Raw genomic sequence first — 288,358 nt, forward strand, 5'->3', positions numbered from 1 at the left:
AACAGTTCCTGTTTCCTGTTTTATTACAGGCTCCCAGATGTTTTGGTGCCAGTGTTGCTGTGAAAGGGAAAAGCAATGCCATGTGTAGCTCAGCAGGGTAGCAATACAGTACCCATATTATCTTGCCTTCTTTGTGTGGTCCTTCCCCATCATATATACACATATCTCTCTTGCAAAATAAGAATGTGATGATCTCATTACATGCCAGTCGGCTGGTAATGGAACGGCAGAAACATTGTGCTGATGGAGCTGCTTTGCGAAGCGGCTGGAGAACATTAAAAAGTTATTCATCCAGATGTGGAGCAAGGCAGATGTCTAAATTTGCAGAAGCAGATTTATTTTTAAGCCTTGCCCTGAAAGGCGTACCTAGCTCCATTTTCCCAGCAGAGGTTTTTTAACTGAGATATTGGAGCGAGCTGAGTGGAAGTTTAGAAGCAAGTGGGGAGTAAAATTTAGATTGGGATCAACTGGTAGATCTGTGATTGGTTTGTAAGGTTCCAATTATAATTGGCATTTTTTTTGGTATTGCTGCAACCAAAACACTTGTTTCCTACCTCATCCATGTAATACCAGCAGTACAAGTACCACTGATGGAGCCTGCTAGTGCCTGTTGTGGCTTTCCTGAGATGTCGGCAGAGGCTTTCCCCCTCTTCTTGCTACCTGGTCCTTTCAACTGGAGAAGCCAGGGGTTGATCCTGTGACCTTCTGTATGCAAGGAATGTACTTTACAGCTGGGGGTCTGCCATTAAGCTTTGCAAAATCTGCACTTTGCAGTGGTTGACCTTAATCTGCTTGTGGCATTCAGAAATGTGGCAATGAAGTTATTAGTTCAAAAAAGATAGCCTATGACCATTCTGCCTGAAGCAGATCAGCAAAGGATGTCCCTACTTCTTGTTTTCCAGGCTGGTCTGCCTAGTATATCCCAGGTCATTGTTGAAGATGTGTTTCATAGAGTTCACAAAGCTTGTGTATTTTGGTGGGGAAGGGGGTGAACTATACTGTGGCCATTGATGGGGGAGGATAGTTCTGGAAATTGTAGTCCAGAAATAAGCCCTTTAAACTCTGTTGTATCAATCAGGATTGGCTCAGCTGTACAAGCAGCCCACAGACCCCCAGTGGTGCAGTGAGTTAAACCCTTGTGCCAAAAGGTTAGCGGTTCAAATTGGGGAAGCGGGGTGAGCTCCCATCTGTCAGCTTCAGCTTTCCATGCGGGGACATGAGAGGAGCCTCCTACAGGATGTTGCATCCCCTAGGCAACGTCCTTGCAGACAGCATATTCTCTCACACCAGAAGCAACTTGTAGTTTATCAAGTCACCCCGACACGGAAAAAAAAATTAAGAGTTGGCATTCATTCCACTTTTGCATACTCTAACATTATCTGGAGTTATAAGAAATTTGGAATGCACTCCCTAGAATCTGCAGTTTAGATCTTGGTTCCATTTCATGTTTGATGTGTAACACCAACTTAAGGTTAAGGTTTTCCCCTGACATTAAGTCCAGTCGTGTCCGACTCTGTGAGTTGGTGCTCATCTCAATTTCTAAGCCAAAGAGCCAGCATTGTCCGTAGACACCTTCAAAGTCATGTGGCCGGCATGACTGCATGGAGTGCTGTTAACTTCCCGCCGGAGCGGTACCTATCGATCTACTCACATTTGCATGTTTCCAAACTGGTAGGTTGGCAGAAGCTGGGGCTAACAGCGGGTGCTCATTCCGCTCCCAGGATTTGAACCTGGGTCTGTAAGTTCAGCATCTCAGAGGTTGAACTCATTGCACCACGGGGAGCTCCATCTTAGATAGTGATTATTGTTTGTTGATATGTGTCTTCAAGGTGACTCTGCCATGTGGTAACCCTGTTCTAGGGTTTTCTTTCCAAAATCTGCTTCCTCCTGAGATTGAAAGCATGTGACTTGCTTAAAGTCTCCTAGTGAGTTTCTCTGCCTGAACAAGGATTTGAGCCTTGGAGCCAGCATGGCATTGTGCTTGGAACATTGGACCAATACTCTAGTAACAGGGTTGGAATCCCCACTCAGCCATGAAGACCCACTCGGGCAAAGTACACACTCAGAAATCTCCATGATAGGTTTGTCTTAGGATTGCCATAAGTCAGAAGCTGCTTGCAGGCACGCAACAGCAACAACATCTAGAGTCTTCCTCCAACACTCAAACCACAGTACCACAGTGGTTCTTGATCTATTACATTCCCTTCTTTTTCCATGATTTTTTAAATTGTGTCTTTTCAATGTTAAAATAAACTGATTTGGTAATACGTGCTGGAGGGTTTGTAGTGCTTTCGTGATCTTGCAGGGGCCTTTTGCTATGACATTCAGCTTTGGATAGCCCAAAGTTCCTGCTGCTAATGAGATTGAACAGAGAAAATGTTTGCAGGAAGACAGAAGAACAGCGTTCCAACTTCCCTTCCCTTAGGTTAGAGAGACACAATAGTAGTCAGCAGAGCTTGGCCAGACAACAGAAATGCCATGGGTGTAGCAAACACAGCTATGTGGTTGCATGCACTCAGACAAAAGGCACATAAACCAACAGACAATATTACGCTGAAATATTAGCAAGGAAAAGTAAAATTTCTGAGCCTCCAAAAGCCATACAAATTGGTATGTGCTTGGTTACTTGCATGTGCGTGCCACTCATTTTATTTCTGTGCACGAGAAGGGGCAATGAATTATACAGGACATGCATGTCACTCTTTTTTTCCTTTTTGACTTAACTAGCACTTTAGCCCAGTTTCCTACAGATTTTATCCATGATTTTATCATGATGTACTGTACGTGTTTTTATAACTTGTTTTACTGCTTGTTTTATATTGTTATGACTGGGCCCCATGTAAGCCGCCCCGAGTCCCTCTGGGGAGATGGGGTGGGGTATAAGAATAAAATTATTATTATTATTATTAATATTAATATTATTAATATTAATATTATTATTTTCTTGAAAATGGGCAATGAATTCACAGGTTCTCAGAAGCTGTTGCTTCATTCCTCTCATGGGATTTTATTAGGTGTAGGGTCAGACTTTATGCTAGAACAGTTAGCATCACAAGGACTCAAAAAATTGGTTGAGTTTGGGCTATTTTGGCATTCAAATACATGTCCTTCCTGGAGGTAGACTGTTTGAAAATTGTATTTGAAAGCCTGTTTCCTTCTAGTTTTCCTTATATATTTTGCTTTCTGTGCTGTTGTTTGTACTTCTCTGTCATAACTTGTATTCCTGCCCTTTACCCTTCACCCCACAATAGGAGAAAGAGCAGAAATGCATTTTGATGCTTGATGCTTGGTGCTTGATGTTCTTTTGTCTCTTCCTTCTACCTGGCTTAGAACACCCCCTATTGGTTGAGGTTTTACTTTACAGGTTGGTTATCTCTTCCCTGGAAGGCTTGGGACCATAAGTGTTTTTGATATCTTCTTTTAGAATAGACAGTTCCCAAGTTACAAACATCCAACTTAAAAAACAAGCCATAGTTAAGAACAGGTGTAGACAACAGGAAATGAGAAAAATCTACCTCTAGAAAGGGACATTGACTCCTGAAAGAGTGGAGCAAAGGTGTCTCAACTGAAGCTTTATCTCCAATCCTTATTTCCATAACTTGCCAAATTTTTCAAAATCCAATTCTCACAGGGACAGAAAGTGTGGTGAAATCTTCTAAACAGGGGCATAGACAGCAAAACAAACACCACAAGGGTGTTCACCCTTCCTATGCTATGGCTAGATAAATGATAGATAGATAGATAGATGGAGTTACACCTAAAATGTACCCGTTTCAAGTTATATACAAATTCAACTTAAGAAAAAACCTACAGAACCTATCTTGTTCATAACTTGGGGACATAATGAAATATTTTGAAGATGGGAGCCAAGTCCAAGCATGAAATTCATTGCCCATTTGTAAACACCTTAAACACATAGTCTGAAGGTAGTAAAGATAAAGGTTTTCTCCTGACATTAAGTCCAGTTGTGTCCGACTCTGAAGGTTGGTGCTCATCTCCATTTCTTAGCCGAAGAGCTGGCGTTGTCTGTAGACAGCTCCAGGTCATGTGGCCAGCATGACTGCATGGAGCACTGTTACCTTCCCACTGGAGCGGTACCTATTGATTTACTCACATTTGCATGTTTTCAAACGGCTACGTTGGCAGAAGCTGGGGCTGGCAGCGGGAGCTCACCCCGCTCCCCAGATTCGAACCACTGACATTTCGGTCAGCAAGTTCAGCAGCTCAGAGGTTTAACCCACTGTGCCATAGTCTGAAGGTACTGTTTAAATAATTCTGTGCTTTAACATCAGAATCATCAGAAAGTAAAGGTGACATCTTAGAGACTCACGTGGGCAATTTTGGAGTATTTTAGATTGTGGAATTCTGGATCAGGGATGCTTAACCTTTCATTCTAAATTTCAAGCCAGCTTTGAAATTTGGAATGAAGACCAATTGGAGGTTGGCAATGTTATGTTGTACTACAACTCCCAGAACCATTCCAGTCAGAATGATTAGTGCCTTTGCTAGCTGGGAAATATTGGGAGTGGTAGAGCAAAGCCAGGAGCCCCAAGTGGCGCAGTGTGTTAATGCGCTGAGCTGCTGAACTTGCAGACCGAAAGGTTGCAGGTTCGAATCCGGAGAGCAGAGTGAGCGCCCGCTGTTAGCTCCAGCTTCTGTCAACCTGTCAGTTCCAAAACATGCAAATGTGAGTAAATCAATAGGTACCACTCCGGCAGGATGATAACGGCACTACGTGCAGTCATGCCGGCCACATGATCTTGGAGGTTTTCTTTTCTTCGTGTCAGGAGCAACCGGAGTTGCTTCTGGAGTGAGAGAATTGGCTGTCTGCAAGGACGTTGCCCAGGGGACGCCCAGATGTTTTGATGTTTTACCATCCTTGTGGGAGGCTTCTCTCATGTCCCCGCATGGAGCTGGAGCTGATAGAGGGAGCTCATCCGCACTCTCCCCAGGTGGGATTCGAACCTGGCAGCCTTCAGGTCAGCAACCCAACTTTCCAGTCACAAGGCTTTTATCCCCTAGGCCATCGGAGGCTCCAAGGTAACTTGGAGGTGTCTATGGACAATGGCGGCTCTTCGGCTTAGAAATGGAGATGAGCACCAACTCCCAGTCCGACACGACTGGACTTAACGTCAGGGGAAACCTTTACCTTTACTAGAGCAAAGTCTTCCCCATTCTCTGCGTGTATCTATGAGGTTTGCTTGCAGGTTAGAGATTGAAGGTGCCTTGCAGTGAAGACAAGTAAAAGTGGAGTTGGTCTGCTTCTACAGGAGGCCTCCAGCAAAATGCCTCTTCCGTCCCAGGAGGTGCAGGGAGGAAAGCAGAGGAAGGAAGTAGAGCCAGCCACTTGGCTCCAAAGTCAGAAAAGGTGCAGCTGTCCCTCTCTTCTGCAATTCACTCTACTGGAGATCGCAACCCAACTTGCCTCCTGCAGTGTGGGTGACATGAGGGGAAGGACAAAAAGCAGGGGAGGGAATCAGAGCCCAGAAGCCCCAAGCGAGCCTAGAGCAGTGACCTCAATGGCTGCCTCCCGCCTGTCAGAACAGATCCATGTTCTGGCATCCTTGTGCCGGAGGCTCCGGCTGCCTGCGCGCCCCCCTCCCACCGCAGCTTCTGCACATCCATCTGCAGCCAAGGCTGTGTGCACTAAGAGAGGAGACTTGTACTCTTCGGAGGAGTCACTCCAGGCTCTGCAGATGGGGATGTGATCCTAACCTTAAGAGGTTAGGGAACTTAGGAAGAAGGGTCCGGAGATGGAAGGGTCCTCTTTCAATCCCTAACCTGCTAACAGGGTGGTCAGCACCTTTCCTGTCGCTCCTTTGTGGGCCACAGCTGCACGTCTCTTGGCTTATTTTTAAGTGAAGCCTGTGAGTTTCTCGAGATGTCAGCTTTACTTTATCCATTCCCTTGCTTCCGCTCAGCTTTGTTTGCATAGCTGGGGGGAACACAGAGATATGAATAATTCAATAGTGTGTTATTTCTTGTTCTTTTAAATCCTTCATCGAACCATATTTCCAATAGGCAGTCACTGCTTTAATGTTTCCAGTATGAAGGCTTCTGCATAAATTGAGAAGGGGCTAACAAAATAAAACACGAAAACTAATCTTCTCGTATTAGTGCCAGGGTAGCTTCTATGTACAAATATTTCAAGTCTTCCCCTGCTTTACTTTTTAAATGTTTCAAGGGTTTAACAAGAACCTAAAAGTCAAGTATAGTCATTATTTTAATGACTATTGAATTCAGTGGGATTTTAAAGCAAAAGCATTTTACAATCCTGCTGCATGCTATATCATTTAATAATTCATATATGTCCTCGTTTATGACTGTAAGTGTCCAACGGAGCTGAAGAGCGCATTGGGCGTAGAAACTGTGCCAAGGGGGTGTCACAGGAAGAAGCCAGAGCCACGCTATGGTCAGTACACAGAGACCGCAGAAGCACAGTAGTTCAAAGGAGCAAACGGAGAAGGCAGTCAGAACAGAAGCTAAAGTCAGGATCCAGACAAGAGTCCTCTCAGGTCATCAACCCAGAGCAAGAAGTAGCCAGAAGAGAAATCGGTGGAGTGTGCCAAGTTCAGAAGATCAAACAGAAATCAGGGGAGTGCTGAGAGAGTGAAAGTTATTTCCAGCATTGGATGCTGAAACGGCATGTGTTTTGGATGCAGCTATAGTTGTGAGACTCTCTCACAAACTCAACGCTACTAAAGACAGATGAGTCTCAAGTGTCTTCTGTTGGAACTTTGTTTTGATTGGGTTCCAATGTCTTATATCTTCAGGCACCTTCTCTCCCTGGGACTTGAAGGTAACACTGCATTGGAGTCTGGCTCCAATCCTCTGTTGGGAGTGGATTCCCTCTGGAGAACATGAATCATCCTGTGGCTGTCTGCTAAGCGTACAAGATCTTCTTCCAAAATGATCACCCTTCAAGAAGAATCCCTCCAGGTGAGGCATGACAATATGTTCTGGTGAGTATGTAATCAGAGCTCATGCAAAGGAAGAACTAAATATCTTACAGTATTTGTGGGTGAATTAGTGCTCTTTAGTAAAGGTAAAGGTTTTCCCGACATGAAGTCTAGTCATGTCCGACTCTGGGGGTTGGTGCTCATCTCCATTTCTAAGCCAAAGAGTCACCATTGTCCATAGACACATCCAAGGTCCATGACTGCATGGAGCACCGTTATCTTTCTGCCAGAGTGGTACCTATTGATCTACTCACATTTGCATGTTTTTGAATTGCTAGGTTGGAAGAAGCTGGGGCTAACAGCGGGAGCTCACTCCGCTCCCCAGATTCGAACCTGCGACCTTTCAGTCAGCAAGCTCAGCAGTTTAGCGGTTTAAACCACTGTGCCACCTTAGTGCTCCTTAGTGCTCTTCAGAGGATGATTAAAAGTTTGGCCTAAAACTGCATGTCCCAGAATTCCATAGGTTGGACCCAGGGTAGTTAAAGTGGTATTCAACTGCTATCATTCTGCAGTGTGGACAACCCATTTATGGCAAACCCAGATTTGTCTCTATGTAATGCACAAATTGAGTGGCAAGTTCAATGCTTGCAAATTTTCATTAGGTCCCCCCATGTAATTTGGGAATAATAGATAATACACTTCTCTTTCACACACACACGCACACACACGCACACACACACACACACATGCATATTACATAGGGTCTTTTTAAAACACTGTCCTCCTGGTTTTCTTAGTAGAGAAAACATAGGAGATAACCAGCGGGGTAAAGTCTCCCGGACTCAATGTTGGCACAAATGTTTCTTGAAAGCATATAAGGTTTGACAGTGTCCCTGGGCAGCCTGCTACATTATGAAATTGCTCATCCAGATGACAAATGCCTCCCCCACATCTTTTAGCTAGCGTTGAATTAGAGTTACACTGAAGTATGATTGTCTATTCACCATGCTGCTTCCTTTTTGTGTTAAGGAAAGGTATGTGAGGAGTTCAGAAGTGGAAAGGATTGTGCACAACCAAGAACTGAATCTTTTTAAAGCATTCATATGGCTGGACATAGGTAAATATTGTCCCATGACATTATGTCCAGTCGTGTCCAACTCTGGGGGTTGGTGCTCGTCTCCATTTCTAAGCCAAAGAGCTGGCGTTGTCTGTAGACACCTCCAAGGTCATGTGGCTGGCATGACTACATCGAGTGCCGTTACCTTCCTCACATTTGCATGTTTTCAAACTGTTAGGTTGGCAGAAGCTGGGGCTAAAAGGGGGAGCTCACCCCACTCCCTGGAGTTGAATTGCCGACCTTTTGGTCAGCAAGTTCAGCAGCTCAGCGGTTTAACCGCTGCGCCACTGGGGCATAAGCTGGACATAAGCTTTTTATAAAGAGAGCCAATGTGGTGCAATTGTTTTGAGCATTGGAGGACAGAATTTGCCTTGGGGTTATCATAGATCGGAAACAACTTGAAGGCATACAGCAATAACTAGTGGCTATTCTAGTTTTTAGGGCTGCTGTAAGGGTTCAATAACTCTTGGGTTTTAGATAAGGAAACAGTTTTGGAAGGCATGTCATTCAATCCCCAGCTTAACATAGAAATTCAAGACCATTTATATTATCAAAGGAGCCCCCAGTGGTACAGCGGATTAAACCGCTGAGCTGCTGAACTTGATTTGTGACTGGGCACTGCTGCGTTTGGTGGTCCCTATGTAGACTTGTCCACAGCTGCATGGTATATGGTAGACCCCTGCAGAAGTGAGAGGATAAACAAAGTTAAAAACTTGGCAGGTAAAGGTAAAGGTTTCCCCTGACTTTAAGTCCAGTCATGTCTGACTCTGGGGGTTGGTGCTCATCTCCATTTCTAAGCCGAAGAGCCGGCGTTGTCCATAGACACCTCCAAGATCATGTGGCCGGCATGACTGCATGGAGCGCACTATACATTATACTAAATTTCCTTTGACCAGAAGCTGGCTACTTCGAGTGCCTCTGGTGTCACTGTAAGAAAGGTCCTCCATTGTGCATATGGCTGGGCTCAGGCTGCATTGTAGTAAGTGGTCTATAGTTTGCTCTTCTCCACACTCGCATGTTGTGGACTCCACTTTGTAGCCACATTTCTTAAGGTGCCAGAGTGCAGTCTGTTCAACGCCTTCCAAGTCGCCCAGTCTTCTGTGTAACCCAGGAGGGAGCGTATCATTCGGTAGAATCATAGAATAGTAGAGTTGGAAGAGACCTCACGGGACATCCAGTCCAACCCCCCGCTAAGAAGCAGAAAATCGCATTCAAAGCACCCCGGACAGATGGCCATCCAGCCTCTGCTTAAAAGCCTCCAAAGAAGGAGCCAGTCCAGGGGAGAGAGTTCCACTGCCGAACAGCCCTCACAGTGAGGAAGTTCTTCCTGATGTTCAGGTGGAATCTTCTTTCCTGTAGTTTGAAGCCATTGTTCCGCGTCCTAGTCTGCAGGGCAGCAGAAAACAAGCTTGCTCCCTCCTCCCTATGACTTCCCCTCACATATTTGTACATGGCTATCATGTCTCCTCTCAGCCTTCTCTTCTGCAGTCTAAACATGCCCAGTTCTTTAAGCCGCTCCTCATAGGGCTTGTTCTCCAGACCTTTGATCATTTTAGTTGCCCTCCTCTGGACGCTTTCCAGCTTGTCAACATCTCCCTTCAACTGCGGTGCCCAGAATTGGACCCAGTATTCCAGGTGTGGTCTGACCAAGGCAGAATAGAGGGGGAGCATGACTTCCCTGGATCTAGACGCTATTCCCCTATTGATGCAGGCCAGAATCCCTTTGGCTTTCTTAGCAGCCGCATCACATTGCTGGCTCATGTTTAACTTGTTGTCCACAAGGACTCCAAGATCTTTTTCACATGTACTGCTGTCTAGCCAGGCCTCCCCCATTCTGTATCTTTGCATTCCATTTTTTCTGCCAAAGTGAAGTATCTTGCATTTGTTCTGGGTTTTAACCTGCCAGTTGTGGACTCTTGCTTGCTGAGTATCTTGTCGTTTATAGCTATTGAACCAATAGAACGTAAAGGTGTTACTATCTCAGACATCCATGTCGACGATTTGGATTTCGGGGCAAGAGATGTTCAGCGTGTAGCAGTATGGATGGAAAAGCTAACATCTTTTAGTGCAGCTACTTGGATGAGTGTAATGCTTAACATTTTGCTCTGTTCTCCCAGTAATGCTCAAATGGGCAATATTAGGGCAACAATGGGGATTCAGGAGCTGAGTAGAGGAAGAAGCAAGTGTCACTGTTTCCCTTTCAAAAACGATGCCCTGCACCATTTGCAGCATTGAATATCAAGCCCAAGGTGGAGGTCTCCTCTCTTTTTCTGCCTCTTTAGTTTAAGGGTCAGATAGAAGCGTCTCGTGGATTGCATCCTATATGTAAGTTAATGGGAATATGATGCAGGGAGGGGGGCAGCATTTTGCGTTGCTCATCCCCTCACCTTGAGAACTACACCCCTTCTCCTCAGCTCTCAAAAAGTGCTGTACCAACCTGGAGGGAGCCTCCCCCTTTCAGTGCTGCCTGGGATTAGGGGGCCTGCTTGTAACTGGGGCACAGAGGCACAGTGCTTTCCCTAAGCTCCTTACTCTCTTTCTAATTTGCTGCCTGAGCGGAATACATTAACGGGGATGGCTGTCAGCAGAACAGCCAAATCTCAGGCAGTGGAGAAGGGGGGATGGCAGCAGGGGGAGGGTCCCCTGCTGGTTAATCCAGAAGAGATCCCCTGAATCGTTGCCTCTTAATTCAAGCAAGGCTAGGCTGAGATTTATGCACACACAGTCACATACACTGCTGCCAGGAACTCTATTCATTTGCGCTTGCATGTGTGTGTGGGTAGATATTGTGGCTGGAGTCTGGAATGGAGAGACAGGAGTTTTGCTGAGCTTCAAAGCAGTGACTCAGAGTCATATACCTGAGAAGAGATTTTGGAAATCCCAGAAGGGAAGTGTAGGTTTAGGAATGGGGATGGTGCAGATGGCATCACTTTGATTTTCAAAATCTCTCTGGGGAAAGAGGGACGAGGTTAAGGTTGATATGAGAAGAACAAGGAGATTAAGAAATACAGGACAGGTGGATGAACCCTATGTGTTTGGCTGTGATAGAGCTACATCTTTCCAACAGAAGTGAAGATGGTTTGGATTTCCACTCCCAGAAGTCCCACCCACCATAAGACTATTAGAACTGTAGTCCCAAAAAAAGACTGCAAGCCAAAGTTTCCTAAGCCTAACCCAATAAATGTATAGTGGGCCCACAGCATTCATGGAGATTTAGTTCCAGGTCCCCCTGTACAAAAGTTGGTACAAAGGTCCATGGATGCTCTAGTCCCATTATACATTATAGTATAGTAAGATGGTGTCCTGAGGATCCATAAAATTGTGGTAAGGTAAGGGTAAAGGTTTCCCCCTGACATTAAGTCTACTCGTGTCCAACTCTGGGGGTTGGTTCTCATCTCCATTTCTAAGCCCAAGAGCCAGTGTTGTCCATAGACACCTCCAAGGTCATGTGGCCGGCATGACTGCATGGAGCGCTGCCTTCCTGCCGGAGCTGTACCTCTTAATCTACTCATGTTTGCATGTTTTCAAACTGCTAGGTTGGAAGAAGCTGGGGCTAACAACGGGAGCTCACCCCGCTCCCCGAATTCAAACTGCCAACCTTTCGGTCAGTAAGTTCAGCAGCTCAGTGGTTTAACCCACTTCGCCACCAGGGGCTCCATATATATCTATGTACAATTGTCTGTCTTGTCAGTGTATAAATGGCATTGAATATTTGCCACATTATATGTTCAGTGGTCCTCCCTGAGTCCCCTTCCGGGTGGGAAGGGTGGAATATAAATACTGTAAATAAATAAATTCACTGCTGTCTGTGTAGGAAGGCATTAGAGAGAGGACACTGCTCCAATGAGATTCTGTTTTTTTTGTTTGTTTTTTTTGCTGTTGTTTGCTATGAGCAGTTCTCTTTTCTACCCAGAACTTGAAAAAGTGACTTTTTAGTCTATAAGACCTATGGCTTTTAAAAGGACTTAATGCAACATATCTGTAACCACTCACAAAGCTAGCTGGGGCTTTCTTGAAGTAAAAAGATAAAGGTAAAGGTTTTCCCCTGACATGAAGTCTAGTCGTGTCCGACTCTGGGGGGTTGGTGCGCATCTCCATTTCTAAGCCAAAGAGCCGGCATTGTCCGTAGACACCTCCAAGGTCATGTGGCCGGCATGACTGCATGGAGCGCCGTTACCTTCCCACTGGAACGGTACCTATTGATCTACTCACATTTACATGTTTTCGAACTGCTAGTTTGGCAGAAGCTGGAGCTGACAGTAGGAGCTCACTCTGCTCCCCTTATTTGAACCGGCAACCTTTTGGTCAGCAAGTTGAGCAGCTCAGCAGTTTAACCCACTGTGCCACTGGAATACTCTTTGATGTAGTACTACAAAAAGAAGTAACTATCAAGTTCCACAGAATCCCAGAAGCAGAAGCTGGGATCTTTCTTTCCCCTTCTCCCTGAAACACTAGGACAGTCTAATGTAATGCAATAATTCCACACTTCTCTTTTCTTGTATATTGGGACGTGTGCTCCAAACTGTCAAAGGAGAAAAATGCACAGAGTGGGGGGAAGGTTCCCTCCCGTTGTCAGCCGCACATTTCTTTAAATTTAAGATTTCCTTGCATCTGCCTGACTGTGTCTAGACACCTCAATCCCCCTCCCCATCTGTCTCTCTCTCTTTCACACACACACTTCATCGCTTCTCATTCATTTCTGGCAGGGACTTCAGGTTACAAAGTGAACACACAGCTGGCCTGTGGGAAGGGAAAGGCCACTGACAGACTCTTTCATCTTTCTTTTGATTTTCCCTTTTGACCATCTCCCGCCCTACCTCCTCATTCCCTTCTGCCTTATTCCATCTCCTCTTAAGCAGGAACATAAAACTTTTTGGCCAGCTGCAGGGCTGCATGGCATTGATTGTTCTGCCCTGCTATGTATAATAGAAAAAAAGTTCAAGCTTGAAGGTGCTTACGCCTTCTCAAAATTAAGCAGTTCCTCTAATGTTAATTAATGCAGTTGGAGCACACAGCAACAGCTGGCTGGGGATTGTGGGAGTTGTCATTCAGAAAGACAATCCCTGAATTTTAATTTCTTATATCTTGTTGTTATATTAGCAAGCTGAAGGTTCTGTTCTGCCCACTTGCTTACCCTATTTGTACTATAAGATAATTCTGTAGTATATGGACAGGGGTTGAATTGTGGTCTCAATAACTCTCCACAAGTCCCCCTTACGATCATTTGGGCTTTCAGAGCAGTATCTGGGGAGAATGGGAATTGTAGTAAAAGACAAAGACAGTGTTCCAGAAAGTCTCTTCAGATGTCTAGTAGGGGCCGCAGTAGTACAGCGGGTTAAACCGCTAGCTGAAGGAAATTGCTAACCAGAGAGTTGGCTGTTCCAAGTTGCGAGTCAGGGTGAGCTCCCGCTGTTAGCCCTAGCATCTTCCAACCTAGAAGTTGAAAAACATGCAATGTGAGTAGATCAATAGGTACTGCCTTGGCAAGGAGGTAAAAGGGCACCACATGCAGATATGCCCTCAACCAGTTGGAGATATCATAGAATCATAGAATAGTAGAGTTGGAAGAGACCTCATGGGCCATCCAGTCCAACCCCCTGCCAAGAAGCAGGAAATCGCATTCAAAGCACCCCCGACAGATGGGCATCCAGCCTCTGCTTAAAAGCTTCCAAAGAAGGAGCCTCCACCACAGTCCGGGGGAGAGAGTTCCACTGCCGAACAGCCCTCACAGTGAGGAAGTTCTTCCTGATGTTCAGGTGGAATCTCCTTTCCTGTTATCTACGACAACAGGCTCCTCAGCATAGAAAAATCGAACAAGAGCACCTCCCCATGGCCGGAGTTGAGAATCACCTCCAGACGCTGGAGATGAAAAAGGGGAAGGGCTTTATCTTTGTCTGTGCATTGTATGTCATTGTGTTCACTGTGTAAAAGGCATTGGTGTTGTTGTTTATTTGTCCAGTCATTTCCGACTCTTCATGACCTCATGGACCAGCCCATACCAGAGCTCTCTGTCAGCTGTGGCCACCCCCAGCTCCTTCAAGGTCAAGCCAGTCACTTCAAGGATACCATCTATCCATCTTGCCCTTGGTCGGCCCCTTTTCCTTTTCCCTTCCATTTTTCCCAGCATCATTCTCTTCTCTAAGCTTTCCTGTCTTCTCATTATGTGGCCAAAGTACTTCATCTTTGCTTCTCATATCCTTCCCTCCAGTGAGAAGCCAGGCATTATCTCCTGGAGGATGGACTGGTTGGATCTTCTTGCGGTCCAAGGCACTCGCAGAATTTTCCTCCAACACCACAGTTCAAAAGCATCTATCTTCCTTTGCTCAGCCTTCCTTACGGTTCAGCTTTCGCATCCATAGGTTACTACAGGGAATACCGCTGCTTTAACTATGCGGACCTTTGTTGCCAGTGTGATGTCTCTATTCTTCAGTAGGCATTGAATGTTTGCCTTATATATGTGTACTGTAATCTGCTCTGTGTCTTCCAGGGAGATAAAGTAGAATTTAAATACAGTGTATTACTGTTGTTGTTGTTGTTGTTATTTTTATAGTATCAAGTCTCAAGATGGGTTGGTTGGAATAGGTTTTCTTTATGTATTCAGCTACAGCAATGGTTCTCCACCTTCCTAATGCCGTGACCCCTTAATACAGTTCCTGATGTTGTGGTGACCCTCAACCATAACATTCTTTTTGTTGCTACAGTAGAGTCTTACTTATCCAACACTCGCTTATCCAACATTCTGGATTATCTAACTCATTTTTGTAGTCAATGTTTTCAATACATCATGATATTTTGGTGCTAAATTTGTAAATACAGTAATTACTACATAGCATTACCGTGTATTGAACCACTTTTTCTGTCAAATTTGTTGTATAACATGATGTTTTGGTGCTTAATTTGTAAAATCATAACCTAATTTGATGTTTAATAGGCTTTTCCTTAATTTCCCCTTATTATCCAACATATTCACTTATCCAACGTTCTGCCGGCCCATTTATGTCGGATAAGCGAGACTCTACTGTACTTTATAACTGCAATTTTACTACTGTTATGAATTGTAATGTAAATATCTGATTTGCAGGATGTATTTTCATTCACTGGACCTAATTTGGCATAAATACTCAATATGCCCAAATGTGAACACTGGTGGAGTTTGTGGAAAATAGACCCTGACATTTGGGAGTTATAGTTGCTGGGATTTATAGTTCACCTGCAATCAAAGAGCCTCTTGAATCCCACCAATGATAGAATTGGGCCAAACTTCCCGCACAGAGCCCCCATGACCAACAGAAAATACTGGAGGGATTTGGGAGGAATTGAAGTGATTTAAGGGAGATGTCGTTCACCCATATCTGGAGAGCATTGTGAACCCAAACAACAATGGATCTGGACCAAATTTGGCACAAATACCTAATACATCAAAATTTGAATACAAGTAGGGTTGGGGAGGGGACTGATTTTGTCATTTGGAACTTGTAGTTCCTGGGATTTATAGTTAACCTACAATCAAAGAGCAATATGTGTTTTCTGATGATCTTTGTTGACCCCTCTGATACCCCCTTCAGGGGTCCTGATACCCAGGTTGAGAAACGCTGAGCTGCAGAGATCCTCTAGCTCAGGGTTAAGAAACGTGTGACCTTCCAAGTGTTGCAACTCGTATCATTCCTCCCCATTGACAGTGGTGGCTAAGGCTGATGGGAGATATAGTTCAACACCTGGAGGGCCATATTTGGTGAGTCTATGTCCTGATGGCAAGATGACTACAACCTGGTTGAAGAGTCCCTTTTCATACAGCCTTTAATGGATTCTGTCATTTTCCCAACACAGGTACAGAACAGATGGGTTGCCACTAGAGGTCTGCAGGGGAAGGAAAAATGGTTTATTCCATTCTTCCTCTGACGTCTCCAAAACCGAGGATAATTTCCCAAATGGCTGTGAATACAGTTCAGCTCATCATGCACAGAAGGTACGTGGAAGAAAATCTCATTGATGTCTGCAGTTTTTGAATTCTATGATGGGTTCAGATTTTGTTAAAAGAGAAGGAATAGTCTACCTGGCAGCTGCCACATATGGCATCGAAACTCTGGGTCTGTGACCTTATAATAAAATTCTTTCTTTCATAGCATCGAAGGGACAGCATGTGGCAAAGGTTTACATGAATGCGCACATGAGTGCCATCCAAATCAGACCCTCCACTGTTCTTTCAAAACTTTGAAGACTTTGAGACAATGGTGTTTTTCTTTCCGTTAAAAAAAATAAACCCTGTTGTAGATGTGGATTTTAATAGGAGAATCAGCTGGAAGGGACGTTTTCAGTCCTCCCCTGCATGCCCATGCTGGTCCTCACTCAGGTCAGGCGCCTGCATGCTTACATGTGAGTAAAAAAAACTATACTGTATAGCTTAGCCGCCCACTAGGCAGCTGAGACAGCTTTAAAGAGGGATTAGACAAATTCAAGAAGGATTAAGGTATCAGTGACTCTTAGTCATGATGGCTATGTACCGCTTCCAGGATGAGAGGCACCATGACTGTCAATGCCAGTTGCTGGAAAGCGTGAAGAGGAAGGTGCTGTGTCAATCCTGCCTAGGTCTTGGGCTTCCCATGGGCAACCATACCGTTTCCAATAATACTCTCTTCCATTCCTGTCTCTCCCTATTCATTCAACATTACATGGCCATTCAGCAAAAACAGTCTTCATTGAGCTATTGGGAAAGTGGACTTAATTTTTGTATTCCTGCATAATTCTGCATTCACTATAACAGTGATTCCCAACCTTTGGGTCTCCAGGTGTTTTGGACTTCAACTCCCAGAAATCCCAGCCAGCTTACCAGCTGTTAGGAACAGTGGGAGCTGAAGTCCAAAACACCTGGAGGCCCAAAGGTTGGGAACCACTGCCCTATAAAAAGCTACAGTGGAGGGACAGTAATCCAGTGACATCATTAAGACTAACTGGTCTACTTTAGCACAAGCTTTTGTGAATTTCAGTCCATTTCTTCAAACTCATGCTGAAACAAACCCAGATTCCTCCACCTCCCTTTGCTTTTATAGTAAAACAGGGTACTACATGTTTCTCTCTGGATACTTGTATTTCTAATACATTCCCCCGAATCTGATCCTTCCCACTTTGCATGGCGTGTTCTGTTGGCTAACTAAGCCACAGCAGTCAGTCTTAAGCATCAGAAACAGGAGCCATGAATTTTTTTGTTCGTGTCAGGAGCGACTTGAGAAACTGCAAGTTGCTTCTGGAGTGAGAGAATTGGCCGTCTGAAGGACGTTGCCCAGGGGACCCCCGGATGTTTTGATGTTTTTACCATCCTTGTAGGAGGTTTCTCTCATGTCCCCGCATGGAGCTGGAGCTGATAGAGGGAGCTCATCCGCACTCTCCCCCGGTGGGATTCGAACCTGGCAGCTTGCAGATCAGCAGCCCAACCTTCAAGTCACAAGGCTTTAGCCCACTACTTCACCGGGGGCTCCTAGGCAGAAAAGGAGCCATGAATGAGTGGTAATTATAGGAATGCAATGATCTGCAAAGTCAAAAATAGGGATGCCTTTCTTTTCATGGTAGGCTTCATGTGCCTTTTTAAAAAATTAGAAAAGTTATTCACGTATTTAGATCACAACTCACAAAATCTCCCAGCCAACAAACTGTTTCCAAACTCTGCCTTTTAATACTGTACCTGTAAAATATTGTTTTAAATGGAGTTGTTTTAATGTTTCTGGTTTTAATGTAACTGTTTATTTTATGGCATCATATTGCTGCCTATTTGTAAGGCCGCTCTGAGTCCCCTTCGGAGTGAGAAGGACAGGATGTAAATATAGCAAATCTTATATATTCTAATCTATCTATCTATCCACATCTATTATCTATATATATATATATATATATATATATATATATATATATATATATATAAAGGTAAAGGTAACGGTTTCCCCTGATGTTAAATCCAGTCGTGTCGGACTCTAGGGGTTGGTGCTCATCTCTATTTCTAAGCTGAAGAGCCGGCGTTGCCCATAGACACCTACAAGGTCATGTGGCCGGCATGACTGCATGGAACGCTGTTACCTTCCCGCCGGAGCGGTACCTATTGATCTACTCACATTTGCATGTTTTCGAACTGCTAGGTTGGCAGAAGCTGGAGCTAACAGCAGGCGCTCACTCCGCTCCCCGGATTTAAACCTGGGACCTTTCAGTCTGCAAGTTTAGCAGCACAGCGCTTTAACGCACTATACACATAATAAAATGAAAATGTGTATGTGTGTATCTAGCAATGGTATCCACTCAAACAGACAGAGTTCCACCTTCCCGAACAAGCTATAGTTCCCACTAAGCAGGAGACACCCATGTCCCTCCCTCAAAGGACTTTGCAGGTTATAGGGAGCGCCCCAAGAGTGCTGCCAATGTCCTCCACAAACGCCATACTGAAGTAAAGGCTTTCATTCGGAGACAATTTCCTCCTGGATTTTCTATTTTTCCTCCACCAAAGACACCTCCCACAGTTCCTTTCTCTTTCCATTGGTGTGTCATTTGCATGACCCTGCCCACTGTCTCTCCCTTAACCATTTCCTTTGGCACACAGGAAACAGGAATTGATCAACAACTGAACATTCTGTAGGGCAGGCAAACTTTCTAATTTGGGGACTGGAGTGGGGTAGACGGGCCGGGAGGGAGGGATCTCCCCAAGCCCCCTTCCTGCTCTTTCCTCCCCTTCCTCTTCTCCTTCAGGGGCAGAAAAGGAAGGGAAAACAAGAAATGTTTGGAAGAGACCCCAAAGTTGGAAGTTGTAGTTCACCCTGCATCTGTGATTCCCACTGACAATGGACCAGAACCTAACTTGGCACAAAGAAGCCCCATGACCACCTGAACATACTTCATGGGTTTCTGGGAGTGACCTTGATTTTGGGAGCTGTAGTTCACCCTCATCCAGAGAGCTCTGAATCCAGAAAACATCAAATCTGGACTAAGCTTGCCAGACAGACCCACCATAGCCAACTGTTCATACAGGCCTGGTTTGGGGAGGACTGACCCATGCTTCTGGGAATTGTAGTTCACCCACATTATTATGTATTTTCTACTGGGAGCCTTCTTAACCAACAAATCCAAGACTGGCTTTTTCTAATAATACTGTTACAGTAGAGTCTCACTTATCCAAGCTAAACGGGCCAGCAGAAGCTTGGATAAGCGAATATCTTGGATAATAAGGAGGCATTAAGGAAAAGCCTATTAAACATCAAATTAGGTTATGATTTTACAAATTAAGCACCAAAACTTCATGTTATACAACAAATTTGACAGAAAAAGTAGTTCAATACGCAGTAATGTTATGTTGTAATTACTGTATTTACAAATTTAGCACCAAAATATCACGATATATTGAAAACATTGACTACAAAAATGGCTTGGATTATCCAGAGGCTTGGATAAGCGAGGCTTGGATTAGTGAGACTCTACTGTACTTATTAACTAAATGATATTAACTAACACCCCAAAACAAACAATCCCATTTTCAAATAACCCAAGCACCGCCGAATACCTAAGCATCCAGGGCATGACTGACTGAGTCCTGTGGAGCAATGTACTTGCTATGAATAAGTGTGGAGGGGTTTGAGAGGAATTCACCTTTATTTTAGTGAGTTGTAGTTCACACGCATCCAGAGAAACTGTGACCCCCACTGACAATGGACCAGGATCAAACTTGGCACAGAGAATCCTCATGACTCAATTGAATGTATTGGAGGGGTTGGGGGGGTGTTATTAATCTTGATTTTTGGGAGTTATAGTTCACTCGCATCCAGAGAAACTGATTTTCTGTGATGCTAGGGAAAGCTACCCAAAAACAGTAGAGCATCCAAAATATGCAAAAGCAGGATACTTATAGTTGAGCATTCAGCTCACAGCAAGCAGAGCGTGAAGTGCCATGTGGCTGTAAAGAATTTAGAGCTTAGGAAGCAAATATGCAGAGTCCAATCTTAAAGATTACAAAATGTTTATTTACAAAAAATAATAACTACATTGCTTAATAGTAAATAACTGGGTCTGAGCTACTCAAACCCCATCTCTTCTAGGGTTCAAAAGAGGGAAAAATCTCCAAGCACGACAGAGAGATTTCAATATATACAGCACACACTAAGACAGTGGTTCTCAACCTGTGGGTCCCAGATGTTTTGGCCTACAACTCCCAGAATTCCCAGCCAGTTTACCAGCTGTTAAGATTTCTGGGAGTTGAAGGCCAAACAACTGGGGGCCCACAGGTTGAAAACCACTGTACTAAGACGTAAAAAGAAGAAGTCAAAGACAAAAAGCGTGCACCTGCAAAGTATCCATTCTACACAACCAATCAGAATGAGAGCAGAAACAGAGAGAAGCAATAGATACATTCCAACTGTCATTCAGGAGACGGGGGAAGGGATTTCCTTCAGCCTATTCTAAGATAAATAACTACTCCTCATTGAGGACTGGAGACTTGGGCAGTATAGGGTTGAATTCCAACACCCTTGCATCTCCAAATGGCAGGACAAGGGAAAGACTTCTTCCTTAAACCTGGGAAAGTTTGCTGTCAGTCAGTAAAGAGACAGCTAAGCTGAATGGACAAATGGTCTCACTCAGCATAAAGGAACCAGTTCTGTATGATAGAAGCCAAACCCTCTGAGGAGCAGCTTGGGAGCTGAGTATATTTAGCTTGAAGAAGAGAAGGTGACGAGGAGACACGATAGCCACGTTTAAATATTTAAAAGGATGTCATAGTGAAGATGGGGCAGGTTTGTTCTCTGGTGCTCTGGAGACTTAGGACATGGAGCAATTGATTCGAATTGCAGGAAAAGAAACTCCAACTGAATATTGAGAAGAACTTCCTATTGGTAAGAGCTGTTCAACAATAGAATAAAGATTTTTTTATTTTAAAAAACAATAGAATATGTTACCAGGGAGTGGGATGGAGTGTCCTTCTCTGGGGATTTTTAAGCAGAGACTAAATGGCCATCTGTCAGGAGTGTTTTGATTATGTATTCCTTCATGTCAGCCTGTTGGACTGGATGGCCTTTAGGATATCTTCTTACTCTATGGTTCTAAGATGGACTAGGATCAAAATAATAAAGAAAATATCCAATGGTGCTGCAAGAAAGTATTTTTTTTAATCCAATATAAATAGAGCCAGTTTAGCTGCTGGATTTTTAGTTCCCCTGCACCTGTTATAAAACATTGGCATCCTTGTGGAATAAGTATTGGGAATGCTTAGGTTGTTCCCATACTTCCTTTTCAACAGTATAATATGGATTTTAGGATGCTTCTGCAAAGTATCAAGAAGGATTCACATTCTGAGGAAGTTACTAACAAGATAGGTTCTGTAAGTTTGTTCTTAAGTTGAATTTGTATGTAAGTTTGTGTACCCACCGATGCCCGAGTAATTTGAAAAAGCATTGCTTGTTTTTGGATGTTTGGTAATATCAGTTTGGTCATTTGGAACAGTATTTATTAGAAAAAAGTCAGCATCTGCTTTTTTTTAATGAATGCTCTCATTAGAAAATGCATAAGGATGTGGGTGAACTACAACTCCCAAAAATCAAGGTCAATTCCTCCCCCCAAACCTCTCCAGTATGTTCAGTTGGTCATGGGGCTTCTCTGTGCCAAGTTTGGTCCTGGTCCATTGTCGGTGGAGGTCACAGTTTCTCTGGATGTGAGTGAACTATAACTCCCAAAAATCAAGGTCAATAACACCCCCCAACCCCTCCAATACATTCAATTGAGTCATGAGGGTTCTCTGGGCCAAGTTTGATCCTGGTCCATTGTCAGTGGGGGTCACAGTTTCTCTGGATGCGTGTGAACTACAACTCACTAAAATAAAGGTGAATTCCTCTAAAATCCCTCCAGTATGTTCAGTTGGTCATGGTGGTTCTCTGTGTCAAGTTTGGTCCAGGTCCATTGTTGGTGCAGTTCAGAGAGCTTTTTGATTGTAGGTGAACTATATATCCAGTACTTACAACTCCAAAAGGTCAAGGTCAGTTCCCCCCAACCCTACCAGCATTCAAATTTGGGCATATTGGGTATGTGTACCAAGTTTAGTCCAGATCTATCATTGTTATGGTTCACAGTGCTCTCTGGATATAGGTGAACTATAACTCCCAGAATCTAGGGCCCATCCCCAAACCCCTCCAGTATGTTCTGTTGGTCATCGGATGCCTGTGTGCCAAGTTTGGTCCAGGTCTGTCATTCGTGGGGGTTGCAGTGTTGAGTGGAAGTTGGAGACACAATTAGAAAAACATTACTGCACTGACGCCCACAAACATGCATACATACAAGCATTAATATTTATTGCTAGATTATACATATAGATGTATAAGCTTTGGATAGCATAGGAAAGGGTGAACACCCCCGTGGAGTATGTTTTGCTGTCTGCGCCACTGTTCAGAAGACTTCACCTCACTTTCTGCCTCTGTGATAATTGGATTTTGACAAATTTGACTGGCTATGAAAACAAGCATTGGTGGTATAACTTCAGTTGAGACACTTTTTCCCCATGAACATTCTTTCAAGAGACAATTTCGCTTCTTAGGGGGAGTTTTCTCTCACTTCCTGTTGTCTCACCCCTATTCTTAACAATGAGTCATTTGTAAGTCAGATGTTTATAATTTGGGGACTTCCTCTATCAGGCTCAATTTTTCCAATCCATAGCATGGAAGCCACTGTTGGAGCCACTGTGGCTAAACATCAAGCAAGAGCTAATGCAAAAGCCGAGATCCTGTGCAACACAGTTGCTCTTGAAATGCAAGAGTAACCACTTTATATGGCTTAGGCACCAGTGAGTCCTGAGATATACTTCCTCCCTGGAGATTTCATTCAAGCTTTAGTTTCGTTAAGTATCTTTAAACTTTGATCAATTGCATATTTTAAAAGTAGCTGGCTAAGAATTTCTGGGCAGATTCTAAAGTTTGCACTGCCACTTGCTGGTCAAGCTGGGTAATGCAAGTTTTCTCCAAGATATGTTTGCTTTCCATAGCTCTTAGTTCCAGAGTTTCTATTTATGTATGTAATATGTATGCTCCTGCCAACCTAGCAGTTCGAAAACATGCAACTGTGAGTAGATCAATAGGTACTGCTCTAACAGGAAGGTAAAGGCACTCCATGCAGTCATGCCGGCCACATGACCTTGGAGGTGTCTATGAACAACGCCGGCTCTTTGGCTTAGAAATGGAGATGAGCACCAACCCCCAGAGTCAGACATGACTGGACTTAATGTCAGGGGAAACCTTTACCTTTACCTTTTATGTATGTATGTATTTATTTATTTATTGCGTTTCTATACCACGTTTCTCACCCCCGGGGGCATTCAAAGGGGTTTACTGCCAATAAATGGCAAAATTCAGTGCCTCGCATATGTGTAAAAATACATCCGATGTCTAAAAATAGCATATAACTTTGGGAGGCAAAGATAGAAATTAAAACCAAAACATTGAAACCTCAGAATTATTATTATCTGAAAAGTCAATAGGACAGAATCCTTGAGCAGGAACAGAGTGAATAGATAAATACAGCCAGAATCGGGAGTTGGGCTGGTTGACTTCACAACATCCCTACAACACTCCTATGGTCAGCCTAAAATACTTTCCTGCCTGAAGCAAGGCGTATGCAGTTCCCTTTCTTTTTAAAAAAAATTATTTATGCTTTTCAAAATACATTAAAAGTGGGGGAACAATTGAGTGGATAGAAGAAAGAGTGAAAGAAAGAGAAAGAAAAGAACCAAGAAAAAAGAAGAGAGAGGAAGAAGAAGAAAAAAAGGAAAATACCCACACCCAATCGGACCCTTCCAGATCCTCTGCATTGTGAAACATAGTTTCTTGTCCTCCGAACATTATATCGACTAATGTTCGTTTACGTCCTTGAGCCAGTTTATATGTGTATATTTCGGTGTGTTTCATGAGAGTTTATGCTTCTTCTTCTTTTCTTTTTTTTCTCTCCTTTTATTATTATTATTTTTTCCAAGGATGAATCCAGGGTGCTCCAATCTGTCTTATGTCTTGGCGGATTACTCTGAAATATTGTCTGTGTTAATAGGTCCGTATTTCTAATATCTAATAGCCTCAGAAACCATTTTTCCAATGATGGGGTTTCTTTTGTCTTCCATAATTTTGCTAGACATATCCTAGCTGCCGTAACCATGTAGTTAAAAACTTTTCCGTGTTGAGGTCCATCTGGAAATTAATAAAGAAATTGAGAAAATATTGCAAAAAAAATTTGATATGAAACCAGAGTACTTCCTACTAGGCATTGCAGTTCCCTTTCCAAACCCATTTCATATGTAGAACCCAAAGGAGTTAAAAGTTAAAGCGCTACTAAGATACTGTTGATTCATCCTATTAAATCACATGCCAGTAAACTAGAGTTGGGACCAAGGAATTTTGGTAGCATAAACTAATCACACTCTGTGGGACACAAGAGAAGCCTCCCCACAGGATTGTAACACATCCAGTCATCCCCTGGGCAACGTCTTTGTAGATGGCTGATTCACTCACACCAGAAGCGACTTGCAGCATGCAACGAAACAAACAAACTGTGACTTGGAAGGTGCTGAACAGATTGTGCTCTGGCAACATGAGATGCAGAGCCAACCTTAAGAAATGAGACCACAAAGTGAAGTCTACAACATGCGAGTGTGGTGAAGAGCAAACCACAGACCACCTATTACAATGCAGTCTGAGCCCTGACACATACACAATGGTGGATCTTCTTAAAGCAACACCAGAGGCACTCCAAGAGACAGCTACTGTTCAAAGGACATTTAGTATAATGCAAAGTTTTTAACTTTGTGTTTTTAAATACATTACAACTGTACCCTTGGTTGCTTCTGATACAATAAATAAATATCACACTCTGCCTCATGAAAAGATAGTGAGAGGTCACTTCCCTTCTCCCCATAATATGAGTAGTAATTCCGTTGTGTGGTTCTGTAGCGGAACCTTTGTGCTACGGTCCTTGTTGAGCGCAGTGGAGGAATTGGAGAAGGACAACTGGAATAATTCCAAGAAAGCAGTTTTATTTCGCTAATGGCCACTAGGGTTCCCCCTCGCACAAAATAAGTGCTTTTCCCAGGGAGAACCTCCAGTGGCGGGCTGAGTAAATATTTATACACACTACAGGGTTCGGGTTATGCCCGCCCACAAGCAAATTCATTGGCTTAGAGTTGTGACGCTGCCTGACTTGGACCCAATCAGTGCTGACCAGCGGGCCGGCCGCACTCTTTCTGTGCCGTGCTCACAATCATTCAGAGCGCCTGCGTACGCATGCGCTGTTTGTTTATCTTTAGCTTTCATTTCTTCAGAAACACATGATTTCCCAGAAGTCACATGTTTCTGTGAGTTTATGCACCCGGGTCGCTAGCTGTCGCCATCTCTGCCCATATATGGTATTTCCTGGGGTTCTTTAACCTCCCGCCTCACTCCCCCATTTTCTTTTTGCGAAGCGCATGTACAAAAGCTGAAGTAAAGCATTATGGTTCCATCCAATCCCGCTTGGCTTGGAGTATGGCTATCTTTTCTCCAGGTAAAGATTGTGTGACACACCTAGTACACATTTGCATCATAATTGGAGTGCAGCACATAACTATGAGAACAATGAACAATCCTAAAATCCCTACCAACAATATGTCCTTCAACCATTCTATTGAGGGTAACCAGCTAGTCACCCAGGAGAAGGGAGACCAACCTTCTACCTCCTGGACATTATTGTAAATTAACTTTTGTAATGACTCGATGTCATCTTCAATAGTACTATTCAAGTTATGAAATTTCACTACACAACGCCCTCTAACCATGGCGCATAACCCCCCCCTGGCCGCCAGTAGGTAGTCAAGGGCCAACTTATGCTGTAGGGCCATCTGGCTGATTTCTTCTACTTCAGACTGGATTTCCCGGAAAATTTTACCAGTGGCATTTATGGACTTTTCAAGGCGGCAAGTCAGGCCTAGAACACTTCTACGATTTGCTTGAGCTACAATCCCTGGGTAAGCACCCAGTGTCAACAAGCCTGTGATCAGGCCTCCTCCTACACGGGAGGCTTCTGAACCTGACAGGGCCTTGTTAATAATGACCTCATCCGAGCATTCTGGTCCTAGAGGGCCTGTTTGCACAATGTCCCGTTTCAGGCGCTGATGCCTTTTGTGTAAGACCTGAACTGGGAATGTCAGATAACCCACACCGACACACTGGTAGTTGCCGGGGTGATAATTTGTGGCCCATTTATCAAAGAAAAACCATAGATTTGGATCCCTAATTTGCCATAACGGACAGAGGCTTTTACCTAGGCTCAGTTGGGTTAATTGTTGCAGTATGTTCATATAAGATTTTAGGCCCTCAATAGAATCATTCACACTAAATGTAGGATAATCTGGATACATGCTAGCCCACTCGGTTGCGGTTAGATTTAATCGTGAGACATAAGATGTATTAAATCGTCCATGTAGATAGAACCGGTCTCGACAATGGGAGTAATTGCCTAATCGGGAAAAGAACGCCTGCCTAGTTCCCCAGTGTTTCCACTCAGAATTCCATATTCCCGATCCTCCACAACAGAAGCACAAACCCCTGGTGGAGGTATGGTATCTAAACCGTCGAAACCGAGTTTTATTTATTTTTTGCGGTATGCTAGAAAACACGGTAGGTGGACCCTCCTGAGCCTTGGACAATCCCTCCAACACAATCTGTGGTTCATCAATTAAATCGGGAAGAAATGAAAAATCTCCTATGGTGAGGGGGTGTTCATATATTAATGCTACCTCTTTCCCGTGCTGCTCAAACATATAATTGGCATGTTCTTTTATCCAATTCCCATGTGCTCTTTTTCCAAGAGAGAGAATAAAACTCAGCACAAATAATATACCAAACACAGTGCGCTTTCCTCCCCTCCTCATAACTTGTCTCCCACTTTTTCCTCTCAAAATGTCTAGCCACCATCTCCCGGAGAGCGCCTTTGTTGGGCCATGCTGCGACATACTTGACCACCGACGCTCTGTTGCACCCGAAGGGATCAGCTTCATGGCCTTGTTGACCCCTTAGGGAGTTGCCGGATGATCCTGAGTCTCAGGTCCTCACCAGGAACTCGCTCCGTCCGCCACTCCTCAGGTGCTAGTTTTACACGGGTGTAATGTATCCACAGCTTAATCTCCTTCACCTTCACTGCAGTGGGGGTAGACAGGAGCACAACATAGGGTCCTCGCCACTTGGGTCCCAATGGCTCAATCTTCCAATCCTTGACCAGAACCTCGTCACCTGGTGAAAAACAATGTAGAGGTGTGGTAGGGAATGGTGGGTTCAATTCAGAAATGTATTTTTCTAACTGCTGCATTTGTCTGCCCAAAGCCTGAACCTGGGCCAATGTCTGTTTCTCTCCTATGAGGTGTTGCTCAGCTCCTGTCTCTAAGGCTCCCTTCAAGTTCAAAGGGGGTCGTCCATAGAGTCTTTCAAAAGGGGAGAGTCCTGTCCGTTTGTGTGGTGTACATCTGATTCCTAATAATGCCATGGGCAAAACCACCGTCCACGGCAATCCTGTCTCTTGGCAAAGTTTCCCAAGCTGAGCCTTTAATGTCCTATTCATTCTTTCCACTTTTCCAGAAGATTGGGGTCTATATGCACAATGTAACTTCCATTTTATGCCCAAAATTCTACATAATCCTTGCACGGCCTGTTGAATATATGCGGGGCCATTATCTGATCCAATTTCTAAGGGTATGCCAAATCTGGGAATAACATCTCTCATTAGAGCTCTTGACACCTCCACAGCCTTCTCAGTCCTTGTAGGGTAAGCCTCCACCCATCCTGTGTATGTGTCCACGAACACCAGTAAATATTTGTATCCTTTGTATGGGGGCATTTCTGTAAAGTCAGTGACTAAAGCTTCAAAGGGTACCCCACCCACATGTTGGACTCCTGGTGGCTTGAGGGGTCCTTCTCTGGGGTTATTTTTTATACATGTCCAGCATCTTCGGGCTGCTGCTGCCGTTAGGCTATGTAATCCATCGATATACAACTGTCGTCCTAGCAGATTTGCCAATGCCATTTTTCCTAAATGTGTGTTTTGGTGCATGTGTTGGACTAAGTGCCATGCCAAGTCCTTAGGGACGTAGACACGGGCGTCTGGCATCACTATGAGTTCTCCTGACCACTGACCCTTCTCCTTTAAGGCCCATTCTTCTTCCTCTGGTGTATATGTAATGTTATGTTCAGTTAATTCTACCTGTAGGGCCATTACCTGATGTTCAATATAGGGCAGCCTAGCTGCCTCTTTGGCTGCCAGATCAGCCTGCCTATTTCCTTGCACTACGGGATCGTCTCCACGTTGGTGCCCTTTACAATGCATCACAGCCACCTGCCTTGGCTTCCAAACCGCCTCCAGGAGATCCACAATCTCTCCAGCATGTTTCACGCACTTTCCTCCAGACGTGAGGAGCCCGCGCTCCTTGTACAGTGCTCCGTGTGCGTGGAGGGTAGTGAAGGCATATTTTGAGTCTGTGTAGACGTTAACCCGCTTTCCGCTTGACAATTCCAACGCTCGGGTCAGGGCAATCAATTCGGCCTTCTGGGCAGAAGTCCCCGGGGGCAGTGACCCTGCTTCCAGCGTCTCTCCCCCCCACCGGACAACCGCATAACCTGAGTGTCTTTGATTATTTTCCATAAAGGAGCTTCCATCTGTGAACAGAGTGTCATCCACCTTAGTCAGTGGCACATCCTTCAAATCCGGTCGACTGGAGAATACCTCATCCATCACCTGGGCACACTGATGGATCTTGGTGTCTCCTGGAGTCGGGAGCAAGGTGGCCGGATTCAGAGTGGAGCAAGTCTCCAGGGTCACCAGTGGGTTGTCACACAACAATCCCTCATATTTCATTAACCTCTCACTTGTGAGCCAGCGCGGTCCCTTAGTGTCTAACAGTGCCTTAACGCTATGGGGCACCTTAACTGTCAGTGGCTGTCCTAGGGTCAATTTATTCGCTTCTTTGATTAAATCTACTGATGCTGCCACAGCCCTCAGGCAAGGTGGCAATCCACGAGCCACTGTATCCAATTGCTTTGACAAGTAGGCAATCGGCCTTTGCCATGAACCTAGTGGTTGGGTCAATACTCCAACCGCTGTTCCTTCCCGCTCTGCAGCGAACAGAGTGAATGGTTTTTCCAAATCGGGCAGTCCTAATGCTGGAGATGACATCAATGCTTCTTTTAATGCCTTAAATGCCTGTTGACATTCTTCTGTCCACTCAAATGGATCTTCTCTTCCACCTCTCGTAGCCTGGTACAGTGGCTTAGCCAACACGGCGTAGTTGGGGATCCACTGTCTGCAATATCCTGCTGATCCCAAAAATTCCCGCACCTGTCGCCGGGTACTGGGAGTGGGGATGGCACAAACAACTTCCTTTCTTTCAGCTCCTAACATCTTCTTTCCTTCGGTCAGATGGAACCCCAAATATTTCACTGTGGGACAGCACAACTGGGCCTTTTTCTTTGACACTTTGTAACCCTTCTCTTCCAATGTCTTGAGTATTCTCAAAGTATGCTCTCTAGTGCCCCCTAGTGTCCGGCAAGCGATAAGCAGATCATCTACGTACTGAAGCCAAATTCCTTCTTCTTTAGGTATTACAAAATCCTGTAAGTCTTTGGCCAGGGCTTGACCAAAAATGGTCGGGCTGTCCCGGAACCCCTGAGGAAGGCGTGTCCAAACATACTGGGTCCTTTGCCCTGACTGCTGAGATTCCCACTGGAAAGCAAAGATCGGTTGGGATACAGGGGCTAATCGAATGCAAAAGAATGCATCCTTTAAATCCAATACAGTAAACCATTTGGCAAATGCTGGTACTAGACTCATCATGATGTATGGATTAGGCACTACTGGGGTTAGGGGAACGGTGACTTGATTTACAGCCCGCAAATCTTGAACTGGGCGATATTCTCCTTGTCCTCCAGGTTTCTTGACTGGGAGCAGGGGCGTGTTCCACGGGGAACTGCATGGTATCAATATCCCATGCTGCAGAAGTCGCTCTAGATGCTTTCTGATCCCCTGCACCGCCTCTCGACTGACGGGATACTGTGGCTTACATATGGGTCCCATTCCTCTTTTCACTTCCACCACCACCGGTGGAACATATTTAGCTAATCCTGGAGGATTATCTTCTGCCCACACTAAAGGAGTCTCATGCCATGGCCATTGTATTTCTTCAGTAAAAATCCTAACTTGAAACAGTCTCCATTCCTCTTCCATGGGAAATGATAGTTCCATTTGTCCATTCTTCATGAACTGGAGTTGTGCTTGTAATTTTGATAAAATGTCCCTTCCCAATAAAGGGACTGGGCAGTCTGGAAGATATAACATCTTATGCTTGACCTGATGTCCGGCCAGATTGCAGGTGCGTTCCTTGAGGAAGGGGCACTTCTGGGTCTTCCCAGACACCCCTATTACTTTCGTAGTTTCCCGAGTTGGTGGACTAATTTTTGTATTTACTACTGATTTTTCGGCACCTGTGTCCACTAAAAAGTCCAATTGTTGGTCCCCGATTTCAAGTGTGACCATCGGCTCCCCGGGGTCCAACAACACAAGAGCCTGGCTTCCTCATTCCTCTCCTCCATCCATATCTTCCCATTCTTCTTCCATCACAGCTGCTGCAGCTATCACCTCTCTCGCAGGAAAAGGTACGTAGTTTCCACGTCCTCTTCCCCTTCCTGGGTTTCTTCCTCTCTCAGGCCTTCCTCTTTCTCTCAGTCCTTCCTGACTTCCTTCTCTTCCTTCTGGGCATTCACCTTTCCAGTGTCCAAACTTCTTACATTTAGCACATTGGTCTCGACCTAACCTCCGAGGGGGCCCTCTTCTTCCTCCTTGTCCCCCTCTGGCATATCCTCCTCTTCCTCTCTGTCCACTTGCACTTTGTTCCATCATGGTAACTAATGCTTGGTATTCCTGCTTCTTCTTCCTGTCCTTCTTCTCTTCTTCTACCTGGTCTCTTGCCATATAAACTTGATCTGCGAGTGCCAACAATTCATTCATAGTCTTTCCTAGAAATCCTGGTTGCTTTTGAATCTTTCTCCGGATGTCAGGAGCCGCTTGACTGATAAAAGACTGTTGAATCGCCCTCCTACCGTTTTCATCCTCCAAATTATACGGGCTATACTTTCTATATGCTGCCTCCAGCCTTTCCAAAAAGGCTGTTGGTGACTCAGATTTTTCCTGTACCACTCCCTGAATTTTTATAATGTTGACGGGTCGCGGCGGGCCCCTCTTTACCGCTTCTACCAATATACGCTGGAATCCTTTCAGTCTCTGCATATGTCCTTCTTCTGCGGTGTCCCATTGGGGATCTATTTCCACAGGAAACCTCTGTGCTCCCCATTCGGCTGCATCACCATCTTGTGGGGCCCCAACCTGGGCTATGGCTACCCCATTATTCAACACTGCTCTTCTCTCTTCTGATGTGAACAACATATTCAACAATTGTCTGCAATCTTGCCAGGTGGGATTATGGGTTGCCATAATCCCTTCCAATAGCCTAGCCATAGCTTGGGGTTCTTCACTATAAGGTGGAGTATTATTTTTCCAATTCAAAATGTCACTACTACTGAAAGGCACTACCTGGTATGCTTGAACTATCTCATTCCTGTTGTTCATCACAGGCACCGTTCTCAAGGGCATCTGGAGGGCCGGTCCGGTCGGTGAATCACCAGGCCACACCGGAGCTCCATGTCTCCGAGTTTGTGCCGGAGAAGCATCACTGGGCATCCGTTGTGACCTCTTCTTTTCCTTTGTTTCCTCCTGATATTTTTCTAGGCTAGGATAGTGTTTCTTGGCTGCTTCGGTTGACTCTGGAGAGTAGGGTGGGGGTCCCGTTCCTAGTGTAGGTGCACCGGGGGCTGTTCCCTGGGGTGGGGGCGGTGGCAAGGGTGGCGGCAATAATTCCTGTTGTCTAGCCTGTACACTCAACTGTAAATCTGGGTAGTCCTCCTCGTTGGATTGGAAAACTTCCTTCTTTTTCCCTTCCTTCTTCACCACCATACATTTGCCATTCCTGCACTGTCGAACCCAACCTGGATCTTCTCTAACTACCCGTTCCCAAGTAGCAATATAGACCCACTGGTTCGGATGATTCACAGCACAATATTCTTCCACTGTTCGGATCAGTTTCAGATCCCACGTTCCTTCCACTTGCCAACCTAACCCAAACTCTGGCCATTCTCCCTGACACAAATTCCTCAGTCTATAATCTCTCAGGTCCCTTGGGTTGCCTGCTACGGCTCTGATAGCAAAAGAGCCAAAATTATCTAAGATGCATTGTAAGGGAGTGGAGCTCTTTGAATTTTTCCCTCCCATCCTGCCTAATAGAGGGGACTGTCCTGGCCTGGGCACCCGGCCACTCAACGGCATGCGTCAGGAAACACAAGACAGAGCCCCTTTCTACCTCCCTGGGAACTTTTTGTGTCCCTCCCGGCGCCGGTGTTCCCTTAATGTCTCATGCAACCACTATACTTGCCAGATTTCTGTAGACGTCGGACCAACCTTCGCCCCTGGACTTTTTCCCTGGATCCTTTTCCTCCTGGCTGGTTTCTATGGAACCTCACTGGTGTTGCAGCTCCCACCGTCAGTCGGCGTTGGCATCAGAGGCAAGCACCGCAGCCGGTCTTGTAATATTCAGGGGCCCCTTCTCGTCTCACGGTAGTTGCCTCAGGCCCCCACCGCTGAGTTGGGGCCGTCCCGCCAACGGGATCCATCTCCAACCTCCTGGCCCGTCTTATAGGAGATCACGTCGGGGTCACCAGAAAATGTAGCGGAACCTTTGTGCTACGGTCCTTGTTGAGCGCAGTGGAGGAATTGGAGAAGGACAACTGGAATAATTCCAAGAAAGCAGTTTTATTTCGCTAATGGCCACTAGGGTTCCCCCTCGCACAAAATAAGTGCTTTTCCCAGGGAGAACCTCCAGTGGCGGGCTGAGTAAATATTTATACACACTACAGGGTTCGGGTTATGCCCGCCCACAAGCAAATTCATTGGCTTAGAGTTGTGACGCTGCCTGACTTGGACCCAATCAGTGCTGACCAGCGGGCCGGCCGCACTCTTTCTGTGCCGTGCTCACAATCATTCAGAGCGCCTGCGTACGCATGCGCTGTTTGTTTATCTTTAGCTTTCATTTCTTCAGAAACACATGATTTCCCAGAAGTCACATGTTTCTGTGAGTTTATGCACCCGGGTCGCTAGCTGTCGCCATCTCTGCCCATATATGGTATTTCCTGGGGTTCTTTAACCTCCCGCCTCAGTTCGAGTTTGGCCTACCAAATGCCCTGAAAATAAGACATGATTTTTTCAGCATTTCTGAGGATGCTTGAAATATAAGCCCTATTTCAGAAATAAGCCCTAGATATCGTTCATTTAAAAAGTCAATTTGGAAAAATAAAACTGCTCCTGAAAACAAGCCCTAATGCATCTTTTAGAATAAAAATTAATGTAAGTCCCTATCTTATTTTGGGGGAAACAGGGTAGCCTCAGCTTCTGCCAACCTAGCAGTTCAAAAACATGCAAATGTGAGTAGATAAATAGGTATCCAATAAGGTCCAACCTATGGAATTCTGGGACTTGCAGTTTTGGGCCAATCTTTTAATCATCCTCTAAAGAGCACTAAGGAACCCCCGGTGGCAGAGTGGGCTAAACCGCTGAGCTGCTGAACTTGCTGAACAAAAGGCTGGCAGTTCAAATCTGGGGAGTGGGGTGAGCTCCTGCTGTTAGCCCCAGCAGTTCAAAAACATGCACATGTGAATAAGTAGCTCTACGGCAGGAAAGTAACAGTTCTCCATGCAGTCATGCAGGCTACATGACCTTGGAAGTGTCTACGAACAACGCCGGCTCTTCGGCTTAGAAATGGAGATGAGCACCAACCCCCAGACTTGGACATGACTAGACTTAATGTCAAGGGAAAACATTTACCTTTTACCTAAGGCTATATTTCAGAGGAAGGAAGCTATATAATCACCTCTGAATATCCCTTGCCTAAAATAACTTTTGAAACCCATAGAGTCACTATAAATTACCAAGTGACTTAAAGACACACACACACACAGGCCATATGTCAGGGGTACTTTGATTGTGCGTTTCCTCCATAGCAGGAAGTTGGACTAGATGGCCCATGTGGTCTCATATAATTCTATTGTTCTATAATTCTGTAAAATAACATTTCCAAGCTCTGGTACTGAAGAAGCGATGAAATGAGACTTCTGATGTTTATTCTTTTTCCACAGAAGGAATGGTGACCAATCAGTGACCTCCTCTGCTGAAGCTCCAGGGCACCCAGTAATGAATAGGCCTGCAGTTCATCTGACAAGGTGATAATGGGGCTATCAGGTTGTTGTTTGTAATAGATTTGTTAATAGAAAGGCACAGAACAAGAGAGGTCACCAAGAAGAATCAGGAGACTTCTTTCCTTACCTTTATTGACATTTCTTCTTGTTGTGTGCTTTCAAGTAATTTCTATTAGTGATCCTAAAGTGACCCTATCATGATGTTTTCTTGGTAAGACTGGTGTGGGGAGTACATGTGTGTCTTTGTGTTCCTCTGAGGCCGAGAGAGTGCGACTTGCCCAAGGCCACTCAATGGGTTTCCATGATTGGGATCTGTTCTCCAAAAACCTAGTTCAGTGCTCAAACTACTACACCACATTGGCTGTCTCTACATTACTTAAAGCAAAATAAATAAAACTTGCACTTTAAGATCTTTTGATAATTTCTGTGTGTGTCAGGAGCGACTTGAGAAACCACAAGTCCCTTCTGGTGTGAGAGAATTGTCTGTCTGCAAGGATGTTGCCCAGGGCAAGGATGCAAGGATGTTGCCCATAGATTGCATATATGAAGTTGGAGTCATTTAAAATTTATTTTCTATTGTAAGACAATTACCTTCAAAGGGTCCTGGCTCAGGAGGAAAATCAGGAAGAGAAACCCAGTCTCGTGAGAGATGCAAAAAGCAAAGTTTATTTTCACATAGCTATGAGAAGGAGCCCCGGTGGCGAAGTGCGTTAAAGCACTGAGCTGGAGACTGAAAGGTCCCAGGTTCAAACCCCGGGAGCAGCATGAGCAGCCGCTGTTAGCTCCAGCTCCTGCCAACCTAGCAGTTCGAAAACATGCCAATGTGAGTAGATCAATAGGTACCGCTCCAGTGGGAAGGTAACAGCGCTCCATGCAGTCATGCCAGCCACATGACCTTGGAGGTGTCCACGGACAACGCCGGCTCTTTGGCTTAGAAATGGAGATGAGCACCAACCTCCAGAGTCAGACATGATTGGACTTAACGTCAGGGGAAATCTTTACCTTTACTATATGAGAAGGTGGACAGCTGTACATACTCCAGAGGGCTGCACAATGCAAATGACTGCCGCATCATGTGCCAAGCAAACAAAGGATTTTTATATCTCGGCCTTATCTAGAATTGACCAATGGCTGAGGGTCTTTCTCACCTTCCACACCTACTTTGGCACAAGTGATACCAATGACCTAACTTGTTCACTCCGAGCTCTCCTCTCTCCTTAAAACTTTCTGGAGAGAAAGGGAGGGACATATGCAGGGGCAAAACTACATAGGCAATATTTTACTACTTTCTGGCTTATGGTCCCTTCACTATGATTTCATTTGTACTCCAAGCCAGCATTGGGTAGTGTTTGAGCATTGGGCAGTGACTCTGGGGAACAGGATTCCAATCCCTACTCAGACCTGGAAACCCACTAGGTCACCTTTGGCATGTCACACTCTCTCAGCCTCAGAGGCACAGGCAAAACCCCTCTGAACAAATCTTGCCAAGATAACCCCATGGTAAGGTTCACCTTCACATGGCCATATAGTAATAGCTTGAAGGCCCACAACAACAACAGCAATATCTGTTCCTTAGTTATTCAGATAGTCTAACTTGAGTAACTCAACTTAGTATAATATTAGTGATTTTGAATCCTTGGCTTTTGAACGCAGCCTAAATATGAGCAGGTATCTGTAACACCTGTCTCTCTTGCAATATATACAGTATACAAAAACCCAGATCATGCTAACCAAATATACCACAGTATTTTATATAGAGAGTTTCTATGTGTGAAGCATTTCAGCCCTTGCAGAAAATAAGAAATCATCCTCTATCCATGTTTACACAGGGAGGGTAACATAGTACAGTACGTGGAGTAGGCCTGAGGGCAAATTTTTAGACACAGGAACTGAAGTTTCCTACTCCTGCTCTCAAGAATGTGTATTTTGTACGGAGTGAAGTGTAAGCAGTTACAACCATATATCATCAGGGAGCCAATGTCATCATTGCCTTGTCTTTAAATCAGGAAACCATTCCTCCTTCCACACAGCTGAATAAAATCCCACATTTTCTGCTTTGAAATGGAATATATGGCAGTATGGATTCAGATAACCCAGTTCAAAGCAGATATTGAGGGATTTTCTGCTTTGATGCTCTGGGTTATATGGCTGTGTGGAAAGGCCCTTAGACTATTTTTAGAGCAGAGATAGGCAGTGTTTGACCTCCCAAATCCATGCAGCCTTCCCAACTTGTTTTAGTGGCTCCTGCCATACATACCCTGGTTAATTCCAACATTATGCTCTGCTGCTGGAGTTTGTTAAACCAAACACCAAAGACACCCACAACTACACTTTCTTCTTTAAGATCAAGGCAAGTAGAAAATGTTGGTCATATGATGCATCCTCCCCATGTGCCTTCATTGCCACAAATGTGGCAGTAATATGTGGAATGGAAAACCCTAGGGGCAGGGGTTGGCCCTTACAGATGCAAATCCCATTTCACTCCTGCTTTATTTTGGGCAATCAACAAGCTAAGAAAATGCTATTTAGATGATTATGGTAATTGACTTAAATGTTCTCTCTTTCTCTTTGCAGAATTTGCTGTATGATTTGCTCACGAGCCTATTCCTCCACATAGAAGGATTGGTATGAGGAGCTTGTTCTGAAATTCCTAAGAACAGAAGCCCCCCACTTAGACCTAAAGGAGACAGCCCAAGTGTTAAATAATATCCCTAACCTGCTTTGTGCAACTTGCCCTACAGATTTATGGCAGTGGGATAATTTGCTGTGTAGCCCTAAAGCAGGATGGTGTATGTATACATCAGGCTGAAGATTATGTAGAAAGGGGTATAGACATACTAGGAATTTTATTGGGAGGACAGGATACTTATGGACGGGGCTGTGCCCACCTTTTGCATCCTCTTCACTTACATCCCTGGGACATATTCGCAAATTAAAAACCTTTATGTGGAACCAGGCCTTCCGAAACGAATGATAAAAGGCACTGCCAGTCTGATAAATATTTTGATAATATTTGACAAATAACTTCAGTGGCCGGAGATTATGGATATCTTTAAATAGCGCTTGCTGTGAATTTTTAAATTGTTTTATTTGATATGTGAATTTAGTTTTTATTTCAGGATATGATGTTTTATCTCAACACTGTAAATACAGCTTAACACCCACTTACAAAAAGGATATGATGTTTTAACTGATTATGTATTGTGGCTGGATGTATTTGTATGGATTTTATGTTGTACGCTTCTTTGAATCCCATCCACAGGAGAAAAGCAGGATAGAAATGAATTAATAATAATAATGATAATAATAATAATATCAGTAGCTAAAGTGATCTTATAGTACCTTAGACTGAGATAATAATGTTAATAGGAAGAGCTTTTAACACCAATTTGAAAATTTCTTTCTGTCCCACTTGCTCGTGTGTAGATTCATATCTGGAGAAGATAAAAGGTCTTGGGAAACATTCAACGCTGTCGGTGAGTTTTGTCAGTGAAGTCAAACCATCGACTGTTGAGTGTACCCTGCGGCTTTTACAAACACTGCCCATGAAGAAGGATTTACCAAACAGAGGGGCCAAAGAAATGTTTGCTGCCCCATGTGTATAATCAAAGGATCAGCATGCGAAAGGAACCCCAGCAAGGAAATAAATGTATTTTCTGCATTCTCATTTGCCTAAAGTCATTCTGATTTTAAATTGCTTTCTAATTGATGTGTAAAACCTACAATGGCCAGGTTGCTAATTTGTCACTGCAAAAACCATTCTGACCTCCGAAATTAACATTAGTCAGAGATGTTCATTACAAAAGCCATTTGGCTTTCCTTTTACCTCCTGTATTAATTATATTTTAATCAGTTTTTACCACACTGTGCTATTTAATATTTAACTTTTGGATTGTGTTTTTTAAATTTGACTAAAGTATGGGATTGCTAGCCTCCTTGAGTCCCCATGGGGAGGAAGGTGGGGTATAAATAATGATGATGATGATGATGATGATGATGATGATGATGTGTTGTCAAAGGCTTTCATGGTCGGAATCACTGGGTTGTTGTGAGTTTTCCGGGTTGTATAGAATTCTTTCTTGATGTTTCGCTCACACTTATGGCAGGCATCCTCAGAGGTTGTGAGGTCTGAGGATTCCTGCCATAATTGTGGCTGAAACGTCAGGAGAGAATGCTTCTGGAACATGGCCATACAGCCCAGAAAACTCACAGTAACCCAGTGATTCCAGCCATGAAAGCCTTCGACAACACAGACCTCTGCCGTTCTGCTTTTTCAGCTGCCTATAATAATAATAATAATAATAATAATAATAATAATAATAATAATAATAATAATAATAACAACAACAACAACAACAACAACAACAACAATCACCACCACCTATTCTAAATGACAAAAAATAAAAATAATTGACAAAAAGTAGTACTCTCACACTAACAATATATAAACCTTGACTTCTCATCTTCCAACCCCTAAATCTATAAGATTCTTAAATTTCTTTTTAATATCAAACTAAATTACTTCTAACACACACATATAGTCATATTGAGATATTGCACAGGCTTTCTTTGCCTCGTACCCCAGAACCTGCTAAGTCATTAACTAGGAGATACTGGGAGTTGTAGTCTAAGTAGGAACTTGTCTGGGCTTTGGTAGCAATGCCATTGTTAAGAGCCCTTAGATTTATTCTTATTTATTTATTTATTTATTTATTATTGTGTTTATATACCACATTTTTCACCCATGGGGGACTCAACACAGTGAACATCAAATAATGGCAAGATTCAGTGCCAACATACATACAAAACCAAATCATGATATCCAAAACAATGACATATAACTATAAATTAAAACCATTTAAACCATGTTAAACATAAAAACATAATATCACATTTTAAGACCTATTTCTGCTGGTGTATCCAACAGTTTAGCCTTTTGAATCTTCTGGAAGCTAGAAGACCACTGTCCTTACTGGCTGTGTTCTTACTGTCTAAACCAAGCATTCCTACTGGCTGTTGAAGTCAAAAACACCAGGAGGGCCAAAGTTTGCCCATGCCTAGTCTAAATCTTCCACAATTCAGTTATATCCCCCTTTACAACTTCGGGCTTCAGATTCTTCCCCAGTATTTTAGAGCTCAATATAAACATGTGTTTCCTTTTAACTGCTTTTTAGGAAATCTTGTTACAGAAGCTTACCTATCCTCAGGATAAAACTAAGTATTTTGTGACACCCTTAGAGAATAGCATTTTTATCTAATCCACCTGATTAAATAAGTCTATGGAAGCCACAATTAAATCCGCTGGTTTTTTGGGGCGATGTACTTCTTTGTTGCTTTTGCTGCAAGAGAATGAGGACGATCAACCTGGCTACTGCCCTTGGAAATCATTACCTTTTGGCTGAAAGTCTACAAAACTAGAAAGTCACAATCAACATTCATTCTGTCGGTGGGTTGTGATGCTGGAGGAGAACCTCACTGATCAGTGAATGCAACTGTGGCTGGAAGAAACTCGTGGTCAGCACATGAACGGAGAACACAGGATGATTGGTCTATGGTAGTGGTTCTCAACCTTTTTAATGCCACGACCCCTTAATACAGTTCCTTATGTTGTTGTGACGCCCAACCATAAAATTATTTTTGTTGCTACTGCATAACTGTAATTTTGCTACTATTCTGAATCGTAATGTAAATATCTGATATGCAGGATGTATTTTCATTCACTGGACCAAATTTGGCACAAATACTCAATTTTGAATACTGGTGGGGGTTGGGGGAGATTGATTTTGTCATTTGGGAGTTGTAGTTGCCGGAATTTATAGTTAACCTACAATCAAAGAGCATTTTGATCCAACTCCACCAACAATGGAATTGAATTAAACTTGGCACACAGAACTCCCATGACCAACAGAAAATACTGGAAGGGTTTGGTGGCATTGACCTTGAGTCCAAAAAGCACTGTGGACTCAAACAGTGAAGTATCTAGACCAAACTTGGCAGAAACACTCAATATGCCCAAATGTGAATACTGGTGGAGTCTGGGGAAAACAGACCTTGACATTTTTGAGTTGGACACTGGAGAATTAATGTTATCACCCACTGTGTCAATAAATCTTCTGGAGCATTAATGTTATGTGACCACTCTGCTTTGCCACCAACTAGAAGTCCCTTTTTAAATATATATATATATATATTATATATAGTGTATATAAAAAATAAAACAGTAAAAAAAAACTGGGGAAAAAGAAAAAGACAACAGAATAAACAAGTTTATAAAATGGTATACAGTCAGCACTCATTAAACATGTGAAAAATCAAATGTGGCCGTACAGTTATTATACCTTAACATTTCTTTTTTTAAAAAATTTTATTTATGAGTATTTTGTGATACATAAAACATATAACAAAGGGGGAGGGAAAGAAAAAAAAAAGGGGGAGAAAACCCACCCCTCTTGACCTTCCAGAACTTTTACATGACAACATTTTTAACACTATCATAACGGCGTCCATGGGGATAATCCCAAGGTGATTTCGTACCCTTAATCGTCTTCAGTTCATTTTTTCTTTTTCCATGTATTCACTCAGTAGATTCCATTTTGTCTCTCGCCTGGTTGCACTGTCCTGTTTTAGAAATTGAGTTAGTAAGTCCATGTTTCTGATGTCCAAAAGTTTCAGAAACCAGTTTTCTTTAGGTGGGATTTCTTGTGACTTCCACATTTTTGCCAGGCTTATCCTAGCTGCAGTCACCATATATGTAAATAACTTTTCTGTATTATAGTCCATCTGAAAGTCCGTTATTCCTAACAGGAAATACTCCGGCCTGATACCAAATTTCATTTTGATTATTTTCTCCATTTCTTTATGTATAGTTTGCCAGTATTTTTTTTTATACCTTAACATTTCTTATCCCTCTAATCCCACACCCGTGAACCCAACCCCATGACCTCTGACACCCTCAATATGGATCACATAACTAACCAGCAACTACCCATATATCTTCTTTCACTAAATGGGCCCGGCTGTGATGCAGCTGGTTAGTAACCAGCAGCAATAAATCACCACTCTCCGAGAGGTTGTTGATTCAAAGCTGGGTCAGGATTAAGCTCTATTAACTAACCTAGCTTGTTGCCCACCTAAAGAGCTTGAAAACAGCGTCTGTGAGTAGAAAATTCTAGGTACCTCTTAATGCGGGGAGGCTAATTTAACTTAATTTATGACACCATTAAACTGCCGGCGGCATGCGAAGAACATGAGGAAGTACTACCATCAAAAAGGACTCGGCGTCCCAGTGGATGATGAAGTGACAGCTCCCCTGTGGCCAGAATTGAGCATATCCTCATGGAGCCAGAAGCTGAAGAATGTTAAATAGCCTCTGTGTCTCTCTCTGTATATGTGGTATGTCTGATAATGGCATTGAATGCTGTTCTGTTCTGTCCTGCCTGTCCAAACAGCATTGAATGTTTGCTGTGCATGTGTACTGTGATCTGCCCTGAGTCCCCTTGGGGGAGATAGGGCGGAATATAAATAGTTATTATTACAGTAGTCTCTCACTTATCCAAGCTAAACGGGCCGGCAGAAGCTTGGATAAGCGAATATCTTGGATAATAAGGATGGATTAAGGAAAAGCCTATTAAACATCAAATTAGGTTATGATTTTACAAATTATGCACCAAAACATCATGTTATACAACAAATTTGACATAAAAGTAGTACAGTATGCAGTAATGTTATGTTGTAATTACTGTATTTACGAATTTAGCACTAAAATATCATGATATATTGAAAACATTGACTACAAAAATGGCTTGGATTATCCAGAAGCTTGGATAAGCGAGGCTTGGATAAGTGAGACTCTACTGTATTACTAAATCTGCTTTATGGCAATCTTCAAATCTACCTTTGTATTCTTTTCCAGATACCCAAGTGCCAGCCTCCGTTTGTTTATGAATTCTTCAGTATTTCCTTCTCTGCTACTATTTGCAGCTTGGCCATTTGGATATAATCTACTAGTTTATATTTCCAATCTTTAATAGTTAACTATCCCCCCCCCCCCCCAATTCTATTTTTTAGCTATTATTAGTCTCGCAGCAACAAAGCAGTATTGACAAATTTCTTCCTTTGGGAGTTGTAGTTGCTGAGATTTATAGTTTGCCTACAATCAAAGAGCTCCCACAACCAAAAGAAAATACTGGAGGAATTTGGGAGGAATTGACAGTCTTTGGCGACCCCTCCGACACACCTTCCCGACCCTAGGTTGAGAAATGCTGGTCTATGGGATAAAAGTGAATTTCTTCTCCCACAAGTCCATGTTTACCATTGAAGCTGTCAGTTGTGTAGGTTGTTCCAAAATGGTTCTGCATTTTCTGTACAACTTTTAATATGATTTTTCCTCTAGTCATGTATCTTGAAAGCAATAATAATAGTAATAATAATAATAATAATAATAATAATAATAATTTTATTTTTATACCCCCCATCTCCCCGAAGGGGCTCGGGGCGGCTTACATGGGGCCAAGCCCAGTCAACAACAATAAAACAAAGCAATAAAACACATCAAATAACAGTAAAAACAAGTCATAAAAATCACATATAGGGACAAAAGATAAAGTCTTAGATAAAATAATGAGTTTGATCCTCTCTTTTGAAAAGTCAAAACCAGGAAAATGTGCTTTGCCTAAAAAATGCAAGATGCGGTGGTGATCTTGCAAAACAAGGAAATTATTCAGGTTGCTTTTTTATGTATGAAAGCAGGGCTGACTTGCCAATAAAAAGACCTAGCTTCAGGCAATGCGAGTGCATGTCCAGCACAGGCTATATAAATAAAGAGCTCCTTAAAAACATTAGCAATTCCCTCCTCCTTCCTCAAAGCCTTGTAAATGTAAATACAACAAACAAGGTTCGCTGCTTTGTAATTTTTCTTTAGGCTGCAGAATTTTATAGCCATGGAGAATTCTACAGCAACCAGATGTGTGCACCAAGTCAAACCTAAAATGGTTGATGCATTTTGGAGAACAGAGCGATGGGATCGGATTATTTTCCCACTCTTGCTTAGCCTAGCTGAGACCGGAACAAACAAGATTCCAGACATGAATCAATCAGGGCCAGCTAACACCCCTGAACAAAGGATTCCCCCAGGCAGGTTGGCCATTAATGTTAATCAAGGTGATTAATTACAACATTCACACTGGCCTCCAACAGACAAGAGTCCTTGCTCCCACCCTGAACCTTCCACAGATATATAAACCTCCCTTGCTTAGTTTCCAACATACCTCACAACCTCTGAGGATGTTTGACATAGATGTGGGCGAAACGTCAGGAGAGGATGCTTCTAGAACATGGCCATACAGCCCGGAGAACTCGCAACAACCCAAACAAGATATTGGTTGATTTGCTTCTCTCTGATCTTTCTTTGGTTCTTCCTAGATTTGATTCTCATAGGTAGATAACCATGTTGGACCCGTAGAGGGGGATTATTTTCTCACTCCATGGGCCCATTCACACTGCACAGTTATAGCACTATGACTCCACTTTAACTGTGGCAACATCCACTAATATATTAGGATTTTCAATTAGGGAGTGGCACTTCCTCAGCCAGAGTGTTAGTGCCTCACCAAATGCAGCAATGGGCATTAAAATACGATGAAAGTGGTATGATTTTGCAGTATGAAATGAGATGCTACAATAACAATTATTATTATTATTTTATTTATACCCCACTACCATCTCCCCAAAGGGACTCAGAGCAGCTCACAAAAGCACTACAAAGTGCCACATATAAACAAATGGTGCATAGGCATATAAACAGCAACATAAATTTAAAAACAACAAACATCTGATAAAATTGTAAAATTCCTAAAACACAGTAGAAGCTGTGAATAAAGCTGGCTGTCTACAATAACAGATAGATAGGTATCTAAAAGCAACATGCCCTGCTACAGGACTAGGCCCTTGCAAGACTAGGTTTTAAATTAAATGTGTCAGTATTATATTTTTATTGTTATTGTTTTATGCTATTGTTTCTGCACTTTTTGTATTTTGTGTGTTGCACCTTTGAGTGCTTTTGTGAGTCGCCCCAAGTCCCTCTGGGAGATGGTGGCGGGGTATAAATAAAAGATTGTTGTTGTTGTTGTTATGAAAAGTATTTTTCCAACTGCATTACATTTACAACTTGAAGCAAGACGCCTTTGCAACTGTGATAGTATCAGAGGATTAACGGTCAGTGATTCTATCTGTGAAAGCCTTCGACAATACTATGATAGCATCAGTTCATATTTGCTGCATTTTCCATCTTTTTCTCTCTTTCTGATGGATGGGGGATTCCGGGAATTGCAATCCAAAAACTTTTCCAGCCTCTGAAGTTAAATTCAATTGGTTTCAATGCTTCTCGATTTGGATCCACCCCCACATAGCCTAATGGTGCTATTTTTTTACAACAGTGGTTTTCAACCTGTGCACATATACAACATTAAGCTTAAAATAGATTGAATTAAAATTCTTATTAACATTATTAACATTTTAAAACATCACATTCAATATTAAAATCATGCCATCCAGAAATCATAGTCTGAGGCTGTTCTATAGTCATTGCACATGTGCCAAATCCATTATTGCACTAAGCTTTTCTCTGAAAGCCTGATCCCAGAGCCAGGTTTTTACTTTTCTTCTGAAGGATACTAGAGAGGAGGCTGATCTATTGTCATTAGAGGGGGAGTTCCACAGCCAAAGGGGCACCACTGAAAAGGCCCTGTCTCGTCCCCGCCAGCCACGCTTGCAAAGCAGGTGGGACCGAGAGCAGGGCCTCCCCAGATAATCTTAATCTCCAAGGTGGTTCATAGAGGGAGATACATTCAGACAGGTAAACCGGGCTGGAACCATTTAGGGCTTTACAGGCTAAAGTCAGCACTTTGGCGTACTCAGAAGCAGACTGGCAGCCAGTGGAGCTAACGCAACAGGGGAGTTGTGTGCTCTCTGTATGCCATTCCGGTGAGCATCCTGTTGGACCAATTGAAGCTTATGAACAGTCTTCATAGGCAACCCCACGTTGAGTGTGTCACAGTAGTCTATACAGGATGTAACAAGAGTGTGGACCACCATGGCCAAGTCAGACTTGGCTACGGGCTACGGGCACAGCTGGTGCACAAGTTTAGCTCTCTGGCCATCACCAAAACCTGAAGTTCCAGGCTCAGGGATGAGTCCAGGAAAACACCCAAGTTGTGAACCTTCAGGGGGAGTGTAACCCCATCCAACACAGGCTGTAACCCTATACCCTGTTCAGCCTTGCGACTGACCAGGAGGACCGCTGTCTTGTCTGGATTCAGTTTCAATTTGTTTGCCCTCGTCCAGTCCAACACAGCTGCCAAGCACAGGTTCAGAACCTGAACAGCCTCCTTAGTAACAGGTGGGAAGGAGTGACAGAGTTGGACATCATCTGCATACAGATGACACTGTATTCCGAAACTCTGGATGATCTCTCCCACAGCTTCATGCATATGTTAAACAACATGGGGGACAGTACTGAGACCTGCGGGACCCCACAAGACAATGGTTGCAAGGCCAAGCAGGTTTCCCCCAGTAACACCTTCTAGGAAGAAACCTCTAGGAAAGACCAGAGTCACTGCAGAACAGTACCTCTGAGCCCCATACCTGCGAGGCGTCCCAGAAGGATACAGACCAAGGCTGTTTCGGTTCCATTTCCCAGCCTAAAGCCAGACTGCGCTGGATCTAGATAATCCGTGTCTACCAAGAATCCCTGGAGTTGCAAGGCCACCACACGTTCCAGGACTTTGCCCAAAAAGGGAAGATTGGAAACTGGCCAATGGTTGTTCAATTGGGTGGGGTCCTGTGATGATTTCTTCAACAGCAGTTTTGTAACAGCTTATCTGTTCTGTGTCAATACTAGCTTTTACTGTCTCAGTCACAGCCTGGCAAGCCTCCTTGTTTTGAGCTGTGACAAATGTTGGAAAGGTATTAGAAGGTGGCCATGTCCCCCCGGCTGGTTTTGCCAGTCTTTTCATGTAAATGCTGTGAAACTGAACAGTGCCAGAAAATAAATCAGTGGACAAATTGCCTATGATTCCTGACTGAGCACCCTTGCAGTGTAATAGCAGTTAAAGAGCAGCTCTGAAGGGGAGTCCTGAAGCTGACACTTTGAATGAAGACACTCCCCCACTCCAACTCCCAACTGAATGACCTCCCAAATGAAAATGATTGATTCCCTTTGTAGGTCTTCATCAATGATTTATTTATTTATTTACCCTGCTCTATCTCAAGGCAATAATTCAATGCCACATTAACATAAGACAAACAAAATACAATATACAGAAGAGTCTCACTTATCCAAGCTAAATGGGCCAGCAGAAGCTTGGATAAGCAAATATTTTGGATAATAAGGAGGGATTAAGGAAAAGCCTATTAAACATCAAATTAGGTTATGATTTTACAAATTAAGCACCAAAACATCATGTTATACAACAAATTTGACAGAAAAAGTAGTTCAATATGCAGCAATGTTATGTTGTAATTACTGTATTTATGAATTTAGCACCAAAATATCACAATATATTGAAAACTTTGACTCCAAAAATGGCTTGGATAATCCAGAAATTTGGATAAGCGAGGCTTGGATAAGTGAGACTCCACTGTACATTGTGCATTTTTACTTTTGTGTTCTGTCTTTTAGACAACAGGCAGTCCCCAAGTTACGAACAAGATAGGTTCTGTAGGCTTGTTCTTAAGTTGAATTTGTATGTAAGTCTAAAAAGGTATATTTTTAAAATATAAATCCAGCCATATATGTATATGTATGTATGTGTACGTACGTGTGTATAAGCTTTGAATAGTATAGGTAAAGGTAAAGGTTTCCCCTGACGTTAAGTCCAGTTGTGACCGACTCTGGGGGTTAGTGCTCATCTCCATTTCTAAGCTGAAGAGCCGGCGTTGTCCATAGACACCTCCAAGGTCATGTGGCCGGCATGACTGCATGGAGCGCAGTATAGGAAATAGTATAGGGGAGGGCTAATACCCCTGTGGTGTTCACTTTGATGTTTGTGCCCCTGTTCAGAAGATTTTACCTCCCTTTCTGTCATGGTGATAATTGGATTTTGAAAAAATGTGGCTTTTATGGAAACAAGGACTGGTGAAAAAGCTTCAGTGGAGATATCTTTTCCCCATGATATTAATCCTTTCAGGAGTGAATTTCCCTTCCGAGCGGTAGACTTATCTATGTGTTGTTGAAGGCTTTCATGGCCGGAATCACAGGGTTGCTATGAGTTTTCCAGGCTATATGGCCATGTTCTCACTTCCTGTTGTCTCATCCCCACTCTTAACAAGGAGTTGTTTTTAAGTGGGATGTATTGGAAATAGCAACCTGTCAATCCTTTCACTATTTGTTTATTAATGTATATATTTGCTAACCTGTATTCTATGTGTATGTTGATTTTCCAGTTTGACTGTACCTCTTCGGTGTGGGAGGAGTTCTAGGCATGTGATTGTATTGAGCATGTTCAGACTCAGAACTCCATTTTGTTACTAAGTTTGCTTTACACTTCGGTGGAGGTGGATACATGTTGCTGTTAGGACTTCAACAGGGAAGTATGCTTATGGACTTCAGTGAGTGCAACTATATTTATAGACTATGGGCTATTGATTAAAAACGATACCCTGTGTACTCAACACAGAGAGAAGCTACATCCTATCCATAACTGAACTTTGATAAGAAATGTGCCTGTAGGGTGAATTAATACAAGATGTTTGTGAGTAAACAAGATATGTTATTTTTCAAAAAAGACTTTGCTTTTTATCTCTGAGTGCATATCTTAAACTAAAAGGTTTTAAAGGAATGTCCCGAGTAGTGCAGTGGTTAAACCGCAGAGCTGCTGAACTTGCTGTCCAAGGTCAGCAGTTTGAATCCGGGGAGCGGGGTGAGTTCCTGCTGTTAGCCCCAGCTTCTGCCAACCTAGCAATTCAAAAACATGCAAATGTGAGATCAATAGGTACCGTTCCGGTGGAAAGATAACAGCACTCCTTGCAGTCATGCCGGCTACATGACCTTGGAGGTGTCTACGGACAATGCCGCTCTTCGCCTTAAAAATAGAGATGAGCACCAGAGTCAGACACGACTAGACTTAATGTCTAGTTTTATATTTTTGGGGGGCAACTGCAACTGCAATTATAATTATAACTACAACTCCAAAGAAACAACCATCCTCTGCTAACCAAATATATTTTTGTAGCGGCATGTCTTTGCACTTGACAGTCCAAAGACATGGTTCTTCAGTTTAACACCTGAGTTACCTCTGTGCCATTACATTAATGCTTGTGAAGATCACTCATTCAAAGAGTTGACTTCTAACAAGGTCATGTAGCCGGCAGAGACTTCAGAGACTTTCATCTTGGAAAGAAATGACGAGTGGAGTGCCGCAGGGTTCCGTCCTGGGCCCGGTTCTGTTCAACATCTTTATTAACGATTTAGACGAAGGGTTAGATGACACCAAACTGGGAGGGATAGCCAACACTCCAGAAGATAGGAGCAGAATTCAAAACGATCTTAACAGACTAGAGAGATTGGCCGAAACTAACAAAATGAAGTTCAACAGGGACAAATGCAAGATACTTCGGCAGAAAAAAATGGAATGCAAAGATACAGAATGGGGGACGCCTGGCTCGACATTTAACTTGGACAACAAGTTAAACATGAGCCTACAATGTGATGCGGCTGCTAAAAAAGCCAATGGGATTCTGGCCTGCATAAATAGGGGTATAGCGTCTAGATCCAGGGAAGTCATGCTCCCCCTCTATTCTGCCTTGGTCAGACCACACCTGGAATACTGTGTCCAATTCTGGGCACCGCAATTGAAGGGAGATGTTGACAAGCTGGAAAGTGTCCAAAGGAGACCTACTAAAATGATCAATGGTCTGGAAAACAAGCCCTGTGAGGAGCGGCTTAAAGAGCTGGGCATGTTTAGCCTGCAGAAGAGAAGGCTGAGAGGAGCCATGATAGCCATGTACACATACGTGAGGGGAAGTCATAGGGAGGAGGGAGTGAGCTTGTTTGCTGCTGCCCTGCAGACTAGGAGGCGGAACAATGGCTTCAAACTACAGGAAAGGCGATTCCACCTCAACATCAGGAAGAATTTCTTCACTGTGAGGGCTGTTCGGCAGTGGAACTCTCTCCCCCAGACTGTGGTGGAGGCTCCTTCTTTGGAGGCTTTTAAACAGAGGCTGGATGGCCATCTGTCAGGAGTGCTTTGAATGCGATTTCCTGCTTCTTGGCAGGGGGTTGGACTGGATGGCACATGAGGTCTCTTAAAACTCTACGATTCTAAGGGAAGTATCTCTTCTTTCCATCCCTTGGGAGGCGAGGGGGTCGAGGCAGACCCTTGTCTCCAGGCGATGCTTGGGGGAGGCGACTGACCACGCCAAAGCCCCTCCCCAAGCCGGCTACTGGCTAGCTGGTCTGGGGTATACAAAAAGCACATGGGCGCCAGCATGGCTCAAGTTTTGGGCGGAGAGGAGAGGAGCGATGACGACTCTGGCTTTCGACCGGTGGAGGGACTACTTTCAGTTGGCCGAGGTGGTGGAGGAGCTGCGCAGGAAGCCCCCCTCGGAGCAGAAGCAGGAGCAGGGCGAGATGCAACCTTCCTCCTCCTCCTCCTCCTCCTCCCCATCTTCTTCTTCCTCCGCCGTGTGCTGCTCCTTCTGCAAGCAGAACGGCGAGTCCCAGCGGATCTACAGCTCCCACCGGCTGAAGGACGAGGCCGGGGACGTCCAGTGCCCCATCCTGAGACAGTACACCTGCCCACAGTGCGGGGCCACCGGAGAGAAGGCCCACACCCGCCGCTTCTGCCCCCAGACCCAGAAGGGCTACGTCTCCGTTTACACCAGCTGCATCCGCAACTCCGCCGGGAAGAAGAAGAACGCGAAGAAAAAGGTATTAGCCAACGCCATCCGGGAAGGAAGGCATCATAGAATCATCAAGTTGGAAGAGACCTCAGGGGCCATCCAGTCCAACCCCCTGCTCAGAAGCAGGAAAATTACATTCAAACTTTTGTGGCTATCCCTTTCACAGCAACCGCTTTCTTTCTTTCTCTCCTAGACTTAAAAGCAGCACCCAGAACGTTTCCTCTTGCAGTGATTCTTCTGATCTGTTGGTAAGCGTTCACCAGGAATGACCTAGGGACCTTCCACCTAAAATATCAAGGCAGAAAATCCCAAATACAGTAGAGTCTCACTTATCCAACGTTCTGGATTATCCAATGCATTTTTGTAGTCAATGTTTTCAATACATCGTGATATTTTGGTGTTAAATTCGTAAATAAAGTACAGTAGAGTCTCACTTATCCAAGCTAAACTGGCTGGCAGAAACTTGGATAAGCGAATATGTTGGATAATAAGGAGAGATTAAGGAAAAGCCTATTAAACATCAAATTAGGTTATGATTTTACAAATTAAGCACCAAAACATCATGTTAGACAGCAAATTTGACAGAAAAAGTAGTTCAATACACAGTAATGTTATGTTGTAATTACTGTATTTACAAATTTAGCACCAAAATATCATGATACAGTAGAGTCTCACTTATCCAACATAAACGGGCCGGCAGAACGTTGGATAAGCAAATATGTTGGATAACAAGGAGAGATTAAGAAAAAGCCCATTAAACATCAAAATAAGTTATGATTTTACAAATTAAGAACCAAAACATCGTGTTATACAACAAATTTGACAGAAAAAGTAGTTCAATACGCAGTAATGTTATATTGTAATTACTGTATTTACAAATTTAGCACCAAAATATCACGATATATTGAAAACATTGACTACCAAAATGCGTTGGATAATCCAGAGCGTTGGATAAGCGAGTGTTGGATAAGTGAGACTCTACTGTATATTGAAAACATTGACTACAAAAATGGCTTGGATTACCCAGAGGCTTGAATAAGTGAGACTACTGTAATTACTACATAGCATTACTGCGTATTGAACTACTTTTTCTGTCAAATTTGTTGTATAACATGATGTTTGGGTGCTTAATTTGTAAAGTCATAACCTAATTTGATGTTTAATAGGTTTTTCCTTAATGTTTCCTTATTATCCAACATATTCGCTTATCCAACATATTCGCTTATCCAACATTCTGCCGGCCCGTTTATGTTGGTTAAGTGAGACTCTACTGTATCAGCTTTGAATCGGGTTATCTGACTCCACACCGCCATATACAGTAGAGTCTCACTTATCCAAGCTAAACGGGCCGGCAGAAGCTTGGATAAGCGAATATCTTGGATAATAAGGAGGGATTAAGGAAAAGCCTATTAAACATCAAATTAGGTTATGATTTTACAAATTAAGCAACAAAACATCATGTTATACAACAAATTTGACAGAAAAAGTAGCTCAGTACACAGTAATCTTATGTTGCAACTACAGTATTTATGAATTTAGAACCAAAATATCACGATATATTGAAAACATTGACTACAAAAATGGCTTGGATAATCCAGAGGCTTGGATAAGTGAGACTACTGTATTACAGTTCAAAGCAGATAATGTAGGGTTTTCTGCCTTGATATTCTGTGTGGAAGGGCCCTTAAACTCTCTGACCACTTATATCTCAGATGATGTTGATCCTTGCAATGTGAAGAGGTAGACTCCAAGAGAGTTGCTGGAAACTCAGTCCATTGCAATCCTGAGCATATTTAGAGAGGGGGAAAGGAAAAGGAAGGCATTGCATTTAAGGCATTTAAGATAGTAAAACATTGTGTGACCATTACAATGGGGCCAGTAGAATTGGGCAAAAGTCAGAGCCAGTCCGTATTCAACTTTACATATGGCACTGTATATTAATATAATCCAGTTCAGACCAGATAATCTGGATTGTCTGATTTGATAATCTGGATTATATAACTTTGTCGATCCAGCCTATGTAACATATTTTGAAATAGTATTTCCTAATAAGTTCTATCATAAAACAGCTTGGAAAAAGTTTATTGAACTGCAAAAACTTTGCTGTAATTTTTCAATAAATATCTCAGAGAATCTCAAACAATTCAACACAGGGTTGTGTGTTTTCCTGGCTGTATGGCCATGTTCCAGAAGTATTCTCTCCTGATGTTTCGCCCACATCCCCCCAGGCAGGAAGAAGTCAGGAGATGAAGCTATTCAATGTTAATTAAGGCGATTAATTACAACATTCACACTGGCCTCCAACTGAGGAGAGTTCTTCTCCCACACTGGACCTTCCACAAATATATAAACCTTCCTTTCTTAGTTTCCCATATACCTCACAACCTCTGAGGATGCCTGCCATAGATGTGGGCGAAACATCAGGAGAGAATACTTCTGGAACATAGCCATACAGCCTGGAAAACACACAACAACCCTGTGATTCCGGCCATGAAAGCCTTCAACAACACAATTCAACACAGTTTGTGGCAACCACAAAAACAAAGGTTGTGGAGTATAACAACTGCTTCCAAAGTAAGCACCGCACAGTTAAAGGAAATAACACTTTCAAACAAGGAACAGAAAATTCTTCACAATTTGTTATATAGAACAAATTTGATCCCTTTGCCTGGTTCCTAAACCTCCTCTCTGAATCGTCAACTTAAGGCTGGATCTGCACTGCTCTATAATGCAGTTTCAGAATGCAGATGAACTGCACTGAACCGGATTCTTTTATAGTGTAGCCTCGTACAATCCAGTTCAATGCAGTTGATCTACACTATGTAACATTTTTTTCCTGTGTTATGTCATTTCCCAATTGGTTCTATCATAAAAGCATGGAAAAAGTTTATTAGACTCCAAATACTTTGTTTTTGTGGGACATCCCGTAGCACGTTGTGCTCTAGGTTTTCAATGAGTATCTCACAGTGTCTCACTGGATGATGGGACTTAGGCCCATTCTTCTACATGGCCAGATATCCAGATTATAAAATCAGAAAATCCACATTATCACATGTGAACTGGATTATCTTTAACACAGTGTGTTAAAGCGCTGAGCTGCTGAACTTGCAGACCGAAAGGTCCCAGGTTCAAATCCCGGGAGCAGAATGAGTGCCCGCTGTTAGCCCCAGCTCCTGCAACCTAGCAGTTCGAAAACATGCAAATGTGAGTAGATCAATAGGTACCGCTCCGGCGGGAAGCTAACGGCACTCCATGCAGTCATGCCGGCCACATGACCTTGGAAGTGTCTATGGACAACACCGGCTCTTCGGCTTAGAAATGGAGATGAGCACCAACCCCCAGAGTTGGTCACGACTGGACTTAATGTCAGGGGAAACCTTTACCTTTATCTTAATCTTATAATGTCTTATAATATAATCTTATAATGTCAGGGGAAACCTTTACCTTTATCCTGTCCCTCGTCCCCACCAGGCACGGCTGGTGGGGATGAGGGACAGAGCCTTCTCGGTGGTGGCTCCCCGGCTGTGGAACACCCTCCCCAGAGAAATACGACACGCCCCAACCCTTCTGAGTTTTAGAAAAGCCCTGAAAACATGGCTATGTGCCCGGGCTTTCGAAGATTAAATGATAAAGATGACCCCGGACTGATTTACGGCTACAGCACGAGGATTTTGGAGGAATTGATTTTAATCATGTGTTTTATATTTTTATATTGTTTTAATTGTTTTATTGGATTTTCATTGCTGTTTTAATTATGTGTAGGCATTGAATTGTTGCCAATTTGTACGCTGCCCTGAGTCCCTTCGGGTGAGAAGGGCGGGATATAAATGTTGTAAATAAATAAATAAATAAATAAATAAATAGTCTACACTGCCATATAGTCCAGTTCAAAGCAGATAATATGGATTTTATACAGCTGTGTAGGAGGGGCCTTAGTCCAATAACATTTGAAGAACTTCCCACTTCTGCCATTTTCGGGCACTTCTCTGCTTTCACCTTAATTTTGGAAACCATCTGAAAGCAATCCATTCATAACAAACTTGCAAGAATCATCTTGCTCTTTCTGGGAGCTTTGTCGGTTGAGGAACAGACAGAAAAATAGAGATGTATGGTAGAAAGAGTTAAATTTTCTATGCAAATGAATAGTCCTCTTTTGAGGAGGACAGACTGAATGGTATTGAGTTACTTGTATTTATTATCTTCTTTATCTCCACAGTTTGACACATCTAACATTCCTCCTGAAGTCTGGGAAGATTCTGGATCTAATAACTCGCCCATATTCGTTGATGTACAGAACTCAAATAGTTCAAAGAAAACATGGAGGCGTGGGCCTGAATGCCAATTTTTAAAATACATGTGGCCCATAGGGGGTGCCTGCAATGAATTCTCTCAATATTTGCACAATCAATGCACTTCAGACTATTATAAGTTTTTAAACAACTGCTCTTCTTTGAACAGTGCCACATTCCTGGTGGCTACAATGTTTGTCTCAGTATTTATGGTAAAAGGCAGACAAAGTTTATCTCATATTCCAAGCCACTAATGCAAAATTCCACTGTATTATCGTTGTTACCTATGTTTTAAAAACACCTTTGTTTCAGAAGTGGTTTTATTGACAATTTTGTTGTTTCTTGTTATAATCTATGTTATTTATTTGTTATATGGTTAATATTTATATTTCTTCTGTTATTGTTATTTGTTGTATCAAAACTACTATGACTGTTTGAATACTAAATACAGAGTATTTTTCTTTTAAAATTGACAAATGTAGTTGTTTTTCATGAAGGCATTGCCGGAATTTTACAAATTAATCCTATGTTGAGGCATTATACTCCTGAAGCAATTTAATAAAGACAAGCTGTGCCCGGCCACGCATTGCTGTGGCTTATGGGAATCATTTGTTGACCAGGTGGAATAGCAGTGAATAGCCTTGCAGCTTCAAAGCCTGGCTGTTTTCTTCTTTTGGGAATCTTTGTTTGATGAGCTGGAATACAATGGAATAGGCTTGCTGGAAGCCTGGGTACTTGCATTCTAGGGGAATGGTTTTTTGGGCTGCTAGAATTGCAATGAATAGCCTTGCTGCTTCAAAGACTGGCCGCCTTCTACCAAGGTTAATCCTTTGTTGGTCTGGTTGAATTGCACTGAATAGCCTTGCAGCTTCAATGCCTGGCTGTTTTATACCTAGGGGAACCCTTGTTTGGCGAGCTGGAGTAACATCCTCAATCACAGAGCGGCTTTGAAGCCTGGCTACTTCCTTTGTAAGGGAATCGTTGTTTGGCCAGCTTGAATTGCACTGAATAGTCTTGCAGCTTAAAATCCTGGCCGCTTTCTACGTAGGGGCATCCTTCGTTGGCCAGGTTGAATGGGACGGAGTAGCCTCATGGCTTCAAAGCCTGGGGGTTTTCTATCTAGGGGAAATCTTGGTTGGCCAGGATGAACAGCACTGAATGGCCTTGCTGCTTGCAAGCCTGGCCGCTTTCTACCTTGCAGAATTCTTGGTTGACCAGGTTGAATAGCAATTAATAATCTCAGTGCGGCAGGTATGAATGCTGCAATTGGCCACCTTGATTAGCATTTAATGGCCTTGCAGCTTGAAAGCCTGGCTGCTTCCTGCCTGGGGGAATCCTTTGTTGGGAGGTGTTAGCTGACCCTGGTTGTTTCCTGTCTGGAATTTCCCCATTTTCAGAGTGTTGATCTTTATTTACTGTCTTGATTTTAGAGATTATATTGTTCTGTATTATTATACTACAGTAATTATTATATATTTATAACCTTATATTATCTACTTAGAACTGTATAAAATCCACACTGGACTGGATTATATAGCAGTGTGGAATCAAGATAATCAAGTTCAAAACAGATACTGTGGATTATGTGCCTTGGCATTCTGGGTTACATAGCTGTGTGGAAGGGCCTTGAGTCTACACTGACATATAATCCAGTTCAAATCAGATAATTTGTATTTTATAGGCAGTGTGGATGAAGCCTCAGTGCACTCTGCCTGTCCCTGGACATCATTTTGGCTGAGGGAGTTGCTAGGATATGAAGGGGGCGGGGCCTAAAGGTAGCAGGGCTTACCTTTCTAACTGGCAGCGAGGGGAGAAAGGCTCTTCCTCATCCTCTGTAATTTGGACTATTTTTTCTAGATTTTTTTATTGAAAGACATAGATTGGATGACTATGTCTTTTGTGGCCAAATTTGCTGTGATTTGATTCAGTGGTGGTGTTTACTCCATGGGGAAAATGCACATTACATTTATATATATATACTAGCTGTGCCCGGCCACGCGTTGCTGTGGCGTTGTCTGGTGGTGTTGGTGAGAAATGGTTGAGGTAGTGGTGGTATTGAATGTCTGTTGTATGGTTGTCTTTATGTTTAGTATGCATTTGGTTGTTTGTGTACTGTGAAAGTGGTGAGCGTAGAGGGGGTCTGTGTCCCTGTGTAGTATTGTATAGTATTTATACGTTGTCCATGTGTTGTGAATGCTTGGATTGTGTCCTGCTGCATAGTAGAAAGGGTTGGGCTGGATGGCCCTTAGGGGTCTCTCCAAACTCTTGTGCCTGTCCCCTGGGCTGAGTAGGTTGCTAGGAAACCAAGTGGGCGGAACTTAGGCTTGTAACTGGCAGCAATTGGATAAAAACAATTATTTCTCTCCCTCTAATTAGGACTTTATTTTTCTTTTCTTTTTGTTGTATCAACCTAGAGCCGTGGATTATGGATTGTATTGTCAAATTTCGAGGTTGGGGGCCTGTAGTTTTGTTGTTTTGTCCGCTGCCCTGATGCCATCACTCTTTTATATATATAGATAAGATTACAAAACACAGACAAGTGTTATAAAATTAGCAAACCAACAAAATGAACAACATAAGTAAATTAGTACCATTAAGGCTCCTTTCCACACAGCTGAATAAAATCCCACATTTTCTGCTTTGAACCACAATATATAGCAATGTGGACTCAGATAACGCAGTTCAAAGCAGATATTGTGGGATTTTCTGCGTTGATATTCTGGGTTATAATGCTGTGTGGAAAGGCCCTAAGACACCAGATTCCATCTGATCTTGGAAACTAAGCAAGGGACAGCCCTGGTTAATACTTGAATGGGAAGCCACCTAAGAATCCTAGGTGCTATAAACTATATTTCAGAAGAAGGAACTGGCAAAATCACTCTGAGTATTCCTTGCCTAAGAAAACTATGAAATTCGTGGAGTTGTCATAAGTAGGCAGACTGTTTGAAGGCCCATACACACACACACAAATTGTATTGATTTAAGTTTGAAAAAAGTACATGCTTAGCTACTCCATTGGAATCTTTGGCATTTAATAACATTCAGCTCTATGTTGTTTTGTTCAAATATAACATTTCGATTCCCAAAACTTTAGTTCATTTATAATCAAAACAATTAAGTTAGTACTCCATATCTGAATATCACATACAGTGAAACTGACTATGAAACAGAAGCTTTGTTTTTATGTTTGTACTCTAAAGATACATTTGACCTAATAAAGGTAAATTGCGGATAAAAACATCAACATATAGCACAACTATTTGCTCCTGTGAGAGGAATTCATAGTAATGGACAATTTATACACAGAACTAAGACATTTTAAGGTAGAAGTAGGGACTGCTCCTCTTACATCAAGCTATATAAGCAGTCTGTCACAACTGGAAACCAGAAATGTGACATTTTTGGTTTTAGTTTTGGATTTTTTGGCGTGTTTTATGGTTTAAGGGAGGCCATGAAAGCAAAAATTCATGTTTTTGCATTAGTTTTGAGCTATTGGGTTGCGGGAGGGACCAAAATGAGCAAAAGTGAATTTAAAAAATAGGTTTTGTAGGTTTTGAAGATGCAAGATGAGGTTTTAAGAGCTATACATAGACTCCAGGTTGCCTTTCCCACTCCCCTCTTAAATGTTAGGTGAGCCTGCTAGAGATGTGCAGAAAAAAGGGAGGAATACTTTAAAATGACAACAATTCAGAATTGTACATCTTGCCTGAATCTCCTTTACATTCTTAGCTGGTAGAACATTGAAACCCTTGTGATTAAATACAAATTTGTGTGCCACCCCTGCCCTGCTAAACACAACAGAACAAAACAGCACAATAAGTGACCACATTCTTTTGAGCATTAAAGCAAACAGTAACATTGAAAAGCTACATTTCTCTCTTCTTTCTCACTGTATTTAGTGTATTTGTCATGTTGTTTGCACTGTGAGGCAGAAGCTTGTTAGATTGTCTATTTCTCCGAAACTTCAGTCTCTTGAAGGAGTCCAAATCTCTGTGCATACTCATGGTAAGCCGACTGGAAATAAATAACAATTGATACCCAATGAACAGTGGGGTCTCCATTCCCCTTCCGTAACATCCCAGCACCAGGTACTAAAAAATATATTCTGACAAAATCATTTTGGTTCAAAATAAAGGCAAAAAAATTTCATTATATAAATGGATGCAACTAGGAGGTCTCTATCTTGCTACTTCAGATGTTTCGAATACCACTCAGCTGCTGAATCTTTTACTAGGTTACGGTTTACTTTTCTCATCATTCCTGAGGCTCCCACACTGGATTGTGGCTCTCATGCATCTTGAAAGCTCATAAAGGCACAGGTTCTTGGGCTTGGCTCTACACTGCCATGTAATCCAGATTTTCCAATCAAATAATCCAGATTATCTTGTTTGAACTAGATTATATGAGTCTACACTGCCATATAAGCCAGTTCAAATCAGATAATCTGGATAGTGTAGAAGGAACCTCAGTCAGTCATTAGATAGATATGGTATATCTTGCCTTGAGATATGAACATTGGAAGCCATGCATTTAAGCATGAGCTTAAATCAGGGGTCACCAATTTTTTTTAATCAAGAGAACACAGTTGAAATCTATGAAAGCAAAGACTTTTTTTTTTGGCAAAATGCAAAGACCAGCGATTCTTAAAGGACAAATTTACTTCTCCAAGAACATATAGCAGGTGGATCTGAAATTCAAAAAATAAACTCATTCCTCAACTCACTCCCCGACAGTTTACCCATTCACAAAAAGATAAGCTAGCAAGACACAAAACTGATTGACTATGGATTCTAATAGAAGTTTGAGGGCTTTGAAAACACATCTATAAGCTCACAGAAACATCCTTCTAAAGGTGCTCCCTCCCCGCTTTTTCAATTTAATCCTACATCCCCATCACACAAAACTTACTCCACTCATTTTTCTTCTCTAGTTCAGGATCCCCTTCCTGAACCTTTTCTCTCACATGTATGTTGTATTCACAAATACAGAGTACCCCCTTGTCTGAGCCCATTCTAGCAGCAGTTAGACCATCCTGCAGGACTTCCTAACCTCCGGCATTGCCCTCTGCATACTCAATTATAATTCTACAGCAGTTAGGTCACACGCAGCATTTAATACATCACATCATTTCCCACCCAATCTACTTCCTTTAGTTAGCCATATTCAGTCAATGGCCAGTTTCTCTGCTTTTCTCTTCCATTCTGGCAACCACAATTCAAGAGGGATATTAACAAGCTGGACTGTGTCCAGAGAAAGGCTACTAAAATGATCAAAGGTCTGGAATGCATGAGTCCCTATGAGGAGTGTCTTAAAAAGCTGCAGAAGAGAAAGTTGAGAGGATTACAATGTTTTAAACATTTGAAAGGATAAGAGGGAGCAGGAAAGAAGATTCTACCTGAACATTAGAAAGAACTTCCTGACTGTAAGAGCTGTTAGGAAGTTCTTCCGAATATTCAGGTAGAATCTCAAAGTGTGGTGGAAGCTCCTTCTTTGGAGGCTTTTAAACAGGCTGGATTACCATCTGTTGGGAGTGCTTTGATTGTGCCTTTCTTGCATGACCGGATGGCCCATGTGGTCTCTTCCATGATTGGAAGGAGGTTGAAGTAGCAGGGTCACAGTTTATTACTGGCATGATTATATATACACAAAATTTAATAAAAGACTTCACTATCTGCATTTCTTTTCTGGCCATTATTCATTTTATGACTATTACTGAATATAATGTAGACAGAAGGGGGTGTTAAAATTATCTGAATCAGTATTTAAATAGGGCACCGAAAACCTACTATCTAACTAAACTTAACACCCACTCTCATTCAACGGACTTACCATATGCACATCTCTTCAAGCATCCCCTTAAATAGTATTTATTCAACCATTCCACTCTCTCTCTCTTCCCAACAGCTCCTTAACCTACACTTAGTTTCACAACCAATACAACAAACATTTCTAAATATAGGTTCATGACATCACACATGCCCATACCTTTTTACTGATATCCTACAGTAGTGATTCCCAAACCTTAGTCTTCCAGATGTTTTGTAGCATCTCAGTTGCCTTGCCCATTGATCAGGGATTTTCAGAGCTCAAGTCCAAAAAATATGGAATACCAGAGTTTAGGGAACAATATCCTAGAGCAAATACTTTATTTGTAGAGCAGCTATGAAATTCTCCGGAAGTGTCTGTTCCAAATTTAAGAAGCTGCAAGCTAATGAAGTTTGCTTACGAAACAGAATGTATGTACTTACTTGAGGTTAGAGAGCTCTTTAATTAGCCCACAAACAACATCTGTTGCATCCTCTTGTCTGGATTGATCACAAATCTCAGTCACTTGATCCCTGATTTTTTAAAATACAAATTGGAGCTTCAGAGTCACAATATACATCTTCCTTAATAAAAACAGTCCCCAACGATGTGCATGTTAGCCAGGCTTTTCAAATGGTTAAAGTAAAAATGTTTTACTGCACACCAAAATTAACCATACAAGTAAAACTTGTAACCAAATGTTCACAGATCTAGACAATTACTCTTGTTCTCCTTCAGCAAAAATTCCCTTTCTATCCTTTTCTCTGTTCCCTTCAATCAACATTTTATAGCTAGTGCCAGTTCTAATTGGGCTTTTCAGGTTCTTTTTTAAGTTGATACTTGCCCATGGTGGCACAGTGTGTTAAAGCACTGAGCTGCTGAACTTGCAGACCAAAAGGTGCCAGGTTCAAACCCCGGGAGCAGAATGAGCGCCCGCTGTTACCCCAGCTCCTGCCAACCTAGCAATTTGAAAACATGCAAATGTGAGTAGATCAATAGGTACCGCTCCGGAGGGAAGGTAACGGTACTCCATGCAGTCATGCCGGCCACATGACCTTGGAGGCGTCTATGGACCATGCCGGCTCTTCGGCTTAGAAATGGAAATGAGCAGTAACCCCCAGAGTCGATCACGACTGGACTTAACGTCAGGGGAAACCTTTACCTTTACCTTACTACTTGCCTCTTGATAGCTCCATTTTGGAACACACATATAAACTTGGAAAATAAAGGGTGTATTGTATGCAATATATGTTAATTATGAAATTTTATGTTGACATCATACAACAGCATTCTCCTATCATCTGTATAATCTCATTAAACATGTTGCTATTGAATTTAGATTGATACAAAAATATCGTCCAGACTTCTTGACAGAATTGCCATTGGTTACACTCTCATCTATTGGATATTGCTAGCTATTTTTTCACCTCATTGATATAGCTGGTGAAGAGTGTCCTTTGTGTTCATTACATAGTTTTGGCTCAAATGATTAAGAACTAGCACTGATGCACCTAGTAATTTTTATATCCATTCACATTAGAGCCTCAGATACTGATCTGAAATAGGCCTTCAAATATCTCCTTCCCTTTTCCACCTCTTATTTTTTTGTACAAATGATATATGTCCGTGTCCCACTAAATATTTATTGACTATCCTATCTTAAAACAGTATGTTACATATGAATTATTAATTTTTATAATAGAAACATTTTCCGGTTAATATAAATTTTAATGCTGTTCCATTTTGCCTCTTTTGCCTACGGCCTGGAGAAACAGGTCGACCAAAGTTTTTGTGAGAGGGTAGCATAAATAAAAACACTTTCTCAATTAATCTGGTATTCCAGATATACTTATATAAGCATTTTTATGTAGAATATATAGTGTACACCAACATTCAATACATTTCCTTTCCTGATAATGTAGACCTGATAAGACTATTTGAAATACAAAACCAAAAGAAGGTCCATACTAGGAAATCTAACTACCTGACATTGTTTTCATGAGTTTTATTAGGCTCTGGTACTGATATTTTGTTTCCACTTTGTTCTCCTGCAGAACACACATCACTTTCATGCTGAACATGTTTATGTGGATTATCTAGAATAGATGCCTGTTGGGAGAAAAATGGCATTCTGTACGAGAAATATACAAGTGAAAGCCTTTCCCAATTAACTCTACCACAGAAATCAATAATCCAATAAAATAACATGAAATGAAAAGAAAATTGGATCAACAATGTAGCAATTAATAACATAATTAGAATTTTAAATATGGAGGATTTCATATCCTCCAAAATCTCACTGATGAGACTGGAAGACTGGTGACCAAGCACCACAAGTGTGTGATCAAGATGGGAAAATAATTAAAGAGGAAGAACATGCAAGTCAGAAGATGCTGCAGCAGTTTGCTTTTGTGTGAGGGTCCGTCTAGACAGGCCCCAAAAATGCAAGGCCTGTCGCGCTTTTACTGAAGGCGTCCAAACGATGCCTCAGGTAAAAGCGAATTAATTCTGAATAAAGCAGGGCTTTCCTGCTTTGTTCTGAATTTAGATACCTCGTAAGATCCAGGTCTTACCAGGTGTGGGCCCTGTGTGGATTGGGCCCAGGGACTACATCATGGAATCCCTGGGCCTAATAACACATAACCATCTTGCTATTTCGTGCTCCATGAGCCCAGAAAACTGAGAGGCACCCACCCCGTCCCTCCAAAATAAGCCCTTCATTTTTTTTAAACTTACCTGGTCACCATTAAGCTACTCCCTGAGTCTTCCTGGCACATAGAAATGATGCACCAGGAGACGGGGGCAAGGAGCAATTTTCCTCCTCACCCCACTCTCGTGACATGTCATTTCTATGCACCTAGAAGACTCAAGGACTACTGTAATGGTGGTCCGGTAAGTTTTTTTTAATGTTAAGGGTAGCTTTGGGGTGGCTGGGTGCCATCCTGGAAGTTACCGGATGGCATCTAGAACACACACACCCCGGGAAAGCCCAGGTTTTGGGGGGTGGGGACAGAAATGCACGCCAAAGCGGGTTTCAAAAACCCGCTTTGGTACACATTTCTTTCAAGTATTAGGAAGGACAAGATTCTACACCTCTCCTCTCCCCTCTGAACTGAGTACAAGTTACTCTCCCACTTTGAACTCAGTTTACAGAAACTGAAATAAGGTAAGGACAAAGGGGGAAAGCTTAAGAGTAGACTCATGGGATCAATAAAACTTGCGGCTTATAAGTGATATTTTACCAACTTATCCTTGATTCAGTGCTTTAGGGTACATGCTTTTTCTAAACTTTCCATTTTTCAATATAGTGTAACTTGTTTTTCAATTTATTATGCCTGTTTTTTCTTCCTTTCGTGTCTTTACTCTCCCTTCTCCTTTCTGCTGCCAGTTTTAGGAGAGAGAATGAAATGAATGAACTATAGACAAGGAAGGCCTATCTCTCTATTGTTATGATTTTCTTACAGCTACTGAAATTAAGATGACGATGATTTATACCCCATGTTTTCTCTTCACAAAGAAAATTCAAAGCCACAAAGACATTTATTCTAGTGAGGGCAAAGCAGAGGATGGACTCATCACATGTGTGATGTCCCGGGACTGTTACATGATCTGGGGCTATTGACAGGCTTCCTTCCCATTAACAGCCCCTGATTGCTTCATTGCAGGGAGTGGACAGATTGGCAACTGGTGTCATACAGCATTGACTTGCCTACCTTAGTGCAATAAAGTCCTAAAAAAGAAGTAAGAAGGAAATTGAAAAAGATCAGAATAAATGCATGGTGAAGGTTTATGGAAAAGAGATGAGGCTAGACAAGAAGTTGGCTTATCATACATACTGAAAAGCTAGGAAGGCTTTTAAGCAGAGGATGGATGGCCATCTGTCGGGGGTGCTTTGAATGCGATTTCCTGCTTCTTGGCAGGGGGTTGGACTGGATGGCCCATGAGGTCTCTTCCAACTCTACTATTCTATGATTCTAAGATTGCCTCAACACAGCCAGACCTTCTTCAGAATAAGGTGGAGGATTGCCCAATTAAATGCCTTACCTTATCAATTAATTCTCTTCACAAAGAAAATTAGGGATCATAAAAATAGGTACTAGCCTAGCCTTCTATCTGACATATTGTTCTTCAATGTTCAGCCCTCTTTTTAAATATACAGGGACTATTCCATAACAAGTCCTGCCAAAAGTTACACAGCCCTGACCCAGGCTATCACCACTCCTGCCTTTTATAGGAAATAAGTCTTAGTAAAGAGGTGGGCTCGGCTTATAACATTTCTCTTCCTCCTCACTTTTGCTCATATTAGTTTCTATGGTAAACAGGAAATAGATATTTATTGTTAATCCCATCAGCACTAGTGTTTTCAAAAAGACTACCATATCTCACTGAAACTACAGGCCAATGATTTGCAAATTATGTTCAAGCCACTGGATCCAGTATAAAAGTAATGGATAATTTTGTTATCTCTTAGAACTGCAGTGTTTTAAGACTGTTTTACAATAAATTATATACAAAAAGCAAAGTGGAAAATAACTCTTAATGTAACCATCATTAATAGTGAAATTACCTTATGAGGTTCAAATTCAAAGCTCTGGCTTTCAAAGATGCCCTGTAACTCGCTGTCAGGCAGAAATTCCACATCTAAAGAAGGGGGATCTGTGTAAGAAGCACATACTTGATCCATGTCAAGGCCACTAGATACACATGCATTTATCCTCAACACAGGGGAGTTGCTCTGGGCTTCTAGATTAGCATCTGTTTCTCTCACAGAATCATCCACTGCCTCCAGTACTGAAAGGACTTCTGTAGAGGAAAGGCCACTTTCTATAGTGATAACCATGCTCTCATTTTCCACACAAGTTACTATTTCTTTTTTAATATTGTTATGGATGTCAGTGGAAAAGAGAGAGTTTTCCATTGTTATTTCTTCTGTCTCAGAAACCTTGGTAGCATTTTGGTCCATATCTGTACTTGACATTGTTTCCATGATTTCATTGGGTATTAAATCACATGCATTGATTTCTGACTGTTTTTTATCAGACAGCAAATTCTCACAGCAACTTTCCTTTTTTTCTGCAGTCATCAGGACTCCAAGTTTTGGGTCAGGTAAGGCAGAGAAACTCTTTGGTGGGGTTGGTTTCACTCCAGCTTCTTGTTTAATCATCTCTCTCTCTTCATTGCAAATAACTTCTTGCATGGAGATTTTTCTGCTCTCAAATATATCATCCTCTTCAGGTTCCTTGACCTGTTTGCAATTTGGTTCACAAATATCTCCTTCCTTTTCCAAATAAATATTTACAGGCTGAATTTCTGGTAAATTTTTCCAATCGGTATCTTGGTCTCCAATACTGTTTTGCTCTCTAACAAAAGTATCTACCTGAAGAGAGCTGCTATATTCTCTGGCTTTATCCCCATCACTTTCTTCTACAGGTTTATCACACATCCACAAATTGCTCTGATCTATAGCTTGTTCACTATTTGTGGAGGTCAACCTATTGGCTCTGGGTTCAAAATTTTCACTAGTGCTGTGAATCTTATTTTCTTCTTCAGTTTGCCCAGTTTGAAAGTCAGGGCATTGATCTGTTTCCCTAGCATCAATACTCCCCTGTTCACCTTTGCTACTCCTGCATAAACTGTTGCTCTGCTCCTCAGGTGTATGAACTGATATATTTGTTACTAGTGGGAGCTGAATTATGCTGTTCTCTTTGGGAGGTTGGGGAGCTACGCTTTCAACAAGGCAATCTTTCTCTCTTTCACTTTCACAGCAGCCTACTTCTTTAACATCATCTGTGGCATCCTGGATGACCTTATTTTGCTCCATAGTTATGTTTAAACCAATCAAATGCTTTTCTTCCTTTGGACTGCCTTCAATATAGTCAGTTATATTTTCCTTTGTGCATGTAATGGCACTATTCTCAGCCAATGGACATGTAAATGAGAGTTCTCTCTTTTCAAGGCCATTCACAGCATTGTCTGGTGTACAAGTAACATGTTTCACTGGCATTTCCTCTTCACTAATGCTTACTTGTAAATTGGATTCCATTCGTATTTCTTCATTAGAACCAAATAAACCTGAGTTGGCATCCTCACTATTTAACTTCATAATATCCTCTTGATCTTGCATGTTAATGTTCAGTGTTTCACTCAGGTCCTCACGAGGAACGACCACTTGTTCTTCAGCTTCTACCTTTGGTGCCAAAGAATCTTCCAGCTGAAGTGATTCTGAAGAAGTAACAGTATTCTGGCCATCTCTCTTTGCTGTGTCAAGTACATTTTTATCTGTATGTTGAACCTTAAGAAATAGTAGAAATACATTTGAATAAAAACAAGTAGCACCAATGTGCAGCATTTTCTAAATGCAGCTGATTCCATTTCACAAAGGAAACAATTAATGCATTTTTATTCAATTTCTTTTGAAAATATCACCCCTTCATTGTTGTCACTTGTAGGTTTACTTACAAGAACAGTGAAACAATTTTCAAAAGCTGATGCAACTGGCCCTTTGTGTTTGCTGGGGTTTGAGTCCAGAATCATCCATGGATACCAAAATATATAGATATTTAAGTCCCATGGTGTCCTTTATATAAAATGGCAAAATCAAGGTTTCCTTTGGATATATTATTTTAATTACAGCTATGAATGGTTGAATCTGTGGAGGCACAATCCAGAAGATTCATGAAAACAGTTAAACAAGTAGATTTTAAAAATCAAGGGCCCTTCCACACAGCCATATAACCCATAATATCAAGGCTGAAAATCCCTCAATGTGGGATTTTATTCAGCTGTGTAGAAGGGGCCCAAGTCAGGGGGTGCTGTGGTTTTAGCGGCTAATAGGTTTTAAATCAGTTTCAAAGGTTTTTAATGTTTATTTTTAATACCATTAATATTTAATTCTATTTTACTGTTTGTGTGTTTTGGGGGGTTTCAAATGTTATCAGTTTTACTGTAAGCTGCTTTGAGTCTCTTTTTTTGAGAGAGAAAAAGCAGAGTATAAATAAATGAAGAAGAACAGTTAAGAAGTTCTATTGTCTCTTCAGTTGCCGCTTAGAGAACCTTATTGGAAGAAGGAACTCTATAGAGTGGCTCTGCATACAGGCAGCTTTAGTGCAGCGGGCAGTCTTCTGCGTAATGGCACAAACTATTTCATTCCATCTGGAATTTTTTCGACTTTGAGAAGTACCTAATAACCTAGAGAACTCTTTCTTTATGAGGTTATACTTTCCACAAAATAAGTTAAATCGCAGTTCAAGGTTTTCTTAGGCCCACACAGCTGAATAAAATCCCATTATCTGCTTTGAACTGGAATGTATGGCAGTGTGGACTCAGGTAGCCCAGTTCAAAGCAGATATTGTGGGTTATTCTGCCTTGATATTCTGGCTTATATGTCTGTGTGGAAGGGCCCTTAGTATTGAAGGCTTTCATGGCCGGAATCATTGGGTTGCGGTGAGTTTTTCGGGCTATATGGCCATGTTCCAGAAGCATTCTCTCCTGACGCTTCACCCACATCTATGGCAGGCATCCTCAGAGGTTGTGAAGTATGTTGGAGACTAGGCAAGGGAGGTTTATTTATATGTGGAAGGCCAAGGGGATTAATTACAACAGTCACACTTGCCTCCAAAACACAAGAGTTCTTTCTCCCACCCTGGACCTTTCACAGATAGTGGGGTTGAAATGCAGTAAACAAATAAATAAATAAATCCCTCCATATTTGCATGTTTGAATTTTGTGGATTTGATTGTTCATGGATTTGGTTAAAATGTTATCTCTAGGAATCTATAGGTTCTTTAGTTCAACTACATGGTCAACATAATAAAGAAGGTATGTTAACTCTTCAGAAGTACGATGAACTAATCATACCTTTTTGTACCTAGAGTATAGGGAAAGAACTTAAATTGTTCTTAATTAACAATTCCTATTCATTTTGATGAATCTACTTACAGGGATAAATTTAGGATTCAACCAAATGACATATAAAGCAAACAAAAGGAACATATATCTATCCATCCAGACACTGCTTCTGAGTTATGACTCCGAGATAACATACAGGTACTTAAATTTGGCTATGTAAATATTTGTTATTCCTAACAAGACTTGCACTGTTTATAGATTATACAGTATTTATTACCCACTAACTGATAAGTAGCACATTGAACAATATCCTTGAACTTTAATCAATTAAAAAACTTCACAATCTAACAGTCTTCAACACCACATTATTCCACATATTCCACATTATTCCACATTTTAAAAACAAACGTTTGAACATTCAGATTAAAACTAATAATAAAAGTCCCTTCTAAATACAGTAGAATCTCGCTTATCCAACCTTCGCTCATCTAACGTTCTGTATTATCTAACGCAGTCTGCCTCCCGCCCGGATACACAGTTCTTTTTCTAGGTAGCAATTCCATCTTTATTTGTAGTCAATTTTTTAGTAAATGTTTTTGTAGTCAATATTTCAATACATTGCGATGTTTTGGTGTTAAATTTGTAAATACAGTAATTACTACATAATGTTACTGTGTATTGAACTGTTTTTTTCTGTTGATTTGTTGTAAAACATGATGTTTGGTGCTTAATTTGTAAAATCATCATGTAATTTGACGTTTAATAGGCTTTTCCTTAATACCTCATTATTCAATATTTTCGCTTATCCAACATTCTGCCAGCCAGTTTATGTTGGATAAGCGAGACTCTACTGTAAACACATTTTCATAGCATAGTTAACTTAAATCAGAAAAGAGAAGTCAATGATAATTACACACAGCCTATGTATTTATTTTTAATTAGAGCTACATATATAAATTGCACTCAAAACTGCTAACACTGTTTTTCTTTGAGATTAAAGAATACAAAATGCTTTTTAAAAAATAGGTGTCTATATTACATTATTTTATAGATGAACAGGCTAGACCTGTTGACAGTAACTGAGGCCCCATCTACACTGCCACATAAAATCCAGATTATTTTAATTGATGAACTGGATTATATTAGTCTACACTGCCATCTATTACAGTTTAAAGCAGATAATCTGGATTTTATATGGCAGTGTAGATAAGTCCTGAATCAGTGCTTATACCTTTTCCAAAGAAATTGCTGCAGTTTCTTCACAATTCTTCTCAAGTTTTTCCGTCAGTATTTTCTTTGTCTTTCTAAACACTGGGACCCACTTCTTTCCCTACAACCAAGAGTGAGACAGGCAATCAAGTATACTGTATACCAGGGATCAAGAACATTTTTCCTGTCAAGGGACATATCTACACTGGCCCAAAAAACTGGGGCCCATTTGGCATGGCCTATGCCGGATGGGCCCTGGTACAGGTCACACAGGCACTCCCGCATCCTAGCCCTTAATTTGGATTATCCCCGCCCCCCCATGTGTCCAAGAGCACAGTGTGCTTGGCTTGTCAGCCAGAGCCATATGAATGGCTGGACTACTTTAGATCATATTGTAACTTCTGGAGTAATACACATTTCTGCGCTTCTTCACCCTGATCATACATCGACAGGCAACTTGAAGATGTTATAATGCATACACCCATACACACTGAGATATATGGTCTTACAGATCATAAGGCTTGGAATCAGCTTGAACTCACATAATAAACAAAGATACAAAATGAAAATCTGCTCAAATATGCATTGGAATATATTATTTGTTAATTACGGTAATTACATTTGTATAGCAGAAGCAGTCTAAATTCATACCACCTGGCCTAGTAATTGGTATAAACTGGCAATATTCTGTTAAGTATATTGTAAATGTTTGGTTCTTTTTTTACACTAAAATGTTAAATATACCTGAGAAGGAGACACAAAAACTTTAGTATGGTCTAACTCTTTCTTCTGAACAGAAGTCACCTTATCTTCTTCTGTGAAGCTAGAGAAATAAAGCAAATATAGGTACACTTGAGTTTAGAGATAACAAATCTTCAAGCAGATGAGACCCAAAAGTAAATGTTGAGAGAAATGAGACCAGAACCCTGAATGCAACTGTTCAGCAACTTGCTTGCAAGGAAAAAGGGACTACTATAATAATAAATGCAGAGAAATAGAAGATGACAACAAAGGGCCCATCTGTTCATTCATTGTAACCAAGATTAAAACAGGTTAAAAGGGGGGACGACTAAATGATGTTTAACCAAAATGTGGGAGGAATCAGGAGGAATCGGATTAAGGGCTGGACAACACATATTAAAAAGGTGCCCTTTAAGCCCGATTTTTCCTGAAAAAAAGCTTTCCTTCCCTGCTCCCGCAGGCTCCCTCTGTGCCCCCCTTTTCCCTCTCAACTTACCAGAGGAAGCCTATGATGGAGACCTGAAGCCTTTTCCCCTCTCCCTCCTTCCTTGAAGAACCTTGAAGCAGGAATTTCCCCTCCCTTCCCCTATGCTCTAGCCACCCACATGCAAAATCCCAGGGTTTGGGCCAGCTGTGTGGCCTCCATCCTGAGAGGAAGTGGGATTTAAAATCTCAGTTCTTCTCAGATATTTGGCCTGTGTAGAAGGGCCCAAAAAGGGAAAAACAATATATCTCTTCCACAGGATCTGAGAAATTAAAGGGAAATTCAAACTAAGAGTGGTAATACATGACCAAGCAGAGGAACACAAGATATGACCAAGGACAAATGAAAAAACAATGGAAACAATACATCAAAGAACTATATAAAAGAGGTGAAAGGATGAGGTCAGGGAACAACTAATGGTCAACTAACCTACAATTTTACAAATGAAGTGAAAGTTTTACTAAGGGAATTTAGGAAAAATTAATACTGTGGACAGCTAGGAAAAACCCCATGCAATTTATGGAATCATCATAAGGCAGGGGGCAACTTGAAGGCATGTGCATACACATATAACAGAGCAAATCACGGCCAAATTCAGAATAGAAGTCAAGAAAATTAAACTGAGACTTGTATTTTGGACATATCATTAAAGACAATAAGAAAGACAAATAGTAATGTTTGGTAATGTATTAGAAAAAGAAGACCACATTACTAAAAAGCCATGGCCTGGAATTTCCAAGACCTGAGCACAGTGGGTTAAACCCTTGACCTGAAGGTTGCCAGTTTGAATCCAACCCAGGGAGAGTGCGGATGAGCTCCTCTGTCAGCTCCAGCTCCCCATGCGGGGACATGAGAGAAGCCGTTCACAAGGATGGTAAAAACATCAAAACATCTGTGTGTCTCCTGGGCAGCATCTTTGCAGACAACAATTCTCTCACATCAGAAGCGACTTGCAGTTTCTCAAGGCGCTCTTGACACACACAAAAAATCATTAATTAAAGACTGTATGTTTCTCACACTTCCCTCAGGCACTGGATCATCCCTTGGATTTTAAATTGTTTATTTTCAGAAGCTGTTGATCATTAGCCCAAGGCAGCCGTAAATCATTTTCAAGTAATTTAAAACCAATTAACAGAGAAGTCTCCAAGGACTTTCGAAGATGTTTGTCTCAAAAACACTGGTTGTATATTGTGGTTGCAAAGCCACCCTTGATCTTTTTGAACTATTGCAGGCATATACTTACCAACGGCTGGATCATTTTCCTGTCAAACAATTTTAGTTATTAAAGTGCACTTGATTACCTTCTATCAGAATTCTCTGGACTATTTGCTATACATTCTTGGTTTGTTCCTGCTATGGTTGTATTTGAAGAAGAGCCGGTAGTGAGATCGCTCTCTTCTGCCAATTGGGCCTTCTTCCTATGGCTCTTTTTTGCTGTGGAATCGCTGATCTCCTTGTCTTCTTCTTTTATTGAGAAAAGGTAGTAAAGGAAAAGGGTCAAATTCCACACAAAAAGCCAAAACCAATATATTAATTCTATGACAACACTTGCTAGCTGAATGTGAACATGTTTGTCAGTATAGAAACCAAACTTTCATACTATAATTAGCAAGTCTTCAGAGCATTTTATTTTAAGTGGCTTGAACAATGTTATCTACAATCAGTACTTTTAGTTTAAGCTAAAAGTACAGGAATCATCCCAATTAACTACTTTTAAAATATTCCAGTTTCTCTCTTCTCTTCCTACTTTTACCCTTCAACCTTTTTTAAAAATAAAAAGTCTCCTCAGCTTACTTCGGTTGCTCCGAGCCCTAGGGGAGTGGCGGCATATAAGTTTGAAAAATAAATAAATAAATAAATAAATAAAGAGTGCAACTACACTGCAGAATTAATGCAGTTTGATTGACACTACTTTAACTGTCGTGGCTTAATGCTATGGTATTATAGGGATTGTAGTTTTATAAAGTCTTTAGCCATCTCTGCCTGGGTGCTGGTGTCTCACCAAACTACAAATCCCAGGACTGCATGGCAGTACAGTAGAGTCCCACTTATCCAACATAAATGGGCCAGCAGAACGTTGGATAAGTGAAAATGTTGTATTATAAGGAAGGATTAAGGAAAAGCCTATTAAATGTCAAATTACATTATGATTTTACAAATTAAGCATCATGTTTTACAACAAATTGACAGAAAAAGCAGTTCAATAGACGGTAGTGTTATGTAGTAATTATTGTATTTATGAATTTAGTACCAAAACATCATAATGTATTGAAAGCATTGACTACAAAAACATTGCCTACTAAAAGGCAGACTGCATTAGATAATACAGAACATTGGATAAGTGAAGGTTGGATAAGTGAGACTCTACTGTATTTTCAAATTTCATTAATTCTACAGTGTAGGTGCACCCTCAATTAAAAGTGCTCCAGTAAATTGAACTCAGTTAATTCAGCAGGGGCAAGAGGATAGGACAGAGCAGAATTTCCCCCTATACAATTCCAGAGGTTAGCCAGAAGAGAAAAGGAACTATTTTTAAACAATTAATGTATGTAAGTGGAAGAAGACAACAGAATTGAAATGACAAGAGACCTTCCAGAAAATTAGAAACACAGGAAATAAATTTCAGGCAAAGATGGGCAAGATAAAAAACAAAGATGGCAAGAACCTAACAGAAGCAGAAGAGTTCAAGAGAAGGTGGTGAGAATATACAGAAGATCTGTATAGCAAAGATAATATTGAGGATAGCTTTGATGGTGGGTGAACGAATTAGAACAGACTTAGAATTAGAACAGACATTCTGAGGAGTAAAGTTGAATGGGCCTTAAGAAGCATTGCTAATAACAAGGCAGCAGGAGACAATGGGATCCCAACTGAACTGTTTAAAAGCTTGAAAGAGGATGCTGTAAAAGTGATGCATGTCATATGCCAGCAAATATGGAAAACACAAGAATGGCCATCAGATTGGGAAGAAATCAACTTGTATCCAAAAATGCCTTTGACTGTGTGGATCATAATAAATTGTGGCAAGTTCTTGGTGGCATGGGGATACCAAGCCAAGCCACCTTGTCTGTCTCCTGAGGAATCTGTATAATGGCCATGGAACAACATACTGGTTCAAGATTGGGAAGGGAGCACAGCAGGGTTGTATACGCTCACCCTTCTTATTCAACTTGTAAGCAGAACACATCATGCAACATGTGGGGCTTGATGAATCCAAGACTGAAGTTAAAATTGCTGAAAGAAACAGCAACAATCCTAGATATGCATATAATACCACTTTGATGACTGAAAGTGAGGAGGAGCTAATGAGCCTTATAACCAAGATGAAAGAAGAAAGTGTAAAAGCTGGGTTGCAGGTAAACATTAAAACCCCCAAGATTATGGCAACCAGACTGACTGATAACTGGCAAATAGAGAGAAAACGTGGAGGCAGTGAAAGACTTTGTATTTCTAGGTACAAAGACTACTGCAGACGCGGACTGCAGCCAGGACATCCGAAGACATCTACTTCTTGGGAGGAGAGCAATGACCTATCTCGATAAAATAGTGAAGAGTAGAGACATCACACTGGCAATGAAGGTCTACATAATTAAAGCAGGGGTATTCCCCGTAGTAACCTATGGATGTGAGAACTGGACCATAAGGACGGCTGAAAAAAGAAAGATTTTGAACTGTGGTTTTGGAGGAAAATTCTGAGAGTGCCTTGGACCACGAGAAGATCCAACCAGTCCATCCTCCAGGAAATAATGCCCGGCTGCTAACTGGAGGGAAGGATATTAGAGGCAAGGATGAAGTACTTTGACCACATAATGAGAAGAGACGAAACCTTGCAAAAGATAATGATGCTGGGGGGAAAGGAAGGAAAAAGAGGGGCCGATCAAGAGCAAGATGGATGGATGTTATCCTTGAAGGGACTGGCTTAATCTTGAAGAAGCTGGGGGTGGCAACAGGAATCTCTGGTATGGGCTGGTCCATGAGGTCATAAAGATTCAGAAGTGACTGGACAAATAAACAACAAACAATTCCTAGGGTTGCCATAGGTTGGCAAGACTACTTTTGAAGACACACAAACATAGATGAATTAAGTTTATTATATCTGCCATCAGAAAATGGAAAAACACACACACACACACAAATCTATTGCAATATTACCTGAAATATCTGCCTTTCTCTTTTTACTCATATTAGTGGCTTGGTAAATCTAAAAAGAAAATAAGTCTTTAGAGGACATTCTGTTTTTGAGTTGCCTTGGTTGGTATAATTGAACATACTATGGTGTGGAGAAGGTTAAATTTAAATTCTTCTGAATAATTGTAAACGTTTGCGCTTAATTATGGCAAACCCAGTATTGTAATCAAACGACGTGGTTCTTAGTTTTCCCCTTTAATTAAAAATGCAGAGAATTTGGAGTAATATTCAATCAAATTTTCGTTTGCGGTTTCTTTGATATGTGGGCAAAAGAAGAAGCATCTTTTGTAAGCTTTTTCTCTAATAAATAAAAATGGTGTGTGTCCACAGAAGTAAATGAGTGAGTTAATGGAACTCAATAACCTACACATATTTAATTTGACGGAAGTCACTATGTAACAAAATTTGAAAAAAGGTTCTATTCCTAGTTTGAAAGTACGATTTCCTGTTTAATTTTGCAATCTTTAATTTGAAAGTTGTTATATTCCAGAAACTAGGTACAGTAGAGTCTCACTTATCCAAGCTAAATGGGCCGGCAGAAGCTTGGATAAGTGAATATCTTGGATAATGAGGGATTAAGGAAAAGCCTATTAAACATCAAATTAGGTTATGATTTTACAAATTAAGCACCAAAACATCATGTTATACAACAAATTTGACAGAAAAAGTAGTTCAATACGCAGTAATGTTATGTTGTAATTACTGTATTTATGAATTTAGCACCAAAATATCACGATATATTGAAAACATTGACTACAAAAATGGCTTGGATAATCCAGAAACTTGGATAAGTGAGGCTTGGATGAGTGAGACTCTACTGTATGTTGAATTGGTTGAGACTATGGGCCCTTCCACACAGCCCTATATTCCAGAATATTAAGGCAGAAAATCCCACATTATCCAAATGTGGACTCAGATAACCCAGTTTAAAGCCGATATTGTGGGATTTTATGCCTTGATATTCTGGGATACAGGGCTGTGTGGAAGGGCCTTCTGAGGGCCCGTCCACACAGCCATATAAACCAGAATATCAAAGCAGATAATCCACAATACAGTATCTGCTTTGAACTGAATTATCTGAGGCCCCTTCCACACAGCTGTATAAAATCCCACATTTTCTGCTTTGACTGGGATATATGGCAGTGTGGACTCAGATAATCCATTTCAAAGCAGACATTGTGGGATTATCAACCTTGAGATTCTTGGGCCCCTTTCTACATAGCTTTTTGCCTTGATATTATGGCAGAAATCACACAATATCTGCTTTGAACTGGGTTATCTGTGTCCACACTGCCATATATCCCAGTTCAAAGCAGATAACGTGGGATTTAATTCAGCAGTGTGGAAGGGGCCTGATGGGATAAGTCTCTACGTGCCCTTCCACACAGCCACATAACCCAGCATATCAAAGCAGATACTCTGCTTTGAAATGGATTATCTGAGTCCACACAGCCATATAATCCGGTTGAATGTGGATTTTATACTGGTGTATGGAAGAGGCCTAAAAAAGCATAATGTAGGGAAAGGGTATCACATGCTTTCTTCAACAAATGTGTGGGAAGGATGTAATGTACATGATCAGAGGAATCTTTGAGCAACAGCTCTCCTTCAGAAATCACAAAACCCCTCTCGCGCCCACAAAACGGGCTCCCAAAGATTTTTCCCGCTCTTTTCCCTTCAGGAGTGGCGTAAGGTCCCTTCCCTCGCCAATCCACCCGCTCTTCAAACTAGGTTACTGGCTCGCTCCTCACCCTCTGAGGCCACGCCCCTTTCCCCGTTTAGCCCCGCCCACGCCGCCCTCTGAAGCTTGGCTCCCAAGTTCACCCAAGCAGGGATTCAAAGACTGGTCTCCAGAGTCAAAATGCCTCTTATCCCTTTCCACACAGCTGAATAAAATCCCACATTATCTGCTTTGAACTGGAATATATGGCAATTTGGACTCAGATAACCCAGTTCAAAGCAGATACTGTGGGATTTTCTGCCTTGATATTCTGGGTTATATAGCTGTGTAGAAGGGGCCTCAATCTCACTGTTGTCAAGGCAACGGACCCTATTCTTCCCTTATCCGCATTGAGGATGAAGAAGTCAAAAGCACCCAAAGAAGGCATCTGTTTGGTAATCAAGCAACTTCTAACCTGAAAGGGCCCTTACTGTCTCATCACACTAGAGCATGAATCCACTTTAAATCTGGTTTGTGCCTCCTGCAGAATTCTGGGGGTTGTAGTTTGGTGAGGCCCAGGACCTGTCTGGCTGAGCTGTTTAAAGGCCCCTCCCTAAAGTGGATTTAAAGTGGATCCAAGCTCTAGTGCAGGCATCCTCAAACTTTTAAAACAGGGTTAGTTCACGGTCCCTCAGACTGTTGGAGGGCCGGACTATAGTTTTTATTTTTTTTTTAAATGGAGCCTCCGATGGCCTAGGGGATAAAAGCCTTGTGACTTCAAGTTTGGGTTGCTGACCTGAAGGCTGCCAGGTTCGAATCCCACCCGGGGAGAGCACGGATGAGCTCTCTCTATCAGCTCCAGCTCCATGTGGGGACAGGAGAGAAGCCTCCCACAAGGATGGTAAAACATCAAAACATCTGGGCGTCCCCTGGGCAACGTCCTTGCAGACGGCCAATTATCTCACTCCAGAAGCAACTCTGATTGCTCCTGACATGAAAAAAAAATTAAAAAATGAACATATTCCTATGCACTCTGCACATATCTTATTTTGAAGGTAAAAAACAAAACGGGAACAAATACAACCTCAATGTTAATAATCATAATAAAAGTAATAAAGAGGGTTGGAAGAGACCCCTTGGGCCATCTAGTCCAACCCCCTTCTGCTTTTGTGCACCAAACATAATCAAAACACCCCTGACAGATAGCCACCCAACAACAACAACATCGTATTAAACAGGGTTGGAAGAGACCCCTTGGGCCATTTAGTCCAACCCCCTTCTGTCTTTGTGCACCAAAAGCACAAGCAAAGCATCCCTTAATAATTATTAAATTAATAAATAATAATTAAAATGCTGTGATAAAAAGCACAAGCAAACCATTGGAAGGTGCGCACTGGGGCCTATAGCCTTCTCCGCCAAAAGGTGCTGGTGCTTAACTCAAAATCCCAGCATTCCATAGAATTGCAGTTAAAGTGGTATAGATCTTCATTAATTCTAGTGTAGATGCAATAGTCCCAGTGCTGAAACCACCACACCACACTGGGGGCCCTTCCAGACAGGCCCCATTTCCCACCAGGATTTGAACGCAGGTTTCCTGCTTTAAACTGGATTATATGCATCCGCACTGCTAGATAATCTGGGATAAACAGAAAACCTGGGATCATATCTTGAGATATAGGGCCTGTTGCATGGATCATGTAGGAAATTTAGGTACTGCTTTATGTGGGGAGGCTATTTATTCATTTACTATATTTATATCCTGCTCTTCTCACCCCGAAGGGGACTCAGAGTGGCTTACAAATCAAATGAACATACAATATATTATTAGCATAGCACAATATAAGCATTAAATTGTACTATATCATTATATGGTATTATTATTAGTAATATTACATTTAATATATAATATATAATTAATAATTAATTAATAATTGGAACCCTGGTGGCGAAGTGCGTTAAAGCACTGAGCTGGAAACCAAAAGGTCCCAGGTTCAAACCTGGGCGTGAGCGGCTGCTGTTAGCTCCAGCTCCTGCCAACCTAGCAGTTCGAAAACATGCCAATGTGAATAGATCAATAGGTACTGCTCCAGTGGGAAGGTAACAGCGCTCCATGCAGTCATGCCGGCCACATGACCTTGGAAGTGTTTACGGACAACGCCGGCTCTTCAGCTTAGAAATGGAGATGAACACCAACCCCCAGAGTCAGACATGACTGGACTTAACGTCAGGGGAAAACCTTTACCTTTTTACTATATAATATTATTATATTGTATTATTAGTAGTATAATATTGTATTCCATTATAATATTATTATCAATATTATATGTATATACAATATATTATATATATTTAACTAATTTGTGATACCATAAAAATCATCCAGCAGCACTTGGAATGAGGAAGTATCCAAGGACCCGGCGTCACAGTAGAAGAGCCCTGGCTTTCACAAATGTATTGGGAATAATGTATTGTGTAAATGTACTGTGAATATCATCCTCTATTTTCCCATATGCCAACACTTTTACTCTGTAGAGAGTGCATCTACACCAGGTATGGGCAAACTTTGGCCCTCCAGGTGTTTTGGACTTCCAACTCCCATAATTCCTAACAGCTACAGGCTCTGTTCATCTTAAGCGGCTGAGGGGGGGAAAGGAAGGCCTGAGGCTGATAGGAATTGTGGGAGTTGAAGTCCAAAACACCTGGAGAGCCCAAGTTTACCCATGCCTGATCTACACTGTAGAATTAATGCAGTTGGACAACACTTTAACTTGCCATGGCTTAATGCCCTGGAATTCAGGGAGCTGCAGTCTTGCAAGGTCTTGAGTGCTGGTGGCACACCAAACTACAACTCCCAGGTCTCCATGGCATTGAGCCAGGGCAGTTAAGGTAGTGTCAAACTGCATTAATTGTAGGGTGTAAATGTGCCCAGAGGCAAAACAATGCAGTCAATTCCAAGGGTGAAAATCCCTCCTTGTGTCTACCTATGACTAGAGAAAATAACAGGTTGCCGTAAAGCAAGGCAGGGGATTGCCGCGAACCTTGTTGCTCCTTTTCCTGCTTTGCCGTAAAGCAGTGACGTTCCGTGTTGACGGCTGCCGGAGAAGAAGCAGGAAGTGAGTATTTGGAATGGAGGAAGAGGGGTTTCGCTGGGAGGGGGAGAGGGCTGTACACGTGTTTGGGGGAGAGAAGGAGCAAGCGATCGAGGGGAGGAAATGCTCTGCATGGACTAAGCACCAAAAGCCTCCTCCTCTTTGAAGCCTGCCTTTTTATTTTTAGGACAGCCTTGTGAGGTAGACAGATTGTCTCTGTCACCCAGAGGGTCGCGCAGGAGAGTTTGGGACTAGAGTGTGTTCCTCGATTATGTAATCCTGTCTTTACTTCTCTGGGAATGATCCCCTGATGTGGCGCAATAGAGACCCATTGCATTTTCCATGGGGCTGACTCTGGATGCCCCAATTTAAAGCTTTTATTTGCACTGGATATTGCCCTTCGGTAGCCGCATCTGCACTGACCATTTAATTCAGTTCCAAACCAGTATTAAAGCCCCCACCCTGGTAGCATTCAGAAAGAGCTTGAAAACCTGGCTCTTTACTCAGGCCTTTAGGTAAAGATTGCTCATCCCCATAGCAATCTGTATCTGTGACCATTCTTGTACCGGTTTGCACTTTTTACCTATGTCAACTTGATAAAGACACAGGATCTATTCCCATCCCAATTTGCACTTCCAAGAATTTGCAGCACTTTATCAGTCACCTCGTGTTTACAATATTTATATGGTGCACCTTACCCAGTCTACTTTTACAACCTCTCCGTTTTAATCCATGTTTTTATTGGTTCTTGTCATTTGTTTTTATTGGCTAATGTTTAAATTTTTATAATTGTGCATGTTTTTTGTCTATTGTTGTGTTTTATATTGCTATTGTTTTTATTCGGGCTTGGCCCCATGTAAGCTGCCTTGAGTCCCCTTTGGGGAGATAGAGGCGGGTATAAAAATAAAGTTATTATTATTATTATTATTAAGACACTGTGTTTCACTGTGCAGATGATTATTACATAGGGAAACATGAAACCAGTTTGAGGCTTGAATGGTGATTACACAAACCACAAAGCACGGATATGCATTCAGGGCTTTCTTTCATGCGCTTTCATAGGACTGTGTGGCCTGTCTTAGCTTCAAACTGCATTAAATGGTCAGTATGGATGGGACCTGTGATATAGGAAGAATAATGCTGCCTTATAGAGCTGTTGTAAACATAACAAGGTTAATGAGCATACAGTACTGTAGAGACTCAAAAGTCCAGTGCAGATTTTATATATTATTTGTAAGGGCGAGTACTGTAATTAGATTTGTGGAGGATAGAGGGCAATGCGCTGTGACTGACTAGGATTAGGATGCTTGTGAGCGAACAGAGATGATGAGATTGGAAATGTAAGCCTTTGGGAAAAAATATGGTCCTGGATCACAAGGCATGTATATTTGTTGTTGTGTGCCTTCAAGTCTTTTTCTGACGGTGACCCTAAAGCAAAGACCTTCTGGGGCTGAAAATGTGTGCCTTGATCAAAGTCATCCAGTGGTTCATGACCATGCAGGGATCTGAATCCTGGTCTCCAGAATCATACTTCAGTTCTGAAACCATACCATGCTGACTCCTGGGAGTAATACCCATCTTGGTTTACTCACAAGGATTTCACATGCATGAAATGAAATAGGATACACATGCTGAGAGATATGGGCCCTGTCAGTACTTCCATATGATTCAGTTTGAAACTGAATTATATAATAATAATAAAACTTTATTTGTATTCCGCCCTATCTCCCCGACGGGACTCAGGGCGGATTCCAGCAACAAAGAGGCAAACATTCAATGCCTGGGACAACAATGAATAACAAATACAGATTATACAACAATATTAAACCCTCTAAAACCCACAGTAAACCAACATATACTGAAATAAACTGACAAATACCAAATTAAACCCACATATAAAACCAAATTAAAACATATGACCTAAACATTAAAATTTAAATTATATGGCCAGCATAGATTGATATAATGTGGTTAAACATGGATAGCATTGAGTTGCCTGGCATCAGAGCAGAAAGAGAACTATAAGAATAAGGAAGTTGATTGATTTTGACTTGGTAGCATGTTTTCATTTTGCATGGTATTAATTGAACTGGCTCCTGGTATGTGGAGCCCCTTTGAAGACATGGGGGCTGGGAAGTTGATGGTAGAAAAAAGAAGATAATGCGGATAAAGAGAATGAGAGAAACAGGGACAGAGTCTGACTGATCCCCTTTAAAACACTCAGCTCCATCTGGTCCGATCTTGCACTGACTGAAAGCAGACGAAGGAGTAATGAACAGAAACAAGAAACCACCTCCGCCACCTCGGGGAGGAAAAGGCACTGCCGCACCTAGACAGGTGAGTCCCTGTAAAGCTTTTCTGTGTTTTCACCTGACACTCTTCTTTTCAGGTTCTTTGTGCAGGGATATTTTTGAAAGGTTAGGGTTAGGGTTAGGGTTAGGGTTATGTGGAAGGCCCTGCTGCTGTGATTCAGCTGAATGCTGCACTTCCTCAAAAGTGTTGTAAAATGTACCTTGCTACTTCTGTAGCAAATGAAACTGTTTTGCTCCTTCCTTGAATGATGGAATATTTGGTTCTTGGGATATTACTACAAACCCTTATTACAGTCTGTTAGGCTCTGCTACTTCTGTAGCAAATGAAACTGTTTTGCTCCTTCCTTGAATGATGGAATATTTGGTTCTTGGGATATTACTACAAACCCTTATTACAGTCTGTTAGGCTCTTTGTTTCGGTTTACAGGTTCTGTCATCCCCAGCTAACATGGCCAGAGGTGGAGGTTAGGCGAAATTGATCATCCTCTTGCAATATAGGCATAACTCTGTTAACAAAGCTTCTGATAAAGGAACTTTTTATCAAGTCTTTTTATTGCAGCCCAGCCCAGCCCAGCCCAGCTCTTTTATTGTCTTCTGTCTACCTGGAATTTGATCTACACCAGGACATTGGGTGTAAATAATGCAATAGACGTTGACTTGGGAAAGAAGACAATTCTACCATAAGTGATCTTAGTGTAACTCTATGTGCTTATGTACAACAGGAAAGGCAAACAGCTGCCTTCAGAATCATTTACTGAGCATGAGGAGCAAATCATAAAAGATGAAAGCAAAGTATCCCACCCCACCCGCTACTTTTACGTATATGTATCTAGGTTTTGCTACCCAAATGGAAATGATAAGAAGTAAAGACTGTAGTTAAAATGTTTTGGTTTACTTATGCAAGGTTTATGTGGCCTAGTTGTTTCCTTTTACCAGTTAGTGCTTCTTGTTACTTGGGACTTACCAGGGCCATCTTGTGAGAAAAGCAGTAATAGTTGTGTGGTGTCATTGAAGGACCATTTTGTTAGTGTTTATGGTGTTTGTGTGAAAACAGCTTAAACAGCATATGTCAGAAATGTTTCAGTAGTTCATGAGTTAATACTATAGAAGTATACTCGTAGAATGTTACTAGAGGGTCAGTTATGCAATTTCTGATTTTTTTTGCTTTTGTTTTTATGTCATAATGTGACCAGATCGGACTTATTGCAAGACTGTACTATACATAGTTCTTTAAAAAATAGAAAAAAACCCACTTTCTGTTGAAAGCTGATTTATTGAGTCAATTTAAACAGTTTATCTTCATGCCTTCAAGACAGAGTCTTGTCAAGATCAAAAGAGTTGAGATAAAGGCAGCTGATTTATGATCCATTTATCTCAATTAGCTGACACATTTGTCTGCCATTATTTTTTCATTGGCATAATGTGAAGCAATTAAACAAACCAACAAACAAATAAAGATAACATTGAAAATATTATCAAGCATGCATGATAGAGCAATAGAGAAATACAACAACCAGCTCTCCACATTCACGAGGTTAGAGGTGCATGGCCCCTGTAAAAGTGGGAAAAACATAAGTACCATTTTTTTAAATCTGAAAGGAAACCAGTCTATGAATCTCTAGCTCCTTCAGGACTACTCTGGTCAATGTCTCTTAAACATAGCATCTCATTGAAGGACCTATGCTTTCCTAGGGAAACTATGTTAAGAAATCCACAAATAACCAAATCCACAAAAATTAAACCCACTAATGTGGAAGGCTGGCTTCAATTTGATAATATCCCCCTTAATCCTGTGTAAATTACTGTTTGGACTCCAGTTCCCATAATTATCCAGCCACTGATCTTACTAATGGGAGATTCCTGCTGTTTAGTTAAAAAAAAAAAGCAACTTTCTCAAGTTGGGGATGTTCCATCTAGTTGGCATGATTAGCAAGATGATCTTAATTGCACTAGACGTTTGTCAAATCTTAACTGGGTTATCTTTCTGACTTGAGAAGGTTTGAAATAAGCAAGCAAGCAAGCAAATAAAGATGTCTGTGATTCTTAGTTAAACATGTCTGTATTACAAAGTAATGAAAGAACACAATCAAGAGTCTGCTAATCTTTCTAAATTGTAAAATGTACATTATAGGAACTGAGATGTTAAATGGCAGATATAAGGAATTGTGTGTGAAAGCAATCCATACTGAAGCTGCTGTCTCATTCTGGCATCTATAATGATAAAGTCTGCAATGTTGATGCAATGATTTCCAAGAAGATAAGTAGTATGAACATCCTTTATCTGGAATTCTGAAATAGAAAATGCTCTAAAATCCAACATTGTCCACATAGGTGGCTGAGAAACTCTGTTTTTGATAGTTTACTGTGCAGAAACTTCTCTTCATGCACAAAAATAGTGTGTAAAATTTCTTTCAGGCTATGTGTATATAGAATATATGAAACATAAAATAATTTTGTTTAGACTTTGGACCCATCATCAAGATGTATATGCCAATGCGGGTATTCCAAAATCTGGGGAAAAAACGAAGACCAAAACATTGTTGATCCCAAGGCATTTTGGCTAAGAGGTACTCAACCTATATTGGAAGAATGTAATCAGTAATTCAAGAGCTACTACTGTTAACTAAATCTGCATCATTTTTCATAGTTGAGTTACCATCTTTTCCCCTTGTAGCTGGGTTTGCTGATGGATTTGTCTCCAGAAGGCATGATGGCCAGTGATGGGGAAGATGATCATGAACTAGAAGCTGAATTGCTCGCCATTGTTGGAGACCAGTCTGGTGCAAAACGGAAACCAAATGGAAAAAGTAAGTGACCTTTAGATCTCTGTACCGAAGTGTTACTTAGGACAATGTGTTGAAAATATAGCAAGAGGTGTTGTTTATCTGTTCCTGAGTGCTTTGCAGTTTTCCTGCCAGTTGCCAAGGGCTCAAAGAAAAAAAAAGTGTGTCCTCCTTCCTTCGTTTCCTTTGTGTCTGTTCTTACTTTGATTCTGAGGTGTCACAAGCTTTTTTTCCTTTTGGGACAGTCTTTCTAATTCTTATAGATAACCTCTAAGATCCACTTACTTCCTGTCCAGCTGCCTTAACAGACTGGTCAACAGTGCTGGTGGTAGAGATGTTCAGGGTCACAGCATCGGTAGACTTATAATCTCTTTCTTCTGGGAATAAGGCTAAGAGATGTCCCCCTGTTCATTCAGTGGCTTAGCTCTAGCTGCAAATTCACCTTCAGCTCCCATATAATAGGAAATCTGGATGATTTAGTTAGTTTTTGAGCTTGATTCTCCTCGTATACCATATATATTTCAGATCTGCTTTTGGCCCTGTGTAATTTTGAAAGGCAACAGATATTTGCAGCTATAGTATGACCCGTGTATCCATGGGACCAGTATCCATTATTCATTTACCCACATTCTACAAAATGTGTCATCTCTAGGCATTTTTTAGGTTCTCCGGTGCAACTTTGTGGTATTCTTGGGCCAGAAGCCCTTCATTTCAATAGGATTTACTATCATCTGCAGTTTTTGTTTCAACACAAAATCAAAGGCTGTATCCCCATTGATAGTGTTTGTACTATACTCTGAAGTATTTGAACCAGAATCTGTTGAAGTTCTACAAATTGCAAACTAGTGGGACCTTCTCTCTTGAGCCTTTACTTCTCCCAGCTTAAGCATGTCTTCTGTTCTTCTGATAAGTTTTGTAGTTTTTAGTGATTTAATTGTCTCTCAGTTAATCGTATGCATACATCTCAAAATCAGTTCTGGTGAGTAAGGAATTATTCTTGTGAAACGTGACAGTGCTCTGCTAGTTTCTTCTTCTTTCTAGCTCCTTTGCCAATGGAAGCTATTGAAAGGATGGCTGCTTTCTGTATGAAGGATCTTGATGAAGAGGATGGGGAAGATGAGGACGATTTGGAAGATGATGATGAATTGCTGGTAAAAGTTCTTTGCAATATGATAGATACTATGGCCAAGTCTGTATGAAGTTTGCAAACTCCCATTAATCCAAAACATGGCAGCAGCTTGGTTAAAGGAACATCTGGGATTGTGCACTTTACACCAATATTAAAATAACTCCTCTGGTTGGCAATTGGTTTCTGGGCAAAGTACAAAGTGTTGGTTTTGATCTTTAAAGCCCTCCATGGATTTTGAAGACCACAACATTTGGGGATCCACAGGTTGAGAACCACTGATATAATGGAACATGCTGTCAGAGTTTTGAAAACAATTAAAGATCTCTAACTCTTTCATCAGTCCTACCCAGTTTATGTTAAATTATTAATTTTCAATTGACATTTTATAGGTATGGGTGATTTTAATCTGTGTTTTAATCTTATATTTATGTGTTTTAAATGCATGTGGTTTACATGTTGTTAGTTATCTATTGTATTTTAATTCTATCAAGAGAGTAAAGGTAAGAAAAAGAATAAATAATAATGACAATAATAATTATAATAATGTATTTAACTGCCATGTTGTGTATTCGTGTTACACGGAACACATAATTCATGCAGTCCCTATGCCAAAAATGTGCAGTTTACTTGAGAATGGGGGAGAAGGAAGATCAGAGACTGACAGTGGCAAAAAAATATAAGAAGAGAATGACTATATGAGTCAGTCACTTGAAGTACAAATTTGGAACCACAACTCTCAGGATCTCCCAGTTAACACAGCCAGTAGGAAGATTATCCAATCAATTTATTAATGCTCCGACCAATGGTCATATGCATATAGTAGGAAGATTATGGGAACTGTAGTCCAGAAATGTAACTTTTCCAAGAGGAAAAGATTTCTTCAGAGTGCTTTGGAAAAATAAAGAAATGAACAGGGAGTCCTAACAGTTACACATGTTTGAGTGAGAGGAGGATACAGAAATGGATTCTAGAAATGGGGAAGGAAATTTAGTTTGAATGGTGGCTTGCATAAAAAGTGTAGAAAGCCATTCTACCATGTTTCCCCTAAAATAAGACACTGTCTTATATATATTTTTGGCTCTAAAGACCCCCTAGGTCTTACTTTCGGGGGAGGTCTTATTTCACTCTCTTCTCCTCCACCACAGCAGCGGTGTGCAGGAGAAGGAGCGAAAGAGAGCCATCGCCAGCCAAGAAAGAGAAGAAGGGCTCTTCCTTCATGGGCGGCAAAGGGGACCGCCGCCACCACTGCCGCCCGGAAAGGAGAAGAAGGGCTGCCTCCTCTCCTTCCTGGGCGGCGAAAGAGAGTGCCTTCGCCGCCCGGGAACGAGAGGAAGGGCCACCTCCTCTCCTTCCCGGGCGGCGAAAGAGAGAGCCTTCGCCGCCCGGGAACGAGAGGAAGGCCACCTCCTCTCCTTCCCGGGTGGCGAAAGAGATCGCCTTCGCCGCCCGGGAACGAGAGGAAGGCCGCCTCCTCTCCTTCCCGGGCGGCGAAAGAGATCGCCTTCGCTGCCCGGGAACAAGAGGGACCCCTCCTCTCCTTCCCGGGCGGCGAAAGAGAGAGCCTTCGCCGCCCGGGAACGAGAGGAAGGCCACCTCCTCTCCTTCCCGGGCGGCGAAAGAGAGAGCCTTTGCCGCCCGGGAACAAGAGGAAGGCCGGCTCCTGTCCTTCCCGGGCGGCGAAAGAGAGCGCCTTCGCTGCCCGGGAACAAGAGGGACCCCTCCTCTCCTTCCCGGGCGGCGAAAGAGAGAGCCTTCGCCGCCCGGGAACGAGAGGAAGGCCGCCTCCTCTCCTTCCCGGGCGGCGAAAGAGAGCGCCTTCGCTGCCCGGGAACAAGAGGGACCCCTCCTCTCCTTCCCGGGCGGCGAAAGAGAGAGCCTTCGCCACCCGGGAACGAGAGGAAGGCCACATCCTCTCCTTCCCGGGCGGCGAAAGAGAGAGCCTTCGCCGCCCGGGAACGAGAGGAAGGCCGCCTCCTCTCCTTCCCGGGCGGCGAAAGAGAGCGCCTTCACTGCCCGGGAACAAGAGGGACCCCTCCTCTCCTTCCCGGGCGGCGAAAGAGAGAGCCTTCGCTGCCCGGGAACGAGAGGAAGACCGCCTCCTCTCCTTCCCGGGCAGCGAAAGAGAGCGCCTTCGCTGCCCGGGAACGAGAGGAAGGCCGTCTCCTCTCCTTCCCGGGCGGCGAAAGAGAGCGCCTTCGCTGCCCGGGAACAAGAGGGACCCCTCCTCTCGTTCCCGGGCGGCGAAAGAGAGAGCCTTCGCCGCCCGGGAACGAGAGGAAGGCCACCTCCTCTCCTTCCCGGGCGGCGAAAGAGATCGCCTTCGCTGCCCGGGATCAAGAGGGACCCCTCCTCTCCTTCCCGGGCGGCGAAAGAGAGAGCCTTCGCCGCCCGGGAACGAGAGGAAGGCCACCTCCTCTCCTTTCCGGGCGGCGAAAGAGAGCGCCTTCGCCGCCCGGGAACGAGAGGGATCCCTCCTCTCCTTCCCGGGCGGCGAAAGAGAGAGCCTTCGCCGCCTGGGAAGGAGAGGAAGTGAGCCCTCCTCTACTTCTCGGGCGGTGAAAGAGAGCGCCTTCGCCGCCCGGGCGGCGAAGGAGGCCACCACCGCCACCTGGGAAGGAGAAGAAGGGCTCCTCCTTCTCCTTCTCCTTTACGGGTGGGAAAAGATGCCATCGCCATTGGGGAAAGCAAAGGAGGGCTCCTCCTTTGCCTTCCCATCGCCGCTTCTTCGGCTCCCTCTTCCTAGGTCTTACTTTCGGGGGGTGTCTTATATTAGACAATCCCCCCAAATTTCTACTAGGTCTTATTTTATGGGGATGCCTTATTTTCGGGGAAACACAGTAGTGTGCACAAGAAAAATAAGAAACTGAGTAGGTCAGGGAGGAAAATAGCCGTGCTCTGTTGGATAAATTTGTAATACAAGCTATTTAAAAATCTTGGTGTTCTCCTGTGTAGGCAGAACTCAGCGAAGTACTTGAAGAGGAGGAGGATGAAGGAAAGGAGACCAAAGATACGCCAGTACCTGTTGTTTCTAAGGTGCATAATCTGTTCCAATATGATTTTATTCCTCTTGATGCCTTGTTGAACAGTTTTCAGTTACATTGGTTATTTTTGTTGGCTTGAAAAAAAAGAACTAGTAGGCAGTTCTGCATGACCTTGGGAATAACTTATTAGAAAGGCTCTCTGAGTTGAGCTGTGATTGCAATAAATATAGCCAAGAACTAGGCACTGGGAAATCTTTGGTTTGCTCTTGCCTTGGCCATGGGCTAACCAAATTCCCTTACACCAGGGAAGGGGGTTTTGATGAGTTCTGAACTCTTTCACTTCCATTATGCCCAGTTACTATGACTGCTGGCCTGGGACTGTTTGAACATTTGGAGGGTCACTGCCACCCAGCATTTGGCAAAACATCTTTTAACCTCACCTCAATCATCTGTAATAGGAGGATAGAAGTGTTCTGCTTTTCAGCTTAGTATAAGGATGTAACACTAGAAGGAGACGGTGTACTTTGGACTCTAGAGTACTCAATAGATGTAGCCTTTTAGTCTTCTTTAAAGAGTCCAGTACATGCTCCCCTTCCTCACATACACATTGAGAATATATAATACATGAATAATTATTAGTTATATTTGAAGAGCAAAGTTTTGACAACAATGTTGATGGCTTCTGATGCTGTAAAGACTGCAGGCTCCTTTATAAAAAACCAGTCAATACTAACTGGCTGTCTTAACAGTTTATAGCAGGAGTGGCTAACTATGTGATGGTTAAGAGTCAATCATCAAATACTTCTGTTTTCCTGTGCAGTCTCTCTCAAAATGGCAACAGGAAGTGATATTTTAGGAGGTATTTAGGAATAGTGTAGAGTTCTTGAGGGGCTGAGGTGGGGTATTTTTGCATGTGTGTGTTTTTTGGAAAAATTGGGGGCAGAATTGTTGAGAAACCTAGGGGAGCGGAAAAGTATGTTATAGGGGTCATAGTATAATCATCTCTGGTTTATAGTTTGTAGTGCTGGAGGAAGTGTATTTTTCTATGTGCCTTTTTCTATTTTGAGATGTTTGTGTGAAGGCTCAGATGTACAACACAGTCAAGTCACTCTTCTGCAAATCAGCAGTAGGGATTGTCCTTTGTTTTCTTTGAAAAGAAGGGTCTGTTCTCTGCTTTGTCAGGCCAGTGATGCATCAGCTGATTCCAGCAGGACAGAATCCATTTTGGAAGAAAGACTCACCATGTACAAGACTGCAATCGCTACTGCAAAGCAAGCTGGAGAAAGCTCTAAAGTGCGCCGGTATGAAAGAGGCCTCAAGGTAAGCTATAACATATTCATTGGAACATCATTCTGAAAAATGCCTCTGTCAGAACTCATGTTAATACTGGTAATTACTGGTTTAAGTGTTTATATTTGACTTGACTGATTTGAAGGTGGGTTATGAGGAGTTAAGAATATCTTGGTATTCCCTTAAAGCAGAGCCTTCCAAACTGTGTGTCACAACACGTTAGTGTGTCAGCTGCTGTGTGTAGGTGTGTTGCGTATACATAATACGAAATGACAAAAATCTTTAAAATGTATGTAATTATCTTTCAAATCATGTGTTTTTAAAAAATATCCATGAAAGGTTTTCATGAGATATGTTTTGTCCCCATATATTTTGTTATTACAGTTTATATGTGTGTCTCCATCTCTTATCCCTGTTTAAGGAGCTCCACTGGCTGCCGTTCATTTTACGATCCCAATTCAAGGTGCAGACCATCATATATAAAGCCCTAAATGGTTTGGGACCCACCTACCTTTGTGACCGTATCTCCTACCATAAACCTGCCCGATCTCTTCGATCGTCAGGGGAGGCCCTCCTGTTCCGTCCCCCAGGACGATGGTTTACCTTACCTATTGGTCGTTTATTTGTTTTCCCTCCTTTGCATCTTGTTTCAGCCTCTGGCTGCAAAGCCCAGGAAAAGTGGCTTGGAATCTGCAAAAGCTGGCTGCAGTTTTCTTTGCAGTGATTGGTCAAAGAGTGCAACATCTTAGGACCGCCCTTTTTACCAGGGTCTAGTCTCCATTTTGGAGCTTCATTCTGGCTATAGTTTTCCAACGTGCTGGAGCTGTGCAAGGCTAACTGGGACAAATCATCCTCAAAACCAGGCCAATCTAAGCCTATCCAAATTAGATAAGTATTGAATTATACTGATCTGGAATAGGAATTCTAGTTAGAGGAGCAGGGTTATTCCATCGCTTCTAGAACTAATCTTTGCTGTAAAGATAGGGAAGGAAAGAGTTTCTCCTTCTAATATAGACAGCGTGATTAGGGTATAGTGGTTTTATAATCACTTTTGCCTTCTGGAACCAGGGATAATTCTGTGACTAAAACCTATAGAAATTTGTTTCATTTTCTGCAACTTTAAGATCTGTGCCAGGTTTACAACCTTGTATGAATAAACATCCTTTTTTGAAGTTATCCAGACTCAGTCGTTCAATATCTATAGGACAGCTTATAGGGATTTGCAGTTCGCCCGGATAAAGGACAGCACGTTTCAGTTTTATAGCTTTTTATTGTCCGGCGGACGGCACAGTTTTGAGGTAGATCAGCGGTTTTTCCGCTTCAGCTAGCTTGCACGGCTTTATAGTTTTTTATAGTTTAGGAAGTTTTAGTATAGGCTGCGGCTTTTCCGCCTGAGCTCAGTCTGCATACCTAAAGACTCTACCAGCGTCTGAGGCAGTGGAGCCCGCTCTCAGACCTGAAGGAGTCAAATAGTGGGGCTCTATTTCCTTGCTATTTGGCTCGCGTGTGCGCACGTGGCCCAGTGGCTTTCTGGGTTTGCACAGGCTGTGCAGTTCCCAGCAACGTCCAGGGCTCCCTCGGCGGTAGACCTCGAGCCGCGGAGCACCAGCGACAGTTCTTTGGCTGGCTCTGAGGCGTGAAGCCCACCAGAACCAGGCTAGAACCTGGACAGGCCTGGCAACGCTGCTGCGAGTTCGGCCGGAGCACTCGGCCGGCTTCGACCTGCCTCATCGTCCTGCGGTGGTGACCTGCCTCATCGTCCTGCGGTGGTGACCTGCCTCATCGCCTGGCGGTGGTGACCTGCCTCATCGTCCTGCGGTGGTGACCTGCCTCATCGTCCTGCGGTGGTGACCTGCCTCATCGTCCTGCGGTGGTGACCTGCCTCATTGACCTGCGGTGGTGACCTCCCTTCACAGCGGGGAGGAGGCATCTCTTCTCTCCTCCTTTCCAAAGCCAGCCTCGGTGCTCCTTCGGCGGCAGGCCTCGAGCCGCGGAGCACAAGGTGCTTGAAAATTTGGCGAAGTCGCCATTTTGGCAGTTTACGTCACTCGGGCAAGGGAGGTATCAAGTGGCAAGTTGCTGTCAGTTGGCATTTTGCAGCTTGCCTACCAAAGTTTGGCGCCAAAGGTCACAATCTTTGTAAAGTATAGTTACTTAGTGATATATACTGCTATGGTTAAGTGTTGTGCATTGTGTTATATGTTGTATTTGCTTTTGTTGTAAATTTACTTGCTATTAAGAATACATAATGTCTATGCAATTTCAAGATGATACAGATGGCGTACCTCCTTCTGAGGCTGAAAGTAGGAATGAAAGGCCCCAAAGGATAAAGCACCCTTCAGCCAAGATGCTAGCCCATCTAATAGATGAAAAGGAGCTCCTCCATGTGAGGTTAGGTTCGGCATGGGAGCGAATTGTAACATTAATGGACAGAATAGAGAGCTTGGGTATCACAAGGGTGCCAGCCATATTACAGACAGACCTCGAAGAAGCCTTCGGTCTTTGGAGGGGTTTAGTGTCTAAGATAGTCCAGGTCCTCGAGCGCATTAACGCCAAGGATTCAGAGTTAGAAATAGGGAGTGTTTTAGCTGACACTAATGAGAAAGAAAATAGGGTGAGGGCAATCCTAGCTTCCTTATGCAGCCATGAGACCAATCTTTTGAAATCACCTGCTGTGGCACTTAGTCTTAAGTCCAACCGCTCTAGCCAGGTATCTAAACTAAGGGAGCGTGCATCGTCTAAACACAGCCACTCTAGCAAGTCTTCTGCTGCTGGGAGTGCCATCTCTTCCCTAGCTGCCTTGCACATTAAGGAGGCTGCACGTCTGGAGCTAAAGAGCAAAGTAGCGGGGGCGGAGGCTGATGCTAAGGCAGCTGATCTCACCCTTCCCTTTAAAGAAGAAGAGCAACGACTGCAAATAGAACAGGCCCGTAGACAAAGCGAAATGCAAATGGAACAGGCCCGTAGACAAAGCGAAATGCAAATGGAACAGGCCCAAAGACAAAGCGAAATGCAAATGGAACAGGCCCGTAGACAAAGCGAAATGCAAATAGAACAGGCTCGTATAGAGATGCTTAGAATAAAGATGGATGCCGCAGCCAAAAGGGTAAGGGCTGAGACTTTGGCCAAGGCCCTAATTGAGCCACTCACAGAAGAAAATGTAAGCCAGTTACCAATACAGGACCCTTCTGCCAAAGTGTTTGCGCACCTTGGCAGCATGTACAGCCAGTTTTCGGATGAGGAACAGGGAGACTTCTCTCCTTACCCAGAGCAGGGCCCCAAAGTCACTTTTGAGTTTCCTGCAGAGCAGAGCGTCATAGCGGGGAGCTCACCCTTGCTCGAGCTACCTGTGCCTCCTGCTAAAACCCTAGGTCAGTCAATCAGGGCCTCAAGGCCGAGCGCTAGTTGGCCCCTACAGACAGCTGCACAGGGAACCATCGATTCGTCAGTGGTCGATGTCATCCCTCCAAGAGGCCAAAGGTTGACGCAAGGTACACGGTGGGAGTCCACTCCACAACAGCAAACTCCTCAATTGTTCCCTTCGACGCCGGAGTCCCAGCTTGTCTCCATCATCAGAAGTCCCAGAAGAGATCTTAAGGACAAGGGTGTCGAAAAGTTTTCGGACAAGCCTGAGGAATTTCTTCTCTGGAAGGCCACCTTCCAGAGAGCAATCAGAGACTTAAAGTTATTGCCTGAGGAAGAACTGACTCTTCTGGCTGCATGGTTGGGCCCAGCCTCATCCTCACAAGTTAAGAAGATCTACGCAGCCCACGTAGCCGATCCCGACAAAGCCCTGGAAAAGGCCTGGGCCAGGTTGCAGCAGAGGTATGGGGCCAGCACAGAGATTGAAGCATCTCTTATGGACAAGCTCCAAAGGTTCCCAGCTTTGAAACTCAAAGACTTCAAACTCTTGTGGGACCTCAGCGATCTCCTTACGGAATTAGAGTCGGCCAAGGAGAATCCAGAACTGCCCGGTTTGAAGTGCCTCGATCAGCACCTGTCCCAGAGGCAGATCTTGACCAAGCTGCCCTTCACTTTGCAAGAACGCTGGGGACAGGAGGTCTTCAACTACAAGGAGGCCCACTCCCAGGCATACCCTCCATTTTCTCATTTGGTCCAGTTCATCACCAGGGCGGCCAGAGAAAGGAATGATCCGCAGACGGGCCTCCCCACCTTATACCAAGGGACCCAGCCAGAGAAGGCACCTAAAGTGGAGAAAAAACCATCCAGAGAGGCCAAAAGACCGGTTAGTGTTAAGGCTGTTGAAACTCAGCACAGGGCCAACGAATCCAAGTCAGAGGTGAAGGAGGTGCTCTGCCCCATTCACCAAAGGCCTCACAGTTTGGCCAACTGCCGGGAATTTGGCAAGAAGCCTTATAAAGAAAGACAACAGATTGTACAGAAGCTGGGCATATGTTTTAGGTGCTGTGGAGCAACTCTTCACTTTGCATCCAACTGCAAAGAGGACGTCAAATGCGCAAGGTGTAACAGCCTTAAGCATTGCACCGCGATGCACAACTCTGACGCTGTCTCCCGCGCCAAAGGGGACACGTCTTCCAAAGAAGGGTCATCTACTGAAGCCACCAACATGCAGACCGCGTCACGGATGCAGGAGGATGCTCCATCGGTCGCCTGTACTGAACTATGCTCTGACGTGCACCAGTTCAGAGTCTGCCATCCCATCTGCCTAGCGGATGTATATCCAGCCAAGAGCCCTTGGCTTAGAAAGAGACTCTATGTGGCCCTGGATTCACAGAGCGACGCCTCCCTGGCTACTCCAGAGTTCTTCCGCATGTTTGACCTTAAAACCAAGATGGTCGACTACACTATGACTACGTGTGCAGGAAAAAAGAAGTTGCAGGGTCGCATAGCATCTGGCTTTGTTGTCTCCTCTTGCGACCAGAAGAGACAGTTCAAGTTGCCAGACCTGATTGAGTGTTCCTCCATCCCTCGGAACAAAAAACAAATTGTAACTAGAGAAGTTGTGGAGGCTCATCCACATTTGCGACGGTTAAAGAATGCTATACCAGCCTTTCGGCCAGATGTGGACATTGCCCTTTTGCTTGGCTCGGACTGCCCGAGCTTGTTCTGTGTGAACGACCAAGTTAAAGGACCTCCAGGTGCACCTATCGCACAACAATTGCCATTAGGCTGGACAGTCATAGGCCCAGTGTGCATAAACAAGATGCACCCACCATCGTCGTTGGACTCCAATCAAGCACAGGCGCTTAAAGGTGGACGTCCTACACTTGTGCGCAGTTGCCTAAGTCATATCTCGGTCTACTGCCAAGCAATAACTCCAGAGTATTCCTCCATCTTCAAAGTCTCTGAGAGAGACGAAGCCACAGCGCTCTCGAAAGATAAGCAAAGGTTTTCGGACATTATGAATGCTCAAGTCTCACGAAGTGCAGAGGTGAAAGCCTGCAAATCAACCACAGAAATCAAGATGGGCCAAAGATCTTGCCTGGAACCACACCGTTTTGAACGTTTTTCGGAGTGGCACAGTCTTCTTAGAGCAGTTGCTAGGCTTATACATCGCTTAGTCTGCAAAGATAGTCAGCCTTTGCAAGTTCAGGACATGTTGAAGGCTAAGGGAGTAATATTCAGGTCAGTTCAGAGGCATGAGTTTAGTCTAGAAATAGCCAGGTTAGAACAAGGGCTTGACACCCCCAGTCGGAGTTTCTTGCGTGAGTTAAACCCATTTCTAGGCAAGGAGGGTATTTTGAGAGTTGGAGGAAGGTTAGCCAAAGCTAAACTCAAGGCGTGCATAAAAAACCCCATCATCATACCCCCTAATAGTCACACTGCATTGCTGCTCGTTCGGCATCACCATGAAAGGATCCATCATCAGGGTAGAACTCTGACTGAGGCGACCCTTAGAAATGAAGGCCTGTGGGTGGTAAATGCTAAAAGTTTGGTCAGCAGTGTTATTTTTAAGTGTGTCAAATGTCGGCGACTCAGACGTAACTGTCAAAGTCAGTTAATGGCAGAACTACCTCAGGATAGGACTTTGACAGACCCACCCCTTTCCCATGTGGGAATCGATGTGTTTGGTCCTTGGGAGGTTGTCACTAGGAAAACCAGGGGTGGTGTTGTAAATAACAAAAGATGTGCGGTTTTGTTTACTTGTTTGTCAGTACGAGCTGTCCATATAGAGGTTGCAGAGGGAATGGACACTTCATCATTCATAAACGCATTGAAAAGGTTCATAGCCCTCAGTGGGCCAATTAAGTCAATTCGATCGGACTGTGGCACCAATTTTGCATGTGCAGACCTTAGCCAACCACTTCTGGAAGAGGTGGAAGGCCGAATACTTAAGCCAGCTTCCAACCAGAAGACTCTGGCAAACCCCAGAGGACAATTTCAAGGTGGGAAACCTTGTGTTGCTAAAGGACAAAGACTTGCCCCGCTATGCCTGGCCTATGGGCATTATACTAAAGACCTTTCCTTGCCCTGACGGTAAGGTTAGAAAAGTTCAGGTAAAGACTCATAGTAAGGACAAAATGTCTGTCCTGGACAGACCAACCAGCAATTTCGTGTTGCCTGTCCAAAGTGTGTAAGTTTTATACTGTTTTATTGTTGTGTATACAAAGGTGTTTGTATGTTTTTGATTGGTAAATTCCCACATCCTGGGAATTTAGCGGGGAGTGTTCCGTCCCCCAGGACGATGGTTTACCTTACCTATTGGTCGTTTATTTGTTTTCCCTCCTTTGCATCTTGTTTCAGCCTCTGGCTGCAAAGCCCAGGAAAAGTGGCTTGGAATCTGCAAAAGCTGGCTGCAGTTTTCTTTGCAGTGATTGGTCAAAGAGTGCAACATCTTAGGACCGCCCTTTTTACCAGGGTCTAGTCTCCATTTTGGAGCTTCATTCTGGCTATAGTTTTCCAACGTGCTGGAGCTGTGCAAGGCTAACTGGGACAAATCATCCTCAAAACCAGGCCAATCTAAGCCTATCCAAATTAGATAAGTATTGAATTATACTGATCTGGAATAGGAATTCTAGTTAGAGGAGCAGGGTTATTCCATCGCTTCTAGAACTAATCTTTGCTGTAAAGATAGGGAAGGAAAGAGTTTCTCCTTCTAATATAGACAGCGTGATTAGGGTATAGTGGTTTTATAATCACTTTTGCCTTCTGGAACCAGGGATAATTCTGTGACTAAAACCTATAGAAATTTGTTTCATTTTCTGCAACTTTAAGATCTGTGCCAGGTTTACAACCTTGTATGAATAAACATCCTTTTTTGAAGTTATCCAGACTCAGTCGTTCAATATCTATAGGACAGCTTATAGGGATTTGCAGTTCGCCCGGATAAAGGACAGCACGTTTCAGTTTTATAGCTTTTTATTGTCCGGCGGACGGCACACCTCCTGTTGCCACTGCCTATATCCCAGACCCGCCTTGTGGGAACAAGGGAGAGGGCCTTTTCTGCTGTGGCCCCCCGTTTGTGGAACTCACTGCCCATTGAAATCAGGCAAGCCCCCACTCTTTTAGCCTTTAGGAAAGATTTAAAAACATGGCTCTTCCGGTGTGCTTTCGGAGAGTAACTGTTACACACTTTTTTTTTGTTACTCCCCCCATCATCCATCCTCTAGACTGTTTTTCTATCTTATGTCTCTGTTCCCCATGGTTTTATTCTTATCCTTTTCTCACCCCAAGTTTTAACAGAGTGTTCATGCGGCCCGCCCTGTTATATTGCTTTTTTGATTTTGTGTTGTACTGTGCATGATTATTTATTGTATTGTTTAATTGTATTATGATATGTTGTTTTTATATTTTGCTATATTGTATTGTCCTGGGCATGGCCCCATGTAAGCCGCCCCGAGTCCCCGTTGGGGAGATGGTGGCGGTGTATAAATAAAGTTTTATTATTATTGTTATTATTATTATTATAAGACATTGGTTAGCCTCTAGTTTGCCAGTAAAACTGAATTGCTGTGTCATGAAATTATGTGTATCTAAAAAGTGTGTCACAAACATGAAATGTTTGGAAAGCTCTGCCTTAAAATTTCAAGATGCTGCCTTATTTTCACTTTATCTTTTAAATAGAGATAGTAAGAGCAGCTATGATGGGGAAGAAGATAATTGAAGGAGGAACAATGACTTGTAGGTTCAATGCTTTATTTATGCATAAAGCTCTTTGGGTTTCCTTGACTCTAGGTAACCTACTTCACAGGGTTGTTGTGTGCATGAAAAGAGAAGAGGAATTTTTATACTGGGGAAGAGGAGCTACCTGAGTTAGTGTGATGTAATGAATTGAGTTTTGGATGGGAAAACTGGACTGGAACACTGGAAGATCAGGGTTGAATCCCTGCTCAGCTGTAGAAACCTATTGAGTGACCTTAGCCAAGTCCCAGTCTCAAGGGAAGGCAAAGGCAACCCCCCTCTGAACAAATCTTGCCAAGTCAGCCCATGATAGGTTTGTCTTAGGGTCACCATAAGTTGGGAAAAAGTGGAAGCCTCACTTCGGAAGCAACAATTCGGAGGAACCTTCAGTGTGCACAGGTTTTCCACCCAGCTTATGGAGGCTATGGGTGACCTCCCTTGTGGGGATATTGCCCTTCACAGCATTTGTGCAGGTAATTGACTTGCTTTCTGGGAGGAGGAGGGTTCCTGCTTTTACCTATATGTGCACCCCTATGTGTGCCACATTTTCTCTTAGTCGGGGAGGGGCTCAGCGTATAAAGAATCCTGATGTCAACATCCTTTCAGTGATTGAAGATAGCAACTGGGGCCCTTTTTTCTTCCTCTTCCTTTTCTTTCCAAAGCACTCAGACCATAGGAATCTTCATAGGGGGCATATTACTCCTCGAGTAATCTGGTCCCAAACGAAAAATCAAAACACCAATACTGGAAGCAAAGAGGCTGCCAGTCTTCCTGGTATGATGTTGGTGTCATGTAATCTGAGGAGCTGTCAGAGTAAGAATGAGTGTAAATATTGGTTCATATATTACTGTGATGGTGTGGGATCTTCTCCATCTATCTGGATCAGTTTAGTACAGACCTGCATAATTGGTGGCCCTCCAGATATTTTGGACTTCAGCTCCCAGAATTCCTAACCATTGGATAAGCTGGCTAGGGCTTCTGGAAGCTGAGGGGCCATACACCTGGAGTGTCACAGGTTTTGCAGGCCTGGATTAAGTAACATGCTTAAGGAAGAGAGAAAGAGAATGACAGCACAGTACAATGAATAGGATGTCAGACAAGGATTTAGCAGATCCATGTTGAAGTCCCCACTGAGCTGTGAAATTTAGTAGGTGACTTTGAGACATTCGCTGTCTGCCAACCTGACCTACCTTATAGGGCTCTTGTAGGAATACAGTGGGGAAGAAGAGAGCTCCATATGTTATCATGAGTACATTGGACAAAAGGCAGATTATACAATGTATTCAAATAAAAAGAAGCATTTTGCTATGTTTGTTTTTCTCACAGGTTCAAATTGTATTGCTCTGTAGTAAAAACAGCAGAGTATTGTGTATAGTACTTTAAAAACAGATACATTTTATATGATACAAACCTTTTTGGACTACATCTCATTAAACAGACTGCAATTGTGAAAGCTTTTTCAAAACAATCTTATTATGAGCCTGAATACCATGAAGGGACCGGATCCCGTCTAATCTTGGAAGCTAAACAGGGTCAGGCCTGATTACTACTTGGGTTGGGGATGTCCAAGGGATAGCAGGTGCTACTTTAGACCTTATTTCAGAGGAAAGCAATGACAAATCACTTCTGAATGTTCCTTGCCGAAGAAAAATCTCATGAAATTTATTGCTGCCAGTCAACAGGCAGTTTGTAGATACATATAAAAGTAATGAACTAGACTCTCTCTGGAGCAAGGTGTAGCTTGAATTTTTGAAATGTGCTGTATCTGTATAAAACTTCTGCTTGTCCCCACCCCTTAGACGCTGGAAAACCTGTTGACCTCTGTGAGAAAAGGCAAAACGATTGATGAAGATGAAATCCCCCCACCGGTGGCCACAGGAAAGACCACACCTTCCCAACAGGCCTCTTCTCTGGAGAAATCTTCCACCTCGGAGCCCTCCACACCAGATCGAAGCATAATTCTGTCCAACCACCTTCCTCCAGAATCAACATCTGCATCCCCTCAGCAAACACCCCCTAAATCACCACCAGCATCTGATCAGACTACCAAGTTGCCACCCCCAGTGCTTCCTAAACCAAAGATTTCTCCACCCTCCAGTGTGCCCCTAAGCCCTCCAGAGAAACCGCAGGAAAAACCTGCCTCTTTGGCACCTTCCCCTTCAGGTTAGTACTGAAAACTGAAATTTGCCCCTCAAAATGATGAATGGAGGGGTATAAACAGCTAAGGAGGATATTAATCAATGATGCCTTTATTACAGTCAACAAACTGTAAGGCAATGCAATAGTTATATACATTTGCACACATGTAGAAAGATGTGTGCTTACACTATATTGGGAAACATAAACAGGCCATGTTGGGATGGTACAATATAATATAGTTAAAAGCATGGAAAGACATTGTAAAAACAGCTTAATAAAATATATTTAAAATTGAGTACAAAACAGATGCAATTAAAACTTAACAATATTCAAATTTACACTGCAAGTGCTATATATATATGACTGTTTCATCTGAAATAAGTACCCCTAATTCTCATTCACTTGATGTATTTATCCCAACTTCTGCATTAAATTGTGAGTTGCAATTGGAGGATATTTCTGGAGCTGTCTATAATAACTTCATAATATGTGTGTTGGTGTGTGAGAGAACACTTCATGGATGTCAGAGCTCTTTGACAGGGTGTGAAACAGCATAACTGGCTTATATGTTTCTCTTCAGCTCCCCAAAACTCGAATACTCAGGACATCCTGCAAGCCAGACAGCGGGCTTATAAACTGGCAGCACTTCGGGCTAAGCAGGAAGGCAACATTGAAATGGCTACCAAGTATTATCGCATAGCCAAGGTAGGTGCATCCCCACAAGAAGATAGTTGCTCTTTTTGCACGAGGTGGAGGAAATAATCTTCAACTAAGAAGCTGTCTCTTTCAGGTGGAAAATCAGAATATTACCCTTTTTATCAGTGACTAGCTGTGCCCAGCCACGCGTTGCTGTGGCGTTGTCTGGTGGTGTTGGTGTTGGTGAGAACTTGTTGAGGCTGGATGGCCATCTGTCAGGAATGCTTGGATTGTGTCCTCCTGCGTGGTAGAAGGAAGTTGATCTGGATGATACTTAGGGGTCATTCCAAACCTTAGGATTGTATGATGATGTTATTATTATTATTATTATTATTATTAGTAGTAGTAGTAGTAGTAGTATTGAGAGGCTGGGTGGCCATCTGTTGGGAGTGCTTGGATTGTGTCCTGCATGGCAGAATTGGGTTGGACTGGATGGCCTTTAGGGGTGTCTCCTAACTGTCTGATGCTATGATTCGATGTGTATTATTATTGTGCAGATATTGGATGGCCATCTGTGAGGAGTGGTTGGATTGTGTCCTCCTGCATGATATAAGGAAGTTGAACTGGTATCTGCTAACCTTAGGATTGTATTATTTATTTATTTATTTATTTATTTCCAATATTTCTACCCCACCCTTCTCCCCGAGGGGACTCAGGGCGGCTTACACAACTGGTAGGATCACTACCAGTACATCATAATACAATAAAATAAGAATAAAACAGTAAAAATAATTAAATAACATAGTAAAATAAAATATATAAAAAATTAAAACAATGCAACACCAAATATATATACCAATCATCCATCAGACCTTGTGCAAAAGCCTTAATCCATGTCAATGCTAACTGAGTTCATTCATAAAACGCTTGCGCGCATAGCCAGGTCTTCAGCTTCTTCCTGAACCCCAAAAGGGATGGAGCCTGCCGGATGTCACTGGGGAGGGAGTTCCACAGCCGAGGAGCCACCACTGAGAAGGCCCTGTCTCTCGTCCCCACCAGCCGTGCTTGTGAGGCCGGTGGGATCGAGAGCAGGGCCTCCCCGGATGATCTTAAGGTTCTCGTGGGCTCATAGGAGGAGATGCGTTCGGACAGGTAAATTGGACCAGAACCATTTAGGGCTTTGTAGGTCAAAACCAGCACTTTGAATTGGGCTCGGTAGCATATTGGCAGCCAGTGGAGCTGGCTTAGCAGGGGGGTAGTACGCTCCCTGTAAGCCGCCCCAGTTATTAATCTGGCTGCCGCCCGTTGTACTAGCTGGAGCTTCCGGGCCGTCTTCAAAGGCAGCCCCATGTAGAGCGCGTTGCAGTAATCCAAACGAGCTGTAACCAGAGCGTGGACCACCGTGGCCAAGTCAGACCTCCCAAGGAACGGGCGCAGCTGGCGCACAAGGTGGAGTTGTGCGAAGGCTCTCCCAGCCACCGCTGAAACCTGAGGCTCCAGGCTCAGCGATGAGTCCAAGAGAACCCCCAGACTGCGAACCTGTGTCTTCAGGGGGAGTGCGACCCCATCCAACACAGGCTGTAACCCTATTCCCTGTTCGGCCCTTCGACTGACCAGGAGGACCTCCGTCTTGTCTGGATTCAGTTTCAATTTGTTAGCCCTCATCCAGTCCGACACAGCGGCCAGACACTGGTTCAGGACCTGAACAGCCTCCTTAGTGACAGGTGGGAAGGAGTGACAGAGCTGGACATCATCTGCGTACAGATGACACCACACCCCGAAACTCCGGATGATCTCTCCCAACGGCTTCATGTAGATGTTAAACAACATGGGGGACAGTACTGACCCCTGCGGGACCCCACAAGACAATGGTTGTGGGGCCGAGCAGGCGTCCCCCAATAACACCATCTGGGACCGACCCTCCAGGAATGAGTGGAGCCACTGCAGAACAGTACCTCCAAGTCCCATTCCCGCGAGGCGTCCCAGAAGGATACCGTGATCGACGGTATCGAAGGCCGCTGAGAGGTCCAGCAGAACCAGCAGGGACACACTCCCCCTGTCCAGTTCCCGGCGTAGATCATCGACTAAGGCGACCAAGGCTGTCTCAGTACCATGCCCCGGCCTGAAGCCAGACTGCGCCGGATCCAGAAAATCAGTGTCAACCAAGAATGTCTGGAGTTGCGCAGCCACCACACGTTCCAGGACCTTGCCCAAAAAGGGGAGATTGGAAATAGGCCGATAGCTGTCCAATTGAGTGGGATCTAGTGATGGCTTCTTCAACAGCGGTTTGATCACAGCCAATTTAAGGCTCGCTGGAACAATGCCTTCCCAAAGGGAGGCATTTACCACCACCTTCACCCACTCGGCCAATCCCCCTCTGGCTTCTCTCACCAGCCAGGATGGGCAGGGGTCTAGGATGCATGTGGCAGCCCTCGCCTCTCCAAGCACCTTGTCCACATCCTCGAGCTCAACCAATTGAAATGAATCCATCAAAATAGGACAAGCAGGTGCTCGTGTTACATCCTCGGAAGCTGCCATTGATATGGTGTCAAAGCTAGAGCGGATCAGAGCGACTTTGTCCGCAAAGAACTGAGCAAATGCTTCACAGCGGGCCGCCGAGTTGTCAGGGATCCCATCTTGAGAGATGGGATTCAACAAACCTCTAACAACTCGGAACAGCTCTGCCGGACGGTTCTTTGCGGACGCAATATTAGCTGCAAAGAAAACATTCTTAGCAGCATCTATTGCCGCGGCGTATGCCTTTAAATAAAGGCACAGCCGTGCTCGGTCTGATTAGTTCTGCTTCAGATGCCACACGCGCTCTAGACCCCTCTTCTTTCGCTTCATCGCTGCCAACTCCTCGGTGAACCAAGGAGATGGTTTAGCTCAGGTACTCGAGAGGGGACGTTCCGGAGCAATCGTGTCTATTGCCCTAGTCGCCTCCTTGTTCCAGAGGGCAACCAGAGCATCGACAGGATCACCAACCGAGGCAGCGGGAAACTCCCCAAGAGCCGTCAGGAATCCATCCGGATCCATAAGCCTCCGGGGGCGGACCATTTTTTTAGGTCCTCCACCCCTGCGGAGGTTGGGGGGCACAGTGAGTCTAAACCTGATCAGGTGATGGTCGGTCCATGGCAAAGGAGCGATGGTGAGCTCCTCCACACCGCCACCTTCCTCCCATCCCTGGCAGAAAACCAAGTCAAGTGTGTGCCCTGCTCTGTGGGTGGGACCAGATACCAATTGGGACAGCCCCATGGTTGCCATGGTGGCCATGAAGTCCTGAGCTGCGCCAGTCAGGGTGGTCTCCACATGGACATTGAAGTCCCCCAGCACAATAAGCCGCTGGGACTCCCAACGCCAGGCCCGAGACCATCCCCGCTAGCTCAGGCAGGGAGACTGTAGTGCAGCGGGGTGGTCGGTACACTAGCAGAATCCCTAATCTGTCCCGGTCACCCACCCTCAGGTGGACACATTCAAACAAGGTTGACTTGGTGGGGCACCTGGTCAGGGGGATGGAATCCTTGTAGACCACTGCAACTCCGCCTCCCCTCCCTCCGGATCTTGGTTGGTGCTGCACGGAGTACCCAGGAGGACAGAGTTGGGTGAGATTGACCCCACCCGCCTCATCCAGCCAGGTCTCCGTTATGCACGCCAGGTCTGCCCGTTCATCCAGGATAAGATCCTGGATAATTGCGGTTTTTCCATTTGCAGACCTGGCGTTCAACAGCACCACCATTAGTCCGGAGGGACCGCCAGCCCGGATATCCAAATTTACCATATCAGGAGACCGTTTTAAATCTACAAGAAATCTCTCCCTAGACCGAATTAATTTTGGTCTCCTTTTCCCGCATCTCCTCCTCCCCTGAATAACTTCAATGGGGGCTCCTCGGCTAGCGGACATCCCCCCTCCCTCTACATGGCCCCTCTCCCTATTCTCTAACATCTGGCTAACACTGGCTATAGCTGTAGACAAGAACACTGGCTATAGATGTAGACAAGCCACTCCTTTCTCCCCCCCCCCCTTTTGGAGTTACTAGAATAAAGTGCACTAAAAAGCTTTGTAACTCCCCCCCCCCTCCTTAGCTTGATACTAAAGTGCACAGTGCAAAGACAGGGGGGTCTAGTTCACAGGTTCCCATAAAACCCACAGGGAGAGGGGCTCATGGAGAGCTAAAAACAATAATGGGTTCTCAATTAAATGCCAGTAGCTAATGCAGCATTATACAATTTTAAGAAATAAAGTGACTCAGTGCTATGATATAAAAATCAGGACGGGTTATGGCTATATACTGGGTTGGTAACAGGCCCCCTCTCCCCAAAACTCCACGGGCAACCCTCCCTAGCCCTCCACTAGCAGCGTCATATTATAGGACTAAACACAATTCATAAAAGTCAGGTGGAGTTTCATAGCAGATGTTAGCAGCAATAAACAATAGAGCCATAAATTGTAGCAATTATAGCAGTAAAATAAAGTGCTAGTCCAGATGTTGGTCTAATAGATGATATCAATATATCCTCAGGTAAACCCGGATACCAAAGCAGCCAGAAAAAGGTTAGATAAGGCTGGTAGGGCAGGCAGCGCTCAGACCCAGTCAATATAGTTACTTATCGGGCTAACACAACGCAGTGGTAGGGCCCCAAGGGGTGGAATTGTGCTTTCGGTCTTATGGATGATGGAGGATGGAACTCCCCAACTGGGGGCAGCAAACTGCCCACGCTAACACAGCAATAGTTAGGTCTTTGGCCCAGATAAAACAAACAAACCACAGCCAGGTCACTGGCGGCTAGACTCCAAAAGCCCTCCTTCTCCACACAGCGCCCACAATGATAATCAGTGGCAGCAACGAAGATCATCCTGCCACCCACCGCGATGACGGAGCTGTCGTTCCAAGCCGGGTCCAGTCAATAAGCCCATGATGGCAAAACAAGGCGAAATGGCCGGCAGCGGGCAATGGTGGCGGCAGCGGGAAATGGTGGTTGGCACAGTGGTGCAGTGGGAAATGGTGGCTATTGGCAGAAACTGACCGACAATGATAGGCAGCGGCTAACACTGCAGGAAGCAGCTGCAGGAACCAGCCAGCAGCGTAAAACAGCAGCTGGCACAGCGACTCTGTGCCCCACACTCCGGCTGGAATGAAAATAAGCCAGCAACTGATGGTGTTCTCTGCCCAGGCTCAGGTGGAGGCCTCAGGTTTTACAATAAGCTGATCCCAGAAAAGTTCTTCCCACATGGTATGAGGAGAAAGGGACGATGGAGGGGTCCTTGAAGGCAATTTGGCGGCTAGATGTTAGAGGCAACCAACGGTAGGCACAGTAAGGCTTTGATTTTCTTTAAACGCAGTCTCAGCATCTAACAGCAAAGAGCAATGGCAGGCGGAGCCTTCCTTTCCCTCTCTGTCACTCCAGGTTCCCGTTTGCTCCTTTCGCTTGTTCTGTTTGTTTGTTCTTCACTCTTATCTCTTTTGCAACACAAGGACTTCCTCCTGTGTGACCTGTGCCTCCCTGGGGTTTCAGTCCCAGTTTATTGCTCAGGGAAGGGCAGTAAAAGAACGGCAGTATTGGAGTTTTAAACTTTGCCTGGAACTTTGCCTGCAACAAACTCACGGGGCCCACAAAGGTTCTGCCTTACCGGCGTTGCCTTCTCTTCTGCAACTCTCCTGTCACTCCCAGGCTCAACCTGGCAGGCACAAAGCCTCACCAGGGGGCCAACACCCCAACCCTTAAGATGACACAGGGTTTGGGGGGGTTAAAGACAGAAAGGCAGGATTCTGGTGGTGATTAAAGATCTTCTGGCTGCCGAGCTCAGTAAATCTCCTGCTGCCTCGCCGCCATCTTATCCTATTCTCGCCGCCATCTTGTCCTATTATTATTATTATTATTGAGAGGCTGGGTGGCCATCTGTTGGGCTGAGTAGGTTGCTAGGAGACCAAGTGGGCGGAGCTTAGCCTTCTAACTGGCAGCAATTGGATAAAAACAATTATTCCTCTCCCTCTAATTAGGACTTTATTTTTCTTTTCTTTTTGTTGTATGAACGTGGAGGCATGGATGAGGGGTTGTGCTGCCAAGTTTAATGTTTCTGGGATGTGTAGTTTTGTTGTTTTGCCCTAGGCCGAAATTTCATTACTCTTTTATATATATAGATGTATCACTCTGTAATTACTGCTTTGCCCTCCTTTGTAGATCATTGACTCAATACATGGAGCAGAAATTAAATGCTGGGATCTTCCCATCCTATTCTGCTCCATACTTGAAGTTAGTTCATTCATATAGATGTATTACCTGGTCACTGAAATTTCTATTGCTTTCTGTTGAATATGAGAACTAAATCCAGTTTAGAAATACTATATCTTATGTGAAAGTCCAATGTGATGATTGATCTGTAGTGGCTCATGCATACAGTCTTAAGGGAGATGTTGACAAGCTGGAATGTGTCCAGAGGAGACCTACTAAAATGATCAATGGTCTGGAAAACAAGCCCTGTGAGGAGCAGCTTAAAGAGCTGGGCATGTTTAGCCTGCAGAAGAGAAGGCTGAGAGGAGACACGATGAGGGCTATGTATAAATATGTGAGGGGAAGTCATAGGGAGGAGGGAGCAAGTTTGTTTTCTGCTGCCCTGGAGACTAGGGCGTGAAACAGTAACTTCAAACTACAGAAAAGGAGATTCCACCTCAACATTAGGAAGAACTTCCTAACTGTGAAAGCTGTTCAGCAGTGGAACTCTCTGCCCCGGGGTGTGGTGGAGGCTCCTTTGGAGGCTTTTAAGCAGAGGCTGGAGGGCCATCTGTTGGGGTTGCTTTGAATGTGATTTCCTGCTTCTTGGCAGAGGGTTGGCCTGGATGGCCCCAAGCTGGATGGCCTTCCAGCTCTATGATTCTGTGATTCTTTTGATGCATAGCTATGGCTAGATAAGATTTGTGTGGAGCCAGCACTGTATAATGGTTTGAATGCTGGTTCAGGATTATGGCAGCAGTTGGTGTGTGTGTGTGTGTGTGTGTGTGTGTGGGGTATACTATGTAGCCCATATTCAACATAGCACACGTAGATTGGCTCTGCAGTATTGGTCAGTGTAGATCTGGTTGCCATAAATCAGTGTTGGCTTGAGGGCACACAGAAACAAATTAGCTGCATACTATCCATCTAGCTGTACCTATTGACTAGCCATCCTCCTTGACAGTAACCAAGGAAAGGAATTCTTTCTTTCCTGGAAATTTACTGAAAAGCAGAAGCCAATCGATTGTGGACTGGCACTGGTCCACATGAACCACCACTTTGAGCAGCAATGTTCTAGTCATTATAGATAGCTAGAAAGACAGGCACAGGTGCCAATTCCTAAAGTTAAGGAAGAAAAATGGTGTAATATGAGCCTGAGGTCAAGATATTGGTTTTCTTCCCCCTGTCAAATAATTCAGCCAATATGGAAAAAGAGGAGTCTAGGAATGTATGTTTGTTTCAAAGCTTGGTTTTATCTCAGCAGCTGAAAGACAAAAAAAATGAACTGGAGAATATTTTCTCCAACATCCTTCATCATTAGCTTTTCTGGCAGGAGATCATGGAAGCTGTAGGCTGTACAGCAGCAGTTGTGACTTCACTGGTGTACGCTAACATTGTCACACTGTTACATTCCAGACCTTCTGGTCACTTGCTATAAAAGGGTGGCCAGGTTAACAATTACTTGCCATAGTTTTCTATCAGCAATCCTTGGAGGGTTTTGTTTTTCTTGTTTGCTTTTAATTATGTTATGAGTTTTATCTGAAAATTTCAGAAACATTAAACTCTAGCTAATGGTTTGTGTTTTTTAGACCTTTGATCCATTATTGGTTTCTGTGAGTAAAGGAGAGACTGTTAATCTCAACAGCCTGCCACCGCCTCCAGGTAAGAAGGGGAATGTGGTTGCATTTTCTTTCATCAACCTGGGACTGACCTCCCTGAAATGGTGGGCATTTGCACAGCTTCATAAGGAAGCCAGCTGCATTGGGACTGAGTAAAATATAGCCAAACACTGTCATTGATAGATGTGGTAGGCTGCCAACCTGCTTTGTCTTCCAGAACAAAACCCATGTCTTGAAACCCCTGTCTTAAAATAGGGCACAGTAGTCCAATTTGTAGGCAAAACCGCTTGGCATTTATTAATTAATCCTCCAATATGACGTTTCTCTTTATCCCTGTATGTGTGTGTGTGTACAGACTTGTTCTTTTATGAGCTAGATATTTCAAAGCTGAAACATGTACCAGTACCAAAAAATCATAATCAATGAACAAAGATAACTTCTGGTCCAGCTAGTTGATTTCCCATTTGCACAGGGGAGGTGTTCCAACCTGTAGCTCAAGGATTGGGAATGTATAGCCTTTCAGATGCTGCTATATTGCAATCCCATTGTCCTTCACTATTACCAATGCCGGTAAGTTTTAAAGAGTATCTAGAAGCTCATTCCCTTCCATTACGGGAGCTATCTGCTAGTTTTCTAGATGTGAGAATCCCTAAACCTCCTGTAACAAAGACCTCTTTTGTAATAAACATCATTTAATTCAGTACGATTCATTTCCCGATAGACATACAGAGGACTGTATTGGCCTTCTTTTCTGTTCACAAAGTTAAAATGAAATGGCTCCATAATCATGATTGACACCTAACACATATATAATCTGTTATTATGAAGCCGGCATAATGATTTGAGTATAGGACTATGACTCTTGAGAGCAGGATTCAAATTCCCTTTCAGCCATACAAACCTGCTGGATATGTTGGTCAATTCACACACTCTTAGCCTCATAAAATGTCATGATAGATTTGTCTTAGGGTCCCCATAAGCCAGAAAGACTTGATGGCATACAAAAGCCATGATTATAGTGGCTTAAGTAATGCTCTCCAGATGAGTTGGACTACAACTCTCATCATTCCATGCCTGCATAGTCAATGGTAGCTACTAGGCTTGATCGATCCATGAAAAATTTGATTCTAAACTCGTTTCAAAACTAGAGGGGGCAGTTTTTCGTTTTTGTTGCTAATAACGAATTTGGCCCCCAAAATTTTTCGAAATTAACGAAAATTCGTTATTTTCGAAATTAATTCGTTAATGGCGGACGCGCATGCGCGGTGGCCCAAAAACAGCCCGAAGGGGGGGGGACTTAGGGGGCTCTCCCGCCCTCATTTTTTGAGTGATCTTCTTCAAACTTGGTACAGTGGTAGAACACATTTAACACTGATAGCTCACCAAAATGTGGAACGTTTCCCTTATCCTCTGATTTTTGGCAAATTTTCATAGCTTTTATAATAAACCATTTTTTAATAATTGCAGAAATCTGTTCCTGGTTTGAAAGTCTTATTTCCTGTTAAATTGGGTTGTCTTTACTGTGAAAGTCATTGCTCTACTTTAGAAACTTTGTTTTTGTGGCTGAAACTTTGTTAAATTGGTGTAGTCCCTGCATATGTGTGTGTGTAAAGGTATCCCTTGACGTTAAGTTCAGTCATGTCTGACTCTGGGGGTTGTGCTCACCTCCATTTCTAAGCCCAAGAGCCAGTGTTGTCCATAGACACCTCCAAGGTCATGTGGTCGGCATGACTACATGGAGTGCCATTACCTTCCCGCCACAGCGGTACCTATTCATCTACTCACATTGGCATGTTTTCAAGCTGCTAGGTTGGCAGAAGCTGGAGCTAACAGCGGGCGCTCACTCTGCTCCCGGGATTTGAACCTGGGACCTTTCAGTCTGCAAGTTCAGCAGCTCAATGGTCTTTGCCTTGGCTGCCTTCCAGATCAGGCTTATAACCAGCCTATTATGGGCCACAAATTAAAGAAAATTCAATCCCATTTAAGCACAACATGAACAGTTTTGATGCCAAAACCATAAACTCTGTTTATTAAACTCTACGATCCAAACTTTAGAACAACTTGCAAACAATTGAAGGTTAGACCACAGTAATAATAACCAATTCTATTCCTTTCCAAAATTTAAACATAAAATAGTATCTTTCTTTCCAATAGCATATAAACTTTTCCTTTGTTTACAAAACAAAATTCTAGACAGTAGCCATTTAGAAGATATTTCTATATTTTCCCTGCAAAGGATAGGGCTGCATCCCTCTGGAGACACACATGATAACCCGGACATGATATAAGGCACTTTTATACGTTAAATAAACATGATGTCATTGCATATATAAAAGAAGCATGATATTAGGCAATTATAGTTGCAAATAATATAATTAAACATGTAAAAATTATACATCCATACATAAAAGAAACATGTAAAGTAACTGCATATATAAAACACAATATAAAATATGATATAAGGCAATTACAGATGTCAAAGGAACGTGATATTACATATGTAAAAAACATGATTATATGTATAAAAAAGCATGATACAAGGTGTCAGGATCTAGGCTGCTGGGCACCAATAACCATACACTGAGGCCAGATTCTATCTAATATCTTTATTAAAGGAATATATAAAGTCAATAAAAACAAGTGTAGAATAAAGTTCAGAAGCAGACCTTTCAAATGAGGCCAAATATAGTCCAGCAGATTATTGTCCAATATGAAATATTAGAGTCCAAAGATTATAATCCAATAACCGCAACACACGCTTTGCCAAGCAAAGCGTTGGGAAAACAGAAAAAGTCTTGAATCCAATGAAGCTTGACACAAGGCTGAAAGTTACTTGGAACGTGGCTGGAGCTGTGGCTAAAGGCAAAGCAACTTGAAGCATGGAACAAGATCTGTGGTAAATCCGTGAGACGAGGACAAGGCTTGGAACTAGATTCAGGAGGCAAGGAACAGGATTCGAAGTCCACACACACATGACCTCTCTCCAGGAGCTGACGAATTGACTCCGCAAGGAATCCTTCGCGCAATTTCCCTATATTGGGTCTCGTTTCCCCAAACAACAATCACTTTCCCTAGAGAACAGGGAGCGAAGGAAACCAGCTTGCAGGTGCAAGACTCCCCGTATTTTCTCAGGGGAAATACTTCTAATCAGTGGCATATTTGGCAGCAAGGCGAGCACTACTTCTAAATTTTTCTCTCGATCCTCTATCAGTCGTGTAAGCCTGTTTTCTCCCATAAGGGGGAGAGTTCCCACCAAGGTCAGGTTTAATTGGTTCTTGGACTAGAACTTCAGGCAGCTGCCAAGGCTCTGACTCCGACCGGAAATCTGGGGAAAACTCCATATTTTCCTCCTCATCTGCCACAATACTGTCAGGAATAGGACTGCAGGGCCCATGAGTCATCACACTAGGCAACTGACACATCTAAAAGAAACACAATATAATTAACCTAGGTACAACAAATGTGAAAGAAGGCAACAATATACATAAAAAAACATTTCTGGACTCACAAATGTAGTCTAAGAGAATTGGGCTTCCATTCTCCAAACCTGAAACAAAGTGGGAGGAAATGTAAAGAGTGTTAATGATGCTCGAAATCAAATGTTGTTCTTTTACAAAGTCAAACTAAAACTAAGAATAAATGCTTCGGTCTTCTCCTGATCTTCTTATCTCCTCACCTTGCGTCCAGACGAGTTACGTCCGCACTTGCGATACAGCGACCTCTTCCCTTGGCTCAGTGGGCAGTATTTTAAAGTATGGGCCTTTTCGCCCGTGGCACCGCAGAGCGGACAGGTGTATTTGCGCAAGATGGGGCACTCCACGGTGCCGTCCATCCCCTTCAGCCGGTGGGACGAATAGACCTGCTTGGATTCCCCGTTGTGTTTGCAGAAATTGCAAATCTCCTTGTTTTGGGAAGCCTGGCCATTGGCACTACCTTTGGAGCTCTTGCTGCTGGAACTGCTTCCATTAACCCATTGTGATGCTGTTTCAAAGTTGTCCTCGTTGAGGACTAGCTGCATGTCGTACTCCATTGTGTCCCAACTCTGAGATGGAAATGGGACCTTCTTGCGTTCCGCGATGATCTCCGTAACCACTTTCGCAAGGCTCAGATAGCCCTTCCATCTGTCAAACTCCCTGAACATGGAAGGGGCATAATGTGGCACGTGCATGGCTGATCTGGAGAGCATGGTGCCAATTCTACCCTGGTGTGGACACACACTGAATGCCACATATTGGAGGCGGAGTCTTTGTTTTATATATAAGGGGAGGGGTTCCAAACCTTTCACATTGGACCCTCCCATCTATTTTTACCCTCCTTTGCCCTAGATTTAACCCCCACATGTCTAGACAATCACAGCTTTTCAAGGAAGAGTTTGGTTTTTCCAATTTTTTAACTTCGGAGGTAATGCCACAGTTTCTCCCTTGAGGCAGTGGTTCTCGACTTGTGGGTCCCCAGATGTTTTGGCCTTCAACTCCCAGAAATCCTAACAGCTGGTAAAATGGCTGGGATTTCTGGGACTTGTAGGTAAAAACACCTGGAGATCCACAGGTTGAGAAACACTGCCTTAAGGGAACGTTAGCAGTTGTGGTTCTGTTTGTCCATCCAAGAATGAGTTGAATTTCTGCCTTGGATGAAATAGCAACATTGCACATCCAACGTTTGCCAAAGTCCTGAAGGACGGATCCAGTAATGATGAAGCCTGCAAGAGTGTTATATTGCTTTTGCATGGCAGAATAGCATTGGACTGGATGGTCTCTTCTACCTTTATGATTCTATGATGTTTGGCGCCATGACTCTATGATTCTATCATTTTAGGATTCTAGGACTTTTGGGATGATTCTGTTACTTGGTTCTTTGAGTCTATGACTTTAGGGACCATGTTTCTATTATTCAATGACTTCTGTGACCATATTTCTATGACTTTTGTGACCATTCATGGGCCATCTGGCTAGTATTCCGGGACGGTAAATGATATATCGGTTACAGCATCAGATATTTCTGGATACAGTAGAGTCTCGCTTATCCAACATTAACGGGCCAGCAGAACGTTGGATAAGCAAATATGTTGGATGATAAGGAGACATTAAGGAAAAGCCTTTTGAACAGCAAATTAGGTTATTTTACAAATTAAGCCCCAAAAAATCTTGTTTAACAGCAAATTAGACAGAAAAGGTAGTTCAATACGCAGTAATATTACGTAGTAATTACGAATTTAGCAACAAAATATCACAATATATTGAAAACATTGACTACAAAAATAAGTTGGATAATCCAGAACATTGGATAAGCGAGTGTTGGATAAGTGAGACTCTACTGTATATTGTTTTTGCATGGCAGAATGGCGTTGGACTGGATGGTCTCTTCTAGCTTTATGATTATATGATGTTTGGTGCCATGTTTCTATGATTCTATCATTTTGTTGTCGAGCAATTTAGAACAGTATAGGATACCGCTAACTGTTTCTTTGAGTGGTGTTCTGTGGAAACACAACCCGCCCATCCTCCCCCGCTGATTTCATGAAAATAAAAGAAAAGAAAGAATAAGCCACATCCGGCAAGGCCCACACACTGAAATACTAGGCCGGCCATCGTTGGCCGGCAAGCTTCCCTGACTGGAAGAAATAGAGGCCGCCGCCCCAAAGAAGGGTTCTGTGCAAGATTGCACCAAGGGGTAAAGAACGACAGCCGCGAGAGAAGACAGAGGCGGTGCATCGTGGGAAACACGTCGACCACGTAGGCCGACAAGGCCCACACGTTGAAATACTAGGCGTGCCACCGTTGGCCGGCACGCTTCCCTGTGAGGAAGAAAGAGGGGCCGCCGCCCCAAAGGAGGCTTCTGTGCAAAATCGCATAAAGGGGTAAAGAACGACAGCCGGCGAGAGAAGAGAGAGGCGGTGCATCGTGGGAAACCCGACCACGTAGGCCGAGAGGCAGCAAAAAGAAAAGAAAAGAAAAGAAAAGAAAGAAAAAAGCCACAGGCAACAAGGCCCATACATTAAGCCGGGCCGGACACTGTTTGCCGGCACGCATCCCTGAGAGAGAGAGAGAGAAAAAAAACCAGAGGACACCGCCCCAAAGGAGGCTTCTGTGCAAAATAGCATAAAGGGCTAAAGAACGACAGCCGGCGAGAGAAGAGAGAGGCGGTACATCGGGGAAACTCGGCCACGTAGGCCGAGAGGCAGCAAAGACCAAAGAAAAGACAGAAAAAGCCACCGCCAAAAAGGCCCACACTATAAAATACTAGGCCGGCCACCGTTGGCCGGCACAATTCCCAGACAGGAAGAAAGAGGGGCCGCCGCCCCAAAGGAGGCTTCGGTGCAAACTCGCATAAAGGGGTAAAGAACGACAGCCGAGAGAGAAGAGAGAGGCGGTGCATCGGGGGAAACTCGGCCACGTAGGCCGAGAGGCAGCAAAAAGAAAAGGAAAGAAAAGAAAAGAAAGAAAAAAGCCACAGGCGACAAGACCCATACATTAAGCCGGGCCGGCCACTGTTTGCCGGCACGCATCCCTGAGAGAGAGAGAGAGAAAAAAAACCAGAGGACACCGCCCCAAAGGAGGCTTCTGTGCAAAATAGCATAAAGGGCTAAAGAACGACAGCCGGCGAGAGAAGAGAGAGGCGGTACATCGGGGAAACTCGGCCACGTAGGCCGAGAGGCAGCAAAGACCAAAGAAAAGACAGAAAAAGCCACCGCCAAAAAGGCCCACACTATAAAATACTAGGCCGGCCACCGTTGGCCGGCACGATTCCCAGACAGGAAGAAAGAGGGGACGCCGCCCCAAAGGAGGCTTCGGTGCAAACTCGCATAAAGGGGTAAAGAACGACAGCCGAGAGAGAAGAGAGAGGCGGTGCATCGGGGGAAACTCGGCCACGTAGGCCGAGAGGCAGCAAAGACCAAAGAAAAGACAGAAAAAGCCACCGCCAAAAAGGCCCACACTTTAAAATACTAGGCCGGCCACCGTTGGCCGGCACCCTTCCCAGAGAAAGAGAGAGAAGAACAAAAAAAAGGAAATGTGGGCCCAAGCCCCTCAGACCCGGGGGGCCGGCCACCGTTGGCCGGCCCCACGCCCACACGCCGCAACCCACGGGGAAGGGCAGGCTTTCTTCACGTCTGCTTGCAAAATGTGGGCCCAAGCCCCTCAGACCCGGGGGGCCGGCCACCGTTGGCCGGCCCCACGCCCACACCGCTGAACCCACAGGGGGAAGGGCATGCTTTCTTCACGTCTGCTTGCAAAATGTGGGCCCAAGCCCCTCAGACCCGGGGGGCCGGCCACCGTTGGCCGGCCCCACGACCACACTGCTGAACCCAGAGGGGGAAGGGCATGCTTTCTTCACGTCTGCTTTCAAAATGTGGGCCCAAGCCCCTCAGACCCGGGGGGCCGGCCACCGTTGGCCGGCCCCACGCCCACACCGCTGAACCCAGAGGGGGAAGGGCATGCTTTCTTCACGTCTGCTTTCAAAATGTGGGCCCAAGCCCATCAGACCCGGGGGGCCGGCCACCGTTGGCCGGCCCCACGCCCACACACCACAACCCATGACACAAAGATACACTCCATAACAGCAAACCGTCTAGCCTCTGGAAAAATCTAGCCATTTCTGTAGTCAATGATTCCATTATATTGTGATATTTTGCAGCTAAATTCATAAAGTAAGCAATAGCAACATATCATTTCAGCATATAGAACGACTTCTTATGTCTCCTTGGTTGTATAACATGCATTTATGGTGCTTTATTTGGAAAATAATAACCTGATATGATGTGTTATATGCTTTTCTTCAACAAGTCCAATCCAAGAAATTTGCTTATTTCAGCACTGGTTGGCCCGTTCGGCTTTGATCAGTGAGACTCTTCTGTGTTCATGTTGGGTCAATAAGACATAAGATATAACTGAAGTCACAGTCAGCATACAGCATTACCAGCTTAAAAAACAGTGGTGTAAAAACACGGCTCTAGTCCGAGGACTGAAGAGGAGGTAGTTTGACAGTTAAAAAACTATACAGTGCGAAATACTATTGGGCTGTCAAGCTATTCTTAAATAGGCTACAAACGACCACACAGACCTATAATGCTTTTTGGAGGAGGAAGGTTTAAAGGCTCTGATGTTAGGCACATGTTTCCATGCAGTTCCACTGCAGGTAAGACTAGTGTGTTCTTCAGGGGTTATTAAAGTTCTCCTGCAGATGACCTGGATAGAGGGAAATGACTTCAGTTGGTATACATAAAGTTTAAGTAAACTTGAGGAAGTACAATTATGAAAGATATAGTGTGTAATGTAGTAGAAAGTAATTCAAAGTAGAAACAAAGCAGAAATGTTGATTCCAAAGGAAACATGAAGCCATTATTAAGTAATTGTTTTTAATAGCAAAAGAGATTCTGAGTGGATTGATTCTCTACTTCTTACTCTGCGTAAGATTATCATCACATGCTCTCGACTACACCCGCACAAGGCAATGGTACAGTGAAAGAAGACAATTTTGAGAAGTGGTAAAGGCCAAGGTGTCCCACTTCTTTCAGTGATTCCGCGTGCGCGGCCAGAGGGCGAGGGGAACCAAAGGCGGCCGTTCTGCCGCCACATCGTTGAGTACACTTCCTTTTAAGGTGAATGGGACACTGTCCCACAGTCTGTGATCACTCCACCCTCGTTATTACCAACAGACCAGCAAGAAACATTTTCCACGAGACGGAACTTGCGCCCACTCCTTGAAAGCAGCCGCAAAGGCACACGCCCTGACGGGCAATCGGCAACGTCCGTGTGCGCGGACAGTGGGCAAGGGGAACCAAAGGCGGCCGTTCCGCAGCAACATCGTCAATCACAACCTCTCAGGGTGATGGGAGACTGTACCACTGTCTTTGATCGTTCCACCCTCTTCTATCGTTTTACCCAAAGGCCAGCAAAAGGCAGTTCCCACTCTGGGTAACCTGCGCCCACACATTGCAAGCAGCCGCAAAGGAACACGCCCTGAAGGGGGAAGGGCATATACAAAGACCCCACCCTGAGCCAGCCGGCCACAGTTGGCCGGCATGCATCCCGGAGAATTCGGCACGGCCCTCCCACAAAGTTTTTTGTTTTTGCGACTTAAGCCTCTACCCACAGCAACACTCCACCACCCCAGGGGAAGGCCGTGTACCTCTTCTATCGTCCTGCCAACAAGCCAGCAAAAGGCAGTTCCCACTCTGGGTAACCTGCGCCCACACATTGCAAGCAGCCGCAAAGGAACACGCCCTGAAGGGGGAAGGGCATATACCTCTAGAGTCTGGCGTCACGTAGTCCGAGAGGCAGCAAAAAGAAAAGAAAAGTAAGGGAAAAAAACAAAGGGCAGCAAAGACCCCACCCTGAGCCAGCCGGCCACAGTTGGCCGGCATGCATCCCGGAGAATTCGGCACGGCCCTCCCACAAAGTTTTTTGTTTTTGCGATTTAAGCCTCTACCCACAGCAACACTCCACCACCCCAGGGGAAGGCCGTGTACCTCTTCTATCGTCCTGCCAACAAGCCAGCAAAAGGCAGTTCCCACTCTGGGTAACCTGCGCCCACACATTGCAAGCAGCCGCAAAGGAACACGCCCTGAAGGGGGAAGGGCATATACAAAGACCCCACCCTGAGCCAGCCGGCCACAGTTGGCCGGCATGCATCCCGGAGAATTCGGCACGGCCCTCCCACAAAGTTTTTTGTTTTTGCGACTTAAGCCTCTACCCACAGCAACACTCCACCACCCCAGGGGAAGGCCGTGTACCTCTTCTATCGTCCTGCCAACAAGCCAGCAAAAGGCAGTTCCCACTCTGGGTAACCTGCGCCCACACATTGCAAGCAGCCGCAAAGGAACACGCCCTGAAGGGGGAAGGGCATATACCTCTAGAGTCTGGCGTCACGTAGTCCGAGAGGCAGCAAAAAGAAAAGAAAAGTAAGGGAAAAAAACAAAGGGCAGCAAAGACCCCACCCTGAGCCAGCCGGCCACAGTTGGCCAGCATGCATCCCGGAGAATTCGGCACGGCCCTCCCACAAAGTTTTTTGTTTTTGCGACTTAAGCCTCAACCCACAGCAACACCCCACCACCCAAGGGGAAGGCCGTGTACCTCTTCTATCGTTTTCCCAACAAGCCAGCAAAAGGCAATTCCCACTCGGCGTAACCTGCGCCCAAACATCTAAAGCAGCCGCAAGGCACACGTCCTGAAGGGGGAACGGCACCCTCTGCGTGCCAGGTCAAAGGGGGAGGGGACCCAAAAGCGGCCGTTTAACGACCACAGCGTAGACCACGGCATATAAAGGAGAAGGGACACTAGACAACCATTTGGAGAAATGCTGGCAAAGGCGGAGGAGTACCACTGTCTTTGATGATTCCCCCCTCCGAGTTATAAAGGCACCCTCCGCGTAAGCGGGCAGAGGGCTAGGGGACCCAAAGGCGGCCGTCCCATGACCACTGCGGCAACCACACCCGCTCTAGACAATGGGACACTGAAAGATGACAAATTAGAGAAGTTCTGTCCCAAGTCGAGGTGTAGTAATTCCAGTGGATAAAGACATCCTCAAAGGTTCAGATGGACAGATAGTATACCTCTGTAAAGTGAGAGTCTGGCGTATTCCATTTCCTACACCTGAAATGATTATCTGAAGTATCCACATCAAATATAACAGTGCTCTTTCTGTACAGGAGCTGCGAGGATCTGTAGAAGACCAAACAGTCCTGGCTCGTGATGGTAATATTTCCCCCCCCCCCCCCAAATAAAAAGGGAATTGAATGAAATCCGAACAGAACACAAAGAGGAAGCATTATCTACCTTGGCTTTTATGGTCTAATTTTCCACAGAATATCCTTCAACCTCTACAGAGCCAGTATTACATGAGAGAAAACGTTTTGTAACTTCCGAATACAGAGATGGGCCAAAAGTATATTAAGTTCAACAGGGACAAATGAAAGATAGTACTTCTCTCCGCGATGGTTGTTCGGGAGTGGAACTGTCTCCCCCGGACTGTGTTGGAGGCCCCTTCTTTTGAAGCTTTTAAGCATAGGCTCGATGGCCATCTGTCGGGGATGCTTTGAATGATACTTCCTGCGTCTTTCTTGGGGGAGAACTCGATGGCCCATGAGTTCTATTCCAACTCTACTTTTCTATGATTCCATGATTACATGATTCGTGAAACGGCCCCTTGAGATGGATGAACCCAAAAACGTCAGTGGGGCAACGTTGAGTGATGAAAAAGAGGAGAAAGGAAGGGAAAAGAGAGAGGAAAGCATTGTAGGATAGAGGAGAGAGTTGTTGGACAGAGTCCAAAGGGGCCACCCCCCCGCCCGGACGCCCAAAAAATTGGCCAAAGTTACTCTGAAGCAGAGTTGGTTAAAGGAGGAGAACTGTTGCTCTAGGAGCAGTCGGTCTCAAAATCCAAATCTGGGAAATTCAACACAGGAAGGTTGGCCTTCAGGAAAACAAGTTTCTCAACTGTTTGAGGGTCCAGCAAGCTGCGGTGGGGCGTGACTACATCTCCCGCTATGCTGAAGACCCTTTCGCTCTGGACGCTGGTGGGAGGACAGCTGAGGAACTGGCGGGCTACGTGCGACAGATCCGGCCACATGTGTTCGCGTGAAGCCCAATAGGACAATGGATCACAAGAAATTATCTCAGGAGGCTCCTCAAAGTACCTGTTGACCGAGCATTCGGCCGAGTCTACCTTTTGAGCAGAAGCCAGCAAAGAGGATTCTTCAGAGCAGGCAAGTATGGCCACCGTCTCTGCAAAGAAAACGTTTCCTGTTCGCGGCTGGAGATCCGTATCCCTACGGCAACCCCCTACCGGCTCCGCGGGACTTTCCGTCTCGCCACTAGCGCTAGTGCTTGGGGTGACAGGCAGTTCTGGAAGAGGGGCCGCTGTGCCCGTTTCCTCCACCCTGGCAGCAAAGACCTCCCTCACAAGGTCAACAAGTTGGGCCTTCCACATGGTAAAGTCTTTTGGGCAGACGTTGTACTTTAGCCGTGGATCACACAAGGCCGCCAGCATATGGACCTTGCTGGAAAGAAGTGGCTCTAGCCGTTTCCGTACAGCAAAGGACAACCTCCTCACCACCTCCTGGACCGGCGGTGTCAGCGGTCCAGCCAGGGAGTCCATTGTTCGACCGGCCCCAAGCCTTTCTAGGTGCCTCCTTAGCCTCAAGACCATGGGCACTGCCTGGCTCAGAAGAGCTTTTGATTCCGAAAGTGTCTCAGTGGCATGTTTGAATGGCTTTAGTACGTCTACTAGCTGGGAGATGGTGTCCCACTCTTGCTTAGTTGGAACAAGCTTGCTAACAGGCGCAACCAAAGTGAGGGAGATGCCGTGTACCGCCTTCTGCTGCTCGACCATGCGTTCGAGCATTTTTAAGGTTGAATTCCACCGAGTCGAGACGTCCTGGAGCAGCTTGTGCTGCGGGAGGCCTTCAAGGCTCTGCCTGTCTCTCAGCTGCCGGGCTGCCTTGATGCTCCGGTGGAAGTAGCCCGCGATCTTTCTACAGCGCTCGATCAGCAGGGAGATGTTTGTGTTGCTGCCCGACTGCTCTTCCTGGCTCTTTAAACCTTCCTTGACGGTATTGTGAAGCAAGTGGGCCATGCAGGACACATTCTGAAACCCGGCACTTTCAACCGCTTTGATCATATTTTTCCCTGCGTCCGTCACCATAAAGCCCCTCCTCATTTCTTCCGGCCTACACTGCATCCATTCCCCCATCATGTTTTCCAGATAGTTGCAGATGGTCTCTGCCTTGTGATCACGATCAACTACCTCCAATGCGAGGAGTGCCCAACGATGGGATGTATCCATAGTGCCTTCCTTCTCCCACCAATGTGCCGTGAGAGAGAGGTAGGAGTGGCCTCCTCCCAAGCTTGACCAAATATCAGAGGTAAAATGGATGTGTCCTCCCATGGCGGTACGCAACATCTGGATAATGCGTTCCTTACAGCCCTCGTACAAGCCGGGGATTACTTTTCTGGAAAAGGTGTGACGGGAGGGGATTTTGTAGCGGGGGCACAGTCGTTTCATAAGGCGTACAAAGCCTTCTTGTTCTACCAGGCGGAAGGGATGGTGATCTAGGGCAATCATCTCTCCCACAGTTTGGGTTATCTGCTGGGGTGTGAGCAATGTTTCCCCCGTTTTCTTTCTGTGTAATGGAATGGCCCAATCCTCCAAGGTGGACTGTGTCCGCCTTCCACTATCTTCACCTGGTGAACTTTGCGTGCTAAGGCTGCCACTGGAAGGGCTTGCAGTTCCCCCTCCCAGCGAAATGGAGGGATGGTGTCGCTTCATGTGAGAGCTCAACCCAGAGGTCGCAAGATGTCTCGTGTCTCTGCCTCTGCTGATATTTGCCCCACAGTGTCTACAAACTGCCAAAGTAGAACTCTGAGAGTGGACATGGAAATGGTCCCAAATAAATGACCTTGGCCTCCCCACAGCCACTGTGGCGACGCCCTCAGAGATGGGAGTCGTGGGCACCCTTTCAGCAGCATGAGAAAGTCTACGTTTTGATGGTAGTACCTCCTCTACCTCCTCCTCACTGTCAGTAGCTGGGGGAGGGGTGGGGTTATCTATATCCTCACTATCCACCACCTGTAGTTCCAGGACGGCAACACCTGTATGTTCCAATGATCGTCCAGTTGTCTCAGCTCCATGCGACAGCCGGCTCCGGGTGGATGCCTGTGAACTGTCTGCATTAGAACAGCCTGGTTCTTCATCAAGTCCACCCACTCCCATAGTTCGGCGTTCCAGACGTATGGGACCCACCTTAACTTTTTTGGCCCCCCACAGTGTCCTGGCCGTGGCTTGACCACTACCAGGACTTGCTCCCCCAGACCCGCGTACAGCTGAGCGCTTCATGACAAGGGGAGTGTTTTCAGGTAACAGAAGGGATGATGGTAAGGTGTTGTGTTACTGGTGGGAAATATTTGTTGAATCTTGATTGGCAACGTGTTATATTCTGGCCAATTTACTGTTGCAAAAGCGTAGTCTATAACATTTAGTTAGTTTTATTTATTTACAAGGGGATACCTGTACTTTCCAGTTCTACAGGAAAGTATGGGATATGCAACTCTTTCCCAAAGTTGGCTTGGGAAAATCAGGAAGCGTCCCTGGCAGACACACACCCACGCAGCCCTGGAGGTGTTTGAGACTGGGAAAGGCAAGGCACAAAGGCAAGCTTTTATTTTCCCCAAAGGAGTTGTATTTTGAACAGGATGGGATATGCAACTCTTTCCCAAAGCGTTCCTGGCAGACACACACACCAGGCAAGGCACAAAGGCAAGCTTTTATTTTCCCGAAAGGAGTTGTATTTTGAACAGGATGGGATATGCAACTCTTTCCCAAAGCGTTCCTGGCAGACACACACACAAGGCAAGGCACAAAGGGAACCTTTTCTTTCCCCAAAAGGAGTTGTATTTTGAACAGGATGGGATATGCAACTCTTTCCCAAAGCGTTCCTGGCAGACACACACACAAGGCAAGGCACAAAGGGAACCTTTTCTTTCCCCAAAAGGAGTTGTATTTTGAACAGGATGGGATATGCAACTCTTTCCCAAAGCGTTCCTGGCAGACACACACACCAGGCAAGGCACAAAGGCAAGCTTTTATTTTCCCCGAAGGAGTTGTATTTTGAACAGGATGGGATATGCAACTCTTTCCCAAAGCGTTCCTGGCAGACACACACACAAGGCAAGGCACAAAGGGAACCTTTTCTTTCCCCAAAAGGAGTTGTATTTTGAACAGGATGGGATATGCAACTCTTTCCCAAAGCGTTCCTGGCAGACACACACACCAGGCAAGGCACAAAGGCAAGCTTTTATTTTCCCCGAAAGGAGTTGTATTTTGAACAGGATGGGATATGCAACTCTTTCCCAAAGCGTTCCTGGCAGACACACACACAAGGCAAGGCACAAAGGGAACCTTTTCTTTCCCCAAAAGGAGTTGTATTTTGAACAGGATGGGATATGCAACTCTTTCCCAAAGCGTTCCTGGCAGACACACACACACCCGTAGCCCAGGGGAAGGCAAGGCACAAAGGCAAGCTTTTATTTTCCCCAAAGGAGTTGTATTTTGAACAGGATGGGATATGCAACTCTTTCCCAAAGCGTTCCTGGCAGACACACACACCAGGCAAGGCACAAAGGCAAGCTTTTATTTTCCCCGAAGGAGTTGTATTTTGAACAGGATGGGATATGCAACTCTTTCCCAAAGCGTTCCTGGCAGACACACACACAAGGCAAGGCACAAAGGGAACCTTTTCTTTCCCCAAAAGGAGTTGTATTTTGAACAGGATGGGATATGCAACTCTTTCCCAAAGCGTTCCTGGCAGACACACACACCAGGCAAGGCACAAAGGCAAGCTTTTATTTTCCCCGAAAGGAGTTGTATTTTGAACAGGATGGGATATGCAACTCTTTCCCAAAGCGTTCCTGGCAGACACACACACCAGGCAAGGCACAAAGGCAAGCTTTTATTTTCCCCGAAGGAGTTGTATTTTGAACAGGATGGGATATGCAACTCTTTCCCAAAGCGTTCCTGGCAGACACACACACAAGGCAAGGCACAAAGGGAACCTTTTCTTTCCCCAAAAGGAGTTGTATTTTGAACAGGATGGGATATGCAACTCTTTCCCAAAGCGTTCCTGGCAGACACACACACCAGGCAAGGCACAAAGGCAAGCTTTTCTTTCCCCGAAAGGAGTTGTATTTTGAACAGGATGGGATATGCAACTCTTTCCCAAAGCGTTCCTGGCAGACACACACACAAGGCAAGGCACAAAGGGAACCTTTTCTTTCCCCGAAAGGAGTTGTATTTTGAACAGGATGGGATATGCAACTCTTTCCCAAAGCGTTCCTGGCAGACACACACACCAGGCAAGGCACAAAGGCAAGCTTTTATTTTCCCCGAAAGGAGTTGTATTTTGAACAGGATGGGATATGCAACTCTTTCCCAAAGCGTTCCTGGCAGACACACACACAAGGCAAGGCACAAAGGGAACCTTTTCTTTCCCCAAAAGGAGTTGTATTTTGAACAGGATGGGATATGCAACTCTTTCCCAAAGCGTTCCTGGCAGACACACACACCAGGCAAGGCACAAAGGCAAGCTTTTATTTTCCCGAAAGGAGTTGTATTTTGAACAGGATGGGATATGCAACTCTTTCCCAAAGCGTTCCTGGCAGACACACACACAAGGCAAGGCACAAAGGGAACCTTTTCTTTCCCCAAAAGGAGTTGTATTTTGAACAGGATGGGATATGCAACTCTTTCCCAAAGCGTTCCTTGCAGACACACACACAAGGCAAGGCACAAAGGGAACCTTTTCTTTCCCCAAAAGGAGTTGTATTTTGAACAGGATGGGATATGCAACTCTTTCCCAAAGCGTTCCTGGCAGACACACACACCAGGCAAGGCACAAAGGCAAGCTTTTATTTTCCCCGAAGGAGTTGTATTTTGAACAGGATGGGATATGCAACTCTTTCCCAAAGCGTTCCTGGCAGACACACACACCAGGCAAGGCACAAAGGCAAGCTTTTCTTTCCCCGAAAGGAGTTGTATTTTGAACAGGATGGGATATGCAACTCTTTCCCAAAGCGTTCCTGGCAGACACACACACAAGGCAAGGCACAAAGGGAACCTTTTCTTTCCCCAAAAGGAGTTGTATTTTGAACAGGATGGGATATGCAACTCTTTCCCAAAGCGTTCCTGGCAGACACACACACACCCGTAGCCCAGGGGAAGGCAAGGCACAAAGGCAAGCTTTTATTTTCCCCGAAGGAGTTGTATTTTGAACAGGAAAAACACCCACAGGACAGCCCTTTGCAAGTTTGCAACAACAAAAGAAATAGAAAGACCTAAGACCCACACCACCAAACTCAGCCACAGACCACCCCACCTTTTCTCCTCTCCTGGTCTTCACACAGCCATGCTGTGACGCAGCAATGTTTCCTGCCTGCCTGCACCAATCTACCCTTCCACCCTCTCCAAAAGTCCCAGTGCGACTGAGCCACGAGGCGTGTGCACGCTGTTTTCATTAAGCACGTCCTACCAGCCCCTCCCCCTGGTTAAACGTGCTCTCTGATTGGCTACAAGGTGCAAACAACACACTAGATTGCCCCAGTGGACTTAAAAAAGTTTGGATGATTTGCCAAAGCATTTTTTAAAAACGAAAAAAAAGGCGCCATTACGGAAAACGGCCAATCGCGGTTCGAAACCGCGATATCCAGGCGTGTGGACAGCCAAGATTCAATATTGCTTCAAAAAATCCGAAAATAACGAATCAATAACGGTAAACGGGGAAAACGAATTATTTGAGCAAGCCTAGTAGCTACACACTGTAGGTCTTGCAGGTGGGGAGTGAGATGCGGAAAAGGACAGGGCTTTCGTATTGTACAACACCATTTTGCTGAAACGCTGGGATTAATAGGCAATTTCAGTTATCAACTCAACAGAAGAGCTTTTTATGATGCTGTACTACCTTTACATTTTATTTTAAGCTTTTTAAATGGTTTAAATTCTGTTGTTTAATATTATATTAATCTTAATTTTAATCATATATATTCAATTGTATTTTATGATGCCTGGTGAAAAGGTGGGATATAAACAAAGTGATGGATGGATTGATTTGGGGTATTTCCCATCATGTTTTCAACTTAGTTGTCTATCTTCCACAGAACAGCTGACCAAGGAGATGTTATCCCCAAGTGTGCAACAGCCTCCCATATCAACAACAATGCCTCTTGCACAGGCTGTGAGTCCTCCAGCATCTGGAGCCTCAAGTCCAGGAGGTAGGAAGCCAGAGAGATATTTTTGCTCTTACTGTGGCTTGTGGCTTCTGCTCCTGTTTCAAATCTGACATGCAGCATGTGTGCTGCTGGCTTCTTCTGCTCCCATGCTTTGTTTTTGGCCTTTCCTGAAAGAAGACAACTTACATCAGGATACAGATGGATTTATATTCCAAGTTCTTGCTGAGATAATAAGCCCTCTGTCTGGGTTGCATCTTAATACGTAAAATGAATTCATTATGTAGTTAGATTAATCTTGTGTAAGTCACTGGGAACTTTAGGTATGTAGCAAGATCTATCCTATGGTTCCCACTTCAAAACCTTCCCCTCATAATAAAACCAGTTGGGAATCGTGCAAGGCTAGCAAGTTTGCCAATCCCAGCCTGACTGAGTGGTGTTGCTTCCCAAATTGCCTCATTCATGCTGCCTGCCCCTCTGATGTTCTATACCTGAGCTGTTGGGCATATTACATTGAAGAACAAGTGCGTTTTTTGTAATGTGCACTACGTTCAATCATGTATTATACTCAAGTAGATATAGTGGGAGACTATATGTATAAGAGAGAGAGAGCAAGATAAGAATTCTCAAAGAAGGAATGTATGTGCATTATTGCATATATGACATAGCATGAGCAAAAGCTGCTGAAAGCTTCCTAATCACAGATTACAAGAGGAAAATGGACTTCTTCTTTGCATGTCAAGGAGGAAGAGCTATTATTAGCTTCTTGTTTTCTGTAGGAAGGAGTGTTTAGTCACATGAGCCATCTGTTGCAGTTTTAAATGGAACAGCCTACACTTAGTGTGCCACCTCAGAAGCACTAATCACGGTTTGCCCAAAATCCACAACTAATGCTGAAAATAAAAAATATGGCATATGAACATATCTTCCTCCATTTATTTTTAAGGATGTCTTGTGCAGTGCAAAAGTTATTACATCTTTTGGCAGATATCAAGCAGGCAGAATATAATTCTCCATGCACACAGTTCAGTATATCTTTTGGAGATGCAGTGCAAGCCCTATGTTAACTGCCATCAAATTGACTTTGGCCTCTTCCACATAGCTGTATAAAATCCACATTGAACTGGATTATCTGTCAGTGTGGATTTAGATATTCCAGTTCAATGCAGATATTGTAGATTGTCTGCCTTGATATTATAGAGGAGTATACAGTAGAGTCTCACTTATCCAACACTCGCTTATCCAACGTTCTGGATTATCCAACGCATTTCTGTAGTCAATGTTTTCAATATATCGTGATATTTTGGTGCTAAATTCGTAAATACAGTAATTACTACATAGCATTACTGTGTCTTGAACTACTTTTTCTGTCAAATTTGTTGTATAACATGATGTTTTAGTGCTTAATTTGTAAAATCATAACTTAATTTGATATTTAATAGGCTTTTCCTTAATGTCTCCTTATTATCCAACATATTCGCTTATCCAACGTTCCGCCGGCCCGTTTAGGTTGGATAAGCGAGACTCTACTGTAATATGGAAGGGCCCTTTGACTTATGGTGACCCCTAAACTACTCCATCCTCAACAGTCCTGTTCCGACCTTGCAGATTCAGGGCCTTGATTGAGGTCCCTTCTATACTGTCATATAAAATCCAGATTATCTGATTTGAACTGGATTATGTGGCAATGTAGACTCAGATAATCCAATTCAAAGCAGTTAATGTGGATTGTCTGCTTTGATAATCTGGATTACATGGCAGTGTAGAAGAGGCCTGAGTCTATTCTTTTGTAATGCTGTCTGCCTCTTTTCCTGCTGCATTCCTATTGTACTACCTTACCAAACATCATTGTCTTTTCCAGTGAGTCATGTCTTCTCACGATATGTCCAAAGTCTAACAGTCCCAGTTTGGTTCTCTGGGCTTCTTTCATAGTTCTCAACATTGGCTCATTCCATACAGCTGAATGAAATCCCACATTATCTACTTTGAACTGGAATATATGGCAGTGTAGACTCAGATAACCTAGTTCAAAGCAGATATTGTGGGATTTTTTGACTTGATATTTTGGGATATAGGGCTGTATGGAAGGGCCCAGTGTCGCTACATAGATTTTTCATGGTTGAAAAAGAGGTGTACCATGCCTCCTTCTATGCAGTATGTGTATCCACAAGCATTAGCTATGGTGCTATTGCTATTATCACTGAGGCCTCTTCTACACTGCCATATAAAATCCAGATTATCTTCTTTGAACTGGATTATATGGCAGTGTAGACCCATACAATCCAGTTGAAAGCAGATAATGTGGATTATCTGCTTTGATAATCTGGAATATATGACTGTGTAGAAGGGGCCTAAGAGATCGTCTTCCAATGTCACTTCCCACTCATGCTGCTACCTAGTTACTGTTTAGTCCATTAAGCCTGGTTCTTCAGCAAAAGCCTGTCAGACCTGAGAGATCCTACTGCTGTCTTCAGCATAGCCTGTTGCCTCCCAGGATTATGCAATCTCTCCAATACACAAAGGTTTTGCCACTGATGGTGCTATCAATGTACTTTGAATCCCACTTTAGGTTTCCTTCTCAAAGCTATCATTCTCTTTGACAATGTGAGAGGGGAGGAGCAGGGAGGCAAGTAAGACAGTGAGGAATTGGCTAATCTTGGCTCCCACGAGGGCAGAACAGGAGTGGTGTGTACCTTCCTATCCCTTCCCTTTGGAGCTACATCATCCAAAACATTTTCTCTTCTCCTTATGAGTCAGGAACAACACTAGGTCCTCCAAGGGCTGGACAGCATGGTGGTAGATTTTGGATGTTGTGGATAGTGTTGCAGAGAAACATGTAACACTCTGTCCAAAAAGAGCCATATGTACATGTAAATCATACTGGATCAAATGCATGTCACTAACAGGACTCCGACCTTGTGTTTCCAGACGTGCCCCCACCTCCTCGAGATATGATGGAGGCCTTGCAGCAAAGAATGGAGAGGTATAAGACAGCAGCAGCACAAGCAAAGAGTAAAGGGGATGACAGGAAAGCCAGGATGCATGAGCGGATTGTGAAGGTAAGGTGTGCCAAAGCCTGAAGTCCACAATTCCTTTATGGGCTTTGTTAGTTACTAGGTTCCCTCCTGAAATGTTACACCCTGCAGGTGCCATGTTATAGTTCATGGTAACCAATCCCCCTTATGTTTTTGCTCTGTGCATTACTCAAATGTCTCTTGGTTTGCCTTTACCTCTTGTTGCCCTTGGAGAGCAGTTCCTGAATTCTAAGTCCCCTTGAAGCCACAAAACTAACTGGGGGTGCATCAACACTGTAGAATTAATGCACTTTGACACCACTTGAACTCCATTGGTAGTTGTAGTTTTACGGGGTCTTCGGCCTTCCCTGTCCAAGAGTGCTGGTGCCTCACCAAACTATAACTCCCAGGACTCCATAGATTGAGCCATAGCAGTTAAAGTGTGTCAAACAGCATATGTTCTGCAGGGTAGAAACACCTTCAGTAACCTTGGTGCAGTAACTGTCCTTCAGCCTGTACAACCTCATAGAACTGTTGTGTGGGTGAATGGGATGAAAGCCACATATACTGTGAGATGATTGGAAGACAGATGGGACATACATGTCACTAATAACTTAGTAGTCAATATGTATTTATTACTAACCCAATCAAACTGCTTTCCTAAAGTTTTGTTTACAGAGAACGTGCTTTCAAATTCTATTTTTTTATTTTCTCTTTTTTTTCCTTACCAGCAATATCAAGATGCCATCAGAGCTCACAAAGCAGGGAAACCTGTGGAGTTTGCTGAGCTGCCTGTTCCCCCTGGTAATTAATTCCCAAGTTTGTTTGAGTAACTTGAGTGATTGTTTGGGTTTCCACAGTAGGTTTCCAGATTACAGTTATCTTAAACCAGGTTCCCAACCTTTGGGCCTCCAAGTGTTTTGGACTTCAACTCCCAGAAATCCCAGCTATTAAGAAGTGTGGGAGCTGAAGTCCAAAACACCTGGAGGCCCAAAGGTTGGGAACCACTGTCTTAAACAGATTCTGCTCATGAAAAATATGTGGAAATGGATAAAAATTCTATTTCTATATTTTACACAGATGTGTATATGCTGCAGATGTGAATTTTTCTTCATGTTAGAAAAATCAAATTTTGTAGATATATCTTGAAATGTTTGAAATTCTGCAAGAGCTGAATGTTAGATGCTTTTTTCATAACAAAGTTAACTACCTATAGAAGTGCTCCTATACATCCCTGTTATCTTAAGACCAGGGCCGGCCCCACTATGGAGGCACCTGACGCCGCCGCCTCGGGCGCAGGCCCGGGGGGGCGCCGTCAGGCTGGGCGGGAGGCGGGGCACCGCCCTGACGGTGCCCCGCCTCCCGCCCAGTGCGCCCTGGCCCGTCTGGCCTTTTCTAGCTGGCCAGAATGCAGCGGAGGTCCCTGCAGGCCGCAATCGCGGCCTACAGGGACCTCCGCTGCAGTCTGGCCTGCTAGGAAAGGCCAGACGGGCGAGCGGGAGTAGCGGAGGCGGAGCCAGCTCTGACGCCGCTCCCCCCCCCGCCCAGCGTGCCCTGGCCCCGCCTCCCACGCTGCGTGGGAGGCGGGGCCAGGGCACGCTGAGCGGGGGGGCGGCGCCAGAGCTGGCTCCGCCTCCGCTACTCCCGCTCGCCCGTCTGGCCTTTCCTAGCAGGCCAGAAAGCAGCGGAGGTCCCTCCAGGCCGCAATCGCGGCCTGGAGGGACCTCCGCTGCTTTCTGGCCTGCTAGGAAAGGCCAGACGGGCGAGCGGGAGTAGCGGAGGCGGAGCCAGCTCTTGCGCCGCTCCCCCCCCCCCGCCCAGCGTGCCTTGGCCCCGCCTCCCACGCAGCGTGGGAGGCGGGGCCAGGGCACGCTGGGCGGGGGGGCGGCGCCAGAGCTGGCCCCGCTTTCACGCTACTCCCGCTCGCCCGTCTGGCCTTTCCTAGCAGGCCAGAAAGCAGCGGAGGTCCCTCCAGGCCGCAATCGCGGCCTGGAGGGACCTCCGCTGCTTTCTGGCCTGCTAGGAAAGGCCAGACGGGCGAGCGGGAGTAGCGGAGGCGGAGCCAGCTCTGACGCCGCTCCCCCCGCCCAGCGTGCCCTGGCCCCGCCTCCCACGCTGCGTGGGAGGCGGGGCCAAGGCACGCTGGGCGGGGGGGGGAGCAGCGTCAGAGCTGGCTCCGCCTCCGCTACTCCCGCTCGCCCGTCTGGCCTTTCCTAGCAGGCCAGACGGGCAAGCGGGAGTAGCGTGGGAGGCGGGGCCAACTCTGGCCCCGCCCCCCGCCCAGCGTGCCCTGGCCCCGCCTCCCACGCTGCGTGGGAGGCGGGGCCAGGGCACGCTGGGCGGGGGGGCGGGGCCAACTGTGGCCCCGCCCCCCTCACTAATCGCCCTGGCCCCGCCTCCCACGCAGCGTGGGAGGCGGGGCCAGGGCGCGGGAGGCGGGGCCGGTGGCGGGGGCGCTTTTCAGCACCCCCGCTTCCCATTAAAAAATCTCTCCGGCCGGCCCTGCTTAAGACTCAGGCTAACTCGTATTTTCTTGTGACAACTATCTTTAGTAAATGGGTTCATATTTCACTAAAATCTTCATCCATTCATCCATCCATTTACTTTTAGATTGCCTGATCATGACAGTTCTTTACATTAAAAGTACAAAAATAAAGTACATGTGCTTTAGATGTTTTTCCACCCATGACCCCATTTGGCCTGAGAAATGTTTTCATGACTCTGGTGGATAAAACAGATAGATAATACAGGTTTAAAAACCAGACATTTACTAAAAAGAAATCAACATTTGCTATGCTTGCTAAACAGGTGATCTTCCTTTTATGAACTACAACTGAAGTATCACCTGCAGAGTCCCCTGTAAACATTGTACAATACAGATTTGTGTAGATGTCTAAGACAACCAGTAGCTGATGTTCAAAACTTTTTTTGTAGATTAATCGATAGTATGTTATTAATTTCAACAAATACTTTTCTCCAATTTTTAAAAATCTTTTCACATTTCCACCATAAATGTAGATAAATCCCAGTTTCCTTATTGCACCACCAACAATGTTTTAGATTGTTTCTATTATAATAACTTAATATTCTTGGAGTCATGTACCATCTCCAAATTGTTTTGTAATAATACTCTTTAATTCTCATGAACATATTTTTCATAATTCTTTGCTTCCAAATTTTTAACAATTCCTCCTCTGAAATAATTATGTGGTCAGAGTCTGCCAGAAGAGTTGCACTGTAGGACTTAAAGATTCCTAGATAACATTGTAATCAATTCATTGAATAATCAGCTCTATAAAAGTTAAACCCACAAATGCGAAGGACTGACTGTACATTAGCTAAAACGAATTTTATATAGTTATTTATGCCTATTTTTGTAGTTTTGACAAGGGAACATGAAATGATACGTCTTTCTTTGACTACATGAAACTATGTACAGCATCCCGCTTGGCTCCAGGGACCTCAATAGACATTGCCTATCATAAACTAGAAATTCAAGTGCTCAAGAAATTCGCTTCTTTACTCAATATTGAATCCCTTTTCTTTGCTTCTCCACATATATGCCCACATGCCACACTTTTGGCAAATGTATGCCATATAGTAACCAATCTACACTTAAATTGAAAATTATTTAGTTGGCTTAGTATTGACTTTTGGAGATTCAAAAATCTATGTGGTAACCAGCTTCCTTTTCTTCCTTTTTCTGTAAATAAGTAATGTATACAAGTTTAGTTTTATTACCATCTTTGGCAGGTTTCCCTCCCATCCAAGGAATAGAATCTTCCCTTGGAGATCAAAGTTTTGCTGGAATCCTTGAGACAGCCATGAAACTAGCGAATGAGGAGGATGAAGATGCTGAAGAGGCAAAAAAGGTTGGATTTTTGTATAGTCAAGATCCTAAGTACATTAATGGAAAATTGGCATCTTTCCATAATTATTATGGATTTTCTTTTGGATGCCTGGAACTGAGACACATTGCCAGCTGCTGGCAAGTAGATAAATAGAAACCGAACACTGTCAATTCTAAAATCAACCAGTGAGAGAAAAAGGAGTGTAAAAAGCTGCCAACTGTTTTTTAAGTAGATCCTATAAACCACCCAAGGTGTCTAAAGATTTGGAAAAATGTCATCCAGATGAACATTCCTACAAAATAAACATTTCCCAGGAGTCATCCGTCATCTCATCTGCAAAAGTTAGGTCTCAAAGAGGAGAATATGGGATAAAGTGCTTCTTCATCTTCCTGCTAAATGATACATATGAAATATGCTCAATTTTTGGCTGTGTGTATTTACCTTCGCAAATAGAAATGGGGCAGATTAAAAGACCTTTTTCCAAATTGCAACATAACCACAGCTCTCCAATAGTTAGCAGACTGCAGCTCCTTTCAGTCCTACAAGCATAGTAAGTTGTGATGGGAATTGTATTTAAACATCTGGATGTCTGTATTTCTGTCATAATATATCATAGAAGCCCAGAAGTCCCAATACAATTTGCAGAGTTCTTGCCTTCCCTGGTGTCAATGATAGTGTTAATTCAGCTGCAGGATAGACCATCTAGGTTTTAAGCCTAGATGCATGTAACTTGTAAAGTCAGGACTTCTCTACTGCTTTAAAATGCTCCCTATGATTTACTATGTGCAAGGATTTTGCTTTTATGGCATCGTAAGTAATTATTACTTCCTCGGTGTCTCTCCTCTCTGTGTTCAGCCTGATCTTAGCCCGGCATCATCCAAACCAGGCAACTCACTGCAACCAGGCACACGCGTCACTGCCCCTGCTGCTCCAAAGTCAACTGGAACGACTAAGAGTGCCTCAAAAGTCACTGCAAGAGGTAGTCTATTTTATTTTATTTTCATTCCCACATCCAACTTGATGACCATAGTTATAGCAAATGTCCTTGATTCAGGAGCCACTTAGCACTAACCCCAGAGTCTGTCTCCAGAACAAATATTCCCTCATTGTGCTAATATCCTACTGTTGAGATCCCACATTGTTCAGATGTAGGAACAATAATGTAGATCTGTCATCGTAATAGTATCTCCTGGTTTGATTCCTCCAAACCCCCTTGAGAAGCCAGGTGGCAACACCAAAAAAGGGTGTTTTGAGATGCTGAAGACTGGTGCTGAAGCATATATCCAGTCGCTTCTGGCTAGTGAGGCATAATGCAATATCTCCAATGCCTTCAATTCATACACCTGCCTTTTGGGAACATTTGTGACTGTTACAATGGTCAAAATTCCAATTTGTGCAGTGTTCTAAGTTTGGCTTATGGCATTGTAAAAACTCAACAGGGTATCAGTCATAGAATAAGCCATGATTCTTTCTCTTGTACATATACCTGACTGACTTATCTGACTGAGGCATACTATATATACCTCATGCAGGCAAAATTTCCTTGTTGCCCACAAAAGACTCAGAAACAAGTACAACTTTGTAACTCCTCTCTCTCTCCTTGCCATTGCCCCTTCAGCTCAGCAGCAGCTGACCTTCCTGGAAACCCGGAAGAAGCAACTGATGCAGGCCGCCCTCCGAGCAAAGCAGCAAAATGACATTGAGGGTGCCAAGATGTTCTTGCGCCAGGCGAAGGGTCTGGACCCCATGATTGAGGCCTCCCAAAATGGGCTCCCAGTTGACATAACAAAGGCAAGCCATCCTCTGTGGACCTTGATGGATGTGGGCAGATGCAAACACAAGACTATAAGCACATTGGACAGATTATAATGTGAAAATCTACCAGCAATCCAGATATTCAGAATAACATGACAGTGCAGAGAACCAGGGTTCAGGGGCAGACTTTAGATGATCCTGGAACATTTGATGCTGCAACCAAAAAAAAAAACCCCACCAAATTTTATACTAGGCTAGATGAATAGTAGTATAGTGTCCAGATTGAGGGAAATAGTGTCACTACTCTATCCTGCTTTGGTCAGACCTCACCTGAAATATTATGTCCAGTTCGGGAAACCACAATTCAAGGATACTGATAAGTTGGAATGTGTCCAAAGAAGCTCCTTCCTGGGAGGCTTTTAAACAGAGGCTGAATCGCCACCTGCCGGGGGTACTTTGTGCTTTTCCTGCATGACTAGGTGATCCGTGGGGTCTGTTCAAATTCTATTATTCTATGATTCTAAACGTGTCCAAAATGGTAAAAGCAACTGGAAGCCAAGCCCTATGAGAAGCATCTTAGGCCGTTTGGTATGTTGGAGAAAAGAAGGCTAAGAGGAGACATGATAGCCATGTTTAAATAGCTGAAAGGATGTCCTATTGAGGAGGGAGTAAACTTGGTTTTCTGCTGCTCCAGTGACTAGGGACACAGAAATGGATTTGAATTACTGAAAAATATATTCCACCAAAATATTGGGAAAAACTTCTGTACAGTAAGAGTTGCTCAGTAATGGAATATTTTGTTGTGTGGTGGAGTTTCCTTCCAAGGGTTTTGAAACAGAGCCTGGATGGCTATCTGTCAGGAATGCCTTGATTGTGCATTCCTGCATGGCAGGATGAGGTTGGACTGGATGGCCTTTGAGGTTTCTTCAAATTCTATAGTCCTGTGGCACAATAGAAGACAGATCTGATTCTCTCAGCAGGAGACATTAAAAAAAGATGGACACTGGAAAAGCCCAGCTCCACTCAGTCATGTCTTAAGCCATTTCTGACATGAAATGTCCAGCTATTCTCTTTTGGGGAGAGTGGTTAATTCTGAGGCTTGATTTCCCCTGCCTCCCTTTTCCTTCAGGTACCTCAGGCCCCTGTGAACAAGGAGGACTTCACACTTGGGCAGCGACGTGGAAACAACATCTCTCCAGAAACGGCGGCCCAGTATGCAGAGCTTGTGAAACTGATGAGGCAGCAGCATGAGGTAGGGGAGCAAACTTTGAAAATGCTGTCACTTCTTCTGCCAGTGCAGTTAAATTAGTAGGTATCCATGGGAGAAAGGTTGCCTTAAAAATATTAAGCAGGAGTGGAAAATCTTTATAAAAACAACAGCAACCAGCTTGGCCAGAGTCAAAGCAAAAGTGTTCAGGTGTGCCAAGGTATACTGTGCTACTTGTATGCTTCTGCCTTTCTTCTCACGTATTTGTGTATTTATTTCTAGAAAGCTAGTAGCAACTGTGAACTGCATAATGTGCATAAGTACATAATATGACCCAGGTTCGAGCCTCGGGTATTAAGTAAAAAACAAAAGAAATTTTAAAAATGCAGATGGCAAAAGGGATGCTGCATAATCTGGCCATATGTAGACTTTAGCCTAACAATTTGGTTCATTAAGGGGAGAAATGTAAATTTAGCCAGGAAGTATTTGATAGAGCAGGTACATGAGATGCAGGAGTGATCCAGGACAGTTTTGTGCTTGTTTGCTTCTTATGTGACGTCCCTTTCTTTTTTCCTTGGTTCCAGATGTGCATGAATTTCTCTAAGCAGTTCACCCATTTAGGGAACATAACAGAAACAACGAAGTAAGTGTGACTGCAAGTTGACAAATCTGTTTCCTTTTCTGACTTTCCTCTCCTATTGTACCACTGCACCTACACCATGCTGTCCAGAAGCATCATCCTCTTGACAGGTATTTTTTGACTGTTTTGCACTTGGCTCTTGTACACATGGCTATACCTTACAACCTCTGAGGATGCTTGCCATAGATGTGGGCAAAACATCAGGAGAGAATGCTTCTGGAACATAGCCATACAGCCCGGATAATACACAACAACCCAGTGATTCCGGCCATGAAAGCCTTCAACAACAGGCTTGTTTTTTGTCAGCACGATAAGTCAAGTCGTTTGGTTTAAGACAGGATTAAGTTACATAGTGAAGTATTTTCTTTTTCATGTTATGCACGATGCACCTGGAAGTTCAATTAAGAGATGCAACTGTAGTGAGGCAGTGCAGGCTGACCTAGCCAGGTACGATGTAGGAAAGTGTATGTCTTTATGTGAAGCCTGGATGCATGTCCTGTTGAAGGAGGGCTGAGGGTTGTCCTGGAAATGACTCCATTTACTTGAAGGTTGGACTTGACTTTCTGAAAGAAAGAAACGTTGTGATCCTTCTCATCCTCCTTGTGCTTGATTGCTGGCAGTGGAATCCTTCTGAGCCTGGTGTATCACAAGTCCCAAAATGATCTTTGTGGGCTCACATGCTTCCCAGAGGCTCCTGGCATCTCACCAGATACTTGCTTTGCTGCTTTGTGTAGGACCTGAGGTCATAGGGTCCTTTCTCTCCCCCATGTAGTTACTGAACTTGGAGTGGAGAGCCAATACTGTACAGTTGGTTAACTTTCTGCCCTCTCATTTGTGCTTGAGGAGGCCACTTTGCTTGGATTCCATGGTCCTTAATAGCCTTCATGTTTCTGGAACTTGGGACCCACACAACTGATACTAGTTGTTGTGATGCACTTAGCAAACCTTACAGCATTATTATTATTATTATTATTATTATTGCTAATCTTTATTCATAAAAGCTAATACTAAACCTAGAAACAGACAAAAGAGCAAGAATATAAACCAAGAATATATTAAATACATAGTTCCAATACAAGCATTCAGACACCAGGGTCTTTGATCAGAATAAACTTCTAGTGGAGCCACAATGGTGCAATGGGTTTAACCCTTTTGCCGGCTAAACTGCTGATCTGAAGGTTGCCGATTCGAATCCCTGAGACTGTCTGTCAGCTGTAGCTTGCGAGGACACGAGAGAAGCCTCCCAGCTATCACATCCAGGCGTACCCTGGGCAATGTCCAAGTCTCTCACACCAGAAGCGATTTGCAGTATGTTCTCAAGTCGCTTCTGACACGATAAAAAAACCTTCTAGTTTGAATCCTATGAAAATATCACAGGACAGTGGATTGGGTTCCATTGTAACTGTAATCTACTCAGAAGCATGTGTTAACCATTTTGTAAGCTAACAGTTAATATGCCAGCCAGCTAACATGTGGCACAGAAAAACTTGTTGAAACTCCTATAGTCCGGTGAACCAGACAATTGTTTTGATCTTTTCCAGGTTTGAGAAGATGGCAGAAGACTGCAAGAAGAACATGGAGATCCTCAAACAAGCCCACACCAAAGGATTCCCTCTGCCCAAATATCATTATGAGCAGCGAACATTCAGTGTGGTCAAGTAAGTGGACTGTCAGTGACTGTTGTGACCTTTGCATTTTGTCTTCTTTAGATAATGTTATTATCTGCCTTCAAGTTAGATTTATAGCAACCACCTCACTTTGCAATACCTCCTGTAGTTCATGTGCTTATCTACTAACCTTGCCTTTAGGCAACAGCTCCCCTTCTGTCTTTGCTCCCTAATGACCATCATTAAAACTGAACTTTTCACCTTATCATCCTGCCCATAGTTTTCCATTCCTGTGACTATTCCCACACTCTGCTTATAATGGTCTGTTCCTAAGCACTTCACCACATACATCTGAAGAAGCAGTCTAATTAAAGCTTATGCTACCAATTTTGTTCTCTCGGTCTCTAAAATGCTACAAAATCCATTTGCATCTGGAAAGAATAAGGATGAGTTAATATATCACAAAAAGAAGAGCAGTTCAGTCTTTGTTAGCAATATTTTCATTCAAAGTATGTCAAATGAAAGAACCAGGTCAAGGAACCTTGAATAAATAAACAAAAGCAATTTGAACCTTCTTCAAAGCCTCTGTCAAAATGTGAGGATGTCTGCTTTGCCCCCCCCCACACACACACACATGCGCGCGCGTGCACACACACACACACACGCCTCTTTCTATAGTACCGTAATCTGAATGAGTGTTTTCTGAAGGTGTGTTTGGTGTTGAAGGACTCCATCTGAGTCACTGAAAATCAAACACATAGTTAACCTGTGCCCTATTAAATTGGGAGGGGCTTTTGGGGAGGAATCCTTTGCACTTCATGTATTTCTCTTTCCAAATGCAGTTAATCTATGCTCTAGAACAGGGGTTCTTAAACTTTTTCAGCTGTGAAGCCCTTTTTGAAGCCAAAGTTTCTCGCTGAGCCCCAAGAAATGTCTTTATATTATATTATAATTTTTTTTTTATTTAACCTGTCAGAAGCGAATTGAGAATACAGTTATAACGTATAGAAAAGCCACACACAAAGTTGAAAACTTTGCATTATACTAAATTTCCTTTGACCAGAAGCTGGCCACTTGGAGTGCCTCTGGTGTCACTGTAAGAAGTTCCTCCATTGTGCATGTGGCACAATACATTATAATATATAATATGTATTATATTATATAGTAAAGGTAAAGGTTTTCCCCTGACATTAAGTCCAGTCATGTCTCAATCTGGGGGTTGGTGCTCATCTCCATTTCTAAACAGAAGAGCTGGCGTTGTCCGTAGAAACCTCCAAGGTCATGTGGCCGGCATGACTGCATGAAGCACTGTTATCTTCCTGCTGGAGCGGTACCTATTGATCTACTCACATTTGCATGTTTTCGAGCTGCTAGGTTGGCAGAAGCTGGGGCTAATAGCGGGAGGTCATCCCGCTTCCTGGATTCGAACCGCCAACCTTTTGATCAGCAAGTTCAGCAGCTCAGTGGTTTAACCCACAATTTTAACCAACACATAAACTTAACAATATTTCAGTGGAAGACATCATCCAGTCCAACTCTCTTCTGCCATGCAATTTCCTGCACAATCAAAGCACCAACAGAAGGCCATCCAGCCTTTGTAATAATAATAATAATAATAATGGTTTTAATTGTGTTTATTGTAAATTAATGTGTGTTTTAAATGGCTTTTCTGTAATTCTTTGTAATTGTTTTAAACGGCATTGAATTATTTCCATGTTGTAAGCTGCCCTGAGGCTTCTCCAGGGTGAGAAGGGCGGGGTAAAAGTAAATAAATAATAGTAATAGGAGCAACTCCAAGAGTCATCCAATTCAACTCCCTTCTGCCATGCAGGAAAAGCACAATCAAGGCACCTTCTGAGCGGTGGGAGGGAAATAGGGTTTTGGAAGCAAGGAACACAAGGGGGAAAGGATCTGGGTGGTGAGGAAAAAAGGCCGTTTGGCAGCAAGGGAGATGGGAAAGGCGTTTGGCACAAGGGGGCCGAGGAAAAATGGTTTTTGGGGTCAAGGGAGGTGGGGATGAGGAAGCGCAGGAAAGAGTAACTTGGAGGGGGAAGAAGAGGGAGGAGGAGGGAACCGGGGAGCCCCTCAGTATGATGCGCACAGCCTCAAGGGCTCCACAGAGCACACTTTGAGGAACGCTGTTCTAATACACTGCTTCTTAAACTGGGTCCCGACCCCAAATGGAGTCTCCTTATTTCAATGTTGGGGTCCTGAAAAATTTGGCATCTGCAACAGTAAAAGGTTTCTGAATGCCACCTAAACATTTACACAAATCTGTAAGCAACAAGGTGCAGTGTTTACAACGGGCTCTGCAGAAGATGCTTCAGCTGTATGTCTTAAAATGAAAAATCAGCCTTTTTAGCAAGCCTTGCAAATATTGATTTATTATCAATAAATGTTTGATTTTTATACTTATTTTATATGCCTGGGCATAACTTACACATTCCTCAGTTGGGAAAGGATTGCAAGTGGAAAATTTTAAGAAGCCCTGTTCTATCCTGCATATGTCTATCCTATGAGCAGTCTAAAGACTTAGTCTCCTGATTTGTGTCATCAAAAGTCTTCATTAAAAAGAAACTTTCTTCTCAGAGGCTTCATTAACTGAAAGTGTGTCTGTATTTGTCATCTGGAGACACTGATTGAACATGTTCTTCTTTCCTTTTAGGATCTTCCCAGAATTAAACAGCAATGATATGATTCTTTACATAGTGAAAGGGATCAATCTGCCTGCTCCTCCAGGTAAAACATGCAACACTTCCCATTTCTGCAGATGTGAGAGGAAGTAGTTGTTCTCATTTCTTTAGAAAGGCCTAAGTAATAAAGTAGGGTTTTTTTCATGTCAGGAGCGACTTGGGAAACTTCAAGTCGCTTCTGGCGTGAGAGAATTGGCCGTTTATCAGATGGGAACCTACACAGGGATCATGTGATTTTAGAGCAGAGGGAAGCACCATGATACTCCTTAAAGTGGGGTTATGGCATTGCAGTCAAATCCATTTAGAGAGTCAAAGGTTTCCTAGGCTCTACTACTACTATTATTATTATTATTTAACAAATCCTAGAATCCCACACAATTATTTTGAGGCAGTACATTTCTGAACAATTAGCTGGACATAAAGACAAAGAATATGAGGAGGTCGTCATCATTATGTCTACCTTGTGATCTCTTGCTTTGATAGAGTAGTACCATCCCCACCCAGAATTTGATTTCTGTTGACTGTCATTAGATTGGCTAAGCAAGCCAGAATAATTTGATGTAGTTACATACCCCAAATTTCTTTCCCTCTGCAAAGGTGAGGCAGCTAACAGTCTCAACAATATAATTACTGTTAAACTCAGAAAGGGATTTCGTTCTTGTCTGTTAGTAATTGCCAGAGCGAGCACTGAAAGTGTTGCCAGGGTTTTTATTCTTCATTTTTTGGTGAGCAGATCTTTTGCAGGCACAGTCCAAAGAAAACAAAGAAATCTCAATTCAATAATATTTTTTGAGGAAAAATATGTGTACTTGCAGCCTGGAAAAGAACATGTTCAGAAGGAGAAGAATAAAAAATCTATGTATCTTTTTTGTGTGAGGTGGATGGAGAGAAGCAAGAAAAACTTGTAGAGAGGTGAAGAACCTATTACTGCAGCTGCCACTACCCCATGAATTAGGAAGGGCATCTCAGTTGAGAAACAAATATAAATGTGTGATTGGCTGAGTATAAAAAATAAGCTACCTCTAGTTCAGGAAAAATTTTTCTCAAGGACCCAGAATTCAACCAACAAATCGTTGTTGTTAAGACGGCGAGTTTAGTGACTATATAAAACATTTATAGGTATGTACTGTAATTCAATCTTTACAGGACTTTAGCCCCACTAGTCAATTAATCAAAACATCCAGAATTATCTCTCCTACTCCTTTGAACCCTTTTACTCAGTAGAAGGACCTTGGCAGGTTCTGGCTGTAGATTTCACTCCCTTTGCATTTGGCTATAAATCTAACAGCACACGATAAACAATTCCAAGTGAATGAGAGAATGTGCCATATTCCATTATCCTTGGCATACAAGCATGGTTAAAAGGAGAGAAATCCAGTAGACAATTAGGAAAGGTAAAAGGTAAAAGTAAAGCATGTTAGGAACCATTGTCCTGACACTGAGGCAGAAGAATTATAAGAACTCTCTAAGGAAGAAAATGCTTTTTTGGGGTCTGCAGTGACTTTGCTTTTGCTTTTGTGAGCCAATCATTTAGATCTGGCATGGGCAAACTTCGGCACTCCAAGTGTTTTGGACTTTAACTCTCACAAATCTCAGTCATCTTACTGCTTTTAGGAATTGTGGGAGCTGAAGTCCAAAACACCTGCCAATGCCTGCCCTAAAGAATTCCCATCTCTTCTCTCTTCTGCTTTCACCTCCCTTGTGCTGGTTGGACTGCTGACGTGAAGCTTAGGTTGTAGACCTGAAGGTTGCCAGTTTGAATCTGGGAGACGGGGTGAGCTCCCGTCTGTCAGCTCTTGCTTGCAGGGACATGAGAGAAGCCTCCCAGCAGGATGGTAACACATCCGGGCGTCCCCTGGGCAATATCTTTGTAGACGGCCAATTCTCTTACACCAGAAGAAACTTGTATGTCCTAAATCGCTTCTGACATGGTTAAAAATTAATTAATTAATTAATTAATTAATAACCGCCCAGAAAAGGCTGAATTTGAGGGAGTATTTTCGGCACATTGCCTTCCCCATTACTTCTTTTGCAACCAAAGCAAGGACAAATTCCAAAAAGACTGAATTCTCCTACATTGCCTTTGCTTCAGGCCTTCTCCAGTGAGTCAATTTTTAATGTCTGGAGGACTACCAGACACAGTGTTGGGCAGAGGCAAGGACTAGGGAATTTGGATTTTGACGATACACACAAAAATGTTGTCATGGCAAATTTCTGGTTGGGGTGTCAGCCTCTATATAATTACATTTGAGCTTTGAAACTCAGCACACATTACAGAAACATTGGAGGTGTTTCTGTTGCATTTGTTATTGGGAAGAGTTTTTTGTTTCTGCCTCTAAAATTTTAATGTCAAAGGTTTGCTGACTCTTTGTGTGTTTTTTCTTTTTCTTTTTTTAGGCATGTCTCCTAATGACCTGGATGCCTTTGTACGCTTTGATTTCCCCTACCCAAATGTGGTGAGTCAGAACAGCTTCAAGAGTTATTTAGTTGGTTCACATAGAAAGCAGGCAGCTTTAGTTCCCCCTATATTGATATATCTTAGGGTTGCAGGGTTGTTGTATGTCTTTCGGGCTGTGTGGCCATGTTCCAGAAGCATTCTCTCCTGACGTTTCGCCCACATCTATGGCAGGCATCCTCAGAGGTTGTGAGGTATCTTAGGGTTTTTCATCATTCTGGGGGCCCACAAGCACATTTCAAACACATTTAGTGGAAGTGAAACTGAGAAATTGGCTACCCTGGGGTTATCCTTTGTCACAAATAATAATAATAATAATAATAATAATAATAATAATAATAATAATAATAATAATAAGTTTATTTATGTCCCGCCTCCATCTCCCCCGAAGGGGACTCGGGGCGGCTTACAGCGAAATCAAAATACAAGCAATGATAAAATATAAAACATCAAAGGACAAAAATAAAACCAATAATAAAATATACACAATAGTTGAAAAAACACAACACAGAATTAAAACATCAAATTAAAAACAATGAGGTTGAATAGTGGATAAGCAAGGTGCACATTATGAGTAACCAATTCTTAAATATAGATAAAGGAAAAACAGTTTCCCCAAGAAGCATAGAATAAAAGAGAAATTGAGTTGGAGCCCTAAGTTTCAAACTATATATTTTCCGCTTTAGTAGAAGACCAGTTTCAGAGAATGATTGAGGATGAAAGAAAGAGTGCCTTTCCTGCTCAACAAAGTGTACACAAGCCTTCCCAAAAGGCCTGCTAGCAAAATATATCCATCGAAAAAGCAAAACTCGGCACACACATGCACGTATGTGGGAAAACCAATGGGAAGAGAATAAAAAAATGAACAGAAATTATTGAGTCATTTCCTCTCCAACTCCCCCCCCCCCCCCCCCCCCACCTCTGATCCTGGATTCTTTCTTATTTCTTTGAGAAATGGGAGTGGAAAACCACAAAGGTGGCTAAGTAAGCTGCAGCCTCCAAGCAGAGAATAGCAACCTCTGGGTTGCTGTGAGTTTTCCGGGCTGTATGGCCATGTTCCAGAAGCATTCTCTCCTGACATTTCACCCACATCTATGGCAGGTATCCATAGGTTAATGAGGTCTGTTGGAACTAGGCAAGTGAGGTTTATATATCTGTGGAAGGTCCAGGATGGGAAAAAGAACTCTTGCCTGTTGGAGGCAAGTGTGAATGTTTCAATTAATCACCTTGATTAGCATTGGAAGACCTTACAGTTTCAAAACTTGGCTGATTCCTTCCTGGGGGAATTATTTGTTGGGACGTATTAGCTGACCCTGATTGTTTCATGTCTGGAATTCCCTTGGAATTCCCAGAAAACTCTCAGCAACCCAGTAATTCCAGCCATGAAAGCTTTCGACAACAAATAGCAACCTTCTTTCTTTCCAAAGAGTGCCTCTGGGCCTGTTTGGGAATGGAAGAAGATAGGGTGGCTGGAAGCTAGCACTTTGCTGTGCAGATGCTCTTCATTTTAAAAAAGAAAGAAGCAACTTCATAAATAACATGTATCTAACACAATTTTTGTTCCTGGGTTATAAATGTCATTTCCTAATTGGTTCTATCATAAAAACACTAAAAATGTTTATTAAATTGCAAAAACTGTTTTTGCGGGACATCCTGCAGCATATTTTGCTATAGTTTTTCAAGGAATATCTCATAGAGTTTCAACCAATTCTGTTTTGTGGCAACCACAATAACAAAGTTTCTGGAACATAACAACTACTTTCAAAGTAAGTCTTGCACAATTAAACAGGAAATAACACTTTCAAACCAGGAACAATTGTTAATGTTGTTACATTGTGTAATAAGATGAATAAACAAGATGCAGATGGTGGCTAAAGGAAATGCTGCATTGGTGACTCTGTTGTTTTGCAGTGAAAGAGCATTCTACACTGGACTGCTAAAAATACAAATATCTGCTTTCTTATCCTAAAACAAATCAAATATGAACTCTCCCTAGAAACCAAGAGGACTAAACTCGGGCTGTCATACTTTAGACATACCATGGCCCACTATAAAAAAAGACTAATGCTTGGCAAGGTAGAAATGAGAAGGAAAAGACTAAGATTGTGGCTTCCTGCATTGAGTCTGTCCATCTGCAGGAAGCCACAATTCTGAGTCTTCAAGATCTGAGGAGTGCTGTAGGTCACAGGCAGACTTGGAGATCTCTTGTTTGTAGGGTCACTATATGTTTAAGTCAACTTGAAGGCTTTTAACAACAACAACAACAACAACAACAACAACAACATTTAATGCAGATGTTAAATTTTTTTGTAAATTGGTGATGATTGACACTGGTTGTGTGGGACTCTTCAGTCAGGTTTCAGGGTGGTCTGGTTCTCATTATCTTGCTTTCTTTTTTTATAGGAGGAAGCTCAAAAAGACAAGACCAATGTGATAAAAAATACCAATGCTCCTGGTAAGTGTTGTATGTGAGATTTCAGTCAATCTAAAAAGAAAGAGTAGCAGTATGTATGGGACACTAACGTCAGGTTTCTAACATATGATAGTGTGGGACGAAGGGGAAGAAGTATCTTCCTCTTAGCTTCAATTTTGAAGCTGTGTTCATGCGTGTCTGTGTGTGTGGGGGGGGGGGGGGTAAAGAAGAGAAGTATGACCAATTTGCAAGCCTCAGAATCATAGAGTTGGAAGAGACCTCACGGGCCATCCAGTCCAACCCCCTGCCAAGAAGCAGGAAAATCACACTCAAAGCACAAAAGAGTTATCCATGAAGGAGACAATTCCCATTGCTACCTTCCCCCAGGCAGGAATCGTATGATCAAATAGATAACTACCTGTATTGTAGGCCCCTCACCTGGTTCTTCCTTATCCCAAGTTAGCTGGACTCCACTCATACCTAGTTAACAGCTGTATTTTCGTTCCTAGTTGACACCTCTAGATTAGTCATGGGCCCAGTGTCTGTATCATCCATTTAATTCGTGTTTTCGTTTCGTTCTGTCCATTCGGATAGCACGGAATGGGAGGCCCCTCCTGAAATTAAAATAAACTCAATATGAAAGGCAGGCGGGAGCTCCAAGCCTGCTTTTCAGCACCATAGTTACAGAGGGAAGAGGGATTGTGCTGAAGTCTCTCCATCGGAAATCCTTGACATGGGACTGGCGGCTTGCCAGGGCTTTGCCTCTACCGCTTGGCAACCAGAAAGGTTCTAGCAGACCCACAGGCTTTGGCCTACACATGTGGGCCTGCAGCCAAGCACCAAGTTAGGAGTGCTGCTTGCTCGGCACTTGGCGGAAGGCCCTGGCAGGCCTGCTTATGTAGGCCCAAAGCGCGTGGGCCTTTCTGGGCCTGCACAGTTGCCGAGCAGTGGAGGGCAAGCCCCGGCAACCAGTAAGGAGCACTACTTTCTTGGCGCTCAGCTGCAGGCCCTGGCAGGCCCGCATGCATAGGCCCAAAGTGTATGGGCCTGCCTGGGCCTTCCAGGCCTGCATGGTTGCCGAGCAGTAGAGAGCAAGCCCCGGCAACCAGAAAGTCACCAGCCACCGGAAAGCTGCCATCCCCGCGCCAAGAATCTCCAATGAAGAGACCTCAGCAACAGTGGCACAAAGTAGGGTTCCCAATTGAAGGGGGAAACAGCAGCAGCCCTAAAACTATGAGGAAGGGGAGCATTTGTATAGTATCGCCTATGGAACAAAACTATTCATTTTTTTCGGATGTGTGTCAAAAAAGCTCATTCAGAAAGGCGCCGTTTTCGGAAGCGGCGCTCAAAAATGAAAATAGGACAATATGAATTAAACAAGCAGCCACGGATAGCGATCCTATACAAATGCACAATATTAACCTAGAAAGATATCTCTTATCTGGAATTCCACAATCCAAAATTATCCACATAGGTGGCCCTTCTGCTTGCTGATAGCTAAAGGAAACAATTTGTTTCGTACACAAAATTAATACAAATAACACATATAAAATTACATTCAAGCCATGTGTATAAAATGTATAGGAAACATTAATAAATCTCACATTTAACTTGGATCCCATCTCCAAGATATCTATGTATGTGCAAGGATTACAAAATACATCCTCCCTCGATCTGAAGTACCGTGTTTCCCCGAAAATAAGACAGTGTCTTATATTAATTTTTGCTCCCAAAGATGCTCTAGGTCTTATTTTCAGGGGATGTCTTATTTTTCCATGAAGAAAAATTCACATTTATTGTTGAACAAAAAAATGAACATTGATTATATACTGTACAGTAGTTGTCATCACAAACCAGCATAATCAAACAAACTGTGAATCCTATCAATAATTTCTTGTTACTACCATTATTCCCATGTACAACAATCTATGGTACATACATTTCCCGATCCTACATGCTCTGGTGTTCTGTTTGGCAGGCAGGCTTCCAAACAAAAACTTTGCTAGGTCTTACTTTCGGGGGAGGCCTTATATTTAGCAATTCAGCAAAACCTCTACTAGGTCTTATTTTCTGGGGATGTCTTATTTTAGGGGAAACAGGGTATGAAACACTCCTATCTCAAAGCATTAGGATAAGAAATATTCAGCTTGTACTTGCTATTAATTGTTTTGGAAAATATATCATATGTGTAAGCATTTAAACTCATGTGCTGTTAGGAAGAACAACACTGTATCTAGAATAGAAGGAAAGTTACAGGTCCAGTATGCAGTACTTGATACAGACTGTTATATACACATAATTGTTTGGACCCTTATTAAGTGGTTGGGCACTTTTTATCCAGACTACTTCCTTATGCTCCCTCAAAACTAAGAATAGGATACTTCACTTAGAAAAAATGAAATGTTCAGATACAGGATGGATGATGCCTGGCTCCACAATGTACATGTGAAAAAGATCTTGGAGTCTTAGTTGAACATGAGCCAACAATGTGATGCAGGAGCTTTAAAAGCCAAGAGGATTTTGGGCTGCATCAAAAGGAGTATAGTGTCTAGATCGAGGGAAGTCATGGTGCCTCTCTATTCTGCTTTGGTTAGTCCTCACCTGTAATAACCCTGTGTCCAGTTCTGGGCACCACAATTTAAGAGGGATATTGACAAGCTAGAGGGTGTCCAGAGGAGTGCGATTAAAAGGACCAAAGGTCTGGAGACTATGAATCCCTATGAGGAGTGGCTTAAAGAGCTGAGTATGTTTAGTCTGCAGAAGAGAAGATTGAGAGGAGACATGATAGCCATGTATAAATATGTGAAAGAATGTCATAAGAAAGAGGGAGCAGGCTTGTTTTCTACTGCCCTAAAGACTAGGACTCGGAGCAATGGGTTCAAATGACAGGAAAGGAGATTGTACCTGAACATTAGGGAGAACTTCCTGATGGGAGAACTTCCTGTTCAGTACTGGAACTCTCTGCCTTGGATTGTGGTAGAAGCTCCTTCCTTGAAGGCTTTCAAACAGAGGTTGGATGGTAATCTGTGCTTTTTCTGCATGGCAGCGGGTTGGACTAGATGGCCTAGCCCAACCTCATAAGTCCCAGGCACCTGTCTGGATGTGCAGCAGGGGAGGAGATATATTTGCCAGGATCAGTATGTGACTTTTACAGGGAAGAGGGAAGGAGGATAGGGTAGGAACCCAGATAAGTTGTCTTGCTTGTCTATGTAGAAGTATGATAGCCTGCAACATGAGACTGATGCCTCTTCCTGTGTGTAAGTTGCTTTTGTGGCCAGACTCACTGGGTTGCTGTGAGTTTTCCAGGCTATATGGCCATGTTCCAGAAGCATTCTCTTCTGACATTTCACCTGCATCTATGGCAGGCATCCTCAGAGGTTGTGAGGTCTGTTGGAAACTAGGCAAGTGAAGTTTATATATCTGTGGAATGTTCAAGGTGGGAGAAAAAACTCATGTCTGTGTGAATGTTGCAGTTGGCCACCTTGATTAGCATTGAATTGTCTTGCAGCTTCAAAGCCTGGCTGCTTCCTGCCTGGGGGAATTCTTTGTTGGGAAGTGATAAGCTGGCCCTAATTGTTTCTTGTCTGGAATTAGGAGTTATTGTTTCAGGCTACATTTCTTAGAATCCTCTTGAAAGCTGTGTTTAATATATATTTTAATACAAAGGACAGGAAGATGATGGTTAGCCTAGTGTCATTGTTGACCTCTAGGGTAATAAAAAGAAATCATTGAGTTGATGGGTTTCAGGGAAACTGCTAGGTTTTGCTTTCCTTCCTCTGAATCTTATGGTTCTCATTTTCACCTTGCTGACTGTGATTGCAGTGCCAGGTGAATACCTCTTTAAAAATAAATCTAGGATTTGGTAGTCCCTTCCTTTAAAAAAATTATTGTGTGTATTAGTTTCTTAAACTGCTGCTGCCCTCTGCTGTTTGTATTACTTAGGTTTCCAGCTGGGACTTTTAAACCATATTACATTTTACACTATTTATTATTATTAATAATCTGTATGTTTCTCAAGTTTCTCAAGTCTCTCCTGACATGGAAAAATATCTATATGTTTATTTTTTCCCAGCAATATAAGTATTAGCATACAATTTTTAAAGTGAATACTTTCCTTCTCTCTGACTTATACTGCTATATACATCAATTTCAATTGTTTATCCTTTTGTGTAAAACGTTTGAAGAACATAGATAATTGGAAGAACAGAACTACAGCAGATATCTAAATAATGCTGTTGTAACAGGTATAGCTCTATACCCCAATTTATCTGTGTCCTGTAAGAGGGTTTCACAAACCATACAAACTGCAAGTACACAAATATTTGGAAAGGAGGTAAATAAATAGCTGCTTCCCAGTGCAAAATCAGTGTGATACCATTGTGTTTATAGGAAGCTATCCTAACATAAATGTTTGAGAATGAGATCGGTCTTCCCAGTTTCTGGAGAACAAGGCCTTGAAACCGAATCTCCTGTGAATCCAATCACAGGTTTGGTTGGGGAAATGTCTTTCTTAGACCATCGTTTCCTGATCAAAGGCAACCTGGCTGCTGGATAATTGTGCAACCTACAAAAATATGTTTTCCAAGCTTAGCCCAGTCTTTCAAGTAACACACTGGTTGCTCTTGAGTCATATCCGACTTCATTCAGCTCACCTTCTGGTTGTTTTTTTCCTCTTAATGTCAGAATTCCAGGAGAAGTTCAAGCTGTTAATTAATCGTGGACACCGTGGGCTCAAGCGAACCATTCAGACCAAAGGCATCAAGTTTGAAGTTGTACATAAAGGGTGAGCATTGTGAACCTCTAGAGCCAGTGGAATAGTTGGCTGTGGTATTTTTGTAATAGATCTATACAGACATAAGGGAAAATACTAGCTGTGATCCTCATCTACTCAAAGCACAGCAAAGATAGAAGTAGAACCAAAGCAGGGTGTGAAAAAAGTTATGCCTAAGAGTTAAATATACCCCTCAGGTCTATTTTGTGGCTCTTGAATCCTCCCCTTTGCCCTTTCCTTATCACCACAAACCTCCATGGAAAACAATTTGCCAGTATCTTTAAATTGGTTGTGCACTTTGACATTTAAAAAGCCAATTTCATGCACAGTCTGAAGAGGTTCTCAGGGTAACAAGACTGTTCCACAGGACTCAGCGCAGCTGCCCACTTGACTTATGGGGATAATGCAATGATTTTACCCTGGAAGCAGACCTGGTAGTCCCCCCCACCCCACCCAAAGTTGTAATTTTGTAGGGAAGTGATATATTGAGGCCTAGTAGTGTGGATGAGGATTGTGGTTTAATCGTTAGTGCCATTTTTTCCTAGAGGGCTTTTCAAAACTGACCGGGTCGTAGGAACAGCACAATTGAAGCTGGAGGCCTTGGAGACATCTTGTGAAGTTCGGGAGATACTGGAAGTAAGTTTGATCTTTCTCTTTAACGTTCAGGTGCAGTTGAAAATCTCAGCTATAACAGGACGGAATATACGTACTTATAGAGAGCTTACACTTTTCTCTGTTGAACAAAAAGCTGAAATATAAAGAATTAATCTTATTCCTGAATGGCGATTGCAAAAAAAATAACATAAATCAATCAAAGAATATAACTTTATTTCTTGGATAGGGAGAATATGGACACTCGAGCTAACTTTGTTAGCTCCTGTTGAACCTCCAAAGGACTAGAAGGCACTAAGAATTTCATTTTTAAATAGTATAAATGACTGATATTTTAAACAAGAACAAATGGGGTATGCCCCCTCCACCACACTTTAAACAATTTTGGAGAGGTTTAATTTTTGAAGTTGGTTCAACATTTCCAGTATACTTTCTGCACAAGAACCTCTATGACATGAAAAAACAAGAGACATAATTAACCAGTTATGTGGGCACTCTGTTGTGTTGTATTTACTTTAACTGTACATTGTTATACTTGATATATACTGCATATTAATAGCTTTCAAATATTGTATGCATATAAAATTAGGCCTTCTAGGCAGATTGAGCGAAGCTAGAGTACAACTATGCAAACAACTTTTGGTTTGAGGTTACTTAGGGCCTTTCTGATGTTCTCTGAAAAAGTTGTGATTATCCTTTTAAGGTACTGAGTCATCGTACTCTGAATTTTTCCTATCCATTCAAAAAATCTCAGTGTAACAAGTGCTTAGGAGAAGCTCAGCTCTGCCTTAAACTTGCTGGGGCACTAGGTCAGGTCTTTTCCATACCATTTTTGCAGTTAAGGCTTTTGACCCTCTCACTGTTTTCCCCCTTCTGGAGCTCAAGACCAGTGGAACTCTTTGCTTTGGGGTCTGGTGGAAATTTCTTCTTCAGAGGCTTTTAAACAGAGGCTGGATGGCCATATGTCAGGGATACTTTGATTGTGCTTTTCCTGCATGGCAGAATTGGGTTGGTACTGGATGGCCATTGGGGGTCTCCTCCAACGCTATGATTCTATGATTCTATTAATTATAGCCTTTTGAAAATGAATTGATAACCAAGTTTGCTGCTGCTGTTCTTGTATTGTCTCTAGTGTGTTTTGTGCTGTATGATTTTGAATTCTAGAGGGGTAGCTGTATTAATATGTTGCAATAATACCTAAAGGCTTTGATTGCATCCAGGCTAAGAAATTTACAAATATAACCTAGAGCCTCTTTGTGATTCCCTTCAAAGCATTATTGTTGCTTTTTAAAAACTCTGTACGAATCATATTCATGCCGCTGGTGGGATCTGACAGGACACCAAGGCGAATGAGAAGGTACAGCACTCTGGACAGCACCAAGTGCTGGAGCTCAATTGAGGTCTTTTATATCTTTTGGCCAAGCCTCTCTCCCATGTTCCACTTCTTCCCTCAAAGTGGGAAGCTTTAGAGCAGAGCTTTCGAAACAGTTCATGTTAGTGACACAGCTTTTAGATGTGCGTCGTTTCATGATACAGTAATTCAGTTCTACCAGCAAATCAGAAGTTAAACCTACCTCTTATAAGAGATACAGACACAGACATAAATTATTGTATGGAAATGGAATAGAATACAACATATCTCATGAAAACCTTTCATTGATATTTTTTGAAAGTATGTAATTTGTTGCTTATTTCACATAGACTCAGAGGTTTTTCATTACATTCGCACAGCACACCTACACACTGCAGCCAACACATTTAATATGGCACAACACACAATTTGAAAAGCTCTGCTTTAGTGGAGTAGGCCTTTGGCACAAATCCCTCCATCTGCCTAGGAACTCATACCAGCCACATCTTTGATAATAGCAGATTGGCTTCATGAAGTTCTTTCAGGAGGGCATGTTGATATCCCAGTGCTGGAGTTAGGCTCAAGGGTTGGCAGTGCTACTTGAGTTTTGGGCACAGGCCAGAAATCCCCTCCATCGCCAGCACTGCTTCCTCAGACTCTATATCTTTGTGTTTTGGAATATTGACAGCAGACCACATTGAACAATTAATTGAAACAGCAACCTGACAGCAAATGATGGACTTGGATTAGCAGCCTAAACCACCTCTGGGCTCAGTTGGCCTGCCTGGGCACCTTGAGAGTTTCTCCAGGCTTTGGTGAATCATCTGTAGGGTATCAAGAAAGACAAGTTTGTCCTGCTTGCCTCTCATGTACTGCTCTTCAGCTGGAAATATAGAATAAATCATTCTTTGCTGGACATTAAAGAGTACACACCAAAGAATGGAGCAAATTCAATGTGTAGAGGATGCAGTTCAGCATATAACTTAGTTCCTTCTCCTGCATTGTGTTGTTTTGCCATATGTATAACAATACTCCCTCTCTCCTGCCTAGCTTTTGGATGGTCGCCGGCCTACAGGAGGCAAGTTGGAAGTTATTGTCCGCCTTCGAGAACCATTGACTTCCCAACAACTGGAGACAACAACAGAGAAGTGGCTGGTCATTGATCCCCTCACTATGCCTCCAGTAAGAGTCTTCTATTTTACACAGGTTTTTTTCATTGAGAGCAAATCTGATAGAGCACCACACAAATGTTTCTGACTATGGCTTTATATTGCTGGAGCTTTGGTGAGAGCTGAGATTCCCAGAAAGCTAAATTGGGAAATACTTCACATTTCTGTACTAGAACAAAATCATTTCACCTCTAGACAAACTCTACATATATCCTTGGATATACTATACTATACTGGTAGTCTTGGGTTGTCATACCTATTGAGATTTCTGAGTGTTCATTTCTACTCCAGACATGGAATATATCCAAACTATACAACCACAGCTCTATATACACAATTATAGCACTGTATATACAGATGCTACTCTTTCTGCCATAGCTCCATCCATGCACTTGCCAGGAGTATTTCAGTAGCACTCTTAAGCAGATAATTCTAAGTAGCTCACCAAACTACAGATCCCAGGATTCCATAGGACAGAAGCAAAATGATATCAAAGTGCTGTTGTTCTGAAATGTGGATAACACTGGTATAACAGTTTAACAGCCTCTGCCTTCTCCTCACAGGTTGCACTTCCCAAAGCCAAGGCACCCCAACCACCTGGGAAGGACATGAGCAGTAGGTATGTATAGTTTTGTTGGAATTATCTCAATATTTGTTCTACACATAATATACAAACAAAAATGTTCTTGCCACTCCAGTTTCCAAAGTGACACCTCCTGCCCTAATGATAGGACAGAGAGGGCCACCTTAGCAAATGACTTTTGGGTGGCATACAAGATTGGATTCCTTTCTGTACAGTCTATGTGCCATTTTTCATGGTTTTAGAAATTGAGGCTGTTAAGTCAAAGGAGTTGAAACTGAGAACGAACGTAAGAGCCCCACTGGATCAGCCGAAATACCTGTCCAGCATCAGGTTTCTTACAGATGCCTTTGGGAAACCCCCAAGCAAGTCCCTCAGACTCATCCTACTTTTTATCCATTAGTCATAACTTTAGTACTTGAATGGAAGACAAACAACAAATAATGGGGGCTGGAAGCTTTGTTTCTGTCTGGTTCTTAAACTGTGGGTCTTGACCCCAAATGGAACCCCTTTAGCTCAGTGCTGGGGTCACGAAACAATTGGCAACAGTAAAAAGTTTCTAAATGCTACCTGGACATTTACACGAATCTCTTAGCAACAACCTGCAGTGTTTACAGTGAACTCTGCAGAAATGCTTCAGCTGTACTTCATAAAAAGGAAAATCAGTCTGTTTAGTAAGCTTTTAATATGCTGATTTGTTAATATTGATTTTTGTACCTATTTCATATACCTGGGATTGCGTAAACGTTTTCTGGAGGAAAGGAGCCACAAAAATATCTCAGGTGGAAAGGGGTCGTGAGTAGAAATAGTTTAAAAAGCCCTGATACAGGAGACCAGAATATCTGGTGCAGGCAGAGGAAAATATCCAGCCCCAACCCCATTGGCTCTGCAAGGGCTGTTGACACGGTCTCTTCTAATTTCCTTCCAGAACGGCTGTCTGTTCCCTGCTATAGCCAAGCCAGCTCTGATTGGACTTCCTTCTCTCAGGCCCTGGACACGCTCCTTGCATGGAATGTTTGCCCCTGCCGACTCTGGATGAGAGAAAACGTAGGACAAGCAGGGAGGGATGGAAACTCTAGACACCTGCATGGAAGCAAAAGTTGAATGGGGAGCAGCCGAGGGGCAAAGTATTTGAGTAATCCCATCAAAAAGAAGTACAAATTTGCACGCCACATCATTAATCTAGACCCCCCCCCCCCGAGTTGTTTTTGCCTCTGAGGCAGAAAATCTAAAAGGGCTCCCTTCCTACGGGACCCTTTCAAATTAAACAGTTAAAGCACTGTGGCTCCCCTTTAACTATCATATTTGCAGCAGCCTATGGAATTTTGAAATTTGTTGTTTAGTCAGAGGATCTAGAGGAGGTGTCTGGCTAACAGTTGCAAATGCTCGTCCTAAACTGCAAATCCAAGAAAATGTTGCCAGGGCAGTCACAGTGAAGTCATAATGCTATAAATGTGAAAGGGCCTAGAGTGACTTGTAAAATGGCTTTGCTATCTCACACAGTTCCTAGTTGTGTTGTTTAGCGCCAAATATCTTCTCTTATGGCACAGATTCCCATTCTGTGCCACAGAATATCTTGTGATACAGTTTTCCAATCTGCTATTCTTTAACAACACTCCAAGATTTGCCTTATTTATCCCATGATGGGGCCTCTATACAGTTAGCCATAGGATGCTGCAGAGAGTAAATTGCAACTATAAAGCTCTTGAGATCCTGACATGTAGCCTTTATATAATTGGGGACAGAGTGAGCTGCCTTGGGGCTTTCAGATGGAGACTACCTGCATGAGAATCAATCACTCATGCCTCCCTTTTGAATTTAAATACAGCCTTGACGTCCCTACCCAAATAAACAAAGGATTTTACTGGATAGAATTTTGGTCTGAAAAAACCTTGCTTTCTTTGTCAGACTCAGAAAGAGAGCGTGAGAAAGGTGAAAGCAACACTGGAAGGCTTTTCAGAGGGGCCATGTTCCTTTTCTCTTGGGTTATGACACAGAATGGGGTAGATTCAGATTGCCTAGTTGAAGAGATAAAAAACCAACATCATGTGTAGAGTGAGCCAGCAAGTGATAGTAGTTTGAGTGTTGGACTATGATTCTGAAGACCAGGGCTCACATTCCCATAGAAACTTATTGAGTGACTTTGGCCCAGTCTCTCTCTCTCTCTCAGCCTTCTGAACAAATCTTGCAAATAAACTTTCATGAAGTGGGTCATCATCATAAATCAGAAACTAGTTGAAAGCATGCAACAAGAACTAAAAGTTGAGAACATAGGGTCATCGTTGGATTCTTGACTGCTTGATAAAAGGCCACCAGAAGTTACAGAAAGCAGGATGAGAGACATTTTGAAAAATAGGGTGCTGAGCTGGAGGACCTATCTTCTTCCAGATGTGGATGAACTGATAGAAAATATCATCCATTGCTCTTGCCTTGGTTGAGAATTGGAATCCAACATTATTTGGACTGTGAGAGGCTCATTAGATCTAAAAAAAAAATCATGCAGATCCAGAATAGGTCTCTACAGTCACATACGGACCCAAGAATATACACCTGGAAGGCAATTATACTCAGCCGCAAGTGATAGCTGATGATGGGGTTGCAAAATGGAAGGTGTGTGTCATATGTTTGGTTCAAAGTGATGCCCTCCTCCAAAGAGCATGGTGTGGTTCCGTGATCCATAAGATCTGCGGTATGGACACCCCCCAGACTGTGTTAAGGGACATACTTGAAACCTTGTCTATCTGTAATATCCTTTGGGGAGCACAGCTCATCGTGAAACTCCAAAAGTTGCTCCTCTCACTACCAGCTCCTGACCCTCCCACTGTTTCACTGTTCTCTTGTACAAAGCTGTGGCATGTGATGAAATGAGAAGTGAATGTGTTAATTAAGATGGAAAACCAAGTATATATCATATTCCACTATGTGGGCCTGCTCTTTCTCTTTGTGAGGCTGGAAACCAACTCACAGGAAGACCTGAATTGGGAACCCAAACAGTACTGGGCAGCACTTCAGTCTCTGCTTCTTAAACTCAGGAAGCTTTTTTGCCCCTGCTTATCATGGTTCATGCTATAGAGTACACCTGCCAAAGTGTTTACATAAAAAAGGAAAACAAAACTAGCAAAACAAAATGTAAGGGACTAACACCAAAGTCTCTCTCCTTGCCTTGGCAGGAGCCAGTTTTATCCATGACTTAAGTATAAAGTTAGCAGGTGCTGGCTTTTGGAAGGATGCCTGAACTTCTCTTCCCTCTTTCAAATCAGTGTGTTTTTCTCTAAAAGCTGTGAACATTGCCGTTGGTGTTATAGGCCCATTCTCTACATTTGTGTGCTTGCCTCTCTTACTGTTGTTATTATCATCTGCCATCAAGTCCACTTCAAATTATAGTGACTATATGAATGAGAGACCCCCAGGTCATCCTGTTATAAAGATCTGTCTTCCTTGATTGAGTCTATCCATCTGAAATGTGGTCTTCCTCTTTTCCTACTGCCTTCTACCTTACCAAACATTATGGTCTTTTCAATTGAGGCACATTTTCTCTGAAATATGCCATTGTCAGTTTAGTCATTTCAGCTAGTAGGAATAGTTCAGGGTTAATTTGCTCCTAGATGTGTATTTACACTTTTGGCAGCCCAGAATTTAACTATGCTGTAATTTTCTTTTTTCCCTCCAGCAAGACTGTCTGCACTCTCCACAGCTTCAATGTGTTAGCATTCGATAAGGAGCGGCTGGAGAAAAAGGTCAGTGTACCACATCAGGAGCAGGATGTGCTTAGTACTTCAGTAATCTCATTAGGGCAGTGGTTTTTCCACAATGAAACAAAAGTAAAGTTTCAGACAGGGATTCAGTGGGAAGGGGGCTTTCCAGCTTCCAAAATACTCCAGCATGGCCAGGGCTCCCTAGCTGAGGATTTCTTGAAGTTATAGCCCAAAAGTCAAGCTCACAACTCAAAGAGTTTGCAGAGTTGGTAGAAGCCAAGTTATAGGGCAGGGGGAAACAGAGGATACCAAAATGTTTGCAGCCTTGAAGAATCATGTTTGTTATTTCTAGAGACAACACAGGATGGCTATCAATATATAATTGACCCAGTTTGATACCGCTTTCATGGGCCAGTGGTATCGAAATCAGGGATTTGCAATCTTGTAAGGCACCAGCACTCTTTGGCAGGAAAAGCAAAAAACCTTGTAAAATGCAGCTCCCATGATTTCAAAGCATTGCAGCCAAACAGCGAACTATGTGTCCTATGTGCACCCAGAACTGACTGTCTAACAACAACAACAACAACAACAACAACTTTATTTTTATACTTTGCCTCCATCTTCGCGAAGGGACTCGGAGCAGCTTACATATGGCACAAGGTGCCTAAAATAATACATAAAATAAACACACAGTACAATACAAAATAAAAACCATTAGTATATAAAACAATAATTTGAACTCAGAACAACGCCAATAACCTATAGTGTCATCTGTCACTACTGTCTTGGCTGAAGGTGCAGAAGAAAAGCACCAGGCAAGTCTATATTATAAACTAAGCTGGTTTAAATAGTTAGGAAGGGGGTAGGATTCTCCAGAACCTGTAACACAGCCACAAAATGTATTTGTATAGAACAGTCAGAATTCACAATAGTGATGATGGATAATAAGCAGCAGATACCAAAAAAATAAATAAATTCAGGGATTGGATAATAAGGAATTGGTTTTTGAATTAGCCTGTTAACAAAAATAAAACATCCAAACTTTGGTCAAAACTGTTTCCAGGGGAGTGCGCTGTATATGCTATTTTAAAATTATTGGAGACTAAGCACTTTCCTACCATTTATGCAAGTGTTGGACCTTATATGATATTCTTGTTGCAGCTGGATAGCAACAGAAAGCATGGCACCAAAACCTTCTATTTTGTTATCTTTAGACCAGGGTTGAAGAGACACAAGTCTTGTACGATATTGTCTCTGTATTTGGTTTTCCAATGCTATTCCCCATATACACCAGCTGAAGCCTGGTGCTTGCACACATGCTAGAATGTAAGACTTTGGAACCCGAAGAATTGTTCTGAATACTAGTGTTGAATATGAGCACTGAATAAAGTAATTACTCAGGAATATAGTCCTAGAAGCACTAATTTAAGGGAATTCAGGGAAACCAGTATTCAAATCCCCGCTCAGCAATGAAAATCCACTGGGTGACCTTTGGGCAAGTCACACCTTCTTAATCTTAAAAGAAAGCAATGGCAAGCTCCCTGTGAACAAATCTTACCAAGAAAATCCTATGATAGGTTTGCCTTACAGTGGCCATAACTCAGAAATGACTTGAAGGCACAGAGCAACACTGAATGCAGAGCTCAGTGTGAATTGTTTTGGAAGAGTAGTTCATTGTGTTGTGGGGTTGCATTTGCTAATTAGTCAGAACTCACTTAGGGAGTTGTGTATTCTTTTGCCTTTCACATGTGAAAAGAATTCAGCATGCTAACCTTCTCATGGCAGATAATGGTGTACAAACAAGCTGGCCAACGACCTCCAGGTGACCTGATAGAGCAACACCAGAATGTCATACAGATGATCCAGTGGCAAAAGTCCCAGCTTCAGCAGGGAGGCCCTGCAGTTATGAAAGGTATTGTTCTGAGTTTAAATTGGGTGCTGATCTGAGTTTAAATTGTTGTTTTATATGCTATTGGTTTTACCTTTTGTATTGTAGGTAAAGGGTAAAGGTTTTCCCCTGACATTAAGTCTAGTCTTGTCCGACTCTGGGGGTTGGTGCTCATTTCCATTTCTAAGCCGAAGAGCTGGCTTTGTCTATAGACACCTCCAAGGTCCATGACTGCATGGAGCGCAGTTACTATGTGTTTATTTTATGCGTTGTTTTAGACACTTTCTGTCACATGTAAGCTGGCCCGAGTCCCTTTGGAGAGATGGATGTGGAGTACAAAAGTAAAGATATTATTACATTTCTTGGATAGGAAAGCCGAGTCATAGAGTCCCTATTTCAGGAGGACTACATTCCCAAAGGCTGGGCAAAGGGATGATTTCCTCTTTGCTAGATTGGTCCATTCACAAGCAGTAATCCAGTGGAGCCAAGGCATGGAGTGCCAACTTCCTGAGGGTTGTTTTTTATTTATTGGAAGGGACAGCCAACTGAGACCCAATTGCCAAAATGTTTTATTTTCTTTCTGGAGAGAATCTTCACTTAGTCGGTTGCATAGCCAAATTCATTATAAAACTGCCCATCTGATAGATATCTTTATCTCACAAAATGGGGTCCCTTGTCATGGTGATGAACTTCCCTAAATTTCCCGATTGATTCTTTTACACTTATTACTCTGCTTTCATCTTGTAATTTAATCCCATTTTACCAAATGTATTATTTAATCAAGTTTTATTGTGTTTTAATTTATTTTAATTAACTGTTACAAGGGCTTTAGGATAGTGATTAGTATCTATTTGTCTGTGTATTTTTGTTTTTAGTCTTTTATTGTTGATATGGTCAGTGGACTAATCAATAAACCTACTGCCAACCCTCAGCTTTCCTAATCCTTTGAGCTTAGCTATAGCCTTCACAGGATCTTTGGCGAAGACAAAAATAGATTTTTCCTGCCATCATTATTGTGGCAAACTGTTCAAACTGTAATTCAAAATTATTTTTCGTGGCTTGGTGGAGAAAAAGGCAGTTAAGATCTATTAACTTTATGCAAGACCTTATCCCAGTATAGATGCTAGTTGTTTGAACTGCTATGATACAATGAATCAGGATAGTTGTGTCCCTTTTTGGGCTTTTCTTATTGACAGAGATGGCTATGAGGACTATTGTAATGTAAGCCTGTGCTTCAAAATTCAATGCCATGTCAGCATTAAAAAGCATACACCCTCCTCCTTATGGCAAAGAGGACTGGGTGAGGGGAATGTATAGGCTTTTCCATGATTCTCTCTGACCTTTTGATCCGACTCTTCACTTCCCAGAGTACCTGACTCAGCTGGAGCGGTACCGGCAGTGGTACACAGAGGCAGCAAAGCGGCTGGGCAGTGAAGGCAAGCGGGTATGCTCTTCCCCCTCCTTGGCTTATCAGGCTAGAAAAGAACCTTCTCCAAGCTCTACTTTAGCTTCTTGAATACACTTGTGCTTGCCTCCTTGAAAGGAGGCATTTACTCCCTGCCTCCTGTTACTTTTAATCAGGCATCTGCTTTACTATGATTTGTATTTACCACATGTTTGTATTTTAATAGGAGGCAGCTAAAGATGCCCTCTACAAGCGCAATCTGGTTGAATGTGAGGTGAGTGCTTCATGTGGTGCGGGTAGCTATTTCCAATGCTCTTTCTTTACCTAAAATGGCCAAAGCAGATTGATATACTAATTCATTGCTGCCAAAGGCAATTTTCCTGAATACTTCCACATTTTTCCCTTTGGTCCATCTGCCCTTTGCCAAATGGAGATTTGGGTCCGTTATGAATATATACCTTACAGTTAGACATGCACAACTGATATCTATTCATGATCTGTACATATTCTCTTATTTAGGGGCTACATAGAGACCATTAAAGTCTCTTAACCCCACTTTGTGCAGGCGCTGGGATGAACAGGGATCTGTTCCACTGTCAATTCAGAGGTGCCTCCCTCATGTTTTACTGTCAGAGATCACTCACAGGGGGAGGCGGGAATGTCAGACAGCCACGCCTTGATAAGCAGGGGAAAGACCCCAACCAATCCCAACAGCTGTTTACCGGCTACTTATTCTTTTTTAATATTCCAAGAATTTTAGTTTGAATTTGATTCATTTTTCTATGCTGCTTTCACGTCTGCTACCTTGTTAGTTCCTTTTAATAAAAAAATTATTCTGGGGTTGTATAGTTTCCAGGCTGTATGGCCGTGTTCTAGCAGCATTTTCTCCTGACATTTCCTCTGCCAAAGGATCCTCTGAAGACGGCAGCCACAGATACGGGTGAAACATCAGGAGAAATTGCTGATAGAACATGACCATACAGCCCATAAACCACACAACAGCCCAGTAGATTCCAGCTGTGAAAGCCTTTGACAACACAACATTTCTTCTCATAATATATAAACTGGGTGATCTATAAATGACACTAATGAATGCAATAAAGACTTGGCGAAATTCGTATTTTGGACTACAACTTTCTGAATCCACTACCAGCATGGGTAGTGGGCACTTACTTATGGGAATTTGGTGGGGGGGGGGGGGGAGGAAGAATTCTGCTCCAAATATTTACTTTTTCAAGCTCTTAAATGAGTGTCTTATGCTCTCCCTTATTCCAGCTAGAAACATTGAATTGCTCCCATGTTTTGTCTTTCAGCTGCAGAAATTCCACAAGTGAAGAAGAGGAAGCTCTCTCCATCTCCCTGCCAAACAACTGCACTCTTTATGCACAGTCTTCTTCACATACAGTCTTATTGTGGGTGAAGCCAGGGAGGGTGGGATGTGCACTGATGCCGTAGTCATGCTGCAGGGAGACTTTGACTCACTGTGCTTTGGCAGGAGCTTCCTCTAAGAAACTCCTTTGGTCTCCCATCAGTATGGCAAGGCTGCAAGGCCGCCAGGTGAAATGAGACAATCTGCATTACAATTGCTGGGTCCAATTGCAGAAGGAAAAGAATTACCCTCTCCCCTTTTCCAGCTGTAGTGACTGGGTGCAGCCTCACCCTGAAACCCTTTTGAACCTGTTTATAGATCCAGTGGCTAAAGTATTGCAAGGGTGCCAAAGATACTTAGCCTTTGCTGACACAGTAGTTCACTGAACATTTTGATCTAGAGCTTTGTTTGTTCCACAGATTTTAATCTCTTTTAACCAGAGAGTATGCCTAGCATCTTGCCTCTTTAATACCATAGGATGGAAGGACCCCATAGCACCTGATGGAGACTGGGTTTGCTTGTCTTTAGGAATTCTGCACCTTTAAAAACACTAACATGTTTCCTCATAAGGTTTACATTTGGGTCACACTTCCCTTTATAGCTACACTCCTTTGTATCCTCATCCTCTTCCTTTGCACTGGGCACTTTGCACACATCTCCTCCACTCTCTTGTTTTCACTCCATTCTCTTTTTTCCTTCTAGTGCTCACTGCTTAAAACTGTCCTGATTACTCCTGTGTATGGTCAAAGAGACTATTTGGGTTTGATGTTTGAAGTTCTGCTTCTCACTCACTCTGGCTTATGAACTGGCATCAGATGCATCTTGATGAAAGGTCTGAATAGATGCCACGTTCTCGTGGCATCTGACCCTTCTGCCATCTGTATGTCTCATTTTAGTGATAGGTTCTGAGCTTTTAGAGACTCAGGCTTTTTCTAGGGTCTTGTGCACTGAGGTGCTGCCTCCCTCATTCTTTCATTATTTATTTCCCCCCTTCCTTTCTGCCTCTGGGGCAGCCAACAGAAGATATATAGAACAGAGACTTTTCTTTACTGGAGAAGAGCCTAGAAGACTGCTGAGAGTTATTTTCCTTCTCCGTGAACGATGCTGAAATTAATCTGAACATGAGTTCAACTGGAGGGGGGAGGGTGCCCACAAAAGACTTGTGGGATGCAGTCACTCAGCTGTAACTTCATGCAATTTAAATGGGTACTTCTCTTCCATGTGGAAAACCACCCAAGAATTACCAGTCTCTTGATGATATCCTATCTCTTGTCCCCACAAAGTTTGAAGATGATAGAGACATGCTGCCGAAGGCTAGGGTTGGGTAACCACAGTGAGTTCCCATTATCCTTAAGTATCCAATAAGAAATGCTCCAGCACTCCTTCCACAATAAAACTTGATACTGTGCAAGAAACTACCACCATTTTCTGATTTTGAAGTGAGGTTGGCAGGGTGGACCTTGTTCTAAAGTGACCACATCTCCCTTGGCACTGAATGCACGGCATGTAGCACAGGTGCTATGGCTTGTGGGCATGTATTCATGTAGCATTATGAGAACTAGCACTCCATTTGGCAGCTGGAAACGTAACCTTTGGTGGAAGTGTTCTGCTTTGTGTACAGTTAGAAAATGTTTTAAGTGTAAGAAGTTAACTCAGGTTTGCTGCTGCTCAGGATGGGTTAGGTGATGAACTGTGGGCTAGATCCTGGACTGTCTTCCCTTTTCCCCCCCACGTCTGTTCCTTTTAAAACCAAAATTAACTCCTCCCCTTTTCAAGATAGCAAGATAATTATAAGGGATCAAGTGTCCTAAACAGTCTTTCTTTCCTGACTCCATTTTCACAGTCCTCTCTCGGGTAGTAGGGAAATCACATCTTTTATACAAGTGCCTGCCTCTTGAGGTTGTTGTTCAGCCAGAGGTCTTGAAAACCAATGTTAGAAGCAGAGGCCGTGAATCTAATGTGTTGCGGCTTTATTTTATGCTTAAAATGACAAAAATATATATATAAAAAATTAAGGGTGGACATTTTAAAAGAAATCTCTGTAAGACTCATACTGGAATCTTGCACCAATAATAAAAACATTGTTAAAATCTCCATTACTTCTGTTTCCTGTGTTGATGGGTAAGGTCATTATCATCAAGACATTATTTCTGTAGAAGTTTCTTGTGTTGTTTTAAAAGCAATGCTCTCTTACCAGCATATCTAACTAATGTAAGCTCTCAAAGGCGACTGATCTGATCATGTAAGTGTGGCTGAGGGATTGTGGGAGTTAGTAATCCAAAACATTTGTCCCAAGTAAAACAAGGTCCACATGAGTGGGGATTATCAGAACGCTTTTTCCTAGAAGCCTTGTCCTAGAAGCCTTCATTTTCACATATTCTTTGGTTTTCCTAGGCTTTCATCTCCTTGTTATAATATTATCCTTATCTAGGAGTGAAATGTTTTCTTGCAGTGAACCTCAACTCAATACCTTGCCTTCCATGGACAAACGTTGTCGAAAATCTACTCACACTTTGGCCATGTGAGACATCCAGAAATTGCCCAATAGTTTTGTGAAGAGACTGGCTACCACCATAACACAGTAAAACAGTGCATTTGCTCTAAGGAAACTATAGTTAACTGCCCTATTGTATAGCTTAATGAATATTTAGTTACCAAACTGAGTAACAGAGTGATGTAGGAACAGGAACTGAGCCATAAGTGACTCAGGCAATTCTGCAGATCAGTGGTTTGTGTACATTTGCGCGCGCGCACACAGAGTCATCTTTGCCTGTTCTTGATTGTCATTCTGGTCCTATTCAATTGAGAATTTGGCTGTATCAGCACAGTTTCTGCACCCCAAGTTAGCACAAGTCTTCTGAATCGGGGCCCTGCTGCAGTTGCAACAGTGCAATTGGTTTATTTTTAAGTTACCACTCTCTTTTCTGGCTCAAACCAAAGGCTTGTAGCAGATTCCTGCTTCCTGGAAAAGCAGACAGCATGCTGCAGTGGCCCAGTTGCCCAGCTGCTCTACAATACTGACTGAGCCCGATAGAGCAAACGTGGCTCAGTGCAAATCGCTCCAGAAAGCTGTCTGCAGTCAGGCCAGATGAGGTCGTCTTGATCAACAAGCCCAAAGAAGTACAGTGCAGAAGAGCTGAGGATGGTGACCTGCGAAAATGAGAGATTGAGTTGGCTGAGTCTTGTGATGCCCAAACATAGTCTGTTCTGAAAGTCCCCCAGTGATGAGGTCAGCCCTAGAAGTTGTGCACTTCATCTGTGAGAATAATAGAATCATTATAAAATAGAATAATAGAATACAAGATCATGAAAGCCATCCAGTCCAGAGAGAGATGAGTGGGGGGATGACTCAAGACAGAACCAGAAATTGCACCTCACCCACCAGATCCGATTCTAGTTATGGGCCATGGGAGCTGTCTGCAAGATCTTACAAGTGGTTCAACGCTCAATTATATGTTTAAAGATTGTTAGTTAGTTCCCAGGGCCACTATGATTGTTTTGGTACATCAATCGGAAAAACACTGCTCCTTAGTTTAATGTAAAAAACTTTTTTTTAAAGTAAGAGCAAGTCAATACTACAGAGATGCAGGAACAACAAGAAAAGGAAAAAAAAGGGGGGGGGGGTTATTGACAAGAATAACAATGGTATTCAAGGGATCCTGAAAAGTTAACCTATTATAAATAAGATATATGACAAAAAGACAGATTTTTTATTATGAAAAAAACAGCAGTGAGAGGGTGGGAAGTGTTAGATACGGCTTCCTCTTTTCTGTTAACTTTTAGATTAGATAAGAAATGTGTGTTTTTTAACATCATAGAAATCTTTTTTTAATTAGAAAACAGTGGAAGAAGATAATATAAGATGTTAAAAATGTGCTTACTTTATATCTATTCTTACACCCTTCCCCACTCCATATACTTTAGCAATAAAAATTATATCCAAGAAAGACAAAAAAAAAGCACTGATGGTTATCCAAGGTGACTCTCCTGGTAGAGAAAAAAGGTGGGGTATAAATAAACATAATAAAAATAAAAATAAATAAGAGGACAATGATACTGGCCTTTCTTGGTAATACCAGATCTACTGCCTGAGGCAGGTGCCCCTCATCATCTTATGGAAAAGCCCATCCTGAAGATCAACTGGACCGGTGGTTCTCAACCTGTGGGTCCCCAGTTTTGGCCTACAACTCCCAGAAATTCCAGCCAGTTTACCAGCTGTTAGGATTTCTGGGACTTGAAGGCCAAAACATCTGGGGACCCACAGGTTGAGAACCACTGCTCTAGCAGATGGCAGAAAACATCACATGGCTTTGGGACAGTAGGAAAATTGTGCATGAATCAAATGGCTGGTATCAATACAGTCAATAGATCTTGAAGGAACTAGTTTCTTTTCAGGTTGCTTCAAAGGAAATTGTTATCTTGCTCACAGTGAGCAAGATAACCATGGACTCTCTCCCTAGGGTCCCACAAACCACATGCTTTCCAAACCTCACCATAAACAGGTTCTTTGTCCTTAACCGTGCTGCAAGAATTAGGTAAGTCTGACGAAACTGATGACAGTTCAGTCCTTAATTATACGTGCAAAGCTATTATATTATTTCCGGCTATAAAAGTTTAGTTTAGACTAAAGCGTGGACGAAGCATAGAAAATTAGGGACTGCTTTTTGTTTGAGGGCTGGACATACATTTTTAAATAATGATTATGTTTGTAATACTGCTACTGATTTAATATGAAGTGGATTTAACCAATTTTAATAATAGGTGCAGATTTTTGATAGTTTGATTGATTAATGTCAATATAGCCGTAAAACTAAAAAGAGCTCTCTTTTCCAAAGCCAATTTGGTTCCTTTAAAAAAATCTAATAATTTTGGTTGGGAGAGGGAACATTTCCACTGTTACCCATTTTATTTGGTGGAATTTCTCTCAATTACCAGTTATCCCAATTTGTTTATCTACCTCCTGCCTTCTAATTGTTTTAGAAAGGAGATTTGGGGATCTTTTAAGGGAAAAGCTGATCTATAGATAGTTTTTCACAAAAATTAAATGAAATTAAATGAAATTTGATGAGAAAAGATACGTGGGGGGCGTGGGAGTGCCTGCCCATCATAGGAAACACATCCGAATGCTCAAAAACAAGGCAGTTTTTCTTCTGCCTACAACACACTCCCAACACACTGATGATATAATGGTTTGGCCCTTGGAAGAGGACAGTAACAGGGAAAACCTGGCTTCTGCCCCAGATGTAGTGTCGTCCCTCTCCAGTAAACAAACTAACCTCTTCTGGGCTGCCTAAGTGCCCATTTGAGTTTGGGTCCAGTTTGCAGCTTGTAGCAAAGAGATGTTGATGGGCTCTGGATTTCCTGTTGTATCCATTACCTCCAGAAGTTTCAGGTCTGCAAATGCCATTTCAGACACATTGGCTGCCAACAAACGATTGGATCTAGAAAACAAAGGGATTCGTTGATCATGTGGGGTAGCCCATGTCTACAGGCACAAGATTACCTTGGCCCTCTAACTACCAATTCTGCACCCATAGATTCAACCACAGATTCAACCATGGCTTAAAAATATTTTTTTTAAAAACCCTATATTCATATATTCTAAATCCACTGATTCAACTATCCATGGCTTGAAAATATGTTTTACAAATCCAAAAAAGCAAACCTTGGCTTTGCAATTTTATAGAAGGACTGGAGGAGAGAAATTATGAGTATGTATAAGGAGTCAACGCAAATAAGGAGACAAAAGTTACCAATATAGATAGATGGCCACTTGCTTTATGTGTTTTACAAAGACTTTTCAAAACAAATAAAGCAAGTGGCTACCATCAGCATTTGGAGCTCTGTCTACCATGTTTTGGCCTTTTACCACACAACTGTATATAATGAATGGGATTTGACCATCCATGGATTTAGGTATCCACTGAGAATCATAGAGTTGGAAGAGACCTCAGGGGCCATCCTGTCCAACCCTCTGCCAAGAAGCAGGAATATCACACTCAAAGCACCCCCAACAGATGGCCATTTCAGATATTAATTTCATTTATTTGTTTGATACACCTCCAGGTGTGATTCAAAAGAATCAGAAACCTTTTTTTACAGCACAATACTATACCTATTTGTTTAGAAGTAAGCCTCAGGAAGGACTTAATTTTGAGTAAGTGTGTGCTGGACTGACATTTGTGGGCTACTTTAGAGTTGTTAAATATTCCATCTAGTAGACTTCTAAAATTCAGATTTGCATAAGCTAACAATGCAACAATTTTCTCAATTTCCTGCTTGGCAAAAGTTCTATGAAGTTTTTTTCAATGGAAAACCTGGGTGTTGGTTGTGTCTCTGCCTTCCCCAGCCTCCAACATGTGAGTGGTGTCATTCACCAAATTCTGTACATTTATATTAATGTATACTTATTTTCCTTTTTACTGTATGTATTTTAGTATGTAGGTTATTTACATGATTTTCCTTAATTTCCATTGCTGCTCTTTCTCTTCCTACCAAGTGTAGTACTGATATTATTCCTGGGTTTGACTTTTGAGGTTGAGAGGGTGGACAACTCCTTTTCTGGAGTTTATGGTAATTAATTATGAAGCAGAGTGCACAGGTACCTTATGGAGATTTTTTGAAAGATGAAAAAAAATACATGTGAGAGAATTTGAGAAATGTAAGACACAAGGCAAAGGGGATATTAAATGTCTCCCTAACCCATGGACTTTTGGATGAAGACAGATAGCAAACAGGTTTTTCTGAGAGCACTTGGCTTCCAGAAATGGTTCTAGCAGAGATAGTTGGCTGCGGAAGAAGCTCCAGCAGTGGAAATGTATGCCCAGATCAGGGAATACTGAGGGATCTCAGTCATATAAGTCCCAAAAAGCTTGTTCCTAATGAGAGCAATGGAGTAGATGGAACCAGCTTGTCCAACTACTGGATGTCAAGCTGTTTTCTAGACTCTACATTCTCCTGTCTTGCCTCTTAAATTTTTATTTGCTACAAGACTAGATTAAGAAAACCATATTTTCAGTGCCTTGGTAAATGTTATTACATTTTAAAGTGTGTAGATCGTTCAATAAAAAACAAACTTCACAACTCATCTGTCACTTTAGTTTGCAAATAATGAAATGGCAGTTTGCAAACCAAAATTCACAACCTATGCAAAAATTAGCATTGGGAGAAGCTTTTTTTCTTCTTCAATAGAAATAGCGTTAGATCTTGTATTAAGCAGGCTAGCCGAAAAGAAAAGTAAATATGGCTGCTATAACAATGACATCCCTATATCTTCAAACAATTGATTCTCAGCCTCCTGTAAAAGCTGACATGAAAGTACAGTTGTTAAATGCACTAAAGTACAGACCTTTAGTGCTTCTAAACAATGCCTTGTTCATCTGCATTAATAACAGAACTAGAACCAGTGGTGTAAAATTGCAAAATAAACAAAATAATATATATATTGCTTCTATTTGCCTAAAAGAGATACTTATTTCAAGTCAGCTTTTCTAGGCATAGAATCTGAATCACCATTCTGTGTATTATGAGCTTTTTGAGTGCAGAGTACAAAAAGGACCTGAATTGTCTTTGCCTTACAAATAGACTAGTATTCTGCATAGTCACTGTAAATAATATAACGGAGTTCCATCAATGTAGTTGTGACTAAGAATGCCCCCAACATACTTATGCAATCGGGCAGCACCCAATCTAATTATTTCAGGGCACTGGACATTATAGCATTGGGAAATGATTTCCATGCTTTGTTGTGGGTGCATGGAGAACAGGGATTGTCTCAGGGTACCCCATGACTGGGAGACTTGTGCAGACTTGTGGGGTTCTGGAGATCACAAAGCTAGATCACAAAGATCGCAAAAAATATTTAGCTAGGATGCTTCCAGGCTGCAAAGATAGTTTTGGGGGTCACATTCAGTTGTTCATGCTGGTAAATTTCAATCCCTAAATAGTTAGAATATTGCATGTGCTGAACAGGATGCCAGCCACAGATAACGATCACATCCCTTGTTCACATGTATTTTATAGGGGAAAATCCAATACATGATGGAAGCCATATAAGTCTTCTTTTAATGTCCAGCAGACGAGGAATAGCCACCCTATTGGACAAAGCCACCAAGTGTCTCCTTCTTTACCTCAGGCTGATGACTCGAATGTTGGGAGTTGTGAGGAAAGCTTCAGCCATAATGACTGCGATCCTGTTGTGCTGCAGGTAAAGATTTTCTAGGGATTCAGGCAAATCTGGCGGGACATATGACAACTCATTGTAGCTCAGGTCCAGGAGCTAAGAAAGAAAAATATTGGAGAAAAAGGTGTTAAAGTTGGGCATTATAAAATGTAGCAAGAATAACCAGGGCAATAAGGCTTCTATCTCTTGGGGATGATCACATCAGAGGGATAATGCATTTGGGAAGTCTTGACATGAAAAACCTGGATATAGTGCTATTTTCTCATTCATTTGATTGGCCTCCAAACAGTAGCATATATAGTGTAAATCCACCTTAAACCTCTAGATGTCTTTTTCTTTTTTACCCTTGAAGAAGTTAGTATTCGTTAGCCTTTGGTCATCCAGGTGTTTGGAACTTCAACTCCCAGAATTCTTGTCAGTTCACCAAGCTCCCTGAGACTTCTGGGAGTTGAAGTCCCAAAGGTTAGGAATGGCTACAACAACCAAATCATACCCTTACTTCACAGCTCCACAACAGCCATTTTAGGGCTGGTGGAGAATGGGGAAAAGAGTCAGAGAAGTGTCTGGCTATGTTCCAATAGCCTGGTGCAGCGTAATTACAACATCCACTTAGATCTGAAAAATGTCCTAGAACAGTGGTTCTCAACCTGTGGATCCCCGGGTGTTTTGGCCTGCAATTCCCAGAAATCCCAGTCAGTTTACCAGCTGTTAGGATTTCTGGGAGTTGAAGGCCAAAATACCTGGGGACCCACAGGTTGAGAACCACTGTCCTAGCAAATAAAGTAATCATTCTGGGTTTGACTACACAAATATAGATTCCATGGCCACGCACAGGAGAGCTACAGCAGCTCAGTGATGAGTTGAGGGGGTATTAAATGGAGAATTGCATCATACTCCACATGCAGATGAATTGCACTACACTGTGCCTTTTAGATTCTTGGCCATGACATCCCTCAGCAACTGATACAAAAAGTCATATTGTCTTTGGTACTGAAAAGAATATAAACCCATGGTTAGTAGTAACTCCACTCTCCACAAATTCAGCCAGACCCAAGTAGGCAGCCATCCTTGTGGTAGCCATTTCCAAAATATAACTTTGTGCTGTGTTTAGAAGCTCTTCCTATCCTCTTTCATGAATTTACTCACATTTTAAATAAAGTTTGTGGCCATTGCCAAACTTTGTGATAACTGAGTTTTACTTAGGTATCTTTTGAAGTGGCACTTCCTATAATCTCTCCTGGACTTGGTGGTTCCAGGTTCTAAATACAGAACAGAGTCAACAAGGAAATTATTAGTTGCTTGACAGGCTTTGTAGTGACAAGTTCAATCTTGCTTTTAATGTTCTAGCTGCAAGAATCAAACCTGTATTTTGATCTAACTTTCCCCAGACAGACTCCTGGATCTCACAGTATGCCCAGATCAAGAACATGTCCTCTGCTTTCCTCCTACCCATGAAGTGTGGATGTTTATCCTGGAGATTTCCATCATTTTCTAGTCCTAAAAAAGCAGCTTGTTAACCAAGAAAATTCCAGCTATGGAGGCTCCATCACACCCTCACCTTGAGCCCATGCAGCTCCTGCCACGTGCCTGGGGAGATGCTGGCAATCCGCAGGCGGTTGTGTGCCAGGTGTAACTCCTTTAGTATGGTGAGATTGGCCAACAATTCTGGGGAAAGGGAGTTGAGCTGGTTCTTCTGAAGGTTGAGGATCTGAAGACTAGCAGGTAGCCCAGCAGGCAAGAGGGTGAGCAGGTTGCCAGAGATGTCCAAAGTCTCCAGAAGCCTCAGTTTGCGGAAGGCCAAGCGGTGGATGTGGGCACTGTAAAGCCGGTTGTAGCTGAGGTTGAGCTCAGCCAGGAAATAGGTAGCCGCAAAGTCGTGCAGCCCAACCCGTGTGATCTGGTTGTGCAGCAACATCAGAGAGCGGACCCGCCGTGGGAGTCCAAGCGGGATGCCATCCAGCCGGTTGTTGTAGAGGTGAAGCGTATGCAGGGAGCGTAGGTGGGAAAAGGCCTCAGAGTGCACACCTGCTACCGTCAAGGGGTTGCCCTGCAGCAGAAGGTACTGCAGGCTTCTCACGCGGCTGAGGCGCTCAGGCGGTAGGACACTCAAACGGTTTCGGCCCAGATGCAGAATCACAATGTTTGCAGGAAGGCCAGCCGGCACCTGGGTCAGGTTATTGTTGGAAAGATCCAGGTACTCCAGGCTCTTCAGCCTGCTGTGTGGAAAGGCCAGAAATGGCCTTTAGGGGACCCAACAGAGGAATGTCTTGCCTCTGCTTTCCTGGGACCTCCCTCCTCCCCTGCAAAAATTTCCAGAGGACCCTTGAGCTAAAGCCACACTCTCCTCCCCTCAACACTCAGACACATGTCTTTAGCCACAGTTACCTGAAGGTAGAAGGGTGAAGGCCCTCGCTGGACAGGTTATTGTTCTGCAGGTAGAGCTCCCGTAGACGCCACTGGCTGCTCAAGGCTCCTTTTGGGACACGAGTGATGCGGTTATTCTGCAAAGTGGAGTTTGGTGGTCAAGGAGGCACCCCGCCACTCTGGTTTCCCCAGCCGCTGAGGGGAAGAGGTGCTTCTGCCTTGTTATCACATGTTTCAACTCGGACATCTTGAGTAGGTACTGGGACAGGTTCTTCAGATGTGGATGAGATCCACTTCTCTATCATGCCTCACAACTGGCCAGGATGACTCTTATCACCATTCATAATCAGCTACACTGGTTTGGGCTGATGGGAACTGCATGCAGACAATATTTTGCAAGCTAGAGATTTTTGCTCCCCTGCTATATACCAGCCTTTCGAATTTCCCATCCTCCATTTTCCCATAGATGACTTTATAATCCACCGCTCACTGCTGGGCTCATATCTCAGCGGTAAGCCTCTGTCTCTCCACTGTCTTAATTTAGACTTTCAGTTGCCAACCTGTAAGTGGAGGCGGACGATGGCACGGGGTAAATTCTGGGGCACATAAGTGAGCCGGTTGCTGGAGAAGATCATGGTAGTGACCGCATCAGAGCCATTGAAGGCATCAAAGGGCAAGCCGGTGTTGTTTAGCTGGTTGTTGTGCATATAGACAGACCTGTGAGGAGCAGGAGCAGAGGGTGGAAGGCAAAGGACAGATTAGGCCAATATCCTTGAGTTTTACAGTAGTCTCCACACTGCCTTTAAATGCTTTTCACCTTACAAGAATGAGAGCATAATTTACTTCTAATTATCATTGGTTTTACTCTCAAGAAGACTATATAAAGCAAGGCCAGGAGCAAATGTTGGCTTGCATGAATTCCCCAGCCTGAGTTGTTGTCACTAGAATAAGATAACATATAAAGTATTTAAAATTGTTTGCAGGCCCTTACACATCTGGGCTTATGATGGAGCGCCTCCAGAATAATAATAATAATAATAATAATAATAATAATAATAATAATAATAATAATGCTTTATTTATTGCCCACCCTATCTTCCTGATGAGATTCAGAGCAGCCTACAACAAAATAAAACAGTGTCAAACATTCAATGCCGAGGATAGTATACAACAATCAAAAACAATCTCAATACAAATTATAGAAGGCAACTTAGATAAACAAGACATAATACAGTTACACAATACAACATATTAAATCCTTTAAAATTCTTAAAATTCGACTAAAATTATTGGAGTTAAGATGGTAAACAATAGATTAATGAAGGTAGATGCTCAATGTCTAGGTGAGGGTGTAAAGAAGGTGTAATTAGAAGATGTAGCTTCCAGTTAGCTCTGGTATTAAAGACTATTATTTTCACCATTACTAGATTACTGCTCCAGCATTCTGGTATAAGTTCCAGTTCTCCATCTAGGCTTTTTACCTGAGGGCAGGCTTATGGCCAAAGGTGAATGGGTAGATGCACGTCAGGCGGTTGGCAGCAAGGTCCACAATGCGCAGGCTGCTGGGTAGGAACTGCGGTGCCACTGTCAACTGCAAAGGAGGACCATGCAGAAAGTGTCAGGCTGACCCCATCTCCTCATATTTTACTTCCAACCCCAGAGCTTGAAAAGCATACCTTTTTGGATGAACACTTTCAAATTCCCCCATCTCTCACTCTGGCAGACAACATTTGGCAGGCTAGAGTTTTTTTGCTCTCCTGCTATATATCAACTCTTCGAATTTCCCATCCTCCATTTTCCCATAGATGTCTTTATAATAATATAATATAATATGGGACTCTGGGAGCGTTGGTTCAAAAAGGCACCTTTTCTAGGCTTTCCCTCTGCCCAGTTTGGAAGGAAGCAACATATTATGCTCCACTGCATCAAAACTGAACAGGCTGGTATGCACAAACCAAGGACATTGTTTCTATTTTTTCAACTGAAGAAGCTGATAGTCCTTCAACTCTGATGATCCCAAGTTAATTCTTTTTTTCCCCCCATGTCAGCAGTTTGGTTTAGGATCAGTGTGTGTGTGTGTGTAACTTTCTTGTTGGACTTTTTGATCAGAATCTAGTGCATCTAGACCAGGGGTCCTCAAACTTTTTAAGCAGGGGGCCGGTCCACAATCCTTCAGACTGTTGAGGGGCCAAATTATCATTTGAAAAAGAAATACGAACAAATCCCTATGCACACTGCACATGTCTTATTTGTAGAGCAAAACAACAACAACAAAGAACAATAAAATATTTTAAAATGAAAACAATTTTAACCAACATAAACCTATCAGGCCAATGAGATAGTCAAGTTAATTAGGATTGTTGTTGTTGTTGTTGTGTGCCTTCAAGTCAAGTGGGCGAGCCTAAGTCTAAAATTATTTATTTATTCATTTACTACATTTATTTACTACATTTATATCCAACCCTTCTCACCCCGAAGGGAACTCAGAGCAGCTGTATGTACATACAATATATTATATTATTAGCATAGCACAATATTAGCATTATATATTACTATATTGAACTATACCACTATACTGTAATATTATATGTAATATATAACATGTAATTAATATTATTATATGGTATTAGTATTACATTGTATAACATGATAATATTATCAATATCATATGTATATATAATATATTATATTATTAAAACTGATATAAAAATATTATATTATAAATGAGGGCGGGGGCCAGGTAAATGACCTTGGAGGGCCGCATCCGGCCCCCGGGCCTTAGTTTGGGGACCCCTGATCTAGACTGAAGGAAGGAAGGGAAAAAGGAAGGAAGGGAAAGAAAAAGTATGAGGGGAAGGGAGAAAAGAAAATAGAAAGAAGGGAAGAGAAAGGAAAGGAAAAAGGATAAAGGGAGGGAGGGAGGGAGGGAGGGAAGAAAGAAAAGGAGGGAAGAGGAAGGAAGGAAGGAAGGAAGGAAGGAAGGAAGGAAGGACGGAAGGAAGGAAAGAAGGATGGAAGGAAGGAGGGAAGAAAGGAAGGAAGGATGAAAGGAAGGAGGTGCATTAGGGAAGGTGCATTAGGGAAAGCAATGAAAGAAGAAGAGAAAGGAAGAAAGTGCGAAGCTTCTTCCACACAGCTGAATAAAATCCCAATTTTTCTACTTTGAACTGGAATACATGGCTGTGTGGAAGGGCCCAGAGAAAGAAGCTACTGGTATATGAGGGAAAGGGAGGAAAAAAAGAAAGAGCTGCAAACAAAATGCAAATCCAGGCAACGATGGACATATATGCCAGTAAATTAACAAATAAGAACAACATTGGATCCAGTGCTATTTACTAGTTAAATTATATAATGCTAAGATCCACACAGGAAATTCCTTATTGCAGCCAAATGCCAGATACTTATCTATGAAGTTGTATGTTTCTGTTCTATATTACAGTAGAGTCTCACTTATCCAACATAAACTGGCCGGCAGAACGTTGGATAAGCAAATATGTTGGATAATAAGGAGGGATTAAGGAAAAGCCTATTAAACATCAAATTAGGTTATGATTTTACAAATTAAGCACCAAAACATCATGTTGTACAACAAGTTTGACAGAAAAAGTAGTTCAATACGCAGTAATGCTATGTAGTAATTACTGTATTTATGAATTTAGCACCAAAATATCACGATGTATTGAAAACATTGACTACAAAAATGCGTTGGATAATCCAGAACGTTGGACAAGTGAGTGTTGGATAAGTGAGACTCTACTGTATCTCAGTTTGCAGGTAAAGGTTCATGAAATGTAATGTTTCCCCTCCTCTCTCAACCAAAATCCCTGAACTTAGAAAATAAGTACCGATATGTCAGAAAAGAGGCTAGACTACCAACACATCCTTTTCTTCGCTCCTTAACACACTGCCTATGCAAGTGTGTAAGTGTGTGTATGAGTGAGCACTTTTGATAGAGTTACTCCCACACTAGATTGGAAGATGAAATTTGGCAAAACCTTGCTGTAAAACATTTGATTACCAGATCAGTCCGAAAATGGACACATTTATGCCAAACATTGAAAATTTGAAGCCCGCATTCCATCATAGACCAAGCCAAGCTGAACAAATGCTGGAATAGCAGCAAATTCTGGCAACTGTTCATGTAATCAAATCATGCTTAAATTGGCAGTAAAGAGAGTTTCAGGAGGTAACACAACCAAGACTATGTACCTGTGTTTGCAAAATGCAAGATACTAGAGTAGTGTTATATTATTCTGCCTGCCATAACTGAGAAGATTGGGCTGTAAAGAGCCAGGACATTGTGGCAGATAGAGGAACTGTCTTGGAGGTTAGACTTAAAACTCTCACCAGCCCTAGGAAGCACAGCATAGCCAAAGGTGAGAAATTTGGAGAGGGTCCCAGTTGTCTATTTAGATTCAATATCCTACTCAGCCAGGGGCATCATCACTAAATGACCACTCTAACCATAGGGATGTGATGATAAAATTGGGATGGCCAACATGAATGTCACTCTGTATGCCTTGAAGAAAGAGTCTAATAAAACTGTAATATAATTCTCATTAGTTATTCCTGTTTTGAATTATGGCTGTTCTTTCTTTTGTATACAGATGAAAGCTGGCATTTGCATGGACATTTCACAGACTCCCTTTGTATTTCACGGCCTTTGCTATCCCCATGTTTCACAGCTATTACTCAATGTACAGAAAAAAATATATCCTTGAGTCCACCAGCATATCACTAGCCAAGTTCCAAATGCCTGCTATTTGATGATTTTTTTAAAAAAAAACTTTGCAGATCATGCTGGACTACATAGACTTTGGTCTGATGCCCAATGTTGCTTAACTTCTTATACAAGAAGATTATTTAAAACAGATTAGTTATGCTTTATCTGTTTGGAGAATGTGACTATGCCTGCTTGCTGTGTATATTGCAAACACACTGGCAGACCACAGGGATTGTAACAGAAAGAAAACTAGACTATACAAAACTAAAATCTACCCTGTTTAGTTTAGCATTGCCCATTTTGCAAGCACATGCACGGCTGGCTTTTCACTGCAGACTTCCAGTTATTCTGTAAGGAAAATGTACCTGCTTTCCAAACATATCCTACAAGAATTGTATCAATAGAAATAAATCAATTTTTAAAAATTGTTTATTTCTACAGATACAATTCTTGTAGCATTTTGATATAGATATTTGTGTCTTATTGATTTCAAACATATCCATCATGAATTCTCATGGTGCCTACACAACTAATCACAACCTTAGCATGTAGGTTTAAGCCATTTTTTTTAAATTTTGTGTCAAAAGCACTGCATAATAAATAAGTTTAAAACTGATAAAATAAAGGGATCACAAACAGCTAAATAGTTTTAGACCAAAAACAGGCAACAGTGACTGCATTGTCTGTAGCTTTAAACCAATATGACAACCAGTCCCCTAATAACCAACCACAACTGTAAATTACAATCCTAATTTCATAGAGGAACATAGATGGAAGCAGTAGGGCAATCTAATAGGACAAAATTGGGTTCTGCCGCTGTTATTGGGCAACAATTCTCAGAATCTTTTACTACTGACCATGCTGGCTGGGAGCTCTGAAATTTGAAATCGAAGAAATATCAAAATGGCCAAAGATTCCCAACTTTTACAGTAAACCAATGTATATGTGATCCCCAGATGCTGTGGACCATTATTCCAATCAGCATAGAGTGGGGTAAAATACTAGTTGATGACCATGGATACAACTAGTTATTTAATAGATGTAAAGACTGGAATATTTTGATCAAGGAGTACTAATACTGGAGCTATCCAGGAGAGGATTCTCAATACCTCAGAAAACTATAAATCCCAGGAAGAAGCCATACCAGTTAACATGGTACCAAGTGCTATCACTGTGTTCTATAGACCCTTGCTTCTCAGCCTTTGGTTTTTCAGGTGTTTTAGAAATTAACTCTCAAACAGCATGACCAATTGTAAGGATTTTGAGAAGTGAAATCCAATCCATCTGAAGAGCTAAGAGTTCAGTACCAATGCACAACTGCATCCTACCCTGTACAAATTTAATGACTTGCTTTACAAACCCAAACAAAGGCCAGCCATCACAGATTTCCCCAGCCTTAATACACTCACCTTATTATTGGCCAGGTAGAGGTACTGAAGCAACTGCAGGGATTCAAAGGCTTCATCTGGGAGACCTTTAAAAGGGAATAGAAAAAGGCTAGGTTTGGGGGATCTTAATTTCTTCCTGTTGTAAGCATCCTGGAGCACTCCTAATCCCATTACCAAAATATTTTATGCCCAACAAGCAGCCAGACTTGGACTTCCTTTCTCTTGCTGTTCCAGCTCTGAAAAAGAACCAGAGTGCTAACGAACAGCTCTTACATGATGGGCAACAGCTAATATCTGTTAGCTGTTGCTAACAGATATTAGCTGTTCATGCCATAAAATGGTGAAAGGAAGGCTAAAGGCTGGTTTTCCTTTTCACTCATCAATTAAACCCACTATAAAGGGCACAATAACCTTCTGCTAATCCGGAGATAAAGTGCACTGCTGGGAGCTAACAAGCTAAATTTTGAGATGATAACTCCCAGAATCCCCTAGCCAACCCGATTCTGTGAACTGTTACCCCCAGAGCTCTAAATTATTATGTGTATTGGGATGTTGTGTGATTTCCAGGATGTATGGCTGTGTTCTAGCAGCATTTTCTCCTGATATTTCACCTGAATCTGTGGCTGGCATCTGAAGAGCTGCCAGGCACAGATGCAGGCAAAATGCATCAGGAGAAAATGCGGATAGAACACAGCAATACTGTTGGGTTATCTAAGCAATCATGCATGCATTTTCAATGTGGGATGGTTTATGTAGTTAGTTTTGTTTGTTGCTTAGTAACCTGAGCCAAAGCTGCATTCCAGAGTTGATGGCACCATTTTAGGGAAATGGGAGTATATTTCCTGGAGACTTACAGGAAGTGATATATGCCTTTAGAATTTGGGGCATAAAAGGGGAGACTTTCTTTTGTTCTTTCTCTTTGGCTTTCTTTGGCTCTTCATGCTCTTCCTGTTTCTTGATCCTGCCATGCCATGCTGATGTTATTTCTTTGTTAAGAGATATGTTAGTATCCTGAACTATATTCTTTTGGAACTAAGATGTTTTTACCTGTATGACCATCATCATACAAGATTGTGAGTAAACATATTTTTATTATTTTACTTTTGATGTCTCTGATGCTTATTTTATGCGCATGTCTCTTTAAAGGGAAAGGGAGGCTGGCTATTTTGCATTTTCTCACCTCTGCTCACCTCTGCCCTAGACTTCTGCATTTTTGCTACTCTGCACCAATATCTAACCATATTGGTATTATAATCCTAACAGGTTATGAATATATTCCTAATAAATACAGCCCGGGAACCATACTAGATCCCAGTGATTCTGGATGTTAAGGCCTTCAGCAATATATTGTGTATATCGTCTGAGGAAGAAAACCCCCAAAGTGGCAGGCACATACCCTGATCCCTGCCCCTGCCTTGTGCTCACCCTCAGAGGTGATGTGGTTGTTATGCAGATTGAGCGTTTTCAGTCTGGCCAGTCGGGACAGTTCATTATAGGACAGCTCTTGCAACAGATTATTCTGTGGAAGGAAACCCAGCAGGGGAAGCAGTTAACATGAACACCAATTAGCATGGTAATCTGCATGCATATCCTAATGTTGGTCACCCAATCTGATCTTCTGTACTTCTAATACACCCCAGATATTGTAGCCCGCTCCTGCCAACCTAGCAGTTCGAAAACATGCAAATGTGAGTAAATCGGGAAGGTAACGGCGCTCCATGCAGTCATGTCAGCCACATGACCTTGGAGGTGTCTACGGACAATGCCGGCTCTTCGGCTTAGAAATGGAGATGAGCACCAACCCCCAGAGTCAGTCACAACTGGACTTAACGTCAGGGGAAAACCTTTACCTTTTATTGTAGCATGAATGACACTCTTGAGGGGGGGGGGTTAAGCGTTTCTGACAGCTGTAGCCCCCTGAAACTTAAATTTTCAGAGCTTTTATCTCCCACCCAGCAAAGCTAGCACATCATTGACGGAGCCAACCCTTTCTTCCTCACCTGTAGTGAGAGATGCTGGACGCCGGCTGAGATATTGCTGGGAAAAATGTGGAGATCAAGACCACCACAATCAACTGTCTCCTCTGTCGGGCAGGTGCATTTGGATGGGCAGCCAGACACATTCTGGGCAGCGGTGACCCTGGTAGGCCTGGTAGTTGTCAGAGGCAGCTCATCTTCCTCTTGGTCTTTCAGCAGGAAGCTGGGAGGCACACTGGCCAGCAAGAGTAGGAGAAAACCGCCACTGCACAGCTGCTGTAGGGGGGAGGAAGGGAAGGAAAAGTTGAGGCTGGTCAATAAGGGCTCTATAGAAGCCCTTCTCCATCACATGCGTTGCTCTCAATGCTTCTCCTGTCTGCACAGGCTGGGTAGGGGAGGGATAGAGGAAGCAGCCCCTTCCCCTCTCCTCACAAAGCCTGCTCCTCTGGGGATAGAGACAGAGCCCCTTCACAGGACTGAAATGTTTCACTGCCTGCCAGGGTGAAGGGAGCTGAAAAGCACAAGGGGGGCTTGTCTCTTCCATGGGAGAACCAAGCGAAGGAAGACTTTCGTTTAGGGAAACCTCACAGAGGGCAGCTTGTGCACCTACGTTTGCGGTGCGCACACAGAACGGACGTCAGAGGCGTGACTTGCCTCATAAAGAGTTGTTGGCTAATTGAGCCAGAGTTGCATGTCGGTTTGGAAATGGACCGTGCAAGACCATCATTCCTTGGCCTTGCCAATTTTGGGGAAACCGGGGAGGAAAAAATGCAATAAAAATAAAATAAAACTTGGAGCCTCACAAAGTTAGCTTCAGTCAGAGAAACAACCAGGATGCGACACTCAGTCTGCAAGGGGAGGGGTGGATGGATGGATATAAAGTTGTTTTTTTCTCCCCAGGATTTACATGGATATTTCCCACCTCTACTTCAGCATGTCCCATTTAGGATTGACAGAACAGGGAAGATAGATATTCTCAATCAGCACTCTTTCCTGACACACTCTATATGCGATATTCGCAACCCACTTATTTCACGAACGATGCAAGTTATTAAATATCTTCAGCAATACCACCATCTGAGCAGCACAGACCAGAAACCTCTGTTATGTGGGAAGGGATCTTGTGACAGCTTGTCTCAAAAACAGAACAGTATTTTAAAAGCAGCTATGAGTCCTGGATCATCCTTGTTTGGCATCCATCCTGTCCCAGAATAAGACTATGCAGGAATTAAAATATACTAGCTATTTTTAAATTGATCTAGTGATTAATTTCATAGAATCACTTCTAACCACTTGCAGGGGTAGTTCCAGAAATTTTACAGCCTGAAGGTGAGAAAAAACACCTCATCCGGGTATCTAATAGCAAAGATCAATGATGTTATCTCTCCTCCTCTGGCATTAAAAATACCAAGGGTACTTAAATCAAATTTAGGTATAGACCTACTAAAATCAGTAACCATACATTATTGTGTCAATCTGATGCTCGGTGTAACCGCATCATGTTTCTGCATATATGCCTTCAAGTTATCTGTTGGCTCCTGGAAACCCCATGAATTTCACAGTGCTTTTTTAGGTGGAAGTTTTGCCAGTTTCTTCTTCTACAGCACTTGTTTTTCATTGGCAGTCTCCCATACTTTTCCAAACCAGTTCAGATCCTGCTTAGCTTCCAAGATAAGATGAGATCTCAGTCTAATATTAGACCCCCGCCCAGGTCATTTCTGAAGGGCTCAACAAACTATGTGGAACTGAATGAACTCATTACTAAATGGCCCCAAAGAAAAAAAAATGTTTTGTTTTCAAGAGGTTCATTACATTCAAATAGTGGTTGGGCCACTTTGCCCCTTGGGCAATGCCCTTTCTCAAGGTCTCTATTAAATTATGTTCCTCAGTAATGTGCATTTGAGTCAAGTTACAAATATTCCAAACCAATGTGTGTGCTTTCAAGTTGTTACTGACTTAGGGTTAATTTAAAGACATGAGGGTTTAACAAGTTTTGTTTAGAAATAGGTTTGTCTTTGCCTTCATCTCAGTCTGAGACCCCTTCCACACAGCTGAATAAAATCCCACATTATTTGCTTTGAACTGGAATATATGGCAGTGTCGACTCAGATAACCCACTTCAAAGCAGATGTGGAATTTTCTGTCTTGATATTCTGCAATATAGGGCTGTGTGGAAGGGCCCCTAAGAGAGTGGACTTGCCCATGATCCCCCAATGGGTTTCCATGGCTCAGCAGGAATCAGAACCCTATTCATAGCCTTAAATGGATGTCACGGATTGTGAAAGCATGAAAACAGTTAGGCTTCATATTGCTAGACACAACCTTTCTAAACAGAATAGAATCTGAATAGAATAAACAGAGGCCAGAAATCTTGGCCTTGAATCCAACTTCTGTTTGCTTGTTTTAGATTCTATATTTAGAAAAAGTAAAATAATATTTGAAAGTAAGTTTCTTCCTCCCTTCCCTGACATAACAGTGCATTCAGACTGGTGAATCCTTAATTCCTGATCAAAAACAGAAATTGAGAAAAAAAAACCCTTTGGTTAGTGTTTTAAAAGAGAAATAAAGATGATCAAAATGACTGTGCAGCTATGTTTTTTCCTCACATCTTGCTGAGAGAATAAAAGATGGAAGAAGCATTAAGAAAACACTGCAAACATCCATGTGGAGAATGACATTCTGAAAATTATACAAACTGACTGTACATCTTTTAGAAGCAGAGGCTGTATGACTCTGAATATTTTGAACCTGGGGAAGAATCATAATACAGTAGAGTCTCACTTATCCAACGTAAACGGGCCGGCAGAACATTGGATAAGCGAATATGTTGGATAATAAGGAGAGATTAAGAACAAGCCTATTAAACATCAAAATAGGTTATGATTTTACAAATTAAGCACCCAAACATCATATTATACAACAAATTTGACAGAAGAAGCAGTTCAATACGCGGTAATGGTATGTAGTAATTACTGTATTTACGAATTTAGCACCAAAATATCATGATGTATTGAAAACATTGACTACAAAAATGTGTTGGATAATCCAGAATGTTGGATAAGTGAGTGTTGGATAATTGAGACTCTACTGTATTGAAAGAGACCTTCAAGAGTTATCCAGTCCATCCCCATTCTGCCATGCAGGAACTCTCAATCAAAGCTTAAAAGCTTCCAAAGAAAGTGTTTCCATCACACTCTGAAGCAGAGAGTTCCACAGTTGAACAGCTCTTACAATCAGGAAATTCTTCCTAATGTTCAAATTGCATCTCTTTTTCTACAATTGGAACTCATTGCTGTTTCTAGAGCAGTGGTTCACAAGCTCTGGACATCCATGGTTTTGGTACTTCAGCTCCCACCATTCCTGGTCAACCGGCAGGGATTTCTGGGAGTTAAAGTCCAAAACACTTGGAGGACTTAAAGGTTGAGAACCACTGCTGGAGAGCAACAGAAAATAAGCTTGTCCTGTCCTCACTGTGACACTGAGCTCTGGCCACTCAGGTTGCATTCATTCTACAGTGCGGTGGTAAACGCACCCACATGCAAAGGAAAGGCATTCCCTCCCTCCCTCCTCTTCCTCCCATCCCTCTGGCTCACCATGGCCCTCTTGTCACAGAAAGGTGTCCCATCTGCCAGTCCTCTCCCTCCTGCCACCGATCTCCTTTTGCCGGAGGAGCGCTGAGGAAGGGCCCTCCCCCTTCCTGCCCCAAAGTTAACCACGACTGAACCAATCCTTATTTATGGGAAGCAGGGAAGGGGGGGCAGGCGTGAAATGTGATGTCTCCTGCGCCTTGTTTTCCTTTCCTTGAGCCTTATTGCGTAAGAGAGGCTGTGCAAAGGCTGGCCTGGAGCCACTCACCAGGGAAAGCTCACTTGGCCCCCAAAGCCATGCAAAGTTTTTCCACTACCTCCCATTTTTAGAATAAAATACCTTTATTGTCATTGTACGTCATACAACAAAGTGTGCAAATTATAAAACAAAGCACCCATGCTTTCGCGTTCGAATCGCTATTGCACAACACCTGATGCCACATGAGTGTGAAACCACAGACATCAATATAGTCATAGCTCTAGGAGAAAAGTTATCTCTCATCCTATTTGTCCTTGTTTTTGTTGTGGTAATCTCTGAGCGGTTAGACTCAATTTAACCCTCTCTGGGGGAGATTCCACCCAAAATCAGCAGAGTAGCAAAAGCAAAAGCATGCAACAGTTACACGGGGCGAGCAAAGAGAAGCCTTTGACCATTTAGGATTGCAATGGACTGCAGAGTCTCAGTAAAAGTTCAAAAAGTATTTATTCAGGTAAAAAGAACTCCATTGTAGATAGAAAGGCTTGGGAGCTATCTACTCTAGACTGGTTTCTAAGGAAAAATAAGAAAGGAAAAATAACAAACATCTAAACAGTTACATCTTGCCAGGAGAGACAGCAAGATGCTTCTTATTAGCTAGAAGAACAAAGGGAGAAGAGAGAACCAAAAATGGTTCCAACTGCATGGTCCAGTTTATTGGGGCCATAAAAGACATTCTGACCAATGAGAAGTTAGTGTCCCTAAAGATTCACATTTCCACTAACTTCAAAGAAACAGGATAGAATGAAACACAGTAAAACCTGTCTAGGCATGCTTTGGAAACAGGGAAAGGATTCCCTCAATCTAACTCTATCATCTATCTAACTACATTTAGACTTGAGTAGTCCAGGATGATTCCCAACAGTTTTTATCATCCTATACCGTCTGCCAGATGGTAATACAGTAGAGTCTCACTTATCCAAGCTAAACAGACCGGCAGAAGCTTGGATAAGCAAATATCTTGGATAATAAGGAGGGATTAAGGAAAAGCCTATTAAACATCAAATTAGGTTATGATTTTACAAATTAAGCACCAAAACATCATGTTATACAACAAATTTGACAGAAAAAGTAGTTCAATACGTAGTAATGTTATGTTGTAATTACTAATTTAGCCAAAATATCACAATATATTGAAAACATTGACTACAAAAATGGCTTGGATAATCCAGAAGCTTGGATAAGTGAGGCTTGGATAAGTGAGACTCTACTGTAATTCAAAAAAGGAATATCCAGGGTGAGAGGGATCCTTAAGAATATTTTGAGCTTTCTTAAGGCAGCAAAAATTATAAAGTTTTTCCAAAGAGGGGAGAGGGCAACCAATAATTCTCTGGGCAGTCGTGGTAACCCTCTGGAGCACCCTCCTATCTATAAGAAAAAAACGGTTCCCAAGGGTTTAACTGACAAATACTCACTAATGGAATAACAACGAAGTATTAGATAACATTAAACATTGTATTAGGTAAAGGTTTCCTCTGACGTTAAGTCCACTCATGTCTGACTCTGGGGGTTGGTGCTCATCTCCATTTCTAAGCTGAAGAGCCGACATTGTCTGTAGACACCTCCAAGGTTATGTGGCTGGCATAACTGCATGGAGCGCCGTTACCTTCCCGCTGGAGCGGTACCTATTGATCTACTCATATTGGCATGTTTTCAAACTGCTAGGTTGGCAGGAGCTAGAGCTAATAGCGGTCGCTCACGCCGCTCCTGGGATTTGAACCTGGGACCTTTCGGTCTCCAGCTCAGTGTTTTAACGCATTTCGCCACCAGGGCTCCTTAAACATTGTATTATATACAATAAATCAATATAAATGTCAGATAAGTGCCTTCCTATCTGCCACTATGCAATTAGCAAAGCAAAGCATACACAAATGCAATAGGTTTGAACGCTGTCTATAGCACAGTGGTAGAAAATCACCAGCAGTTTCTCATTCAATTGTTGGTTTCTTAAAAGTCTCAGATAATACAATCTCTGCTGGGCCCTCCTAACCAACATCGCCGCAGTCAGGTCACCCTTAACAGTAACACCCAGGAATTTAAAACTGGCCGCCCGCTCCACTTGATCTCCCGTTATAACCAAAGGTTGAATTTCTGATTTATTATTTCTGTAATCTACTATAAGCTCTTTGGTTTATTGATGTTAAGAAGCAAAACATTGTCCCTGCATTACGAAAGCAGCTGATCCACCTCATCCCAGTAGGCAGACTCATCCCCTTCAGGGATAAGCCCCACCACTATTGTATCATCTGCAAATTTGACAATGATATTACTATGGTGCAATCATGTGCACAAGCATTTAATGAGTAAGTACTATGATTTGACACAGTCTGAATTAAGGGATTATGTGCAAGGTAGTGATCAATCCTTTATGAAGGTTTTTTAAACAGGCTGGATGGCCATATGTTTAGAGGGCTTTGACTGTCTTCCTTAATGGCAGTAAGGGGTTGGGCGAAATGTCCTTTGGGGATCCCTTTCAATTCTAGTGAAGTATAGACCTCCTCTAGATATTTTTGAACTGAGGCTGGGTGGCCATCTGTCAGGAGGGCTTTGACTTTGTCTTCCTGTCAGGCAGCCTGTTTGTGGGGGTGGAGGAAGCCTTTTTAATGTGACACACCTGTTGACTCCCGACACCATTTGGAAAGCTCTGCTTTAGACTGTAGAAGGAATGCAGTTTAACAATACTTGAACTCCCATGGTTCAATGCTGTGCAATCTTGGGATTTGCAGCACTAGAGATCTTTGACAAAGCAGGCTAAAGAAACTGTATGAAGTATAGATCCAGAGCCGGCCCTAGGTATTTTTCAAGTGTAGGTGAACAGAATTTTGCCCCCCCCCCCAAAAAAAACCCAATCACTGAAAAATAAAAGCGTTGGATAAGTGAAAATGTTGGATAATAAGGAGGGATTAAGGAAAAGCCTATTAAACATCAAATTACATTAAGATTTTACAAATTAAGCACCAAAACATCATATTTTACAACAAATCAACAGAAAAAGCAGTCTCGACTGCGCCCCCATATGTTTTGCGCCCGAAGCAACCGCTTAATTCGCCTCATTGTTGGACCGGCTCTGAGATGCACCCCCATGTGCTTCACATTCAACCAACTCTATTCACTCAGACCTGAATGCCCAAGAAAACACGACTCCATACTAAAGGAGACTGAGTGCTCCTTTGCATGCGCAAAGTGCCCCACCATCTAGAAAGCCTTGCTGGGTTGCAGACATGTGTCCATACAAAACATGTTTAAAACTCCTCCTTAACTAGAGTCAATATATCACTGGTAATGCTTTCCTCCCATCAACCAACAAAATGTGGGGCTTTCCCAGCTGTCTTTGGCAGTTCTAATTACAGCTTTAAAGTCTCCCTTGATTTATGCTTACATGCCAGACCCCTTTGAGAGGCTCCCAAAGACCTCTGTGGGTGTCCTCTATTGTACTCGTCTCCAGCTGCAGTCGCCAAGTGCTGAATTTTGAAATTTGTTACCCTGTCAGATCCTCGCCTTTCAAAGAGAAGCTACTAAGGACCAGTAGATTCAAAGTCAGGCTCGAGTTCAGTTCTCTCCCAAGCCACCAAATGTCCCATTGTGTTCCCAAGAGAAGAATTGTAGGCTTGAGACAGAACAGCGCCACAATCTGATGCTTTAATAGAGTAGATGCAGACAGAAGGAAAAACAGCTTAGCTCCCATTCTTGTCCCAGCTCTAATCCATTCTTTTCCTCAAGGCCGAATGTGCTTTGAGAGTCTTTTATCCCCAGAACTTGGGTCACTGAGGATGGAAATTGATCCCCCACAGGAAACCTTGGAGAATCAGGACAGTTGCTGCTGTTGTAACTGAAAACAGGATGTTGGGCAGACACTTCTCTGGAAAAGCCAGGGCACAAAGTCACTCCATTAAATTGATGGGTAGCAGATTCAGGACAGAATGAGACAAAGTATTTTTTTTCCATTCAATATATAATTAATTTGTGGAATTCACTACCATAAGATGAAGAAATAGAGACCTCACTAGTTACCTGAAAAATGGAATTAGATAAGTATATGGAGAAGTAAAATATCAGCCTTTCAAAGTTTTAAGTGTAGAACCATCATAGCTGACTGCTTTTAGTATGCTACGATGGCTCTACACTTGGAAAAAATCTTAGAAAGGTTACTTTGGGGAATGAGAGGTCCCCAAAATTCCAAAATTCTGGGAGCTGCTGTTCAAACCGGTAGTGTTTCCATGCTCTGATTTCCAGATAATTTATTCCTCTCTGTTATCTTACCACTAAATGAGTTGGCTTCTGTGACACCTGCCTGGCTACTGTTGGAAACAGGATGCTGGTTCAATGGACCACTGGCCTGATCATCTAAGCAAAGCTTGACATGTGCACTCCCCTTATGAAGATTTGTTTGTGCCTTTAATAAATTCCTGTTTGGGAAACTTTTGGCCACAGAAGTTTCTTCCCTGTAATTAAACCACTGTCACAAAAGGAACACATACCAATATATAAGACAAGAAAGTCTTGGCCACAGGTGACATACATCACTTTGGTCAGATTTTTGCTATGGCAGTAAAGCCAAGCAGGAGCCAAGTTCCCTAACAGATTTCTCCAAGCCTTATCCTTCCAGCTTTCTCTGGTCCCTCTAGGAGGAGGTCAGGCACCCCCACGCTGATGCACCATGACTTCTGTAATAAGAGAAAGTCTGTAAACAAAAGCAGGTGGTTCTGGTTTCTCTGACTGTCATGCAAATTTATACAGAACTGAATACTGATGCCAGGAATATTCCTGGAGCCTCTGGAACTGATCATTTGTAATTTCCCCAAAGCTATTGGGTTGCTTATAAGATAAAGGAATGCTGTGAAGCCATGGGCAGAGCCTGCTTTTACTGGGCCAAAAATCCTCCAAAATCAGCTTACGTGTGAGATTTAATTTGAAGCAGGAATGAGCCCTGGAAGCTCTTTTCAATGCCAGGGCCCTGCTCCAGAGCACATAAACTGGTCATTAATATGTTTGCACTACTATGTCCTGCTAAGGAGAGACTGTCCGCCAAACTCTGTTAGTGCCTGAGGAGGCCCCTCTCTGCGTCCTGAGGAAAGTGTTGGGCAATGCCTCCTCATTGGTGGTCCTAGGCCTTGCCAGGTGGAACTTTGGGCCTTACCTGCTTTGGTTCCAGGGAGGACCATCTTCAGGGTTTCAGGGCCAGATCTTACAATTCCTCTTGGCCCTGGGAGTTGGAAGAAAGGCACAAGGAGATGAGGCCTGACATGACAAGAACTGAGACCAAGGGTCCCTCTAGGTCAAGGAAGAGGGCAACGATCATATCTCCCAGTGGAGAGGAAAACACCTGCTTGAACTGGGGAATCATAGAATCATAGAATAGTAGAGTTGGAAGAGACCTCATGGGCCATCTAGTCCAACCCCCTGCCAAGAAGCAGGAAATCGCATTCAAAGCACCCCCGACAGATGGCCATCCAGCCTCTGTTTAAAAGCCTCCAAAGAAGGAGCCTCCACCACTGTCTGGGGGAGAGAGTTCCACTGCCGAACAGCCCTCACAGTGAGGAAGTTCTTCCTGATGTTCAGGTGGAATCTCCTTTCCTGTAGTTTGAAGCCACTGTTCCGTGTCCTAGTCTGCAGGGCAGCAGAAAACAAGCTTGCTCCCTCCTCCCTATGGCTTCCCCTCACATATTTGTACATGGCTATCATGTCTCCTCTCAGCCTTCTCTTCTGCAGGCTAAACATGCCCAGTTCTTTAAGCCTCTCCTCATAGGGCTTGTTCTCCAGACCTTTGATCATTTTAGTTGCCCTCCTCTGGACGCTCTCCAGCTTGTCAACATCTCCCTTCAACTGTGGTGCCCAAAATTGGACACAGTATTCCAGGTATGGTCTGACCAAGGCAGAGTAGAGGGGGAACATGACTTCCCTGGATCTAGACGCTATTCCCCTATTGATGCAGGCCAAAATCCCATTGGCTTTCTTAGCAGCCGCATCACATTGCTGGCTCATGTTTAACTTGTTGTCCACAAGGACTCCAAGATCTTTTTCACATGTACTGCTGTCTAGCCAGGTGTCCCCCATTCTGTATCTTTGATTTCCATTTTTTCTGCCGAAGTGAAGTATCTTGCATTTGTCCCTGTTGAACTTCATTTTGTTAGTTTCGGCCCATCTCTCTAGTCTGTCAAGATCGTTTTGAATTCTGCTCCTTTCTTCTGGAGTGTTGGCTATCCCTCCCAGTTTGGTGTCATCTGCAAACTTGATGATCGTGCCTTCTAACCCTTCGTCTAAGTCGTTAATAAAGATGTTGAACAGAACCGGGCCCAAGACAGAACCCTGGGCACTCCACTCGTGACTTCTTTCCAAGATGACTTCTTTCCAAGATGAAGACGACGCATTGGTGAGCACCCTTTGGGTTCGTTCGCTTAGCCAATTACAGATCCACCTAACCCACACCCTGTCCTCCATGCTGGGGATGTCCTTTGGGGTCCTGCCAATTGCTCCTATCCAGCCTTATTGAGGGCGCTTACCTTTAAATCTCCCAAAGTAGAGGCGGACAAGAGCAAGCAATCTCCCAAAGCCCTGATTAAGATGGCGGGCAGCATACTCCGCACTAGCTTTTGACTCAGAGCTATCTTGTAACTAGAAGTGAAAAAGGAGCCAAGCAATTGCTTGTACCACGAAAAACTCGAAAGTTGGGAATAGGGCTGCAGGAGGGGAGCTCTGCCTGCCATGTGCCCCTGAATCGGGGAAGGAGGTACCACTTTGTATTGAGGTCCTGGGCCACTCCCTCCTGAAGGAACAGCTCCAAAGGAATTCCAACTTCCTTTGAGTCCTGTTGAGGGGGAAGAAAAGGGGTGTTGTGGCCTTTGTCACACCCTCCCTCTCAGGTGAATTTGCACTGCGAATCCCAGAGAGGGTTGGACTGCAACCCCCAGCCTTCTTCCCCAATGACTATGCTGCCTGGGGTTGCTGGATCTAGACATTCAACAACAAACGAGGGCTGCAGGATTTCTACTGCAAGGGAGGCCTCTTTGGCTAAGGGCCACCTAGAATTCAAGGGGTCTTGGGTGGCCCTGACCCAGAATTCATCTCCCGAAGGAAGGAGAGAGGCAAGCTTCCTCCTTTCCAGCCCCCTTCTTTCACTCACCAACTCTCTGCGTAGCTTGTCCTTTGGAGAAGTTGGGATTTTCTCTGAAACTGCGAGGAGGGCAAGATACAGAAGAAGAGCTCAGCTTGAGATCCCTGACCACCATCTCCCCTCCATGCCCCTCAAGGCCCACAAAACCAGCCCCATCCCAAAGGCCTTGCCAGCCCCGGGAAGAAGGCAATGTCCTGGGATGCTCCCCTCCAGATCTCTGGGCCCAAAACCCCAGACCCCAGCCTGCCCTCCTCCAAAACATGGGCAGGAGGAACCTCTCTGGAGGAGGTCAGGCTCCCCCTCTCCACCTCTAGGCTACTGACCTTCCAGGGGGGACTTCTGTCTCCCCAGAAATAGCAGGGAAAGAAAGGGAAACTCAAGCTCCATCTAAGAAGGGCTTTCCACTGCAATCTCCTTTCCACCCCCTCTGTTTCTCAGGATGGGAATCGCCAGTAATGTTTGGACTGCCATCCTCAGCAATCTTCCCCATTGACCACACTGCCCTGGGACTGCTAGGATTTGCAATCCAACAACACCTGAGGACTGCAGGATCCCCTCCCCTCTTCAGCAAAGGCCTAACTGGGAACCAAAGTGGAATATCCCTACTTTCTTGGATGCTGACCGATGCCTTGGCCCAGCTTCCATGAGGGACAGGGAGCGAATGGGATGGAGGAAAAAGAGGAAAGGGCAGCCATCCTTCTCTGGTAGTCACAGTTCCCATGTGACACCCGACCCACAACTCCCTAGAGCTCTGTCTCCCTCTGAAGGCGGGCATCTCTTCTGCTTTGGTCAGACCTTGCCTGGAATAAGACTGTGTCCACTTCTAGGCACCAAAGGTCAGGAAAGACAGGGACAAACTAGACCGTGTCCAGAGAAGGGTGACCAAAAGGGTGAAAGGTCTGAGAACTAGGACTCCTGAGGAGCAGCTGAGGGAGCTGGGAATATTTGCCTTGGAAAGGAGAAAGTGGGAGGGGGCATGAGGGTCATGATTAAATATTTGCAAGGGTGTTCAATTGGGGAGGGGGCAAGCTCGATTTTTATGGCTACAGATGCTGATTGAGTGTAGATTCATACATTCCTAGAATCATAGAGTTGGCAGATACCCCCAAAGGCCATCTAGTCCAGCCCATTTCTGCCATTCAGGAGAAGGAAGGAAGCCCTGCTAGACTCCCAGGCAGAAAAAGCCCACTATCAAACAGCATTTTCAGTCAGGAATGTCTTCCTAGTGTTTTGGAAGAATCTTTTTTCCTGCAGTTGGAAACCATTGCTCCTTTATGCCCTTGTCTCTAGAGCAGCGGTAAACAAGTTTCCCCCTCCTCAATGTGACATCTCTTCTGATATTTAAACATGGTTCTCATATCCCTCTCAGCCTTCTTTTCTCCAAACTAAACACACCCCACTCCCTGAGCTCCTCCTCATAGGAATTCATGGTTGACAGGCCTCATAGAAAGTGGCCTGAAGGGCAGAAGTGGGTTGGCTTCCAGATTTCTGATTATATTAATTGCCCTTCTCTGGACATATTCCAGCCTTCTTGAATTGCTTTGCCCAAAACTGGACACAAGGCTATTCCAGGTGAAGAAGTCTGACCAAAGCAAAATAAAGTGAGACTAGGACTTCCCTCCATCTCAACACTGTGGTTATATTGATGCAGCGTATAATCGCATGGGCTTTTTTAGTTGCTGCATCACACTCTTGACTCATATTCAGTTTGGGGTTTATTAAGTCCTTTCCACATGGACTGTTTTCAAGTCAGGGGTCACCCATCCTGTATCTGTGCATTTCATCTTTATTTCCAAAGTCTAGTACTGTACAGTTCTCCCTGCTGAAATCCATTTTGTCATTCTTGGCTCAATTTTGTCATCCCTTAAGGTCTCTTTGGTCCCCTTTTAATGTGAATTTTTAAATTCTATTGTATACCAGTAACAAACAAAAACAAAGAACAAATAATGAAATAACTACCGAAAATTACACAGTTACAACATCAAACCACACCTATCCCCACACTCAGGACTTTTGTCACTACTCACTGTGAGTCTTATGCCTATTTCAACCTACCTTTATATCTGCTTTAATAAATTCCCCTTGCGGCTACTTTAAAATCTACATTTGTCTTTCTACATGCGGACTCTTTATGAGTAGTTCTTTTACCCCTACCAAGATTTCACATTTGTTAATCTAAAAGGTAAAAGTTTACCCTGACATTAAGTCCAGTCATGTCTGACTCTGGGGGTTGGTGCTCATCTCCATTTCTAAGCTGAAGAGCCGGCGTTGTCCGTAGACACCTCCAAGGTCATGTGGCCGGAATGGAGCACCATTACCTTCCCGCCGGAACGGTACCTAATAATCTACTCACATTGGCATGTTTTCGAACTGCTAGGTTGGCAGAAGCTGGAGCTAATAGCAGGCGCTCACTCCGCTCCCGGAATTTGAACCTGCGACCTTTCGGTCTGCAAGTTCAGCAGCTCAGTGCTTTAACACATTTCGCCACCAGGGCTCCCTAATTAATCTAAATTAATTAATCTAAATTCCTGTTAATCTAGAAGCAACAAATACATATTGACAAATCTCTTCACCTCCTTTGCCAATTCTCTCTCCAAATCGTCCTTAAAGACACTTGTCTGGGTCTTGCTTAACCTTATTAGTCATCATTTTGTCTGTTTCTTTAATCACATTTTTCAAAAAATCTTGTACCATCCGAAAGGTTCACCAAATATGGAAAGAGGGGCCTTTCTAAATCTTGCACCTTCAGCATTCCCCTGGGTGAAATTTATTTATTTTCACTATCATCTCTGTGGTTATATAACTTCCATAAAGCATTTTATACATAGTTTCTCTAATAGATCCAGCTGTTGACAATTTAAATCCTCTTTTCCATAGGTGTTCCCAATTCTCCAAGCCAATATTTTTCCCTAGATCTTTAGGCCACTAAAACTTACTGTTTTTATTCAGTTATCCTCTAGACCAGAGTTTCTCAAACTATGCATATCCGGATGTTTTGGACTTCAGCTCCCACAATTCCTAACAGGTGGTAAGCTGGCAGAGATTTCTGGGAGCTGAAGTCCAAAACATGGGAGAAGCACAGTTTGAGAAACACTGCTCTAGATTGTATTCTAAAATATATTTCTTGGGTCTAGAAACTGAACCCTGATTCCACTTCTCAAAAACGCTGCCCAATACAGATTTCCTTTTGGCAAACCCTACACTAGCGTCTTTCATGAATTGGCATGTAAATGATAATAAATGCTAGTGCCATTGGCTGCCAGTCCTTAGTGTGTTTCCAGGACTGTTAAAAAAAATAATAAATGAAAATGAATATAGTGTTGGCCTCTGACACACACGGGTGGGGGATATTGCTTGTTCCTATTTTGACGTAAAATTTGAGCCTCACATGTCCCAGGAAAGAACATGATTCCATGCTAAAACATTATAGTGTCAAGTGCTATTTTTAATCGCTGGTTTTGAAACCTTTCATATTTTTCTGAACCTCGCCTTGTCTCTCTTCCTGCAGCAGCTAGCCTCTCTTGAGAATGTATAGAGAATATTTTTAACTCTGCTAGCTTCCACTTCCATCTATGATCAAAGAGCAGTATCATCATATGGTTTAAAGTTCTTCTGGGTGTGTTGGATCATACCTGCTGCTGCCTCTGTCCACGCACCCCAATTTTAGGTAGCATCGCCTATTTACTCAAATCTAATGCTCACCTTTTTGGCTAAATTACCTTGCCAAAATTTGGGTACACATTGGATTTGGGTTAGTCATCTTAGGGCCCTTCCACACAGCCCTATATCCCAGAATATCAAGGCAGAAAATTCCACATTATCTGAGTGTGGACTTAGATAACCCAGTTCAAAGCAGATATTGTGGGCTTTTCTGCCTTGATATTCTGGGCTATATGGCTGTATTGAAGGACCCTGAATCAGCGCCCCAAATAACCCCAGGAACAGACCTAAAAATCAAAATATGAAAAATCAAACTCACCTCAAGTCCTCAGGTAAGAATAGAAATAAATGAAGTCAGATGTATATGGTTTTAGGGAATCCTGTGTTACTTAAAACAATTGCAGTGGCTCAGTACAGATGGAGGCAGATCTTACATGGAGAAAAGAAGCCACTAAGCAAACTCTGGCACCCATTCTTAAAATTACATTTTACCTGTTATGGCCAGCTCAAACCTGGAAACAGTCCATGGTTCCATTTTGAAGTTGGTCGTTAGAAAAATAGGCCGAGAAAAACCAGTGGAGCCGCCTCAGTATCTCACTTCCTGTACTGTCTCACTTCCTTGACGACTACACACACTGAATTCTCCTTTGTACTAAGACCTCCCAACAAAAACCGTTCCCTGCAAGGAGAACATTTGCTAAAGACTGATCTAGAACCTTCTTCTTAAATTTCTAATTGCATCGAGGTGTAGATTGTTTGGGAAAAGGGACAAAAAGGCAATTCACCAAACATTTCCTCTGTGGGCCCTTCTACACAACCATATAACCCAGAACATCAAGGCAGAAAATGACACAATATCTGCTTTGAACTGGGTTATCCGAGGCCCCTTTCACACAGCTAAATAAAATCCCACATTATCTGCTTTGAACTGGGATATAAGACAGTGTGGACTCAGATAAACCAGTTCAAAGTAGATATTGTGGATTATCTGCCTTGATATTCTGGGATATAGGGATGTGGAAATGCCCTGAGTCCACACTGCCGTACAACCCAGTTAAAAGTAGAAAATGTGGATTTTATACAGCTGTGTAAGGGCCCCTTCCACACAACTGTATAAAATCCACATTGAACTGGATTATATGGCTGTGTGGACTCGGATAACCCAGTTCAAAGCAGATATTGTGGATTATCTACCTGGATATTTTGAGACCCCTTCCATACAGCTAAATACAATCACATACCGGTATTATCTGCTTTGAACTGGAATATATGCCAGTGTGGACTCAGATAACCCAGTTCAAAGCACATATTGTAGGATTTTCTGCCTTGACATTCTGGGTTATATAGCTGTGTAGAAGAGGCCTCAATCTCACTGTTGTCAAGGCAACGGACCCTATTCTTCCCTTATCCGCATTGAGGATGAAGAAGTCAAAAGCACCCAAAGAAGGCATCTGTTTGGTAACCAAGCAACTTCTAAACTGAAAGGCGTCCCCACCAATCAAAAGCTACCGAGAGCGCCTAGCATGCGCAAGCGGAGACTTCAAACCGTTGGAGCCTGTGTTGGCTTTTTGGCAGCGAGAGCGCGTTCTCGGCCGATTGACGGCGGATTCTAGCCAATCAAGGCGTGGAAGAGCGCGGCGGCTCGGGGCCGGGGGGCCCAATAGACGGCGGCTCGCGTGTAAGCGCCGGCCAATGAGAACGCGGCAGTGGGCGGTCGGCGGCGTGTGGGCGCTCGCGGAAAGCGGGAGGGCAAGACTGTGGTGAAGGAAAATGGCGCCGAGCTCGAAAACGGAGCGGGGCGGCGCCTCCTCCTCGGGAGGGAAGAGGGGCTCGGCGGAGTCCGGGCGCGGCGTCGGCGGGCGTCGGGAGCATGTGGTGAGGCAGCTGGAGCGCGTTAAGGTGAGACAGAGGCCGGAAGGCAACGGGGAGGCGAAAGGGTACTTTCCTGAGGGAGGGAACCGGCCGTTATTGGTTCTCCGCGGTCTATTATCTAAGGTTGGGCCTCAACAGCAAGCGAAGTACCTTGAGGAGGGGTTGTACAAGAGTACATTGGTTTACGCCGGCTGAGCATTCTTCATGCGGATTCAGGCGTGCAGTATTCGCATATACACAGCACCATCGACCCTTCCACACAGCACAGAATATCAAGACAGAAAATCCCAAAATATTTGCTTTCAACTGGGTTATCAGAGTCCACACTGCCATATATTCCTGTTCAAAGCAGAAAATGTGGAATTTTATTCAGCTGTGTGGAAGGGGCCTATGTCTTCTCATCTCTCCATAATGGGGGTGGGGTGGGAATTACACCACCTTTTGGCTCGGCTATCGGTATAAATAAATACACCCTATGAGCCCTTCAACACAGCCATATAACACAGAATATCAAAGCAGGTATTCCACATTATCTGCTTTGAACTGGATTATCTGAGTCTACACTGTGACATAATCCAGTTCAAAGCCGATAATTTGGGTTTTATATAGCTGTCTACAAGCTGCCTAAGGCAGATCTGGGCATCATGACATACTCCAAAATCATCCTCATGGGTGAGTGAAGGCGCATCTACACTGTTGGATTTGACACCACTTTAACTGACAGGGCTCCCTGTTATGGAATCCTGGGAGCTGTCCTTTTCCTTTATTTATTTTTTCTACCCTAGAATCAGAATTGGAGGATACCTCGTGGGCCATCCAGTCCAACCCCCTGCCAAGAAGCAGGAAAATCCCATTCAAAGCACAAATGGCCATCCAGCCTCTGTTTAAAAGCCTCCAAAGAAGGAGCCTCCACCACACTCTGGGGCAGAGAGTTCCACTGCTGAACAGCTCTCATAGTTAGGAAGTTCTTCCTAAAGTTCCCTTTATTATTATTATTTTTTCTATCCTGCTTTTCTCCCAAATCGGGGGTAAACAACATGTAAACAAAACATAAACATACATAAAACACCTGGAGGCCCAAAGGTTGCGAATCACTGCTTTAGGCTGTTGTCAAGTCTATTGTTGGAGGTCCAATGTAATTCGTATATTGCACACAAATCTGGCATTTGCAATGCTACTCTTCGCCTTTAGGAAAGTTTTTACTTGGTTCCTGAATTATAGCAAGGAGGGAGCCATTCTAACCTCTTTAGGTTAATTGTAACCTCTTAATTGTAATAATAATAATAATAATATTTTTCCAATTATATAGACATATATATAAAACATAAGTTGACCATTATTATGACTGTACACCCCCCTCTTTTATTCTCTTTCACCCCTGTGCTCCCCTTCTCCAGAGCCATCTCTTCTAAAGTCCCACCAAAAGTTCAGTTCATGTGGAGGTAAATTCCCATTTTTTTCCCCAATATTTTTCTAAAAATCTCCAGATACTTTCAAAGTCATTTTTTCCCCATAGTCCCTTCTTTACTTTTAAATTTGATGTTATCATTCAACATCATTCTCCATACTTCTTTATACCATTCATCAATTTGTATTGCCATTTCCCCTTTCCAATATTTTGCTATGAGTATTCTATCTACTCTTAATAACATGTCTATTACATTTTCCCGCTTATTTTTCCCTTTATCTCTTTTAACCGATAGCAATATTTCTGCCGGATTCCTTCTAATTTCTATATTCATAATAATTTCTATTTCCCTTTCAACCATTTCCCAAAAATCTTGTACATATTTATAATCCTACCACATATGCATATATGTTCCAGTTTCCTAACACCTTCTCCAACATTTTTCATAATGTTCATAATGTTTAGTTTTCTTGGTATTAAATACCACTTCCAAATTAATTTATAATAATTTTCTTTTATTCTAATTGACATGTTTTTAGCTGTCTTGCTTTCCATATCTCTTCCCATTATTTCTCAGTTATTTTTATTCCTACTTCCTCCTCCCATAATTCTCTTAATGTTAGTCTTCCCACCGAATCTTTAATTAATATTTTATATTTATACCTGTTGTTCCTTTTAATTGTTAGTATTTTCTCTTTTTAATAGGAGCTGAAGTTTTACAAGGTCATTAGCCTTTTCTGCCCAGGACTGCTGGGGCCTCACCAAACTATAAATGCCACAGCTTTTATTGTTATTATTATTGCTGTTAGTATGTTTTTTTTCAATTTTTATATTCATTAAACAAGTGATAATAATAATAATAATAATAATAATAATAATATTTCTTACCTGCAAATAGACACATTAAAATATACCTCCATAAAAGTTACACACCAGTACTTATCTCTACAAAATACATACTAAAACACACATACAGAGATCAAACAAAGGACACTTAAAATTCATGCATAAAGACTGCCTGGGTAGGCCTGCCGGAAGTTACATGGTTTTCTAAATGTGCTGTCAGAATTCTTCTGGCAGGTCGTTCCACAGTCGTCTGGGTGACGGTTGCCAGTCGGCTTCTGGCTAGGTGGAGCAGACGTCCTTCAGAAGACCAAAGTGTCCCAAATCATATAGGGCTTTAAAGGTCAAAACCAACACCTTATACTTTGCTCAGTTGATAATGCTCAGTGTGATATGCTCAGTTCTAGATGTTCCTGTAACAAATCTGGCTGCTGTATTTTGAACCAGCTGGAGTTTCCAAACTTGGTAGAAGGGTAGCCCAATGTAAAGTGCATTGCAGAAGTCCAACCTTGAGGTTACCACTACCATCTTCAGGTCCTCCAAGTCTAGGAATATTTGCGTGGACCAATACAATATTTCCTAACATCTATACAATATTCATGTTTGGTTATGCTGCAAGAAATGTTTCATTCAAAGATACAGTTGGAGCCCTAATTATTTTTATTGGGAATGTCAAATAACCAAACAAAATCACTAAACTATCAAGTATTATACTACATGATCATAGCAGCAAGAATAGTATACAGATAATTCTGGAAGAAGGCACACCTCCCAATAATAGAAGAATGGATAGTTAAAATCTTCAAAATAGCAGAAATGGACAAATTAGCAATGATGAACAAAAAAAAAACACTAGAAAACTTATCAAGGACTGGAAACCATTTCTAAACTATGTGAAAAAAGAAAAAAGTTTTTATAGAAGGCTTCATAATTTAACATGTTAGCATCTATTTAGGGAATTTATAAATAATAAATATCAGGCCAGAAGGAAGAATAGAAAAACAATGTAATAGGCAGGAAGAATGGAATTACCGTTATATGTGAATGTCTCCAACCCAGAGGATGGAAAGTCACTAAGTTGGGAGGGATAGGAGGAGGGGAAAGCATAACCAAACATAAATATTATTATTATTGAAGTGGTATCAAATGGCATTCTATAGTGTAGATCCACCCTGACATGGATAATTATTTTGCATAAATAATAACAAAAGCGTGTGGAAACCATGTAAGAATATATGAACCCCACTGTATTTAGATATCGCCTCTGCTCTATCTGACCTTTTATCCTGTCTTCTGAGATTAGTCACCCTTTAGAAGGTTTTCAGGAAAGGCACTAAAGGATGCACTATCCCATAATGTTGGCCCCCAGCATGTGATCGCATTTACGAATGGGGTTCTTGCACATCTAATGATGTTGGCATCGTGAAAATTGGCATTATTTATTTTGCTATAAATATATAGCACCAACAGTCTGACGAAGAAAGCTAAAGACCTTGTAAAACTGCAGCATTCCATTGCATTGAGCTACCACAGTTAAGGTAGTGTCAAACTGCATTAATCCTACTGTGTAAACACACCTTGAAATAGTGGCTCCTTTGATTTGTGATGCCTCAGTATGGACTAACTTTGTTTCATGAATAAATGTATCTAAACTACTGTATAAAATTACTTTCATTTATGTGAAATATAAATAGGTTTGTGTTTAGACTTGTGTCTCATCTCCAAGACATACGTGCAAATGCAGGCATTTTTATGACTGTTTTTATCGTTGCTTGATGTTTTTTATTGTTGATTGATCTGTTTACTGTTCTGTTTTTATATTGTTGTGTCCGGGCTTGGCCCCATGTAAGCTGCCCCGAGTCCCTTTGGGGAGATGAGGCGGGGTATAAGAATAAAATTATTATTATTATTATTATTAGTAGTAGTAGTAGTATTAAAAATCTGAAATTCCAATCACTTCCGGTTCAAGCATTTCACATAAGGGATACTCAGTCTGTACTTAAAAAAAAAGCATGGCTATAAACTAATGCATGAAGATGTGCCTGCCTGTCTGAGGGCAATGCTTTATGGATTTGATGCAGAAAGCTCTGAAAGGTGCCACAAGGCGCTTCAGTTTCCATGCTTCATCCTAAGACTGAATCTGGCACTGGAGCTGTTGTAGAGCTGCCTTTTCTCGTGGGAGGGAACTTGAGCCAAGCACGGTTGAAGAGCAAATGGCACAAAAAAGTGAGTGTGTGACACAAGCAAAGGTGGAAAATTGGTGGTTGTGATCATACAGGTTCAGTATCACTTATGAAATAATGAACAAAGTGTGTGTTCATTGAACCATCAGAAAGCAAAGTTGTCACTATCTCAGCCACCCATGTAGACAATTTTGGATTTTATTAAAAGGGATGCAATATTTGGTAAGGGTGTATGTATATTATGATACTAATAGAAATAGTTGAGTCAAAAGATGGGGTAATTGTCCCCCCAAGATGAACTGTGTGCAGATGGAGGGTGTGAAGACACAGCTTTAGTAATGTGTGAATGTCAATTTTACTGCAAAGTTCTAAGCTAAAAGTGAAAGAATGTTGTCCAGCCACCACATTCACTGCAGTTGGGGGTGCAGCACTTTTACAAAAGTGAATACTTAATAATGTCATAGTACTTGTCAAGGAATCTCCAGCACAACACATTGTATGACCTAGGGATTTCTTGGGGAAGAACATTTCAATCAAATTCACAGTAGTCAAATCCGCCAAAGTGGAGGGCTATAGTATATTCCCACTTCATGTAGCTAGGTTGCTGTTGGTAAAGTACAGTATATGTAAAATATTTTAAATACTGGGCTTGAATTACTGAGATCCATCAAGTGCAATTCATTCTTTAGCACTAAATCTACTAGGTGATTTTGACCATTCATTTTTCTCTCTCACCTTAATTCATCACAGTGGTTTGTTGAAAGAGTAGAAGGGGCAGATTCATGTTTAAGAGAAGATAATTAGCAAACACAGCATGTGCGGCAGTACAGCTACAGTATTGGGGAAATGAGTAGTACACCCATGAAGGAAGGAAGAACGTTCCTGTAGAAAAGATGGAGAAACAGTGAGATGATAATATAGTGGTTGGGGATAGACTGAGAAGGGGTATATAGTAGTTTTATATACTGATGCTCATTGAGAATTCTTGTTCCAAAAGGCAAGATATAAATTGAGGGAGGGAAGGGGTTGCCATGGGTTAAAATTTGGTCTCCATTTTTACACACTTTTTTACACAATAATTCATTTTTTAATACTGTTGTGGGTGAGGTAACTTAAAGCCTTTTAAGTCCTCTGTCATGCCAAGTCTGTCACAAGGACACAAGAATTTCCTTTCTGGAACAAACTAAGTATACCTAGCCAAGCATTTTTGTTCTATAGCCAGATGTTTCTGGCTCATAAGTGAATTATCTCCATTCTCTCTAGAGATATCTATTGTGTATATGTGAACATTCTTAGTCATTGATCAGACCTGTTCTCCATAAACTTACCATAATGTACCTATCTATTATTTTTATGTATCTATATTTCATGAGAGGGTGGACTTCTGCAAAAAGCAGTGGTGACCTCCGTGTTGAGTTTTTCTCATCAAATCTAGAGTGTTTCTTTTGTTGTCCACTTGCAATCAAACTGCTGTTATGGAATGGGTGAGAAAACATTTACTGTGTGCTGGGTTTTCATAATTAAGTGAATTTGAACAATAAAATGAACAGCAGATTGGTATGTTTGTCTTTGAGGAAGAAAAGATCCAGCAAAATTTTTAAATCATACAGCCTTGGAAAGAATTTTCACTATTGAATGAAATAAAAGCTTTAGCTGGTATGAAGCAGGAAAACAATTTCCTGAGGGCTCTTTACTTCTCCAGTTGCTGCCACCATGATTAATGTGGTCCATTTCTTATTCATCCTTTGAATTATTTGTGTTCCTTTGTGTTTGGCTGAAAACTTGAGTGAGAAGACGATATTTGAATGAACAGAAAGTTTGTCTGGTTTGCATAGGGAAGCCTACAGTTGACTGGCACCAATAGTCACAGGAAGAGCCAACCTGTTGCTTGCCACTATCCTCGTCTCAGTAATTTCCATGTGATGAGTACTATTTCCACTTTACTCCACTTTGTGATACTTCGTATATAAGAGCTGATTTTTTTTATATTAGAGCTGGTTAAAAGAATCTGTCTTATTGATTCAATACATCTTGCAGATCAGTGGACAGCTCTCACCTCGTCTGTTCCGTAAGCTGCCACCAAGGGTTTGTGTGTCTTTGAAGAGCATTGTTGATGAACATTTCCTATGTGCAGGGTAAGGTTCTCGTGTGTTCTTCATTGATTAATCTGCCATGGGGCACTTTCCTGGGTGTAAAAGGATTAATTTCATCTGTGGCTTGTGAGAATCCTGTAACCAGAAATTAGATTATTATTATTATTACTGTGTTTTGCAGACACATATTCCTTGGCTTCTCTAAATGTGGAAGATATGTCCTGTCCTACACGAGCAGCAGTGGTGATGATGACTTTTCTTTCTATATCTACCATCTCTACTGGTGGGAATTCAATGTTCACAGCAAATTAAAAATGGTAAATATGAAGTAATAACTCTTGCAACAGTAAAATTGTGGAAAGTGAATTGACTTGCAGAATTAAGAACAACTTTTCATGTTTTGGTGAAATTCTATAGAAGCAGATGTGGGCTTAAGCAATAAACTACCTTATCTTTACAGTAGAAGGCCATGGGTGTGATCTTCATGCAAGAGTGCAGGTGTAATCCCTTCAAGTAGATGGTACTTTATTTTTGTGACATTAGTTAATTGTAAGGATTTTATTTCCATGTGCAGTTGAGGCCCAGGTGACAGTTATTTCCAGTATAAAATATTTTGCTCTTTTGTCTTCATGGTAAAAAAAAATTTCTTCATGTCAGGAGCAACCGGAGTTGCTTCTGGAGTGAGAGAATTGGCCGTCTGCAAGGACGTTGCCGAGGGGATGCCCGGATGTTTTGATGTTTTACCATCCTTGTGGGAGGCTTCTCTCATGTCCCCGCATGGAGCTGGAGCTGATAGAGGGAGCTCATCCACGCTCTCCTCGGGTGGGATTCGAACCTGGCAGCTTTCTGGTCAGCAACCCAACCTTCAAGTCACGAGGCTTTAGTCCACTAGGACACCATGGTAATTAAAATACATTCTGTCAGTGCAGCCACAAATTCAAGCAACCACATCTCAGCTTTTTAAACTCCAAGAAGTAACACCTTGATTTAATTGTATGCCAAGCACTACACTGATATGTATACATACCATGCTGTAGCCTCCCACCGTTTCACAGATTTTCAGGCACTCTCCAGCACTCATTTGAATTAATAACCACCATGTATAATGGGACTTCAGCATCCACAGATTTTGGTATCCATGGGAACATGGTTCTGGAACCAAACTCTAGCAGACACCAAAGGGCCACTGTTCTATCAGACATGTGAAAGCTGCAGTTTAACAATCTCACTAAAAAAGGACTTCAGGTTTCCAAAAACAAGTGCCTTTAAAACCAACTATTGTTTGAAGTGGTTGTCACATTTTTTATGTAATGCTGATTGTAAAGCATCTACAGTAGAGTCTCACTTATCCAACACTCACTTATCCAACGTTCTGGATTATCCAATACATTTTTGTAGTCAATGTTTTCAATATATCATGATATTTTGCTTGTAATGATTTGAAAATAGTACCATATTTTGTAAAAAAAAATCCATGACTCCTTTGCCTCTACTCGAGCATCCTCCCACCCTAGTAAATCAGGAACCTCTCACTTACTCTCACTGGGTATAATAGAAGGAAGCATGAGCATGAACTCTCCTGATTGTGTGGGAAGATCTGGGAGCTGCCAAATGCACCCTGTCATGCTACCAACACTGGCTAAAAGTAGGGAGCTGATGATGCACTGCTTGGGAGTCCCCTCCTCAGTAAATAAAGACAATGGCAGCCCTACTGTTGTTGCTGGAATTGACATGTTTGCAGCCAAATGCTCTGAGAGAAGTCTGTGCCAGCTCAAGCTCCTCCACTGCATAACATGTGTACATTTTCTCAAAAATAATAGACTGAATTGGTTGCTAATTATTTTGGATCACACCACTGGATATAGTCAATTGTCTACTGGATCTGCACTCACGAGTATTAATCCTTAAACTCCCTTTTGAAAAAGCTGTGTTGACTTTTCTTTACCAGAATATGGCCCTCTATATATATTTCTGATAATTGGATCTTTAGTAAAACTTTTTTCTAGTTTACTTTGTGCTTTAATCAAAGTAGGGCTCGTTGAATCTAAACTGGTAATATTGTATTTGAGAAGAGTTGTATACACACAACTACATATTTGGTGTATATTTCATTTTTCAAAATTTTATTTTACATAAAATAACCCAGTTGTAAGTAAAGTGTTTGCCTTCAGAGGATGCTATAAACTGCCAGCAAGGTGGCTTATGCTTGGATCTTTCCACACAATGTTTCATTATGACCAGACAGTATTAGTCTTTCTTTGGGAAATTCAGTCTTCTTTAGATGTTAATATAAATCAAATACATTTATAATAGCAGTGAACTGGGATGTTGTTCACATGAGGCACACATTATTTTCTCTCTGAACTTATCTTTCCGGTTATATAATAATAAACTTGAGCAGCTGGGTATCCTTTGGCCCTTGGCCGCTGCAACAGGATTGTAGATCATGTTTACACTGCGACAATTTCTACTTTTTATAGCAACGTCTTGTTTCCTTTCCTCTAACTCTGGCCTTGAGTATATAGCATTGTATATTTAGGTCAGAAACTCAATGTGAAAGCAGATTAAGGTGAGCCTTATTATGTAGGTTCATTGAATCAAATAGTGTCACAAGCATCAGCTGCTAGAACAGGCTGTGTTGGAGTATTACTTTTTCTGAGTTCTTTGTTGTTTTATTGCTTCTCCTGTTATCTCTCTTTTAAATACTAGCTATGTTCTACCAAGTACCAGTATGTTGTTGCTATTTTAGGTTCGCCAGGTTCGGTTGTTCCAAGATGAAGAAATCTACAGTGACCTTTACCTGACAGTGTGCGAGTGGCCCAGTGATTCCTCCAAGGTCATTGTCTTTGGTTTCAAGTAGGTTTTCCTTGAATCCGTGAGTTTTGAGACTAAGACTAGAATGTGCTACTTGGATATTCCATGTTTCTCTGAGAAGCAGTCACCCACTAAATTTGCTTGGGGCATTCTGGGCTATTTTATTTTGTATTTTGCTAGAAATTGTAAATGTATAAGCAGGCGAATTATACTCCCACATTTTAAACCACATGCATGACTTTTGACATCATATATCAGGCTAATGAAGCACTTCCCTTATTCTGCCCTCTAATGAAATAAGCTTATGATGAAAAAGATTAATGAAATGAAATTTTATTTAGGAGCTTCTTCCTTTACAGCTATTATTTACAGTTTTTATATTCCGCCCTTCTCACCCTGAAGGGGACTCAGGGCGGATCACATTACACATATAAGGCAAACATTCAGTGCCCCAACACAGAACAAAGACAGAGACAAACGCAGGCTCCGAGCTGGTCTCGAACTCATGACCTCTTGGTCAGACTGATTTGCTAGTTCACTTAAGTGAAATTGTTCAGGGAAGAGCTCTATCTTTGTGATGAAGTACAGTGTTCCCTCACTTATTGTGGGGGTTACGTTCCAGGGCCACCTACAATAAGTGAAAATCTGCGAAGTAGAGGCATTATATTTATTTCAATAGTTGTACGTTATATTAGTAGTTAGGTGGCCTTTCTCCCCTTCACATGCCTTCTTGGGACTCTCCTCTCTGGCGCCTGCCCGTTTCCCTTTTGCACATGCGCCTCCCTCTCGTCGGCATCCAGAGTGGTCCGGCTGGATGCCGATGAGAGGGAGGGCGCATGCACAAAAGGTAAACTGGCAAGCACCACCGCTCAGAAAAAAAACACAAAACAGCGAGGGAGAGAAAAGCAAAACACAAAGTAGTGAGGGAACACTGTAATGCAGAAGTCCCAGTTCAGTCCTTGACATCTTCTAGTAGGACTTGGAAAGGAACCTGTCTAAGATCCACTGCTGCATATTGCTGGAGTCTTCCTTCATATGAAAAGCTTGGGACCAGAAGTGTTTGGATTTTTTTTTTGTTGAAATACCAGTGTAAGCATACTACTTACGTTTCATATACAGGCAGTCCCCAAATTACAAACAACTCAGTTAAGAACGGGGGTGAGACAACAGGAAGTGAGAGCAATCTACACCTCAGAAGGAAAATTCTTCTGAAAGATGTACCTTTTCCGACTTAAAGTCAAATTCAAGTTTAGAACAAACTTGCAGAAACTGCAGAACCAATAATAATAATAATAATAATAATAATAATAATAATAATAATAATAATAGTAGTAGTAGTAGTAGTAGTAGTATTTTTTACCCACCTCTCCCCATGGCTCAATCCCACCATTATCTTGTTTGGAACTTGAAGACCGCTTGTACATATAGCCTAAAGGTTATTTTATATACAATATTTTTAATAATAATTTTGTGTTTGATTCAAAGTTTGTTTATATTGGCCCTTCAAAAAGCAAAAATGTAATACTCTCAGCCACCCATATGGACAATTCAAGATTTAATTTAATTTCAAATAAGCAATGCTCAATCTGTATCTTCTGTTCATATCTAATAACAGTTTTGGTTCCTCTGAATTGGACCATGATTCAGTAATAATCCATGTTCATCTATGTGATTGAGATCTATAAAGATCAGTGGTAAACTGACAGCATAAACCAATGAGTGGTATTAAAATACTGCTGTTTGTTATCCAAAAGGTTATTGGATGTGGCTTATTTTCAGTTAGGTGAAGTTAGGATCATACAGCTCTGGTAACTTGTTAAGTGTATTCCATTTGAAGGTTGGGAGCTCCTGGTGGTGCAGCGGATTAAACCACTGAGCTGCTGAACTTGCTGACCCAAAGGTCAGCGATTCAAATCCAGGGAGTGGGGTGAGCTCCTGCTGTTAGCCCCAGCTTCTGCCAACCTAGCAGTTCGAAAACATGCAAATGTGTGTAGATCAATAGGTACCGCTTCTGCGGGACGGTAATGGCACTCCATGCAGTCATGCCAGCCACATGACCTTGGAGGTGTCTACGGATAATGCCAGCTCTTTGGCTTAGAAATGGAGATGAGCACCAACCCCCAGAGTCGGACACAACTAGACTTAATGTCAGCGGAAAACTTTTACCTTTACCTATCTGAAGGTTATGCTGAAAGGTTGCTGACATTCTTGTAACCTGTTCTGAGCAGACACAGTGGAAATAGAAATTATTTTTACCACTTCTTTCCTGGTTTAGTACTCGTTCAGCCAATGGCCTGCTCATGAACATGATGATGAGTGATGAAAACCATCGAGATATCTACATTAGTACAGTTGCCATGCCTCCTCTTACGCACTGCCCCAACTGCAGGGATATGGCCATTGCACATCCAGGTGAGTGAGCTATGATATTGATGGCTATTTTTTTGGCAGGGTGCTCTGAATAATAGAAGCATCCAAAAGGTAACTAGTTTATCATCAGGATATTCTGCTTATTATTTTCTCAAAATACTTCATTTTGTTCTTTTTGTATAGAACATACTATATGTTCTTTTTAATGGCCCCAGTGTTGAATGCAAGGCTTTCAGGGTGTATAATCAATTTGTTAAAAGCCACAGTGTTGCTGTGTAACTTTGGAAATGGGCCTGGTTTAAGGCTCAAAACATTTATCATATATACTGGTGTATGTCATATATAAATGGAGGGCAGGTTTTGGTGCCAAAATTATGCAGCATTATTTGATATATGTATTAATCAAGGGTCATTCCATGTAAAAGGGAAAGCACCAGTGGCTTTTGCTATTTTCCTGCCAGTGGCATTGCGGCAGAGAGAATAAAGGAGATGAGTGCTGCTTTTAAGTTTTCCCAGGATGGACTAAGCTCTTGCATTTTGCCATTTTACTCAGATAAGGGGGTGATTCTTTTTTTGATAAGAGTTAATGCACAGTACTTATACTGACCCAGGGATTTTTGGATTAATATTTTGACTAAAATGTCTAGTCTTATACATAAGACTGAGTAATTCTAGAAAAGGGTCTTATTATTTTCACCTAAGTCCCACAATGACTCTTTTGGGAGAAAGATCAATCTCCTGAAAAGTGTTTTATAAAGAGGAACTCCTGATGCTCAACCAATCACTGTGTTCACTTTGCCTTTCCTGGTTCTGATGTATTTTTTTGCGCACATTGCACAGGTGACCCCAGTGCCAAGTGCTTGCAGCATGGCTTCATGCTGCATACGAAATACCAGGTGGTGTACCCATTCCCCACATTCCAACCAGCATTCCAACTTAAGAAGGACCAAGTAGTGCTGCTTAACACCAGCTACTCTTTAGTGGCCTGTGCTGTTTCTGTGCATACATCAGGTAAGAGATTGTGGGACTGTGTGAGCAATATGATGCTTCATTAATTCTTTTCTCTTTAGATAGCCTGGCCAATACTATGCAAGATTTCCAGTTGCTACTGATTGATACGGTTTTAAAGTGTGCATTCTTTGGTTGTCCTAAAAAACAAGAGCATTCATAAATAGGAAATTAGCTTCATAAAAAAAGTATTACCACATTTTAAAATAGCTGTGCTTGTGCTCTTTATGGCCCCTTAGCTATGTTTGTCAGAACCTTAACACAGATATTTTCAGCCTTTCTCACTGAAGATTTTTTTACGTGTAATCTACGCAGATTTTATTTTTATTTATTTATTACAGTATTTCTACCTTGCTCTTCTCATCCAATAAGGGAACTCGGGTGGCTTACAGATATGAAACACACATATACACATAGATACACACCTTCTCATTGTACATGTACAGAGCTTGCATTTGTTCCAAAGCAGTGTATCCAAAAATGCATTGGTCCTGAAAAGCATCTGTTATGAAGATCTCTGATGGGATGGTGATAAGAGAAAGACTGCATCATTTGCAAGATCAATTTGAGAGGATTGAATTACTTAATTGGTTACTTAAATGAGAGGAACTAATTGGAGTGCACTTAGACTTGATTAGAAAGGGAGCTGAACATGCTCCTTGGTGACCTCAGCCATTAACATTTTAGCTTCTATCAAGATTTTTTATATTAGTTAATTTATTTATTTTGATTTAAAAAAATCACATTTGCAGCATTTATAAATTTTCTACATTTGTACCCTCCCCTTCTCATCCCGAAGGGGCTCAGGACGTCCTCACAACAGGCAACCATTTGATGCCAATACATACAATTATAAATAACAATTAAAATCAAAAAGTTAAAACATCAGTTATTGAAACATAAATTAAAATTATGTAAGATCAAAATCATAGTCCAAGGTCTGCCAATTGTCAGTTATATAAAATCACTCACTATTGTATTGTTGCATTCACTGCTTGAATGCTTGGTCCCACAGCCATGTTTTAAGGTTTTTTCCCTGAAGGACAGGAGGGAGGGGCTGACTTGATTTCATTGGGGAGGGAGTTCCACAGATGAGTGGCCACCACTGAGAAGGCCCTGTCTCTTGTTCCCATCAGTCATGCTTGCGAGGGAGGTGGAACTGAGAGCAGGGCCTCCCCCGATGATCTTAACCTCTGAAATGGTTCATAGAGGCAGATATGTTTGAGCAGCTTAGCTGGGCCATCTAGGTCAGTATAATCTTACCACCAGATCTTTAGATGCTTGGGACAATATGCAAATTGTTTGTGCAATGTGTACATCCTGGCTCTGGGCTAAGCTAATTTCTGTGCTTGCATGATGATGAAATGTCTTTTTTCATAGTTGTGAAACCTGCATAAACAAAAGACAGGCTTGAAGATTGGAGGGGTGGGCCTATGCTGGTCTGAGGCAAGGAATCTTAAATTTAACAATAACCTTCCTACATCTTAACACTACAATTGATCTCTTGCTATAGAATGCAAGCAGATTACATTAACCAAATAACAATTTGATTTATACCTTGTCTTCCTCCCTAAGGGGACTCAAGGTGGCTAACAGTCACACCCTTAGATCAATTTTATTAAAAGCAAATACAAAAATAAAAAAGTAAACAGTATTAAGTGTTTTTAGTTTAAAATGCAGTTAAAATACAATAAATACAATTGAAATGCCTTTTAAAACATCCCCCCTCCAAAATCCCACCTGCAGTCTTAGCTTTTAGTAGTAATTGTAAAATTTTGGCAGATTTGTTGCAAAATTTGTTCTGTATTCAGACTTCTGGGTCTTTTGTTTCTTTGCAGATGAGAACAACTTCTACCAAATCCTTTATGACCAGAGTCGGCAGTCCTGGTCTCCTGCTGGAGAAGGCAGCCATGCAACTCCTGTGTCTCAAACCCCTGTGGGCTCTGAGAAAGTGTCGGACAAAGACAGCTGCCCTTCACGGAGTGGAGCTGCATTGCAGCCATCGTCTATTGCTGTGCCTTCACAGGACATAGAAAACCATGACTCGCCCGCTGTGGCTATGGCTAAGGAATTTGTAGCGGACATCTTCCGGAGGGCCAAGGAAGCCAAAGGCACCACCCCCATGGAAGTGGAGTCAGGCAGTGGGCTTGAGTGCCTTATTGACTCAGGTGGCCCCCAAGGCCAGGGCACATTCACTTATTGGGATCTTGGGAAGACTTTGGGAACTTGCTTGCATGGAGGTGGCACCCGCAGCTCCACATCTTCTGCGACAGATAGCCTTTCAGATGTGGGGGGGTCTCCCAAAAACTCTCCCAGCGTTCACTCTGAACTGGAAAGCCAGGCTGCTGAGCCAGGCTATGTGAACTATACCAAATTGCGTTATGTCTTGGAGCCCAATGACTCCTCTGAGGCTGAGGAAGGTGAGTATGACTTAAACTAAAGCTCAACGTATGGGGAAGGAAAGTAAAGGATTAGATCGTCTAGAATCAGGGCATTCAAATATCAAATGGACTGAATCTCTGTAGCTCTTTTGGTGGAAAATTATCTTTCCAATGGAATGCCACAGTATGAGACCCACATTGCTTAGTTTAGACCAGGGGTCCCCAAACTAAGGCCCAGGGGCCGGATGCGGCCCATCGAAGCTATTTATCCGGCCCCCACAGCACAAGGGCAGAAGGGGGTTGGGCTAAATGACCCAAGGGGTCTTTTCTTCTCTTACAACTCTTATTATTATTATTATTATTATTATTATTATTATTATTAACATTGAGGCTGGGTGGCCATCTGTCAGGGGTGCTTTGCTTGTGCTTTCGGTGCACAAAGGCAGAAAGGGATTGGACTCAATGGCCCAAGGGGTCTCTTCCAACCCTTATTATTATTATTGTTATTGTTATTAACATTGAGGCTGGGTGGCCATCTGTCAGGGGTGGTTTGCTTGTGCTTTCGGTGCACAAAGGCAGAAAGGGATTGGACTCAATGGCCCAAGGGGTCTCTTCCAACCCTTATTATTATTATTATTATTATTATTATTATTATTATTATTATTATTAACATTGAGGCTGGGTGGCCATCTGTCAGGGGTGCTTTGCTTGTGCTTTCAGTGCACAAAGGAAGAAAGGGATTGGACTCAATGGCCCAAAGGGTTTCTTCCTACCCTCTTTTTATTATTATTGTTGTTGTTGTTATTATTATTATTAATAATTATTATTGCTCAGTGGCAAACTATAGTCCGGTCCTCCAATGGTCCGAAGGATCATGAACTGGCTCCCTGTTTAAAAAGTTTGGGGACCCCTGGTTTAGACTTTCTGTGTGTTCAAGGGAACAGTTTGTCTTCAGCCTTAGGAATGTTTTGTATATTATCTCATTTTATAGCTAGAATGAATGCTTTCCTTCCTGTGTCACTTCATACTTTGGGGGAGTTGTGTGTTTGGTCTCCCTTTTTCAGTCAAGATTGAGAATCAGTTTAGCACTATGATGTGACTACATGAGGAGCCCCCCCTTGGAAATATTGTGTATAGCATAAGGATTTAAACGTTCTTTTCATCTTCTGTGATGTGTAACAATGAAGTGATTCATGTTGAGGTGTGAATCCTAGCTGACTTAGACTTAAATAGAACAAGTAGTACTGTTGTTCTAGTGTAGCAGCTAATAGACCTACTGGGGATTTAAAATTGGTCCTGTTCTTGGAACTCAATTCCATGTTTATGTGCATATTTTATTTTTACTTTTTAACAGCCATCATCACACAAGCATCATCAGCATTCTGAGGATGCTGACTGATATAACTTTTTTGGGGAAGTTTTAGGGAGTAATTTGGTCTGATTACATAGGGACACACAGTAAAATTTCTCTCAACTCTCTGAGGGCTTTTCCAGATAGACACTATATCTCAGGATTTGATCCCAGATTTTCTGCTTTAAACTGGATTATATGAGTCCACACTGTCAAATAATCTTAATCTGGGATAAACAGAAAACCTGGGATCAGATCCTGGAATATAAGGCCTGTCTGGAAGGCCCTGAGTTACATGTTAGCATTTAGTTTCCTTCATATGGGACTGACCAATTATTTAGGGCCTCGCTGGTCAGTTCAGTTGCTGCTGCAGTTCTTGACTTCCTTTCCTGAAACAGCACACTTCAGTTTGCATTACTGGTCACTGCTTTAGTCTCAAATCCTTGGGATTGAGCCCTATACCTGGTGTTTCCCAGGTGAACCAGATATCTCCCATATTTAGGTAATTGTATAACTCTTAGAAATCAGAATGGAAGTTAATTTTGAGTGGTAATATTTGCTGGGGCTATTTTAGTAGTCACAATGGTAGAAAGGTATAAAGATATACAGATTTGTATAACTGATTTTCCTTATCCCCAGCAAGCTTTGCTTCTGAGATGTGTTTAACATGTGTTGTGAGGGCTGATATGCTCTCTGTAGCATTGAACAATAACATCTGAGAGATCATAGAAGACTTAACACTGTAACTCAGTTGCTTCTCAGGGTGAATTCACAGAATACATTCTTTTAATATTAGACCTAGATGTCTTTTCAGTATAACTCGACTGATATAGGGAAACATGGGTTTGGTTCCTCTCCATCTATAAAACTTGCCAGATGGCTTTCCCCGTTGCTTTTGGTCTTGCTTCACTCTTAATGTACCCATGATATGAGATGACAAGATTATGAAACACTTGGTTACCCTGAACTCTTATGCGGAATTATGGGGTATATATTGAAATGATTGTTGATAACGATAGACAAAAGAAGTATCTATTGAAATCAAGTTGCAATGTGCGAAATATTTTAAAAGGTATTTCAAGCCATTAAAAGAATGCATTGTTGCAGTTGGAATTGAGCTTCACATGATAGGACATTGCAAAACAAGAGGCAAAAGTTAAGAGTTCATATCTGTGAAATGCAAGAAGTAAGTTTGTAAAGAAGGGAAAGGCCCACCTGTGGCTACTGGGTTTGGGTTAGGGTTTAGGTTAGCTTTGGGTTGTCAAATAAGTTTAAAAAAACATTTTAAAAAGATTCCACTTGATTATCTTGTTCCAGGAGATTCGTTTCTTTTGGTTATAGTTCTCTTGTTGTTTTGAAAGTCTTCATTTTTCCTAATATTAAGCTGCCTCTAAGTAGTTTTATCTTCAAAATAGTTTCTTTGGTACTTTGTGCACTTACCCTTTACTTGGCCTTTCTCTATGTGTCCTTTAAGAGTATGAAGATGACAAGATCTCCTTGCCATTTGTTGTGACAGACCTCCGAGGAAGGAATTTGAAGTTGTTGAAGGAGAAGGCTGTTTGTCAGGTAACTTTTGCAGACTTCCTTTTATTGAAAGAAGAGTGGTAGCTTTCTAAGTCAGAGAATAGTATTAAAAGGAATGTTATTGACTTTGAAGTCCTTAAAAATTATACGTCCTAACCGCCCTCGGTTGGCATGCTTTATAGTTGAAGACAATTTATAAACGATGGATTTAAAACAAGCTTTTCATATGTACTGACATGTTTCTTGTCTGCATTTTAGTGTTCTGTTCATTGAATTTAGCTTCCATTGTATGACTTGCTTTTATCTTACGTTTAAGTGCCAATTATTTTCTGTAATTTTTACTTCTTGAACATATAATCCCTGTTTGATGTGATAAGCATACAGTAGAGTCTCACTTATCCAACACTCGCTTATCCAACGTTCTGGATTATCCAACGCATTTTTGTAGTCAATGTTTTCAATGCATTGTGATATTTTGGTGCTAAATTCGTAAATACAGTAATTACTACATAGCATTACTGCGTATTGAACTACTTTTTCTGTCCAATTTGTTGTATAACATGATGTTTTGGTGCTTCATTTGTAAAATCATAACCTAATTTGATGTTTAATAGGCTTTTCCTTAATGCCTCCTTATTATCCAACATATTCGGTTATCCAACATTCTGCCGGCCCGTTTATGTTGGATAAGTGAGACTCTACTGTACTTGAAAGGGTCAAATACCCTTCACGTGTGCAGGGAAGGCAAATATCCTGGGAACAGTATTTTTTACCTTTGTGTTGATGACTTGGTTTTTTTCTTCCTATGCCTAGGAAGAAGCTTGTTCACCTCTGTCACACAATTATAGTTATATCTTTTTATCTAGTAGAATGCATGTTTCACTCTTGTTATTCTTCCAGCTGTTAAGAGTCCTCCTTTGTCCTTTTCCCTGATGCTTTGTGTTTCTTTCTCTTTTGCTTCAGTCTTTCCCTGTCTATGGGTGTATCCACACTGCAAAATTAATACAGTTTGTTACTATTTTATATGTCATGGCTCTGCTATGGACTTCTGTGATTTGTAGTGCTCTTCAGCAGAGGTTAAAGACCTTGCTAAACCATAGCTGCCATCGCCCATAGCCATGAGCCATGGCAGATAAATCAGTTTCAAACTGCATTAATTCTACAGTGTAGGTGCACCTTAAGATGCTGTTTTTGAAGCACTCTGAGGAGACTATAAAAATAAAACAGTCAGGTGGTTGTGATCCAATACATTAGGGTCATGGAAAAAACATTCAGTGATTGGTTCAGACCTCAACAAATAGAATTAAAGCATTCTCTGACTGTATCTCAGTGCTGATTAAAACCAGTATCTCTCTTTGGCAACCTTTGTGGTCCATCAAAGCCCTCCCCTGCTTGTTCTAGTCAATTATTTGTGGTCTCAGAATGACCTTGGACAGCTGAAATACTTGTACTTCCCAGCAATAGCATTTCTTTTCTGATTGCTATTTGAAAGCATTCCAGCCTCCTGTCTACTCAAAAAGTGGGCAGACCCAGACAGCCAAGGCTTTTGCATTTGTAACAGATGCCCCTTGACATGGTCCTATATTGAGGTAGTCTCATGGCAGATCTACTGTTACACGTATGTCTGTGTTCCTTAAACAGTAAAAAATTAGACATTTCTTCAAAGGGCAGCCTAGCCACCACTCATTGAGAGGGGCCTGGCTTTGTAGCAAGGTTCTCTAATCCAAAGGACATCTTAGTTGAAGTCAAGAATAACAACAAACTATAACTTCCTTGAATAAAAAGAAATGAAATAGCTCTAGAAAAACGTACTATGCCTTTTGTTCCAGTATAGACTACAATTATAGAAATTTCAAAATAACCTGGTTTCTCATACATGCAAATCTAGTCATTAGCAGCCTTGGAAATACTCTCAGAATGTAAACAGAGCAGTAATTTCCTTTATGTCTTTGAAAGCGGAGCTTCAAACCTTTGGCTTCTCAAGAACATTTAGCTTCATTAGCTTAAAAATTATTAAGAATTCTAAAGAACAGATTCATTTTCCCCTCACCTCTGTTTCATATATACATCTTGAGAGAAGTCACTTACAGCAAGTATGTCAGCAGAAGGGCAGTAAAGCCATAAAAATTCTCAGGACACTTCCCCATCTTTTTAGTTCTCCTAAAAAGGGAGACTGAAAGGGCACCCTGGTTGTGACATACATATTTTGAATGGAAACCATCCAGATGATCAGGGAGGGATCTGCACGAAGGTGAGTACCAGTCTACATGCCCTTAGGTGTTCGGTCCCAAAGAAATGCCTATAATTTTCATACAAGAGCCAAACAGGGCTGAATTTGACCCCAAGGTGTTTTAAGCTTATTCTCTAAATAGTTGCCCATCTTATAATATAGGGAGTTTAGATATACTTGCATTTGTTTATTTTGTATCTGTATGATCTTGCAACAGAAGAGAGCTTTCTTTTATAGATCACAAAAATGTACTGCCCTTCTCTGAGGCCTTTCATTCTCCTTCAGAAAAGCGTAAGTTGGATGTAGTCAGGGCCTTCAGAGTTTAGACAGGCAGTTCAGTTCTGGTGGTTGGACTCCCTTTTTAGACATACATTAGATATTAGACATACATATTTTGGCAGCAGTGTCATTTGGCATGTGGGTGCTATAGCATGTGTATCTGTGTTCTTACAACTTAATGTCAATGGACATCTGTATTGAAGGTTATTTAGGCTGTGCACATCTGAAGGGAACATTGGTCACTTACCATTCAGTGTGTAGAAGGGATCCATACCACCCTATTCTCAAGGCTGAGTCCTTAAGATAATTGACTTACTCACTGCCCTTACCTCTGGCTCTACTATGTTCTATAGGGGTTGGCATCACTTTTTTCAACTTGTCTTCCATATCTGTTCTGTATTAATCTCTTCACATATCTGCCTACTTATAAAAGTATAGTTTTGGAAGCTTGGCTTAAAATCCGTTAACTGTTGACCCTGAAACCTTCATTATCCTCATTCTGTGAGCACATGCTCCTCTTACTCTTCCCAGCTGGTTAATATGTCTACAACCAAAAATATATCCAATAAAACATTTCATTTTGTAACTAAAGAAAAATATCATACAGTATAGGAGGTTAGAATATACATTGAAAGCATATCATAAGAGTATATACTGTAACATAAGGCAGTGGTCTTTGGAATAAGACAGAGTCCTTAGTGTTAACAATGATTTGTCAGACTCTGGGCTCATGGTATCAAATTCTGAATAATAGATACAACAATCTCTTGGCTCATATTTTAAGTTGTTCAGTCTTGATATAGAATAAGTCATTCTGTATAATTCATACGGAATCATGGGTTCATTTTTAAGATAGTAAATACAAATGTCTTATTTTCTTTAATATGTTTTACTAAATTTCAATACAGATAAGGCTGCTTGTATAAAGACTGTCTTCTGCTGTTGATTTCTTGTATTTAAACCCAACAGTGGTTGGGTTTTTAATCCATTCTGAATTAAATTCTTCACAAATTGGAGAAGACTTGGGAAATAGACCACAGAGCAGTTTTGAAATAGTTAAAAAAATAATTTTGACTTCTAAGTATAATTGAAACGTCCCCAAGACCTCATGAAACCTTTTGTGAGACCTTAAAGTGGACCTCTTGGAAATTGGGTGTTCTTTATGGAAAGTTATACATCCTGTAGTTAGGAATCAGTGATAGCATATTGATGAATATCCTAAAATGACAGTTCCAACTTCAAGCTCTTTGAGAGTTATTATCTGTTCCTGTCTCTCAAAATCTGAACTGATAGAATTATTTCAAAAAGGCATGTTGTATTGTCCTCCAGTGGCTGCACTGTAAGAACTTAATTATTAATTTGTGTGTGTACTTCACAATATGGACACATAAAACAATATAAATGGTTTTAAAATTCCCGGAGTGTAGAAAACCGGGGCACTGGAGAGAATCCAGTGCAAAAACATTCCCAAAGTGTATTTTTTGGTTGGTCTGTCCACCATTGCTATGATTCAAAGGTGTATTGCAAATTGGTCATTAATAACTTCTGTTGCACTTTATTCTACTCCTTTAGTTGGAAATATTTCCTATGTTTACCTCATCCCAAGCTCCTTACCAATGATAATAGTCTCAGTTTACTTCTTTCTCTAGTTCACATTCCTCACTGTATGCACTTTCTCTGGCCCAGTTCATTTTTATGGGCTTCCTCAGGTTTTTTTTTTTTATCAAACCATGTTTTATTTTTAATGTGATTTTATTATGTTTGATCTGTTTTTATATTGATGTTTTATTACAATGTTTGTAACCACCTAGGCTTGGCCCTGTATAAGCTGCCCCGAGTCCATTTGGGGAGATGGAGGCGGGGTATAAAAATAAAGTTGTTGCTGTTGTTGTTGTTATTATTACCACCGAGGCTGTTGTTTTTTTAGTTTGTGGCAGTTTCTAATAGTGGTTAGCATGAGCTTGAACACTGTGATCTCTCCATTGCCTGTGTTTTGTAGGGCTCAGGGGATTTGCAGTTCCACAATGTATGGAAGGTTGCTTGATTCCTAACTCAATGAACTGAATTTTATAGACAGAGCAGAGCCGACCTGTTTGGTCAATATGGGGAGAGGGGACTGTGGAGTGCTACCTAAAAAGTTTTGGTGGTTTGTAAGTAGGGACCTGTGCTGTGTCCTGTAAACCCCCCAATTAAGAGTCATCATGTGAATGAGGATCAAGGGAACTGGTGAAGCAGATACGTTTCTTCTTCCTTTTCTAGGGACAATACTTAACAGTAGAGCAGCTGACTCTGGACTTTGAATATGTCATTAATGAGGTGATCCGGAACGATGCTTCATGGTCCAAGCAGTTCTGCTCCTTCAGTGACTATGATATCGTCATCTTGGAGGTAAGCACAGGGTGGGCACAGAATCAGACTACCAGCCTCATGTGAAGGCAAATGGGGTCATATCTTGCCTTTAAGGAACCTTGTGGCTTCCTGGCTGACAGCAAGGTAAAAATAACTATCTCCTTTGAGAGCTGAGAAATAACTTCACGTGATAATTTTTTTGGTTCTGAACAGCTTTGGTTCACATTTTGAGACAAAGCTTAAAACATTTCTTTTAAATAAAATAGCTGAACTATTTTGGTTGGCATGCATTGCTGCAGTAATGTCATCAGAGCCTCTGGCACTAACCTGAAATAGTACTTTGACATCCTTCTATGATGAAATAAAGGTGGGAATGATTAGGAGCCATTATTTTCATTTTATTGACTAGTTTGCATGGGAAATATTTCCCTTGGTTACTGTTTTTTGAGACTTGGACCTTCATGGCAGTGGTATTGATGTACAGTGTTCCCTCACTTATCACGGGGGTTCGTTCCAGGACCACCGGGGAAAAGTGAAAATCCGCAAAGTAGGGACACTATATTTGTTTACAATCTCATTGGCAAGTAGCATCTCTGTCCCCTCCTTACGTCTCAAGCACGCGCATGCCTTATGAGGCAAAAACAAAGCCACTTCAGCCTCCTTTTCTCTCCCTTCGGTTTCTCCTTCCTTCCTTCCTTAGGCTTCTCCTTAGGAAGGAAGTAAAAAGAGGGATTTAAAATATTTTATGATTTATACTATTATTTAAGTGTTTATTAAAAAACCGCGAAACAGTGAGGGCATGAAAAGCAAACTGCAAAGTAGTGAGGGAACACTATATGCATTTGCAAGATCTTGAAGATCAGGTTCAAATTAGTTTTCCCCTGAAGAAGGCGGTATGAATATGTGGCTTAAATGGTCTGGGCTGATTTTGGAATAAAACCTTACGTACATTTTGAGATGTGTTCTTTCGTTAACATCAGATATCAGTTGATGTTTCTAATATTTTCTAGAAACATCAGCTTATGCTTATGTAGTGTACATTTTATGTGTGTGGAGTGCTTTTGTGAGCCGCCCCGAGGCTCTTCGGGGAGATGGTGGTGGAATATAAAGTTTTATTATTATTTTATCATGTATCAGTACTTGAACATAAACGATGGTGGGTTTTCAGTCATTTTGATACGAAATAGGTAGGAGACAAGCTGTAAGTGTGTAGTAAGGGTAAGAAAGGAAGGTCTTTTCTTTTATAACCATCAACCCCATTTTTAATTTTGAAATACAGTAGAGTCTCACTTTTCCAACATAAACGGGCCAGCAGAATGTTGGATAAGCGAATATGTTGGATAATAAGGAGGGATTAAGGAAAAGCCTATTAAACATCAAATTAGGTTATGATTTTACAAATTAAGCACCAAAACAGCATGTTATACAACAAATTTGACAGAAAAAGTAGTTCAATACTCAGTAATGCTATGTGGTAATTACTGTATTTACAAATTTAGCACCAAAATATCATGATGTTTTGAAAACATTGACTACAAAAATGCATTGGATAATCCAGAACGTTGGATAAGTGAATGTTGGATAAGTGAGATTCTACTGCAGGGGACCCCAAACTTTTTAAGCCGAGGGCTGGTCCACAATCCTTCAGACTGTTGAGGGGCCAGATTATCATTTGTTAAAAAAAACCCAATTCCGATGCACACTGCACATGTCTTATTTGTAGTGCAAAAACAACAACAATAACAACAAAAATGAAAGAACAATACAATATTTAAAAATAAAAATAATTTTAACCAACATACATTGATCAGGATTTCAATGGGAAGTGTGGTCCTGCTTCTGGCCAATGAGATAGTCAAGTTAATTAGGATTGTTGTTGTTGTTGTTGTTGTTGTGTGCCTTCAAGTCATTTCAGACTTTGGGCGAGCCTAAGTCTAAAATTTATTTATTTATTATTTATTTATTTACTGCATTTATTTACTACATTTGTATCACACCCTTCTGACCCCAAAGGGGACTCAGAGTGGCTTACAAATTATATGTACATACAATATATTATATTATTAGCATAGCACAATATTAGCATTATATATTACTATATTGAACTATACCACTATACTGTAATATTATTAGTAATATTATATGTAATATAGAACATATAATTAATATTATTATATGGTATTATTATTAGTGTTATGTTGTATTACATTATAATATTATTATCAATATTATATGTATATACAATATATTATATTATAAAACTGAGGGCGGGGGCCAGGTAAATGACCTCGGAGGGCCGCATCCGGCCCCCGGGCCTTAGTTTGGGGACCCCTGTTCTACTGTATGTACATGACTTCCTTCTGCTGATTACTTCTCATTTTGTAAGAGGTATATTTGCCAGTTTGGAAGTGGTACTGTTTTTCAGATTTCAGCTTTAGCAGAGAAGCAAGAGAGACTAAAATCTCTCAATGCTCAAAAAACCTCCTCCTTCTTCAGCCTTAAAGCTTGATTTCTCCTTAGCCATGAGTGGGTAGAGTCATGAGCTTTTCTAGCAGATCTACCAAGTCTAGCTTGTGAACTTCAATCTGCATTTAGCAGTGAATTTTAACCTGTGTTTTAACTCTGTTTATCTTGAATTTTGATAGTGTTTATCACTTTGTTTTAACGTTGTTATACCCAATCTTGGGCCACAAGGAGAGGCAGGTAATAAATGGTTGATGATGGTGATGAGTGATTGTGGAGGGAAGGAGAATTCAGCCCTAAGTATCTTCTGCAGAGACAGTGTAGCACTCTCAAGCTCAATGGTTTAGCTATTGGTTCTGCTACCTAAGTAATGCTTTGAACATACTGTAGAAGCAGCAGAATAAAACAAGCACAATTTATTCAACACTCAGTGTTCTGGCCAGTTAATTCTGAATTTCTAGAATCCAGCAGCTGCCTTTCCCTTCTTTCTAGGTGTGTCCAGAAACCAACCAGGTTATTATCAACATTGGACTCTTGCTGCTGGCTTTCCCTTCCCCACATGAAGAGGGACAGCTCAGGTGAGTCCTGCCCATTACTAGAGTTGGTTGGGTTTATGTTCATCCCCCCTCTTACTGATTGCTTGTCATATGTGCCTCTTCTGATAAGACTTTGGGATAAAACGTGATAAGTTGTTGAGACAGAAGGGAACAGAATAGCATGGACACAGAGGGGATACATTTTCCAAGAGGAATTATAGTTCCACAGATAAACAGTTGAAATAAGCCTTGGGAGCCAGTGTAGTATAATGGCTCAAACGCTAACAGTTCTACTGATTGCAAGATTCTTGAGTGGATAACAGGAAACCATGTTAACTTGAGCTCATTAGAAGAAAGATTTAAATAAAAATATGTAATTTGCTACTTGGCCAAGCAGCTACTAGTAGAAACCTCCATGATGGTAGAATAGACTACTGACAGTCTAAGTTACAAATAAGATTGGTTCTGCAAATTTGCTCTCAAGTTGAATTTGTATGTAAGTCAAAACAGGTATATTTAAAAGTGTACATCCAGTTATTTATTCATACACACACATTCACATACGCACACACACAGGAAATACTCAGTAGTGGTTTGCCGTTTGTTTCTTCTGAAATATAGCCAAATAGCACCTGTTATTCCTTGGCCATCTCCCTTCCAAGTACTAACCAGGGCTGACCCTGTTTAGCTTCCAAGATCCAATGGGTCTGGTGCCTTAAGGTTATTTAGACCACACTATAGATGAAGGCAAATCTAAAAGTGGGAAACTCTTTGTCTCTCAGTCAAGGAAAAAATGAAACTTTGTTGAGCCATACAGTTTGACATGTTCTTTTTTTAACATTCTTCCTCTTTTTCAACTCTCTCTCAATTTGATTTTCTGTAGAGTTGCATGAATTTTTGCAAAGCCTTCGTGCAAAAGTTGGAGTTGTGTTTTACGAATGGTTTATCTCAATTTGAAATTTAAACATATTAGCATTTGTGTATTTTTAGTAAAGGAAGTCAAATGAGTAATCAAATTATTGTTGAATATAAAATATTCATTCCAGCCATCAAATCCTTTTCAAGTAGCCTGATTTCAATTACTAGTAAGAAATAATAGCTATTGTACACACATGTTCAGAGGAAATGTTTGAGACCACATTAATGTTAGTTTTGATTTTTAATTTTTTATTTAATCTCATCTAAAAGATTACAGGAAAGGAGATTCCACTTGAACATTGGGAAAAACTTTCTGACCATGAGAACTGTTTAGCAGTGGAAGTCTCTGCCTCAGAGTATAATGGAAATGCCTTTTGAGGCTTTTAAGCAGAGACTGGCTGTCAGGGGTACTTTTTCTTTTCCTACATGGCAAATGGTTGGATTATATGGCCCTTGGAGGTCTCTGCCAAGTCTATGATTCTGTGAGCTGGAGGTGGACCTATAATTTTTGAAGATGCAGATTTATTTGATTAGTGTTAGTAAGACCCAACAACACAGGAGGATGTTTAGACATAGTCATTCTGTGTATACATCACTTGTCAGGGCAGGTATTTGGATTGCAATGTTGCATGGCTGAACAGACCCTGGTACTTTTTGCAGGCCAAAGACCTATCACACCAGCCTCAAAGTAGCGTGGGATCTCAACACCGGCATCTTCGTCACTGTCAGTGTGGGAGACCTCACCGAAGTCAAAGGCCAGACCAGGTAAGGCAGGTCTCCTGTATTCTGTGCCCTGCTCTAAAGAAAGCTTTCTCCCATATGAACCTTTATGTACCTTAAGATCTATATTGCATTGCAGTAGCAGCCTTACCAATGAGGTTTGTGAGACACCATCCTCATGGGTTTTCTCAGGTGCCAAGTTAAGGGCCTTCTCCACCCTATCTTCTTAATTAACTTATGGGCCAGCATGGTATAGTGGTTTGAATGTGGGACTGTGATGCTCGAGATTAGGGTTTGAATCCCTTTTCATCCATAGCAACTCAGTAGATGACCATTGGGGCACTCTTGGCCCCAGAAAATCCTGGAGTAGTTTCAGCTTAGTGTCACCATAAGTCAGAAACAATTGGCAGGCACACAACAACAAAACTCCTGGCCTTTCACTTTTAAAATAATTTGAGGTGTGCAGTTGTGTGTTTCTGTCGTTTATGCTGTTCTTGGTTCTGTGGTATGATTGTTGTTGTTTTTACTTTGCATTTGTATGGTTGTTTCTTGGGAAATATCCAGTGTCAAGATGACATAAAAATGTAAAGGAATCAAGCCATCCTGAATGTTACCAAGGCTGCTTCTTGCTTATGACTGTAGGGTATGGGCATAGGGGATTAGTTCCAGTATCATATGCATTAAAACTCAGGCATTCCCTTCTGAACAAATTCCACATCAACCGGTCAGTACAAAAAAGAAGATAGGAGTTGAATGGCAACGTTGAACAATTCATGGTATAGGAAGCTTTGTCTAGGTGTCTAGATCAATAGGGGAATAGCGTCTAGATCCAGGGAAGTTATGCTCCCCCTCTATTCTGCCTTGGTCAGACCACACCTGGAATACTGTGTCCAATTTTGGGCACCACAGTTGAAGGGAGATGCTGACAAGCTGGAAAGCGTCCAGAGGAGGGCGACTAAAATGATTAAGGGTCTGGAGAACAAGCCCTATGAGGAGCGGCTTAAAGAGCTGGGCATGTTTAGCCTGCAGAAGAGAAGGCTGAGAGGAGACATGATAGCCATGTACAAATACGTGAAGGGAAGTCATAGGGAAGAGGGAGCAAGCTTATTTTCTGCTGCCCTGCAGACTAGGACACGGAACAATGGCTTCAAACTACAGGAAAGGAGATTCCACTTGAACATCAGGAAGAACTTCCTCACTGTGAGAGCTGTTCGACAGTGGAACTCTCTCCCCGGGGCCGTGGTGGACGCTCCTTCCTTGGAGGCTTTTAAGCAGAGGCTGGATGGCCATCTGTCGGGGGTGCTTTGAATGCGATTTCCTGCTTCTTAGTAGGGGGTTGGACTAGATGGCCCATGTGGTCTCTTCCAACTCTACTATTCTATGATTCTAGGTCCCTCTTTTCTGCAGTTATGCAGGTTGTGACCAACTTTGGGTATTACTTTTGTCCACAGTTCTGCCGAGAGTCCAAGTTAGTGGGTACAGGAGACCAGAGAGACTCCCTCTCAAGAGAGGGCAGGTTGACCCTATATTTTGTCTTAGTTTTTATTTCGTAACTTACTGCTTTGTCTTTCAAAATTGCTTTTACATGTGGTTTTTATTTTGTTTGCATTTACTTTTTTGTGTGTAGTACGTCACTTTGAAGGCCCTTGTGGAAAGACAATATATACATATTTTAAATAAATATTCAAGTAGCATTGCTGCTGAATGCATTTTGGTTTGGACAGTTGTCTGGTATTCATAACTTGATGCCAGCCTTAGTATTAGTTTATTAAACTGCTTCAGTCTACTGTTTTTCCTGTGTCTTTCATTCCTTCTGCCTGTCTTGCACTCCTTTTACTGCTTGTTCAGAAGTTATTTTGCCTATTATACTCTCAGCTTTCCTTACTTTATTTTCCCCTTTTATTTACAGTCAGTTGTTGTTGCTACTGTTGTTGTGTGTACTTTCCAAGTCACTTCTGATATATGGCAACTAACCATAAGACAGCAATAGGCTTTTCTTGGTGAGATTTGTTCAGATGGGACTTGCAGTTGCCTATCTATGAGGTTGAAAGAGTGTGTGATTTTTCCAAGGTCACCCAGTGTGAGATCTTACATTGGATCTCTTCTGTCTTTCTTCCCTGGGCCCCTGACAAGCTATGTATGTAACATATTGGTATTTCTCCATAGTAGTGAGTGAGTGGTAGACATTTATACTGGTGAAAGGAAATCACCTATGGGCTAGGGTATATATGCGGCTTTTCCTAGTGATCACAGATTTGAGTTGCTGGCTTCCTCCCATTAGTACTGTTTGTTTTTTCCTGTAGCGTTCAAAGAGGTATTACCAACTGGGATTCCTGAGTTTAGATTGTCAGTCATGTAACTGTATCAAATAAAATGTTAAAGAAAAATATTCTGGTTAAACTTGCTAAATTTCATTATGTACTGTGATCCTGTGCTCCAGTTGTTCATTGATTGTGTTGGAAAGGACTGGTGGAAAGTGCAGCTCCAACGTCAAGGAAGACTAGAAACCCCCAGACTTTTCTTAAAGGGTTGCCTCCTCTAAGAAAACTCATACATAAATGCTAGCACCTAGACCTGATCTGGTAATTTGGCCTCTAACAGTCTAGAACAGTGGTTCCCAAACTTATTTGGCCTACCGTCCCCTTTCCAGAAAAAATATTACTCAGTGCCCCCTGGAAAGGGGTGTGGCTTAGAGGGGTGGGCATGGCTCCTGCTCAAGAGGGCAGGGCTGAGCCTCTCCCCTAGTCCAAGATGCAGGGCTGGGAGGGGGAGGTGGGCGGGGCCACAAATGGTTGACCAGGACTGGGATGGGCGGAGTTACGAGCTCTGAGGCAGGGCTGAGCTTCTATCCTTGTTATGCGGCAGGGCCTCTTCCCAAGTGCCTGACGGGGCTGAACCTCTATACCCCGCCCCTTGTTCTAACAAGCGCCTCAGGGGAGGTATACAGAGGCTCAGCCCTGTCTCAGGCTCTTGGAATGAGGCCCCACCCCCTTCCCTAGCTCTGTCCTATGTCCCAACAAGCGCCTCTGGAGAAGTATAGATTCTCAGCCCTGTATCAGGCTCTTGGGAAAAAGCCACTCCCACTCCTCTAGCTCTGCCCCGTGTCCTAATAGGCGACTCAAGTGCTCAGCCCTGTCTCCGGCACTTGGGAAGAGGTCCCGCCCCTCCCCCGTGTCCTAATAGGTGCCATCACCGCCCCCTGAATCGCTGCAGCATCCACCAGGGGGCGGTAGCGCCCACTTTGGGAATCACTGGTCTAGAATGAGCAGTCTTGCCCTGTATAGAATCAGGAAGCTTATTGTAGTAAATCGTGGTACCCACACTGATGTAAACCACCTGTATGTTGGTAACCATACGACAGTCACTTCTGTGTGTTTGTGGTGTTGGCCTTTGCATGAGGTCTCCAATAGCACCTATTTCAGGGAGATATCCAGTACTGCCATAAAGTAAGAGCTCCATCCCCACTGGCCAGTTATTAACTTTGGGAATACATCCAGCCTCACTACAGTTGCTCTTCAGCACCAGGAGAACCTTATGTTGGGAACAGAGGCTGCTTCTCCTTCTCTTCATGCTCAAGAACAGCTTTAGTGAGTCCAGATGCAGCAACCAGCTCTTTTTGTGAACACGGGCAGACTTTCAAGAGACTTCGAAATCTACCAGTATCCGAGTCCCCTCGGGTGAGAAGGATGGGGTATAAATGTTATAAATAAATAAATAAATACCATGAATAATCTTGGCTACAATTCCCAGAGCCTCCAAGGGGGCTCCAGATTCAAGCATGTATTTGAAAAGTTTTAATAGATAAAGGATACCAAAAAGAAACACGCATTTTCCCTGTTACGTTGAAACCATTCTGTGAGCTCCGCAGAAATGGCGCAAAGACTCTTGGGGATCCCTACATGAACTCTGCACTTACCTGGATTGGTCCTGTCTCCTTTTCTCTCTCAGTGGCAGCGTCTGGAGCTCCTACCGGAAAAGTTGTGTGGACATGGTAATGAAGTGGCTGGTGCCCGAGAGCAGTGGCCGTTACGTCAACAGGATGACCAACGAGGCCCTTCATAAAGGTACCTCTTCTCTTGATTTGGAGACCTTTGAGCATCTTCCTGAAAAAGTGTCATGGCTTTAATTGGCTGTGTGGTATCCTGTTTCTCTCAGATGATATTTATGTATCTGATGCTATTCAGGACGAGGGCTTACTGTGTACATGATCAAGTCCATGCAGATTTCTGAGGTGATAAGGTAGGGACATTCCTTTAGGGCAGGCCTGCATAACCTGTGGCCCACCTGGTATTTGGGACTCCAACTCCAAGAAGATGTAGCCAGCTTGTCCAATGGTCAGAAATTCTGGGAACTGACATCCACAATACCTGGAGGGCTACAGGTTGAAGAGACCTGCTCTAAAACATGGGCAATCTTATTCCTGCTTTTGCTTGGTTGCTTGAAATTTGGTTGTGGTTGCCTCTTCTCACCCTTCATTTGCATTCAGAAAGTGCTTTGGATCAAATGGAAATGGTAGTTATTGGCCCTGTGGACTTTCAATTCCAGAGATGAGAGAGCCACAAATTCTGCTTATGGTCACCTTGTATTCTGGCTAACTTACTTGGTGCTCCTAAATGTGGTGGATGTTTGGAAGTTTCTTGTCCTTTTGTGAGGCAACATGTTCCTGACGCTTTGCAAAATTGAAAATTTGGAGCATGCGATGTTGCTAACTCACTTAACCCTTTCCCTTGCAGGCTGCTCTTTGAAATTCCTCGCAGACAACGAGCGCTACACATGGATTGTCTTATGAAGTCAGGTTCAAAAAGAAGCTTGCATCATTAGTTCATTTCCTGCCATAACTGTGTGTCAGATTCAACTACCTCCTTGTTCGAAGTTGTTTTTAATTTCTCCATCCCTTTTGACTCAACAGTTGCACGCCTGACCTTGTATTGGACTCTGTCTGGGGGTAGAACTGCACTCTCCTTTCAGGCTCATCTTAGGGGTTGGGCTGCACAAACCCCAGCTGAACAAGAGAGCTCCCCAGAAAGCAGGGCCTCCGCCATCACTGCATCTGTCTCCATGTGAAGCCGCAAGGAGTCTTCTGCAGAGTTTGCCCTCCCCTGGTGCTAAAGCATTAATGATCCCAGGGTAATGATTGTTTTGTTATAAGGAGACCAAAACCCCTTCCCTTCTTTAAATGTCATTCTGTGTTTCAGGCACTTCACCACCACTCCCATTGGAGGAGTGATTTCCCCCCTCTTAAGTGTACATGACACCCTCTATTTCCCATCCTAATTTGTCTCCAGCAGGTTTTCTGTTCCTGCAATAAACATTTAAATTTGACATTGGCTCTTACGGTTTCCTTTTTCTTCTTTAGGTGGCTCAGTGGGGAGTCTAGTGTCACAGCCAGAAGTCTCCAAATAATCATGCTTGAGGGTTTGGAAGCATTGACTGAAAGCCAGAAACGGCCTATGTGAGCTGAGGGGTGCTTTCTGTAGCTTGCCTTGACAGCTGGACTAGGATGATAGTAAAAAATAAGAGCAAACTGGCTGTAATAATTTGCTTATATCCTTTTTTTCTTCCATACAACCATTATAGTCCCGGATATGGTCAGCTGCAGCATGTTTGTGCCTTCGATGCAGAGATGTATTCCTTTGCTGGGAGTCATTAGGAAGTACGTCAGAAATAAAAGTAACTTATTATAATGCTAATGATAAAATAATAATTTCATGATTTATATGAAATCCTTATGAAAATCTGTGCTGTGGCCCCACTTGCTATGCTCCTATCTTCTATGTGTTTTTTCTAAAGGCCAGAATATAGAATACAGGGGATTCTGCAGTGTGACTCCAATGTTATGAGCGTCAACTTTCTTATACTTTGATACAAAGAATAATGCCACTGGACTATTTCCATAAAGCTTCTTGTCTTTTTCTGTTTGATACTTTTTAGGAAGACAGTAAGGAAGTTTTGAGTGGAGATGGGTAGTATCAGAAATACTATTAGAAATACATATTAGTGAAGTAACAGAGGGTAATAGTGGTGTCAAATTCCTGGAAGATCTTCACATAACGTCCAGTTCTCAAAATGTAAATATAGTTCCAAGCAGTTGCTAGGATTGTGGAAAGGGGATTTTAATTGTATTTCAATTTGGCCTGTTTGTTGTGGTTTGAAAGTTAATATTGTCTACTACAATCCTGATCCTGCAACAGTGATTTAATTGTTGAAAACTGCCTTTTAATTGGTTATATGTAGCTCACGTGACATCGAGTTTTGACTTTTAGGTTTATCAGGGCCAAAGAATGTGTCCTGTTCTTAGATGAGCATAAAAGCGAACTTGTACTTCAGCAAGAGTAAGCAAGCAGCATTCTAGGCAAAGAACACGGCTGAATTTATTTCTTAAGAAAGAACTACAAAAGGTAGAAAACAGCTTTTGCACTCTAGACTACACACACGTACATCATCTGACCACAGGCACTGCCCATCTCATGGACCCAGGACACCTACAAAGCTCTTCAAACTCCACTTGAAGTCTATAGTGCAGCTAAAGCTGCTGTCGCCGCACAAAAGATTGACACAAAATATATATTTTATACAATATGTAGATTTTGCAATAAACATCTATATCACAGGTTTAAAACACTGGAAAAATTGGAACAAATAAGGCCATGATGGTTGAAAAACCCAAAAATATCAAGTAATTTATCTTCACCAATCTCACAATATTTAGGTGGTTTATAGAACAAGAATTAGTAATTACATATAAAAGCACAGATATTTTTTTCTGTTTAAAACTAGAATATCTAATATTCAGTTACAAATCAAAAGAGTGATTACTTTCTCTAAAGCAGGAAGTAACCAAACCCATTTGCTCGGTTACACGCACAGAGAGGGGACAAAGGGCTGATTTCCATTTAAAGCCAAGGGCTACTATGTTCTCAGCGAGCCTAGTCTTTTCCCAGCCTGACAAACCCAAAATGAGTGGGGCCTGCTAATAACTGTCCCTAGCTGCTCTGCAGCCAGTTTGCTGGTGGACAGAAAGAATATCCTGGTTCAGAGGGAAAGGGGTGTGTTGTTGTGTAAGGCAGCAACTGAATACAAAGGTCAGTTCGTTCATGTTGTTGAGTCCGGTATGATTATTGGTGGATTCAGCATTCTGCACCGTTCATAGGGGGAATAGTGAGCTCACAGAGAGCAAGGTTTTTGCAAGCAACTAGATCCATTTTCCTTACCAAGGATAGGACTTTCTCTAAAGCTAAAAGCCAATCTGCATACATTTCAGAGAGCGGGCTGGGGGAGGGGAGGGAGGGCAGAATTGCTGAAACGGAACCTAGTTATTTCTTGAACCTTGATTATGGCCTGTCCATTCATAGATCATTGGCTTCTCTCTGTTGGGGCAGGAAATGTACCCTTCTCTCATTGACAGACATACCCACACACTTCACAAAGCAAGGGCATGTGAAATAATTCCATTAATCTGGATTCAACAATGGAATTGGATGCTCATTTCAGAAATCCCAGAGTAGTATATTGTAGAAGCAAAGCACATTGCGTCAGAACATAAAGCATTGCTGGGTCTCATGAGTGAAACTGGCAGAAGAGGCATGTATGGTAACTAAGGTGCTTTTCTGACACAATGATGGGAAATGACTACAAAACCCCTAGCAGTCGGAAAAAAATACCCCACTGGCACCTTGAAGATGCTCATACCTGTTGCATTCAAAACTAAGAGGTGCTTTATGTGCAAAAATCTTTTCAAGGAGCATTTTGCTACAGGAGTAAAGAAATAAAAAGTTGGCACCTGTATGTTTTCTTCACCTCAGTCAATTTCAAGGGTAAATTTGCTGGCTCACGGGCTAAGTTATACGTTTTAGTAGTTCTTCACTACTATAGATTGACTTGGGAGTGCTTTTTTATTCTTACAAAAGCTTAAAAAGTGGGCAAGGTCCTGTTTAGCCCATTCTGTTGTATCAGTAGCAGCTGGACAGGGAATACCCCCAATAGAAGATCAGAGACAGAAAGCAGGCATCTGATCCTGATGCTGTAAAATTCTCCCATTGGGTCATGAGTTGGAGCCCTGGGCCATCGTAGTTGTTAAAAATAGCCCAGCTATTCAGTTGAGGTTGTAGATAAGACATGCCTAGGGGAGAGGACAAGGGGGTTCTCTGGTTGTTGATGTGAAGTGAAGAGGCTCTAAGTCCAAGGGAAAGCTGTGGACAAATCTGCCTTGTGAATAGCCTCAGGACACAGGGTTTCTTGCCCAGAAAATGCAGACAAGAAATGAGTTCTCAATGTGATAGGCTAATTGATGACAAGAGTCATCAGGCTGTCATTTGAGAACATTGATGGAGAAACACATCCAAGAACTCACACAATGAGTTTAGGAGAAGGAATGGGTTACTTTCAGAAGGCACCCATCTACAGCTCAAAAGAGACACTCAAGCACTGCCTCATGTGGCCATGCATAGAGGACTTCTTTCAGGGAGAGACTGCAAATGTGTCATTGTTTTGGAGGCCAGTCCTAGTGCTCTGAAAAGGACCCTGAAAGCCAGCAATGAGGAAGTCGTTTTCCTAATTGTTGCACTATTTTTTGAACCCCACCTCTAGACTTTGGCAAGTCAATATGCTAAAGTCAGGACTACCACCTATAGCATTTCAGCCTAGCTGGAGAATAAAGCCACAACTGCTACTGAAGAGCCATGCTCTGCTACAAATACTTCAAGAGGTGAAGACGCAGCCACTCTTGTAGGCTATGGGCCTTGATATACTTGCAACCACGACCAATGTTGACCCTGAACATGTTTCTGCTCCACTCCTTTCTTCTCATGATGCCACTGACCTCCATTTGGCTTAGTCTAAGTCCTTTAGCCTCACTACTTTGTAGTGTGGCCAAAGGTGGGCTGTAAACAGTTAACACAGTGGAGTAGCGCCTACTACCAAGTGCCATCTTCCTGCAATGCTAACAGGCAATCTTTGGACTCCCACACATTTCAGGGAGGACTAGCTCTATCCTATCTTGCTCTTTCTAGCATTGTATTGACCTTATTTGAGACATCAGCAGTGGGAATGCTTCTGTGCTATGGGTCAGGGTTCTTCCTTCTCGCGGCTGCAAAGGCAAGTTGCATTTTCAGTGCTTTTCAGAGCCATGGTATCTGAAGGCTTCAAGAGAGCATTTGAGGAGATGGGGCTAGCTATGCTTGATTGAAAGCATTACAAGTAGTACCTCAATACTATATGCCAAAAAAGCTTTTCAAAATTATCAGCTGTATGACTGTGGAAAAGATGACCTGGCATGGGCAGAATGGGAGCACACAATTGTCCGAGAGCTTATGTGGGAACAACGGACAATGAATGCAAAGGTGCTGGGATTTTATCTCGCCCTAGTTACAGAGCCTGGCCTCACTGGACAAGTTCAAAGGGATCAACTAGCTTACCTTTGGGATAAGAGCAAGAGGATTGCCTAACTTCTCTTAATGCAAAGCTGAAATCTGTCCAAGAGCTGCAAGCATTAGACATATTGCCACTCAGCAGGCACACCAAGAGGCTCAGCGTTGCACACAAAACAAGCCAATCAACAGTCAAACAGCAGAGAAACGCTGCTAACCTCCTTGCCCCTGAAGGAACCAGAGGAAAGAGGGCAGTAGCATAAGCCAAACAGGTTTGTAGCATTTGCGGAGTTGGACATTTTTGTGGGGTTCATTTTCCTTCCATACTTAGCAGTAACTCAGGATAAGCTCTTGGGGGAATAAATTTTGCACCGTTTATGTCCAAGTACCTGGACATTTCAGAATGACCTCAATTACAAACTTGGGCCTGTCAGGCCATGATACTATAGGCTTAGAGCTCTTGCTCATCTCAGAAGAGGCCCTGTTTGCTGGGCCACTTAACTACCTTTAGATGCCTTGCCCTTCATGTTTATGTCTGCTTAAACATGAAGCAGTAGGTGGCACATGCCTGCACATGCCTGCAATTAACAGGCACACATTGTAGCTGAGTGGGAATTTGGAAGTGCAATTGTGACTGCACTGAAGCTCTCCCATCCAAATTATCACTTCTCTCAATGAGCTGAAGGCAATACACTGTGCTGGGTAGATCCACTGGTGGGCTCAGCTACTGCCACAGAAAACAGTGACAGAGTAATCTACAATCTGTGCTGAAGAGGAGATGAGTAGAATGCAAGACCTTCTTCCCAAACTGCCCCAACTGTTGCTAGAATGAGCCACCTGAAATCCAACACTGAACACTCCAAGCACCTCAAAACTCACCCTGTGTGTCCAACAGAAGTACAAAATGACAGGAGATAGCCAACACTGAGGCAGATACAAGGAAAACCTTGTCGCAATTCAGTGACATTCACCCCAAACCAGACAGGTGGTTGTCACAATGGCTCCTCTGGGCAGCCAGGTAGATCTGGTTGCTCAGGCTCACCAGACAGGCTGCATCTGCTTGCCCTTACCAAAAGGCAGAAAAGGAATGGCCCTATGTGGGCCGATGTTGCAACTTAAATGCATGGGCTTCATTCGCTCCCTGCAGTATGAGTGGAGCCTCCCACACCAGACCGGGACTCCAGGCAAGAATATTCTCCCTCCTCCCATTGAGAAAGAAAAGCAGCCAGGGATGAAGGGCATGGAAGGAGGGGCACAACGTCTGAACCAGTTCCTAACTACCCCTGATAACCCAGAGTGTAGCATGGAAGAGGTAGAGACCAAATAGCCCTAATAGCAAGGGCCAGGCCCAGCATCCCCACAGGTTCGTAGAGCAAATGCTGCTAACTGGGGGGCTTGTTTGGACTGCACAGGGGTGGGAACAGGTCAGATGAGGAGCGGGGAGAGGTGTGAAATGAAAGCGCGTTGCATACCACTCGGAGACAGGAATAGCTCAACTTTATCGCAGGGCAGCACAACACAGCGCAAGATACGCCCTGGCCTCCGGCTAGCCATTGAAGCCATCGGTCCCTTCCGGCCATTCTAACTGGAGGGCAACGCTTGCACAAAGATGCCCCGGGCGTCTGTCCGTGCCAGCTTAGAGGGCGGCGGCTCCATGGGGTCTGCGGTTAAGCTGCTGGACTCGTTGGAGCTGAGAGACAACTCCTGGGGCATCTCCTCATCGCTCTCTTCCTCCTCTTCCTCTTCCTCATCTGATTATCAAAAAAGAGGAGGTTAGATCCTGGAACGCACAGCCACAGGGTAAGAATGCATGCAACAGTACATTAGAAATGTCTTCTTGTTTCCTCATTTATGTGTATGTGTACACATAAAAGTCTTATTGATTTAATGGTTCTATTTCATCTGGACTAGCCATTTTTATGTTTTTAAAAAATCAAATATTCCAAAGCATTTAAAACATAATACAATTATCTTATCACAATCTCTATTCCCAGATCTATACCCCGCCAAACCCTCCCCCTATATAATTATTATAATGTTTGTTAATGACTCATTCACAATCTTTCTTGGGTGTTGGGTGGTTTAAATTTGCCATTGCTTTTACACATGGAGCTGATAAATGGTTTCCAAGTTCTAGCTAATAGATCTTCTTTCAATTCTCCTTTTTCTAATCATGATTTATAGATTAAACTTTTCTTATTCCTTGAACCTCAGGCCATCCATTTCGAACCACAGCCTTAAGCTATGTTGTAACCCGCCTCGAGTCACAAGAAAAGATGGGTAAGAAATAAAGTTGTTGTTTTTGTTATTGTCCTCACACATTGTCTGAACAGCAAGGAGAAAAATGGGTAGGTCTCTGAAGTGCACATAATCTTCAATTTACACATTCAGCTAAAAGTATGATATCACTAACTAACGAAATAATTAAATAATAATCAAGAATATTTATTTCTAACCCATGCTTAACTTCCCAGCATAACATGAAAAGATTCCACTCCTTCACAGATTTAGCATTTTTCTCTTAACTATTGCTTTGACTTATTTTTAATAGTTGTATTACTTGCCAGGATTTGCTATTTCAGAATTTGCATATAATCAACGTCGTATTTTCCCCCTTTTTAGCAACGATCTATGCTTTTCTAATCTTAATAAACTGTGTACGATTGACATTCAAACGTTAGGCATGGCCACCCCAGATGTATGTAATTCAATGGTTATACCATACATAATTCAGGAATTGTTTCATTTGCATCAACTCAGCATCTCATTTCATGTTTTGGAAGCATTGGATGCACAGAAGCGCACAGGATGAAGATCCCTAACACTTACAGTTTGCTCAGAGACACCAGAAAACTCCCTTGCTGAGAACTGCAAATGTCTCTTCCTTGAAGAATGAAGCCATGGTAGTTAAAATGGCAATAACTTAGATCTACCAAAATATCCTCCTATTCAACAAGTACAGCAGGCCTCTGCATAATGGCAGGTTTAACTTTTGGAAGATTTGAATATACTATAACATGAATTTTGTTCCTGTGTTATATATGTCATTTCTTAACAGGTTCTATCATAAAAACATGGAAACAGTGTATTAAACTGCAAAAACTTTGCAAGACATCCTGCAGCGCATTTTGCTATAGCATTTCAATGCATATCTCCTCAAGTCTTAACCAATTCAACATAGTTTGTGGCAACCACAAACATGAAGTTTCTGGAGTATAACAACTACTTTCAAAGTAAGTATTGCACAATTAAACAGGAAGTAACACTTTCAATCCAGGAACAGAAGATTTCTCAAATTTTGTTACATTGTATTATTTGTGGGTTTAATTTTTTTTTCTCGTGTCAGGAGCAACCGGAGTTGCTTCTGGAGTGAGAGAATTGGCCGTCTGCAAGGACGTTGCCCAGGGGACGCCCGGATGTTTTTGATGTTTTACCATCCTTATGGGAGGCTTCTCTCATGTCTCATGTGGGTTTAATTAATATGTTATCTCTAGATCCTCTAGTACACAGTTTCTTAAACTTTTGCACCCACGACCCATTTTCCCCTGAGAAATGTTTACATTATCCTGGGCATGTAGGTATATAAAATAGGTATAAGAATCAAATATTTATTTACTAGTAATAAATCAGGATTTGCAAGGTTCGCTAAACAGGCTGATTTTCTTTTTTCTGAAGTACAGCAGAAGCAATTTCTGCAGAGTCCCCTGTAAACCCTACACAACATGTTTGTGTAAATGTCTAAAACAGCCACTAGGTGATATTCAGAAAAGACTTTCAAGACCCAAACATTGAGCTAAGGGGACTCCATTGAGAGTCTGGACCCACAGTTTAAGAAGCCCTGCTCTAATGTGATTTTATGGACAACTTCTGCTGGATGTTGATCAAAGAGTTATACCGGGGGACCTAGAGAAAAACATTTCTCCAGACATCTGTAGGTCTTTCAGCATGATTCTATGGTTAACATCTGATAGAAGTTGACCACAAAATTGTACTGGATGACTTAAGACATTCCTAAAAAGGTGCTCTCAGGTTAAAAATGACTGAAATTTTTATTTCCAGGTTTCCTAGGTTTATGGGGGTCCCACTACCTAAGCCTACTATAGCTTCAAATCAACACACCCTTCCTTTTTCTCTCCTTTTCACATTAATAAAATAAGAACAGTATAAATTATATGGAGTAGTAAGAGCCACAAAGATTTCTACAATCTACCACTGACATAAGATGCAAGGAAACACTCAGCTTCTCAAGAGGTGACAGTACCTTTATCTGGGTCCAAGGGGTTCAAGGAACTCGTCAGGTTTGCAAACTTGAAAACAAGGAAGAAAGAAACGTAACTAGCTTTTCTTGCAATCTGTACCCAAGAGAGATGCCACACAGCCCTTTTGCTTACATAGCGATAGCATGAATCTCAAAGAAATGAAAAGACCGCTTGAACATGGATGGGCAAGGAACTGAGTATATCTCCCCTTTTATTATAGTAAGGTCTGCATTTCCAAATGAACATCATGGTAGCCATCTAGCCTTGAACAAACTGCAACACACTGCATGTTGTATCCGAACCAACACACAGCCTTAGCATTTGGTAGTTCAGCAGTACAGCACAACAGCTCCAACTTGATTTTTTTGGCATCTCCAATTAAAAAGAACATAAGCTAGGCTTCGAGAGTTGCTACTTGAAATTGTGGAGGGCTATTGCCATGGAGCCCCAGTGGCGAAGTGTGTTAAAGCACTGAGCTGCTGAACTTGCAGACCGAAAGGTCCCAGGTTCAAACCCCGGGAGCAGCGGGAGTGGACGGTGTTAGCTCCAGCTTCTGCCAACCTAGCAGTTCGAAAACATGCCAATGTGAGTAGATCAATAGGTACCGCTCCGGCGGGAAAGTAACGGCGCTCCATGCGTTCATGCCGGCCACATGACCTTGGAGGTGTCTATGGACAATGCCGGCTCTTCGGCTTAGAAATGGAGATGAGCACCAACCCCCAGAGTCAGACATGACTGGACTTAACGTCAGGGGAAACCTTTACCTTTTACTATTCCCATGGTGAATATTGCACTTGGCAGGCACATTTTGAAGATCTAGGGGTCCACTTTTTTCCTGGATGGACTGGGGCCACAACAGGCTCAGAGAAATTGGTTTCTGAATTATTTTAAGGGTCTGATTGTTTTTAAGTTCTGAGGCAATGCTACGGACAACACCGGCTCTTCGGCTTAGAAATGGAGATGAGCACCAACCCCCAGAGTCAGATACGACTAGACTTAATGACAGGGAAAAACCTTTACCTTTACTTTTACCTAGAGAACTATAGAGTTGAAAAAGACAATGACAGTCCAGTCCTACTCCATTTTGCTATGCAGAAACACATAATTGATGTACATGCTCTCCACACATGGAGGACAAAGAACCAACTTCTTCATTCTGCCAACCAGCAAAAAGGGTGTTAGGCAGTGAATTTTGCCCTACAAGCCGGGAGTTACACAACTCGTTGTTCCTCACTCCAAAGGCCACAAGACCTACCTCTCCCATAACAGCAATGGGGGTCTCGCCCTTGGCCTGAGCCACACGATGCTCTATCAGGTAGTACATGTACTCATCATAGAGGAGGCGGATAAGATGGAAGGATCCAAAACTGGCAGCACTCCGCAGAGTCAGATCCCGAATCACCATGGAGCTGGAGAAAAAAGAATCCCAGCGCCCTGGTTACCATCTGGACAGCTCCATAATGGATCAATCACACCACTTGACAGCATATTTGGGGGGGGGGGGGCTGAAAGGCAGCAAAAAGCCTGTGCCTGGGATAGATGGAAGCTACGAACCAAGCTCAACACACTGCTTCTCCCTTTACCTGTAGAAGGACCACTTGAGGAGAAAGAGTTTGGCGGCTTTGGGGAAGCTGGGGCTGCCGTGGTAGGGCTTCAAGACCTGGCTGACTACGCCGTCCAGCCAAACAGCCCACTGCTCCAGAGAGTTTTGCTGCTGCAGAGTCATCTTAAAGTCCTGCTCGAGGCGTTGCACTACACGATCCTCACACCGACACACCCATGAGGCCTGCTCCTGGGGGGCAACAAATAGAGGGAGAAAGGCATCTTAGTAGGGCTCATGTTAATATACAGACAGAGCAGGTGTAAAGGTATGAAAGAAAAGCTATGACCTTCTCAGGGTTTAACTGAGAAGATCTCCAGGATCTTGAGTCCACATTTCCTAATGAACCTGCCACTGGAGAGGTGAGTCAACTGGTGAAATAATTTGTAAAACAAGAAATAGATATTACTTGCTACTATAGCAGTGAATCATATAGTTGGAAGAGACCACGAGCCATCCAGTCCAATCCCCTTCTGCCATGCAAGACAAGCACAATCAAAGTACACCCAACAGATGGTCATCCAGCCTCTGTTTAAAAGCCTCCAGAAAAGTAGCCTTCATCACACTCCAATGTTGAATACAACTGTTGAACAGTTCTTCCTAATGTTCAGATGGAATTTCCTTTCTTCAAATTTGAACCCATTGCTCCATTGAGTACTAGTTTCCAGGGAAGAAAACAAGCCTGCTCCTTCCTTACGACAACTTTTCAAATATTTATACATGGCCATCATGCTTCCTCTGAACCTTCTCTTCTGCAAGCTAAACATTCCCATCTCTTTAAGCCTCAAAAGGAATGGAATGGAAGGAAGAAGAATGGAAGTTACAAATTTAACCCTTCTTCCCCCCTTTTTCCAATAATTTCCAGACCTTTGATCATTTTAGTCACCCTCCTCTGGACACCTTCCAGCTTGTCAATATCTCTTTTAATCTGTGGTGCCCAGAATTGGACACAGTATTCCAGGTGAGGTCAAATCAAAGCAGAATAGAGAGGCACCACAACTTCCCTCAAAGAGGGAGAAAAATGAGCAGGAAATGTTTTCCAAAACAAGATTGTTTTCAGAATACAATGATTGTTTCCAGAACAGAGAGAGACGCTGAAAGCCAGAGTTGAGAGAGAAAAAGCCATGAGGGAAAATTATAGACAAGGATGAGGGGAAAAGGAAGTTTGATTGTGCATGTGCATGTTTGTGTTAATCTGAGATTATAAAACCCATGATGCAGAAACAGTCAAACCTGGCACTTTCTTGGCTTGACTTGATTATAAACCACCACTCCTTAGTTCTTCTGCAGAACTGAACTGTAGTATTTTTAATTTCCTTGTTTTAGTTTTTGATTGGGAAATAAAGACTATCTCTCAAGAAAATACTTCATAGTGCCTTTCACCTCTGTGATTCCACTAGTCATCATAATTTAATATCCCGTATAGGATGGGAGCCAGTATACCTTTGAGGACAAAATTATGGAAATAAATCAAGGGGAAGGCTGGTATATTTATGTTCTGGTGTTGAAGTGTAACTGAAGCTATCTAAAATTGGGGATGCCACAGTCTCACTCCCTCCTCCCCACCCCGCGTATGCAAAGGAATGACCCACTATTGGCTACAATTGTCTTTTTCTTTCCTTGAGATATTAGTGACTGGCAGCCAATGCCTCGTGGACTGTCAATGGTCCATGGGTCATCATTTTTAATACACTGCTTATCATGACAAAAAAAATGAATGTTAGATTAGATGGGCCAAGCAAATCTCCTCCCCAAAGTAGGAGATGTGGTGGGATGGCTTCCAGTTTAAGGGGACCCACCCAGCTGATCAACAGGATGGGGACAGAAGTTCAGCCATTGGGTTCCAAAAGAAACAGGTACTGTGGCAGATGCTGAGCACTTCAGGCCAAGCAGGAATCTGTGGGTGTTGGAAATTACGACCTTCCCCAAGCCACCTCTAGTAATTTGTTAATCTATGATTCTGTTTACTTACTGTTTTTTATGTACGTTTTGGTATGCAGCTTCTCTTGCTCTATGTTTCCTGAGAGGTTGTGGGAGGGGCTGCAGATCACATGATCTGATCTGAGATTGCTCAGACCTCAGGCTCCATTTTAGATTTTTTTTTAGACTTTGGGACTGCTCAGACCAACACATCCCTGCTGTTGTTTGTAATAATGATGCCCTGTGTCATCTGCACAGAGATTATCTCAAACATATCTGAAATTGGGCTGATAAGCTATGTACCTGTATTATGCTGAACACATAAAGGTTGTGAATAAACCAAATACAACAGAGTCTCACTTATCCAACATAAATGGGCTGGCAGAATGTTGGATAGGTGAAAATGTTGGATTATAAGGAGGGATTAAGGAAAGGCCTATTAAATGTCAAATTACATTATGATTTTACAAATTAAGCACCAAAACATCATGATATACAACAAATCGACAGAAAAAGCAGTCCAGTACATGGTAATGTTATGTAGTAATTACTGTATTTATGAATTTAGTACCAAAACATTGCAATGTATTGAAAACATTGACTACGAAAACATTGGTTACTAACGAATGGACTACAAATAAAGATAGAATTGCAGTATTTGCTGCCTAGAGAAACAGCTGTGTATCTGGGTGGGAGGCAGACTGCACTGGATAATCCAGAACGTTGGATAAGTTAAGGTTGGATAAGCGAGACTCTACTATACGTTATTTTACCAAAGCCTACTCCATTTTTGTCTCTTAGTGCACAATATAAAACTAGTTGTTTTATGGAAGAGTAAATATATTTTTGGGCACTGAAAAACACTTCTGAAACTGCTGTTTTTGTGCACTGGCATATTCTCTGTTTTCCTAACAGATCAGAAACAATAGGTTCAGTCTAACAACTGAAGACATTGCCTTGCATATTACATTTGGTAGTATACCATATGAGTAGATTCTACTCAAACAGGGTTTTGGCTCTTCTCTGAAAGATCAAACCTTTTCCAAAAGGTTATGATCTCCAAATGGCTGTGAATGCAATTTCCTAAAAGTGGGTATTATGTTACCTGGACATTTGCAAAATCCACCCGGTTGAGATCGCTCAGCATCTGATTAATCTGAGCCGTGTTCTGCAAGACGGCTCGGGCAGCCTGGGCAAGATGGTTCAGGGAGGTGTAACGCCGCAGGGTCTGGGCAAAGGCACTTGCTGCTGCCACCTGAAAAACAAAACACCTAGGGTACAACAGCTTCCCTACAACTTTGTAGCCTGTGGAAAGAAGAATCCAAAGGAGGAGAATGATCATTCCAAAAGGAAATGACAGAAGGGATAATTTTTATCCTGAGTGACATCCTGCCATCAGGCTCCAAAAGCCTGAGCCAACATGACTTGGGAGCTGTCTGTCAGTCTGCCTTAGCATAGACTCCATTATAGTTTTCTCTACCTGAGAAAAAGGCTAAGAACCTAGCCTTAACCCACCATCTCTGATTCAACAACTTTCTACCCTTTGGCTCACCTTCACACGGACCATCTCTTCGGGAATATTCATCATGGCATTTGTCAACCAGCTCTCCAAACTTTTTGCAAAATTTCGGATTGCTTGCGTCAAGGCACCTGATGCAAAATGGAACAGAAGCAATCATACTGCTGTAGAAGAGCCAGTTCTAGAGCAACTGGTGATTCTCAGTTTGTTTGGGGTAAGCATAAATTGGAGGGCAACCCAATTCTATGGGAGTGGCTTCAATGCCCCCAAACAGAGATCAAAAGAACTTCCCACTCTATCAGTGGGTCAAATTACCAAACCCACTAGAACAGAGCTTCTTAAACTATGGGTCAGGACCACAAATGGGGTTGCCATAACTATATGTTGGGATTCCCTTCCTTTGTCACTTATGCACATATGCTTTTCTGTCTCTTGCACAAATGCATCTCTCTCCTCTTTCCTTTCTCTCGTTCATGTACGTGCGTCACTCTCCCCTTCCCCACTCCATCTTTTATATACTTGGAGTCACATAAACATTTATCAAGTAAAAAGGGACTGCAAGTTGGAAAACTTTAAGAAGCTCTGCATTACAGGACCCAGCAGAATTGCCAAGCAAAGGTCTACCAGCAAGGCAAAGGATCTTGCTTTTTCCACTGCTATTAACTGAGGCCCAAAGTGTTGTGTTTGCTCAAAAGCAGGCTGCACAAGGTGGCCTTACTCGGAATGGGCCGGAGCACTTCTGGGATCAGGACCTCGACCAACCCCTGGTACAGCAAGTTGTCGCAGTCCTTTGTCCATTTGAGGACGGGTTCGTACTTGGACAGGGTCACCAAGCAGCTCTTTGGGAGACGCTTCTCTGCTTCGTCATGGCTAAACAGAAACCACAGACACTGGGTTAATGAGCACTGTCCCAAGCCTTCATTCAAATTCACTACTCCTGCAGGCTTTGCACATGAATAATAGAATCATAGTGTTGGAAGAGACCACATGGGCCATCCAGTCCAACTGCTTGCCATGCAGGAAAAACACAATCAAAGCACTCCCGACAGATGACCATCCAGCCTCTGTTTAAAAGCCACTACAATCAGAGGCAGAGTTCCACTATTGAACAACTTTTACAATCAGGAAATTCTTCCTAATGTTCTTGCAGGAACACTCACATAACAATGGAGGTGGCTTCGCTAGGCTGGTTCATGTTGTACCGCCAAAATGTCTTCCAGAGGGTCTCCACCAGGGTGAACTGCAGGTTGACCATCACATCAACAATGGCCTGAGAAGGAGAAGTAGATGAGCAACCCAATTATAGATCTTCCAGGTAGGACACTCCCTCCTAAATTAACTCTCTTATGTCAATTAGATTATGGACTGCTCATAACAAATCAATACACCTGTTGTCTAGCACACCTCTGTTGTTCAGAACATTCAATTTCTGAATTTAAGGTCATGATGCTCCAGCAAAAGGTTTCAGATAGTTGCAAGAGCATGGGGCTGTGCCAATAAATTCACAGACAAACTCAACACAATTTCTTTTCAGCCTGAAACCAAAAGCTTGCACCCTCTTGGCACCCCATGTACCCACCCATCAGACGGGGACAAGGCGATGTCCCCATCAAATGGAGGAAAGGAGGACAATGTGCATTGCCATGTTACCCCTTCCCCTATCACATGGGAGAAAGGGCCCAAAAATGTGGGTAGTGGTGCAGTGGATTAAACCGCCGAGCTGCTCAACTTGCTGACCGAAAAGTCAGTGGTTCAAATCTGGGGAATGGATGAGCTCCCACTATTAGCCCCAGCTTCTGCCAACCTAGCAGTTCAAAAACATACAAATGTGAGTAGATCAATAGGTACTGCTCCGGCGGGAAGGTAAGGGTGTTAAATGCCACATGATCTTGGAAGACAAAGCCAGTTCTTTGGCTTAGAAATGGAGATGAGAACAACCCCCCAGAGTTGGGCATGACTAGGCTTAAAGTCAGGGGAAAACCTTTACTTTTACCTTTTATTCTAGATATGTTGAGCACACAGAGTACTTGCCTACAATGCAGACTATTCTGGGACTCAGCTACACTAAGGAGTGTCTATTTCACAATTGCATCAGATTAACTTTAACCGTTTACCTACATGCAGTATCTGTTTTCTCCATGGTTGTAATGGTACTTTAATTTCAAAACAGATTTTTTCCCCCAAATGAAGTGCGTGAGTGGTTATGTTTGTTGTTGCGACTGTTTCACACATATGGGCTCTAACTTATGGCTCGACACATTTGTCAGACTTTAGGAAATATAGGCAGATGGCAAGACGCATCTCAAGTCTTATCTAGCTTCTTCAGGTTAGGTATCAACATAAATCACCATTTCAAATGGCTGAATAAAACAATCCTATCTTTACTAGGAACTGGCACTCAAAGTTGTGTGGAAATGAGCTGAAAATCCCTTTCAAGCTGTGTTCACACAGCTTAAACAACAAATTCACCAGCTTTTAAATCAGTTATGTGAGGAGCAGTGTGCTGTGCTGACAATGTAGGGCCTTTTCACATGATGTTGGTGGCATTTATAAAGGTATGTTGAACAGGTAAGAGTGGTCTGCCTGGAAAAAGTTAAGGGAGAATTTTATTTGAATTAAAATAAACCACTAGCTAAGACAATCAAGGCACCAGTATGTTAAAAAAAAAAGCCAAGTTAGTCTGATTCTACTTTCACTGATGGAATTTGGTCTGGAATCAACCAGAGCACTATAAATTCTCTAAGTATCCATACAGTTGATGCCAGCCTGCTAAGGAGTTGCATAATGTGTGTGTTTTTAAAATTCAGTCCTCTCTTCCATGTGGCTCTTTAGTGCTCAGTTTCCACTTTGGAAGACATTCTTTACACATACCTCACAATGTTCTCTATAGAGCAACTGGAAAGCCTTCACATCTTCAGGCACAATGCCCTCAGGGAGGGTCTTCCCTTGTAGATCTATCTCTGCAAAGTCAGGCAGGCTACGAGATGCGTCTACAGAGGAAAGAGAAGTGAAGCCTTGGGTTTAGGAAGGAGCCCCATTTTGTCATCATTCACTCAAAGTTGAGCCCATAGTTTTAGGTATCTCCATATACCGTATTTCACTGGATAACAGTGATAACGGTGTAACATAGTCACACTCAGGACTTGAAAACCAAGGCACGAAGAAAATGTTTTTGGGTGGGCTATGTTACTAATTAAGCTACATTGTGGGGCATAACGATCTCCCATATTTTGAGGGAGCACTAGAGAAATGGGGTAGGTCTAATTCGGTAGGTTAGGCTCTGCCATTTTCATTGCCCATCATGAGTGCGACAGATGAACACCGGGGCTTTACTGTTTAAGTGTATTATAAGAAAAACCGGAGCCCCCGGTGGCCAAGGGGATAAAAGCCTCGTAACTTGAAGGTTGGGTTGCTGACCTGAAAGCTGCCAGGTTCGAATCCCACCTGGGGAGAGTGTGGATGAGCTCCCTCTATCAGCTCCAGCTCCATGCGGGGACATGAGAGAAGCCTCCCACAAGGATGATAAAACATCAAAACATCCGGGCGTCCCCTGGGCAACGTCCTTGCAGACGGCCAATTCTCTCACTCCAGAAGCAACTCCGGTTGCTCCTGACACGAAAAAAGAAAAACCGTTCTGTGACAACAATACAGCTAATTTTCTGTACACTCTTCATGCTTGGTTGTAGTAGATCAGAAAATGATTTTGCTATGGATTTCTAATCTTTGGGAAACTGGATCCACACTGAAAAGTAAACCACCTGGCAGGCCTAGGACCATTAGAATGCCAGAAAATGTGAAAGCAGTAAAAGCATCTGCTGAGAAGCATGCCATGGTACTGGGAATATCAAGATGAAGTTTGAGGAGGATTCTGCTTGCCAGTTAAAACCACATCCTTACAAAATGATTTGTCTGATAGTATTTTTGAAACTCAATAAAATAAAACTTCTTTTATGTATTTTTAGAAATATATACAGATAGCTTTGTTCATTTTTACACCCATTCAAAATGTGGGAGATTTTCATGTCACACCCTGTATATATGTCACACGTACACAAAGCTTCAAGGAACTGTTTTCCAGAAGCCAGGTGGTTCCTGACAACAGCACAGAGTAATTGGTGTTACATCTCTCTCTGCTTCCAGCGCAAGCACCTCACATAGTCTAAAGTTCCTGAACACAGAAAAGAGAGCAGGCCTTCTTACCCAGGAACTGCTGGTACTGTTGCACTTGGGCACTGATGTCAGAGAGCCCAGAGGCCTGCTGCTGCCCCACAGCCACTCCGTTGGTCATGCCCTCCATCTTCTGAATGGATTTGAGCCTGAAAGGCAGAGTAACTTTGGGTCAGAACATGATATGATATCAACCACTGTATGTGGGGTTTGAGAGGGAGCAAGCACAGTGCCAGGACAGGAAGGAGGTGAGATGAGAAGTCACACCATGACAAGCTCCGTTCAAGACCTGTTATGATTGAGCCTCGTGGCTCTGTTTCTGACAGGCGTGGGCGTAAGACTCCTCGAGAGTCGGATACTCTCGAGGAGCGAGAGAGAAAAAGACTGCGAGACATATTTGCAGCACCCTCTGACGAAGAGTCTTTCGAAGGGTTCACGGAGAGAATGGAGGAAGGGCTGGTTAGCTCAGAGGAGGATGAGATGGATTGGACTCGGGTAAGGGAGGAATTGGGGGCCACTGGCCATGATGGGACAGAAGATGAATGGGGACCTTCAGGATTAGACCCATGGCTTAGCTGGAGGGATGGGACGGGATCCACAGCTGGAGATGCTGTTGGGCGTAGTCAGAGGTGTTCCAGCTCTGACGAGGAAAGTGATGAGGAAACGCCCGGGTTAAGGAGGACAGCTGACAGTGATGAAGATTTGTAACTGGCATAAAATGGGGCTTGGGAGCAATTGCAAATTGCGTCGGGCAAGGTAATCTGGGCAAACGCTTGGGATCCGTGTGTGTGTGGGACGCTTCCCTGAAGACTTGTGTGCTTTCCTGTGCTGTGACGTAAGTTGATTGAAATCCAGGGTCAGACGGCGGGAGGGATTGTGTGGGCATTTGTTTGTGCAAACCTGTGCTTACTCTTATTAGCTTGACCTTCCGTCGTCTTTCTGACGGACGCCATCTCCTGCTTTGAGAACCCGGACTGAACTGACCACGGCTTGTCTTCCCCCCTTCTTGGACTTGGAAAAACTACAAACGTCTGCTTCTGGCTTTGATTTACGGAACGGAACTGGTCTACTCTACTTCTACAATCCTTGGCTGAATTGCTCGTGTTGGAGATCCTGTCTACTGTGTGTGTGTGGGAGCGACGCAAGTTACTCTAAGCACAGTGCTGGCAGCAGAGAGGAATCTGCTGCCAATTAGTTGCATTCTTTGTATTTTTTTGTTCCTTGGCTTTCGTTCTGTTAATACCTAGGCTGAAGCAAGCAGTTTGTTTTTACCCGGATTAAACTCCGGTTTAATCCGGTTTATCTTTTGAACATTTACTTTTGTTCCTTTTTGCTCCTAAAGGCAAAAACTGCCTGGCCCTTGTGTTTTTACGGGCATTTTTGAGTTCTGTAATCTAATAAACTCTGTTACTTTGAATCTTGTGGCGTTCTGTCCTTGACAGATTGCCCGACGCCCATAAAAAGTTTATTGCAGCAATAAACCCGTCAGGAAGACGATGGATGAGTTAAGAGCCAAAGTAGACCAATTGCAAACGGCCTTAAGCCAAACAGCTTTTGCTGTGAAAGGACATGTTTTGACTCCTGAACGCTTTGACGGAACCAGGTGCAAGTTGCCAACCTTTTTGGCACAAGTGGAGCTTTATTTTTCTCAGCTCAGTGCTCATGCTTTTCCTACTGACACTAGCAAGGTGGCTTTTATTTTGAGTTTGTTGACCGGTCCCGCAGGACAATGGGCCACTAATTTAATTTTGGGAAATGACCCAGTCAAGGACAATTTGAATAATTTCAAAAGGTTGTTAACTGATACTTTTGGGGATCCTCTCCGCACGGAGAACGCTGGGTGGGCTCTGTATCGGTTGAAACAGGGAAAGGGGACTGTTTTGGATTACTTAAATAAGTTTAACCTGTATCGCCACCAGCTGGATTGGGGGGAAAATGCATTCATGCTTTTATTTACTGCTGGGTTAAGTGATATGCTCCAGGATGAATTAGCACGCTTGGAGCCGGCTGAAAGCTGGGACGCCTTAGTAGCTAAGGTGTTGCGTTTAGACGCAAGGTTCGAGGCTTGTAAACACTCAAAAGCAATGTGTGCGCCACCTATGCATGTAACCAGGGCACCTGTGGTGATGGGGGAAGAGCCCATGGAGCTTGGGGTCTTTAAAAAACTGTCTACAGAGGAAAAGAGCCGTAGGAGGCAGCTGGGCTTGTGTTTGTACTGTGGGAATGCTGGGCATTTTGCCAAAAATTGTAATGTGAAACCTTCCCAGCTTTCGGGAAAAGGCCAGCCCTAGTGCGACGTGAGTCCAACGCACTAGGGCTCCTCAAGCAGTCAACTGAGGGGAGGAAGCATGTTTTCGTACCCATTACATTATCTGTTGGGGGAAGGGAACTTGTTTCTACTCTGGCACTGCTGGACTCAGGAGCTACGGTCTCCTATGTAGATATTGAGTTTGCTAAGAAGCATGGCATTCCTAGAGTGCGCAAGGCATGCGACGTGTGGGTGGAGGGAGCAGATGGGAGACTGCTGGAGACTGGGGTGGTTAACCAGGAAACCTCAGCAGTAACGTGGGAGGTGCAGGGAGTAACGGGAACGTTTGTGTGGGATATTACGAGCTTGCCTAGATATGATGTGATCCTGGGGATGGATTGGCTAGCTGTAGTAAACCCACAAGTGGATTGGGCAACACGTAAAGTGATCTTAAAGAGGCAGGATTGTTGCACTCTAAACGTTACTCATGCTGATATGGAGGGAGTGCCTGCTGAGTATGGGGAGTTCTCTGATGTATTTTGTAAAAGAGAAGCGGACAAATTACCACCGCACAGGCCATATGATTGCGCCATCAAGTTGGCAGAAGGTGCGAAACTGCCAGCAGGGAGGCTGTATGCCTTGACTGTACCGGAAAGGCAAGCTTTGCGGGAGTTTTTAGATGACAATTTAGCCAAGGGGTTTATTCGCCCATCTAGTTCTCCAACTGCGGCACCAGTATTCTTTGTAGCCAAAAAGACTGGGGAACTTAGGCTGGTCTGCGACTATCGGATCCTAAACAAATACACCATTCGGGATAGGTACCCGCTCCCTTTAATCTCGGAACTGTTATCAAGGGTGCAAGGGGCTAAGGTCTTTACCAAGCTTGACCTGCGGGGGGCCTATAACTTAATCCGTATACGGGAAGGGGATGAATGGAAGACGGCATTTAACACGTGTTTCGGTTGCCACGAGTTCCGAGTCATGCCTTTTGGGCTTTGTAATGCTCCTGCGGTCTTCCAGAGGTTCATGAACGATGTGTTCAGGGACCTAATTGACCAATTTTTAGTGATTTATTTGGATGATATCTTGATTTTTTCTAAGGACGAGAAAGAACATCGTCAACATGTCAAGCAGGTTCTGCACCGACTGCGGGCTAATGGGCTTTTCGCCAAGGCTTCCAAGTGCGTCTTTCATGTGCCTGAAGTGGAGTTCCTAGGTCATGTAGTGTCAGGTAGGGAACTTAAAATGGACCCACATAAGGTTGACGCCGTCAACTCATGGCAGGAGCTGAAAACTAAGAAGGATGTACAAAGGTTCTTAGGTTTTGCTAATTACTACCGGGAGTTTATTCCGAATTTTGCAAAGCTCACGGTACCTTTGACGCAGCTTCTGCGCAAGAAACAGCCATTTGTGTGGGGGCGGGAAGCTCACGAGGCGTTTCTACAACTTAAGTCTAGTTTTCAATCAGACAACATACTAACCCATCCTGATGTTGACAAACCGTTCGTGGTAGAAGCGGACGCTTCTAGCTACGCGTTGGGGGCTGTATTGTCTCAGAAAGATTCCTCAGGGACCTTGCGTCCCTGTGGATTTTACTCGCGGCAACTAACACCCTTCGAGCAGAACTATACCATATGGGAGAAGGAGTTGTTGGCGATTAAGGTGGCGTTTGAGGTGTGGCGGCACTGGCTTGAAGGGGCACGGCACCAGATCGTGGTCAGATCTGATCACAAGAATTTAGAGCACTTGCAAACAGCAAAGAAGTTAAACCAGCGTCAAATCCGATGGGCTTTGTTTTTCTCCAGGTTTAACTTCAAGGTGCAGTTCGTAGAGGGGAAGGCAAACTTGCGGGCCGATGCTTTATCCCGCAAGCCGGAGTTTAAGACCAATGAGCAGGTTGTATGTCAGACCATCTTGCCTACTGCCTCTCTGTGTGTTGTAGATAATGAGCTCGGGTTACATGACCAGATCCTTGAGGCTCAGAGGGATGATGTGTGGACACAGGAGCAACTGATGCTGCTCTCAGCAGGTAATCGTACCATACTGCCGCATCTACAAGATCAAGACGGAGTATTGGTACGCAGGGGGCAGGTCTACGTACCAGTGGGGGCCCTCAGGTTGGAGGTGATTAGAGCCCACCATGACGAACCCATGGCTGGGCACTTTGGCAGATTCAAGACCGTGCAGCTCATTACCAGGAGCTATTGGTGGCCAAAGATGCGGCAAGACATTCTGCGCTTTTGTGACAGCTGCGCCGTTTGCCAGCAGAGTAAGACGCCTGTTGGGCGCCCTAGAGGGTTGTTGTCGTCTTTACCTGTTCCGGACAGGCCATGGCAAATCATTTCCATGGATTTCATTTCAGATTTGCCTAAGTCTGGGGGTTATACTTGTATTTGGGTGGTGGTGGATTTATTTAGTAAACTGGCTCATTTTATTCCTTGTTCAACCATTCCGGCGGCCCCTACGTTGGCCTTACTATTTACTAAGCACATCTATCGTTTGCACGGAGCACCCGAGGTGATTATTTCAGATAGGGCTCCGCAATTTGTGTCACGCTTTTGGAAACATTTCCATGAGTGCTTGGGGACTAAGTTAAACGTTTCTTCAGCCTTTCATCCGCAAACGGATGGACAGTCGGAACGGGTTAATGGGCTCTTAGAGCAATATCTGCGTTGTTTTTGTTTAGATCAACCCACGGCTTGGGTGAAGTGGCTACCGGTGGCGGAATTTGCTTACAACAATGCGGTGCACACATCTAGTCAGCATACGCCGTTTGAGCTAACTTATGGTTTTCACCCACGGGGAGGTGTGGCGCCGTCGACCAATGTGGTCTCTTCGGACCCTGTGTACCGCTCTACGGAAATGGCTGCATTGCATGATGTTGCCCGTCGCTTACTGCTGGAAGCTAAGGCAACGCAGAAGACTCAGGCTGACCGCCACAGGCAGGCAGGGGAGGAGTTGGAAGAAGGGGATTTGGTGTGGTTATCTTCCAAACATATTAAACAGGCTGGGGGAAAGTTTGCGCCTCGGTATTTGGGTCCCTTTCCTATCGTTAAAAAGATTTCTTCCGTTGCGTTTCGTTTGCGTTTACCGTCTAGTTTAAAGGTCCATCCAGTCTTTCATCGTTCGCTGTTGAAACTTGATACCTCTAGTCGTCGTGGTGCTATAGCGGAGGGTATCACTGCCACTTCTCCGCCATCGGGGGAGGAGGCCTTTGTGAGAGGGGATAGTGTTATGATTGAGCCTCGTGGCTCTGTTTCTGACAGGCGTGGGCGTAAGACTCCTCGAGAGTCGGATACTCTCGAGGAGCGAGAGAGAAAAAGACTGCGAGACATATTTGCAGCACCCTCTGACGAAGAGTCTTTCGAAGGGTTCACGGAGAGAATGGAGGAAGGGCTGGTTAGCTCAGAGGAGGATGAGATGGATTGGACTCGGGTAAGGGAGGAATTGGGGGCCACTGGCCATGATGGGACAGAAGATGAATGGGGACCTTCAGGATTAGACCCATGGCTTAGCTGGAGGGATGGGACGGGATCCACAGCTGGAGATGCTGTTGGGCGTAGTCAGAGGTGTTCCAGCTCTGACGAGGAAAGTGATGAGGAAACGCCCGGGTTAAGGAGGACAGCTGACAGTGATGAAGATTTGTAACTGGCATAAAATGGGGCTTGGGAGCAATTGCAAATTGCGTCGGGCAAGGTAATCTGGGCAAACGCTTGGGATCCGTGTGTGTGTGGGACGCTTCCCTGAAGACTTGTGTGCTTTCCTGTGCTGTGACGTAAGTTGATTGAAATCCAGGGTCAGACGGCGGGAGGGATTGTGTGGGCATTTGTTTGTGCAAACCTGTGCTTACTCTTATTAGCTTGACCTTCCGTCGTCTTTCTGACGGACGCCATCTCCTGCTTTGAGAACCCGGACTGAACTGACCACGGCTTGTCTTCCCCCCTTCTTGGACTTGGAAAAACTACAAACGTCTGCTTCTGGCTTTGATTTACGGAACGGAACTGGTCTACTCTACTTCTACAATCCTTGGCTGAATTGCTCGTGTTGGAGATCCTGTCTACTGTGTGTGTGTGGGAGCGACGCAAGTTACTCTAAGCACAGTGCTGGCAGCAGAGAGGAATCTGCTGCCAATTAGTTGCATTCTTTGTATTTTTTTGTTCCTTGGCTTTCGTTCTGTTAATACCTAGGCTGAAGCAAGCAGTTTGTTTTTACCCGGATTAAACTCCGGTTTAATCCGGTTTATCTTTTGAACATTTACTTTTGTTCCTTTTTGCTCCTAAAGGCAAAAACTGCCTGGCCCTTGTGTTTTTACGGGCATTTTTGAGTTCTGTAATCTAATAAACTCTGTTACTTTGAATCTTGTGGCGTTCTGTCCTTGACAAGACCAGATAAATTAATGTAAATATATACGTAAATGTTTTTCCTCTCCTGCTCAAAAATAATTAAATATATTAAATATCCAGTAATGTAGATAAGAAGTATTTAAGTGGCTGAATATAGGGCAAAGGAAATGCCAGTGAGACATGGAGGAAAATACTCCCCGCAACAACCAAACAACTAAAAATTGCTGACTTTTATAATGTTAAAGTTCTCACTATGAACTGCTTTTCAGCTTTAGTTGAAAATGAAATTGAAAGTGAAAGTGAGGAAAGTGAAAAAGATAAGGTGGCCAAATGACCGTGTGGAAATATAAATAATATAGAAAATTCAAACAACTCTAGAAAGAACAAGGAAAAAGATGTGAAGGCCACTGAGCTGTCAGATCAGCTAGACTGCTCCAATACACTACAATTAATTGCCATAAAAGTTGAGCATATTTACAAGAGGCGAAGAATACTAATCTGCAAAAGGGATTCTATCATCAAGAAAGAGGAAGAGAAAAGACTATTGGAGCAGACAATCTGTGAAATAGCCTTGGCTAAAGCTCCCTTAAGGAGTCTACCCTGTTATTCCATGAAATAGGAAACTCCTCAAAATTGGTGTTCACTTCTAATAAAGTCTGTTATGCAACTATAGAAGAACAACCTCCCCACCCCCCCACCCCCGAACACCATACAGCTCGTTAAGAGGCATGTGCAAATTTCACTAAAGAGAGAAGTAAAACAATTAGATCTTCATACAGCGGAAATGCTGGCTTCTTGAAGTTGCCAAACAAGAGTCATATTAAGTTTCTATTCAGACTATATACCTTCAATGCTTTTGTGCTTGAGAACCAAACAAGCCATGTGTTCTATAACGATGTTACACTTCCTTTAGTTTCAAGAGCAAAACAGCTGAGCTCAGGAAGTTTAAAAGAGTATAGTACAGAAACACCAAACCTGATTTTGGAAAATAATCTCAAGGACTCTTTTCCAGCTCTCCCTGAGCAAAAGCAACTGGAAATTATTAAGAGACCGGAACTGCTGCTGAAAGTAATTTGATTCTGAGTAAAAGAAGTCAGTCTGAGATCCCACACCTACACAGGACTTAAGTGATCCTTTGGATAAAGAAGATCTATCCAACCCAGATCCACTGTCAACTAAAGGGCCCAAAGCCATGGAAGGGGCTCCTCAGACATTATGCCAAGCACAGAGTGATGAGTTACCCAGTGAAGTAGAGCTGGACATACATTCTACCAGAGCTCTACCTTATGAATTTCACAATGAAGGGGTTGGGAAATTATGGGCCCAGAGCTGGCCAAATTAGTTCAAAGCACAGACCCAACTCCTGCAAAGGTAATGAATAGCTGTGGCTCTATATCAGGTAGAATAGAGTCCAAACAAAATAGAAGACCGGGAAATAATGGTTGCATTTAGATTGATCATCTGCGGCAATGGAATGAAATCATATTGGACTAAGAAATCCAAACTCAAACTCACTTTCTATCCTCTCATAGTGTCAGGACAGGTTGTGTGACTATGCAACAGAGGTTCTGCACTGCACTGAAGGTAAGGCGAAGAAAAAGCCCAGACATACCAGAAGGAAACCATGGAGGCCACAGTAGACACTGGGAAGTGGGAGAGAACTTAGGAGACCACAGAAGAACCCAAGAAGTTTCATTATACCAAGTCAAAGCCAAGCATTGCTGTACCACGGAGCTATGGACATTTCCCTGTTTCTTACCTCTGCTTCTGGGAAAATGGTTGTTGCCTCATGGCCAGGTGTTGCTGATCCTCCATGAGCCGAAGCAATGGGGAGTTGGCTTTGATGCGCAACCCATAGTAATGGTATTTGGAATTCCCTCTGGGGAGGAGGAAATAAAGTCAAAATCCCATACATTTGCACACACATCCATTTAGCTTCAGCAAAGCATGCACTGCTGAAGACCGAGTGCTCTTTCCCAAAGCTAAAGCCACCTACCAAGACATTTCAATGGTCAGAATACCAATCAATCTGCATGGTCATTTGTCTTGAGCAACCAGCGAGGCCTAATCGTAATATGACAAAATGTCTTGGAAGACTTCTTTGCATACTTAATTTATTTGCCCTGACAACAAACCTATGAGACTGCTTGTTATTATACCAAACATAGTTATTTATTTTTCTTGACAGTTTGTAATTCACCTTTTGATTCAGGTTCCAAAGTCAACTTACAGCAAATAAAACTGTCAGATAAAGCATGTTGTTGTTTTGTAGTAGTCATTTTTTAAAATTTGTCTGCTGGATTTCATTTTGCCCACTAGTTCCATAGACTAATTTGCCTTCTGCAAAAATAAAGAGTTCTGCGAGGGATCATGTCTATCATGGCAAGCATTTTATAAATGGAAAGCACCTCTGTCACACTTTCAAATGATAAAACCAAATACACTAGTTCCCCCCTCCCCAAATTAGGAACTTTTGTTTAAAGATTACGAAGACAATATCTATGAAGCATTTGAACACTCAATATTATAAAAACGTCCACTACTATTATTATCGCTTATTCCAACATAATCAGTATTCTTATAGGATGAGATTTGAACCACAACCTCCTCAAAACTATTGACTAACCCACAGACATACTTCATGATTACATACAATGAATATTTTCAAGCACACATACCAAAACTACAACAACATGTTTTCCTATTAATATTCTACTGATAAGTTATCAAGACAAAAACACAAAGCAAATATTTCACCTATCTGACCACTGCAAAATGCTGCTTGTAATGCAAATCAGAAAGATGCAAGCTCCAGGACTAGGCCTGAGGACTGGTGGGCAAGAGACCTCACTGGAAGCATATAAGCCCCAGTGGGGAAGTTCTCCTCTGCTTACCTGGTTCCAAGCCGGCGAGTACGAAGACCCATAAACACCGAGCGGATCAGCTTGCCAAAGGATGCTGCGTTGACTGGCTCCAGTTTCTGCTCCTGGCAATGCAGGAGGTAATGGCAGTACAAGGTACTGCGGGGAAGGCTTACGCCCTCAGCAGTCTCATAGTTATCCAACAGCCACTGGACCTGCCAAGAAAGAGGGCTTCGCGTTACAGTTTCTTCCAACTTCCCTTCAAGCTTTGATGCTCTCCTTTCACTTGCGGTTATTAATTGACAGAGCTCAGGCTTTTTGCCACATATCTTCCAATTAACAATTCAAGCACTGTCACTTCTGGGTGGCAGATGCCTGTCTTAGGATCCCTGCAAGAGTTTAGTCCTTGTTTCTACAACCCAGTCCCTAACTGATGCAAGGAGGCGACGTGGCCCTAAGTTTAGCCCTTTTTAAACAAGGACCACAGGGGCTCTTTACATGCTTTGGCTGGCTTCTCAATCCAGTTTCTGTTACATTAACACAGGCAGAACTCTCAGCAGCCACATGGGCAGCAGTGAAAAGATATGGCTGGGTGTGTTTCAAGCTACTCAATATCATCTTATGGTGGTATGGTGAGAAGAACCCAGGGATCATAATGAATCTAATGTGGGACAAATAAAGAACAGGTTGATTTGACAATCCGTGAACTAGATCAGCACTGTCTGGAAAACAGTATTCCTGATAGGCATGACTCAAAGAGGAAAAGCTATGAGGTGAGAGATGCAATGCTCAGAGCTGGAAAACCCAGACAGCATTGCCCTCCCACTACTTAACACATGACAGAATCCTTCAGGAAGCTTTTCTATGCCAGTTAAATGAAGAAAGAAAATTAAAGATGCACATTGCCTGTGTGTTTTGACTTTATGTAAATGGTATGGACAACAGCGTTCTTTTAATGCAGGCCTGCACAACCTGTGGTCCACCCGGTATTTTGGACTTCAACTCCCAGAATCCCTGACCACTGGACAAGCCAGCTAGCACTTCTGGGAGCTGGAGTTCCAAACATCTGGGCGACCACAAGTTGTGCAGGCCTGCTTTACTGGGATCCAAAACTGACCACAGTGCCTAATGACAAAATCACTTTTGCTGAGAACTTTGACAGAACCTGGCACATAGTAATTTTTCACATTTGTCCATATATAAGTATGCCTTTGACAAATGTTGTGCCTGCCTTTGAGTCTGTGACAAATCGTGTGTTCACAATAACTAACACACTGCCCACTAAACCAGGAATGGGCAAAGTTTAACTCTCCAGATGTCTTGGACTGCATCTCCCAGAATGATTTGCCATTGGAAGTGGGTCATGCTGGGAGTTGCAGTATGACAGTATCTAAAGGGCTACATTTTGCAAAGAGGTGAGATTTATTGAAGGTAAATTGCCCAGTCTTGCATTTAAGCATGAAAAATCAACTGCAGAAGGATCAGGCGTGGGAGACACAACACAGAAGTAACATGTGTAAATAGGGCCAAGATGTCTTCGTAGTTCACAAGCTCAGCATGAGCTTGAAGGGTAATGCAGCACCTGAAAAAGCTAACAAAACATTTGGCTACATTAACAGAAGCATAATGTTCACGGTGCAGGAATACGGTAACAGTCCCACCTATTCTGCACATATAGCTTCAAGCTGGTAGAGCATAACAGGGCATATACAATTCCCTGTCCTTCACCCATTCCAGCAGCTGTCAAATCCTGGAGAGTTCCTTACTGCTGCTGCTCTGGATGATGATCAACAGAGAAGGGATGATATGGTTAGTCCTAGTTTGGAGAGTTGAAGAAATAAGCATGTGTTTACAGATCGAACCCTAGGAAGTCCAGAGTCACCATTTTGTCACCATTCCCTGGAATACAGTAATGAAAAACTACTGCATAAGGCAAGTGCTTGGATTGCCTGCAGAGGGGAGAATCTAAGTTTCCAAGTCCAGCGAGCTTCAAGTGGAAGTGTAGTGGAACGCTTATGTACTTACAGTTGCCGGGGAGGCACGGGTGGTGTGTGAATAGGACTGGCTTGAACTTCCCAGCATGTAGCCTCCTTGTATCACATAGGTCCCTGTACTGCTACTACTGCCGCTGCCACTGCCTCCTCCACCACCAGGAGTGCTACTTCCACCATTTCCTGCGCCGCCTCCTCCTCCTCCTCCACCGCCGCTGCCTCCTCCTCCTCCTCCAGCACTGCTGCCTCCACTTGGGTTGGCTATGATCTGCCCTCCAGAGACATACATAGGCACTGAGCCACTACTGGCCACTGTCTGGGAGGTTGCTGGGCTAGAGACCTGTGTTGAAGTGCCTTGTGATTCATAGTAGTTTGCTCCAGCGTTCTGAGTGTAGAGAGGGGTCTCTGTGTAAGAATACGTGTTGGAGCGTCTGAAAGGAAGAAAATCATGTCAGGTACTGGCGCCATTATGCTCTCCATGTGGAAAAACAGCAATTCATGATGGGTCAGTGGTAGGTAAATATATGCCCAACCCTACAGCAAACAAGGAAGGGCAGGTTGTAGAGCTAACCTCCACTTCCTTGCCACTCAGCTCAAAAAAGTTCTTTTTTGTTTGTTTGTTCAACTGTTCAGCTGCAAGATGATTAAGGGATGGCCCTTAGGACATTTCTGTTGTTTTTAAACAAATTCAATCTATTCTCTCATGGGTCAATGGAATTTTAAGCAAATTATGCCAATTCCGTGTTTCAGGATCTTGTTTTGGGAAAACAGGAGAAATCCTTACAGTATATTCAATTCTCCACATTTACTGGTACCAGGGGCACAAAATCACTGTGAAAGTGAAAAACTGGGGATAAGGAAATTGCTTTTTTTTACCTGAGAGAAAAGCTCTCTAGACATTTCTAAGTCTTTCAAGTATGTCTCTATGGCCAACTTCTACTAGAGCTGACAATAGAATCGCTTTTGAAGACCTAGTGATTTCTAAATAATTTTAGACCCTTCAGCATAACAGAAGGAAGTTGATCATAGAGACACACTGGAGCACCTGGAGGTTCTAAGAGAGAAAATTTTAAATTAATTCTGCAAATAATCAAATCCACAAAAATCGAAATCACAACTATAATTGCTTATGGTTCCTTTCCCCAAAATATTGTGTCCAATTTCCTACAAATCACAGAATCATTGTGTTGAAAGTGGTCGCACAGACTACTGAGTCTAGCTCAGTGCAGGATCTCCAGCAAGTAGAAGGCCAGTAACAACAACAACAACAACAACAACAACAACTTTATTTTTATATCTCGCCTCTATCTCACCGAAGGGACTCGGGGCAGTTTACATGGAGACAAATTCGGTTCAACAAGGTTAAAACCAAACATAGATCTCAATAAAATCAACGTATCTCAATAAAATCAACAACATTACAACAAGGCAATAACATAGTAAATGATTTCACTGCTCAACTGGTCTTACTGTCAAGACATTTCTCCAAATGTTGAATCAAGATATAACCTCCTGTAACTTTAAACCATTAGACTTGGTAGAATGCATATAGAACTTTCTATACTACTAGCTGTGCCCGGCCACACGTTGCTGTGGCGAAGTATGGTGGTATGGGAAATAAAGTACTGATGAATTGGTGGTAGTTAAGGTAAAGGGTCCCCTGGGCTGAGTGGGTTGCTAGGAAACCAAGTGAGCGGAGCTTAGCCTTCTAACTGGCAGCAATTGGATAAAAACAATTATTCCTCTCCCTCTAATTAGGACTTTATTTTTCTTTTCTTTTTGTTGTATCAACCTAGAGGCATGGATGAGGGGTTGTGCTGTCAATTTTCGAGGATGTGGGGTGTTTACTTTTGTTGTTTTGTCCGCTGCCGTGATGCCATCACTCTTTTATATATATAGACTAGCAGAAAACCACACAAATGGCTGACAAGGCTGACTAATGAGGCTCCTACTATGATCTGCCTATGTGGGGAAGTGTATCACATTAATACAGATAGGTAACATGACCACTGTGAGTACTATTTCAGATGAAACCAACGGTTTAAGTTGAATACATTAAATACATGTTGGATTGTGAGTCTGTCTGGTTAGTAACCTTCTAAAGCAGTCAAACAACAATAATAACATGTGTTGGATTAACTGCAATCAATATTTGGGGGGGGGGGGACAGGATTATATGGGGATGTGGTTTCCACAGTGAAAGAGGTTCATGACAGACCTGGAATAAATCAATAAATACATGTGGTATTAAATGGCAGTTTACCTCAGTACATATGTAAGGAACAGAGAACTAATGTAATATCCCCATTTTGTCTTTTGATGCCACTGCTTGTAGATGACCAATTTCCTCCAAAGTCATTGAATATGCCAAGTGGGACCACAAGATATAAGCCACCGTTAACAACCTGATGTCAAAATGGGACACCTACTAAAAATGTTACTGATGTCATTGTTATTTATCTTCAAACTGACTCTTAAATTCTGGAAATCCAGTCATGAGGTTTTCCGTTGCCTTTCTCTGAGGCTGAGAGAGTGTGACTTGCTCAAGGTCACCCTGTGGGCATCCATGGCTGAGCAGAGATTTGAACCCTGGTCTCCCAGAGCCCTCGTTCAATATAGAAACCGCTGCCCCAGGTTGGCTCTATTTCTTTCTATTAAAATGATAAAAAGTGGCCAATTATATCAAACTACTTGGGCAAAAGCAGTGGGGGGCAGTTGTTTGTTTGCTGCCTCACACAGTGGGACTACCAAGAGTTTCCTGAGAAGGTTGAAGCTGCATTATCCATACTCTCTGAGAGTTCAACCACCAAAACATTGCACTATGCTGTCTCATATGTCTGCACTAGTGTGTATACAGTAGGTGGATAAAGAAAGGAATGAGGAGTTAAGGGAGATGTTAGGCAGGCTGCCTAAAATGAGCAACGATGCAAGCTCAATTCAAGGGAGGCCAACTGTACCATTGCCAGGACACTTAGACATTGAGTAAAATCAGGTTTTAAAGCAACAGTATTTGACAAGAAGCTGGAGGAGTGGGCATTAATGATGCATGTAATCCTTATTTAAAAATAATATCTTTTTAAAAAGGCAATCTATCATTAGTCAGTACAGGGGATTCAAAAGGGAGCGGTTAACTATTTCTACTGCTATTGCTATTGCCATTGCTTCCTTCTATTACAGGCTAAATGCTGTTCTGGGTTAAAGCTGGCAAAATGTAGGCTCCAGTAAACATACTCTATATACTTGTGTATAAGTTGAAATCCCATATAGGTCAAGGGCAAGTTTGGGGACCAACATTACAGAATATGATCTTTGGATAAATAAAGGGCCATTTAGCAGAGAGGGGAAAGTACGAGAACTGACTCAGGGGACAGTACTTACATTAGGAGTTCCCAAACTTTGGTCCTCCAGATTTTTTGGACTTTAACTCCCAGAATTCCTGAATGTTGTCAAAGCTGGCTAGAGCTTTTGGTAGCTGAAGTCCAAAACACCTGGAGGACCAAAGTTTGGGAATCACTAACTGACACTGACCTATGGATAACCCAGGGGGTTGGTTTTTTTGACTGAAATTCTAGACTTAAACATTAATATATACAATAAGAGGATCGTGAGACTGAGAAAATAAAGCAGAATGTTTTGTGTTTTATAGAATGTGTAGGTGTTACAAAAATACATAAAGAAGCCTGTACAGCATTAACAACATTGAGGTTCGTTTTTTTTTTTTTTAATTGTTCAGTTCAGTGTTCAGCACTGGGAAACAGATAAAACTTTCCACTTGGCACTTGAGGCAGTGGAACTAGGGAGCTGTATAAGAACTCATATTCAACTTAGCTCTCCATGTATTTTGGCCCGAGCTGATGCTTTTCATGCTAGGTTAGACTCTTTTGTTTCTTACACTGCCAATGAATCTTCTGTTTTGCAACCTCCCATCACAATAATTGGTGCATGTAAATGTTACTCCTTTCATTATTATTTCAGTTTATGAATGATTCCAGAGTGGCGATTGGCTCAATTTCTTCCAATAAAAACAATATCACTTCAAAGGTGATCAGAGCAATCCTGTCAGATGGAGCAGGAAGGAGTAAAGTGATAAACAATTTATCATTTCCTAACTCCAAAACTCATCTGACCTCAACACTAAGAACAAGTTCTATGTGTGTGTGTGTGTTGTGGATAGAGAATGAATTTGTTTCTCCTCCTCCCTACTTCCAACAGTTTATTGGTTGCCCAAATCTACTGGAGACAAGGAGAGATCCTAAAGCCTAAGAGTCCTAGAAGCTATGGCCACTGGGAGGAATGAGACTGGTCACCTTTGACTTGGATGCACGAAAGAGTCAATGTACATCAATGTGAATAATTGAATCATAAATCAAAAGGCCTTCAGGCAGTGGCTCTATAGACAAAATGTAAGTCTTCACTTTTAAGTTCTTGCTTGCGAGAACAAATTATTCAAAAACCTTTCTCTCTGGAGGATGAGATTTTTTTTTTTACTTCAGTGATTTCACACTTCCAACTCTTATTTTATGATTGCAAAACTTTGAGTTTGACAGAAAACCAACCCTTTAATGCAAAAGTGCACAAAACCTACATTAGACCTGAAATTGACAGCCCCAACTGGAGCAACCCATTAAATAAGCTGATAAATGGTGAATCAATATTTCTGTAAATCAAAATGATTCAACAGGTGTTTTCCTTGGGATGACCAATAGGATTCAGGTCAGTATATCGATACAAAATACATTATTTTCTGTTTATAAGATGTGGGTTTTTCACATCTTTTTTCCTGAACAAATGGATTTTGTTTTGCAAGATATATTTTCTCATCAAGGGCAAAAAACGTTGTGACCATTCTTTACATCCCAAGTGTCTGGCTCAGTGGTTCTCAACCTGTGGGTCCCAAGATGTTTTGGCCTTCAACTCCCAGAAATCCTAACAGTTGGTAAACTGGCTGGGATTTCTGGGAGTTGTAGGCCAAAACACCTGGGGACCCACAGGTTGAGAACTATTGGTCTATCTGAAAGTGACTGGTGTGGACTCAAATTATAAGGAAGCAAACAAAATGGCAAATTTTCCTAATCACAAGGTAGTACTCACATGGTACTTGCTGTGTAGCTGGCATCTCCTCCTTCCACATACTGCACTTGGTTAGGATAGACATGCTGCACAGGTACTTGCTGGACCTGCTGGACCTGAGGGAGCAGGGAGTAGCGATGACAGGAATGGAAAACTGAGGTGAGAAAGGAAGAGCCAAGCTTACTGTGCTCCAATTTTGCCCATCAGGTTACTCTAGAATAGAGGTGAGGTACCATGGCTCTCTTTGTCTTTGGATTAAAATGCCAACCGGTGGCAATCAACATGACTAATGGTCAGGAATGATGGGAGCTATAGTGAAATGTTTGGAGAGCCTCAGGTTCCTCACTCCTTCTCTATAGAAAAGGCCGCATTTCTGATCTGGTATGTGGTTAATGTTAATTGTCCGTGGATTACATTTCTTTGTCTGTTGCACCTGCCACAGAGCTATCATCGCACAGTAATAATAAAAATGCACAAAACCTTTGGAATAATTTGTTCAGAAGTTAAAAGTTCATTGAGAAAGAAATTTTTGACTGATAGGACAGATTAATTTAAGTTGCTTCTTGGAGTGGTAGGCCACTAAGCTACATAAAATCCTCACAATTCTCAAGGGCACATGTACACACTACATTTTACAGCTAAATCCAAAGTGTTTACTTATTATTTATTCACTTTATTTCTACCTCGCCTTTTTCACCACGGAGGGGACTCATGGCAGCTTATAAAATTCAGCAAAAATTCAATGCTGTGCAGACACAGAAAAAACACACCCATCAAAGTATAAAACAGTCTAAACATATAAACAATAAAACATGCATCAATAAAACAGATTAAAAACCATATAAAATGCCAAGTGATGATCTCATACTTGTCCATAATCATTTTCCAAAATCCATAGTCTATTATTAAGTTTTTTTCCTAAAAACCAGGAGGGATGGGGCCTGCCTGATGTCACTAATGAAGGAGTTCCACAGCCGAGGGGCCACCACTGAGAAGGCCCTGTCTCTCATCCCCACCAGCTGTGCTTGCGAAGAGTTCAGACCGAGAGTACATCCAAAGTATCAAAATGTACATCTAAAAAGAGACACGTCTAGAAATGTGCACATCATGTAAGTATGTGAGTATGGAGCTACGACTGTCTTCAGCTGCTTGCTGGATTGACATTACTTTTTTCAGAGTTCCAAAATCTTACTGAATTTGCAAATAATGGCCCTCCTTTGTGAACAGACTCTCTCCATGTATAGAGGACAATGAAAGCAGTGAAGAGGGAGTGCAGACTTAGGATTCTCATCCCCACTTGCTTTCTCTTGCTTACACATAAAGAGAACACTGAACAGACTAAAGATAGCACAGTATTGCTTTACAGCACAGTACTTGCTCCTTATAGTTCTGAAGTCATCTGCAGAACATTTAGCTCCCACTTCTGTCGAGACAGGGTCAACCCTGGCCTAGGAAGCTGTCTGTGTTCCAGTTTTGATGAAAAAACCAACAAGCTGCCATGCAATCATCATTACAAGATCAGACATAGCTAAACTGGATCTTATTCATAAATCCATGAACTCCTAGGTGTCTGTGACAAACTTCTAAGCTATCTCTCAATTACTGAAAGCTCCCTCCATGCGATTTAATATGCTTACCCACAGCTCTTAGTCTCTAAAGACTTCCATATTTACCCCTAATTTAAAGAAATTAAAGTACAATCAAATCAAGTGCTGAAGAGGTCCAAGAATTTCAATTCCTCTGGCAGGATGTAGAGAAGAAAAAGTCTGCTCTTCCATCACTAATGAAGTGAGGGAGTCACATCAGAGATTTGGGGGGGGGGGGGGGGCGAAAGGGAACTTGTAGGAAGGAGATGGTGCCAGCTAGCTGTGCTACCTGCCTCCACAAGAACTAAACTGCACAGAGCTTGCTATTCTTGGATCTCACTGGGTGCCTTCTTCAGAACCTACTTTAAGTGCTGTTGCTGCTGTTCCAAACACTAGCACCTGAGGGACTCTCTGAATCTTGACTCTTTGGTCAGGACTGGAGTGATGAGAAGAGAGGAATGGCAGCTGCTCTATCACCACCTTCTGTTGTGGCAGGAGGAGCGGTTGAGGAAGCATGCGGACCAGCTCCACCCACTGCTCCGAGGCGGGATCTAGGGAGTGCATGTAGTGGAGCCTGTGCTCTGAGCTGGATAAACAGCAGCCGGTCAGCTGAGGTAAACTGCTGCTGTTGTCATTGCTGCTGCTGCACTCTAGGGAGAGACTTTGCTGCATTCCTTCCTGTGGCTGCTGCTGCGACTGCTGACTGCTCTTAGAATGGCCACTGTCTGTGCTCTAGGTAATAAACAGAAAGACTGAAGCAATTGGGGCTAACAGAAAGGAAGTACAAAAAAAATCCCTGAAGAGGATGCCAAGGCTGAGATCAGGAAGTCCCAGCATCCTGGCTGTTCTGAATTGTATTTTGCAAGGGGGTTAAGGAAATACATTATAAAGCAGAGCTTTCCAAACGTTTCGTGCTGGTGACACATTTTTTAGAAATGCATCATTTTGCGACACAGTAATTCAGTTTTACTAGCAAACTGGAGGTTAAACCTCTTAGAAGAGATATGGACACATACATAAATTGTTATAATGAAATACATGGGGAACCAACATATCTCATGAAAACCTTTCATTTACATTTTTTTTAAAAATATGATTTGTAAGATAAGATACATTTCAAAGATTTTGTCATTTCTTGTTATATTTGCACAATACACCTACACAATGTAGCCAAGACAAATAATGTGACTAGATAGACAGTTTGGAAAGTTCTGCTATAAAGCAAGAAAATGGCAGAGCTTAGAATCTTCCCCTATTTCAAAATCTGGGGGTTTGAGAGGAAAGTTTCTGTAAGGGAAGAGGAATTCTGGGTGACAACTATCCTCATCCTACAGGGAAAAGGGGAAGACACATTTGGAAAGTCAATCCTGGATTGGGAATATGACTACTTAAAAGGACTTATGCTGCGAGTATCCCTGTAGGATAGGAATTTAAGATGGTGGGGGACAGTGACTTTAAAGTCAGTCTGGAAAATCTCTAGCTGTTCCTAGACTCAAGACTCCCATTGGCCTCAGCAAGAATGGCCAATTGCTAGAGAGACCTAGGATTCCTCACCCTTATTTCAATGTCTCAAATACCAGAGAATGTTAAGCCTAGCTAAGCCCCTCCATGATTAGCTGCAAATAAAGACGGTCATGAGCAACAGTTAGGGATGCTTACCTCTTGCGTGACGTGAACCTGTTGAAGCCCTTGCACCGCCAGCTGTTGCACCGAGCCGGCTTTGGGAGCGGAGGGGGTCGTCTGCACAACGGATCTCTACAGAGTGAAACAAATCAGAACACATCAGAGCCTTTAGGGAGGCCGAAAAGACAAATGGGGTTTCTTTCCCTGGCTTAGGAAGGGGCAAGCATATAATCACTTTTGCTAGTAGAACAAAACAGGTTCTGCTAGTTTCTTGTAAATTAGAGACTTCTTTTATCTACTCTTCAAGAGGCACACATTTCAGTGAAAGAGGTAGTCCATACTCAGGAGATACGGCTAACAGCTTGGAAAGGTTGATTTTTCTCCCATTTCCCATCTCTATATTGCATCAGAATATTTATAAACCCTAGACTTAAAATACACCACTTTTCCAAAGGTTGTCACTTTTCACCCTTGTACCATCTTGGATACATATCATGTCAGCAAGTTTCCACTGTTTGTGCTGTCTTTATGAACTGAATTACTATGGACAGGTTTCTGCAAATTTACTTCCTACCTCAGGGGGTAATACAGGTGGGGAATAAAGATCTCCCCTATTTCGAGGGGGCACTGTGTGGGCTGCAGTGGAAGTAGAGGAGTGGGGTAGGTCTAAATTGGTAGATTAGGCTCTGCTGTTTTCACTACCCATCATGAGTTGGACCGGTGAACATCAGGACTTCGTTGCTCAAGCATGTTATGAGAGGAACCATTCTGTATTAACAGTGCAGAGAGAGTTCCATATAATCTTTGTACTCGGTCGAAATGCCTCTGTACCAAATTGGAAAATGATATTGCTGAGGATTTCTAATCTTCAGGCAACTAGATCCACTAATGGACCTAGGACCATTAGAAAGCTAGAACATATGGCAGCATTAAGAGCATCCACATGGCAATTGTCAAGGCTCAGAAGCATGCCATGGTGCTGGGGCTATCAAGTCAAAGTTTGGGGAGAGTTCTGCATGCCGATTTAAAACTGCATCTGTATGAAATGATTTGTCTGATATGAGTTTTAAAAACCCATTAAAACAAAATTGTTTTAATCTACTTTTCAGAAACATATACAATGTTTTTCTAGATAGCTTAATTTATTTTTATACTCCTTCAGAATGTGGAAGATCTTTATGTTCCACCCGGTATAATAAGCTCAGCGTAACTTGACCTCATGTGAATAGAAGGCTCAGTTCCCATAGAAAACCTGTTCAAACCTAAAGGCGAGCAGAAAGGACCACTTGATGGCAGAATTTTCAGGAAGTGAAAAAACAGTCCGGATGCGCTAATAGCATAAAGCAAGCTAAATAAGATCTGCTAATACGAGGATGTAATTCTGGACGTGTGTGTGTGTGTGTGTGTGTATGAATACACACAGTGTGAAAAATAATTATATTACAATGTTCTTATTTTATTTTAGTGGTGGTTTTGTTTTAATGAATTGTTTGCTTTTATGTCTGTTGGACTTTCTGACCCATATGTAAGCCGGCCCAAGTCTCTTCAGTGAGATAGTGGCGAGGTATAAAAATAAAGTTATTATTTAATACACAACAAGATTAGTACCCAGCAAACAAGATCACTATGCTGGCTGTTGTATTGGATCACACATTGAACACTTTCCAATTGTCTAGGACTATGTATCGGCGAATAATGCATGCAGGTCCGAGTAGGGTGGCCTTCTGTAACTGATAGATGGTAATTTTGTCAGCGCCGATTGTTTTAAAAGTTCTGGCCAAGGTCTTTAGGCACTGCACCCAGTGTGCCGATCACAACTGGGACCATCTTTACTGGCTTGTGCCAGAGTCTTTGCAGTTCAATCTTATTCTTATTCTTATTCTTATTCTTATTATTATTATTATTATTTTGTTACACACAAAAGTGGTACCCCCAAATCTCACATGGAAAATACCTGATTTCTGAAAATCAGAGATACAAAAAAAAAAAACCACCCTCCTTGTTCAACAATCAAAATTACAGACTGCTTCACAAAAGCACGTTGAGTAGTAGTGAAACACAGAAATATACGCACATAAAAACTTCCATTTTGAGTAGTGTAAAATGAAACACGGAGAAATCAGTCTGGCAGACAGATGCTCATGCCTCTATCTAGAAGTTACACAAATCTGGACACAAGTGAGACAACTCAAAATAAAATCAAAATAAAATGAGTATGTTGTGAAGCACAAAACTACCTTAAAACAAATACCAAAATGAGAGGCTCGTTGAAAGGCAATAAAGATTTTTTTACAGAACGCTTCAAAATTGTTAGCAGAGGGTGATTTAAAAAACCCTGAAGTGTCAATACTTAACAGGCTTGAGCTCTTTCCAACCCTAAATCTGGCTGAGTTACTGGGATCTGCGGAGGGGGGGGGGGGTGGTGACTGCTTGAAAACATACAGCACCTCTTGTGCAACAGGCACTTGCTGGACTCCGTGGAGCTGGAGCTGCTGTACTTGTCCCGGTTTAGCGGCAGAGCTGCTGTTCTGGACGGGGGAGTGCTGAAAGGCAAGGAGGAGGACTTTACCCTCTGAGGATGGACAGAGGAAAAAGGCACAACTGATCCCCTTTCACAATGCATGCTCAGGCTTAGCTGGAAATCACACAGGTCCCTCCCTCCCCATCATGAAGTAATCGCCTTTTCAAAATGATCTCTATATGCCCTCAACGTCTGTTTAATTAACACTACACTCATTAAAGGGAAGGAGGGAGTTGCTGTTGCTGTTTTACAGCTAATGAAATGAGAAGCAGCCTCCTGTAAAGCAGCTTAGAAGTATCTTTTCCTTACGTCTGATGATCCTAAAATCAAAGATCGAGTATTTTGAAATCTATGTTAATTTCCATACATTTTACAGCCTCGAGGTCTGATAATGCTCTTACGTAATTCACTTTAAAACAAATATGCAGGACTCTACATAAACAGCTGAATGGTTCTTTGGCCAACACAGTAAAACACAAGCTGAGTATTCTGGTCTTCCAGGACATTAGCTGTCCAACCATTATATTTAAATAATATGATGCAAAGATGCTCACGTGACAGACAGATTGCAAGGCTGCTAAATTAAACATAACTGACAAAACAGATATATTTACATGACTGCTATAACAACTCTTGTCCTGAATGAAAACACTTGGTGGCTAACTCATCATTAAAAAACAAACAAACCCCAAGACAACTTTAAAGTCCAAGCTTGCACCTTCAAGACTACCAAAAAATTGTAACTAACTTTTGTAGCCCAAAAGTATTTGATCCATGAAATGAGAAGGAGATTATAGGCATATTACTCATTTGTATGAAATTATACAAATATTTAGAAAACTAATTTTTACATCAGTTATGTTGGAAGACATCAATGCATTCAGCAATCAATATACGGTATTAATTCCAGCAGAATAGTTTGTTTCTTACAGCAGTCCCAGAATACTTTAAATACATTTGTTTATCTATTTATGTTCTGGGGAAGGGAAGCTACAAGATAAAATCACTCAATACATAAATGCATCCTGAAAATGGAGATGCCACTTAAAAGTTTGTCATTTATTGAAGCGATTCATACAATTTTCAGGTTTAACAATTTAAATGTAGTTCAAAGACAGCATAAAACATGACACAATAATTAACAACAGATTCAAATGTTAAGAGGAGCATCAAAGATAAAACCACCACAATGATTTAAGGATGAGGAGAAAGGAAAAAGGGCTTTGCCTGGCACCTCAAAGAAAGCCATGTGCCTGCCTACATGGCAAGTTATATTTTCGAACACACTGTCCCCAATAAGGTCTTTATTCTTAGATAAATCATATTTCTGGGCATTGGTGAAATCTATTATGGAAGGCATGATAGCATGAGCTACTGTGGCTAGGCTATCTATGCCAAGGAGAAACTGAAATACGAGCCTCAGTTGAAGCACCAGTGTTAATGCCAGCAACCACATAGCAAATATATTTCCATCTTCTCCAGAGTATGCCTCCGTTTTGTGACACTCACTAAGTCTATTACTGCCTCCTATGAATTTGAGCAACTATTTAGAATTTCAACTGTCTCGCCTGAATCTGATGCAAAACAGAGCTGAGTGTCCTGTATGTCTGAGACAGCAGACTCCAAAGTCCTAGATAACCACACTCAGTGGCTTCATGTAAATGTTAAAAAGCACCATCTCAATATCTTCACACTGTAGTATCTGAAACATATCCTACAGCTAAGTAGCACAGTAGACACAGATTAATCAGCAGACTAGTGAAGGCTGTCATCAAGGCTGGTACTAAAATGATTTTGTCTTTGAGTAGGAAGATCACTAGCATAAGTTACCAAAATATTCAAATGTCACAGTGTCAGCCAAATTGAGGTAGGCTGCAAAACAGAAGGGAAAGCCCTAATGGATTACATCCCACATATCCAATGGAGAGACAGAACTACTTCCTTTTCAGTGCCATCAAAGCCACAAGACAGATTCAAATAAACAACTATTTTCACATTCATGACTCTGTGAAGAGCAGTGAAGAGCAGAGACATCACACTGGCAATGAAGGTCCGCATAGTCAAAGCAATGGTATCCCCCATAGTAACCTATGATTGCGAGAACCGGACCATAAGGAAGGCTGAGCGAAGGAAGATAGATGCTTTTGAACTCTGGTGCTGGAGGAAAATCCTGAGAGTGCCTTGGACCGCAAGAAGATCCAACCAGTCCATCATCCAGGAAATAATGCCCAGCTGCTCACTGGAGAGAAGGATATTAGAAAAATTACAAAGAAGATATTACAAAGAAGATATTACAAAGCTGAAGTATTTTGGCCACATTATGAGAAGACAGGAAAGCTTGGAAAAGATCATGATGCTGGGGAAAATGGAAAGAAAAAAGAAGAGAGGATGACCAAGGGCAAGATGGATGGACGGTATCCTTGAAGTGACTGGCTTGACCTTGAAGGAACTGGGGGCGGCAACGACAGACAGGGAGCTCTGGCGTGGACTGGTCCATGAGGTCACGAAGAGTTGGAAATGACTATGCGAATGAGCAGCAGAGCAGATCTGACTCTGAGATCTGAATTATGAATCAAATTTGAGGAAGCTTTCCAGATGACAGTATCACTTAACTTTTAATACTGACAGATCCAAAATCAATATGAGTAAATTAAAATGAAATGTTTAAAATGAATAAAAGAGTATTATAGCACTGTGGACATTTATTGACCATCAGTATAATTTCAATACCCTCATTTATAAATAAAAGGACTGAAAGAACTTCTGAAACTTCAAGTGTAGGAAAGGATCTTTGTTTACTTTTTCTTCTCATAACAGCAAGATCATTCATAGTACTGCCTGGAAAGGAAGTAAACTTTGCTTCAACTGATCACAAGTTGCTTTTATTGGAATAGAGAATATTGACTGGAAACGAGACAGACGGCTGAGTGACAGATATAGTGGTGAGGTAGATAAATTACAAAAGAATTTTTTTTTTGCTTGTACTATTTGACAACTCTCAGAATGGCTCCAATAACAGCTGTCAAAATGCTTAAAGACATAAGATTATGTATGGACTGATCAGCGGAGTTGTTTGATTCAAATTAATTGTGGAAAAATTGAAACTGCTGAGATAGAAAATGAATCGGATAGAACTTGGTCTAAAGAAGGATCTGAAAACTGAACTTAAAAATGATGTGATGATGAGAATTCAGGCAATATTCAGAAGGAATCAACAATGGATACAAAGGATTGGAGAAGTCTAAAAATGTTTTTTCCTTGGAGAAGTGGAGATAAATATGAAGATTGAAAAAACCATGAAAGTACAGTACTATGAGTAGATTTTGACAAAACCAGCTGGGTGAGAACTAAACAATGCTGGGTGGAAGAATGAAGGGTTCAAGAAAATCAAGTGAAATGGTGTCTATTATGGAGAAGTGAAGATCAACTGGAAGAGTAGGAACACTGTCAAAGAAGACCAGTTTGATGGCAGTGACCAGTTTGCTCAAGAAAACATAGAAGAAAACAGCCAGCATTTAACATTATTGAGATAATCCTAGTATTTAAAAATTCCAGTGCTTGAATAAGTTATCTCCATTTTATGCAAAAGTTGTAATTTTGCAACAAAACTTTTGAGGGATTTAAGATTATAATTGACTGAATGTTGGCAGAATTATTGAAATTCTATGTCTGAATGTAAAGCAAAGGGAAGATCGATTATGAGATTAGATATAAAGAATGAATTTTAAAATTACATTTCTTATGTTAAGAAAGATATTATGTATAAAATGGGGGAAATAATGTAATACATGATTGACTACTGCCACTGAATAGTATTATGTATATAAAAGATAGAAGTTAATGAAATTTCATGTGTTTGCGGAGATGGACAAACTGATGATTTAATAATAAGTTTTAAAGTAATATTAATAGACTTTGGGAGGTAAAAATGTTTTTTGAGATTCTTTAAGGGGAATTAGGAAAAGCAGAGTTTGAAGAATAAAGTACTGTATTTCCTCAAATCTAATATTCACATTTTTTTTACTAAATTACCTTCCCAAAATTAAGGTGTGCATTAGATTTGCATAATATGGTAAATACTTTTTGGGGTTTCAGTATTTTGAAAATTGAGGTGCACATTAGATTCAATGGCTCATTAGACTCAAGTAAATACGGGTCTATTTTAGAGGAAGTAGGATATGTGAAATTCTGCAGCCATTAGCTGGAAAGTTAGAAGTCATCTGTCTTCCTCTTTTTGTTTCTGTTTATACTATGCATGTTTAATTTAGCATCATCATCATAGGCAATCATAGCCAAGTATGATTGTCTTCCAAGGATAGAGTCTTGGCGGTGGGTCCTTAAGTAACTGTAGAGTGACTGTCTTTCGCAGTGAGGACATAGATTTCCAGGTGGACGTGGGAACTGACACGCCTTTGTCTTGGCACATTTCTCCCTTTCGCCCTCCATTTGTACCTTTTTGAATACCACAGCACTGTTGGTAACAGCTGACCTCCAGTTACAAGGCTCAAGGGCCAGGGCTTCCAGTTCTTGGTGTTTATTCTGCATTTGCTAAGGTTAGATTTAAATCCATCTTTAAATCTCTTTTGCTGTACACCTTAAATTTTCGGTTATTGAGCTGAGAATAGAGTAACTGCTTCAGGAGACGGTGATTCGGAAATGTGACCAGTCCAAAGAAGTTCATGGCTGAGAATCATCACTTCAATGCTGGTGGTCTCTGCTTCTTCCAGAACACTGACATTGATCCAAGAGATTTGCAAGATTTTTTGGAGGCAACACTGATGGATTATTTCCAGAAGTCATGAATGACCTTTGTAGACGGTCTGTGTTTAACAGGTATACAACAGAGTTAAGGACAATAGCTTTACAAACAAACATCTTGGTATCTCTATTAATGTCCCAATCCTGAAACATTCTCTGATTCATTTGAAAAAATGCTGCACTTGCAGAACTCAGACGGTGTTGTATTTTGGTGCTGATGTCAACCTTTGTGGAGAGGTGGCTGCCTAGGAAGTGGAAATGGTCAACATTTTCTCACATTACACCATTAAGCTTTATTGCTGGCATTGCAGAGAGATTGGCTGATCCCTGCTAGTAGAGCACTTCGGTTTTCTCAATGTTCAATGAGAGGCTGAGCTTCTCATATGCTTCTGCAAAGGTGTTTAGAGTGGCTTGTAGGTCTTCTGAATGCGGACAGACTATGTTATCATCAGCATACTGGAGTCCTATAACAGAAGTTGTTGTGACCTTACTATTGGCTTTCAGCTTGCTGAGGTTAAAGAGTTTGCTATCTCTCCGATAGGTGGTTTCTACACCAGTGGGAAGCTTCCTGTCAATAAGGTATACAATCATATCTATGAAGATGGAAAATAAGGTTGGAGCAGTAACGCACCCTTGTATGGCAGCTAATCCCACTTTAAATGGGTCACTTTAAGAGCTGTTGCTGTCCAAGACTGTTGCCATCATGTCATCATGAAGGAGCCTGTAGCATGCTACTGTAATTTGTAACTGTAACTAGTAACATAAAATAAATATAAAATCCAGCATTTACTGATAACAAATCACCATTTGCAAGGTATTGCTAAACAGACTGGTTTTCCTTTATAAAAAGTAAAGCTGAAGCATCTTCTACAGAATCCATTGTACAGCAAATTTGTGTAAATGTCTAAAACAGACATTAGGGCATGTTCAAAAACATTTGACTGTTGCCAGATTTTTCGGGTACACAACATTGAGGAAAGAGGACCCCATTTGGAATCAGGACCAACAATTTAAGAAACAATGGTCTAGAACGGGCATAGACAACCTTTGACTCTCCAGGTGTTTTGGACTTCAACTCGCACAATTGCTAACAGTCCATAACACCTGGAGGAATGAAGTTTGTCCATGCCTGGTCTAGAAGGATAAAAAACCCTTTCTAGTCACAATTATGCCACCAAATGGAGAATGTGTCCATTCAATATACATCTCAGAAGTATGGTGCAAACCTCAAGCATCTAACTATGTGGGAAGAGAGCATGGCTCTAGTGACTATTTGAACACATGTGAGCAGAAAATTCCAGAAGTTACCAAGCAGAGGGGCAAGGTGAAGTTTCTACACCACAGAACTCTTTCTTAATTTGTATGTATTTTTAGAATTTTCATGTCACTTTTCAATACCTAAGTCCCTAAAGATTCAGGCTCTAAAAATGCCACAAGACTACAAATTTCATAAGCATGTTACAATACAACAAGAAAATAAAATACTCAATCAAAAAGTCCACAAATTCAAATCCAGCCTTTTAAAAAGCCCACTATCCATCTCTATATCATTTGTATACTAAATATGAAGAGTTTAAAGCAAGTGTTGTGCGAACCCTTTTCAGGTCAAAGTCAAAATTCCAATTGGTGAACTGTCTAAGGGGCTATGTTGCAGCATGGGGAATGACTATGGACATGGAGCAAAGCCAAAGCAAAGTGGGTGAAGTGAGATGTCAGTCTTACCATTTGCCCCACTGTAACATTTTTCAGGCATGCTAAAGCTTGCCATTCTACAAATTAAAGCTCTATAAAAAGCCTTAATATTCTGAAAATTTAAAAACAAGTTCCTAGCACATTAATTAAAAGAGCTCTCCTTTGTAAAGATTTCCTTAAATCAGTGCCACTACTGATAAGGTTCCAGATCGAGTAGTGATTTGCTAAGTGTCAGATTGGGCCGTGGCAGAATACAACCTCCTCAGAAAATCCTTCTGTGAAGTAAGCCTAGAATGAAAGCTAGAGGAGACCATATAGTCCATTGCCAAGTGACAAATACATATTTCTTTGTCTTACATAAGAAGACAGGCACAAGTGCTTGGTTTTAATAGGATAGCTTTTAAACTGTGCTTGGATGTTACCATGTCTCTGCAGTATTTTATATTTTTAAAGTTGCCATGAGTCTGTGCTGGAATAAAAATTAGATAATAAAATTTTAAACAAAAACAAATGCATAAATATAAAGGGCAAAGAGGAAATGGACATCTGCTGCAGTTGAAACAGGAAGCAGGTTTTGGCTAGAGGCCAAAAACAAGTGGTGAAAGCAGCTGGAAAACTCTCCGGGAAGAAAAGCAGGAAAGCCAGTTATTGTTTACTCCACTTCCCTTTGTCCATATCGTTAAGTAGGAGGTCATGATCAAGAACCTAGCATTCCCTACTGAGTCCTAATAGACCTGAAAAATTATAAACAAGTCTTAGATCATCCTTATATCCTCTTAATGCGCCATACAATATCTGCTGATTAGGTGGACACTACTATGTAACATCCCCTGAACCTCATCAGTACAGCTCATTTAGCAAAAGCAAAGTTAATTCAGCTCGAAGGGCGGAATCCAAAGTGCCCCCTTAGTCTTGAAATCTTGGTAACACTTTTGGCTACACAAAGGCCAGTCTGAAAAGCAAAACTTACATGTCAGCTTCTTATTAGAAAACCAGATGAAACACAAGAATATTAAATTGTCTGAAAAAGTATGCAAGCCGGCAAATAAAGAAACAAGCACTGGGGAGGGCATACAGGTGAAGAAGCAAACACCAAAAGACAGCGATGGCCAAGCTACAGTTTCTTTGACTCATGGTGAACAGAACATCAAAGCATGCTTTCCCCAAACCTTCCAGGCCTGAACTTCTGGCCACCCACCTCAGGTGAAGAGTGGACCTGCTGCACGCCGTGGACGGCCAACGCGACCGGTCCTCCTTTACTAGCCTGTGAAGTACTCTGTACCACCAGCCGCTGAAACAGGATGACACAAGAGAAGTATGCCCTGGTTAATTGTCACATCTCCAGAAGAAACATGCCAAGGTGAACCAGCTGTTGGGAAGTGAGGCAAGTTTGTGGGTTGTTGAGAAACAACCCACACTGTCTGTCTGATTATGTGGCAGATTACAACAGAAATCATCCTTCACTTGGTAACACTTTATGGAGGCAGTCTCTCAAAGTGGCTCACATACAGGACTGGTCCAAGGCATTTTGACACCTGAGACATCTGCTGATGGAGCGTGCACCCATTGAAAGGTTATTCTACATAAGCTCATTGGAAAAAGCAGGTACTGTACAAATGCACCATCCATGCCCTTGAGTAGCTCCTGCTTTTTGGCTGTGAGACTTTTACAGGACAACCTGATTGCAAAGCTCCTTGGGTCAGACCTATTCATCAACTCCTCATAATTCCAGTCCAGACACTAACCTCACCTTATCTCATAGTAAGTTGGCTCTGTTTATACTAGCACTGGTCTTTTCACACAGACACAAACCTCGGCAAGAAATTGAACATTACTGCTTTTTTATAGATACTACAATATATAGTAAACTGTGCTATAGTTTTTACAGCACTGAAGTAAAAAAAAGTGTCTTGCTGGATCTGACTAGGGATCCACGCAGCCCAGTCTTCTGCTACCTGCTGCCCTGAAAAGCTTGCAAGCAAGCCATGAAAGCAACATTTCCTAACTATCTGCCTTCACACCCAGCAAACTAAGGTATCCTTCAGTTGTCACAGCTAATGGGCTTCTCCCCCAGATCTTTTATTAATGCAACTTAAGCCAATAGGCATCACTGAATCTTCTGTGTTCCGTAAGCACTATCTTATGGAAACCTTACTAAATCATCCTCTTGGAAGGAAGAAAACACAAGACATAACATTGCGTTGAGGGCTATTCTTTTTTTTTACTCAGATGTCAGAGTAGCTATACTAGCAAATGCTAATGTTGTCAGCTGACCTTGAGAAGGGATAAGAGCAGAATGTTCAGTAACAGAGGCAAAAGGGGGCTGTGCTTGGAGGAGAGAGAGGAAGCTACAGAAGAGAAGTTAGGAAAACTTTTCTATGATCATATGCAAAACATGAAACACTCTTACAATTTAGGGAGAGGTTCTTAGAACAATGTCATTTGAAAAGCACTCTCAGGCTAAAACCATAGCTATTGTTTTTACTGACTTTTGGAATTACCTACCAGCTCCTATCTTGAATTCAAGAATCCACAAATGTGAATTCAATGCATATATTGCACCAATTATGTCTTTTTTGAGAATATCTTTTTGATTATACTCTACCAAAAAACTTACAAATTTTAGTGCATTAGAAAGAAGATCTGGACCCAAATGTAGCAAATCAAAGTTTGTTTTTTGGAACTTTAAAAAAATATTTTCAAGTCATGGATGGCTGAATCTGCAGATACAGAATCCATGGATATGGAGGGCTGACTGTAGTTTGCATAATATAACCTAAAGGACTGTCACTGTCACTAGGTTTCAATAATCTATTTAATACATGATGTTTAATGTAACACAGGATTTAATAGTTTTATTTCAAATATTTCTTTAGGATTGGGTTTTTTTTTACACTTGTTACCAATTTCAATCACTTTGCCCAGGAGTAGGTCAGAAATTGTTTTTATGACAATTTGCTAGAGGATAATAGCAAAATCAGATTATCCAGTAAATCTCACAATTTGAAAATATAGATCTGGAACATTCATAGCTTGCCTTTCTCCAAGTTGCTCAGTGAAAATGCATACCTGGAGTGTGTCACTTTATTCTTGCAGTAGGTCTGTGAAGTAAACTAATTTGAAAAATAATGTCTATTCTGAAGCCCTTACACTTGAAATTGCTGAGATAGAAAATGAATCGGATAGAACTTGGTCTAAAGAAGGATCTGAAAACTGAGCTTAAAAATGATCTGATGATGAGAATTCAGGCAATATTCAGAAGGAATCAACTATGGATATGAAGGATTGGAGCAGTCTAAAAATGTTTTTCCCTTGGAGAAGTGGAGATAAATATGAAGACTGAAAAAACCATGAAAGTACAGTACTATGAGTAGTACTGGTCCAAGTTTTATACTCTGCCTACAATAACACTCTCTAACTTTAAGTATTTTCTCTCTTCTTGCATCTGCTAGTATGAAAACTACGCTTGGACTTATCATAATGCTTCATGAAGTTTTCTGTATTGATTAAAACTAGTCTGAGTTATTTATGTGGAGCTTTGTCAGATTTCTCTCTTTAGGTCATTCAATGAAAATTCATCAAAAAAAGTTCATTGAAACAGAACGACCTGTACCTGCAGTCAAGAACTGAAGTTCACAGAAAAACATTCTCAGGGACACTTTACAGACAAGGCAACATCAATGATACAACAACAACTACTACAACAACAATCCTAGTTCCCTGGAGAAATATCCCTTATGATATGCAGAGCAACACACTTAGATTTGTTTAGGTGTGTTACGTTTATAAGCAGACATACATCTTCTATATCATGTTGTGTGTGAAGCGATTCTCCCACTCTGTAGCATTAATCTGCATAACCAGATAATGGCTTTAACATGTTACAGATACTGCTGATGAAAGCGTAACTAACTAAAACCAAAATGTGAAAAAACTTTATAGAGAGAATGACAAGCTTTCATGTGGTATAGTAACTACATTCTCTCTTTTTAATGTCCCAAATGACAACACCTTAGGACTCTCTCAATCAGTTTCAATCAGGTTGAGTTTCACTGGCAACCTGACAAACAGAAGAGACACATCTATCATGACTACTACTACTAACTGGTGCCTGACATCACGCAAGAGGGATGGACATCATCCATGAGCACCACAGAAGAGAAAGTAAAGATTTGGAGTGCAACAGATACAAAGAAGCATTGGGAGACAAAAAAACCCAGCCCTTCTCAGGGTAACAACAACAGATCTAGTGTTCAAATGTGTACAGAGCTAGGAACCAGGATTAAAGCTGTGTAACTATAGCCTTCAAAATCTGGATGAAAGTGTAAAACTCAACAAGGAAATTTCAGTATCAAGATGATGTTTTCAAAGTAGCTTATCTGGCAGCAGATCATTTTCTATAGAAGACACTCTTTTTATCAGATGCTTATGCCACTGAAGCTCCTCCATATGCTTATGAGGTAAAATGCTTCAGAAACCCATGCTAGGAATGCAAGAGATAACTTGTTTGTAGAAATATAAGTATGTAAACATATTCAATTACTTAACTGATTAGATAAACCATGTTTCTCATCCTGTCTACAGGCAAAGGGCTGCAGTATCTGAACATGTGCAAACATAACATCAGGCTGTAATCCCAAACATCCAAAAGGTAGGTATCAGGTAAAGACAATTCATGGACATGTGCTTCACTTAAAAGCTCAACCCATCCAAGTCCAACCAATCACCAGGGGCCAATTTCTTCCCATAATCTAATTATAGCAGTCAGTCGGCTGCCAAAGTATAAACACAGGCCATTTACTAAACTTCCCTGAGAGATAATTTCTATGAAATTTTTACAACAAGCACACATTAGCCAAGACATTATCTTCAATTACCAGATGTTGGAACTGTGTTACGCATAGGACATCCTACTTCAGTTCAGTTGAACAGAGGGCTACGAATATGCCAATACATCTGTGATTCCAAAATCACATTCAGAATAAGCAACAGGATGACTACAAAGTAGAAACTTCAGACCGTACTAAACAGCTGGAAAAGTCAAAATCAACCTCTTTTTCAAACATGGGAGTAATCTCCAGGCTTCTTTTTAAAACAAGAAGGATTCCTTCAAAGGGAATGTTTGCAATTTTATTTCTGCAAAGGAATGTTAAATAATTATATGTGTGTTCCCCAATTCACTAGGTTCATTGAAGAAAACCATGTCTGATAAGATACTGTTACTATTTTATTTATTTATTTCCAGAATTTATACCCCGCCCTTCTCACCCGGGGGGACTCAGGGCGGCTTACACAGTTGGCAACATTTAATGCCAAGAACATAATAATAAAACAAAAAACAGTACATATAACCAATTAAAACTATAAAAATACATCATTAAAATACATTATAAAAATCAAAACATAAGTAAATTAGATCCATTTGTCTAAAAACCTCATGCTTCAGCCTTCAATCGGACCATGTCGACGTTATCATATTACTCGTTAAAAGCTTGTGCACACAGCCATGTTTTCACAGCCTTTCTGAAACGCAGAAGAGTTGGGGCTTGTCGGATATTTGTGGGGAGGGTGTTCCACAGCCGAGGAGCCACCACCGAGAAGGCCCTGTCCCTCGTTCCCACCAGCTGCGCCTGCGAGGCAGGTGGGACCGAGAGCAGGGCCTCTCCAGATGATCTTAGGGATCTAGCTGGCTCATATGAGGAGATACGTTCGGATAAGTAAATTGGGCCAGAACCGTTTAGGGCTTTATAGGTCAAGACCAGCACTTTGAATTGGGCTCGGTAGCATATCGGCAGCCAGTGGAGCTGGCTTAGCAGGGGGGTGGTACGCTCCCAGTATGCCGCCCCAGTTATTAATCTGGCTGCCGCCCATTGTACTAGTTGGAGCTTCCGGGCCGTCTTCAAAGGCAACCCCACGTAGAGAGCGTTGCAGTAATCCAAACAAGCTGTAACCAGAGCGTGGACCACCGTGGCCAAGTCAGACCTCCCAAGGAACGGGCACAGCTGGCGCACAAGTCTCAGTTGCGCGAATGCTCCCCTGGCCACCGCCGAGACCTGGGGCTCCAGGCTCAGCAATGAGTCCAGGATCACACCCAGACTGCGAACCTGCGTCTTCAGGGGGAGTGCGACCCCGTCCAACACAGGCTGTAACCCTATTCCCTGTTCAGCCTTACGACTGACCAGGAGGACCTCTGTCTTGTCTGGATTAAATTTCAATTTGTTTGCCCTCATCCAGTCTGACACAGCGGCCAGACACCGGTTCAGGACCTGAACAGCCTCCTTAGTGACAGGTGGGAAGGAGTGACAGAGCTGGACATCATCTGCGTACAGATGACACCGAACCCCGAAACTCCGGATGATCTCTCCCAGCGGCTTCATGTAGATGTTAAACAACATGGGGGACAGTACTGACCCCTGTGGGACCCCACAAGACAATGGTTGTGGGGTCGAGCAGGTGTCCCCCAATGACACCATCTGGGAACGACCCTCCAGAAAGGACCGGAGCCACTGCAAAACAGTACCTCCGAGCCCCATCCCGGCAAGGCGCCCCAGAAGGATACCGTGATTGACGGTATCGAAGGCCGCTGAGAGGTCCAGCAGAACCAGCAGGGACACACTCCCCCTGTCCAGTTCCCGGTGTAGATCATCGACTAAGGCGACCAAGGCTGTCTCGGTACCATGCCCCGGCCTGAAACCAGACTGCGCCGGATCTAGAAAATCAGTGTCAACCAAGAATGCCTGGAGTTGTGCGGCCACCACACGTTCCACGACCTTGCCCAAAAAGGGGAGATTGGAAATAGGCCGAAAGTTCTCCAATTGAGTGGGGTCCAGTGATGGCTTCTTCAACAGCGGTCTGATACTGAACTATTACTAGATACTGAACTATTACCACTCCTCATGACAGTAAGGTACTATGGCAAAACACAGGAAAATATAAAGGCAATATATACATACATATATAAATATAAAGGAAAATATAAAACAGCTTAAAGATCTGGGCATGTTTAGCTTGCAAAAGAGAAGGCTGAGAGGAGACATAATTGCCATGTTTACATATTTGAAGGCTGTCATAAGGAAAAGGGAGCAGGCTTGTTTTCTATTGCCCTGGAGACAGGACTTGAAGCTAGGACTGAATTGAGCAATGGGTTCAAATGACAAGAAAGGAGATTCTACCTGGATATTAGGAAAAACTTTCTGATCATAAGAGGTATTCAACAGTTCAACTCCCTGTCTCTATTTAAAAGCCTTCTTTGGGGACTTTTAAACAGAGTCTAGATGGCCATCTGTTGTGGGTGCTTTGACTGTGCTTTTCCTGCATGACAGGGGGGTTGGACTTGATGGCTCATGTCGTCTCTTCCAACTCTGTGATTCTATGATTCTATATGCACCTTAAAAGGTGAACAGAGGAAGATACTTTAAATCTGCATGCAACCTTAGCAGCAACTTGATGGGGAAAGATCAGACTCACCTGCTGGGGTACTTGCACGCTTGTAAGCTGTAGTGGAGATACTGTTCCAGGCTTCGTCTGCACGCTAGCTTGGACCAATAACCTCTGTCAAATAAGAGTGACAGAGATCAGGGGAAATTAAGACAATTCACAGTAATGCCCCCATCCTGAACAAAATAGCCTGAACTACATTCTCATGGTACTCTACTTCAAAGATGTCAAGATTGTTTATAAAGATTTTGAAACATTTACATATGCATTTAAGTAAGGGGCAGCTGAAGTTGGAGAAATTTTGCTTTTGATTCCTAATTAACAGCTTCAGACACTCTCACTTTCTAACCTTGCTGTCAGAAACACTACTTCTTCTACGCGGAAATGGCCTTAGCACTTGACACTCAAGTCTTTTGGTTTGCCTTTCAACTTCTCCAAACACTGAACTCTTCTTTTCTACTCTCTTAATAAAATAATTCCAGGAATTTAATATCTCAAACTCTTCCCTCGAGCTCATGTAATAGATCCCATTCTCTTGATATAGTTAAGAATGGGATTCAGAAATCAAAGGTGCACATCCTCTCAGGGCTGTGAATTCAGAGTTGGAATCAGCAAACTAAATTGGAAGCTATATTTATTATTTCTTTATTACAGTATTTCTACCCCGGCCTTCTCACCCAATAAGGAGATTCAGGGCAGCTTACAATATAAAACACATACATAACAATTACAATAACATTTCAATTCAATTTAAAATTAGATTACATTAAAACATTCATAAATACACATATAAATATACATTTAGGCGCATTGAGTATTGAGTAATGTATATTTTGTACAATATAGATTTGCCATTCACAACGAAGTCAGAGTCCAACAATAGAAAAATAAAGGAATAGGAGTCCATGTCAAGGTTTTGGCATATCACTCCAATGCCCTGCTTCCTCTCACCTACTCTTTGCACAACATTGATGCATATGTAGAAAACTCTTTGTGCTTCTCTCAAGTGTCAAGATGCCTTGATTAAGCATCTGATGAGATCACCTCCGGCCATAGGAACAGTAAGACTCTGGTTGAACAACATACCTGCTGGGTAGCCTGGACTTGCTGCACCACCTGAGTTGGTACCCCAGACTGTGTAGCAGTGGAACCTGGGCTGGACTCTGAAACTGTGTCACTGGGCCTCATGGAGCCTTCTGTAAAGAAACAAATCATTTATAGACAAAGGAAAAGACTCAACACTACACACACACCCCAATACTAATATCTAATTTTAGAAGAAAATCAAATTGAAAAGAGAATACATAAGACTAGACTTGGAGATAGCTGAGGGAGGTGACCCTGGAAGTGTGCAGGGAGAATATCAAGTCCCTTAGGCACCTGAGATGCAAATTCCTCGTTATCCAAGTTTTTATTACAAGAACACAAACAATTCAATACAGAGAGTTCCAAGTCCTATCAAAACCTGGAAAATACTTGTTTTTGGACTATACTCCCAGAACCTCCCTCCCTTAATCAGCAGAGCCTATGGGAGAATGGTGGTAGACCTAGTCGAAAAAGTAACTCTGCTATTAGCCTTCTGTCAAGGGCAAACATCAACCCTTTAGTAGTCCCAAATAGCCATACCACAAAATCTGAGGACTTCCTTTGCCCCAAGACTTTCATATCCTCATATAGGATTATGGGCTCTCCGTTTGCTAACACTATTACCCCTAGAAACACTGCTACCCCAAACTGCGCTAAACAACTTTGCAGACAGGTGAGCTCTTGCTATGAAGAGAAATACATTCTGAGATACTAAGGCAAGAATACCATTTCACGGACTATATCCCCTTGGAATACAATCTATTCCTGAGTTTGGGAACTAGTCCACTAGGTCCCTGTCATGAAAAAGAATGTCTCACAGTTTAACAGAGAAAAGGGTACATGATTCCAATACCCACCACCACAACACATGTTCTCCATGTTTTTTTTTAGATGTGTGAATGCAAATATGGTCATTTATTCTGCAGGGAGATTATCTTCCCTACACTCATGCTCAGTCACATCATCTCCTAACACCTAATCTCCAACTGAGGAAGTTACCATGCTACAGTTTAATAAAAAGCCTTTTTTCCCCCTAGAAACACTACAATTTTTCTCCCTATTTTTCACCAACAGTTCTGTAAAGGGAATGCTCTTCGCTCAAAGCAAGGACAGGCACATAGGCCAAGCAGCAACCTTGCCAATCAGAAATCTTCCTATGCTGAGAGCAAAATCCTGAGTCTTTGGTGCTCAGGAGCTGATCTAAACTATATTCTTCTTAGAGAGTGTGCTTCTTTTCTGCTTATATTCCATGGACCACAACAAATTCGCAAGAAAGCAAAGCAGCAGGTGGTTTGGGAAAGCAACATTTCTGACAGATCCGAAGCAGCAGTCTCTGAGTAAGTACTTACGGTCAAAAGGCACTGCATAAAGGTAATCATAATACATGGCGAGGCAACTGAAACAGTTACAGTCCCAGTTGTTCATTTCCTTGAAAATGAAACAGGCAAGGCTTTTATAAACTGGAACCTTGGCCAGCTAATCCCCACTAGTTCCTACCAAAGCTCTAGCCAGGTTGGTTTTGTATAAACATTCTCATCATAGTAGGTACACCATTCTGTTCTTCTCAGGATGGGGTGGCAGATGCCGGCTGTTCACCCGATTGCAATCACCAAGCATGAGTTCACGTTTCATGAGTGTCTCATTTGACATGCTCAAAGGGAAGGGGGAGAAGGGGAAGTCACTCTGGGCCACCTGCGTTAGAGCTGCACATTTGTTTGTGTTCTTAGAAAATACAGGAGCAGGCTTTCAAAACAACTCCCTTGAAAAGCTGGAGGTCCTGTGACATGAAGGATGATTAGCACTGATAACCAATAAAAGTGATGTAATATTGCTACATCAATACATATCAAGTCACGCTTCAGACATCTCAGGGACAAGGATGCCTACTGCTCACAGATAACTTGATTCGATCCCGCATTTCCAAATCCTTGCTCGCAGAGCTGATGTTTCCTTAGCAATTTGTAGAAATTCTATTCTGAAATAGATGACAGACAATAGACAGCCAAATAGTCATTCCAATATCCCTTCAACTGGAGGGCCTTGTGCACTAGGTTAGTAATCTCCACACTGTCTTTGAATTAAAAATAGAAACGTTTGAACTTCCCCAATACATCTGGACAAGACAGAGCAAAATCACCAAGCAACAAATTCTCTACTCTGAGCTATCAAATTAAATAGGAGGAAGAAAGGTCAGAAAAGATGGAGTGCAAAACAGCCAGTCAGAAATAAACTGAGGAAACAGGAGATGTCAGTTTACAGATTGGACTTTACAGCCCAAAGGCCTACTGCTGATGAGCAGGGAGGGCGTAGGCAATTTTGGCCAGACTCCCTGTAAGAATTTTATGTTGGCCTCAGAATATTATGTCAATGTCAACAATTAGATTTTTTTTAACTCCAGTTCTCTTTGAGAAGTCAGTCAATTAAATATTGGCTTTCCTCTCCTCCCCATATCCAACAGAAGCCTCCACAATTCCCTTTCTTCTACTACTGCTTCACTACATCTCAAAGCAAATAATTATGATCTGGGTAGCTAGCTTTCTACTCTCACTTCCCAAGGGGCACTAGAAAAAAAATCACTAGTTTATTTAAAAAAATCACCAGACTTCCAATTTCAGCAAGACTTATAAGACTGGGAGTTCAAGCTGGGGGAAGGAGCAGGATGTGTGCAAGAATACCTACCTTAACAATGTTAAAAACAAGCCACATGAACGTCCCTGGGGAAATTGAGCCCTCTGGGACAACCTTGATTCATTTTATTTATTTTATTTATTTATTACATCACTTCTACCCCGCCCTTCTC

At 42.6% G+C, this 288,358-nt stretch overlaps 6 protein-coding genes and 2 non-coding genes across 18 annotated transcripts in view; 5 read left to right on the forward strand and 3 right to left on the reverse strand.

Annotated features, from left to right (window-relative positions):
- The first annotated feature begins 37,769 nt into the window (after positions 1-37,769).
- mir181a-3 (microRNA mir-181a-3) lies at positions 37,770-37,862 on the forward strand. The gene is given in 1 exon segment (NR_129886.1): positions 37,770-37,862. It is a non-coding gene; the product is annotated as a microRNA mir-181a-3 (primary transcript).
- A 1,881-nt stretch (positions 37,863-39,743) lies between these two features.
- On the forward strand, positions 39,744-39,828 carry mir181c (microRNA mir-181c). The gene has a single exon (NR_163045.1). It is a non-coding gene; the product is annotated as a microRNA mir-181c (primary transcript).
- Positions 39,829-49,837: 10,009 nt separating this feature from the next.
- On the forward strand, positions 49,838-55,183 carry nanos3 (nanos C2HC-type zinc finger 3). The gene is made up of 2 exons (XM_062971493.1): positions 49,838-50,470; positions 54,439-55,183. The coding sequence occupies exon 1, from the start codon at positions 49,843-49,845 to the stop codon at positions 50,413-50,415; it is 573 nt and encodes a 190-aa protein (XP_062827563.1). The 5' UTR covers positions 49,838-49,842; the 3' UTR covers positions 50,416-50,470; positions 54,439-55,183.
- A 2,339-nt stretch (positions 55,184-57,522) lies between these two features.
- brme1 (break repair meiotic recombinase recruitment factor 1) lies at positions 57,523-79,675 on the reverse strand. The gene is made up of 9 exons (XM_008103727.3): positions 79,485-79,675; positions 74,751-74,799; positions 71,900-72,062; positions 70,118-70,196; positions 69,396-69,494; positions 64,884-66,608; positions 62,301-62,425; positions 60,760-60,849; positions 57,523-58,525 (listed from the first exon to the last, which is right to left on the reverse strand). The coding sequence occupies exons 2-9, from the start codon at positions 74,779-74,781 to the stop codon at positions 58,378-58,380; spliced, it is 2,460 nt and encodes an 819-aa protein (XP_008101934.2). The 5' UTR covers positions 74,782-74,799; positions 79,485-79,675; the 3' UTR covers positions 57,523-58,377.
- cc2d1a (coiled-coil and C2 domain containing 1A) lies at positions 79,504-165,017 on the forward strand. Of its 2 annotated transcripts, XM_062971490.1 has the most exons (30): positions 79,504-79,559; positions 81,760-81,872; positions 84,522-84,654; positions 85,672-85,781; positions 88,712-88,792; positions 89,923-90,060; positions 99,933-100,296; positions 100,853-100,977; positions 108,708-108,780; positions 126,380-126,493; positions 129,377-129,507; positions 130,194-130,266; positions 133,216-133,334; positions 134,169-134,292; positions 134,932-135,104; positions 136,198-136,320; positions 136,860-136,918; positions 138,457-138,573; positions 141,188-141,261; positions 143,613-143,671; positions 146,074-146,125; positions 150,767-150,866; positions 151,400-151,490; positions 153,868-153,999; positions 154,550-154,605; positions 158,237-158,303; positions 160,047-160,173; positions 161,517-161,593; positions 161,781-161,828; positions 162,868-165,017. In XM_062971490.1, exons 2-30 carry the CDS (start codon positions 81,807-81,809, stop codon positions 162,886-162,888), a joined length of 3,027 nt encoding a protein of 1,008 aa, XP_062827560.1. In that variant the 5' UTR covers positions 79,504-79,559; positions 81,760-81,806; the 3' UTR covers positions 162,889-165,017. The 2 variants fall into 2 exon arrangements, 1 of the variants encoding a protein (XP_062827560.1); XR_010003206.1 differs by lacking the exons at positions 160,047-160,173; positions 161,517-161,593; positions 161,781-161,828; positions 162,868-165,017 and adding an exon at positions 155,495-155,613.
- Positions 164,877-188,199, reverse strand: podnl1 (podocan like 1). 2 transcript variants are annotated; one of them, XM_008103730.3, is made up of 11 exons: positions 185,150-188,199; positions 181,581-181,832; positions 181,006-181,099; positions 179,602-179,666; positions 174,951-175,060; positions 174,030-174,186; positions 173,491-173,606; positions 172,664-173,318; positions 171,053-171,201; positions 168,200-168,364; positions 164,877-166,073 (listed from the first exon to the last, which is right to left on the reverse strand). In XM_008103730.3, exons 1-10 carry the CDS (start codon positions 185,150-185,152, stop codon positions 168,214-168,216), a joined length of 1,752 nt encoding a protein of 583 aa, XP_008101937.1. In that variant the 5' UTR covers positions 185,153-188,199; the 3' UTR covers positions 164,877-166,073; positions 168,200-168,213. The 2 variants fall into 2 exon arrangements, with proteins under 2 accessions (XP_008101937.1, XP_008101936.1); XM_008103729.3 differs by having other exon boundaries at positions 172,664-173,321; positions 185,150-188,196.
- A 9,626-nt stretch (positions 188,200-197,825) lies between these two features.
- On the forward strand, positions 197,826-230,834 carry dcaf15 (DDB1 and CUL4 associated factor 15). The gene is made up of 13 exons (XM_062971491.1): positions 197,826-198,069; positions 204,514-204,611; positions 204,751-204,886; positions 207,319-207,425; positions 209,659-209,795; positions 210,594-210,764; positions 212,600-213,181; positions 215,968-216,059; positions 220,786-220,914; positions 223,831-223,916; positions 225,453-225,557; positions 229,461-229,576; positions 230,246-230,834. The coding sequence occupies exons 1-13, from the start codon at positions 197,941-197,943 to the stop codon at positions 230,299-230,301; spliced, it is 1,944 nt and encodes a 647-aa protein (XP_062827561.1). The 5' UTR covers positions 197,826-197,940; the 3' UTR covers positions 230,302-230,834.
- A 1,024-nt stretch (positions 230,835-231,858) lies between these two features.
- Positions 231,859-288,358, reverse strand: part of rfx1 (regulatory factor X1) — a 76,879-nt gene continuing 20,379 nt past the window's right edge. For 3 of the 9 annotated variants that reach the window (XM_062971484.1, XM_062971489.1, XM_062971488.1), the window contains 20 exons: positions 285,559-285,668; positions 284,503-284,586; positions 278,234-278,326; positions 270,512-270,607; positions 268,101-268,196; positions 266,805-267,173; positions 264,877-264,971; positions 259,820-260,216; positions 257,828-258,009; positions 256,693-256,812; positions 248,376-248,491; positions 247,047-247,165; positions 245,336-245,445; positions 244,894-245,045; positions 244,209-244,306; positions 243,762-243,911; positions 240,720-240,928; positions 240,392-240,545; positions 239,139-239,184; positions 231,859-236,628 (listed from right to left, as the gene is read on the reverse strand). In XM_062971484.1, coding sequence (XP_062827554.1) covers positions 236,459-236,628; positions 239,139-239,184; positions 240,392-240,545; positions 240,720-240,928; positions 243,762-243,911; positions 244,209-244,306; positions 244,894-245,045; positions 245,336-245,445; positions 247,047-247,165; positions 248,376-248,491; positions 256,693-256,812; positions 257,828-258,009; positions 259,820-260,216; positions 264,877-264,971; positions 266,805-267,173; positions 268,101-268,196; positions 270,512-270,607; positions 278,234-278,326; positions 284,503-284,586; positions 285,559-285,668 — 2,966 coding nt within the window. In that variant the 3' untranslated portion in view covers positions 231,859-236,458. The remainder of the gene's footprint in view (positions 236,629-239,138; positions 239,185-240,391; positions 240,546-240,719; positions 240,929-243,761; positions 243,912-244,208; positions 244,307-244,893; positions 245,046-245,335; positions 245,446-247,046; positions 247,166-248,375; positions 248,492-256,692; positions 256,813-257,827; positions 258,010-259,819; positions 260,217-264,876; positions 264,972-266,804; positions 267,174-268,100; positions 268,197-270,511; positions 270,608-278,233; positions 278,327-284,502; positions 284,587-285,558; positions 285,669-288,358) is intronic. The other 6 variants (XM_062971485.1, XM_062971486.1, XM_008103723.3 and 3 more) reach the window with 6 other exon arrangements.

Source organism: Anolis carolinensis, chromosome 2 (genome assembly GCF_035594765.1).
Source record: "Anolis carolinensis isolate JA03-04 chromosome 2, rAnoCar3.1.pri, whole genome shotgun sequence".
Taxonomy (NCBI): Eukaryota; Metazoa; Chordata; class Lepidosauria; order Squamata; family Dactyloidae; genus Anolis; species Anolis carolinensis.

What these genes read in the sequence shown, in the direction of transcription:
- nanos3 (XM_062971493.1), top strand. Translation starts at nt 49,843, where the DNA reads ATGACGACTCTGGCTTTCGACCGGTGGAGGGACTACTTTCAGTTGGCC.
- brme1 (XM_008103727.3), bottom strand. Translation starts at nt 74,781, where the DNA reads ATGAGTAAAAAGAGAAAGGCAGATATTTCAG. An exon ending in CCAGAGAATTCTGATAGAAG is followed by an intron (nt 70,197 to 71,899) that starts GTAATCAAGTGC and finishes TTATTTCTCTAG; the next exon opens with CTTCACAGAAGAAGATAAGG. An exon ending in AAAGAGCTCTCTAACCTCAA is followed by an intron (nt 58,526 to 60,759) that starts GTAAGTACATAC and finishes ATTTATTTCCAG; the next exon opens with TCGGCTTACCATGAGTATGC.
- cc2d1a (XM_062971490.1), top strand. Translation starts at nt 81,807, where the DNA reads ATGAACAGAAACAAGAAACCACCTCCGCCACCTCGGGGAGGAAAAGGC. An exon ending in TGGAGCCTCAAGTCCAGGAG is followed by an intron (nt 126,494 to 129,376) that starts GTAGGAAGCCAG and finishes TTGTGTTTCCAG; the next exon opens with ACGTGCCCCCACCTCCTCGA. An exon ending in AGGCCCTGCAGTTATGAAAG is followed by an intron (nt 160,174 to 161,516) that starts GTATTGTTCTGA and finishes TTCACTTCCCAG; the next exon opens with AGTACCTGACTCAGCTGGAG.
- podnl1 (XM_008103729.3), bottom strand. An exon ending in TCTACCTGGCCAATAATAAG is followed by an intron (nt 175,061 to 179,601) that starts GTGAGTGTATTA and finishes CCTCCTTTGCAG; the next exon opens with TTGACAGTGGCACCGCAGTT. An exon ending in GGCCATAAGCCTGCCCTCAG is followed by an intron (nt 174,187 to 174,950) that starts GTAAAAAGCCTA and finishes TGCTCCTCACAG; the next exon opens with GTCTGTCTATATGCACAACA.
- dcaf15 (XM_062971491.1), top strand. Translation starts at nt 197,941, where the DNA reads ATGGCGCCGAGCTCGAAAACGGAGCGGGGCGGCGCCTCCTCCTCGGGA. An exon ending in ATGATATCGTCATCTTGGAG is followed by an intron (nt 220,915 to 223,830) that starts GTAAGCACAGGG and finishes CCTTCTTTCTAG; the next exon opens with GTGTGTCCAGAAACCAACCA. An exon ending in GAAGTCAAAGGCCAGACCAG is followed by an intron (nt 225,558 to 229,460) that starts GTAAGGCAGGTC and finishes TTTCTCTCTCAG; the next exon opens with TGGCAGCGTCTGGAGCTCCT.